General features: G+C 43.3%; 1 protein-coding gene across 10 annotated transcripts; it reads left to right on the top strand.

Annotated features, from left to right (window-relative positions):
• Positions 1 to 29,268: 29,268 nt before the first annotated feature.
• Positions 29,269 to 239,066, top strand: NEK1 (NIMA related kinase 1). Of its 10 annotated transcripts, none has more exons than XM_077477186.1 (35): positions 29,269 to 29,535; positions 43,576 to 43,672; positions 53,243 to 53,340; positions 59,174 to 59,257; positions 59,344 to 59,411; positions 59,498 to 59,584; positions 61,390 to 61,444; positions 63,904 to 64,104; positions 66,605 to 66,674; positions 73,896 to 74,056; positions 78,399 to 78,458; positions 78,743 to 78,808; positions 79,710 to 79,757; positions 82,367 to 82,441; positions 82,560 to 82,738; positions 83,138 to 83,257; positions 87,085 to 87,187; positions 97,077 to 97,160; positions 98,173 to 98,256; positions 105,287 to 105,364; positions 106,284 to 106,379; positions 137,687 to 137,866; positions 141,008 to 141,073; positions 149,399 to 149,630; positions 151,661 to 151,801; positions 157,076 to 157,267; positions 169,770 to 169,973; positions 177,843 to 177,954; positions 182,408 to 182,499; positions 183,099 to 183,307; positions 202,105 to 202,262; positions 202,992 to 203,224; positions 206,279 to 206,412; positions 213,572 to 213,704; positions 238,853 to 239,066. In XM_077477186.1, the coding sequence occupies exons 1-35, from the start codon at positions 29,419 to 29,421 to the stop codon at positions 238,882 to 238,884; spliced, it is 4,149 nt and encodes a 1,382-aa protein (XP_077333312.1). In that variant the 5' UTR covers positions 29,269 to 29,418; the 3' UTR covers positions 238,885 to 239,066. The 10 variants fall into 10 exon arrangements, with proteins under 10 accessions (XP_077333312.1, XP_077333310.1, XP_077333311.1 ...); XM_077477184.1 differs by having other exon boundaries at positions 79,710 to 79,781; XM_077477185.1 differs by lacking the exon at positions 238,853 to 239,066 and adding an exon at positions 231,334 to 235,704 and having other exon boundaries at positions 79,710 to 79,781.
• The last annotated feature ends 4,084 nt before the right edge of the window (positions 239,067 to 243,150 follow it).

Below are 243,150 nucleotides of genomic sequence, written 5' to 3'. Positions count from 1 at the left end.
CTTCACCAGTACTCTGATTACTACTTTGTTCATAGCTTCCAACTGTCCCTGATTTCGAGGGACTGTCCTTGATTTGTCCCTCTTTACCCCTCATTTTGGTTTGATCTATATAGTTGTATTTCAGGGGCATTGCCAGGTCTGCAAAAGATCTGGGGCTAGAGCCCATAGCACTTGTCACCGTCACCTGTCACCAGATGTAGCTTTTTAACATGCCACCGTCACCTGCCACTAAATGTGGATTGTCACTTGCGATGTAGCCTGCCACCAGATGTGGATTGTCACTCACCACGTTACCTGCCACCATTTGCAGATTGTCACTTGCCACCATTTGCAGATTGTCACTTGCCATGTCACCTGCCACCATTTGCAGATTGTCACTTGCCACATCACCTGCCACCTGATGTGGATTGTCACTTGCCATCATTTGCAGATTGTCACTTGCCACATCACTTGTCACGTCACCTGCCACCATTTGCAGATTGTCACTTGTCACGTCACCTGCCACCATTTGCAGATTGTCACTTGCCACGTCACCTGCCACCATTTGCAGATTGTCACTTGCCATGTCACTTGTCAGGTCACCTGCTACCATTTGCAGATTGTCACTTGCCATATCACCTGCCACTAGATACAAACTGATGTGGATTGTTACTTACCATGCCAGTCAGTGCCACCAAACGTGCATTGTCGATGCATTGGTGGCAGGCTGACAGCACTGATCCATTTAGTGAGGGCAGGAGAGTGGAGATGTGGGGCGGGCAGTGAGAGAGGATGTAATCTCTCTGCTCCCCACCGCACATCGCTCCCACATTGAAATGGCAGCCTGCCCGCCGCAGCTGCAACCCGCTGGTTAGGCAGGGACCCAGCAGCAAGAGACTCGGGGCTATGGGCTCCAGATTCGGGGCTACAGCCTCAATAGCCACCCCCTGGGGACGCCTATGGTTGTATATAAAATGCGCTTTTTATCTTTCAAAAAGTGTTACCCAGTGCTAAACCTTTCATCCAAATTCTAAATTGCTGCATTTGTAAATTTTAAAAGTCAATATAAAGGAATAGGAGTGGTTAAAAAAAACACTCGTGGAGTTGATTAACCTTTTTTTTTTTGTTTTTTTTCATAATTCTTCTTCAAGGGGGTGTGGCAGGGGGCGTGTCCTATGCCTACATACATTTGGTAGTAGGTGTCCCTCATTCTCTTCTCAAAATGTTGGGAGGTATGCTTTGTTCAGTATTAAGAATCGATAAAGGCGATATCTGACTGAACACATGCCGGGGATACTTTTTTTTTTTAGAAAAGTATAGAATAAACATTCCTATGGAGTTTTCACACAGGTGTCACAAAGTTTGACAACAAATCACAACATTTTCCATATCTAGGCACTGTTCACAATTCGCTGCAATTCCAAATCACATGGCAATCAGTGCAAAACGCACAACACTTATTTAGGTGCCTTTCATTCAGTGCACTTTTGCAGCAAAACACAGCTTTAAGAAGAATGCGTGAAGCTTGGCACCCTAAAAGGAGCCGGAGCTTCTTTTTTGGGTGACCAAGGTGCATGGGGAAGCCCACTAAAGTGAATGGACTGCCCTATGCGCGATATGCGGAATCGCATACAAAGCCCCCAAACAGAACTGAGAACACTACACAAAGCGAGAATGAGGCCTAATGTAGCACTGAGAAGGACTGCAGACTGTTGCATAAAAAATGCAGCCTGTATGCATTTTTATGCAGAACAAGCACACCACGTGTCCCCGCAGGGTGACGCAGCATGCTGCAGTGAATATACTTAAAGTGAATGTAACCCTAAAAAAAAAAAAAATGGGCCAACCAGCAAAAACTAATTTCAGGGAATGTACGGTGCGGAGTGTATGGCTGTAGATAGTATGTGCATGTAAGGAGTGTGGAGTTTACAGCAGTGAATAGTATGTGCAGGATGGTGTCAGTAGGGCAGTGGACAATGTCAGTAGTTCTTTAGTTTTATTATTATTGTTTTACAAACGTCTGTGGGGGATGAGGGAGGGCGGAGGAGGAGAACAGGGAGCCAGAGAAGAATGGGGGGGTGAAGAACACGGAGGGGAGCCGTAGAAGAACAGGGGAGAAGAACAGGCTGGTAGAAGGACACGGAGGGGGGCTGGAGGAGGAGGATACAGGGAACAGTCGGGGATGATCGGTACGGCGGGAGGGATAGCTGTGATCACCAATCTCCCTGTATAGCTTTTTAGCCGACAGCCGCGGGAGGGAGAGAAGGAGAAGCGGCTGTCAGCTATACAGGGAGATCGTTGTGCTCACAGCTGTCCCTCCTGCTGCACCGATCATCTCCGACTGCGAACCAGGGGACCGTCCAGGATCAGCCCCACAGCCAGGATATCGGGCAGCACTTGCGGGTGTTCGGGAGCTGCCCCCGAAATGCAGGAGGCTCCTGCACCTCGCAGGAGACTTGGGATGTCTGTGCTTGTGCTGTGTAATTTGTCCCTTTCTATCATCTAAAACACCTGGCTGATCCTTCCTGGTGCTGTCCTCGCTTCTGTAAACTGAACACGTTTATCATGGCTGCTGATTCATGATTACCATGGTCAGTTTATGTGCCTCCGTCATCCCGCTGTCTCTCCTCTCTCCCCCTCCCTCCCTGCCTGTCAGCTAGTCTCAGTGCTGATCTGCTCCCCACCCCTTCTGCTGCTAAAATAACTTTGTTAGCTTCCTAGAATCCCCTATGTTTCATTAAAGAAGAAGTAAATCCATCTATTTAACAGTTTAAAAAACAGTTACATTTCTGGCACATGTCGGGAATGTAACTGTCACATTGTTTGTGTCATATGGCTGGTGTCATAACTGATCACTTATGCAGCATCATGGTAGTTTAAGATCAAACAGAGGCCAAAATGGCAGCTTCCTTTGCTGAAACGATAGGAGGGTTTTCTTCCACTTTAAGGTATGTTCTATATAAAATAATATGCCACTTTATACCTTATTTCAGAGCACCACTGGGCACTCACGTGACAGCCTGCCACTCTCCTCCTCTCCTCCCGGCTGACATCAGCATAGGATTCTCAGCCCCCCCCCGCTGTAGTTGTCAGATCAGGGAAGGAAAGCAGCCAGTGGTCACATGAGTGCCCAGCGGCACTCTGAAATAAGGTATAAAGCGGCATATTTTTTGTATAGCACATAACTTAATGGAATATAGGGGATTCTAAGAAGATAACAAAGTGGCTTTACAACCTCGAAGTGTCATTTTTAAAAATGTTTAAAAAAAAGAAAGGGGAAACAGTATAATGCATTGTAACAATGCCTCACACCAAACACCATTGTTCCTACACAACAAATAGCAGAACGCAACCTTGCAGGCTGATGTGAAAGAGCTCTTCTTTTTTTTGGAGGCAGCAGTGCAGCTATAGCAGCACCAATTATTTCCCATACTTGCTGTGATAGTAATGGAAATATAACATTTTATAGCTGTCACTGGATTTTTTTTTTGGTTCTGGTCGCTCTCTCCCCTACTCAGAAGTTTTACTCATTCCCTGTTTACTGTATCTAAAACAAAGAAAAAATGTATTGGCTTAAAAAAGAAGTATGGGATTTTTTTTTCTTTTAGAATCATACTTACCTATGCGGCATCTGTCCCCTGACTGCTCTAAGGCTGGGAACTGAGCAATCAAACACCGCCGATTGCTCGGTTATCAGAGCTCCCTAAACAGAGAGCTGGTGACTGTTAGTTACTGGTTTTCCAGAAGGACCGCTCAACAGAAGCCAGTCGTTAGACCGGTTTCTGTTGAACAGATTGGTATACCTCATAGAGTGGAATTCGTCTGGTTCCTGCCGAACCTGACAATTCGTCTGGTTCCTGCCGAACCTGCCGAACCTGACTATAAAGAGGCCAGTAGCCAATAGCTTTCGTCTCGTAATTTATTCTGAGCATACGTGGCTCTTTGTGCGTCGGAATTGTCTACACACATTCGGAATTTAAACTATTGGATTTTGTTGTCAGAAAATTTTAGATCCTGATCTCAAACTTTGTTTGTCGGAAATTCCAACGTAAAAAGTCCGATGGAGCCCACACAAGATCGGAATTTCCGACAACACTGTCTGATCACGCATTTTCCGTTGGAAAGTCCTACCATGTGTACAGGGCATAAGATGTGAAAAAAACCCCAGCGGGGGTTCCTGTGATTTGCTATGAGAGTCAGCCCCGATGAAAGCAATGGAAGGCTGCAGATTCTTGCAGCTACTCATGGGCACTTACATGTAATTGTTCATGCAGCGATCGCAGCAGAATCAGATCTGTAATGCCGCGTACACACGAGCGGAATGTCAGACAGAAAAAGTCAGACGGGAGCTTTTCATTATATATTCCGATCATGTGTATGCCCCATTGGACATTTTACGTTGAAAATTCTGATGGACCTAGAAATAGAACATAAAAAACGCTTGTCTGTATGCTGTTCTGACGGACCAAAAACAATGCATGCTCTGAAGCAAGTACGAAAAGGAAGCTATTGGCTATTGAGTTTATTCCGATGGGAAAACCGGTCGTGTGTACAGGGCATTAGGCTGCCACATGGTCCTCTGTTCACACGTTTGCTAAGTTTTACCAGGTGGATGTTCAAGCCTTTGTTGATGATGCGTGGGCGGGGTCTAGCTGCGCCCATGAACGTGGGGTAACACCATGCCTGAAGTTGTGCTCACCAATGCCCAAAATCAAGCATAGGCTGCAATGATGTAAAGAATTACTGAGTAAGTGCTGAATAAGACGACTAGTCAACCCTCCTGATATTGCATCCTTCATCAGAGTATCTGAATGCATTTCATGCCTGCCACGTTTTAGCGTATGTTTTCTGACGGTGTTGGCTGGTGAGGATCAAGTCCTCCAGTCGGCTAATGTCATCTACTTTGTGGAGCCATTATGCGACAGTCAGTGGGATTGGGGATTTCCAGTTAAGTGGGATGCATGTCTTGGCCGCATCTAAGCCCCTGTACACACGGTCGGAGATTTCGACAACCAAATCCGTCGGATCTTGTTCGTCGGATTTAACCCGTCGGATCTTGTCCGAAACTGTTGCATACACACGGTCGGACTAAGTTGTCGAAAAATCCGATCATTCAGAATGTGATGACATAATTTAGTTACGATGGGACTACGTTCAGGCTAGTAGCCAATAGCTTTGATGTAGGAATTTGATCTGAGCATGCGTGGCACTTGGTCCAATCAAAATTCTCTACACATGATCGGAGTATGTCCGCTCGAACCAGTTGGTCGGAAAATATTTTGGTTCCGACGGAATTAGTCCGATGCATACCACACACAGTCGGATTATCCGACAACACGGTCCGATAGGACACATTCCGATGGATTCTCCGACCGTGTGTACAAGGGCTAAGAGATGTCGTATCACAGATTTTCTGTATTTTTGGGGTGGTATGTCTGTCAAAATATATGTAGGAGAGTGCCCTCTTCTGAGTTGCATCGCCAGCAGCGGTCTGAAGTAGTTGGGAAGAGTTTGTGTGGGAGGGCAGGGGTTTTGTACCAACATGTAAGGATTTTGTAGTTAGTTTCCTGTAGTCTGGCGCACAAAGAGGATTTGTGGGTGAAATTAATTATTTGTTGTTTCTGATTGTCAGTGAATTGGCTAGTCAGGTCTCTTTCTCACCTAGTTAGGTATAGGGGTTGGAAGTCTCTCGGCGGTTCTATCAGCATAGCGTAGGTCAAGGATACTGTGTGTGTAATTGCCCCGATCTTCGTGCAGAGCTTCTCCAGGGTCATAGGAGGACTTTGTGAGTCATTAGGGGGAGGTGGAATGCCATTGAGAAAATGGCTAAGTTGAAAGGCTCTTAGGAAATCTAGCTTTTATGGGCCTCTAGGGTCTGTTAGTTCTTTGTGTGTCTTCCATCTACTCATTATGCTAAAATGTAATGCCTGATAGAGGCCTGCCATTCAGAGGTCTTGGAATTTCTTGTATGTCAGTCCCGGGTTCAAATCACGGGTGGCTATTTACGGGTCGTAATGGGTAGTTACGGGTTGAAAGATCTGGGTTCGTCAGAAGTTGCGAGCATATCTTTGCAGTATTACCTAATAGGGGGTGACGCTTAAGTCTAGGAGTCAGGGCATCGTAACACCAGGGACTACTGTGTAGGGGTATACCACATTGATCTTGCTCCAACTGTGTCCATAGCTTGGTGTCGACACCAATCAAGGAGTCTGCTAAGATGGGTGGCACGGTAGTATTTGCGGATCTCTGTAAACATCCCTGTGACAGCAATAAGCATGTGAAAGGTTCTCTTTATAGAGGGATCTGGGGTTTATAAGACCCCAAATAACTCCACTGCAATTGAAAGCATTCAAAACGTCAAGATCTGTGTTTTAAAAAAAATTTAACTTTAAAAAAAAATTGGGTAAATCGGAAGTGATGTCATGCCATCACTTCCGGGCTACCATAGCGGTGACCCGATCAAAGCCAATCTTGGCTTTCTCTGGTCTCCGACAAGCCGGCGAGCATGCCGGCTAGTAATTTGGATCTCTGGGTGGGACAAGAGAGCCCAAGCGAGCCGCGGAAGGCTGCTTGTAATAACAACTGAGCTGGTTGGCCACTCTGGTTGTTATTAGAGAGCCAATTGTCAGCTCTAAAAAAACGGTACCGGGGTGATGGCTGAAGCTGCAGGCATCACCCCGGTACAACCACTTGAAGTCAAATGATGTACCAGGTACGTGATTTGGCGGCAATTTGCAAGGATTTCCTCTCACTTCCTGTTTGACTATGGGAGAGGAAATGTAGGGAAATCTCTGCAAGGGAACACCTATGGCGAACAAAAATAGACAAGGGTTATAATCCTCCCTTGTTTTATCCAAAGTTAAAAAAAAAAAGTTTTGCCTATAGTTCTAATTTATTTGGCTGCTTTTACTTTACGATAACCAATTTATATTGGGAGGCTGTTACTAAGTATACTAAAGTCCCCATTTTTTTACCAATAGAAGGCCTAAAATGTTTTTGCTATTTTTGGGTATCCTGTACTCTGAACCTTCTATCCTCCTAATCAAGTAAATACATCTTTAAAATGAGGGGGACTGAAGCCTGATTGTTCCAACATTCTGTGTTGGTGTGTGGTTGGGTCCAGTACATACCTCACTCCTTTTTGCGATAGGAATGAGAGACACCTATTAGCATAAAAAAGGGACATAGGACACATGCCCCTGTCATACCCCCTTAACCACCTCAGCCCCGGAAGGATTTACCCCCTTCCTGACCAGAGTGTTTTTTGCGATTCGGCACTGCGTTGATTTAATTGACAGTTGCGCGCCTCCCAAACAAAATTGGCGCTCTTTTTTTCACACAAATAGAGCTTTCTTTTGGTGGTATTTGATCACCTCTGCGGTTTTTATTTTTTGCACTATAAACAGAAAAAGAGTGACAATTTTGAAAACAACGCATTATTTTTGACTTTTTGCTATAATAAATATCCCCCAAAAATAATTAAGAAAACATTTTTTTCCCTCAGTTTAGGCCGATACGTTTTCTAATAAGCCTTTATTGATTGGTTTGCACAAAAGTTATAACGTCTACAAAATAGGGGATAGTTTTATGGCATTTTTATTATTTTTTTTTTTTTTTTTTACTAGTAATGGCAGCGATCAGCGATTTTTATCATCACTATGACATTTTGGCAAACACATCGGACAATTTTGACACATTTTTGGGACCATTGGCATTAATACAGAGATCGATGCTATAAATCAGATTTGTGGAGGCTGTGATTTTTTTTTTTTTTTTCATTTTTCGCATGTGATTCCCTCTTTAAAGGTAGGCAACAAACTTTACAATTTTTGTTTTACTCTGTGGATGAGTGTCATGGTTATGCCGTAATCTTCCTCTGTCTGCTTACCTCTCCTCATGTGTTCAGACTAAGAGGCCAGCCACTTCCACCTGGTGGTTTTTATAACCTCTCCTCTAAGCATGGCTCCACCCCAGGCCCTATCAGGGAACCCTAAATTAACCTGTGCATCGCAAGCCAGTGGTGCTGATCAACCATTGTGTATTCACTGTGTGTTTGGCTTCCTGTTTCCTGCTTGCTGTGTGCTCTATGTTTGTCTTTGCTACCGACCTTGGCGTGTTCTCGACTATTCCTGTCTGCTCGTGACCCTGACCTTTTGGCATGTCCCGACTATCCCTGTCTGCCTGTGACCCTGAACCTTTGGCATGTACTCTGTTGTTCCTGTCTGCTAGTTGCCCTGACCTCTGCTTTATCCCTTTACTATTCTTGTTGTTCCAGCCTGCTGTTTCCTTCTCCTGTAGTCTACTGTGAGCGTGAGCTGTGAGACCCTAGGGGCCGCGATCTGGAGCCAGACTGCAGAGCAGTCCATCCTCACCACTAGAGGCTCTGGTGAACACCTGCTGGCTCTTAGACTCCGCGCCCTGTGGAATCTATGCTCTAGCACCAACTGGGAGCTGTGTTAATGATCCAGTAGACCTGCTTCCTCATCCTCAAGGGTACAATCCGCAGCAGTCAGTCCTAGGGTCCACTATCTTAGCTGTGCACTTCCGATTCCTACCGAGTGCATCTGTCACCTGGTGTCAGGTGATCTGACAATGAGAACATGTAACAGATATAAAGTAGGTGTCATCCCAATATGGCTGCAAAAGTGGAAATACCTTTTAGGTGAGCGTCAAAGAAGTAGCATTGATGCCCCATTCAAGTGTTCACCATTCAGATGCCCATGTAAACAGAAGAGGCTGGCCAACAGACCTGGACATGGTAGGTGGAGCTGGTAGCTGGTAGACAATGATGATGGACTTTCAGGAGCTGTCATACTGGCAATTGACACTCTACCATCTTTGAAGAGCCAGGCTTCCACCTTCAGTGAGTTGTCCTGTCCCTGCCTGTCTACATTTCAGGTCAAACCCATGGCTAGCTCATGTCCTCTTACATAAGATAGAGCCTATCCATGGAGTTGAGAAACAATACAGACCAGGGGATGTGTATTTGTCCCATTCCTACACGAAGGACATCACCGATATTGGCAAAGTGACCACTGAGTCCTACAACAGCGGAAGGACTCTGTAGCTGCAAGTCACTCTACAAAAAGGATCTGCATCCACTTAAGAATATGATGACCCAAAGAGAATGTGGGGGAGATATGGATGGCTCATGGGTGAGGGTGGGTGGACTGAGAACTGTTCATAGAGTCTCCCCCTACAGGAAAGAATATTGAAGAGGAAGCATTTCATGAGACATGGACAGTTTGTTTGGTTGGTGGATTGAGAACAGTTCATACAAACTCCCCCTACAGGACAGAAAATGAAATATTCATAACTCTATATTAGGGGTGCACCGAATGGGTTGTTTGGTGCTGAAACCGATAACGAAAATGAAAAATACTCTAGGCCGAAAACCGAAACCGATACCAAAACAGCACCAATGACAAAACATATTTAAAAAAAATAAAAATTTTATACAGGAGATGGTCAGAGACTGGGGACGTGGTACAGGAGATGGTCAGAGACTGGGACATGGTACAGGAGATGGTCAGAGACTGTAGACATGGTACTAGAGATGGTCAGAGACTGCAGGCATGGTACTAGAGATGGTCAGAGACTACAGGCATGGTACAGGAGATGGTCAGAGACTGCAGACATAGTACAGGAGATGGTCAGAGACTGCAGACATGGTACAGGAGATGGTCAGAGACTGCAGACATGGTACAGGAGATGGTCAGAGACTGCAGACATGGTACAGGAGATGGTCAGAGACTGCAGACATGGTACAGGAGATGATCAGAGACTGGGGACACGGTACAGGAGACTGTCAGAGACTGCACACATGTTACAAGAGATTAATGCAGCCTCACCAGTGCCTGTCAGATGCAGCCAGAGTGTCCCCCATTGCAGCCAGCCAGAGTGTGCCCCCATTTTGCAGCCAGCCAGAGTGTGCCCCTATTTTGCAGCCAGCCAGAGTTTGCCTCTATTTTGCAGCCAGGCAGAGTGTGCCTCCATTTTGCAGCCAGGCAGAGTGTGCCTCCATTTTGCAGCCAGACAGAGTGTGCCCCATTGCAGCCAGGCAGAGTGTGCCCCATTTTGCAGCCAAGCAGGCCATAGCCTGTTGTAGACCTTTGTAATGCCGTCTGCAATTCCTGATTAATCAAAGATGTGGATTCCATGGTCTTCCATGTAGGAGCTGGACAGTCTACTACTGAGGTCTCCTGCTATAGTCTGTTACCTACTAGGCTGAGGAGGGGGGAGATTACTGTTTGCATTGTTAATTGTGTTAATTGGAACACAATTTAGAAATCATGTGAAAGGTTTAGCACTGGAAAACACTTTTTGATAGATAAAAAGTAAATTTGATATACATCTATATAGATCAGACCAAAATAAGGGACAGCCCCCCGAAATCAGGTCTCTGCTAGAAAACCCTTGTGGGATGTGTTTATACTTGTAATAATGTTGTAGGGGCCGAATAGTCTAGTCACCTAGGCTGGTTTAAATGACTAGTTATTTAGGTTCAGGTTACAGTTGTATTCTTAGGGTAATATGATCAGGAGGGGGAGGGGTGTCCTCCTGGTGTATATATTTTGTGTGAGTTTGTCAAATAAATGTTTCATGTTCATACAAGCTATTGTCGGTTAGTCTTGTACGATCAGCTATAATATCTGATATCGATGTTTAGAATGGAGGCAGCTGTATACTGACGAAAGCACTCAAGCGGAGTGTGGGAAGCAGTTCCGTTGCATTGGTGGCAAGTGGTGGGATGCTTCCTGCAGTCTGGGACATCCACCGGGATCCAAGGTCCGGATAGCAGAAGAGGAGAGATACAGACACCAGCCGCCATGGAAGAGGAATTTGGAAGGAGGTTGCGAGAGATGCGGATACAGCACAGTGGAACCATTGTCAGAGCAGGTTCTGCTGGGATGCTATGATTCTGTCTGCTAGGGGAACTCTGGAAGGAAGTGCTAGCCCATGAGTAGCGACACCAGGGAAAAAGTCTCCCCTCCATCCAGGAAAGGTACTGGTCGCATTATGAATTGCGAATGCTGTTTTTGGGGAAACAACCGCACAAGGAATGGAAACCAGGCAGAGATGCGGTTGGATGAAATTTGCGGTCAAAATGAACACTTATGCATGAAGGGGTGTAAATGTAAAAATGTTGCTCCAATGGAAGATTTTGTTTTTGACCCATTTAGAAGTATTGCAAAAATGTCACTATGTAACCAATGGGTTGGTATTTGAGGCTCTGTATCTTTAAATTTCCACAGTAAAATCATACTATATTGTAAAATATCATAGAGAGGGGTACATATGACACATCTGAAATGTAAATGTATTGGTCCAATTGGAGATTTTGTTTTTAACCCATTTAGAAGTAGTGCAAAAAAGTCAGTTTGCAGCCAGTGGGTTTATATTTGGCTGTCTATATCGTTAAAGTAAAATCATACTATATTGTAAGATATCATAGAGGGGGATGTGTATGATACATCTGCATTGTAAATGTATTAGTTCAATGGGAGATTTTGTTTTTGACCTATTTAGAAGTAGTGCAACAATTTCAGTTTATACCCAATGGGTTGATATTTGGGGCTCTGTATCTTCACATTTCCATAGTAAAATCATATCATATTGTAAGATATCATAGAGGGGGTATATGTGCATACCTCCCAACTTTTTGAGATGGGAATGAGGGACACCTATCAGCAAAAGCATGCAGGCATAGGACACACCCCTTGCCATGCCCCCTTAAAGGAGAATTGTACAAAAAAAAATCAAGATTGGCTAAGCCCACGAGTGCTTTTTTTTTACCACTACTATTCTTTTATATTGGCCTTTGGAATTTACAAATGCAGCAATTTAGAAATCATGTGAAAGGTTAAACAGTGGAAAACACTTTTTGATAGATAAAAAGTAAATTTGATATACATTTATATAGATCAGACCAAAATAAGGGGTAATCGAGAAGGAATGAGGGAAAGAGGGACATTGCACCAAATCAGGGACAGCCCCCCGAAATCAGGGACAGTTGGGAGCTATGCATATGTAACAACTCAGTGTAATCATTAGTTTATATATTACATTATGTTATATATTGCACCATCTAGTTTTCCTCTGTTGAATATCCAACCAAAAAAGACCACTGATTTTGGAATGGTCTGATGGCATGACTCCGGTTGTACGGTAGTGGTGGACTGTGGCTAGACTGTCCAGATGTTTGTGTCGGTATATTTTTTATTTATGTAGCAGTGACCCCCGAAGGAGCGGCTGGTTTAATTGGGCTTACCGTTACCTTCTTGACCTTGTGTATGTCTAGGGGCTTCCCAAGGTAGATGGCCCAAAGAATTGCAGAAACTGACACTGCATCCACTTTTGGGATATTTATTTGCCAACAAGTAGACAGAACAGTCTCTCAATGAAGGATAGAGGGTTGGATAGGAAGTTCGGGTACTCTTGGAACTGCAAAAGATAGGAAGTCTCTCAATATAGAAATCCAGAGAATTACCGTTCACAACTGGATTCTCACAGCTACCGGATAGACCTCCTCTCACTAGGCCTAGCAGCCGATGGAGTGTTTAAGTAAAGCAAAGTATCTGCCACAGACTTGCATGTAGAACACTTGTGAATAAAGTCTCTGCCACAGACTTGGATGTAACTGAAGTATGTAGGTAAATTTAGAGAGCTATCATACGGTACCAGTATCTTGCAGCCGGTCTGTCGATACCGTATGAGTGTAGATTCACTTGGTGTCTTTCAACTGAGCCTCCAGGCTCTTTCTGAGAAGCCAGCCTTATGCGTGGCCTTCTCCTGCAGAGTCCTCCCCTGGTTGCTTCGCCAGTTTCTGGGCCTCTCCACAGATGAGACGGCACAGGACCACCTTTGAATCCTCCTCCCAGTTATTTTGCCTCAGGCTGGCCAGCCCCGAGACTCAGAATTGGATGGATCTGCACCCCAGGCCATGAGAGCAATGGGGCTGGTCCGGAGGACCAGGACCAAGCAGACAGAAAGATCTTGTGGACTGGAACCCAGAAGCACGTGATGCCAGAACCTTAAGTACCCTCTCCCAGAATGCACAGCAGGATGACACTCCCACTGTGCTGGTTCAGAGAAAGAATGGCACCCAATACACCTAGCTAAACTACGTTCGCACACTTGTCAGTGGTGACAGCGACACCTGTGGCCAAGCAGAACCCAGTGCAATCCAGCTAGACTGGTACTGATATAATTGATCCTAAAACCCAATTGTGGCTTTAGAAATTTTAAATGGAAAAAAAACACATAACGCGTGCTCTTCAGGAGCCGGCGCTATATTTATGTGAAATTGTTTATGTTAAATTCATATGTAGCACTGACTTCCGAAGGAGCGGCTGATTTATTTGGGCTTACCGTTACTTTCTTGACCTCGTGTGTAGGGATGAGCTTCGTGTTCAAGTCGAAAATACGTTCGACTCGAACATCGGCTGTTCGCCCGTTCGGCGAATTCCGAACGTTATGGGCCGTTCGCGCCAAATTCGTGTGGCGCTCACGGCCCACAATGCACTGCGTCATCGCAGTGCATTGCTGGCTCATGATTGGCCAAGCATGCACTGTGACCCCGCATGCTTGGCCAATCACAGCGCCAGCAGCGAGGAGAGCCATGATTGGCCATAGGCAAGATGCCTGTGGCCAATCATAGCTCAGGCTGTGTAGTACACGCCCCACACTATATAAGGCCGCCAGCGTGGCGGCCTTGTGTAGTGTGTTGGCGTCTGAAGCAGTTAGTGGGTGTTCTGTGTACCTTCAACACAGTATGCACCGATCGTTATCGGCCGATTTTCGCTCTTGCTCTTCTGTAGTGGTTGTTGTCTGCGTGCCCTGACCGCAGTATACACCACTATATTCACCTCACCTATATAGCTAGTGATCTATCTTTTATAATAGAGCTTGCAGTCAGCAGTGTTAGGAGCTTGTGCGTGCTGTCTGCGTGCTCTGTACCCAGTACACACCGCTATATCCACCTACATAGCTCTTCTCTATTTGAGCCCTCTTGCCATCTGCAGGAGTTATTGGAAGTTGTGTGTGCCTCCAGCACAGCACAGTATACATCTGTATATACCCCTTTATCTCTGGTGTTCTATAATAAAGGCATCTGCAGGAGTTAGTGGGTGTTTTGTGCCTCCAGCACAATATACACCTGTATCTACCCTTTATTGCTGTTCTCTAATAGAGCCATCTGCAGGGCTTAGTGGGTGTTGTGTGACTCCATTACAGTATACCCCTTTATCTCTGGTGTTCTATAATAAAGGCATCTGCAGGAGTTAGTGGGTGTTGTGTGCCTCCAGCACAATATACACTACCCAACTGCTGTTTTACCCAACTCCCTTCAGGCCATTACCATGTCTGGAAGGCCAGCAAGGAGAGGCAGACAGGCGCGAGCCGATAAAAGAGGGCAAGTAGGCTCTGTGTCTAGAGACAACAGTGCTGGTCGTAGACGCGGTGCATTGTCATCAGCACGTGGCCATGGGACACGCTTGTCCTTCTTTTCGGCAGCTGGACATGTTGAACCGCAACATGCCAACGACTTGGTAGAGTGGATGACCAAGCCCTCTTCATCCTCCTCATCCTCTCTCACCCAGTCTCAGGGTACTAGCAAAGCAGCTGCCAACGCATCGACTTCCCTCGTCTCAATGTCATCATCAGTGACTCCTTCCCTAGACCCACCACGTCCTCCTGAGGAGTCTCCTGAACTCTTTGAGCACAGTGTTGGGTACATGCTCCAGGAGGATGCCCAGTGTTTTGTAGCCTCTGATGATGACACTCAGCTAGAGGAAGGCAGTAGCGTGAATGCAGAGAGAGGGGATGCTCAAGAAGGACAACAATCTGGCAGTCATGTTCCACAAGCTGCAGCATATTGCCAGGTTTGCTACAGCGATGAAGAGGGAGGGGATGATGAGGGCACTGACTCCACGTGGGTGCCTGGAAGGAGAGAGGAGGAGGAGGAGGAGGAGGCACATGTCCAACGAGGCAGGATGCCCTCCGGGGGCCAGCTTAGGGGCAGCACACCGACTGAATCACACCGCAGAGCTCCGCCTGTGCAGGGCGCTGCCTCTGCGCGTTATTCTAAAAGTTCTTTGGTGTGGGCCTTTTTTGAGATGAGTGCATCAGATCGCACCGCTGCTATTTGCAACATATGTCTCAAGCGTATCTTGCGTGGCCAAAACATCAGCCGCTTGGGCACCACATGCTTGACCAGACATATGTTGACCTGCCATGCAGCTCGTTGGCAAGCGTACCTCAAAGACCCACACCAAAGAACAAAGCGGACCTTTCCTTGCTCCTCATCAGCTGGCATCTCCAACCCCACTAGACCTTCAGTCCTCTCTGAAACCTGCTCTGAGAGGAATGAAGGTGTAGAATTAGGTGTGTCACAGCCAAGTGCTTCCGGGCATTCTGCTAGCAGTACACCCACGTCCGATTATAGCAGGCAAATGTCCCTGCCCCAGCTGCTGGACCGGCGAAAGAAGTTCACTCCCAGCCATCCACATGCCCAGCAGTTGAATGCTAGCTTGGCTAAATTGCTAGCACTTCAACTGCTGCCTTTTCAGTTGGTAGACTCGGCACCCTTCCATGAGTTTGTACAATGTGCGGTTCCTCAGTGGCAGGTCCCCAAACGCTACTTTTTCTCACGGAAGGCGATTCCGGCTCTCTACCGGCATGTGGAAGGCAATGTCCTTGCCTCGCTGGACAGGGCGGTCAGTGGTAAGGTGCATATTACCGCTGACTCATGGTCCAGCAGGCATGGACAGGGACGTTACCTGTCTTTCACGGCCCATTGGGTCACTCTTCTGGCAGCTGGGAAGGATGCAGGACAAGGTGCAGTAGTGTTGGAGGTCGTTCCGCCACCACGCCTCCAAAATGCTACTATTGGTTGTGACACACCTCTCTCCTCCACCCCCTCCTCTTCTTCTTCCTCCGTGGCCTCTTCCAGTGCTCTGTCCTTAGAACCAGCGGTGCTCCGTAGGCGTTCCAGGGGCTACGCAAGTACGCAGGCAAAACAATGCCATGCCGTGCTTGCGCTGGTTTGTTTGGGGGACAGGAGCCACACTGGGGCGGATGTTTTGTCAGCTCTGCAGGGGCAGGCCGAGAGGTGGTTGACGCCATGCCAGCTTAAGCCAGGAATGGTGGTTTGCGACAATGGCACCAACCTCCTCTCCGCCCTCTGACAGGGACAACTGACCCATGTGCCCTGTGTAGCTCACGTCCTTAACCTGGTGGTGCAGCAGTTCTTGGGAAGGTACCCGGGCTTACAGGATGTCCTGAAGCAGGCCAGGAAAGTCTGTGTGCATTTCCGCCGATCATTTAATGCCTGTGCTCGGCTGGCTGAGCTCCAAAAGGAGTTGAACCTGCCCATATATGTGACATGCCCACCAGGTGGAACTCAACGTTGGCCATGCTGCAGCGGCTGCACACGCAGCAGAGGGACATCAATGAGAACCTGTGTGACTACGGCACCAGGACAGGGTCAGGGGAGCTCGGTTTTTTCTCACCACGCCAGTGGGGCATGAGCAGGGATGCATGCACTGTCCTGTCACCATTTGAGGAGGCCAGAAGGATGGTGAGCAGTGACAGTGCATGCATCAGTGACACTGTACCTCTTGTCCACCTCTTGGAGCATACACTGCATGGAATAATGGACAGGGCACTTGAGACAGAACAGAGGCAGGAAGAGGAGGACTTCCTTGCCTCTCAAGGCCCCCTTTATCCAGACAGTGTTCCTGCTGTGCCACCCATCACACAGGAAGAGGATGAGGAGGAGGAAGAGGAGGAGGAGGATGATTGTGTCAGCATGGAGGTGGAGGCTGGCACTCAACATCAGCAGCAGCAGCAACAGTCTTGTAGGGATGATTTACAGTCCCAAGAATCCTGTGGACTTGTACGTGGCTGGGAGGAGGTAGCTGCGGATCATGTTGTCCTTAGTGACCCAGAGGACTCCGGACCGAATGCCTCAGCTAACCTACGCTACATGGCCTCCCTGATCCTGCAAAGCCTGCAGAAGGATCTTAGTATTCTTCGGATCAAGGAGAGGGACCATTACTGGCTGGCCACTCTCCTTGATCCACGGTACAAGGGTAAGGTTGCCGACCTTATCTTGCCATCGCAGAGGGAGCAGAGGATGAGACATCTCCGGGAGGCCTTGCAGAAAGGTCTGTGCAACACGTTCCCAGAGACTGGGAGGTTACAAACTCCTGGTCCTGGACAACGTGTTGCTGAGGCATCGGTCAGAAGGAGCGGTGGAGAAGGTGGCCGTCTGACTGATGCTTTCAGACAATTTTTTAGTCCGCAGCCCCAAGGTATGATCGGTTCCAGCAACCATCGCCAGCGTCTGATTTACATGGTGCAGGAATACCTAGGGGCAAGGTCAGACTTGGACACCTTTCCCACCGAAAATCCTCTGGCTTACTGGGTCTTGAGGATGGATCCCTGGCCAGAGCTTGCACAGTATGCAATTGAGCTACTGGCCTGTCCTACATCCAGCATTCTTTCGGAACGCACCTTCAGTGCTGCTGGTGGCTTTGTTACCGATCACAGGGTGCGCCTGTCCACCGCATCAGTTGATCGACTGACCTTCATCAAGATGAATCAGTCTTGGATCACTCACAGCTACCAAGCACCTGAAGCTGATGTAACCGAATAATTTTTTTTGAAATATCACATCCCTTCAAGACTGCCTATGCTGATGCTGAGTGACTGTCCTGTTATGTTGATTGTCTATCCTCTTCCTCCTCCGCTGATATGTTGGAAGAACATTTCTGGTTCTGGGTGATGCCATCAGCCCAATTTTTCTGCCCCTGTTTAACAGGGGCGTTTAATTACAATTTTTGATGCAATGCTTTGCAGCAGGGCAAATTCCTGCAATAAAAATAGAGTATATGGGAGAGGTTGCAGTGTGGTGGCACCAGCACCAGTGCCTAAGGCCCAATTTTTCTGCCCCTGTTTAACAGGGGCATTTAATTAGAATTTTTGATGCAATGCTTTGCAGCAGGGCTAATTCCTGCAATAAAAATAGAGTATATGGGAGAGGTTGCAGTGTCGTGACACCAGCACCAGTGCCTAAGGCCCAATTTTTCTGCCCCTGTTTAACAGGGGCGTTTAATTACAATTTTTGATGCAATGCTTTGCAGCAGGGCTAATTCCTGCAATAAAACTAGAGTATATGGGAGAGGTTGCAGAGTGGTGGCACCAGCACCAGTGCCTAAGGCCCAATTTTTCTGCCCCTGTTTAACAGGGGCGTTTAATTACAATTTTTGATGCAATGCTTTGCAGCAGGGCTAATTCCTGCAATAAAACTAGAGTATATGGGAGAGGTTGCAGTGTCGTGGCACCAGCGCCTAAGGCCCAATTTTTCTGCCCCTGTTTAACAGGGACATGTAATTACAATTCTTGATATAATATTTCACAGGAGGGCCCGTTCCTGTGCCCACCCAGAGTAACTGTGAGGACTTATAGAGTTGTGGCACCAGCACCACAACCACCAAAGGTCAATTTTTCTACCACTGTTCAACAATGGCATGTAATTACAATTCTTGATATAATCGTTCACAGCAGGGCGCTCCAGCGCCCACCAAGGGTCACTTTGAGGGCTTACAATGTTGTGGCAAAACCAACACCTTGTTCCGCCATTTCTGCAGAGCATATAGGGCAGGCCCCTACTTTCAAACATCCAACTTACAAACATCTCCTACTTGCAAACGGAAGGAGACAACAGCAAGTGAGATGAAAAAAGATGTACGACAAAACAAATTATACAGGGGTGATAACCCTTCCCTATGTTTTCCAAAAAGCTTAAAAATAGTTTTTTTGACTGGAGCTACACTTTAAAAATGTACCAGTTGAAAATTACAAACAGATTCAACTTAACACAACAAACTGTGAGGGGTTAGCTCGGCAGCGGGTGTGTGTGACCCCCTGGATGGGTTCACAACACAAAATCAGGCACAGCAGACAGCGTTGTAGGTGCAAAAAAACAAAAGAAGCGGTTTATTTATGCTACATGCAGTGATACATATAACAGCCAAACAAAAATAAAACATGAAAATAAATCCTGGTCAGCTCGACCTCTAACTACACACTTAGATTCCCTGTCTAACAACTGAGTGTAGCCTTGTGCTGCACCAGTCCCTGTCTCTGTTGTAGAGGTTTGCCACACAGGCGTTAACTCACCGCACAGAACAGGTGTCACACTCCCCAGTCTATACAACACAAAACTGGTTCCAGGATGGAGCATCTCCCTAAGCATGCTGGGGTTTTTTGTAGAGGTCTTAATGAGCCCATTTACTTCAGCTGGGCTCATTAACTCTTCCCCTCTAGTTGTACAAGTCTGCATAAAGCCTGAATCTAGGGCACACATATTTCCCATCCTGGATACAACCAGGTGACTTTACCTGCCTGCTGCCACATACCCCCCCCTCTTGTTTCAACCTTGGGGTTGTAACACAAGCAGTCAGACACGCATGTGTCCGAGACAAAGCATCCACATTCCCCATTTTAACACCAGGGCGATGCTTAACTGTAAAGTTAAATTCCTGTAGGGCCAGGAACCACCTATTTACCCTTCTATTGGTCTCCTTGTTTTGAGCCATCCACTTTAAAGGAGCGTGATCAGTCACCAGGTCAAAGTGCCTACCTAGTAGATAGTACCAAAGGGAATCTAGAGCCCACTTCACTGCTAAACATTCCTTCTCAATCGTGGAGTCATTTACCTCATGGGACTTCAACTTCCTGCTGAGGTAAATGACTGGGTGCTCTTCCCCGTTCCAGACCTGGGATAACACTGCTCCTAACCCAACGTCTGATGCATCAGTTTGTACCACGAAGTCCTTAGAGAAGTCTGGTGAGTACAACACTGGCTGGCTACATAAGGCTGTTTTTAAGGACTGAAATGCTTCTTCAGCCTCTGGGGACCATTTAACCATGACCGACTCTTTCCCTTTTGTCAGGTTGGTGAGGGGCACAGTCTGAGAAGCAAAATGGGGAATGAACCGTCGATAATAGCCAGCGATTCCCAGAAAGGCTTGTACCTGTTTCTTGCTGTTGGGACGCGGCCAACTCTGTATGGCCTCGACTTTATTGACTTGGGGTTTTATCACCCCCCTCCCAATAGTGTACCCAAGATATTTGGCCTCCTCCTGTCCAATGGTACACTTCTTTGGATTGGCCGTAAACCCAGCTTCCCGGATAGAGTCTAGGACTGCTTGTACTTTTGGCAAATGTGAGACCCAGTCTGTGCTATGGATAATCACATCATCCAGGTAAGCTGCAGCATATTTCTGATGGGGCCTCAGAATCTTATCCATTTTCTGCTGGAATGTTGCCGGTGCATTCTGTAACCCAAACGGCATTCTCTTATATTGGAATGCCCCATCTGGGGTTACAAACGCAGTTTTCTCCTTGGCTGACTCGGCCAGGGGAATTTGCCAATACCCTTTGGTGAGATCAAGAGTTGTCATATATCGGGCTGTTCCCAACCGGTCAATCAACTCATCTATACGCGGCATGGGGTAGGTGTCAAATTTTTTAACTTTATTCAATTGTCGAAAATCGTTACAAAACCGCCAGCTCCCATCAGGTTTGGGCACTAGTACGATAGGACTGGACCAGTCACTCTGGGACTCCTCTATCACACCCAATTCCAGCATCCTTTGAACCTCCCCACGTATTGCCTCCCGTCGGGCCTCTGGTATTCTATAAGGTTTTAGTTTTACCCTTTCTCCTGGCAGGGTGATAATGTCATGCTCTACGCCAGATGTTTGTCCCGGCAGCTCAGAGAAAAGCTCTTTGTTGCGAAGTACAAACTCTTTAACCTCCTGTTGTTGGGCTTTCGATAAGGTGTCTGCTATTCCAACCTCAGGAACTAAGCAATCAGGCTGTGCTTGTGACAAAGTCTCTGCGACTAAGGATTCTCTATCCCTCCAGGCTTTCAGCAGATTGACGTGATAGATCTGCTCCGGCTTTCGCCTTCCTGGCTGTCTAACCCTGTAGTTCACCTCACTAATTTTTTCAATTACTTCGTATGGACCTTGCCATTTGGCCAGAAATTTGCTTTCAACCGTAGGGACTAGCACCAAGACCCTATCCCCCGGGGAAAAAGTATGGGTCTTGGCCCCACGGTTGTACACTCTCTGCTGTGCTAACTGCGCTTGGGTCAAATGTTCCTTTACGATTGGCATTACCTGTGCAATTCTATCTTGCATCAGGGCGACATGCTCAATCACGCTTCTGTGAGGAGACCTCTCATTTTCCCAAGTTTCCTTGGCGATATCCAGCAGCCCTCTTGGGTGTCTCCCATAGAGCAACTCGAAGGGTGAGAAACCCGTAGAGGATTGGGGTACCTCCCTAATGGCAAACATCAGATAGGGTATTAGACAGTCCCAATTCTTTCCATCTCTATCCACCACCTTCTTTAACATTTGTTTTAGGGTTTTGTTGAATCTTTCAACCAACCCATCTGTTTGGGGGTGATACACAGATGTACGCAATTGTGTCACTTTGTACAACTTGCATAGTTCTTTCATAACCCTGGACATAAAGGGTGTACCTTGGTCCGTAAGCAGTTCCTTACAAATACCCACGCGGCTAAAAACAAGAGATAGCTCTTTGGCTATGGTTTTGGCCGAGGTATTTCGAAGAGGAATTGCTTCCGGATAACAGGTGGCATAGTCCAATATAACCAAAATGTACTGATGCCCCCTAGCAGACTTCATTATCGGACCTACCAAATCCATTGCGATCCTCTCAAAGGGGACCTCAATGATAGGAAGAGGTACCAGCGGGTTACGGAAATGTGGCATAGGTGCCGACTTCTGACACACAGGGCAGGAGGAACAATCATTTTCTGTTTCCTTCATGACCCCAGGCCAATAGAATCTCTGCAGTACCCTCTCTCTGGTTTTCTCGGCCCCCAGATGACCTCCCAGAATGTGCCCATGGGCCAATTCTAACACCAACTTCCTGTAAGGTTTGGGCACTACAAGTTGCTCAATGGTTTCTTCTGCCCTTTGAGCCACTCGATACAGCAGGTCCCTTTCCATAGTGAAGTAAGGATAAGTGCAAGTCTTATCTGGGTTCACTAACTCGCCATCTATTTTCACCACATTTTCCCGTGCCTTTATTAGGGTGGGGTCTTTTAACTGTTCTGTGGCAAAATTTTCCCTGTGAACCTCAAGATCCGAAAACTCCCCAGACGGCATGTTTTCATCTGAGGATGTTGGCTCCTCCCCAGTTTCTCGAGTTTCCCCCGCCAATACCGACAAGGGAAATTCAGGAGTGTCCTCACCACTCCCAGAGGAATTCTGGTCATCTTCCTGGTTTATAGGGGCACCAGTGGGGGGCTCAGGACAATCCCAGAGTTCCCAGAATTTTGGAAAATCCCTTCCCACAATAGCATCATGTGGTAAGTGAGACACTAACCCCACCTGATGAGAGAGGTTACCTTTGGGGGTCTCAAAAAACACTGAAGTTACAGGATACTCTCGGGTGTCCCCATGCACACAAATAACAGCCACCTTGTTCTTCCCAGAGACCTCTGTAGTAACTAATTCAGCTTTTATCAATGTTACCAGGCTACCTGAATCCAGCAACACATCAACATTTCTACCATTAATACACATTTTACATAAATGTTTCTCAGGTCCCCCTATGGCAGTGCATGCAACTGTCGCAAACAGCGACTGACGTCTCTCCCTTATAAAGTCACATTGCATAGGCTCATCCACAACTGGGCAATTGGCTGCAATATGTTCCTCTTGCCGGCAGCGGTAGCAAATAATCTTTTTCGCTGCCTCTTGCAGCCTGGGCTTCCCGGGCTGCTCCCGCCAGACCTTAGGTAGAACTCCCACTCTCTCACTCTCTCCACCCTTACCCCTTGGAGTCATCTTACCCGCCACTGGGAATGATCTGGTCTTAGGATGGAAAGTCCGTGGGTCCCTGGAAGAGGTGGTCAAGTTCTCTGTAGCCAAGTACCTCTCAACCAGATCCACAAGTTTATCTGCATTTTCTGGGTCTCCATGGCTTACCCATTTTTGGATGGCAGTAGGAAGAGCTCTCAGGAAACGATCCATAACAACACGTTCCACAATGTTTGGTGCGGTCAAAATCTCTGGCTGCAGCCACTTCCTGCTCAGGTGAATGAGATCATACATTTGAGATCTGGGGGGTTTTCCAACCTGAAAAGTCCAATTATGCACACGCTGAGCCCGGACGGCCAGGGTGACACCCAGCCGTGCCAATATTTCTGTTTTTAGTACCACATAGTATTTTGCTTGGTCAGGCTCTAGGTCATAATAAGCTTTCTGCGATTCCCCAGTTAACAGAGGGGCCACCAGTCCAGCCCATTGCTCCTTAGGCCACTTTTCCCTTTCAGCAGTCCTTTCAAATGTGGTCAAAAACACCTCCGGATCATCCTCTCCAGTCATTTTTGTCAGTAAACGGCTCACACCAAAGGATGCGGTATTATTGTAACCACTTGCTTCATTGGTCTGCGGACGTTGCTGTATCAATGTCTCTATTTGCTGTTGAAAACTCTGCTCCTGCTTCTGCAACAGGTCTTTGAAGCGGGCTTCAGATTGCTGCTGGGCTTGTTGCTGAGCTTCCAGACTCTGCTGCAAAGTTGCATTTGTCTGCTGCTGGGCTTGTTGCTGAGCTTCCAAACTCTGCAGGTGAGCTTTCTGCTGAGCTTCCAGACTCTGCTGGTGAGCCTTCTGCTGAGCTTCCAGACTCTGCTGCAAAGTTGCATTTGTCTGCTGCTGGGCTGCAAGGCTCTGTTGTTGAACTGCAAGGCTCCTTTGTAAACCCGCATTTGTTTGCTGCTGATTTGCATTTGCTAGAGCCAGCTGTCTCAGTATCTCCTCCATGCTGGCCTTAAAAAAAAAACTGCCAAAATTCTCCACCAACTGTGAGGGGTTAGCTCGGCAGCGGGTGTGTGTGACCCCCTGGATGGGTTCACAACACAAAATTAGGCACAGCAGACAGCGTTGTAGGTGAAAAAAAACAAAAGAAGCGGTTTATTTATGCTACATGCAGTGATACATATAACAGCCAAACAAAAATAAAACATGAAAATAAATCCTGGTCAGCTCGACCTCTAACTACACACTTAGATTCCCTGTCTAACAACTGAGTGCAGCCTTGTGCTGCACCAGTCCCTGTCTCTGTTGTAGAGGTTTGCCACACAGGCGTTAACTCACCGCACAGAACAGGTGTCACACTCCCCAGTCTATACAACACAAAACTGGTTCCAGGATGGAGCATCTCCCTAAGCATGCTGGGGTTTTTTGTAGAGGTCTTAATGAGCCCATTTACTTCAGCTGGGCTCATTAACTCTTCCCCTCTAGTTGTACAAGTCTGCATAAAGCCTGAATCTAGGGCACACATATTTCCCATCCTGGATACAACCAGGTGACTTTACCTGCCTGCTGCCACAAAACCTACACAGTCCCTGTCTTGTTTGCACCACCTGTATACTGCTGTTCTGAGTATATAGGGCCTGGGGCCAACACGCATTTCCTTTTTTTAATATGGGTACTGGGTTCCCCTTAATATGCGTACAAGACCCAAAGGGGCTGGTAATGGGCAGGGAGGGCTACCCATGCCATTTTTCTCAATGATTTTCAACCATATTGCAGGAACCAGATATAACATTAAAACCGCAAGCAGTTTTAAATGATGTTATTTCCGTTTAATGTCATTTTGTGCAGCGACTGTTCTAAACACGGGAAACACGTGGCACTTCATAGGCATACTACAGACACCCCCCCAGGCACCATATTTAAAGGGATATTTCACTTTTTTTTTCACTTTAATCGTCATTAAAATCAGTGCTCCTGCCAAAACGGCCATTTTTAAAAACATTTTAGGCATTGACCCATGTCCCCGGGGCAGGAGCCAGGTCCCCAAACCCTTTTTTGGACAGTATCTGGTATATTAGCCGTTAAAATTAGCACTTTTAATTTCGAACGTTTGAGTCCCATAGACTTCAATGGGGTTCTAAAGTTCGTACGAATTTGGGGTCCGTTCGAAAGTTCTGGTGCGAACCGAACCGGGGGGTGTTCGGCTCATCCCTACTCGTGTGTGTCTAGGGGTTTCCCAAGGTAGATGGCCCAAGAACTGCAGAGACCGACGCCAGATCCACTTAGAGGGATTTTTATTTGCAGAAATAGTTAACGAACACAGTCTCTCAACATAGGGTTAGAGGGTTTAGGTAGGAAAGTGCAGGTACTCTTAATGCTAAGTCAAATAGGAAAAGTCTCTCAAACTAGGAAAATCAGAGAATAGCCATTCACAACTAGATCCTCACCCTTATTGGATAGTCCCTCTCTCACCAGGCCTAGCAGCCAACAGGGTGTTTCAATCAGATACAGTCTCTGCCACAGACTTGGTGTAAAACACTTGAACAGAACTGAAAGATGTAGACAACTCAGAAAACCCTCGTGTGGTACCAGTGTCTTGCAGCCGGTCCGGCGATACCACATGAGACTAGATTCACTTGGGGTCTTTCATCTGGTCCAGGCTCTTGCTGAGAAGCCACCCTTTGTGTGGCCTTCTCCCGAAGAGTTCTCCCCTGGAAACCTTCACAGTTGCTGGGCCTCTTCCCAAACCGAGACGGCACCGGACCACCTCCGAAACCTTCTTTCAGTTTCTCTGTCTCGGGTTAGCCAGCCCCGAGACCTGTAGTCGGGTGGATCCGCACCCCAAGCCATGAGAGTCCTGGGGGCTGCTCAGGAGGACCAGGACCAAACAGCCAGAAAGCACTTCTGGACCGGAAGCCCGAAGCACGTGACGCCAGCACCTTAAGTACCCTCTCCCAGAATGCACAGCAAGAGTGGCACTCCCACTGGGCTGGTTCCGAGAGAGAGTAAACCCTTAATGCACCCAACTAGACTGTGTTCCTGACCCTGCCAGAGATGACAGCGTCACCTATGGTCAGGTAGAACATCATGCAGTCCAGCCAGACTGGTACTGAGGTCAAAATTTAGAGCAATTAAACCCAAAACCAAACTGCGGTTCCAGTGGCTTGATAGAAGTTCTCCTGCAAAGAAAAATATATAAAACAATAAACCATTATATTAGGAAGGCAAGTCCCCATCATAAGTTGATGAGTCCTTCTCTTCAAACTTAAAGTGGGGTACTCCCTAAAAAAAAAGAATTAAAAATCAGCAGCTAAAAATACTGCAGCTGCTGACTTTTAATAATCGGACACTTACCTGTCTCAGGGTCCAGCGATGCGGGGGAACGAAGCCCCCCTCGTTCCCCGCTCCGCTTGCGGCGCCGTCATGCGTACTGTGGGCACCCGGCTGTGGCTTCACAGCCAGGCACCCACTGCGCATGCGTGAGCGGCGCAGGGCAACGTGATATGCTGTATAGTCACCTGGGACACGTGACAGGTCCCAGGTGAATGTGCGGCGCGATGGGAAGTGATGTCACCAGCCCGGGCAAGGAAGAAGGCAGACTACGAAGGACCCCCTAGCAACAGGTATTTACAGGTGAGTAAAAAAATATTTTTTTTCCAATTATTTATTTATTTATTTATTTTTAACAATTTTTAAGCAACATTTTTATTTTTTGGTGGCAACACCACTTTAACTGTTACCAAAACCCTAAAAGCTTCAAAATATTCAGAGCGTTCCCTTGCAAACTTGCACCACCTTGTGGCGAGAGTCATAAGTGCTAGTCCATTATTTATTTTTCAACCGCTGTGCTGTGCAGAGTTTGACACGTAGTTTCTTCAAAACCTACTATCTAGCTGTCTACCCACAGTCCTTGCTCTCAAGCAAAAAGTAGGGGGAGCAAAAGTTTTTTTTTTCCAAAGAACAAAACAGTTCTGGTTACTGTCCTCACCAGTAGAACCTGGGATCTAGTAAGGTCACGGACTTCCCTTGGGCATCTATCGTTGTAACAAAATAAATGACATTGTCCCTCCCCAGTCTACAGATCACCACCTTGTCTGCAGATATGTGCCTTCCATAACTCCACTGCTGGAGGCACCCTGTAAACCGCTCATACATGTCCAAGGAGAAAATCTTCTTCCGGAACGGGTTTGGAACCTTTAGCTAGTTCCAGACGTCCTCTGCATACCACTCCTCACGGTGTTGTTCAATAATATCCATTAGGTCCCTGGGCACATAAGGGAGTTCAAACCCATATTCAGATGCCACCCGTTTATTAAGTAGTCTCTGAGATCCCGCAAGCTTTGGCATTCCCATCTCCAAGGGGTACACAGGAGTCAGGGGCCTTGCGTACCAGAGTATCTGAGCTTGTTTTAGGAGTAGGCAAAGTTACGGGTTTGGGCAAGGTGAAGTCTATTGTTGTCGGGGTTTCCGCACGTGACGTTCCACTCCCCGAATTCAGGGCCAGCCATCCAGAGATGCTGCAAGTTGTGGCAAAATCGTCTGAATTAGCCCAGAGAATTTCCTATGACATAGTCTCAAAGAGGTCATCATCTCCAGTGTCAGAGAGAGAGAGTCTAACTCCGAATCTATCAGCTCCTCCACTGGGAGATAATTCCTCACAGTCCCACCCAACACAATGGCCCCAGATCTCTCACCATCATTGTTGGCCGACCTCTCCGAAGTGACATCCTTTCTCCTGTCAGATTTAGTTGAACTCCATGAAGTGTCCTCGACAGCGGCTGCTAGAAGACTTGGATCGCCCCACCTTGTCCAAGGCAGGCATGGTTGTGGCAGTCACAATAGATGATGCTGTATCCATAACCTCCGGAGTAGTTGGCAGCAGTAGTAGTAGTCACGGTAGTGGTGGTCACATCTCCATCCGGAGCACTAATAGTGACAGGCATCACGGCTGTGGTAGGACTCGCTGAAGGAGTGTATGCAGCAAACTCCTCAGTGACCATGGCCGTGGCCCAGTCCATGCGGTACGCCCTTGGCAGCACAACAGGCTGCTCCACTCGGAATAAGTATTCTGCGCATCCCGTGCAGCGGGCGAATGGTTGGGGACTTGTGGCCAGTCCTGCGCACCTCCCGCACAGCATCCCGAGGGCCTCAATGTCTCAAGAGATGTGTATAACAGGAAAAGCCCTTGAGGTGCCAGGAGAATCCCTGTATCGGTTATCAAAGTTCCTGGGAGCCTCACACCCACAGAGATACCCGCAGCTGGCATCCTGGGTCTCATGGCAGGTGATGCTCCTGGAACTGAAAACATTTTTCTCAGCTTTGCTTTCAGCACAATGCACAAGCTTCCTCCTCCTCTCTCTCCCGAGACACTCTCACGCGGTGCCTCATGCAGGACAAAGAGAAAGGCAATGCTCACAGCAAGAGTGGCACTCCCACTGGGCTGGTTCTGAGAAAGAGTAAACCCTTAATGCACCCAACTAGACTGCGTTCTTGACCCTGCCAGAGATGATAGCGCCACCTATGGTCAGCTAGAACATCATGCAGTCCAGCCAGACTGATACTGAGGTCAAAATTTACAGCAATTAAACCCAAAACCAGGAAAAGTTAAATGACAAAACATATAGCACGTTCTCTTCAGGAGCTGGCGCTACACATATTTAATTCCATATATATATATATATATATATATATATATATATATATTTCAGTGGTGGCTGGTGGTAATTTTTTTGGGGGGGGGCGGCAAACAGTATGCCACCGACACCCCCCCCGGTCAGGCGGTAGAACATTCCCCGTCGCTTCACCAGCAGCCTCCCGTTCCCCTGCTCTCCCACTTCTGATTGACCGGATTGAGGATCAGTGTTTCAACAGAGAATATTCATTCGCAATGCCATGAGCCCACCCTGTTTTGAAGCCTATTAGAGCCTATAGCTCTAATCGGGTGCTTCAAAAAACACCCCCTCCGCTGTAATTCATGTGCCCGTCATCCTGAAAGGGGCCAGACACATGAATAGGGGGTGGGCGTGACGGCCGTAGATAGATTCAGGCCTGAATCTATCCATTATTCATATAGGGGGTGGTATGGATTCAAGGGATGGCGCCGGTTGCCCCTAATGGACGGTCCCCACAAACATTTCAAGTGAATCTCTGAACATCTCCTGACTGTGGTGCAATGTGGGACAGCTGGCAACTATTCAAGGAAGAGGGCATGTAGGGTCTGTGGAGAATGAGAGGAATCCAGGGAGATAATTACACCATGAACGGTGACAGGAAGAGAAGGGTAAATCAGGGTTATTCCATGGATTGTAGGGGGGGTCACATGGCTGCCATCACTACCATACATTGCTAAGTTAAACCATCCAGGAACAAATATGGCCGCCCGGGTGTCAATGCTTCTGCCCCGTAAGTGGCTCCGCTGTCACTGACGTCTTGTGTGCGCCGCGAGCTGGCGGCTTGCTGCCCAGCAACCAATAACATCACACAGCGGACCGGCGGTATACTATATTCCGCCCGAAGAGCTCCAGCCGGTCCTCACCTCCGCTAGACAGTCATGCCGTAACCCCGCCCCACCATGAACAAGTACATCAGAGTCAGTAAGATCGGAGAGGGCTCGTTCGGGAAAGCCATCCTAGTGAAAGCCAAGGAAGATGGGAGGCAATATGTCATCAAGGAGATCAGCATCTCCAAGGTGGGTCCGCCTGGCTCCCTGCCCTTATTATTTCGCATGGGAAACTTTACTATGGGAGACAGCAGCTCGCTGAGTGTTACATACAGGGGGGGTCTGTGTACTACATACAGAGGGACAGCATAGCCATGTGTCCTACATACAGGGGGTGGTAATGCCCTACATACAGGGGGGTCTGTGTACTACATACAGAGGGACAGCATAGCCATGTGTCCTACACACAGGGGGGGTAATGTCCTACATACAGTGGGGTCTGTGTACTACATACAAGGGGATAATGTCCTACATACAGGGGGGGTCTGTGTACTACATACAGGGGGATAATGTCCTACATACGGGGGGGGGGGGGGGGGGGTCTGTGTACTACATACAGGGGGATAATGTTCTACATACAGTGGGGTCTGTGTACTACATAGAAGGGGATAATGTCCTAGATATAGGGGGGGGGTCTGTGTACTACATACAGGGGGATAATGTCCTACATACAGGGGGGTCTGTGTACTACATACAGAGCGATGGCATAGCCATGTGCCCTACATACAGGGGGGTAATGTCCTACATACAGGGGTAAGGATGAGCAGCGGGTCAATGTCTCACTGCCTGTGATTAGCGCAGAGCTGCGCTGACTTTCTGGCGGGCTCTGCACATGGAGCATGCGAACACGCCTGAGCTCATCCTTACACAGGTGGGGTAATGTCCTATATACAGAAGGGGTAATATCCTACAAGAATATCAGCAACTCTAAGATGGGTCCGCCTGGCTCCCTGCCCTTATTATTTCCTGCATGGTAAACTTTACTACCGGTGACAGCTCACTGAGTGTTACATACAGGAGGGTCTGTGTACTACATACAGGGGACAGTATAGCCATATGCCCTTCATACAGGGGGTGGTAATGTCCTACATACAGGGAGACAGCATAGTCATGTGTCCTACATACAGGGGGGTAATGTGCTACATGCAGGGGGACAGCAAAGCCATGTGTCTCACAGAGGGTGGCAGTGCCCTACATGCAGGGGGGGTGGCAGTGCCCTACATGCAGGGGGGGGGGGTGGTAGTGTCTTAAATGCAGGGGGGGGTGGTAGTGTCTTAAATGCAGGGGGGGGGGTGGTAGTGTCTTAAATGCAGGGGGGGGGTGGTAGTGTCTTAAATGCAGGGGGGGGGTGGTAGTGTCTTAAATGCAGGGGGGGGGTGGTAGTGTCTTAAATGCAGGGGGGGGGTGGTAGTGTCTTAAATGCAGGGGGGGGGGTGGTAGTGTCTTAAATGCAGGGGGGGGGGTGGTAGTGTCTTAAATGCAGGGGGGGGTGGTAGTGTCTTAAATGCAGGGGGGGGTGGTAGTGTCTTAAATGCAGGGGGGGTGGTAGTGTCTTAAATGCAGGGGGGGGGGTGGTAGTGTCTTAAATGCAAGGGGGGGGTGGTAGTGTCTTAAATGCAAGGGGGGGGGGTGGTAGTGTCTTAAATGCAAGGGGGGGGTGGTAGTGTCTTAAATGCAAGGGGGGGGTGGTAGTGTCTTAAATGCAAGGGGGGGGTGGTAGTGTCTTAAATGCAAGGGGGGGGGGTGGTAGTGTCTTAAATGCAAGGGGGGGGGGTGGTAGTGTCTTAAATGCAAGGGGGGGGTGGTAGTGTCTTAAATGCAAGGGGGGGGGTGGTAGTGTCTTAAATGCAAGGGGGGGGGTGGTAGTGTCTTAAATGCAAGGGGGGGGGGTGGTAGTGTCTTAAATGCAAGGGGGGGGGGGGTGGTAGTGTCTTAAATGCAAGGGGGGGGGTGGTAGTGTCTTAAATGCAAGGGGGGGGTGGTAGTGTCTTAAATGCAAGAGGGGGGTGGTAGTGTCTTAAATGCAAGAGGGGGGTGGTAGTGTCTTAAATGCAAGGGGGGGGGGTGGTAGTGTCTTAAATGCAAGAGGGGGGTGGTAGTGTCTTAAATGCAAGAGGGTGGTGGTAGTGTCTTAAATGCAAGGGGGGGGGGGTGGTAGTGTCTTAAATGCAAGGGGGGGGGGGTGGTAGTGTCTTAAATGCAAGGGGGGGGTGGTAGTGTCTTAAATGCAAGGGGGGGGGGGGGTGGTAGTGTCTTAAATGCAAGGGGGGGGGTGGTAGTGTCTTAACTGCAAGGGGGGGGGGTGGTAGTGTCTTAAATGCAAGGGGGGGGGTGGTAGTGTCTTAAATGCAAGGGGGGGGGGTGGTAGTGTCTTAAATGCAAGGGGGGGGGGGTGGTAGTGTCTTAAATGCAAGGGGGGGGGGGTGGTAGTGTCTTAAATGCAAGGGGGGGGGGGTGGTAGTGTCTTAAATGCAAGGGGGGGGGGGTGGTAGTGTCTTAAATGCAAGGGGGGGGGGGTGGTAGTGTCTTAAATGCAAGGGGGGGGTGGTAGTGTCTTAAATGCAAGGGGGGGGTGGTAGTGTCTTAAATGCAAGGGGGGGGGGGTGGTAGTGTCTTAAATGCAAGGGGGGGGGGTGGTAGTGTCTTAAATGCAGGGGGGGGGTGGTAGTGTCTTAAATGCAGGGGGGGGGGTGGTAGTGTCTTAAATGCAGGGGGGGGGGTGGTAGTGTCTTAAATGCAGGGGGGGGTGGTAGTGTCTTAAATGCAGGGGGGGGTGGTAGTGTCTTAAATGCAGGGGGGGTGGTAGTGTCTTAAATGCAGGGGGGGGGGTGGTAGTGTCTTAAATGCAAGGGGGGGGTGGTAGTGTCTTAAATGCAAGGGGGGGGGTGGTAGTGTCTTAAATGCAAGGGGGGGGTGGTAGTGTCTTAAATGCAAGGGGGGGGTGGTAGTGTCTTAAATGCAAGGGGGGGGTGGTAGTGTCTTAAATGCAAGGGGGGGGGGGTGGTAGTGTCTTAAATGCAAGGGGGGGGGGTGGTAGTGTCTTAAATGCAAGGGGGGGGTGGTAGTGTCTTAAATGCAAGGGGGGGGGTGGTAGTGTCTTAAATGCAAGGGGGGGGGTGGTAGTGTCTTAAATGCAAGGGGGGGGGGTGGTAGTGTCTTAAATGCAAGGGGGGGGGGTGGTAGTGTCTTAAATGCAAGGGGGGGGGTGGTAGTGTCTTAAATGCAAGGGGGGGGTGGTAGTGTCTTAAATGCAAGAGGGGGGTGGTAGTGTCTTAAATGCAAGAGGGGGGTGGTAGTGTCTTAAATGCAAGGGGGGGGGGTGGTAGTGTCTTAAATGCAAGAGGGGGGTGGTAGTGTCTTAAATGCAAGAGGGTGGTGGTAGTGTCTTAAATGCAAGGGGGGGGGGGGTGGTAGTGTCTTAAATGCAAGGGGGGGGGGGTGGTAGTGTCTTAAATGCAAGGGGGGGGTGGTAGTGTCTTAAATGCAAGGGGGGGGGGTGGTAGTGTCTTAAATGCAAGGGGGGGGGTGGTAGTGTCTTAACTGCAAGGGGGGGGGGTGGTAGTGTCTTAAATGCAAGGGGGGGGGTGGTAGTGTCTTAAATGCAAGGGGGGGGGTGGTAGTGTCTTAAATGCAAGGGGGGGGGGGTGGTAGTGTCTTAAATGCAAGGGGGGGGGGGGTGGTAGTGTCTTAAATGCAAGGGGGGGGGGGTGGTAGTGTCTTAAATGCAAGGGGGGGGGGGTGGTAGTGTCTTAAATGCAAGGGGGGGGGGGTGGTAGTGTCTTAAATGCAAGGGGGGGGGGTGGTAGTGTCTTAAATGCAAGGGGGGGGGTGGTAGTGTCTTAAATGCAAAGGGGGGGGTGGTAGTGTCTTAAATGCAAAGGGGGGGGTGGTAGTGTCTTAAATGCAAAGGGGGGGGGTGGTAGTGTCTTAAATGCAAAGGGGGGGGGGTGGTAGTGTCTTAAATGCAAAGGGGGGGGGGTGGTAGTGTCTTAAATGCAAAGGGGGGGGGGTGGTAGTGTCTTAAATGCAAAGGGGGGGGGGTGGTAGTGTCTTAAATGCAAAGGGGGGGGTGGTAGTGTCTTAAATGCAAAGGGGGGGGGTGGTAGTGTCTTAAATGCAAAGGGGGGGGGTGGTAGTGTCTTAAATGCAAAGGGGGGGGGTGGTAGTGTCTTAAATGCAAAGGGGGGGGGGTGGTAGTGTCTTAAATGCAAAGGGGGGGGGTGGTAGTGTCTTAAATGCAAAGGGGGGGGGTGGTAGTGTCTTAAATGCAAGGGGGGGGGGTGGTAGTGTCTTAAATGCAAGGGGGGGGGGTGGTAGTGTCTTAAATGCAAGGGGGGGGGTGGTAGTGTCTTAAATGCAAGGGGGGGGGGGTGGTAGTGTCTTAAATGCAAGGGGGGGGTGGTAGTGTCTTAAATGCAAGGGGGGGGTGGTAGTGTCTTAAATGCAGGGGGGGGTGGTAGTGTCTTAAATGCAGGGGGGGGGTGGTAGTGTCTTAAATGCAGAGGGGGGGAGGGGGGGTAGTGTCTTAAATGCAGAGGGGGGGGGGTATTGTCCTGCATACAGGGGGGGGGGTGGGGTAATGTCCTACATACAAAAATGATCACGCTCCCAATAAAAAGATGGCATGAAGAATACAGTAGTGCCTGCTGCCCCCCCGCTTCACATTACCCCTCACAGTAGTGTCCTCTGCCCCCCTCCTCCCATAGTAGTGTCCCGTACCCCCCAATGCACTGGCCTCTGCCCCTGAACATCAATTTCCCCATTATTCCTCCCCGTGTTCCAAAAGCAGTTTCTTCTGTTCCTCCCCTTCACATAACCTCACAAGACCTCATCTGTAACTCTAAACAGGTAACCTGTGAACATTTTTAAAACTTTGCCTATGGAGATTTTTGAGTACCTAAGTTTGGCGCCATTCCACGAGCATGCGCAGTTTTCAAGCATGACATGTTTTTATTTAGCGTAAAATTATCTTTCACATAATACAAAAAAATTGGGCAAACTTTAGTGTGTTTGTATTCCCCCCCAAAAAGTGTTTGAAAATTGCTGCGCAAATACCATGCCACATAAAAAGTTGGAACAACTGCCATTTTATTTCCTAGCTTCTCTGCAAAAAAAACATATATAATGTTTGGGGCTCTGAATAATTTTTTACCCAATTTTTTTCATGTAGGAGCAAAGTGGCAGAATTGGGCCGAATGGCAAGTGGTTAAGTCAGATCTGTCAGTATGATCATGTGATCTTCTACTGCTGTGCTTGACAAAATCTGTGGACAAGAAAAAGCTTTGTTTCAAGAATCCGCTGACAGTGTTACATTTTTCTGATGTTAAAAATATCTACATACTTGTGCTGGAGGAGGAAAAATGGGATTTTTTTACTTGCCATAAAATCCGTTTCCCTGAGTCTTTGACAGACACAGTCTTCTTTATTCAGAACGGTAGGGTTATATCATCTCCACATGAGTAGGACTAGGCAGAACAAAAAAAAAACCCCTGGCTATGCCCATGGGTTGTCCCCTGTCAGTATGTAACCCCCTCCCTGCTCTAGGTATTCATTTTACTAGCAAGCAGTAATAGAAGTATTAAAAAAACTCCCATAGAGGGGTAGGTGCTGTGTCTGTCAATGAACTCGGAGGAACAGATTTTACGGTAAGTAAAAAAAAATCCTATTTCTTTTCTTGGATCAGGGGACACAGAGCCATAGTAGTTACTATGTGGGTTATAGGGCCACTGATAGGCGATGGACACTGGCACCCCCTAAGGCAAGAAGTGTACTCCCTATATAACCCCTCCCACTACTGGGAGTCCTCAGTTTTTTCACCAGTGTCTAAGGTGTTGGTCACAAGTAAAGATGTGCTGTGCTGAGCTCCACTGGACGCAATCCTTGCTGGGGCTAGCCACGTTGACCGGATCCGTTCTGATGTCCTTTCATGGGCTAAATGGATGGCACACGGGCCTCATGTCCGAAGAAAGGAGGTTTTGCTTGCGAACGCTTCTCTTTAGAGTGGGACCCTGGTATCCAGTACTTTTTGGTAGTAAGGCCATAAAGGTTTTTACTGGCTGGGTGCTGTCGCAGGTCCAGGATTGTGGGTAACCTGAGGTTCCCCTGTTCCTGAAGGCTTCCTAAAAGGTCTCGGAGCCCACCGTGAAGGGTGCAGATTGGGTTTTTATCTCAGATAAACCCTGCTGTGAGGAATAGGTAAGGGAGATTTTCTCAGGAATTTATCCTATGTATAATGTTGTCATGCCTATTTGTCACCACTGGGGGCTGTATTGAGCACTCAACGACCTGACGCTGGAAACAGCACAGAAGCCTTCATATCTCCTCTCCTCCAGCCACAACAGATCCTCCGGTAAGAAGGGGGGTCTGGTTCTCTTGCTGCGCCCCCAAAATATTTTTTTCCCCTTCGGGAGATAGGATGCCAAACTAGTTTCCTTTTTAAAAAAAAAATAAAAATTAACAGACCGCGGCCGCTCAGCAGAGGATTTACCCCACCACCATGCTCGCACGGGAAAGCACTTTCCTTTGAAGGGGGGGCGTAATTTACATGGGGGGGCGTGGCTAATGGCGTCAGACGCCGGCCACACATGCAGGAAGTTGATTTTAGTGCAGTGCGTGAGAAGCTGCTGCTGTCTGTGGAGGGACAGACCAGGAGGATGGCTTGTTCAGGTTAGTGACACAGGCTTTTTCCCTTTGACACATTATACTTTACCAGGCTAGGATTAATAGCAGCTAATGGTGCTGAACTATAGCCTAGCAGTCTACAGTCTTCTGCTGGTAGTGCCTCTGCTTTATGCTTCAGGCTATGAGTGGTAATGGGACCAGGAACTTCTCTAATGTCCTGTACACACGGTCGGACATTCCGACGACAAAATCCATTGGATTTTTTCCCGATGGATTTTGGCCCAAACTTGTCTTGTATACACACGGTCGCACAAAGTTGTCGGAAAATCTGATTGTTCAGAACACGGTGACGTAGAACACGCACGACGGGACTATAAAGAGGGCAGTAGCCAATAGCTTTGGTCTTGTAATTTATTCCGAGTATGCGTGGCACTTTGTCTGTCGGAATTGTCTACACACGATCGGAATTTAAATGATCAGGTTTTGTTGTCGGAAAATTTTAGATACTGCTCTCAAACTTTGTGTCGGAAATTCAGAAGGAAAAAGTCAGCTGGAGCCCACACACGATCGGATTTTCTGACAACAAGATCCGATCACACATTTTCCATCAAAGTCTGACCATGTGTACAGGGCATAAAGGGGTCACTGGTTTTCACTATAAACTGAATCCATTTCCAAAAGATTGTCATCCTCCTCTGAGAGGGATGCGGCTAGTCAGATTGAGCTGTCAGGGGAAACTGTTGTTGCATAAAACACATCAGTCCCTGTATATATCATACACAAGGTTTTTTTTCTCTTCTACCATTTGTAATTGGAAAGAAGATTAATGCCATGATGTCTCTCCATAGTGGGGCTAAACATAGCAGATTCTCATCTAGTGTTCAGGACCCTCTTATTGAGGTGCAGGAGGCTGGGGATCAGGTAGATCTTCCTAAATATTTGGAAGATACTTATTTATCCTCTTCTGAGGATCCTAATATGGAAGGAGTAGCATCACAAGACGTGTTGCTTTTGTATGCCCTTACTCTACCTTTCTTGCTGCCTGCAGCACAGGCTCTTGAGGAACCTACCTCTAATTGGGTTCATTAGAACCTCTCCCATCTGGGGACGTTTTTTCCTATTCATGCATGGCTAAAAAAGATTATGTATTCTGAATGGGAACATCCGGATAAACAATATTATCCTCCCAAGAAATTCTCCACACTTTATCCTATAGAAGAGGATTTCTATGAAGAAAATGGGGGGGCTTTCAGTAATTGATGCTGCAATCGCCTCAGTGAGCAAGAGTCTTGTATGTCCAGTGGATAGTGAACTGATGTTAAAGGATCCAACAGATTAAAAAGTTGAAACTTCTTTCTAAAAACAATATATCTTTAGCAAGTTCAGTAGCGCAGCCGGTTCTTGTTGCAATTGTTGTATCTCAGTCTCTGGCCTTCTCATGAAGGGGCAGCCCCACTCGTTCGGGTTGGGGGAAAGGCTCCTGCAATTCTCAAGATCTGGCAGGAACAATGTCAAGACAGATGGATTTCTGCAGTTTTTTTCTCTAGGTTACGACTAGAGTTCCTCGTTTTTATCTAAGGGAAAATGTTTCCAAGGATCCAGAGAAAGAAGTCTCTTTCTGGCCTCTGGATCATCTATTATCCCAGTCGGTGATATCAGAGGTTCCCTTAGTGGAACAGGGCACAGGGTTTGGCTCAAACCTTTTACAGTTCCAGAACCAAACAGAGAGGAAAGACCCATTCTAGATGATCCCGAAAATCTGAATCGGCACTTAAACATCCGATCCTTTCACAATCTGATCGTTGTGTCCATCCTGCAAGGAGGGGAGTCTTTTGGCTTTAATCAATATCAAAAATGCATATCTCCATGTGTCAAATCTTCCTGCTCACCAGAAATTTCTGCGCTTTCAAATATAAAATCATCATTTCAGTTGTGGCCCTGCCATTCGGCTTAGCCACAGCACCACGGGTGTTCTGAAAGATTCTGGAACCTCCTTTAGCCAGATTATGGGCTCAAGGCATAACGGTCCTAGCCTATTTAGAAGATCTACTTTTAATAGACCATTCAGTCTCGGGTCTAAACCAGAGTATGATCACAGCTGTAACTACCTGAAATCTCTGGGTTGGATACTCAACCTAGGAAGATCCTCCTTTAAAGTGGAAGTAAACTCCCCTATGGTTTTCAGCCAAGGAAGCTGCCATCTTTGCCTCTGTTTAATCTTCAACTGCTATGGTGCTGCACATGTGATTCGTTATGACACCAGCCATTGGATGGTTTGATAGTTTGGCTCAGAGTACAGCCAATGTGCAGTTAGCATTCCTGGCATTCCTCTTTTTTTTTTTTTTTACCTGTTTAAATCGATGGGTTTACTTCCACTTTAAAACCATCAAGGAGATTACAGTACTTGGGGCTCGTTATAGATACCGTACAGAAGAAGGTATTCTTACCCCAGACAATAATCGGTTCCATTGTAGGACTAATTCAACTTATCAAAACAAAGAAAAATCCTTCCTTCAATTCGGCTGTGCATGAGATTGTTAGGGGAAATGGTGGCCTCCTTCGACGCCGTCCCTTACGCACAGTTTTCACTCAAAAACTGCTTCAAAACACCATCCTGTCGGTCTGGAATAAAAAGATTCAGGCCTTGTTTGTTTCTAATATGCTTGGATCCCAACATAAATCAGAGCCTAAATTGGTGTTTGTTTTCCCTTTTGCTGGATAATCTTTTCTACCTGTATCCTGCAAGGTGTTAACAGATGCCAGCCTTCTAGGAAGATTCAGGCAGTACGTCTGGCCCTAGAATCTGTGACGGTCAGACTACGGGACTGTCCTGTTAGGATTCAGTCCGACAAGGCCACGGTGGTGGCTTAAATCAATCACCAGAGAGGTCGTACAGCCCAAAAAGAGGTGAATAACGTTCTAGCTTGGGCAGAACACAACATTCCTTGCCTATCGGCAATATTCATTCCAGTAATAGAGAATTGGCAGGCGGGCTACTTGAGTCGCCAACAATTGTTTCCTAAAGAATGATCTCTTCACCCCGACATCCTCCTAGCGATATGTCAGAAATGGCGTATTCTGGACATGGACCTATTCACGTCCAGATTCAACAACAAAGTCGACAACTTTTTGTGTCGAGAACAAGGGATCAGCTAGCAGGTGGAACAGACACATTAGTCTACCCATTGGATCAGTTTTCACTGATCTATGCATTTGCTCCAGTACTGCTACTTCCGCGCCTTCTCCGCAGGATTAAGCAGGAACATAAAGATGATAGTAGGAGTCATTCGGACTCTGCCATTATAGCCATACCTTCTCACAAGGTCTGGTATTTCATTCTACCTTTATGGACAAAAAAATTTAACAAGTTTGACTGTTGAATCCCACTTTATAAAAGATCGTGGGTGATCTCCTTCGGTAGTGTCTACTTTGATTAATGCCAGGAATCCAGCTTCCAGAATCATTTTACTATAGAGTCTGGAAGGCATATGTTTTTTGGTGTGGATCCAGGGGTTGGCACTCCAGGAAGTATGTCATAGGCAGGATCCCTGATTTCCTGCATATGGGATCTGAAATGAAGCTGGCCTTGACTTCTATCAAAAGCCAGATCCCGGCCTTGTCAGTGTTTTTTCAGTGGCCTCTTGCTTCCCACTCTTGGTGCGTAGCTTATTCAGGGGGTAACACAGATTAATCCCCCCTATCGACGCACCTCTAAATCCTTGGGGTTTAAAATTGGTCTTATCGGCTTTGCTAAATCAGCCGTTTGAGCCTTTACGAGAAATTCCCTTGGTTCTTTTTGACAAGAAAGATTATCTTTCTGGTTGCCATTTCTTCTGCTAGAAGAGTATCGGAACTAGCGGCTCTGTTTTGTAAAGAGCCATATTTGCTCATGCATAAGGATAAGGTGGTTTTATGTCCTCGTCTTCAATTCCTACCGAAAGTGGTAAGTGTGTTTTTGTTTTGTTTTTTGTTTTTTTTATTTAATCCAAGATATTACTCTTCCTCCTTTTTTCCAAAGCCAAAATCTAGGGAAGAAGGCACTACATTCCCTTGATGTAGTAAGAGTGATCAGAGTCTATTTTAAGGCGGCTGCTTAGGTTTGCAAAACAGATGTTTTGTTTGTACTGCCAGAAGGTCCAAAGATGTGGACAGGCAGCGTCTAAATCCACTATTTTCCTAATGGATTCGTCAAGTGATTGTTCAAGCTTCAGCTTAAAGAAGAAAATTCTTCCTTTCTTCTTATGTTAGAGCATACTCATCCAGGGCGATTAGTGCCTCTTGGGTAGTGCATCATCAGGCCTCTATGGCTCAGATCTGTAAGGCTACGACTTGGTCTTTGGTTCGTACGTTTATCAGATTTTATCCAATCTTTTCTTCTGTTTTTTTTTTTTGTCTCTCCTCCCCAAGGCTAACACAAAAGCCATCCAGGTAACAGGAGTGTCACACAGGACAAGCCGGCACCCAACCTTGAACTGTACCCCATCAAGAGGGATTAGACCCTCTTGACAGCAGCCTGCAAAAAGCTTGCGGGCAAAAAAGGCACCTGCAGATGCCAACCCATCCAATTCGTAGAACTTTTGAAAAATGCGCCACGAACGCCTGAAGACAGAAGGCCCAAGACTCATTAGGTGCCAGAGAAGTATGCGCTGTAACAGGGAAAGCAGGAACCCGATTCCTGACAGAATAGCCTTTCTTGGCCTGTCCATGAGTATAAAGAGCCTGACCTCCAAAAAACTCAGTGGGTGGCAAATGCAACCAAATCCCCCAAAGCACATCCCAGGCAGATAAGGCAAATTCCTTGGGATGTGTTGCCAGGGATACAAGAAAGGAAACACAATGTCCTTGTTCAAGCGGAAACCCAGGGACAGAACTATAGAAAAGGGCGAAGCACCGCCTAAACCTGGGTAAGTTGAACGAGAAGATAACGCCACCCTTTTCGACACCCTGTGAGCAGAGGTGAAAGCCACCAAGAGGCCACCTTTCCGAGACACACAAAGTTCAGATCCCACAGCAGTAGAAAAAAAACTGCACTGATAGAAACAGACGTCTAACCCCTTGAATCAAGGTACGCACCAGGGAGTGCGAGACCAGGGGATGCTGAAGACTACCACCCAGGCTGACACCTGGCCATCAATGGTACTCAAGGCGCATTCCTACTAAATGGGGTCAAAATTGAAACAACCTAGAAAGAACAAGGATGAATGCCTGGTGATTCACACCAGGATATATGCGCTCTCCACACCCGGAGGTTAAAACCTCCTAAAAGATGGACTGCCTAGCCATCAACAGTGTCGGGAAACTGCCGCACCTGGCTCAACACAGCCAGGCTGTTAAAATCAGTGACTCTAAGGCAGGATGGAAGAACAGCCCTGGGACCATAGATCCTTCCTGAAAGGCAGTTGACAAGGAACGCCGGCGACCAGGCGCACCCGGTTGGCGAACCCAGACCGTTTGGACCCATCTGGGCATAATAGAATGACCGGAACCCTCACAGTTGTGATCCTGCGTAAAAGCCACAATAGAAGCTGCAGAGGAGGAAAGGCATAGGGAAACGTCACTGGCCCCTTCGGCCACCAGAGTTGCCAGAGTAACCTGTGACCTTACCAGAAACCTTGGTACCGTCCAGTTGAACCAGGACACCAAGAGAACTACCTCATGAGTGTCCCAGCGGGACCAAGCCTGAAGAAACACGGCTCGGTGAAGGGTCCAACCCTCACCAACAGAGGTATCCACCTGTCTGCATTCCACTCCTGGATTGCATACACCGGAAAAGGCTGGATGAAACTTTCTGCCCACTGGGGAATACTGGCAACAGCCAGGGCTGCCACAGCCTATTTGACCCGCCCAGGCGAGGGCCATAAGCCATCGTGGTTGCCTTGTCTGATTAGAACTGTACCAGGATCCCCCAAAGTTGATCCGTCCATGATCCAGACTTGGCTTGATCGCTCGAAGTTCCAGGATATTACCTGGTAGTCCGAATTCCACCAGCGTACAATGACCCTGAGCAGAGCTCAGTCCCAGGACATCCTACCCGGACCGACTGGCATTGGTGATCACCCTGTTTAATACAAGGGGAGAAAGGATTTATGCCGGAGAGCGAGCCACCAGATCAGGGAATCCTGGTTTCCTAACTCAGCTGAATCTGATTGTCCCAAGACCTCGGGCATTTGTCTCATGAGACTCTCAGACCCAATACCCACACGCAGGTCTGCAGAGGGCCTACCTGCTGGGCAGAAAAATGAAAAACGCAGCATGCAGCTTCTGGAGTTTGTCCAAGAGGAGAAAACACGCTAGCCAGAGCTGAAGCTCAAGCTTAGATAATCCGATGTTCTGGAAGGGCCCAAGCAGACTTCAGATAGTATAGATGCCTACTGAAATCAGCCAAGGTCTGTATAGAAACTACATTGCGCCTTGGGGTAGCCGAGTAGTGGCAGAAGAAGATCGTCCAGGCAGCCAGGACCGCAAACCCCCACAGATGCAACCACACCCGATCTGGGGGCAACACCTCGCAAATACCCAAGGAGTGGTGGCCAGACTATGTGCTGATCATGCACCGCACCCACAGCAAAATGGAGGAGGTGCTGGAGTCCGGCACATAACAGAATGCGTCAACAAGCATTCGTGATATCAATAGAAACCAGAATGTCCCCATGATGAAGGGGTGCCTCACAGCAAGCGCCTTGTTTTTCTAAAAAAAAAAAAGAGAGAAAAAAAGTCAAGGACAGTATTGTCAAGATAAGTGGGAAAAGGGAGCGCTTTTGCCGCGCAAGATGGCTTATGAGGTATCGGCTTACCACCACTGCATCCCCCATCTTGAAAGGTTCCTGCACAGATGTAATAAGTGCGATAACCAGCGCTTTTTCATGCCCTACTGCAGTCATCTTCACTCCCTGACAAGATAGGGAGCGTGACCACCACCCTACAAGGTGGGCCATGTCCTCCGAGCCAGATAGGAGAAAGAGAGGGGAGGGGAGGGCAGGGGTGCCATATACTAGGCTATATGCCTAAGCGCTACCCCAAAAAACACAGGGGGAGGGGGCCACCAAATGGAACCCCCGTGGTCCATATGTGATGTTGACCGAGGCCCTTCACAGGGGGTACAGACCAAGCCCCCTTTACAGGGGCACAAAACAGAGCCCCTCACAGGGGGCACAGACCTGGGGACCCTCACAGGGAGTAAATACTGGGTGCCCTTCACAGGGGCCACAGACTGGGGCCCCCAATAAGTACAAAAAACGTGGCCCAGTAGGCCGCAAAAGCTGCAGGCTAAATTTTGGCCGCCCGCCGCAAGTGCTCGCCCCACGGTGGGATCAGGCTGCCCGACAGGACAGCCGGTCGGCAGACCGCAAAGCCACGTCCTAAATTTTTGGCTGCGAGTGCGGCCTAAATTTTTGGCTGCCGGCCACGAGTGCTGTAGGCGTAAGCCGTGGTTGCAGGAAAGAAATTTTGCACCATGTATGGCTGGCTTAAGCTTGGGGAGGGCTGTTGCTTTATGTGTTAGGGCACTGTAAGGAAGGATATTTTTGTCTTTTCTGTTACAAACTATGTGTCCTGGCTGCATATATCTACTTTCTGTATTGATCAATATACCAATTTTCTTTCTTTCAGATGTCCAACAAAGAGAGGGAGGAATCGAGGAGAGAAGTTGCTGTACTGGCAAACATGAAGCATCCTAACATTGTCCAGTACAGAGAATCTTTTGAAGGTTGGGATTTGCATTATAAACATTTAATAAAAATTTCTACCATGACCGTTAAGAAGATTTTGTGTCTTTGCAGATCTTTAAAATTATGATATTTCCCCCCCCCCCCAAAGAGTAGTCCAGATATAAAACCTATTTTTGGCAACGCATTTAAAGCAAATTAAAAGCTAACATTAACGCATGCTTTGTGTACAGAGCCTCTGAGTGAGTGAGTGTGTATGTATATGTTTATGTGTGTGTGTGTATATATATCTCTATCTATCTATCTATCTATCTCCATTTTCTAATTTATTTGTGGTAGTGTGAAAAGAATGATCTTCAAGCCTTTCAAAAGCTTTTCAATCCTGGTGACCAACATGCAGTTCAATACCTGTGACCTCAGCGCCACTTACAATTAAACCAGCATGCATAGCGAGACAGATCGAGGCTGATATAGCTCTGCTGTGCCTACCCCTGCAGCAGCAGATCACTTCAGTAGTAATATATATAATATAGTGCTTGTGTATAACTGTAGAAATAGGTTACTATTATCTGTTGCTGCAGAGATGTATGAAGGGAGTAGGATTTAAGCGGTATTAAACCCAAAACCAAAAATATTATATAATGCAGCTTACCAATCATTAGATGTGGAGGCTGCATTTGTTTTCTTTTCTTTGTTTTTTTTCCCTCTGTTCCCGCCTAGTAATCTGGTCAGTGAGTCCCCCCCCCCATCATGGATGAAGGATCGCAGGGGGCACCTTTGGTTAGCAGCATTGTCAGTCTGGGAGGGGTGAGAGTGTTACGTGGACCAGCAGATTTAGATACACTAACAAACTGAAGCAAAACACCTGCTCACGCTTTATTAACAGTTACAGCAAACTGTTTCTTTCCTTTGGGCATAAAGGTTTTACACAGCCAGTGTTAAGTGGATCGTCTAATCTCTGCAACTGATGCATTCTGCTGGAGCTGTTGCAGCCATCTTACTTTATTCCAGGTGTTTTGCATTAGGTTATATGTTGGATACAACTTGTTTGATTTGCAGAAGGCTAGCCCATCTAATCCACATTCAATCCTCTCTACACCCACTGTATGAACAAGTAGTCTAGTGGAAGGATCCCCTGTCTCTCTTTTATCCCATTGGTGGAACACATGGAGCGTGCTATATGCTGCCTTTTGGGAAGCCAAATAAAGCCAAGGTTTGGGGAGGGCCAGTCCCCCAGTATCTTTGGGTCTCTGAAATTGCTCCAATTTTATCTTTTGGGTTTTTTTGACTGCCAAAGAAGGGACCTAAAGATGCTATTTACAGTATAATATAAAATATTTTCAAGGGAATGACCACTGGGGAATTATAGATGACATATAACAGTTGAGGCATTAGAATCATCTTAACAAGATTGGTATGACCAACCAAAGGAGTTTTTAAGGTTTGACCAAACCTTAACCCTATCCCGGAACCTGGAGATTAGGGGCATTAAGTTGAGGCTTATATTGTCTAATGGGCGCGGAGTCACCTGTATACCCAAGTATTTAAATGCGGGGATGATGGGTATATTAGCCGGGGGAGAGTCTGGCGCCACATCTAGAGGTATCAGGGAGGACTTGGACCAGTTTATAATCAAATATTTTCTGGACTCGGTGATTAGTGTAATTGCTCTCCGAGAATATGAAGTATCGCCCAATATTAGCATGGTGTCACCTGCATATAACGTTAGTTTCTCTTGTAGGCTCCCATACTGAAACCCACATATGTTCATATTGGATCTAATAAGAGCCACCATGGGCTTAGTGGCAAGGGCGAATAGAAGTGGAGACGGGGGGCACACCTGCCTTGTTTCCCTGTATAGATCAAAGCTAGGGGAGATCCTACCCGCCTCTCTAATGACTGCCTCTGGTGTTTTGTAAAGTAATGGGAACCAAAGCATGGATGTAGCATAAGGGGTTGCAGGGGTCACAATCGCAACCCCGCTCCTAGCTCCAGGGGTCCTCTGCAGCCTCCCTGTCATATTATCATATGCTCCACAAAGTCCAGTTTCAATCTACCCTAAGGCCCCACAGCCAAGCTCCAATACTGGGCTTCCACTTTGCCTTCCACAGTCCACACCCCTCTGTTCTCATTGCCTGGGGAGAAGCTGTGAGCCTTTTCCTGAATGGAGAGGAGCATGGGGTGAGAACAGCCCAGGATGGGGAAGTGTCTGCGCTGTGTGCTGGCAACGTGGAATGGTAACTGAGCTCAGCAAGTTAAGAGAAGGGTGCTGTCCTGTAGCCATGATGGGACGGATGTTACAGGTGAAGTAAGACACCGCTCAGTGTCTCCTAGTCACCAGCTGGGATTCTTTGTTCCCCCCCCCCCCTACCTGGAGATGTCTGCTTACCCCACTACCCTGACAACTGGGAAAAAGAAGCACACCTCTGGGAGGTGACCTTCCCCCCAACATCTGCCAACACTGACAAACCTTCAGAAATTGCTAAAACAAATCCCTTAACACCTCCTGGGGGGGGGGGGGTCCAGATTGTATGTTACATGGCTTTGCCCCCCCCAGATCTAAGTTGTGCACCCCACCCCCAAAGCCCCCTGACCACCCCTTCCGATCTGGATGCTATGCCCGACTGCTGAGCTCCTTTCCCATTACGGTGCTCTATACTGCTCCTCCTCCGCAGGGCTGAAATCGCTTTCCTTTACAACACAGCCAGTCAGCCACCATCTTCACAGGGTGTATCTGCCTACTACAACTACACTGCCATTCCAACCAGAGAATTTCACAGGTCAGAATGGCAACATAAAAGCCAGATACACCTTGTGAAAGCTGACAGACTGTGTGTAAAGGAATGTGATTCCAGCCCTGTGTAGTGCGGGGGGAGCTGTATACAGTGCTGAGATGGGAAAGGAGCTCTGCCAAGTGACATGCTAGGGGTCCCTGTCCTCTGATTCTTCAGCTGTGATCCCTGTCCTCTAATGTAAGGAGGAACTTGAAACTCTTAAGCCACTTTGAGCATCGTGGCATGCGGTGGGCATATCTGCAAGCACGGTGGAAGTGGTGGGGGGTGGGGGTACGGCCCATGTCAACTTTTGCATCGGGGCTCGCTAGCTTTAAGCTATGCCTCTGACCCAAAGCCAAATGTATGCATTAATGCGCACAAGTATATCCATCCAATGCTTTATGGTCATTGAGTGACCAACGCCCTATCTCCAAAATGATCCCCCACGGATTACAGATTAACTGACTGGTCCTTGCTGGTCCTTGCCTCATTAAACACTTTAAGCAGCCGGGGTAATATCTCAGCCCCATATGTTTTGTACACTTGTATTTGCAGTCTATCCTCCCCTGGTGCCCTTGAGTTGGGGAACAGAATGGTCGCTCTCTGCAGTTCCTCCAGTGTCAGAGGTGCATCTAACATATTCAAGGAGGTAGAGGAGAGGGACGGTAAAGGAACATCACTAACATAATGTGATGACTGATCCGCAGAATAGGTTTGTTTAGACTGATCTAAGGCTGAAATAAAAAGTTCTGCCATAGTAATTCAGAACTTTAACTTAAATGATACCGTCATGCAAATGTCTATAAATGCACACTTGGCTTGATGTTGTATGAATGCTACACAAGTACTCAAACAAGCTTTTTATGGGTGTATCACAAGGTAACCCATTTCTCTTAAAATAAAATGTAGCCGGTCAGGGAATTAAAAGCAACATTCCGGGAGAGCATTGGTTTGTCGAATGGAACGGTAGAACACCTTTTATGTTTTTGCATCCTAAAAAATATGATCAAATAAAACAAAAATAAGCTATTTTGCAGCTCTCTTGAAATGTCAGCGTTTCTGTTTAACCTCCGTATATTTACTAAGTTGATCACAACGGCTTTAGAGTAAAGGGTACGCTAAAGAAATTGTTGGCTAACCTTCACTCCCTAGCTACCTGATTCTATATCCTCAATGCCCAATTGCATCTGTTTACTTAACGCTTGGAGACAGTGGAAGACTGCTCAACTGGCATTGTTGGTGGCATTGTTGACATCATCCAGCAGCAGTCCTCTTTAATGCTGGCCCCGTGAGCTCTCATAGACCCGTTGGGGGCTGTCTAATGTGAAAAATCGAAGTGGTCATTTTAATGTAATAGAATAAGAGAATTCCTTGCATTTTTAAGTTAAGCTGTTTGTGCACTTAAATGTTCATGCAAAGCAAATAATTCTACTGTAGACGTGCAACAATCTGATGAGTTACGAAAAGGATTATGATCACAATCACCCTAATATGTCTTTTTGAATATTTTACCTATTCCTTCTTGCTGATGGTACGTGTATTGGCTCCTGTCATATGTCACTACCTGAGAAGAGGTTGCTGTTGTACAGAGACTAAAGGGTGGAGATTTACTGGATATAGGGAGCCTTTGAAGGTCTGATTGCATCTGCACAAACCATATATATATATATAATATTATATTATATTTTCTTTCCCTTACTGTCCCAGAGACCCAACAGGAATTTAATGGATTCTCCCAGAGAGGGAGGATGGCCCCTCTTAGAGACACTAGCTTCATGGATAATTGTCTATTAGAAGATTTCTTGTGTTCTGGGGACGGACACACATTGAAGAAGAAATCCTGTTTGAGATTATAAAAAAGTGTGTGTGTGGTGTGTTCTCTCCTTCTTCTTCTTTTTTTTTTTTTTTATCTTGTTTTGTCATTCTAATTCTCATTTACTGTCCTTTTGCTGTGTCTGTTTCGTATCATTTGTTGGCGAACAATTGCATTTGCAGCTTTTTAGACTTTATCTGTTTGCTGCCTTTTATCATTTGTCGTGGTCGGGCAGAACATTTAGCAGAGAATCAGTCATTGTTTGACTTGTGCAAGAATATGAATACCCAGTCAAAAATGTAACTCTTAAAGTGTAAACCCAACATGTATAACAACTAACTTTTTTTTTCTTATGTGGAGTGATTTAAAAACCTGGTTGAGTGATAAAATGTGAAGCTATAAATTAAAGTTGACAATAGAGCAGAAGCCATCAATAACCCAGCTAGCAAAATGTAACAGGCACTAGAAGGAAATGATGGTCTAGACAAGTCACTTAAGGAGTACCATACAAGTTAACCAGAATAATAACTGTATTGCTTTCTGAACATGTTGTATTTACATAATGAAAAGCCGAGACCTTTGTTTTATGCATTGTAAACCTTTAATAAAAACTATTGAAACATAAAACCTGGTTGATCCTGCCATTCACAGGTGCTGCCTCCTTGCCTGTGTCCCCTCTGCAGCATCGGATCCTATGGTGTGGCCATTGACACCTGTACTGTGCATGCTCCTTCTTTTTTTTTTTTTTTTTTCTGTGAAGACTTCTAAAGCCTAGTAGACATGGGCTAAATGTCAGGTGGGATCAACTGGTTCAATAGAAACTGGCTGACTTTCAGCCTGCGTGTACAGCGAACGGGCCGCTCGGCCAGTTTCTGTCAAAGGGTCAAGACCGAAAAGGGTCTGCTGACCGGCTCCAGATCAGCACTTGGCCAATGGCTGACCGGAGTGCAGTGCTGTGTTTCGGCCTAGGCCAACAAGGGCGGCACTTTGCGGCAGAGCAGCAAAAAAAACTGCCCCCCCCCCCCCCCCCGCATGCATAAAAGCACCCTCCCCCTTCCTCTCTTACACAAGGCTGCACAGCTGAATGTCTGAGCTCAGTGCCACAACAAGTTCTGGCACTGAGCTCCGTTATCTGGCCAGATAGGGGAGCGCTAACGAAGGCACCTGTGACATCTGTCCGGGGTCCCGCAATCTGCGATCTGCTTTCTGTAGCAGCCGACGCCATTCTCCCCACTGACAACTGCACACATTCCCCTGTTCTTCCTCCTTGGCTCCAATGTTCTAGTGTACACAGCCACAGAGGGGGGACACAACTTCAGTGAGAGAGCTGCGCTGCTGGTCTGAGGTCTGTGTACTGTATAGTTTACAGTGGAGGGGAACACAGTAATCGGGGAGGCGACAGATAACAGATGCACACATGGAGGGAGGGGGGTTAAGGGGGCTATGTGCTGGAGGGTGCTTTGGGAGGGGAGAGGATATGTCCCCTCTCAAAGCACCCCCGCACATATCCCCTTACCCGCTCCCACCAAATAAAGATGCGCCGTCCCTCTGTTCCCCTCCCTGAGGCGATGACAGGACGGATCTTAAAAAGGAAGGGGTGCAGCCTTGACAGAAAGGGGTAGGTCCTATTTAAAATGAGGAGGGGTGTGCACGTGTTTAGTCAATCCTAGGGCGGCACATAGAGAGGCCCAACATGCAGGGAGCGCCATCACATGTTCTAAGAGCATAAATTACACATCTAAATTGTTGACTACCTATTACACTTTTGAAGGCCCTGGAGCACCAGGACAATGACACGTGGCACTGATGGCAGCTGCCACTAATACGTGGCACTGATGGCACGTGACACTCACAGATGGCACTAATATGTGGCACTGATGACAGATGGCACTGATGACAGATGGCACTAATACATGGCACTGATGACAGATGGCACTAATACGTGACACTGACAGGTGGCACTGATGGCACTAATATGTGGCACTGATGACCCGTGACACTGATATGGGACAGATGGCACTGATGACAGGTGGCAGTGGGGGCAGATGGGCACTGTATTTTTATTTATTTTTTACACTGACCGCTGCATCTCTGCAGCGGTTCATCTCTCCCTCCTCACACGCTGTCTGTGTGAGGAGGGAGAGCTGGCGATGAGAGATGATCTCATATGTTTTACATATGAGATCATCTCTCATTGGGCACGCCGATCACGCTGTGATTGGCCGTTTACAGCTATCTGTCACTGGCTGTGTCCGGGGGATACAGCCAGTCATCTCTAACATCTGGCACCACCCTGCCTTGCTGTTGGGCAGCCAATTCTGATGCAACTCCTGCACATGCATACTGAAGTTGTATCCTTCTGGCATTAAACTCCATTCTCTGCGTCTTACAGATTATGAGAATAAATTGTGGGTGTACATTACACTATGCATATGCCACATGTAGTGTATGGGAAAAAAAAATTCTCTTCCGTTCATTGACAGACACAGCGCTTCCTTATTCAGAACCATAGGATTATACCGCCCCCCCTACAGGAGTGGGACACTAGGCAGAAAAAAGACTTGGCTAAGCCTATGGGCAGTCCTAGGTGGTATACTACCCTCTCTGCTATAGGCCTTCAGTTTTTTTTTTATCTGCCTAGTAAGGACCTAGTTCCCTGCTGTGATCTCTGGTCCTGGCAATTTTTATTTTTATATTAAGGACAATCAAATGCTTGACTGGGCTATGGGCTGGATTTCTAGATCCAGTGGTTAGGGGCTGCAGTTTGTCTGCGATGCCTCCTTGGACACAGCTCCCTTGATCTCTAAGCTGTCTGTTTCAGCAGTTGTGTTTAGGCGTATATTGTGGCTTAAGTGTTGTTCTGCAGGCCAGACTTCTAAAACAAAAAAGCTCTGACTGATTTACCCTTTCAAGGCGATCATCTGTTTGGGACTACCCTGGATGACATCATTAAGGGTGTCATGGGTTGAAGAGTACCTTTCTCCCACAGCCTATAAAAAGGGGAAGGAGACTCGTTGCAGACCTGGCCCTTCCTTCATGGCACACTTTTTTTTTTCGTCCCTCAGGGTCCAATAACAAGGTTTCAAAGTCCTTCAAGCCCTCCTCGGGAGGTTCCAAGTGGACCCTGGTCTGGCAAATCGAAAGCGTTTTTTTCTAGACCCGTTAACAAGGCCTCTTCAGTATGAAGGTATGCCCTCACCCGTGTCTGGGATGGGGGGATGTCTTTGCTGGCTTCCAGGCCCGTGGACCTCCTTTTATAAGCGACAAGTGGGTCCACAAAGTGATTTCTGTCCAGTTACAAGATTAAAGTTCCGGTCTTGCCCTGAAAAAGATTTTTTCCCTTCCAATGTGCGTCTGTCTCCAGGCTGCTTGCAAGACCTGTTGCTTCAGGGAGTGATTGTCCTGGTTCCAGCGTTGAGCGTTTTCGGGGGTTATATTTAAATCTGTTCACAGTCCCAAAGAAACAGGTCACAATTCTGGACCTCAAGGCCCTGAACTGCTTTGTGTGGGTCCAGAAGTTCAGAAGGGAGTCCCTTCGCACTGTGGTGGCATCCCTTCATCAGGGACCCTTGCTTCTAGCGACATCAAGGATGCTTACTTGCACATTCCAATATGTGTCAAATACCAGCTATTCTTTTGTTTTACTGTGGGAGAGGAGCACTATCGGCTCATGGCGTTAACCTTTTGGTCTCACCTCTGCTCCTGCGGGTCTTCACAGAAGTGTTGGCCCCGGTTGTGGCGCTGCTACATCAGCAGGGGATTGCAGTTCTGGGCTACCTGGATGAGCTCTTTCTGTGAGTGGAGTCTTCTGCTACCCTACTGGGCGACCTGGATTTCACTATTTAGACTCTTGTCAGAATTCAGTTGGCTTCTAAACTACCAGAAGTCTGCTCTGATTCCAGCCAGAAAATTTGATTATCTGGGCTTGACTCTGGATTCCAATGTGGCTAGAGTGTTTCTTCCCCCTGGACAAATGACACAAATTGCATGCTGCGATTCATCTACTGCTGTCCAGCAGGTGGGACTTGCCTGATGGTCTCTATCTTCAAGGCGGTCCTGTTTGTGCAATTTCATAAGAGACCCCTGCAAAAGGAGATCCTGGTGAAATGGGACAAATGTATGGGTCTCTGGACAATCCGATTTGGCTAAGCCAGAACACCAGGGGGTCCTTTTTGTATGGTGGCTTCGCTTTCCAGCTCTTCAGCAGGGCGAATCCTTTCTCCTCTTGTATTGGACAGTGATCACCGATGCCAACCTGTCTGGGTTGGGAGGTGTCCTGGGCCTGAGCTCCACTCAGGGACGCTGGAGGGATCCAGACTAGCAATCAACACCTTGGAACTTCTTGGAGGGGTGGGAGATGAGCACAAGAAAATATTTTGTTTTCCCTGGAGTTGGGTTTAGGAGGTATATAAACAAATTTATGAAGTTCCTATTCTTAGGTCCATATTTTGCTGAGCCTGTGTACTTTGATTTAGTGTTTCATAAAAATGAGAAGTGTATTAAGTTTACATTACAACTTTTCTGTTTTGATAGTTGTTTTTAATGGTCAACCTCCAACCCTTCATCCTTTTTTTTTATTTTGAAATCTGAAACCTTAAATTATTCTCTGAATGGCCGAAATGCTGACCTCTGCATCTTCCAGCAATGAAACACAAAAGGCAATGGTCACTACCAAATATATTCTCTGTTGCTTTTTTGTTGTACTTGAGGTTATTCAAGGAGAATCGATCTGCATTCAGCTCTGTGCAGAAATGTTTTTTGTGCCTTAGGACTTTCTATAGCATATTTAGTCTCTTAATGGAACGCTAGTGGAAACATTCATGACATTTATGAGGCCAAATGATACACATCTGACCTGGAGTCATACTTCATTAATGTGTTTTTGTGTTTTTTATTTTTTACTGTAGTGCACTAATGGAGATTTCCAGCTTGATTGATGATGATGCAATCCTATTACTTGGTATAATATTTCCGGTCTTCTCAGTGAAAGACTAATTATGTTAAAACTTCTTCCTTTGTTTCAGAGAGTGGATGCCTGTATATAGTGATGGACTATTGTGAAGGAGGGGATTTGTTTCAACGAATCAATACTCAGAAAGGAATTCTGTTCTCAGAAGATCAGGTATACCAGTTAATGCTTCAAACTAATGGCTTGAAAATATTTAAAAATATTGACAAACCAAAACTCTATTCAGATCCTCTAAGAAACATGTGGTGTGTGTGTTTTTTTTTTTTTTTTTTTTTCCTGCAATCATGAATTGTTCCATCTATGAATGTAACATTTAATTAATTTTTACCTGATTTTAGTTTCTACAGGTAGTGTTTTTAGTGTGTGTGTGTGTGTGTGTGTTTTTGTTGGGCTCCTTTTATTTAAACAAAAACTCCAGAGTAGCTTCCTATAGTTTCTATGGGATTCTCTCCCAAGGCAGGAGCTGGTCCAATAGAACACTATGGGATAGGTTTGAACGGGTGCAGCCAACGCACGGAAGATCCACTAGTGGGATGTACACAAACAGCAGAGCCCGTGGGAAATAATGCATGGAACCTTTTTTCTTTTTTCTTTTTTTTTTTTTTTTTAAATCTGGGGAAGGTGGGCTAGTTTAAGTTCAGCAGTAGGGAGGAGTCGGAATAATTGAATAATTAATTAAATAAAATTAAATAAAATTTTCACATTAAAGTGGAAGTAAACCCATGGATTTAAACAGTTAAAAAAAAAAAGGCATGCCGGGAATGCTAACTGCACATTGGCTGTGCTCTCAGCCAAACTATCAAACCATCCAATGGCTGGTGTCATAACGAATCACATGTGCAGCACCATAACAGTTGAAGATTAAACAGAGACAAAGATGGCAGCTTCCTTGGCTGAAAACGATAGGGGAGTTTACTTCCCCTTTAACAAGCAAATGAAATATTCAAGAAGCAATAAACATCCTATAGCTCATATTAACAAAGATGCGCTGTGGGAAGGTATAGATTTGAGAACAAGTGTGGGAGATCCTTAGCTGGCATACTGCACCTGCGCCCCTCCCAGACCTTTTATACAAAGTATAAAGAAGTCATCAGGAGAACTTGCATCAGACCCACAATCCCTTCAACATACTTTTAGGGAATACTTTTTGGCCCTCTATAACTTGGCTCCACCACCATCTTTGGAGGATAAAGGAGCTGGAAATCACTATATTGAAGAATATGTACGGAAAAAATGCTATCCCGACATTAGATAATGATACCAAGAAATTATTAATGAATCATGCTCAAAAGGCTAAAATACAAGTATGCCTGGTTAGATCTATCTACCAGCAATACTCATCGAGAGTTATTAGATACTATGCCCTCTCTTGCATGTCATCTATTGAATACATAATACTAAAACAGCTATACAGTTATAACTGTCCCCGTATGTAGGACCTATGACACCCTTATTTGGTAACCCCTACTTCCCGGCGGCATTAAACCAGACAAGCTTCCTCATATGGAACAAAGAGTCTCATCATAGATTGAGCCAGATTCTATGCCAGGGAACAGTTCCGTCTTTATTAAACTTATTCCCTACGCAGTGACCCTCATCTATGCAAATGTTGGAATATTGGCAATTACTGTCATTTTGGTCTTCTATCCCTTCAAGTAAATCCTTGCGTAGAGATTTAACACGACTTAACTCTTTTGATACAAGACTCTAAACCAAAACATGTTTTATCAACATTATATGAGATGTTTATTATTAAAAACCATCCTGAGCCCCCCGGAATACATAAATAAATGACCGAATGAGATCAATGTTCAAATTTGAAGCTGAAGAATGGGAGAAGGCATTTAACCTAACACCACCAACTAAAGCACAAGAGACGAGCTATAAGCTCTTTTCAAGATGGTACTGGAGTCCACTATCACTCCAGCGTATATATCCAGATAAATCAGATATACCGTATTTTTCGCACCATAAGATGCACCCCCCCCCCCCCCCAAAAAAATAGCATATACTGATCAGGCTCTGCTCCCCCCCCGTCGCCGTCACCACATCACAATATCGGCGCTCTGCTTCTATGTGAAGGAGTGAGGACAGGATGCGAGGCGGATCCTCTCAGGGGCATACCAAGTAGGAGCGGGGGGAGGCGGTCTGCCCTGGGTGCCAAAACACGGGGGTTGTTAGTGGCATTGCGATGGTGGTGCGCTCCGCACATTTGACACCCGCCAGATGTGACACCATCCTGTGGCAGGAAGAGCCCTGGCTGTTTTTTTTTTTTTTTTTTTTCAGCTGGAACCCCCCCCCCCCGGCGCTGTGGTCTGGTCCAGTCCTTTTTCCTGCTCCTTCCACCAGCAGCTGCTGCTTGAAACTATGTCCTCAGTCCTCCTTCATAGCTGCTGCCAGGGTGTATCTGAGGCTGAGATCCAGCCAGCCAGCCACCAAGCAAGCCAGCCATAGGGGGTTGTGGAATGTAATGGCAGCAGTGTCCTCCACTGCCTGAGGTGAGCTGGTGATAAAGGGGTGAGAGATGTGGGCTGGCATGGTATCCACTGCCCAGTCCCCTGAGCTGTTGTGATAGAATAGGCTGAAGGGGTATTTGTGTCTGCCCTGTCACCCTGAGCTGATCTGGGGAGGGGGGAGGTTGCTGTGTTCACCACCACCACCCAGGTATAGTGTAATTGAGCTGATTTGATATGGGGATGGTATTACTGTGTCTCCACCACCCACCTATAGTAGTAGCATAATAATATTTTAGGACACCATTTTGGTTCTGAATATTTTTTTTCTTGTTTTCCTCCTCCAAAACCTAGGTGCGTCTTATGGTGCAAAAAAAATGGTATGTTGGCGGTGCCATGCAGATAAGGGCTCACTGCTTCACATCTGGTGGGAATGCCCCCAAATCTTTAGCTTCTAGGAAAAGATTATGCAATTTTATACCACAGTTACTGGGGAGTGAATTCCAAATACACCTCAAATTGCCCTTCTCTCTATCCTACCAGGATCATACAAAAACATTAAAAGGAGTCTTCTTGGACATTGGTTGATGGCAGCGAGACTGGTTATACCGCCGCATTGGCAGTCAACACAGTCTCCATCTGTCAACGAATGGGCCTTAGAAATGGATAGTATTGAAAGATTGGAGACGCTTTTAGCACATAAACTAGATACACACGAGGGGTGTCTCCGGATGTGGGCCCCCTGGAGGCGGTATAGGTAAAAAAGAAATTAGAAAAACCTCTAGGGCAGGGGTCTCAAACTGGTGGCCCTCCAGCTGTTGCGAAACTACAAGTCCCATCATGCCTCTGCATGCGGGAGTCATGCTTGTACCTGTCAACCTTGCAATGCCTCATAGGACTTGTAGTTTCGCAACAGCTGGAGGGCCGCCAGTTTGAGTCCCCTGCTCTGGGGGGGAAGGAAAAAATTATGGACTATGGACGTGCTAGGCAACGTTTCAATATAAAATGTTTTTTTTTTCCTTTCGATGCGTGTGTGAAAAGGTATCCATAATTTGTGGGATGAAACAACTATGCTATATATATATATATATATATATATATAATGTATGTGTGTGTATATATATAATATAATATATAGTATTTGTTTATGTTTGTATAATAATTTTACAATATAATTAGATTGAGGGAAAAAAAAATAAGCAATAAACTGAAATTCCTAGCTCATATGCCAGCCTGGAACAAACTGAATTATCCTGCCTAACAGTTCACATTAAAATTGGTTTGCACAGATTTGCAAATACATGCATAAGCTGCAGCAGCCACATCATGGCACCCCAGTGTACTGCAGTACTAACTCTATGATTTTGAGAGTCTCCTGAATTTGAATAGATGGATAGATTAAGAGCATGGATGCCTAGAGGGAGCCCACCTCTCCTTAAAGGTACAGGGCACACTAGACACCCAGCAATAGCACAATGGCAGCGAAGGTATTCAGTGTCCCCCCCCCCCACCAATTACCAACAGTGCAAACGGGTAAACCATCACAACCTATAACTGACCTAATGAAATTATCAACTTTGCCATTTTCATTATGTAGCTCCTATTTAGACCAAGTGATGTCATCACTTGGTCTCTGTGCTCCTCTTGCATCATTGCAGACAAGTCATGGCTGGTTGGAGGGGCTGTCAGGGTGCTGTACATAGTTGCATGAAAACATCATAACATCCTACTTTAGTACTTCTCTCAAGAACCCCTCATATTTAATGCAGCCTGTGGATTGGTTCTTGGGAGGAGCTATGCAAATTCTAAATACCTTGAAGAGTGTTAGGCGGGCTGCTTTTACATGCAGATTATCCTATGCAATGCCCACATGTGATGCTCATCCTACATGGTTGAAAGAACTGAAATCCATTGAATGAAAGGGAAAACCAGGAAAAAGTTGGCTGGGAAGTGTACAGTGTGCACTGAAGTCAGAGCTAGCAATGTTATTACAAGGAGAAAAGTCTGTAGAGCTGTCCTAGAATAAAGGTAAGGCTGGAGTTCAGTTTTAATTTAGTTTACATACCCCCTGCCACACTGCACAGCAAGGCAGTGACGCCACTCTTTCCCACTTTACAGTTTTGATTCCCTCTTTTCACCTTTTGGAACAGGGGGGGCAGACAAGTGATACAAGACATGTTAAAGCTGAAGTAGCAGATAGACTCTGGTTCAGTGCAGTAGTGTTCTCCACAGAAACCTTGCAAGACCCACAAAGCTGAAAATTAACATTCTCTGTCAATTTTTATCTTAGAAGTCCTGCTGTGTGCAACCTTTTTAGAAATCAAAGTTTTGACTCTCCCTTTCTTTCTTTTTTTTTTTTTTTTTTAAGAATGAGTTGCTTTTTATAATTTTCTATACAACTGCAGACTCTTGAGTCTTTAGTACAGTTGTAGTTGAAGAGCTGCTATTTCATGGAGAGTAATAAAAGCAAATCAGAACAGCCCCACTTCGGTCATGACCCTCTTCAATTGGTGGCTGGAAATGATTGCAGGTCTGGAAATTTTGCTTCTAGATCATGGTTTTCCAACCTTTTTTCATCTTCCTGGGCCACATTGGAAGAAGAGGAATTGTCTTGGGCCACATTTGCTCAGGCATGGCAACCTATTCATTTGAATGGGCTGCTGTGTCTGCGTTTCAGACAGGAAAAAGGTTCCTACACCATTTTTGAACTGCAGGGGCCGGGAAATCTCATGGCACTTGAAAAACTGAAAACGCACACCATTTTTAGATGCGTGGGGGTGCCATTTAAGAATGACTAGCAGCTCCACGCGTCTGTAATGAGCAGTGTGTTTTGGTTGCAGGTGCTGGAACAGCTGTGATTTCCACAACCACCCACAGTAATGTGAACCTAGCCTAAATTCAGTAACCGTTTGTAAAATCTCTGCCCGTAACAAACAGGGACAGATGTAAGAATCATGGTTTTTACAAACTGTCCTTGAATTTAGTGGTGCCTGGCAACCCTGGTATCACTGTGTGGGGAGGTTGTGGGGGGGGGAGCAACAGAGATGGGGGGGGGAGTCGTGGGTATTGACTTGCCTGGCTCTATGTTTAATCCCTGCTTTTAGCTGTTACTAGAGCTTTTACAAAGATGGCACCTCCGCTATCCCTTTTACTTGTGCTCCTTCTTGCCTTCTCTGTGCTGCTGTGGCTTCTAGGCAAATGGATATAACCGGCCAAATAGAACCCCTGCATCCCTCTATACATGCTCACCACCGTGGCTTCTCTTCTGGCAAAGGTTTCTTCCAGACATGCCTCAGGTCACATGCTAAACTCTCCTGGGCCGGATGTTGGATACCCCTTTTCTAGATGGTTAACAATGGTGTCTTTGTCTGTCTATATCCTTCATTTTAGTTATTCAAGCTCAAACTCTAGCCATGTGTAGAGAGATCTGATTTTCCCCTTCAATATGCTAATCAAGAATTTGTATCCACCTTTAAATTCCAATATAGAACTTTTGTGGTTTGCAATGTAATGATATGGTTTCTTTCTCATAGATCCTGGACTGGTTTGTTCAGTTATGTTTGGCTCTGAAACATGTCCATGATAGGAAAATTCTTCATAGAGATATTAAGTCACAGGTAACACTGAAAACTGATTGAGCTTCTCAGGATTGTGATACTTGTGTGTTTCTAAGATGTATGTTACCTGTGTCTGTCTATTTTAGAATATATTTTTGACAAAAAGTGGGACCATACAATTGGGAGATTTTGGAATAGCCAGAGTATTAAGCAGGTATGTACAGAAGCTTTTTGGTACCTTGGTAAGAACTGTTTGCATGGCACCTTTTTATTATAGATGTTGCTTTTTTGTTTCTACAGCACCGTAGAGCTGGCTCGGACTTGTATAGGGACTCCTTACTACCTATCCCCTGAGATTTGCGAGAACCGACCCTACAACAACAAAAGGTGTGTAATGTACTGTTCTATTTTTATATTTAACAAGTTTGGTATTGAAAGAAATTGTAGTGTTATAATCATGCAACACTCCGTTCTATAATGCTATGTGTCCCTGTGCTGTAAAAAAGGAAAAAAAAAGCCCATTATGCCGTATATCGGAGCGGCTCAAGTGACTCCTTGGCTCTCTCCAGCAAGGAGAGAGATCCAAGGAGTCACGTGAGCACTGGGAGTTTTTTTTATTTTTATAACGCACAGGGACAACTAGCGTTGTATAACAGATGGGATGGCATGATCATAGTATAGATTAGATTGCAACAGGAGGTGTGGATCGTGGAGTGGACAGAGCTGACAGGCAGAGGGGGGAGGAGGACACAGACACAGGAGAGCAGACCTGTGGATGACGGAGACACGTAAACTGACCACGGTGTCAGGGCTCAGCAGCCATGAAATACCGTGCTCAGTTTACAGAGGGGGGGGGCAGAACTAGGCACGATCAGCCAGGTTTTTTAAGGTGATACGGAGGGGGCAAAATTACACAGCACAAGCTTGCACAGTGTGGCCCCGAACATTCTCTTCTGGGGTCCCCCGGTGGCACTCGCGGCTCCTCCTTGCATCAGTTAACTCCCTGGGATATGCGCCCTCCCTTGGGGTTACCTTGCGGGCGAACTCCCGAGTCCAGCATTTGCGTGAATAGACAGCAAATGCTGGACTAGGTTCTGCCCCCGGCGCCCGCGTTATTGGATTTGATTGACAGCAGTGGAAGGCAATGGCTGTACTGCTTTCAATCTATCCAATCAAAAGCTGAGAACCCCGGGCAGAGAAGGTAAGCCTGTCTCAGCCGAGGGAACGAACAGGCTCAAGTGAGTAAAATGGAGGGGCTGGTGGCCGATCAGTGTCAGAAGTTTTTTCACCTTCATGCAGTAAGGTTAAAAGACATGAGGCTTTACAACCCCTTTAACCAACAATTTAACTGTGATACATTTACCCTGTATACACTGTTTGTAAAAGAAAAATATCAGACGCCAACTAGGTAAGTAATACTAAGAGTCTCCTTCACAGACATTTACCTACATACACCACATTCCAGCTGTAAAAATCTGCATATCCTTGCAGCTGGAACGACATGTGATGTGAATTGTGGCAGTCACTCAGCCTGTATAAAATGCCAGACCATCACTGTTCACTTGGAGACACACACCACAGGGTTATCTATGATTAGGGCCAGATGTCCGATCCTGGACTTATCTGACTGTGTCCAGGCTTGGATATCCTTACTTGACCACAGGTAACTGCTTGGTGTGTGACTACAAGCACCACAGTGGCCATTGCTGTCATCCTGTCACTCCTTTTATAAGACCTCTTTCACACTGGGGCAGTTTTCAGGCGCTTTAGCGCTGGAAACAGTCTCTGCTAAGCGCCTGAAAATCACCTCCCATTCTGCTGTGTGACTTATACACTACCGGGCGGTGCACTTGTGGGTCATTATGAAAAGTCCTGCAAGCAGCATCTTTGGGGCGGATTGGGATCGCTCCCTGCCCATTGTAATGAATAGTTAGCACATTCAAAGCAACTTAAAATTGTTTTTAACTGTATCCTGCTCTATTTAAAATTGGGTGGGGGAAAGTTTGGACTGTAAATTAAAATTTTACTTTTGCAAAAACAAAAATGTGCCCTTAATAAGCATTTGTGTTTAGAGATTAAAGTACCATAATTTACATTTTATCACCTGATCTTGCTGGAATGGTGTTTCCATTTGTTATGATGTCCGTTTGTCTTTGTGTTTACACTTTATTCATTGTGGTTTTCTCATGCAGTGACATTTGGGCTTTGGGCTGTGTCCTTTATGAAATGTGCACTCTCAAACATGCGGTGAGTGGATTCAAATGAATCAAATGTGTCTTCTATATCCTTGAGCAGAACCAGACACTGCTGTAACTCTCTGATTTTCATGTAAAGGTCCAATATTTATTTTATTTTTTATAATGTTATAGAGATTACACGGTCACTTAAAAGCTCCTAATAAAGTGCAGGTTTATATCTTTCATGAGTACCAGTCTTTGGATAGACACATCAGATTTGCTATTTCAACAAACCTAATGTGACTGTATACTGTGCATACGGCATACCTGTATGCACAGTATACAAATATAACACACACACACTATACTACCAAAAGTATTGGCACGCCTGCCTTTGCACGCACATATACTTTAATGGCATCCCAGTCATGGTCTGTAGGGTTCAATATTGAGTTGGCCCACCCATTGCAGCTATAACAGCTTCAACTCTTCTGGGAAGGCTGGCCATAAGGTTTAGAAGTGTGTCTATGGGAATGTTTGACCATTCTTCCAGAAGCGCATTTGTGAGGTCAGGCACTGATATGGACGAGAAGGCCTGGCTCGCAGTCTCTGCTCTAATTCATCCCAAAGGTGTTCTTTCGGGTTGAGGCCAGCACTCTGTGCAGGCCAGTCAAGTTCCTAGGCCCCAAACTTGCTCATCCATGTGTTTTATGGACCTTGCTTTGTGCACTGGTCCACTGGAGGGGGGATTATGGTGTAGGGTTGTTTTCCAGGGGTTGGGCTTGGCTCCTTAGTCCCAGTGAAGGGAACTCTTGAGGTGTCAGCATACCAAGACATTTTTGACAATTTCATGTTCCCAACTTTGTGGTAACAGTTTGGGGAAAGCCCTTTTCTGTTCCAACATGACTGTGCACCAGTTTACAAAGTAAGGTCCATAAAGACATGGTTGAGCATGTTTGGGGTTGAGGAACTTGACTAGCCTGCACAGAGTCCTGACCTCAACCGGATAGAACACCTTTTGGATGAATTGGAACAGAGACTGAGCAAGGCCTTCTCTTCCATATCAGTGCCTGACTTCACACATGAGTTTCTGGAAGAACAGTCAAACATTCCCATAGACATACTCCTAAACCTTGTGGACAGCCTTCTCAGAAGATTAGAAGCTGGTATAGCTGAAAATTGAGGGACAACTCCATATTAAACCCTGTGGACTAAGACTGGGATGCCATTAACGTTTTTGTGTATGTATGTATAATATCCAGTGTGAGTTTGACTCAATAAAAAAGTTGAGGGCAGGGTGGGCTTCCTCTCATTCGTATACAATGGAGCTTATACGTTTTCTTACTCGGTTAGAACAGTGTTCAAATCTAGTTCTCCAACTGATGAGCTGAGAGCTGCTAACATGGTACAGACAGGGTTAAATATAGCATACTGCTCCTCGCCTCCCCATGAACAAAAAGGGCAAGGTAGAATGTTTCGGTGCTGGAGTTTCCAGAAAATGTTTTTTTTAACCACTTGCCGACTGCGCTATAGTAGCCAAAAGATGGCTATAGCAAAGTCGTCCATGGACATCCTTCTAGAACCCCACCCCCTGTGTACTCCAGAACTTTAAAATTATCCCTTGTAGTGGGGCTACGCCTGCACTGCAAGGCTTTACTGCTCATTTTATATAGGGGAAAAGAGAAGCACTTTTAATTACTCCACTCCCCTGGCAAATGGCGCTCCCCCCATGCTCAAGAGGACTGTAATTCATCATCATCATTGCATAAATGGATGATGACTTAAGGACTTTAGACAGTCAATGCATGGGGGAGAAGAAGCTGGGGCGAACATTCTAGCAACGTGGAGGATCAAGTAAGACCTTATCGTTTTCTCTGTTCTCTAGACCTAAATGAGCAATTACCTATTGCAGTTTAGGCATGGCCCTACTGCAAGAGATCATTTTAAAGTTTCCCAAAGGTGGGGTTTAAAAACGTTCCTCCACCAGCCCCCCGAGTACAGTCAACCTGGCATTCTACTTGTCTCCTGGATCCCGCAATCTTTCTCCTGACATGGTCTCAATTGGCTTCTCTTGGGGGAGTCATACTGGAAGCTTCAATTAGTATGGCTACAAATGGGAGTAATTGGTGCAAGGGCACTCATGAGCAGAATAAAGAGCAGCTGGCCAGGATCATATCGGGGTCAGATTGTTGGATCAAGTATTGGGTTTTATTTGTGGTTCAATATATAGATCTGCATAATTTTTCTCTTTTTATTCAAGGGGAAAATAAATCGTTTGTAACATTGCAATTCATACGTAAGGCAAATCTTCATTTTGCGGGTCTAGAAAAAACCTTCTTATACGTTTTTTTTTTTTGCAGCATTTTGACCTATTAAATGTGAACAATGGAGTAACTATGCCCAGTTAAAGACCTATGCTGTACATTCTTTTAAATTGTTTCCAGTTAGTTTAAAGTATTATAATATTAAAAAGCTACTCCTCTGGATACAGATCAATTGTACATTTTCTAAATAAGTTTTCCATTTCAGTTTGAAGCCGGCAATATGAAGAACCTGGTGCTGAAGATCATTCGGGGCTCATATCCACCAGTGTCAATGCATTACTCCTATGACCTCCGCAATCTGCTTTCTTTACTTTTTAAAAGAAATCCCAGGGATCGTCCATCTGTCAACTCCATATTGGAGAAGCCTTTTATATTTAAGCGTATTGAAAAGTTTCTGCCTCCACAGGTAAATCTGAGTTATGTGACTACAACTATAGTCCTTTTTAAAGCTGAACTTGAGGCAGGCATAAAATACACAAATTCACAAAAGCCTGTGTTTATTAATAGTTTTTTAATGCAATCAGTATAATTACCTTATTTTTTACCACTCCTGCACAGCATGGCTCAAGAGCCATACACATGGGCCAAATATCGGGTGGTTCAATAGAAACCGACTTACAGTTGGCACGTGAGTTGGCATCTGGTCTCAGAAGCCGGCTGAACGTCTGGCTTCTATAGAAGGGGCATGACTGAATTTTTTGCTGATCGGCATGCGATTAGTGTTCTCGGCCAATGGCTGAGCTTGCTGACTGGTGTGTTTTGGCAGGGGGCTGTCCCCCTGTTAAAACACAATAGCTCAGCGGGGGAGATTGCTGTACTAACATCTGAGTTGAACAAAAAAGGCTGATAATGTGTACCAGGCTTTAGACTAAGAAGGGAAAAAAGCAGCAAATCAGGCAGTCTGTTGTACTGCAGTACCCATGTGCAAACAAGTAACATACTGACAGAAGGAGAGAACACAATGACACAGAAACAAACTCCTCAGCCTACTACTACTTCTTCTTTCACTGTCCAGTCATGGGCTGGGAGGAACAACCTGCATACATAACCTTGCTATAGCAAGAAAAAAATAAATAAAAATCATATCTCCCATTTTGCCCATCAGAGCTTGCCATAGATGGGTTGTTTTTATTTATTCATTTACTTAAAAAAAAAAAAACTTTCCCTCATCCACACAAGTAAGGTGGCTGGAGGAGTCCTCCACTCTGTGCTGTGTATTATAACACCAGGGATTCCTCTGCTGTCAGTATACACTGATCAGTGCTATATTGTCAGTCAAAGGAACATTTTCCAACCTTTCCATCTTGAGAGAAGCCAATCATTAGGTCAACTTCTCTTGAGCAGGAATGGCCACAGATGGATTCTTATTGGACTGGTCCCTCTAAACTGGCCATTTTTCGATCCAACTATGGCCAGCTTTAGGCCTTTACTGCAGTAAGTTGTATATATGTTGTGGTGTGGTGCCATTAACTCCTAAAAGCATGCCAAGGCTCTTATCTAGTAGAGAAAAACGTATTTGTGCTATAGTGCAGTGCACAGATGTCGATACTCTGTGTAGGGTGGCATGTCGTATTGCTAAAAATTGTGCAGAATAGATTTTTAGTACTTTGAGGTGCGTTGACGGCCCATTTAAAATGAATAGGCTGCCCTAGCATTCCTCAGCGGGTTAACACAATGCACAGTGTTAATGTGCCCTAAGAGAAACTACTATGTTTCTGCAGTTTGAATACAATGGCCCCATCAGACATTCGAAAATGTTGCGCATTGCATATCCTAACATTTCCACAGTCGGTGCTCTAAAGTAGTTGTAAACCCTTACATCTACCCAGTGACTTGCCTCAGGTGATACACAGATTAAACAAATGATCCTGCATAGGTTTTACTTGTCTATCTACAGTCTCCTCTTCTCTACAGCCATTCTAACAGCATTTTTTTTTATGCTAGTGTGAGAGTTCAGAAAAAAATGGGCAGAGAGCTTAAGAGTATGGGTTTGGGCTTTTTTTAGATTAATACTTACCTAGGTGGATGCAGCATGGGTCTAATGCCGCATCTATCCCCCAGCACCTCTACACTGAGAACCGAGCGATTGAACAGCGCTGCTCACTCAGTTCTGACAGGTCCCCGAGCAGAGAACTGCTGACTGTCAGTCACAGCTCTCTGCTCTGCCCCCTCCTTACTTATTGGAGCGCTGAGCTGTGGAATGAGTGTGACGGTGGCCAGCTCAGTCTCTCAGCGGCTCGCTGGGACCAACTTCTGTGACATCAGCAGAGAGTGGACTTCAGCCCAACTTGTCACAGGAGTGCAAAACGAATTACACTCCTGTGATGCACAGGAGAAGTCCAGCCAAACAAGCTTTGGCTATACTTCTTTTAATTTATAGTCTGCATAGCTCAGTGAGGAGAGGTCTAAGCTGATTGGATTGAAGAGATACATCCCCCTTCACCCAGCACACAGGAACAGAGCTGAGACGATCAATCGGCTGATGCTCTCTCCCCGTCTCCTTTTTTTTTTTTCTCTTGGTGGCCGGAAAACTTGTCAGAAGTGATTCATTCTGATAGTAGAGGAAAGAAGCAGCAGATAGAAATGACATTTAGTGCTCTTAAAGGAGACTAGTACACACTATAGTGGGCTATGTTTTGTTTATATATTTAATTTCTGAGGTTTTACAACCACTTTAACACAAATATATAAATATTTCTGTCAATCTTTTTTCATTTTCGTGCTTATATCATTGGGTAATATCAGATATTACCTTTTTTATTTTGCTTTGGAAGATGCAAAAAAGCCTGACGCTATGATGGTATTCATAAAGATTTACAGTAAATGTGTTTTATTATGTATGCATTATCAGTTGTGTTATCGTTTTAATAATTGACCATGTGATGATTGATATTTTAATTTATCAGCTTTTTGTTGAAGAATTTGGCATGGGAGCAGTTCTGAACCAACCTAAACCTGCAGGTCATGACAAAGCTGGTAAGTCATTAATATTACTTGCTTTCAATTTACTATACTGTAATGTGAAGTGTACAATAAAGGAGACTTGTCAGCACAAATATTGTATTAATACAAGTTAGCCCTTGTACACACGGTCAGACATTCTGACAACAAAATTCGGTCGGACAAAGTTGTCGGAAATTCCGATCAATAGTAACGTGATGACGTTTTTTTTTTAGTTACGATGGGACTACGTTCAGGCTAGTATCCAATAGCTTTGGTCTAGGAATTTGATCTGAGCATGCGTGGCACTTTGTCCAATCGGAATTCTCTACAAACGATCGGACAAAGTCTGATCAGATCATGTTGTCGGAAATTTTTTATATCCAGCTCTCAAACTTTGTTGGTCGGACATTCCGACGGAAAAAGTCTGATGAAGCCCACACACGGTCGGATTATCTGACAACATGCTCCGATTGGACCTTTTCCGTCGGAAATGTCTGGCCGTGTGTACAGGGGCTTAGAAATTAGGATAAAGTACATCCTCAAAAAAATGGATAGTAAAAGTAGAACTAATTTCCCAGTCCCAAAGCCACAACAGAAAGTGAGAGGTATCCCCCCCCCCCCCCCCACAAGTAAGTGAGTCCTGGACTGTCATTGGGGTCACCAGAACTAGCGTCCCTATTGGAAGATTTTCTCTGTTCTGGTGACAACCCAAAGTTTGTGATTTTTCTTTTGCTTTCATGTTCAGTGATGACGGTAAACAGCAACTGTAGAACTATATGTGGCAGGGCAGAAGAGAGGAAGCTACTGGTTAATGAACTTCCTTTTTTAGTCCCGTCTTGCGCCATCACGTTCAAAACAAATGGACTTTTGAACAGACTTAGTCCGTTCGTGTGTGGCCAAGTCCGTTCGTCCGGAAGTCAATCGGAAATCTGCTGAAAAGTCTGTCAGGAAGACCGTTGGACCCAGTCTGCCGGAAAGTCCGGTCGTGTACACGGCATTACACTCACTAGCTCTGGAAAATGTTGGACCCCTGCATTGAGATTTGCAAGCCAAAAAAGTAGGATATTGAAAGATAAATGCATTCAGGGTGCTAAAAATATTTGTTATATTATGGAAGCTACATATTTGGCTAGAAAGCAAAACTTTTAGCTTGAGTTGCAGCAATATCAACAAGCAATCCCCCATTGCTTTCCATTCAGGTACTACATCCCATAAGAAGACTATACTTGCTTACTGCCTCCTGTCGGAAAGTATATGTCATATTTGGGTACTTGGGGCAGTTCATATGCATGTTCTGGCACCTTCTGCATGGTTCAGTTCCAGGTACGGAACCTTTCTAAGCAGTAGAAGGGTGAGGAGGAGGTGTGCTATGGATTGGGTTTAAATCTGCATGCTGAATGCTCCAGGGTCTGGCAGTTCCAGGACACTCAGCTGCTTAAAATGTTATGTGTTTTTCTACCTGGCAGACATGGCACATTTATGGCCTGTGTCATCTGGTTTTTATTTTTTTTTACGTCAGACTGGTTTTACGCTCCTAAATTCGCTTATGGTAAGCAGGTCAAATGTAGTCCAGTAGGAGGCAGCTGCAGTTCAGATATACATGTTGGTGTATCCTGAATGATCGCAGAAGCATTTCCAACTGAAGTCAATCAGGTGCTGTTGACATAAGCTTAAAACCTGTTGTCCTAATTGACGTGGTCCATGAAAAACATCTAAATCCTGCTATGAAATGCTAATGTATAAAGGGTTGAAATATATACAACATCAAGAAAAGTTGAAAGACGTACTATCATGTAAAGTAATGACATATACAGTGCCTTGCGAAAGTATTCGGCCCCCTTGAACTTTTCAACCTTTTGCCACATTTCAGGCTTCAAACATAAAGATATAACATTTTAATTTTAATTTTTTGTGAAGAATCACCAACAAGTGGGACACAATTGTGAAGTGGAACGAAATCTATTGGTTAATTGAAACTTTTTTTAGCAAATAAAAAACTGAAAAGTGGTGCGTGCAAAATTATTCGGCCCCTTTACTTTCAGTGCAGCAAACTCACTCCAGAAGTTCAGCGAGGATCTCTGAATGATCCAATGTTGTCCTAAATGACTGATGGTGATAAATAGAATCCACCTGTGTGTAATCAAGTCTCTGTATAAATGCACCTGCTCTGTGATAGTCTCAGGGTTCTGTTGAAAGCGCAGAGAGCATCATGAAGACCAAGGAACACACCAGGCAGGTCTGTAATACTGTTGTGGACTAGTTTAAAACCAGATTTGGATACAAAAAGATTTCCCAAGCTTTAAACATCCCAAGCAGCACTGTGCAAGCGATCATTTTGAAATGGAAGGAGTATCGGACCACTGCAAATCTACCAAGACCTGGCCGTCCCTCTAAACTTTCAGCTCAGACAAGAAGACTGATCAGAGATGCAGCCAAGAGGCCCATGATCACTCTGGATGATCTGCAGAGAACTACAGCTGAGGTGGGAGAGTCTGTCCATAGGACAACAATCAGTCGTACACTGCACAAATCTGGCCTTTATGGAAGAGTGGCAAGAAGAAAGCCATTTCTCAAAGATATCCATAAAAAGTCTCGTCTAAAGTTTGCCACAAGCCACCTGGGAGACACGCCAAACATGTGGAAGCAGGTGCTCTGGTCAGATGAAACCAAAATCGAACTTTTTGCCCACAATGCAAAACGATATGTTTGGCGTAAAAGCAACACAGCTCATCACCCTCAACACACCATCCCCACTGTCAAACATGGTGGTGGCAGCATCATGGTTTGGGCCTGCTTTTCTTCAGCAGGGACAGGGAAGATGGTTAAAATTGAGGGGAAGATGGATGCAGCCAAATACAGGACCATTCTGGATGAAAACCTGTTGCAGTCTGCAAAAGACTTGAAACTGGGACGGAGATTTATCTTCCAACAAGACAATGATCCCAAACATACAGCAAAATCTACAAAGGAATGGTTCACAAATAAACGTATCCAGGTGTTAGAATGGCCAATTCAAAGTCCAGACCTGAATCCAGTCGAGAATCTGTGGAAAGAGCTGAAAACGGCTGTTCACAAACGCTCTCCATCCAACCTCACTGAGCTCGAGCTGTTTTGCAAGGAAGAATGGGCAAGAATTTCAGTCTCTCGATGTGCAAAACTGATAGAGACATACCCCAAGCGACTTGCAGCTGTAATCGCAGCAAAAGGTGGCTCTACAAAGTATTAACGCAAGGGGGCCGAATCATTTTGCACGCCCCACTTTTCATATTTTTTATTAGTTAAAAAAGTTTCAAAAATCCATAAGATTTCGTTCCACTTCACAATTGTGTCCCACTTGTTGGTGATTCTTCACAAAAAATAAAAATTTTATATCTTTATGTTTGAAGCCTGAAATGTGGCAAAAGGTTGAAAAGTTCAAGGGGGCCGAATACTTTCGCAAGGCATTGTATGCTTCCTTTGCAGACAGAGACGCAGTATTGTAACCGTGTATAGAATAAGAATAAAAAGAAACAACACAACTCTATAAAACCAGTCCTAATAATTGTGACCCAATCGTGACCATATAGACAATGCCACCCAAAGTACTCATTACTTTTTAACTTATGCTTGCTTATGACATCCCTTGCCTAAGTCTGTCTTTAACCAGCTGATGGGGTACAAGACCCGGCGAGTCCAGTCAAGGCGGCACACTTTTTTATAAAAAAATTAGGTACATTCCTGTGTTTGTATGTAAGCTCTTTTTTTTTTCCTCTCGGGTTAACCAGCTCAATCCACTGACTCCTAGTGGGTATCTGGGATAATATCCAGTAATGGGCTAAAAATTTACGAGCACCCAATAAACATACTACAGGATCATGTAGGAGACAAAATTGAAAGCTTGCTAGATTGGGGTAATAATACTAGACCAATAGCAAAATGATTTGGGACATGTAATAACTTTTTGTTTTATATAGTCTGCAATCTCAGTGTTTTATATAATTAATCTGGGCAAAAAAAATTTAAACATTTTTGCTTTATCTGATCAGAAAATTCCTGAATGCACTTCACCCAAATAATATCAATATATTTATCCTAATCGTACAGTACAGGACACAAGGCTTGTAATCATAGATCATATGTTATATACATATACCTTCAGGTGATTGGACACTGGCAAAAGACTAGTTAGGGCTGCCCCAGTACACATTCATATAACCCTGCCCACTCTAGTTTTTTGCTAGTGTCCTTCAACGATGGACCTGTTCTTTGCTGGATGAAGTAATTTCTTTCTCTTCTATCAAGATCTGACTTCTTATTGCCATGGGCTATCTATCAATTTCTGTATCGGGGACCCTCTGTGTGTACTTTGAGGACTGTACCTGTATTCCACTTTGTGGGGCCAGCCACTGTTTTTGCTTTGGTCACTGGATCCTGTGTTAGGTGCTCATCTCAGGAACACAGTCAGCACCTGGATTATAGTAGTGGCTCTTGTACACACAAAACCCCAGCCAGTTAGACTGCGATTGTGTCAGTACCCCACTGGGGATCCCCTCACTTATCAATTGTAGATCACAGGTTCAACGAATCTGGGACAAAAAAAATGTAGGCTGCAGACAGCTTAGGGCTGTTACCTTGTTCTGTAGCAGTGTCCCATTATGATGTTGCTCTCCTCTAGCTCCCTCCCAAGCATGTGCCATGCAGTCTGTTTGACAACAAACTGGAAGTGTTGGTCTCCCACATCAAAACTTATGACAGATATTCCTTTTGCAGGTTTTTCTGTCACTATGTCTGATTTCTTTGGAAAACTTTCAGTGCTTGTAAAACCTTTTGGTTTTTAGAGTCGAACACCACTTTATTTATTTAGCTTACTTATATAATGCCGTCAATTTGCGCAGCGATTTACATATACATTTGTACATTCACAACAGTTTACTCTCCTCAGCCAAAACAAGCCCCTATGGGCACTAAGAGACTGGCTAATTCAAAACATACTTTTACCGTTCACTTTGATTGTGCACTTTGTGAGGCTGTTCCGTGAATTCTGCCATTTCAGTTCTCAATAAACCTTTTTTAAGTTTCTATTGCAGATTTTCCTTCTTTCAAGGAATCTGTTGCTGGGCATTTTGAAGCCCTGCTAAAGCTTAATATGCTTTTTGCAGGTCCATTCTGGTAACCAGCAATTGCCACCATGTCTGTTTCCCCAGATTATTGCTTACGTGGAGAAAACAAACAAACTGAGACCAGAAACCTGTCTTTGTTGACCCTGCTTTCTTAGAACAGTTGCAACTGATGACCTGGAAAATAGCTTTGGAAAATTTATATTCTCTAGTGGTCTCCAAACTGGGGCCTGTGGGTCGAATGCGGCCCTTTGCTTGCCTTTATCCATCCCTCGGGGTATCATTCCTTCCACTGGCACCAACAACGGGGCATTTTTCCTTCCACTGACACCAATGATGGGCACTATTCCTCCCTCTGACACCATCAGTGGGGCATAATTCCTCCCACTAATGCTAATGATAGGACACTGTTCCTCCTTCTACTTACTACAAACACTAAGTTTTTACTCCCACTGACGTTTCTACTTGGCATTCCACTGGGCAGTTAAGTCCCCATAAAGTCTGGAGGACAGTAAACTAGCCCTTTGGAGACCCCTGCTCTAGAACACAAGTCTTTAGATTCTAGAACGTATATTATCTCTGTGCACATGGGCAAGGTGACTAAAAGCTTACTTTGCAGAACCTGCTTGGAGGAAGCATCTTCTTTGTATGCCTTTTTGATGGTGAATACCTGTTCAGGGAACTTCTTGATAAATTCCTTCAGGAAGTCTCCTAATCTTATAGCTCTACTTATCAAAAGGATCTTTTTGCTCACCCCAGGGATCAACCTCAAGCACTTCCTTTATGTTGCAAGTGCTGAGCTTCTAAGTCCACCAAGCCTACCCAGGAATCCTGTTCACCATGAAGGGGCTACCTCACTCCTCAGATTAGGAGCACATCTGTTGGCATTGGCACCAGTTTAAATCTGAGATGTCCTGGACCACTTGGTCCAATCTGTCATTTCACATGGGTACAAAATAGTTTTTATCATTGCCCCTTCCTTTCTTTCCAACTGGCTAGCTTCAGAAAAAAAGATTGATTTCTAGTTTTCCATCTAAACCTATTTATAGTCTCACAACCAATTGAGGGTATCCACCCAATGCTAGACTTAAAATCTCTATAAACAGATTTCTATGCACTAAAATTTTGTATGGAATCGGTGAGATCTGTTAATGCTTCTCTCATGCAAAAGTTATTTCTGGCATACGTTTTGATGTGGGACACCAACACTTCCAGATTTTAGCCCTGCCATTCTGCCTATCCTCTATACCTGGAGTGTAATGAAAGTCCTTGCCATGCTTCCAGCTCTGCTGTGAACCTAGGGCATTTATGTCACGGGTTAGGCTGATCTCCTACTCGAGGACAATTCAATTTCTTCAAACCTTAGGCTAGATGATCAAATTTCCAAATTCTCCTCTCTAGCCCTCACACTATCTGGAATACCTGGGTCTAATCTTGGACACAGCCCAAGCCAGAGTCTTCCTTTCCACTAACCACATGTGGATCCACATCAGCATGAGGATTGTAGGCCAAAAGTTTTCCGGTTCCAGCCAAACCAGCCTATTTTTGGCCCTGTGAACCGGGCTTAACTGACCGATTTTATTTATTTTTTTTTTATTTTTTTTTAACATGGCGTTTATTTGTTTGTGTGTACCTTTTGTCTTATTTTGACACTTGTAATCTCATTCTGATTTGCAAATAGACAGTAATGTATTGTTACAGCAGAATTGAAGGCTTATCTAGAACAGACTTTAAACAGGCAAGGTATTATCGAAGAAGAGACATGCAATGCCTCTTCTGAAATACAATACACCTACCTGTCAGCTCACCGTATTCTTCAGCATGCAAACTGAGCTGCTCATGTGCAGCTCGGCTTACATCACTGTAATGGGTCCATGTGTACCAGGATGCGTGACTCCTGTACATGCGCAGGACTGAAGTCATCCCAAGCCAGCCAATGGAGATCCACAAGGACCGGAACCAGGGGAGAAGATGTTTGTGAGGGACCTGGACTGTTAGAGTAGAGGTACGTTTAATTTATTAAAGTAGGGTTGAAGATAACTGAACTTTTTTTTTTTTTTTTTATTAAACCAGTGTTTTTTTCTGCCTCCCTGTGTTTGTTGGAGTCTGAGCCACTTGAATGTCTGATATGTACCTATTTTATGTTCTGTGGAATTAGCCAAAAGACAAGCTCCAGCACAAGCCATCCAATCTTCCTCCCCGCCTGCACAGAAAATCACCAAACCAGCTGCTAAATACGGAGTGCCTTTAACGATAAAGAAGTCATCAGAGTCTGCAAAGAAGTATTATGACAGAAAGCCACAAATCAGGCGTAGACAGGTGAGAACGATAGCCCTTCAAAACCTTGTAAATCATGTGCATATATACTAATAAATGACTTGGGCAAAATAGCTGAGCGAACTGTTAACATGAAGGGAAATTTCTTAACACTGGAGCAGCCAGAATCTGAAGCATTTGTGCATGGCAACCAATCGGCTTCTAGCTTTAATTGTGAAAGTTTATTTGAACAAGCTGGAGTCAGAGGCTGATTGGTTAGGTTCTGTGTTTCCCTGTTTTAGTTCATTTTAGTTTAATGATTAGTTGGGAATGTTGAGGATGATATCTGGAAGTTTCCTGCCAAATCATGTTTGAAATACTTTATTTTTTATTTTTTTTCTGTCTCAGAGTATGTTGGAGAAATTTCACCACATGTCCTGCCCCTGTGGAAGCAAGAGATGGGATAGGCATTTTTCACTGGGACAGAAAGGCATAGACAGTAAAAATAACCTAACAAAAGTTTTAATATATTCCAGCTGTTAATACAGAAAATGTTTTTTTGTTAGTCTATGTTCCCACTGGATAGAAAACCTACCTTTCCCTGTACTTGACAGTAAGGGATGGGAAATCTAGTTACATAAGGACACAGACTGCAAATAAAAATCTGACAGTTTCTTTTCCATCTCCACTTTGTCCATTAAAAATTCTCCTGGCTGGTGTAAGCCTTTTAAGGGAACGCTGTCATGAGAGATTAAATAATTGAACTCACCTTTCGAGAATGTTTGTTAGTTCTTTGGCTTTCATCCTGATACTTTTGACTTTGGTGCAGTCTGAGCTGCTGACCTGGAAGAAGTATAGAGATAAGTATTTCTGACACTCATTTACAGCATGCTTTTTCTGGGACTCTGACTGAAAAATCCAGAAGTCAGACAAGCAAGCATCTAGTATCTCAGGAAGCCTACAGTGGCAGCCCCCATACCTCTCTCATGACCGAGTCACTTTAATCTAACATAGGATCCATTGAACAGAATGCTTACAGTATTTAGTAATGCATTCATTGAAATGACATTCCCTGACATGCAGTTATCATTGCCAACTTCATGATATTGATACAGTCAGTGATTATTTTTCATATTCAGTGCCTTGCGAAAGTATTCGGCCCCCTTGAACTTTTCAACCTTTTCCCACATTTCAGGCTTCAAACATAAAGATATTAAATTTTTATTTTTTGTGAAGAATCACCAACAAGTGGGACACAATTGTGAAGTGGAACGAAATCTATTGTACTTTTGAAACCTTTTTAACTAACAAAAAAATGAAAATTGGGGCGTGCACAATTATTCGGCCCCCTTGCGTTAATACTTTGTAGGGCCACCTTTTGCTGCGATTACAGCTGCAAGTCGCTTGGGATATGTCTCTATCAGTTTTGCACATCGAGAGACTGAAATTCTTGCCCATTCTTCCTTGCAAAACAGCTCGAGCTCAGTGAGGTTGGATGGAGAGCGTTTTGTGAACAGCCGTTTTCAGCTCTTTCCACAGATTCTCGATTGGATTCAGGTCTGGACTTTGACTTGGCCATTCTAACACCTGGATGCGTTTATTTGTGAACCATTCCTTTGTAGATTTTGCTGTATGTTTGGGATCATTGTCTTGTTGGAAGATAAATCTCTGTCCCAGTTTCAGGTCTTTTGCAGACTGCAACAGGTTTTCATCAAGAATGGTCCTGTATTTGGCTGAATCCATCTTCCCCCTCAATTTTAACCACCTTCCCTGTGCCTGCTGAAGAAAAGCAGGCCCAAACCATGATGCTGCCACCACCATGTTTGACAGTGGGGATGGTGTGTTGAGAGTGATGAGCTGTGTTGCTTTTACGCCAAACATATCGTTTTGCATTGTGGGCAAAAAGTTCGATTTTGGTTTCATCTGACCAGAGCACCTTCTTCCACATGTTTGGTGTGTCTCCCAGGTGGCTTGTGGCAAACTTTAGACGAGACTTTTTATGGATATCTTTGAGAAATGGCTTTCTTCTTGCCACTCTTCCATAAAGGCCAGATTTGTGCAATGTAAGACTGATTGTTGTCCTATGGACAGACTCTCCCACCTCAGCTGTAGTTCTCTGCAGTTCATCCAGAGTGATCATGGGCCTCTTGGCTGCATCTCTGATCAGTCTTCTCCTTGTCTGAGCTGAAAGTTTAGAGGGACGGCCAGGTCTTGGTAGATTTGCAGTGGTCTGATACTCCTTCCATTTCAAAATGATCGCTTGCACAGTGCTCCTTGGGATGTTTAAAGCTTGGGAAATCTTTTTGTATCCAAATCCGGCTTTAAACTTCTCCACAACAGTATTACGGACCTGCCTAGTGTGTTCCTTGGTCTTCATGATGCTCTCTGCGCTTTCAACAGAACCCTGAGACTATCACAGAGCAGGTGCATTTATACAGAGACTTGATTACACACAGGTGGATTCTATTTATCACCATCAGTCATTTAGGACAACATTGGATCATTCAGAGATCCTCGCTGAACTTATGGAGTGAGTTTGCTGCACTGAAAGTAAAGGGGCCGAATAATTTTGCACGCACCACTTTTCAGTTTTTTATTTGCTAATTTGCTAATTTTATATCTTTATGTTTGAAGCCTGAAATGTGGCAAAAGGTTGAAAAGTTCAAGAGGGCCGAATACTTTCGCAAGGCAGTGTGTGTGTGTGTGTGTGTGTGTGTATATATATATATATATATATATATATATATATATATATATATATTAGTATAATAAGCACTCCATTTTCCTATTCGCACGTTACTACTACCCAGTTACATATTACAAAGTAGCAGCATCAAGTCATTGGTAGATTTGAAAAATTAAATGCTAAGGAATCGAAAGTATTGTAAGCAACCATAGTTTTTTTTTTTTTTTTTTTTTTTTGTTTTTTGTTTTTTTACTTATGAGCACAATATAACAGTAGAAATGTTCCCACATCACCCCAAGTTCTACTGTTACGTGACAAGAGAGGAACATGGAGAAATTAGGAATGCTGGTTCCGATTTGCCATATTAAAATGTGTTTCTGTTTTGTGCGAATACATTTGTTTACAGCCTTTGGGCATCATGGCTGGGAAAAAAAGTGCTTATGGTGCCTAGAGCACACAGTCTTCCTTGAATTATTGTGCTTCAACTGGTAAAAGGTCTCCTGGAAACTGATTGCTTTGGTCAGGATTAGGTGTTTTTGTCAGGAAATGTTCCCTCCGCTGGTAATATCAATCATTTGGCATGCAGTACTGCGATCCACCAGCAGGTGTCTCCTGCTGGAATTATGTAATCTTTGGTCCGCAGTACTGGTGTCCACCAGCGGAGGGATCCTGGCAGTATGGAGCAGGTATTGCCCTCTGCAGTCAGGCGTCGCATGATTGACAGCAGCCATTGTAAATACCCGGCAAGTTCATATACACTTCGCCTTGGTATTGTCCTTGAGCCCTGACCTGCAGCCTGTTTTATACCTGATCTCTGATACCTGATTCCCTGCATCCTTGATTCCCTGCATCCTTGATTCCCTGCATCCTTGATTCCCTGCATCCTTGATTCCCTGCATCCTTGATTCCCTGCATCCTTGATTCCCTGCATCCCTGATTCCCTGCATCCCTGATTCCCTGCATCCTGCCTCCTGTACCTGTTCCCTTTCTCCTTGTCCCCCCATCTGCTGACCTCCTATTTATGACCCCGGCCTGGCTTGACTACGATTCTGGTACTCCCTTTTGTTACTTATACTGGTTTATTTACTTATCTTCACTGTTTGGTTGTCTGGTTTGTTCACTTAGTTTGTATCGGTGGTGTGTTCACATTTATATGCGTTTGCTTAATAAATTTACTTTCACTTATTTGTGTCTGGTTCACTGTCGCAGTCACATCTGGTTCATGACAGTTTTTCTTTTAGATACGTGAAGCCTTTTATGTTTATACCAAGAATTCCATGGGGCATAAGTAAAAACGGCATCGTTCATGCACACTAGATTTAAAAATCGCCAGTGCTCTTGGCAGAAAAAAATGCTATTATTGAGCGTTTTTGTTTTTTGTACGTGTCTAGGTGCGTCTAGCGTTTTTTTTTTTTTTTGTTTTTTTTTTTTAATTATATTTCTGCCAGAAAACGCCTCTCAAAAACACAACTTTTTTTTTTAATTTTTTTTTCTGCCTCTAAACACTGAGTTTAATATATCCCTCCAAATGTCCTAATGTGAGTGGACACATAGGATAACTTTAGCTGCTTCTACAGGCAAAAAAACTAAACTCCTCTAGAAGCAGCGTTTATTTTTAAGCCAGTGTGCATGGACACTAAAAGTGTTGGCATAACAGTTATTTCCATGAATTTAACGAGAAGGGTACTCTTCTAATTTGCAGTTTCACTTTTTGTCCAGGCCCCAGCAGTTCCCATGAAGAAAGTGAACCCTGTAGAAGAAAGGAGGAAAATGTTAGAGGTATCAATCAAGCTGCTCCTCCTGCTTTCTTTGTTGTGACTGACTTCTAGTTCTACAGAGCTTGAGGGCTTAGCAGTGCTGCTTGTGGTGCTGGCTTTTCCAGTGCTGGCAGATAAATGAATGACCCTAACCAAACACCTCCAAACCTTTCCTCCTCGTTTCTTCTTTCTCTTGTCCTCCTAACCACATTTTCCTTGCCAGTTATGACTCCACTAACACCTCTTTACCTTGAAGCTTCTATTAAAGGAACTTGTGAGCAATATGAGAGCTTGTATGTATTGCAGGATGTGGCCAAGAAAAAAAGAGTGGACATTAGACAGATGGAGAAGGAGAGGCTGCAGCGAGAACAGGTAGGTTGTTTTCTCCGTTTATATGGCTAATGTCAAACAAAGACTTTTACCTTTTTGTAAATAATCAGAAGCATACATTTTTCTTTGCACATATTAAAATGTAAGTGTATAAGAGCAATAACTGACAATGTTATTCCAGAAACTGATTAGACAATGTATATGTAGTGTCTGAATGGAGGAGAGTGACTTATGTTTAGTTGCTTTGCCACAGGAGAATTATTTATATTTTCTACCTAGTTCATGATCTGGTGTCATTGCTGTAGAATTATTCATGATTATTTTAAGGTTTTATTGTGATGTTATAACAGATTCAGTGGTGCATATTTTGCAAATTCTCTTATTGAAGCTCAGGTCCTTCAAGAGGACTTCATTCTGTATGTAATTGGCCATTTACTGGAAACATCTATATTAATCGTTTAGGTTAATTTGTCAAGAAAAAATGAGGACTGCCATTGCTGATCCTCTGATTTCCTCAGTATGCAGGTGATGAAAGTCAGAGTCATAAGCCCTTGTTGCATACTTGTTCCAGGTCAAGGTCTTAAAGAATGACAACCAGGAAACTAGCCGGGTCCATTAGGCAAGGTCTGCAATGGCAGACCCCATAGTTTGAAAAGTCCTTTTATGTAATAAAAAAAATAAGAGGTTATTAAACTGAAATAAATGTTCAGCATAGACAGTTTTTCTTCACAGGAGGAATGGAAATCTCATAGCTGCAAACAGAATTCCTTTTTTTTTTTTTTTTTTTTTTTTTTTTTATATATATCCCCTACAGCTTAGAAATTAAAAGTTGTAAGTTGAAACCAGTTTTTTTTGTTATGGAGGTTTTGTTTTCTTCTCTTCTTGTATACAAGTCCCATGCATCTTTCCAAGTGTTACTATCTCTTTTCTAATCCCATGGTAGATAAATTTACTCAAAGCAGAACAGATGAGACGACTGGAGAAGGAAAGGGTAAACTGGATGATCTTACTGATAGTAGTATATTATGTTTCTTTGTGTTTCCTTTCTGACATATCTATCTCTCTCATGCGTGTTCATTGTCCAGTGTTTTTTTCATGTAACTGAACATGTGTAGTCTGATCAAGTTTCTCCTTGCAGTTGTCAGAGCATTCATAGCTGATTGTAATCACATTATTGGATGTACACTTACCAGTTCACATTTTCAGCTGCTGTAGTCTTGAGTATGACAACGTTTTATAGTTGACCCAATGTCCCGCATCAAAAAAATTGCAAGGTGTTTTTGGGCAGAAAGTACATGCAAAGTAAAGTGTTTTGTAAAAAAAAACAAAAAAAAAAAACACACCATTTAGCTAAGCTAAGGGCACACTAGGAGGTAAGCGTTCATAATATAATTGCACATGGCAAGAGCCTACCCTCACCCTGCAGAATTTAATTCTGATTTATTAAAATAGTCGATACTGCAGATTTTCTGCCATCTCATATTTGTCCACAAGGTGACAGTATTGTAATAGTAGGTTTCAACTGAACTGGCAAAAAGTATTTTATATATCAGTAATCTGCTTTGTTCATAAAGCAGTAACATATAATCAAGCGCTTCACAGTGCAATATAGATTTATTTGTAATAGTTCCTTTTCCTTATAATCCAATGTCACATAAACACATTAGGTCCAGTTTTAGGAGGAAGTCCACTAACCTAAAATGTTTAGGGTTCAAATTGGAGCACCTGAAATAAACTCATGCAAACATGGGAAGAACATCCACATTTCACACAGATTGCATCTGATGTAAAATTTAAACCCAGAATGCAGAGCTAAAAGCAAGAATGCTAACCAGTGTATTCCCTTTCTTTCCCAATGGTAGTAAACCCGCATTTTTTTTTTTTTTTTTTTTTTTTTTTTTTAAAACCTGCAAAGCAAAAGGCATAATGAGCTAGTATGCACCGCATACTAGCTCATTATGAAATACTTACCTTAGAACGAGGCCCCGACATCTCGCCCGATCCACGCCGAGGAAGCCGACATGCTCCCTCGGCGTCTCTTCCGGGTATCGCGGCTCCGGCGCTGTGAGTGGCCGGAGCCGCGATATCGTCACTCCCGCGCATGCGCGCGGGAGATTTAAATCCGGCCGGACGAGCGCTGCCGGATTTTCGCAGAGAGAACCCCCTTGTGCGCATGCGCCGCTGCAGTCAGCGGCGCATACCGAGGGGAATATCTCCTAAACCGTACAGGTTTAGGAGATATTTTTTTTACCTACAGGTAAGCCTTATTATAGGCTTTCCTGTAGGTAAAAGTTAAAAAAGTGGGTTTACTTCCACTTTAAGATATTGAAAGCATATCTAAACTACAGAACAAAAAAATGATATATTGTAGCTTACCAGTCCTTCCCTGTGATGGCTTTTGTTGGATTTCTTTTTCTGTCATGCTTTTACCTGTTGATCCAATCAGTAGTACACTTCATGTACTACTTTAACAATCCTCACTCACTGTAGTGTTGTCGTCACAAGACAGGACTACAAACGCCTTCCCATGATCTGGTTTCCCTCCCATAACCTAGAGGGGAGAGATTCTGTAGACATCTGAGAATAATGTAACTGGTAACTTCCTGTGCTGCATTCTTATTGGTTGATGAGATTTCTGGCAGGATCAGGGAGTATTTATTGCACTTATCAAACAGATATTACAAAATTGTTTCAATGTACTTAACAGACTAAAGGGACCCAATAGGAGACATTGTTAGGATTCACCTAACCTTTTTAAAGTGTCAGATTTGAAAAAAAAACAAAAAAAACCACTATATGTAATGCGTTTTCTATTCACATAGCATACCTAAAAAAGTTAAAACATTTTTTTGCCTTATGCATGTATGTTTGTTTGGAGCAAGCATCTTGCCTGATTGCAAGTTGGTCTTAACTACTTCCCTACTAGGCTAATTCTGACATTTCTCTCCTATATGTAAAAATCATTATTTTGCTAGAAAGTTACTAAGAACCCTTAAAGCAGAACTCTGGGGTCTTCAAAAAATCAGCCATTAGTAAACCCCCCCACAAAACACTAAACAGTTATCACATTTGTCAGTAACCACCAGTGCAACATGTCGGTGACCACCGGTGCAGCATGTCGGGGCCGTTATCAGAAATCATCTGGATGACACAGCGGGGATGTGGGGCTGTGGCAGGTATTGTATGTGAAATACCGATCGCTGTAATGTCCCACCTCCCACCAGCATTGGAACAGTGTGCTGTCAATCACAATGCTGGTGAGTGGGACGTTAAGGTGATCGGTATTTCACATACAATACCTGTCACAGCCCGAGGTCCCCGCTGTGTCATCCGGATGATTTCTGGATGAAAAAAAAGAAAATTCCGAGCTTCTCTTTTTTTAAATTTGTATTCTCCTCCCTAACACTTTTCATGACTTTTATTGTTTGGAAATGTCCTGCTGTTCTTCCAGGCCCTGAAGCTACAATGTTTATTACTTCTGTCTATAAAACCTTTAACCAGATTGTATCCTTATCTCATTTCAATATTTTTCAAATGCTTGCTTAGTCTTTCCTATTTATGTCTATTTTCTTGCTAAGTTATTTACATTCATGCATTTAGTTGGAGCGAATAAATCGCGCAAGAGAGCAAGGCTGGAAGAATGTAATTGGTTCAGGAGGAAGTGGAGATATTAAGGTGATATCACAAGCCAATTATATTATTTTGTAGTTCAGACCTAAATGGTGTCCGTCCTTTATAGATCAGCATAATAGTTTCATGGTTAGGTTCTCAAAAAAATGTCATTCTTTTACAGGCAACATATTTTGGTGGAGGTGGAGGGGGAGCTCCACCACAAGCTGCAGGTCGCTCTTCCTATGAGTATTATCATTCCATACTAGAACAAATGCAAAAGCAGAAAGAAAGCGTTAAAGTAGCAGAGGAAAGAGAGGCCAAATACCGAGCAGAAGTACAAAACTCTGATGCAGCTCAAAGGTTTTGTTATTTAGCAGTTTTTTTTAATAATTTTTTTTATTATTTTTTTGTTGAGTTTTCATAATGAAAATGTAATTTAGCTGTTTAGTTCCTCCCAGAAAACCCAACATTACCTGTCTGTGCAAGACTGATGTCTGACTATCCCCAATAATTAATAAAATTCAAATAACATGCAGCGCTTATCTACTATAAATCAGATACTAAACTATATTGATTTATAGTAGATAAGCGCTGCACATTATTTTAATGTTTTTCAATGTTGTGAAGTGCATCAGACGGGTGCTAGCAGCTTGGAGTGAGGAGGAATTTCGACATCCGCTGTATGGACACTATATATAATTTAAAAAAACATTTTTATATCTCCAGTGATTATATTCTATCAATCTCTTTCATCTGCAGAGCTGCTGCATCGGAAGCTCCTAATGGCCCTTCATCTCCTTATCCGTTACCTGATGGGGATGCAGTGAGGAAGGAATTGAAGAGGCTAGAGCAGGTTTCCCGACAAGCACGTGCAGACCGGTCAGTGGTATTAAAAGAGCCATCGGGTGTTTTTTGTTTTACCAATAAAAGTAGAGTGTACACAGCTATGTGTTAAGAGTGCGTTGTTTTGCTCATATATCATGCCCCAGGGCCATTTCAGATTAAAATTAATATTGTCTAATACCTTGTACACACGGTCGGAGAATCTGTCGGAATGAGTCTTATCGGACCGTGTCGTCAGATAATCCGACTGTGTGTGGTATGCATCGGACTGATTCCGTCCGAATCTCCGTCCGACCCAATTTTCCAACATGTTGGAAATATTTCCCGACCAACTGGGCCAGACGGACCTAATCCGATCATGTGTATAGCATTTTCATCAGACCAAGTGCCACGCATGCTCAGATCAAATTCCTACATCAAAGCTATTGGCTACTAGCCTGAATGTAGTCCCATCGTAACCAAATTACGTCATCACGTTCTGAAAGATCGGATTTTTCAACAACTTGGCCCAACCGTGTGTATGCAACAGTTTCGGACACAATCCGTCGGACTAAATCCGACGGGCAAAATCCGACGGATTTGGTTGGCAAAATCTCCGACCGTGTGTACGTGGGCTAAGGCAGGTCATAGATTATTGCAGGAAAAAAAAAATCACTTGATTGCCCCATTAAAACTGTTAGTGTTGAGAGAATCCCTCCTGTAGAGCTACTGTATTCCCCCAGCGGTGGGGGGGGGGGGGGTTGTGAGGAAAGCCGTCCCTGCTGGTAGAACACAATGATTATTGATAGTGGCTATAGCTTCTGGCAAAAATCACACTCTAGAAATCTGACATGCTGATTGTACCCGATTCAATCGATGTATTTACTTGGATACAATCAGCCTGTCCCCATGGATTGATCACATCTCAACTGGTTCCTGAAGAACTGGTTGAGATTCTACCCATCTATGGCTGTTTTAAGGCATATGGGAAAAGAGGGGAAAAAAAGTTAAGGAATTTTTAACCACTCTTTCTTTGTTTGCCACTGGAACTCATCCAGGAAGATGCTTTTACGATGCAACAGGAGCATCCTCATTTTACTCAGTGTAAGCTATGATGTCAGTCATGTTTCCTTTTGTCGCTATGGTCCACCTGTCCCACTGTAATCTCAAAAGCATTGTCAACTTTGCAGACATTGTAGTCACTTGGACCTACAGCATTGATGATGCAAGGAAGGTAAGGCTGCCAGCCCTGTCACTGCTTTTAATCTGTCTCTGTGCTGTCCATATTCAGAGAGTGACATATAGCTCTATCCACAAACACCCTGGTAGTAACACGTGGCCTCATTGTGGTAATGGGATATGCTGGTTTAGCAGGAGCTTGTATGTTCTATATAAACAATGTGCCAGCCCTGCTGTATCCATTTAACCCTCAATATCTCATAGCCAGGCCAGCTTAGGCTGGTGGCCATACACAGTGCAAATTTATTTTCTGCAAAAGTGGGTTGCATGATTCCGCCAACAATACAGACTGTGCTGACAGGGATATCCCTACCTCCGAGCAATTGACTTCTCCCGGCGGAGGCATCCGGGAAGCCATCCCCGCCAGGAGAGGACAGTGATTATTGCTAGCAGCTATAGCAGCCACTAGTGATCATCACAAGAGAATCAGTTGAACCCATTCAGCCTGCCTATTAACGGTTTGAACCATGTATAGCCAGCCTTAGAACATAAATTTACTTGTTTAACGAAAAATGACTTTGACCCCCCCCCACAAAAAAATATATATCTCCTAGGTAACGCTTTAAAAGCTTCTACAGGTTACCAGTTTAGAATTATACAGGAGACCTGGAGCTAGAATTACTGGTATTGTGTTGTCTTCCTTTAATGATTGTGGTGATACCTCACATGTGTGGTGCGATTGCATTAGGGCATGACACTCGCATTTGCACGCAAGCAGGAGAGGTATGGAGGTGCTTTACATTTTTGTTTTTATTTTGGTTAAAACATTTTATTTTTTACACTTACCCTTTTTTGAATTTTTTTATCACTTTTTGACAAAATCCTTGTCAATTCCATTTACTATGGATTTTAATTATGAAATATTGCACATGAATAGTTCATTTTTTACCACTTGTAGCCTGCATGTAGTCCACTCATTTTACTTCTCCACAACTTCTACTTTAGGGATGAGCTCTGGTGTGTTCGCACAGCCCACGTGCAGAGCCCGCCAGGAAATCGGCAGTGCGCTAATCACAGGCATTGAGACATTGTCCCGATGCGCGGCTGCAGAGATCGGAAAATGCCTCACTGCTTGTGATTAGCGCTGTGCAGTGCTGACTTCCTGGCAGGCTGTGCGAACACGCCCCAGCTCATCCCTATTCTACTTGGTCATTTTATTGCTATGCTGTAAATACTCTGTAATTTTATTTTATGCTATCCAGAACACATGCTAAATTGAACAATCTAAATAGCACTTAACAGGTAAAAAATTAATAACATTGATAAATAAATTTATACATTTTAACAACATCACACAGAAGACTCCAAGAGTGGATACATTTTCCATACAGCCTGTTTATTTAAGGAAATAACAACATATATTTTTGTCAGATAAATTAATATTTTCATATGCAGGTAGAGTTCTGGGCTCCTCGCTGAATATCCTTTTCTGTTTTAATTTAAAAAGGCTGTTAATCAAGCCCAATATCTTAATCTGAATTTCACACGCACAAGTGAATTAGTTTGGTCAATTCGTTTTCCCCTTCCCTCTATACGACCTATATATGAAGCTTCAGTGAGCGTGTGACTGAAAGGGAACAGCTTCTGCCATGCTGTTTTGAAAAACACCCATGGTATACTAAATACATTACAGAAAAAAGATCATTTATAAAATAGCCGATTTAGCACAATTTGATTTGGACTTCTCTTCTGTTCATCTACTTTCCATTTCGTTGATAAAAGTACGGTAAACTCTTCTATTTTGGAAAGCATTCTTAATTTACAGCATTTTTTCACACCTGCCTAATACTTTTGTATACAAATTCTGCTTTTAGTGGCTCATTCATAACAGGTAGAGTGTTATTGAAGCTAAAAGGTCAAATGTTGGGCAGACGTATTCCTTTTTTTTAATTTATTTTTTATTTTTTTACTCCCATGGTATTCAAACAAAGTCCTTTTTTTATATATTCATGATCAATTATAAAATCTGTGATTTCTAATGTGGTCCTTTATTTTATGTTTCAAGCTCTCTTACAAAAAATTTTTATGCTACAAGTGGGAAACCAAATTTAACAACACTACAATCTAATAAGTAGCACTACACATGCAATGTAAAAGGTATACAGATAAACCATATTTCCAGAGCTGAACTGTTCAATGAACCCAGATTGAGCTCAGAGGCGAGTATAAAGATGTCAAAAAGGGGAAAAACTAAAGTATTGATAAACACAAGTCCATTAGCACAGTAGAAAGTAGTCCAAAAACATAGCAGCTTGTTGGTAACCATAGAAAAAAAAACTAATTTGGGAAATCCGATAATGGGGTCGGGCCAGCGGGCACCAGCCCATGTATGTGATAAGCCCACACGTGAGGATCATATGACAGATCCATCTGTAAGAAACATCTTCAAAAATCCTCTCAAATATTAAAGCACATAAAGTGCATTGAACAGTACTAGAAATTATTTCCTTTTTTTTTTTTTGTCCTTTTTTATATTTCTTCTGTTGAGTTTGCATATGATGGAAATTTTCTATCCAGTGCTTGTTAAGTAAATTCTACAGTTACTTTACAAGTGTTGTGTTTTTTTATTTTTTTTGTAAGAATAATTGCTTCTGTTTAAAATTAATGTTATGGATGTTATCTGACTATATTGTTGTGTGCTTCAGACATCGAGGACATATGGCCGCTGAAAGAGCAAGACAGGTTGAGGAATTCTGGGAGAGGAAGCAGGAAGCCATGCAAAACAAAGCACGGGCTGAGGGACATATGGTATGGAATTTGGTTTGTGCATTATGGTGACATGTTCTAATTAATAATTAGGAATGGGGTGTCTTAAAGATGTTTTCTAGCGAATGGCTTCCCATTTTAATCATATTATTTGACCACTGATTTTTAGTTATAGTATAAGTAAATACTGCAGCAAAATTGTTTAAAGAACAAATTAACTTGTATTGAAGTTGTCCCCTACTCCTTCCCCTCTCCTGTCTTATTGTATACCATATCAAGTTACCTTCAGACCTAGTCCTGGAGATCTTCAATGGCTCTACCTTGAATTACACAGCCTTTGCATGGAAAAGGACCTGGCTGAGTCCAGCTCAGGAAGCTGCATGCCCCACTAATTCCTATGGCTGGGCCATACTCAAGGTGTCCCCAGCCGTCCAGAAGAGTATGACTGACTCCAGCCATAGGCATGAATTGGACTTTCAGAAGGCAGCTGGTAAGATTTTCATGCAAAACCTGATTAACAGTAAATGCCTCCAAAGTGGGCATTTAGGATGCCACTTCACTGAATTAAAATGTCTCCAGTGTTGGATAGAAAGAGGTGTAGGTTAAATTTATTGATACCCCAAACTTTTGTTTCTTTTCTATGAGGATACTGTAGAACCCCTATTGGGAATTTTTTCCCTGTTGTCCGGGGCTTCTTTTGTGAGATATTTGCTCCCTTTCTGTGCTGGGGATAATCTTTTAGCAAACAGGAAGTGAGAGAAACTCTGCAACAGGAAAATGGACAATGATAAAAAGCTGGCATGTTCTGGCCTTTCCCTAATTAGTTTTAAAAAGAGAATCTTTTCACTTCTGTCTGTGTTCTGTGACTTCGGTAGAGAACTTTGCCCTTACTTTGGTTTTGGGGGACTCCAGACAGGTTGTGAGGGAAAATCTGCAACAGAGAAACAGACCACAATGAAAAGCTGACAGAAGTTCTTCATTCCCCTAATCAATAATAATAATAAAAAGAAATACTTCTGTTTTGCTGTACGGGAGACAACCTATTTACCAGACAGAAAATTAAGGTTTATCTCCCACTGAGCCTCTGATTGCAGTAAAATCTGTCTGGAGTTTTAATCCTTCCCAGCTCAATTCAAAACTTAAAGGAAAAACGTTTTGGGTATGGATACCCAAAAACTACCACAGTATTATCAGATTTCAGATTTTGGGCCAGTTCACACCAGTGCACGTGTTCCCATGTAGTGCGCTTTGACAGCCCATAGATATGAATGGCCCGCAAAAGGCACGGGACCGTATTTATTTATTTTTTTGCACCAAACCGCGTGGTACTGTGGTAGCATGCGATTTAGTTGCTGCAAACACACTGACTGCTATCTGTGTTTGGGGTGCCTTTAACATTGGCACCCGCATGCAGTTCATAAGGGCAGCGCATTCACCTGGGGTGCAGGAAACATACATGGAGTGCCCCTTTCCTGCGCCATGTTTTGGTGTGAACCTGACTTTTTTTCTTTGTACAGTAGTCTGTACATTTGCTGTTTGTTAATGGGCAGTATGGTTGTACTACAGTATTCACACAGCACATTGCCTTCTTAAAACGGTGCATTTATAGGGTGTTTTTTTTAACTGCAAATTAAGGGTGGACAACATTATTAGTTTTGTACCAGTTTATGCAGTATATACTCGGGCAACATTTCTCTTTGGCAAAACTGAGACGCTTCCATTATTTCATTTCAGGGTTTACATGAAACAACTTTGGATTAAATACAAAATATCAGCTCAAGGGGTTGACACAGCAGTTACTGCCTTTTCTTTAACGTTTCTCCTAAAATTGTTTAGCTTAAGCTCTTTTATGGCTTTAGTATATAAGGAGATGAGGGTAATTAGTGTAGTGCCTTATTTGCCTTAAAATATTTTTTCAGTGCATGTGCTTATATAAAAGCGAGTTTACCTGCATCTGTGTTCCTAACTAGTTCAAAAGCTGTGTTATTTAAAGAATAGCATAACTTTTGATTTCCTGCACAAGCAATCAGGCTGCCCAAGATAAGCCTTCATAAATGCTTCCTTTCAGTAAAATATCTGGCTCCACATAGTAAAATTTTATTACACTCTGCATGAGTGAGACTAGTCAGCATTTAGCTAGGACCTTCCTGATCTACTTAAGGTGACCCAGTGGAAGATAATAACATCTGTACCCTCTAGTGTTTCCTTTTGAGAATTGAAAAAAAAATGCAGACAGGTATAGGTCACAGCATATATTGGAATGCGTTGTTTAAAATGTTACCTTTTTTTTTAGTCTAGTCCTCCAGCAATAAAAGCAGAAAAGTATTGTCTAATACTTTTTGCTTTAGAGCTGGCTGCCCATATTAGAGTGCCCAAATTTCATCTGGAAGGGCTTAGGTTATGCTCAGAAATACATGTGCGGAACACCACACACAGCTCCATAAACCTAAGTTTTAGTCTGAGCATTTTGCTTTTGATCTTAGTTTCATCCATTTGTACCAGTAGTCTAGATTTTATTTAACCTATCCGAAATAAACTAAAAAAATCAACAGAAAAGTAAGGGAGTAGGAAGAGTTAATTAAGACTGATTGGATAAATCTGTGCTGATAAAGGCATTAAATATGACATTTTTATTTTTGGTTTGTTTTAACTGACATCATATGCAGATTGAATGTTATCCGTTTTATATAAGTGAGAGAGAACTACAACAAATGGAATTTGTTTCTCTCTATCCCACATCTGTTGCGATGGGGAGCATCGATGAGATCAGGCATGTTTGGACACAGGTCTGAACCCACCTTAGCTATCCCACCAGGAAGCTGTCAAAGGCAAAAGTGGCGATGGATGCATCGTTCACCATGCAGCCGCACGTAAATATGCCTCTTGATTATGTGAGGCTTTATGCCTCTGCCACCTATTACTGGCTTTCAGCTTTGATGGCTTCCTAGAGGGATAGCTCAGGTGGGATTGGACTTGTGTCTGAATATGCCTGAGCTCATTCCTACAGGGGAGAAGGAAAGAGTGTACTACACATGTCCAATACATTTTAAATGACTTTTTTTTATTTTTATTTTTTTGGGCATATGTTTCTGGTTAAGTAAACAGGGTAGTGTGAGGTATTCAAGAGGCTGGCAAGCTGCACAGTTGAGTGTATGTCATTGTTGGTGGCATATGCGCATTCTGGTACTAAGTAGCTTTATCTTCTACTCATGCGTTTTTGTACAGCCAGAGCTGAAAGGTATCTGGCTACTTGGGAGTTGAGCAGCCTGCTACTGATTTTCATTTTTTTTATTATTATGCTGCCTGTCAACAAGCTGATTATATAGAACAGTACAAAATAATATAAGAACAACCAGTTATTAGCATGTACATCAAGGTTATGAGGTAAATAAGTGTTGGGCTACAAATATTACATTTTAACTAACTAGTATTGGTGTTGCACTCATATATTTGCACAGACTATTAGCTGAGCACTTACCTCCATAACCTTTTATGAATTGTGCAAACACAATTTTGTGCATGCAGCAACCTGTTAATTATTATTTTGTTTAATTGGTCACTAATTGTTTTAGTCACATTTTGTGAGTCATTAGTCTTGAGTTTGTAGCGCAGGAGTTAATTACAAGCGCACTTAATAGCAGTACATGTTTAACATTAAACATAACGTTTTTAAACTGTGCTCTGGCTCCTTTAGGTTTATGATATATACTGGTTTCTAGAGGTAGAATAGATCACCCTTTCCTATACTTTGCCTAGCTGCCAAACAACTAAATGAGATATCACACAGACAAACAATTGAGTACTGTCCATGATCTTCGGTCTTCTCTCCTCCTTGCCTGGTCTTCTGGGTAATGGGACGCGCTGTGTTCTGGGAACTGTGTGTTTCCTAACACAGCACATCCCATTCACACATCGCTGCGTGACTCGCGCATGCACAGTAGGAAACGGGCAGTTAAGCTGCAAGGCTCCACTGCCTGTTTCCCTTAGTGAGGATGGCGGCGCTGGAACCCAAGAGCCGAGGGATGGGTCAGCCTCGGGCGGCCGACATCGCGGGCGCCCTGGAAAGGTAAGTGTCATTTTTAAAAGTCAGGAGCTACTTTTTTATTTTTATTTTAGCTGCTGACTTTAAAAATAAATAAATAAATAATTCCCTGCTGGGACACCCCTTTAAGACAAACTCTGAAGGGAAAAAACTGCAAAAAAATGAAAAAACAAACTTGTGTATTAGTACCGCTTGGACCTTGAAGGAGTCACACCCTGAAAGCTTGTCCTGAAAATTTGGATGTTAGTGCAAATAAAAATAAGTATCACGGACAGTACTCAATTGTTCTTGTTGCAAGTACACTAAAATGGCTACAGTCACCTCAAGCACCCAGACAGGGAATGCCTGGTTTCAGTGAGCTGGCCAGCTCCCCGAATCACATTGTGAAAAAAAGCTGTAAAATAAACATGTTGTAGCAAAGCAGGAAGCAGAACCTGTGTATATAATGAGTATACAGTATATGGTTGCCACCATGAGTGAATATATAACTACATGGCGACATTTGCTGCCAGTGAAGGTGCTTGTCTCTATAGCAGGGGAGAGGGAAAGGAGATTTTGTAAAGACAGATGGAGGACCCAAAGTTGAATGAAGAGAATTATAAAGTAGGTTATGGCCATCTAGAGGTAGTGCTGGTTATAGTAAAATTAAAAAAAGAGACGGTGAAGAACTTCCCTGGAAGGATGGGGGGGATAAATCCTGTGGGGTCCAGTCAGCTAAGTATAGCAGTGGCGGCCCATTAAAGTGATCATCTGTAAAGTAAAGAACTGTCCAGAGTAAGGTGATCCTCGTAGGTTATCCATGTGTCCCAGATCTTCATAAATTTGGAGTGAATATCGGCGAGTATGGAGAAAAGTATCTTATGGGCCATAGTACCCACAAGTTGCTGCTTGATCTCTGCAAAATTAAGAAACACTTTGTGCCAGGCACTGGCCAGTGTTTGTCAGACTGCCGGGAAGACAGATCCCACCAGTTTCTTCTGGACTTTAGTCAGGGACGGGATCAACTTGTGTAGTAAGGCTTCCCAGGGGTTGCGAGGGGAGATGTTCAGGAACGGTCTGATCATTATATAAACTGAAAATTTCCCTTTTGACTACAGAGGATCACTACTTTACCAGATGAATGATTTTTTTTTTCCTAATGCAACATACATTTTCCATCATTTTATGATTTGTAAATAAAAAGATCCTTTTTTGAAATTATATAAATAATAACAATGATAATAGATACTACCTCCCCCAACTTCTCTCTAAAGCAGTCCTCAAAATACACGATGTATAACTAATGGTTTTGGCTCCACAGCCAACAGTATAATTACCTAAATTGATACTGTACAATATGTACTCCAGATGTTTTCACAAAGTTTACCATGCATCTTGTACAAGGATCTGTCCTTCACATGCATGTGACTTCATTGATACAGGGGTCAAGAATTTGAATAAAAAAAATTAAATATCATAGATCTTAAACCTTTACACTACACTGTTCAGTTTGGCTCTACACAAAGCACATAAAAAAAAAAAGCTTTGTGATGTAATGGTTTATGTTGATCTATGTATTATGTACCTAAAGGACAAGCTCACAAATATTACAAAAAACAACAACTTGTGCTTAGCCCCCTAAATATATTAAACTGGACTACCCCTCCCCGGTTTATTTACCACCTCCTACAGCCATGGCCTCTTCTGCAGTCTACAGCCCAGTAAACACCCACAGTAAAATTCCAATGCTGGGCTAACTGCCTGTGGCTCCTGTAGTGCAGGTATGTCACTCCTAAAGTGACACTAAGCTTAATTTAAAAATAAAAAAATTATATTCAAGTATGTATTTTGGACTTAAAAAAGTACCTTCTATTGCTCTCGGCTTCCTCCTCTGCCTTTTTCTTTTCTTTTTTTTTCCTGCTGTGATTAATCCTCCTATTAAAAGGGGGCTATGTTTGTTCTCCAGGATCCAGGAAAAAAAAAAAGCATAATATTATTCTTGATATCACTAGAAATAAAAAGCCTTGGAAAATTTGCAATAACTTCATCAGTATCACCAGCAAAGCAGCTTCATTATTATCCCATTAAAGAAGAAGAGAATGTGAGCTGTATTTTGAGATTTCATAATTTGCCACGTCCCGAATATTAATTCTCCATTAGGCTGGGTTCACACTGCTGCGGGGGGAGATCCGGATGTGATTCGCACCGCAAATCACATCCGATCTCCGTAGCGATGCGAGTCCAGCCATACAGATAGTATGGCTGAGTTCGCATCGCTCCCGCAGCAAACTCGCACGGGACCCTTTTTTTGGTCCGCAACAGAATCGGATCGCATGGGGGTTCACACCATGCGATCCGATTCCTGTGCGAGTCGGCAGATCGCACTGCGATATGCGGACGGATCTGGGGGTGTCATTAACATATCATTGACACTCCCAGCCGTCCGCATAGGGCAGTGTGAACTGCCGGCGGGAGTAATGCGATGCGGGAAAACGCCGCGGATTTGCGGCGTTCCCGCATCGCAGCGGTGTGAACCCGGCCTTACGAGTGCTAGTTTACAAGACCGACTGCTTCTGGCTCATCCTTGCTTCCGAGCATGCGTGTTTTGCACTTTGGATTTTTGTCCGACTGATTTGTGTACACAAGCTCGGAAAATCCAACAACAGACATTCTGTCCACTGAAAATTTTAAAACCTGCCATCCAACAACAATTGTCATCGCACATTTCCCATCGAAAAATCTGATCGTGTGTACAGGGCTTTCGATTAAAACGGCCCATTTGGAGGGATTCCTATTTCTACCTTTTTTAGATTTTTCTTTTCTTTTTTTCTTTTTTTTTTTACTTTCAGTCCGCTGGCTGACTGAAAAAAATCAAACAAACCCTCTATAGCCAGCTTTAGACTTTAAACTTAGGTTTGCTTATTGAAGAGTAGAGCTTCATCAGTGTGACGTCCGCTAACCATTATCCTGGAAGATGGCTGGTGACCAATCTCTAGTGCTTAACTGCAGTGGAGAAAACTAACCAGGCCTTGCTTTTGGGCATGGTTCCCTCAGATTACAAGGCTGTCTGAGCAACATTTTTCAGATCTTTAACGTTAAAAACGTTTAAGCAGCATATTTCAACAGTGTGTATTACTTCAGTTCAAAGACAGGATTCCGCTGCCCATTCACTGAATGTGGTGCATTGTGGGATTATAGCTTGGTGTGTTCTGTATATGGTGGAGAGATGGCTTGCTTTTTTTTTTTTTTTTGTTTCTTTTTTTTTTTAATAAGCAGAGGCTTCGGTTACCCTTTGCAATGCCGCAAGACAGGCGATGAGCACAATATCCAGTAGCTGTATGGAGGGGAAGATTAGCAGAACGAATTTGTTTGGTGTTGTATCCCAGAAAAAAAATTATAGTAAACACCAGATTAATATGGCTTTATTTTAGTTAGGGATTACATTAAGATTGGCTTGATATTATTATTATTATTATTATTATTATTATTATTATTATTATTATTATTATTATTTTTAATTCTGTTGATTTTATTCTACCCCTGGCACTCCATCCGGTTAATGTTAAGATGAACTGCTGGGTGAACGTTTGCATTCTGAATAGTAGTGAAGCAAGGTTTCAGCTTTAAGTTGATAACATCTATGCTGATAGCTACTTTTGTTATCAACTATTTCATTAAAACCAATAAATATAACAATGTGTAAGATTTAAATTATGGTCCATTTCTGGGAAAAGTCTTGAAAATGTTGCTGAGGTTATATAAAAAGATCCCAGTCCTTTGCTCAGCACGGTCATCTGAGCTGTTCATTGGCCTTGTATGATGGACGATGTGCGGAGGAATGCTCTGGGCCTCAGTTGCTAACAGACAATGACTATTAATACACCATTCTGTACTGGCTTCACTTCTCCTCTTCGGGATTAAATTATAAATAATTACCACATCAGAGTAGCCAAGGGAATCTAATGTTCATGGTCCTGAATGTTTTTGCGGCATTTTTCCTACATTTTCTATCCTTTTGTGGTTGTTTTTAAGATTTATTCATTCAGTGTTCCTCATTAGTTATTCCGAACAGTCTGTAAAGCTGCCAATGCTGTGTTAGTCAGCCTGTCATATCTTCTTACCACCTAAAGTGTGCTATGTTTTTTAATATTTTTGTTGTGTTTTAATATTTTTGTTGTGTTTTGTATCCCATTTCTCCATATGTATATGGTGATCCAGTGTTGCATAGTTTGTGGTTTTTATTTGTAGCTATTTTTTCCCTAAAGCCAGAGCTCAGCTTATAAATAGCATTCAGCCTCCCAATGTCCTAAAGCTTATAGGAACCATATGATGCTATTACTTTTCAGGCTACTAAATGCTCATAACCTCCTGAACTGTATGAGACAATCTCAAAAGGAGCTGTCTGAGTCATGTGGCTTATGAGCCACAAGAGGAAGATGACGGCTATAGAGGCTAGGAGCAGGGAGGTGAAAAATTGTAGATTTCCCACATTACCTAATCAGTACCAACTCGTAGCATTAACTATTTATACATCTCACATGAATATGTAAGTGGCGTTTTTTAAAATCTGTGGCATTATTCCCCTTTGTCGCATGTGGCTTTTACTATTTAGAGCCATATGATATATATTCAAGTCTTGTTTACCATGGCTCCTTTCTTTCCTTCATGTTCCTCTGTGTTTAGTTGAATAAACCACAGTACAAACGGTTAGACTGATTCTATAGCAAGGTGTCACACAGTCAGGGTTCATGGGTGATTATAAATCATTTAAAAAGGTATTCTAGTCTGAAAGGGACGTGTTCTTGGTGGGTGGCAGTTACATACCTTCCAACTTTTTGAGATGGGAACGAGGGACACCTATTAGCAAAAGTATGTAGGCATAGGACACACCCCCTGTCACGCCCCCTAAAAGGAGAATTCTACAAAACAAATGATTAGTTAAACCTACAAGTGTGTGTTTGTTTTAATTATTTTTTACCACTACTATTCCCGTATACTGGCTTTTGAAATTTTTCAAATGCAATTTAGAAATTGGGTGAAAGGAAACGCTCTTTGTAAGATAAAAAGTGCATTTTATATACAACTATATAGATCAGACCAAATGAGGGACAAGTAAGGAAAGAGGTACAGAGGGACTTTGTTCCAAATCATACTCCATCTTCCCAAAGCTCTACGAAGTTTGGATGTGAAGCAACAACCAGCTGGAGACTGGTTCAGAAAGTCACAAAAGCACTTTTGATGTGATCATGCAATAAATAATCTGCTTGGATGCCACTTTGTTGATCCATGGTGTGCTGGCAAATATCTTTGTTCCAAATCAGGGACAGTCCCTCAAAATCAGGGACATTTGGGAGCTATGCAGTAACAGATATGTACAGGTTTCCCCTGAATTAGTACAGAATAAAGTCCCACCTAGCTTTCATTTATTTTCAGACTCTCCGGTCTGTCTATTTACAAAGCAGTGAATGTGACTTTCACCAAATCTATGTGGGGGAGAATCAATTGATGTCATTTAAAACACATGGACCTGGAAGATTCACCTGCGGAGATTGTTTGCTGAATGTCATACTAAATATGCCCTCAAGTGTCCTGTTATACTCTCTATAGGCATTCAATGATCTGCTCCTATGATAATGCCAGCTTATCTTTACAGCAAATTGAGCAGAGTAGTAATGAAATAAGCTGCAGACTGAATGTCCCTATACATGAGCCCTAAGGCGGGCTGTATGACAATGTAACCGCTGCTGACATATTCCGATGTTGGGTATAGATCACTACAACCAGTCTTGGGGCAAAAAATAAACATAAGTGGGTTGCTTTGGAAGAGTACTTCTTATTTTATTTTTTTTAAAAACCCTTTTTAATGTAGTCCCCACCATTCTTACACTTCATACATTACATGGTAAACAGGATGCACTGTACAGTCTGGCAGCTATCTATGGAGGCAGGCCATATTCTTCAGGAGGAGGGAAGGCCCGACACAGAGAAGAACAGGTAGGCTTCCCGCATGCCTGAGCCTCTTCTAAACATTCTTGCACTGTTTTTCATGACTAATCGTATCCTTTATTTGCATGTTCCCTGTGTATTCTACCTAACCCATAGAGGAAAGCCATAACTCATTGTCGCCTGGGGTTCTACCTCGCCTCCTAACCAAAAACACAGATACACCTAAGTACACTCTACACACATGGGCTGTGTTTTTCCTTCCTGTCTGAATCACGCACCTGTGTCTGACATATTTAATTTTTGCTTTTGAATGAGACTTGCATCTAAACCCAGTATTATGCACCTCAAATTGTTGGTGGTAATAACCTGCAACAGTGTGCTGTCCTGCTTGAATGCTACTATGTGATTTGTAATGCTACTAAGTGTTTGCCATTTGAATTGCTTTCTGTACTATACCATTGCAGCTAGTTGAGTCAAAAATCCCCACCTATCCATTGAGATGTATTTAATTGTCTTTCATCAGTTCCAAAACATTAGCAGTTGCATTGGAATAGTATTTAATGCAGTATGACAGGTGTTCAGCTCAAGGCCCCTTAATACAAGATATATAGGATACGCACAGTCGTTCTAACAAAAGAAGTGATAAACAACCACTGGCATCCAATCAAATTTTAAATTTCATTGGTTTACACCAGTCAGAACAATGAAAGGGGCTTGCTGATTGGTTGCTAAGGCTAACTTTTTTGCATATTTATCGTAAGTTAAAGCTTCTCTAGGATTTATTTCTCTACTTGTACTACAGAAAGGTCTGCAATATGGTAATATGTTATCCTTTAATGGACTTGGTTATGAAAACAAATTGAAGGCATTTAAAATTTATTCTAAATGTTTGACTGGGGAACTGTAAAATAGGCATATTTTTGCCATTTAGCATATTGTTACCTTTAGGCTTTAGGTTTAAGGTTCTTTAGCTCTTCAGAGGCTAATTTTTTTTATTTATTTTTTCCCCATATATATTTTATGACTTGTTTTTTACAAGTTTTTATTTTAATCCTATTAGGAATATTTAGCAAGACTCAGGCAAATCAGGCTCCAGAATTTTAATGAACGGCAGCAGATCAAAGCTAAGCTGCGTGGAGAAAAGGTAAGCACAGTAAAGTGCCTGTATGCTGAGTTTTTTTTCTGTATTGTAAATGTTGGATTCTGTGTCACTGTGTAAGATAGTGACAGGAAATGAGCAGTTGGATTAGAGTGGGCCAGAATTTGGGCCGAGGGTCGAATCGGACCAAATCACTGGAAGGCTTAATATTTTTTTTTTTTTTTTTTGCAAATCTTTTTATTAAAGTTTATGCAGTAAACAACAGCAAGCAAACTAACAAACAAAAAAGAACACATACATTGGTCACGACTACAGTTACAGGCGTGATGTATACAGATTTGTAATACAAGACAGTTTGGTACATACAGAATATGACGGAGAGTCTAAGGCACCTCATTGGCCACCGATAGCTGACTCCATGTGCAACAGGACAACTTGGAGTTACAACACGCTACTCAGACATATGACATTTCCACTGGTGCAGTTTCCTGTTTACTAGCAAAAGGTAACTTGTTAAGTAGGCTGCGGGTCAGAGGCTGTGGAGGCGTCAGCCAGCCAGCTGGACCAGACCTTGTCATATTTTTGCGGGCAACCCCTATTAGCATAGCAGTCTTTGTAAAGAGGCAGGCTGCCGTTGACCAATTTTTTCCACAGGGAGAGAGGAGGGGGAGTTGGCTTACGCCAGCTGAGGGCTATGGCCTTTCGGGCGTAGAAAAGGAGAAGCCCAACCAGGGTGCGTCGCGCCACAGTGGGAATAATATGATCTATCAGGCCCAGTATGCAAATTTCTATGGAGGGCTGGAGCGATATGGAGGTGACCTGTGTAATGACCCTCAGTATCTCCTTCCAATAGTCGACAATGGCCGGGCAGGTCCAAAAAATATGAGTGAAGTCCCCCGGTATTGTCCCACAACGCCAACACCCCGGGGGGGGGAGGCGGGGTTCATTTTGTGCAATCTATATGGGGTGAAATATGCTCGGTGGACCATCTTAAACTGTATTAGCCGGTCTCTCAGGGAGACCAGGGATCTGAAAGGGAAGTCCCACATGTCATCCCAATCATCATTATCAAAGGTGGGAATGTCGCGCACCCATTTGTCTCTGAGTTTTCCCAAGGTAGGGAGGGAGGTCGTTATCAAATGGGAGTAAAGTTTCGAGGTGGGCTTATTTTCACATCTGGACGTGAGGAGGTCCTCCAGTGCGGACTGGACAACCTGGGGGGGAGACCCGGAGAACTGGCATCTGAAGGCATGGGAGAGTTGTAGATATCTAAAAAATAGCTCCGTGGGACGTTGAAGTCAGAAATCAACTTGGGGAATGGGGCCAGCGATTGGTGGGAAATTATTTGGTCCGCTGTTTTAACGTTAAACTTAGTCCAAGCTGGGGTTCAGGTAGGTTGTAAAACTGCTCCAGGGTGGGGTTTAGCCACAAGGGGGCAGCTGGAGAAAGGGCATTGGCAGGGTATTTCTCAAGTTTAAGTCCTGCCCCCCATGCACGCAACGTGGTGCGCATGGAGGGGGTCAACGGGTATGGGGCTTTTGGGCCACGATACAGTAAAAATTTCAGCGCTTCCAGTGACTTCACCACCGCCGCCTCAACCAAGGTGGCAGGGTTCGTCCTATCAGGAGTGAGCCACCAAGCCACAGTAACCAGCTGAGTGGCTAAAAAATATTTGTACAGGTCAGGGCATGCCAGTCCTCCCTGGGAGGACGGACGTGTAAGCGTTGACCATCCATACCTGGGGGACTGGCCCCCCCAGATAAAGGAGGTAAAAAGGCTATGCAGTCGGGAGAAAAATGATTTAGGGATCCATTGTGGGGATTGGCGAAGTAGGTAGAGAAATTTGGGCAGGATTTTCATTTTTATCAGGTTTATCCGCCCTAGCAATGATAGGGGTAGAGATTCCCATGCCTTCAGTCGCAGCCGCGTCTCCTGAACCACTGGGGATAGATTCAGAGGTAAGAAGTCCGAAGCCTGCCTCGAGACCACCACCCCAAGGTACTTGAAGCTCTTCACCCACTGTAGAGGTATATCGGGGGGGGGGGGGCGGTGTCGCGGGCTGCTGGGTCTATAGGGAACAGAAGTGACTTTGACCAGTTAACCTTAAGGCCCGTGATCGTGGAGAATCAGTTCAGAATTTGTAATGCCCCTCTGAGAGAGGAGTCCGCGTCGTTAAGGAAGAGAAGGAGGTCGTCCGCATACAGGACGACCCTCTCCTCCAGCCAGCCAACACGCAGGCCCCTAATGTGCAGGGAGGTACATAAGGCCTCCGCCAGGGGTTCCATTGCGATGGCGAACAGGGCCGGAGAAAGAGGGCAGCCCTGTCTCGTGCCCCTGGACAGAGGGAAGGACCGGGAGAGACCCCCCCCAGCTTAATGGCTGACGTGGGGTGCTGGTAGAGCGTCTGTAACCATGCAATAAATACCAAGGGGAACCCCATTCTGCGGAGGACTTCCCACAGAAAAGGCCACTCCACAGTGTCGAAGGCCTTCTCTATGTCCAGGGAGGCCACCACCCGGGAACCCTCATTGAGGTGTTGTGCATGGATGTTGGTAAACAGGCGTCTTAAGTTGATGTCAGTGGCTCTATTGGGCATAAAACCGGTCTGGTCCGTCTCTATCACAGATGGCAGAAGGGGCTGTAGTCTCGTAGTGAGCAATTTGGTATTTATGGATTAGTATTATGTGTGCATGGCACATGGAGGTGGGGAGGGTGCCCTCCGTCAGACAGTGAGTATAGAGCTGGGCCAGCTGGGGGGGCAAGAAGGGCCCCGTGGGTTTTGTAGAACTCCATAGGGAGACCATCTGGACCCGGGGATTTTCCTGCAGGAAAGGAGCAAATTGCCCTCTGTACCTCCTCCGGGGTAATGGGCTTCACCAAGGAAGGCTTAATATTAATTGGCTTCGCTGTCCATAATGGTGGGTGAAAAGACTTAAAAGTGAAAGTTGGCACATGGACCAATTCTTTTAAAAACTTTTAAATTAATGCAAAATCTGGTAATTTAAAAAAATATATATTCAAACACCGCTATCTTTTATCTGCTTTGCTGAAAAAAAGCTTGTCTAAAGTGCCTTGTAGTTCAAGAACGGGTTTACACTTACACAACGGAATCTGAGTCATAGCAGTGACCCACCCTCTTCCCTGGCTACTTGTTAAGACAGTGTCAAATTAAAAATAAAATTCAAATGAATATGCTTGCCTTAAAGACTGCCTATACACAACTTGAAGTTTGGCCAATTAAGCAGGAACCAGTACCACCCAGCTGGACAATCTTAGATTGAAATGATTTGAGTGGAATGTTGGCCAAACAGTTACTGCATCCATTTAGATGCAGGCATTGTTCAGGTATACAAAACCTGGCAGGGGAGATTCCTTCATGTATTCTTTTTAGTGTGAATGGCAAAATCCATGTGTGTAAGGCTAGCTTCAGTTAGGGGTAAAATAGGATTAATTGAAGATAAATAGTCAATCGAGACCCTTATGAAAACTTGAACGTTAACCTAAAAATCAAATATTGCATTCTTGGAAACCTCTATATGCACAATGCCGATCAGTCATTGTATAGTATGTATAAGATCTTTTAGAACTAGTGTATTTTCCCAGCTAATCGGAGCTTTCTTAACCACTTCCCGACCATCACACGACTATGTACGTCGGCAGAATGGCACGGGCAGGCAAATTTGTGTACAGGTACGTCCATTTGAAATTAGCACTGACGTAGCAATTTGGCTGTATGCTATGCACACAGCCACATCTAGTGTGCTCATATAAGCACCCATTTCCATCTTAATGATATAATACTTTATCTTACCTTCCAAACCACTCATCCGAATGAACAGACATGACCATCCTTCTTACGTACTCAGTTCCATGCTTATAAAGTGACTCGGTGCCGAATCGCAAAATGTAGTCTGGTCTTAAGCCAGCAAAATGGTCCGGTCTGAAAGTGGTTAAAAGGGCCTCTGATTTCAGTACAATGCCCAACTAGGCCCTATGTAACATGGTGCCATGTGTTCCTGAGGAGGAAATATCTTCTGCAGATGTTATAACATGACACATTAACAGTTTGTGTGGAGGTACGCTTCTGCAGCAGGGTTACTGAATTAAAAATCATAGAGGTCCAATCAGTAAAGTATTATTCTAACAGAGGCCTGAATCGCATGTCCATGCAATGACTCATATTATTCACATCACGGTTCTTTCTCCTCTTAGGCTAGGTTCACATCTCTGTGGCTTAAGAAGGTGTGCAAAATTGAATGTGTTAACGACCCAAAGAGTAATGTGCTGCACTTTAGCAGATGTGTGGGGGTGCCGTTAATTCTTAAAGGCACCCCCACAGCATTGTCATCCTATACCACATTTTCTCCGGCACTACGCCATATAGTGTTGGAGCAGCTCAATATAAAATAAGGGGGGGGGGGGGGTTCAGGGATTTTTCACTGGCTTTTTTCTCAGGTAAAATGAATGGGCTGCTCTACCTGCGACATGCATGTGCAAATGTGCATGCATAGGTCTGAACTGAGCTTCATATGGCAGTCCCTCTCTTTACATCACAGATCCCTCCCCTTCACATCAAAATCCCCACTTCATATTACTGTCCTTCGCCCCCCTATAATTGCCCTTTGCCCTCTTACTGTCTTGAGCCCCCATATTTGTCCTTGGCCCACCCAATATTGTCCTTCGTTCCACCCATAATTGTATTGGCTCCTCCCTTACCGTCTTAAGCCCCCTATTACAGTCCTTTGTTCCCCTCAGCTCCACCCCTACTGTCCTCAGTCCTCTATTACTGTCTTAAGCAGCCTTTCTTCACATTACACAGACTGGGTGAGGACCAGGAGGCACAGCGGGTCTGGACAGAGAGTGGGACCTGCAAGCTGGTTATTGGTTGCTTGGACGGCCCTAGCAACCAATTACCTACCTGTGAACTCGGGAAGCAAACCTCTGCCTCTTGCTGCAGGGGATGATCACAGTGATGGCTTCAGGGCACAACAGGTTTCTAAATGGCAGGACAGTGGCGGTCCAGACAGGACAATGCGTCGGTCTGGATGCGGACCGCGGTCCACCATTTAGTGATGCCTGTCCTATAGTATGGAGCAGAACAAAATTTTGGATATTTATCTCTCTGAATGATTAGGTGGAACATACTTTTAATTTCTAAAATTCAATTTTGTTTGATCTTTTAACAAACGGCAAAAAATAGTTTCCTGATATACATTCTAAAACTTAGGAACCGTGTCCGCATTTATGTAGCTAGTACGTACTTTTGTGGTCAAACTTGAAGAACCCCTACTATGTTTGTGTTCCCGTTCACACTGCATACCTAACAATAACAAAAAAAAGTTTATTATATTTGTAGTTGTATCTTTGGAGCAGATTTATACGATATATATATTTTCCTTTTTAAGCTTGCAGGTTTAAAGTGATTGTAAGGGTTCATTTTATTTTTTTAAATGGGGGTTACCTTTCAGGCGTGCTTCCGAGCCCAGCATTCGGTGTCCATAACCGCCGAGTGCATGACTTGGTCTGCCCCTTGGCGTCCTTGTCATTGGATTTGATTGACAGCAGTGGAAGCCAATGGCTGCGCTGCTATCAATCTATGCAGTCAAGAGCTGAGAACCCCAGGCAGAGAGACGGCGTGTTCCCGGCATGTCAAGTTCAAGGGCTCAGGTAAATAAACCGGGGGGGCTGGGGGGGCAGTCACTACCAGGTGTTTAAACATGAAGGTTTGCAACCCCTTTAACTCTTATGCCCTGTACACCTGGTCTGATTTTCCAAGGGAAAAGGTCCGATAGGATCATGTTGTCAGAAAATACAATTGTGTGTGGGCTCTATCGGACTTTTTCCATCGGAAATTCAGACGGAAAAAATTTGAGAGCAGGATCTCAAATTTTCTGAAGACAAAATCCAATCTGACTTTTTCCGAACGTTTGTAGAGAATTACGATCAGACAAAGTGCCACACATGCTCAGATCTAATTACGAGACCAAAGCTATTGGCTACTAGCCTCAACGTAGTCCCGTCATCATGAACGAACGTCATCGCGTTCCGAACGATGAGATTTTCCGACAACTTTGTCTGACCATGTGTATGCAACACCAGTTTTGGAAAAAATCTGTTTGAAAAAATCAGACAGGTTTTGTGGTCGGAATGTCCGACGGTGTGTACAAGGGCTTACACTTTGTGTCTCCCTGGCAGCAGTGTTTATCCTGTCACCTCTCCTGCTTTTATATTTACCCTCCTGAATCTGTGATCCCTCTGCATAGTCTGTGTTATTCTGGTTGTTCATTTCTGAAGTTTAAACAGTATAGGTGCTTTATTTTTATTGTTTTACATGGCTACACCTGCAAAAGGGGCCAGCCTGAAGATATCTATAAGGATTTAATTTTCTGATTAAAGTTCCACTTTAAGGCTGCATTCACACCTGAATGTAGCGATTTCAAGCAGAAAATCGCGCGAATTTACAGCGATTTATGCAGTGTTTGTTTTTTACCGCAATTTGCCGCGATTTTGTGCAGGAAAAAAGGTCACCAATCTTAAAAGAAGAAAAACACCCAAATCTGCTCAATTTGAGTGACAAAAAAGGATCCGGAACTTGTTTGAGCTTCAGGCGTTCGGCTTCAGGAGACATGGAGTGGAGATCTGAACCCTCTCCATTGAGAATAATAGATTTTTTCCCCTCTAGCGTTTTGTTGTTTCAGGCTTCAAGCTACAAAACGCTCAGGTGTGAATGGGGTATAAGTTATGCAATGTGAATGGAAATATGTAACAATCTCAATTTGCCTACAAAAGTGGAGATGCACTTTAAAACTATAACTAGGGCACAATAAATGTTACACGTAGTCCGAAATCTAAAAGTACACACAAATATTGGTTATTAGCAGAGTTTATATAAAGGGAAGCAACTGTTGATATGATAAGAAAGCTTTTTCATAATGCACACTTGTTTTGTGAATTTTGTTGTGTGTTTTTTTTTCTTCCTTCATATTTTAACATAATCTCTGGATGTAGAATGTGTGTTTGTTGACCGGCTAACATTTTAGAAATGTTCTTAAACATGTTTATTTTGATCTAACAGGGAGATGAAGGCCAACCTAGTAGCAAAGGCAGCAGCGAGGAAGCTGAGCTCAGAAGGAAAAAAATTGAAGCTTTAAAGGTATTGTATATCAGAATTGTTTGTTTTTAGTAGGAGGTTTAGTTTTGAAAATTGATCTCAGTTATACAATCCATTGATCTACTAGTTATCACAGAACGCTAATCCCATAAGTAATGCAGAACAACTGGCTTCTATTTGTATTCGTGTGTTTATTATTTAGTACCTTTGTACTTTTCGACTTGGGTTTAACTAAAATATTTGATTTAACAGAGGGTTTAGCAAATTCTGATATCATAGGCGATCATGTTCACCCTGTGCCAGTGCTAAAAGTACATTTGTAAAACTGGTTCGAATAAGAAAGATACCCACCAGTGTTCTTGGCTGGCTCTCCCCTGCATTGCCGCAGCCGCTAGCAGACAAAGAAAACATGGGGGTAGAAACAGGTAACAATTGCCCAGATTTTATCATCACCTTAAGTAGAAAAACAGTATAAAATAGATTGTTTAGACTAAGCTTTGTTTCTTTCCCTTCCTTCATAAAAAAAAAAAAAAGATGGGGGGAAAAAATATTTTACATTCAGTGAAGGTATGTGTTTTTTTTTTTTTTTTACTACTTCAAGTTATTGTGACCTTAGGTTACCTTTTTCCCCAGACCATTTTTGAGACTATGATTCACTATTTCTGATATGAGATTTTGTGCAAGTCACATGCCCTTTTGAAATAAATAATCTCCTATTTATCCAATACATCTGCTTTTAAGGTCTGAGGTTAGATATCCATGACCTAGACAATTGCATGTTGGGTTTTTGCAAATCCAGGCTGTGAGTGGATTTGCAGCACTGTTACCTTAACTCCAAGTTTAGAATCCGTCCATCCTATAAACTCTGTATGATACCGTCTCTTTCATTCAATTTAGGTTGTACAGATGTTGTTAATAAAAATGCATCCCAATTCCAATAAAATCATTACTTTTTGTGCAGGCCCAAGCCAATGCTAGAGCAGCTGCATTAAAAGAAGATCTAGAGCGAAAGAGAAGGGAAGCTGATGAAAGGGAGAAACGAGCCTGGGATGAGCATGTAAGAAAGTTTAAGAGCTTTATTTTAAATTTATTTTGAAATATATTTCCATTCAAATAGATTTCTGTGGAAAAAAAACCTTCATGTACAGTGCTTGTGAATGCTTATTGAAAGCAATATTTTAGGTGGATGTCAATGGATTTGATCTAATTCACTAACTTTAGAGCTAGCCACAAATGGTAACTGGTCATGCCCTTGCACTTCCACATTAAAGGGCAGGAAGCTGAAGTTAAATACCAAGTGACTCTCAAATCCACCCAATTCTTGCACCTTCACTTCACACCTCCCATCACCCCGATTTCTGCACCTTCACACCTCAGATCAGCCCTAAATCCTCCACCTTCACGCCTCAGGTCACCCCAGTTTCTGAACCCTCAGATCTAAAAAAGCCCCAATTGCTGCACCTTCACAACTCAAATCAGCCCCAATTCCTGCACCTGTTAGTAGATCCCAATAGCCAACAAGGTTCAGCACTGCAGGGGACTGGGATAAGTGGGGTAGTGTATAGGGGCCAGCCGGGCAGAGGTCTGAGGTCAGTGGGGCAGAGGATGGGGGCAGTGTACACTGGTCAATGGGGCAGAAGTTTAGGGTCAACGGGACAGAGGACGCAGTCTGCAGGACAGTGTTCATGGGTCAGAGGGCAGGAAACTAGGGTTAGTGCTGACAGGACACACATCAGAGCTCCTCCTCCCCACCCTGAATATAACCAAGCTCAGATTCTTTTATAGACACAGCCTCTATTTTTACGCAGTGTGTAGTTGGCTACTGCAGCTTTTCTGCTGTTCCGATTACAGGAGCAACATGGCAGGCAGCTTTATACTGTGAAGATGGAGGTTGTATCTGTAAAAGAATCCAATTTCAGCTACTTAAAATGCATCTGGAAAGTATTCACAGCCCTTCACTTTTTCCACAGTTTGTTTATATTCTAGCCTTATTCCAAAATGCATTAAATTCATTATTTTCCTCCAAAATTTTACAGACAATACCCCATAATGACAATGTGAAAGAAGTTTGTTTGCAATCTTTCAAATTTATTAAAGCGTTTGTTAAATTAATATCCTGGTCCCTTAAAGTAGATGACATAGCACAGCGCTTGTGCTATGTAATCTGCCCCCTCTAAACTGTAAAAAAAGAAAACCCCAAATCTACCACTTGCTGTATGGACTCTCTATATCATGCTGAACACAGCATCTATGTTGGCTAAAAAAATGGCAAGCCGAATGAGGTGGGCAGAACTGGAGGCAGGAAAGAGGCAGCCAGGCTCCTTTCTGTGTAGTCAGTCGCAAAGGATCGGACGACTAGTTTTGTTGATACTGTATGTCGGGTGTCTCCTAAAATGCAGGAAAGAGGCAGCTGGTGCTTATGTGTCCGGGTCGTCGCATGCCATCATAAATGTGGCCGTGTGACGGGGGTTACCAACCCCTGGTCTGAACTGATAAAATGGTTCAGTTTGAATTGTTCTTTTTGTTCTTTTTATATTTGAATGTTTAGGTTTTATCCACTGGCTTAAATAACTCTACTTTTTGTTGAGAGAGAGAAAAAAAAAAAAACATTCCCCTATGGGTGATCAATGTACATTGCAAGGATTTTCACAAAATTTGTTGCAGATTAGCGACTTTTTCTTACATCGCTACATAGTTTGATTTGAAGAAGGACCCAAGTCCATTCAGTTCAACCCACAGAGGAAAAAAAAAGGGAAGGAATAGCTTTTTGTTAAAGCGTGTTTTATGCAGGACTCTGAATAGGAAAAACTAATTCATTAGGGTTGCTTTTACAATTGTGACTGCACCCTGCCTGTCAACAGATGTGAAAACCCCAATGGGGCTTTCTGCGATTAGCTGTGAGTAGGCAGCCCTACTAGAAAGCAATGGGAGACTTATGGCTTTTGCAGCAAATTTGCCCACTTGCATGTGATCGCTGCTTGAGAGATTAAATGTGAGTGTGCCTAATTGGCTACTGAGAGCTGGTAGCTTCCCATTTGCCTTCATCATGGAAACCACTGCTGGGGTTTTCCCATCTAATCTGAGGCAGTGTGTATTCGCAGATGCGAATGCACCTTTACAAGTAATTGATGCTCTTTCAGGTTTCTGGTGGCAAAATTTGCAGTGTCCGCATCCCTTTAGAATTGATCAACCTTTGGGAAGTATTTCATCAACAAGGACAATCTTGTTGCAGAGCATGCCTGAAATTTGGTATATATCTTGGTGCAGAATTCTTCCCATAAGAGGGAAATGACATTTCTGTACGCCATATACAGAATGCCTCCAGGTTGCCACATTTCACTGAATTTGTGCAAATGTAGAGCAGGTTGAAATGGAAATATGCTGTACACAGAAGGTTTTTCACCTTCATGCATAGGTTGCATGAAGGTAAAAAAAAATCTTCAGCTTTTACAACTACTTAAAATTACAGTAAGGCTTTTGTAGCAATTGCATATGTGAGGTGCATTTTTTTTTTGTTTGTTTTTTGTTTTCTATATTGTTTTTCCCTGAAAGTGAAGTTGCCCTTTAAGGCTGGCCATACATGTTAATTTGGTCTTCTAACTTGGTTGCCATTTGCAGTTTTGTTCAGATTTGACCAGCGCATACATTTGGCATTTCCACCAAATTTGCAGGTCATGCAGGAGTAAAATATACGGTAACTATTAACATGACCACATAAAAGCAAATTCAGTGTTTGTATACCTGCATACACCTTCGTTTTTATTTAATATCCTGATGTTAAAAATCAAGTATGTACTCTATATTGAGAATTACAAGCTATCCCAACAGACACTACCATTACTACAATTCTTGCCTTTTTTTTGGCTTCAAAGTGACACTTCCTAATGAAGTTAAAAGATGAGTATGTGATAATAGTTATGTATGTGGGCAGCACAGAGGTGTAGTGGGTAGCACTCTCACCTAGCAGTAAAAAGGGTTGCTGCTTCTAATCCCAACCAGGACACTACCTGCCTGGAGTTTGCATGTTCTCCCTGTGCCTGCGTGAGTTTCCTTCAGTTTCCTCCCACACTCCAAAGACGTGCTGGTAGGTTAATTGGCTTCTGTCTAAATTGGCCCTAGTATATGAATGGGAGTTGGGGACCTTAGATTGTAAGCTTCTTGAGGGTAGGGACTGATGTGAATGTACAATGTACATGTAAAGCGCTGTGTAAATTGACGGTGCTATACAAGTACCTTAAATAATAATGTATGTCAGTCCTAATTGGTATAAGAGAGCAACGTGCAATTAGTGTAGATATACAAAAACCCTGTCTCATATATGCAAAAAGAAAAAGCAGCGCTCCAAAGTTATGAAGCTATGACACCCGTGAACAATATAATAAACAGAAGGATATAATGAATATATAAAGTAAAATTCAAACAATATCCGATAATAAAAAGACAATGGTAAATGTCCAATAATGAGTTGTTACAATGAACAGTTAAACCCTCCACCACGTGTCTTGCCTTCACCTTACATAAAAAAAAATGCGAACTCACCAGACAGAAATGCTACCTAACATATAGAAGAGCTGAATGCACTCTTTACTGATATGACTCTTCTCAAAAGGAATACATCAGCATCCAATTAGTCAGCCAGGTATCAACTCTCTCCATTAAAAATCTCATGACATCAGAGGAATTTACCACTTCTATCGAATAAAACAAGCCACCAAGATCAAAGGTATCTATTGGTAATATCGTATGTAAATATAAAATGTTTTAAAAACAATGCAGTAAAATACACACACATCCTGCTGGTATCACAAACTTAAATCTGGTGCCACCAGTCTATAGCAGTGAGTGGCGATAGGACCTCAGGCATATACGGAATGAAGCGCTACAGCTGTTTCCTGTTATGAGCATCATCAGGAGCATATAATGAAAAAGCTAGTGGCTTGCTTTATGCAGCCCTACACAGGATGTCACACATTCCAGTTCTGGAGACAGCCAGAGTATACAACATCACTTCCAGTGCCGGCGCCATGTTTACAAGGTCTACAACTTAATTTCTGGATCGACACCATATTACAAAAAGCCTGAATGGTGTAGTCATGTCTGGTTCAGGCCCCATTTGAAAGAAGATCCTGAAAATCAGCTAATGGCAGATGCCTCAATTATATGAATAAAAATTTTGGTATTGAAAAAACAACTAATTTCAACTAGGCAAGTCACCGGAACTTGCCCTAAATGATAGCTATGAAAATAAAAAAATAATCATATTAAACAAGGGTGAATTTTGAAATGGACACTGTCCAGTGTAATTCTATACATGTGTAATAATATATAAAAATATTTATATATAAAAAAATTCTATCTGAATAACTGCTCTTCCAATAAATGGAGAGAGAGAGAGAGAAAAAACTGTTAGGTAACTACATCTGTAATAGCAGAATTGAATAAAAAAAAAAAAAGCTAATGTCACAATAATATTCTGAAGAGTAGAAGATGATGTTCGAGAAGAGTCAGATCGGTAAAGAGTACATTCGGCTGTTCTATATGTTGGACAGCATCATTTCTGTCTGGTGAGTTTGCATTTTTTTTTTTTTTTTATGTAAGGTGAAGGCGAGACACGGTGGTGGAGGATTTCTCAGCTGTTCATTGCAATAACTCATTATTGGACATTTGCCCTATTGTCTCTTATCAGACATTGTTTGAATTCTTATATATATATATATATATATATATATATATATATATATATATATATATATAAAATATATATATAAATTTTATTTTAAGAGAAAAAGGGCAATCGCCAAGATACACCGACAACCAAACACAGTATAGTAGAAATACAGAGCAGAACTGATAGTTAAAATTCCATTACAATAGCTTAAATCGGGAAAATATGGCCTTGGCCTAAAGTCCAGTCTGAAAAGGAGAAAAAATAAATAAATAGTGGGACTTTATATGAAGCATATCGCTACATTAGAGGAGCCAATCAATTTACACATTGTTCCATTTATTTATACAAGTCATACATACATAAAGTAGTACGTTGTAGATTAATAACATTTTTTACTAATAAGTCTCAGTCAATAGATCATGATAATACATAATTGATTCAACAGAACACAAGGTAATCTCATAATAGAATATTGATTATGAATTAGTAATTATAAATTAGTAAAAACTGAGTTCTTCATAGTATAGCATAATTACGGTAGTTCAGTATAATATGCATAATGCTCAACCTAAGTATGTAGACCTAAATTGTAATAGTAACAGCATATAGACATCAATGGTGGATTGGTTCATTAAAATAATGTAAAATAAAATAGACAAAAATACTGTGACAACGCATCATAGGAAAGCTATGGTCATGGTTATATACCACTCATCAGGAGCAGGTGCAGAAAATAGGGGTATCTATAATGAAATAAAAAGGACCAAATAAATATATAATAAAAAGAATATAAACATAAAAAAGGGGGGAACAAGGGGGACCCTATGTGTGTGGATGGGGTGCAAATTTGGTGAGAGAGGGGTCGACGGAAGGAAGAAACAAAAGAAGTTTCTTGAGAGAGAGAAGACTTTGCAGTTTGTTTGCGGCTTTTTCCACTGAGGAAGATGGGTGTTTTTGCCATCAGACGCATGATCTTGTCAAGGGTTAGTCTGAAGAGGTGCAGTTTTTCTAGTCCTAAAATGTACACATCCCCAACAGAGAGTCAAGCAGGTGACCTTGCCTTTCTCTGCTGCAGTTAGGCAGCATAAACTAGTCCCCCTTCCTTGCCCCCAGCCTGACTGGATAATGGAGTATTGGCATATCAATCAGTTAAACCATGTACGTACTCTGCCCTCTCCACTTGTCAGCATGTTCTATGTCAGCACAAAAGCATGCAGCACACCTAACTAGCTCACTATCTCCCAATTTTTTATAAGCTGTAATACAACCACCTTTCAGGACCACCTCAATGTCATAAAAGTGGAGGGGAGACCCATTGCTGCAGTGAAATCAAGAACATAAGCTCTATGCACAATTTATAGGAGCATATTTAAAAAAAATAATCTTTGTTTTTATGCATCCAATTCTGTTTTGCAGTTTGTTCCAAAACACGTAGACATGATCTCCGGTTTTAAACACCACTGCACCTTTAGACTTGTAAAGTGAAGCACTAAGCTGTTACAAAACAAATATTTTACCCAAACCTGACAGCCTACTTTTTTTTAGTCAAACTAAATGTGAGAAAGTGTAACTTTCCCTTGTTTGGAGGTGTGCAAAAGGTCAACACAAATACACAGCTTATAAGGTGTTTTTTATTAAGTGCAGTTTTGCCCCTTAATTAATGTGTATAAGGGGAATAATAAAAGTCAACAAGACTACGTTTATGTCAATGAGGCCATTGTGGTGAACAGAAAGAATGCGACCTGCTATAGCTGACAGGTTTATGTCTGTCTGCTTCTGGAGTATTATATGAGGCCATAGTGTCAATGTCCCCTTTTTTTTACTGCTCGCTATAATGAAAACGCTACCAAACAAACCTCTAGGGAAGTGAAAAGGTGGCGATACTGCTGCAGCAAGACACATTAAAACTGTTCCCCTAAAGCAAACACAAAGACAACTAAAATGAACAATGCATTTGAAAAGACAAATGCATTATTACAATGAACACAGATAATAATTACATGAATAATCCGAATAGAATTCATACAATTCCAACTAACACCGTAAAAAAAAAAAAAAAAAATACTGAATTTAGTAAATTCTAGATAAACTTTATATTGCTCTATGGTGCATAACGCTTTAAGCGCAAGTCTAAAGTGCATTTGAAACAGGACATGCAGTTAAGTGTTGGGAAACAGTGTCCTATAGAGGAACAAAGAGCAGACTTTGGGACAACATTTCATTTTGCAAAACAAAAGACATTGAGAGGAGGCAAAGGTTGGTTCGTTAATTTCTGGACAATGCTTTAAATATCAGAAAGTTGGTTTTATTTGGCTGTATGGTTCAGAATTTTAAAAACTCTCTCAGCTCTGATTGTCCTCTATTCTGTTTAAAAAGGAGACATTTGGGGTTTGCAAGAACACAAAACATTATACTTACCTCTATGCTGCAGCTGTCCCACATCGGACCTAAGCCGGAGAACTGAGTGATCACATGACCATTGATTGCTCAGCTGTCAATCAGGAAGGCGTTCCAGAGTCTGCTGTTGACGGATTCTGGGTCACAAAAGAGCAAAAAAAATGTACTTCTGTGACCCCCAAGGGAAGTATGGACAAAAAAAAAAAAGCTTTGGCCACACTTCTCTTTTAGGTAAAAAGAATATGCAGCACTCCTAAGTTATGAAGTTGTAACACCCATGAACAATATAATAAACAAAAGGAAACAATGATCGGATAGATGCTGGCATTGTCAGGGGGAATGCGGAATGCTACTGTATGTCTCCTGGTCATGCATCCCCCTTACCTGAAAACAGACATAGCCTCCAACGATTGGATTGTGGCTTCGGAAAGGTGGAGGAGTTGAACCGGATGGAGAATTTGTTGTTCATATATAGGTTTCTTTTGCACTGCTTCTGTTCTATGGAAGGCCAGATTGGACTTTATATTGAAACCCTAAAACTAGCATTGGGACTTTATATGAGGTGGTATAAAATATATACATACACCTCCATCACCTAAGACGTGTTCAAAGTCTGCGAGATCCTTAGACGAGCCTTTATCTACGTGAAGGACAGCAAAGGACATTTGTTAACGTTTGTGGGTGCTTGGACATCTTTCAGCTGAGATCTCCAACCTGTGTCATTGCACAGATTAACAGATCTCCTTAGAGCCCGCCTTGGTTTTCCTGTGATAGAACAGTTTCAGGGATTTTTACGCCAATCTGGTAAACTCTTCCAAGCCCAAAGAGGAAGTTTGCCCAATTCTGGATCTCAAATCTCTGAATGTCTTTATTCCAAAAAGTCTGCATGAAATGTAAAAATCTGTCATTGCCTCTTTCACCAAGGAGTTTTTCTGGCTTCTGTTTACATTTAAGATGCTTACATGTCCCCATCTTTTAAGAGCATAAGTAATTCCTTCGCTTTACCATGGGGCCCTTGCACTACCAGTTTGCAGCTCTGGACTTCAGTTTCCCATCTGCATTTTTGGTATTCACCAAGGTGCTGGCCCTGTACTAGCTGCATTCTCGTGGCATCCCCACTGCTGCAGAAGTCAGCATGGCTTCTTTTGGACAAAGTAAAATTGCCTGTCAAAATGTTAGCCATTTCAAGAATCCTGAATCTGGCAGCAAGCAGAGACGTGATCAGAAACAGGCTAGGGTCAAGCAGGCAAAGCAGCTAGTGAGGCTCATGGGTAAACCAATCTAATTACCCAGGCACCGGCTAGTGAGATTTAATTCCGACACTAGCAGAACACAAGCCAATGGGTGCCAAGCAGGGAGGACTGAATTGCAGGTGTTGCCTTGCAACAGAATGCCTGGAGGAGCCCAAGGTTCAGCCATGTTGCCCTAATAACACTGGGTGGTGCAGCCTGTAATGTTAACAGACGCACTAGGAAGTTAACTGAGCGGCATGGGATCCTGGACAAGTTAAGTTTTTACAGCTTGGTCTGATGGTAGCCTCTTTCGAAGATTTTCACTGCCACGACTAGCCTGGTGGCCCAGGAATCCAGCTCTGGAGTCGTAAGTCTTTCCTCCTGATCAACATTCTGAAACTGTGGGTGATTTGGATCTCTACAGTGTTGAACAAATGTCAAGGACACAGTGGTGGCATACAGCAGTTATAAGAGGTGAACCAGAATTTTCCCAGAATTTCACATTCCTGTCTTATCAGCTGTACATTCCAGGCATAGACAATTGGCAGGCAGACTTCCTCAGCTGTGGCAGTACCTGGGCCCCATAGAATGGGTTGCTACACCTAGGGGTGTTCCATGACCTGTGTCACAGGGGGACACCAGATGTGGACCTCCATATTTAATAGGATAGTTAGTCTCCAGTTTCAGGGACCTTTAGAAGAAGCTGTGGCTCTGTAGGGATTAGTGCACCAAGATCAATTGTATGCCTTAAAGGAAGTCCAACCAGAGCTCCTTTTGGCTGGGCTTCTCCTAAAGGTCACAGGAGTGCAATTTGTTTTGCACTCCTGTGACCTGTTCTCAGCAGAAAGCTGTCTGAAGTCCGCTCTCTGCTGATGTCACCAAAATCAGAACTGATGCCTGTCTCAGCCTCTCAGCGAGCCTTTGAGAGACTGAAACGGCCGATCCCCACCCCTCCACAGCTCAGCACTCCAGTGAGCATTGAGGAGCAGAGAGGAGAGCTTCCTGATTGATGGTCTCGGATCTGTGAGAACCGAACCATCGGCAGTGTTCGATGGCTCGGTTCTAAGTGTATAGGTGCCGTGGGACAGATGCAGCATTGAGCCCATGATGCATCCACCTAGGTAAGTATAAAAGGCGGGGGGGGGGGGGATATAGGTCTTTAATTCCCCTCAAATGTCTCCATCAGCTTCACAAGATCAAACTGGAGGGCATTCTGTTCATCCTCATTTCTCCAGACTGGTCCAGATGGATGTAGTACAATGACTTGGTAACATGAGCCTTGCCAGATCATCTTCTGTCCCATCTAATGATTTGCCATCCTGCTTCATGATGGCTGGCTTTAATGGCATAGCTATTGAAATCAAGGTTCTGAGAGACAGGCATGTATAAACCTATGCAGAGTGTCATTAGACATGAACATGCTTCACTGTGTGTGAGTTTTGGGGCTTCCATCCCAAGAGTTTCTCTGTGAAACAAATTCTCTCCTTCCTACAACGGGGTTTAGACCAGGGTCTGGCACTTTGCTCAGGTATCTGTCCTTTATTTTCTTTTTCACTCTTAACTCTTTCTATCTGTTCCCCCTGTAAATCTGATGCTTTTTTTCTCTTCAAAAGCAATTCAAATTGGTTGAACCCATTAGAAACATCACTCTCTCTAAGGTAGTGCTTCTTGTAACCATCACCACAGTGAGTGTCTGAACCGGAGACATTATCCTCAAGGAACCCTTTTTGTTTTCCCATAGGGAAAAGGTGGTGCTGCAGGCTAGAACGTCTTGCCTGAGGAAGCTTTTACGTTTTCACCTCAACCAGGACATTGTTTCTACTCTGTCTGGCTCAAGTTTACATGAAGGAAACTTTCCACAATTGTCTGGATGTTGTTTGGGTTGTGAGTTTATCTTTCAGCCACTGCTACTTCACAGGCTGAAGCATTTCTTTTGTAAGTACGAATGGATCCTGCTTACCAGCTATAGGTGGCTAAGACAGACCATCATTCAACATTTTTAGTCTCAAGGTTCCGGCTTCACACTTTCCTGTGCATACTCGACTTAATATGTAATCAGGCATGTGTCTTTTAGATTTGTAAGGCTGCCACATGGTCTTCTGTTGACGACATGTTCTATAAGGTCTACCCAGCTGATGTTGTGGCATACCATCTTTGGATGTAAGGGCCTTCAGGCAGCTCTTTGAGCTGCAGGCATTCCTGTTTTCTTGGGCCTCTTAGTGATTGTTGTCATGCCCAACCCTCAGTTGAACTGTGTTTGGATGTCTTGGAGCTTTAAAATTTCAGTGTCCCTGAATGGATAAGAAAAAATATTAAATTTTGTATACACTGTGCCATTTTTTGGAATCTATTGAGGGATATAGATTTCACACCACCGTGTTAGTGATCATGCTCTCTGTTCTGCTTTCTACAGAAATGGGACATGCTTGTCGTGGAAGTGGTTTTGGGGAACAGACCTACAGTTTTTTGTTTTGTTTTTTTATTAGCCAGGGTATTACTCTCCTGTGGACAGCAGTATAAAACAAAGGTTTATCACTTCCCATGGGCACGAAATACAAAATTTCTCTCATTCTGTAAAACACTGATGTCTGTACTATACACACACATTAAAGTGGAAGTAAACCCTGCTATCAGTTTCATCCACGGAAGCTGCCATCTTGTCCTCTGTTTAATCTGCCCTGATGCTGCACACGTTATCAGCTATGACACCAGCCATTGGATAGTTTGGTTGAGAGCACAACCAGTGTGACAGCATGCTGGAAATTTTACTGTTTTTTGAAACTGTTAAATCGACGGGTTTACTTCTGCTTTAATTACTAATACAGTTGGAACTGCAGGAGGAAAGGCCCCTTCTGTGCATTAATAAAGAGAAAAAGGGTTTTCTATTTGGATTGCAAGCCCCCTTTTAAGCGGATGCTTGGCAATTGATGGTGCAGTACACAGTGCCATCTTAAATTTTATTTCGGGGCTGCAAATATTTCTAAACTTCTGTCTACCTTTCTGGTGCAGAGCACAAAGATGAGGAAAGGGACATCTCTCGTGATGTGTAGTTCTTGAATTTAAATTGTTTCCCTGATCTACCTTTTTGCGCATGCAGAATGATGGGCTAGTCATGCTGATAAAAATGTATGACCTAGCTATCTAGCTCTAATTCTATTCAAATAATAGCCTTTGCCACCAAGACCTTTTTACTTTTTATATGTGATAAAAATAACTTGGAGAGGAAGGCATACATAAAATTTTATGCCTGCTCGCTGCTGCCATGAGGACCACATATCAAACTTGGTTTGAAAAAAGATATTGACTAGATTGTTATTTTTGCAGTACAAGTTATATGGAGAATTTTGATCATTGGTTAACATTTCTGCTACTAATATGGTAGCCTTTTGCATCTTACAATCTTGGTATTGCTTATTTGGTAATGTCAGCACTATATTGATGCAAATATTCTATATGGTTTTAATCCCAGACAAATTGCAGATGGCTGTTTTGGTTTGTGTGCGTATTTTTATTTTAGTGAAATATGGGTCTGGAATGTCACCTATTACAAGTATGTAGAGTGGGATGAGCCTGCTAAGGGTGTCGGGGCAATGAATACATTTGTAAATGTCACCAGTCAAGACAATTTGAAAAAAACATTTTCTCACCTGCAGCCAGCAGTTTTCTGTTCTTGGTGAAAGGTTAATTGTAGGCATCGCACAGTGTTGGGATCAGCTCCTGTGTGGTCCCCCAGGTGCAGGCCCTATTTATTTGACGTGTGGAGATGAGGAAAAAATACTTTTCTTATGCTTGCACGTACAACCAAAATTTACACATGAAGTCAAACTGCATTTTCACATCCACTCTAATATGGCATATTAAAAAAAAAAAAAAAAAAAGTCTGACTTGAGCGCCTACATGGTGAAGCACTGTTTGGAAAGGTGATGGACACATGGATATTTCCTAGTATAAGAACAAATGCTTTCATAGCCAAGTGTAACCATTCAATTCATTGAATACCAGTGCTGTAATTGAACTTTCCTGCAGAATTTTCCTTATTTTATTGTATTATAGAGCATAGTGAAAACACAGATGTGTGAGCAGATAATGCCAGCTAGCTGTGTCTCATTTAAACATTTTCCATACCTGCTCATAAAGCTTTATCCTGCCTGAGCCCAATTTTATTTGGTAAATCAGCACTTTTATGCAGCAAATCAGAACTAGAATTGATCCCCAAGGTGTCTGAACGAAGAAATTACTTTTACATCCAAAATCTTTCCTTGGGGGGAATCACAATACATCTATAGTGCTTAAATATCCATTTATAATGCGGTTTTATGCTTCATAGGTGGGTATTTAGAGTGGCTTTAGAACATAATCACGCCATAAGTTTATATCCCACATTCTTGTCTAATGCTTGCAATTCATAAGTCAGGACAACTTTTTAAAAGCCTGGATTAGTTTCTGGTCCACTGGGATGACTTGACCCATGGAAAACATCTAATCTCTCAGTCTCTTTAATATAAACTGATTGTTTCTAGAAAGTGTTTGCTAATGTTAATGTACTAGCCATGAATTGCATTTGGAGCTCATACTCAATACTTAAAGACAATATTTTTTTCACATGTAAACTGACACTCTTCATCTGTTACCTCCCTTTTCACTATGTGTTAATAACTGTCTGGCAGTAAACAGTCAAATAAAATACTTTGGGACACCACCAGTAGGAGCAAAACTCATATGTTGGAATTATTTTGGCAACGTCCTTTTCTTCCTTTTTGATCTTGGAAATAAGCATGTTGCCTAAGTCAACCATATATACCAAAAAGCTATATGTTATCTCAAGGTAAAACCATTTTTCAGATGTTGGAACATTAACGAATGTCAAATCTGCATAATTCTGTGTCAGGGCAAATTGAAGATAGTAATAATCTTGAGTGAACAATAAAATTATTGGGTCTAAATCGCACTCTACTCTCAGCACTTGGAGTATACCAAAAACAAACCATCCCAAATGTCCAAACTTCATTTAAAATGCTTGTATCTGCTCTATATACTCCACCTTGGTCAAAACAATGGTAAAAGTGAACTCTCGCCAAATAATTAGAACTTCCACAGTATTAGCCACCAGATGTCACTCTCCCTCTTCACCCTCCTCATCAGAAAATCTATACCGTTAATCCTCCCAGAGAGAAAAGTGCGGTTAGAAAACAGTGAAAACAACCATAGTGTAATATTCTCAAACACTGCAAAGATAAAAAAAAAGTGTAGAATTGTGCTTGCATATAATCAAAAAGTGTGCAACCAATCAACTTGAACACCACTAGTACATGTATAACATCAATGTCAAAATCCACTGCTTTGTTCCCCTCTCACAAGAATGGATTCTCACCAAACGCAGTGACGTGTATATGGTTTAGGGTCTAGGCAAGCATTCAATAATTTTTTTTTTTTTTTCCTCCTTGGACCCATCTTCCAGTTACTCGGTTGGTATTGAAATACCTCCAGGAAAGTTTATAAACAAAGCAGTCTCATAGTGTAATAACCAGTAAACCACTTTATTTAAATAAAATTGCACTTATATGAGCAGGAAAGTAAAAGTTTAAAATGTAGACAAAACGAACATGGCAGACCAACTACTCCTAGTTTTGGCATCTGATGTCACTTGATATATTTCATGGTCAAGATTTTCTCCTCTTGAACTTCCTTCGTCATGAAGGAACCTCCACTGAGCTTCACTGTTGCCTGCAGTCATTCATTATTGTACCGCTTCCCAGTTCTTCAGCAAACAAATTGCCTCCTGCTACAGCCATATATTTCAAATTTTGGCTCATCTGTCCAAAGCACCTGCTGCTATTTTTCTGCACCCAGTTCATATGTTTTCGTGCATAGTCGCTTAGCCTTGTTTCCACATTTTCTTCCACTAACCACTTCCTGACCCACCGCCACAGTTTTACTAGGGCAGGTTGGCTCGGCTGAGCAAATCCACGCTACCTTACGTCGCTTTTCCTTTGGCCACTAGGGGCACGCAGCGTGTGCCCAGCGGGTGCAATAACCACCAGGCACCCGTTATCGCTCGTGACCGAGCAAGGACCAGGATCTGTGTGTGTAAACACCCCAATCCAGATTCTTTCAGGGGAGTAGAGACAGATCGTGTGTTCATACTAAGTATGAACACCGATCTCTCTCCCTCTCTCTCTCTCCTTCTAAACAGTCCCATCCACCCTACAGTTGGAACACAGTGAGGGAACACAGTTGACCCCTTGATCACCCCCTAGTGTTAACCCCTTCCCTACCAGTGACATTTATACAGTCATCAGAGCATTTTTATAGCACTGATCGCTGTATAATTGTCAATGGTCCCAAAAATGTGTCAAAAGTGTACAATTTGTCCGCCACAAAATCACAGCTCAATGCCATTACTAAATAGTATAAATGCCATAAAGCTATCCCCTCTTTTGTAGATGCTACAACTTTTGTGCAAACCAATTGATATACGCTTATTGCTATTTTTTTTTTCTTTTTCTTTTTATTTTAGTTTTTTACCAAAAATATGTAGAATACATATCTGCCTAAACTGGGAAAAAAATAGTAAAAAAAAGTGGGATATTTATTATAGCAAAATGTAAATGAGATTGTGTTTTTTTTTTTTTTTTTTTCCAAAATTGTCATTATTCTTTTGTTTATAGCGCAAAAAATAAAAACCGCAGAGGTGATAAAATACCACCAAAAGAAAGCTCTATTTGTGTGTGTGTGTGGAGGGGGGGGGGAACGTCAGTTTTGTTTGGGTACAGCGTCACACGACCTTGCAATTGTCAGTTAAAGCGACGTGTCAGTTTCTGCCGCTTTGCAAAGAATGGCCTGGTCATTGAGCAGCCAAATCTCCCAGGGCTGAAGTGGTTGAAGATCCTTACGGTCTAGACTTCTCTGGACATTAGATGGGTGTGTACCTGGGTCCCACTGGTTTCCGCCTGTTCTGTGCTGATGACACTGCTAGACAACTTCCTATGTCGATGGGAAATGAGCATGATGTCTTTCCTCTTCTGCTTCCTTAAATATACCATTTGAAAGTGTATTTATTTTATCAGATGGAGAAGTGCAGATAAATAGAGTAGCTTTTGATCTATTCAAATCTTTTTAAGTTCCTGTACTCTCTGCCTCTGGACTGTATTAACCGCTTCGCGCCCGCCCTATAGCCGAAATACGGCTGCAGAGCGGACGCTAACTGCCGGGAGGCCGTTCCTGAACGGCCTCCTGTTTACTTCCGCAATGCGCGTTCCCGCAAGCGCGCATCGGGGGGAAGTCCTGTGCTGGCCGTGCCATCTGTCATCAGTGCCACGTGTCATTGTCCTGGTGCTCCAGGGCCTTCAAAAGTGTAATAGGTAGTCAACAAGTTAGATGTGTAATTTATGCTCCTAGAACATGTGACGGCGCTCCCTGCATGTTGGGCCTCTCTATGTGGCCAGGCTGTGAAAGTCCCACACATATGGTATTGTAATACTCAGGAGGAGTAGCACAATTTTTTTGTGGGGGGGGTCATTTGTGGTATACACATGCCACGTTGGAGAAATAACCTATTGCAATGACAATTTTTTGGCAAAAAAAATCTTAATTTTGCAAAGAATTGTGGGCAAAAAATGACAACGTCAAAAAACTCACCATGCCCCTTACTAAATACCTTGGAATGTCTACTTTCCAAAAAGGGGTCATTTGGGGGGTATTTGTACTTTCCTCGCTTGTTTGGGTCGCAAGAAGTGAGATAGTCCACCAGTACATCAGATATGATCAGTTTTGTACGATTCGCACCACAGCTTGTAGACTCTCTAACTTTCACAAAGACCAAATAATATCCACTAATTTTTGGTTATTTTTACCAAAAATATGTAGCAGTATAAATGGTGGCCAAAATTTATGATGTTAAATTAATAATTTGCATAATTTTGTCACAGAAACAAAGAAATATGCGTTTTTTTTTTTCAAAATTTTGGGTCTTTTTTCATTTATAGCGCAAAAAATAAAAACACCAGAGGTGATCAAATACCACCAAAAGAAAGCTCTATTTGTGGGAAAAAAAGGACAAAAAAAATAATTTGGGTACAGTGTTGCATGACTGAGTAATTGTCATTCAAAGTGTGAGAGCACCGAAAGCTGAAAATTTGGTCTGGGCAGGATGGGTGTTTAAGTGCCCAGTAGGCAAGTGGTTAAATAGTACCTCTAAATGTGCCTCTGTTAGTCTTTGTGTCCTTGCACACATAGGCGTTTACAGGCATTTAGAGGCAGAAAAAAAAAACTATAACCTGCGCGACTAACATTTTTCCACAAACGCCCAATGCGCCTAAATGCATGTAAACGAATTTAAGTGCTATGAGCTTTTAACGTGCGTTCATTCATTCATTCATTCCAGTGGCCAGAATAAATGATTATTTTGGCCTATAGAATGAGGGAATGCCCAGACACTTGACAGACGCATCAAAAATTGCGATGTGTGTTCAACTTGCTGCAACAAAAGTAGGCATGGTTTAAATGAATTAATATTAGTCATGTCTTAAAGGAGGTGTGATTAAATAGTCTGTTTACATCCGCCTGTCCATAGGGCTGTACGGACCTTCCCATCAGGTCCACCTGAAAAACTGACAGGCAGACCCGATGGAACCCGCCATGTTAAAGGGGCCTTAGTGATATCGTTGGCAAGGAGTGACTATGGGAAACTGGGTTTAAAACTGCACAGCCCAATTTCTCAGTCAGGACAGTGCTACATGAAAACGGGAGATACCATATTTGTCAGCTAACAGCATTTTGTTTTCTTACATCAGGGGACACAGAGCCATAGTACTTACTATGTGGGTTATAGGGCCACTGATAGGTGTTGGACACTGGCACGCTCTAAGGCAAGAAGTGTACTCCCTATATAACTCCTCCCACTACTGGTAGTCCTCAGTTTTTTTTCGTCAGTGTCTGGCGAAGGTGTTGGTCACGAGTAAAGATGTGCTGTGCTTTGCTCCACTGGAAGCAATCCTTGCTTGGGCTAGCCATGCTGACCGGATCTGTTCAGAGTGTCCTTTAATGGGCTAAATGATTGGTACCCGAGCCTCGTGTCCGAAGAAACAAGGTTTTGCTTGTGAATGCTTCTCTTTTTAGAGAGTTGGACCCTGGGATCCAGTACTTTTTAGTAGTAAGGCCATAGCAGGTCCAGGATAGTGGGTAGATTCTAGGTTCCCCTGTTAGTGAACGTTTCCGAGACCCCTGTGAAGGGTGAAGATTGGGTTTATCTCAGATAACCCTGCAGCGAGGAAAGGTAAGTGGAGATTTTCTTAGGAATTTCTCCTTTTGAGTTATAATGTTGTCACACCTATGTGTCACCACTGGAGGCTCTATTGAGCACTCACCGCCTGATGCTGGAAACAGCGATGTGTCAGAAGCCTTAATTTCTTGTCTCCTCTGGCCACAAGCAGATCCTCCGGTTAAAAAAGGGGGTGGAAAAAAAGATAACCCCCCCCCCTCCACCGCCATATGAACTGTTTGCAAGGTGCCTGTAATCTGCCGCTTGCGTGGGAAGCCACTTTTTTTGGAAGAAAGGGTGGGGCTAACGTCGTCAGACGCCGGCCACATGTGGAGGAAGTTTTTAAAGCACTGTGTGTGTAGCTGCTGCTGGCTGTGGAGGGACACATGAGCAGGAGGTTGGCTTGCTTCAGGTTTGGTGACACAGGCATTCCCTTTGACACATTATTACTTTACCAGGCTAGGTATTAATAGCAACTTATAGCGCTGGACTATAACCTAGCAGTGTAAATTATTTTGCTGGTAGTGCCTCTGCTTTGTGCTTCAGGCTGTGAGTGGTAAAGGGACCAGGAACTCTAAGGGTTCTAAAGGGTCAATGGTTTCACAACAAACTAAATCTATTTCCAAAAGAACGTCATCCTCCTCTGAGAGTGATACGGTTAATCAGATTCAGCCGGCGGTGGAGTCTGTTGTTGCAGCTGCACTAGCCACCTCAGTCCCTGTATATATTACACAAGAGGTTTTTTCTTCTACCATTTGTGATTTGGAAAAGAAGACTGATGCTATAATATATATCCATAGTGGGGCTAAACGTAGCAGATCCCCATCTAGTGCTCAGGACCCTCTTATTGAAGTGCTGGTGATCAGGTAGATCTTCCCAAAGATTTGGAAGATACTTATGTATCCATTTCCGAGGATCCTAATATAGAAGTATTAGCATCACAAGACAAGTTGCTTGTGCACTCTCTTATTAAATTGGTTCGTTCAACCTTTTTGCTGCATGCAGGGCAGGCTCTTGAGGAACCCAACTCTAATTTGGGATCGTTAAAACCTCCCCCATCTGGGGATGCTTTTCCTATTCATGCATGGCTAAAAAAGCTGATGTATTCTGAATGGGACCATCTGGATAAACAATATTTTCCTCCTAAGAAATTCTCCACACTTTATCCTATGGAAGAGGATTTCTATAAGAAATGAGGGGTTCCAGCAATTGATGCTGCAATCGCCTCAGTGAACAAGAATCTCACATGTCTGGTGGATAATGCTCTAATGTTAAAGGATCCAACAGATAAAAGTTGGAGCTTCTTTCTAAAAGCAATGTCTTTAGCAAGCTCAGTAGCGCAGCCGGTTCTTGTGGCAATTGGTGTATCTCAGTCCATTAAGGAACAGTTTGTGGAGATACTTAAAATTCTGGCTGATCAACAGGCCCAGCAGTGGGCTGGTGTATCAGATGCACTATGTTTCACAGTAGATGCTATGAAAGATTCTATCATTCAAGCCTCACAGCTTATGCTTGGACTAGTGCATTCTCGCAGAGTTCTATGGCTGAAAAATTGGTCAGCCGAAGCACTATGTAAAAAGCTCTTAGCCAGTTTCCCCATGGTGACCGGCTATTTGGAGACTATCTATCTGGATAAATACATCCAAAGGATCTCCTAATGGGAAAAGCTCTCTTTTACCAGTAAAGAAGTTCAAACATTTCTCCTTTTAAGCGTGCTGCCTCACCTGTGCCGGGGGCATCAGCCTCTAGGCAGTCTCGGCTGCCTCAACCGTCAGGTTCAAGGGGAAGACCCCAAGGGCAGCACCAGGGTCAGAAGAGATCTTGGGGCAGAAAGCCCACAAAGCAGAATGCTAAGGCCTCCTTTATGAAGGGGCACCCCCGCTCGCTCGGGTCGGGGGGGGGGGAGACTCGTGATTCTCAAAGATCTGGCAGGAACAATGTCAAGACAGATGGGTGGCTTCTTCAGTTTCTCTAGGTTACAAACTAGAGTTCCGAGAGTTTCCGTCTCATCGTTTTCTAAGGTTAACTGTTCCCAAGGACCCAGAGAAAAAGAAGACTCTTTCTAGCTCTGGATCATTTATTATCCCAGTTGGTGATATCAGAGGTTCCTTTAGAGGAACAGGGCACAAGTTTTTATTCAAACCTTTTCACCATTCCAAAACCAAACAGAGAGGTAAGACCCATTCTAGATCTCAAAGATCTGAATCGGCACTTAAACAGCCGATCCTTTCGCATGGAGACAATCCAATCGGTTGTTTCTATCCAGCAAGGAGAGGCGTTTTTGGCTTTAATCGATATCAAAGATGCATATCTCCACGTGCCAATATTTCCCGCTAACCAGAAATTTCTGCGCTTCAAAATAAAAAATCATCATTTTCAGTTGGTGGCCCTGCCATTCGGTCTAACCACAGCACCACTGGTGTTCTCAAAGATTCTGGCACCTCCTTTAGCCAGATTAAGGGCTCAAGGCATAGCAGTCCTAGCCTATTTAGAAGATCTACTTTTAATAGATCATTCAGTCTCAAGTCTAAACCAGAGTCTGGTCACAGCTCTAAACTACCTGGAATCTCTAGATTGGATACTCAACCTAGAAAAATCCTCCCTAAAACCATCAAGGAGATTACAGTACTTGGGGCTGGTCATAGATATCATACAGAAGAAGGTATTCTTACCCAAGACAAGAATAAGTTCCATTATAGGACTAATTCAACTTATCAAAGCAAAGAAAAATCCTTCCATTCGGCTGTGCATGAGATTGTTTTGGAAAATGGTGGCCTCCCTCGAGGCCGTCCATTATGTACAGTTTCACTCAAGACTGCTTCAAAGCACCATCCTGTCGGTCTGGAACAAAAAGATTCAGGCCCTGGATTTTCCAATACACTTGGCTCCCGACATACATCGGAGCCTAAATTGGTGGTTGATATCCAATTTTTGTGAAAAACGTGTAGCGCTTATTTGTTTTTACCACATTACAATGTGACCAATGTAATCAATACATGTGTTAGACTGTGCACAAAACACATAAAAAAGAAATATATAAACACTCAATTACTGTATATGTAAAGCTAGAATGTCCAAGTAAATAAATATGAAAAAAATGTGTCCACAAAAGTGGAAAAACAGCATGAAAACAGATGAAGAGTTCTCCAGATTTTCCAAGGTTACTGTGTGTGACACGATGAAGTGAAAAACAGTCCTACACCTTCTCCAAAGGATAATCACACAATCACCGCGTGAACCCTCCACCACATAAAATGGGGGCTTACCAGATTTAATGGATCCTACTCAAAATTATATTTGGAGGATCATATGTGCTTGTAGGTATACATAGGCTATTTTTGGAGTGTTGTCTTTTTCTGGAAGGCTTTCAAGTGTAGCTATTTTCTCTGCGGTATGTCTCCATCCACATAGATCATCATAGGTAGTGGGATAGATATAAAGGAAGAGAGCAGGGACCAAAATAGTGTAACTCCGTTTTTCGTTTCAAACAATTTAATTAAAAATTATCAAACTCACGTGTACAAAGAACATAAGCGCTTTTTCAGTAAAATCTCAGGCTGCAGTGAAGTCCCGACGCGTTTCGTCTTAAGCAGACATCATCTGGGGTACAACTTCAAGGCAGCCCTCCAGTTTATATAGCTAGACCCCCAATCAGGACAAGATTTCCTCCATCAGTGTCACCACCCATCACTTCCGGTATCCAACATGGCCGCCGGCGTGCGTTCCACGCCTCTTTTTAGTAATGTGAAGGTTCTAGTCAAATAGCTGTTAGATCCCATACTCTTATATATATTAGACGAATGACTTCCGTATATTTAAACGAACGTCCTAATGCCAATAACGTCCAAATAGAACGCAGGCATAAACATTAAAAAGTTCAGCCGATCTTTTAACCTTAGCGGAAGTAAAAGTAAAATAAACGTGACCCCCCGCGTATCTCACGAACGGGAGTGGTCAGCCTGGAACGCACCAACTTTATCCACATCCCGGCGCCATAACGTCACTTCCGTGTCCCCGTACTCAAAAAATAGACGTATAAAAGAACGCCATCTCTAGGGTAATGTACAGATCGGTACAAGAACGAATCTTTTTTATATATTAGATAAGGAAAATATAGAATATATACTCTCAGCTGAGGGATATATCTAGTAGAAAAAGCATTGGTAAAAAATAAGTAAAGAAGTAAAAAATATAGACAACATTAAACATTCGGACGCTGCATCAAAATAGGAACGCAGTGCCTATAATCGCATATTAGCTTGTGTAGCCACATTTCACAGGAAAAATAAATAGAGAAGGCAAATTTCGAAAGGATATTATTTCCAGAAATTTTACCCAAAAAAAGTAGTTAAAATCTACCTAAGGGTGTTAACTGAAAATTGAATGGAAAAATGTGACCAGATCCACTCAAATAGGCGATTATTACATCGTAACACTCTTACATGGACGATGGCTTACGCATAAAAAGGGAATTTTTATTCTAATTTTTAAAAATTAAAAGTATAAAAATATAAAAACTTATAAAAATCAAATGTAGTCATGAGTTTTAAGGTATATATATATATATATATACTCAGATGTAGCGCTCTATTAATATAATGGCCCAATCAAAAGGAGACCGGAAGTAATATGTGTCGACACATTAGGTGGACCAAACCCGAGTCGCCTTTAACCATCTACAAGTACACAAAAAGTACATTTTCCCCACATATTTCTACCATATATACCCAAAAAAGGAGGGGATAAGTGGAATAAAGTAAAAATATAGGTAAGAGAGATGGACAGACCTCATCTATCATCGATAAATGCATCTATATTACACACCAAGTCCGAACCAAACGGGGAGTGGGACCCAACACCCTACATCAACCATTATCGATGAATGCATTGATGTCCCACTCCACGTTTAGACCAAACGGGGAATAAGACTTGATAGTGTATATCCAATACGTCTCTAACTTGGATACACCCCTGGTCATGGCACCCCCCCTCCAGGGTGGCGTATACCTATCAATGATCAAAAACTCTGTTCCTGTAGGGTCACTATTGTGACACTGCTTATAGTGTCTAGGGACAGTGTGTTTTGAATCTTTACTCTTGATAAGGGATATATGTTCGCCTACCCTGATTGCAAATGTCCTAATCGTCCTCCCTACATATTGCTTGCCACATGGGCAGGTGATTAGATATACCACATACTTGGTGTCACAAGTGCAAAAAGGCTTGATACTATGTGTCTTATTAGTAATTGTAGAGGTAAATTCAGTGGCCTTACGTCTCCCTAAGGTATTGTATCTACATACACTGCACTTTTTACAGGGGTAGAAACCCGTCATATTGTGGAAAAAGGATGGACGATTGGGTGGATCTAAGATATTGGGGGCTATACTCTTCTGTAGGGAAGGAACCCCCCTGAAAAGTATCTTAGCTTGTTCGGGTAGCTTGGGGCCCAACACGGAATCGTTTTTTAGTATACTCCAATGTTTGTTTATAATAGACTTGATCTGTCTATGCTGTGATGAAAACGTTGTTATCATAGACCATCTGTAAGTATCATCAGGTGCATTTTGTGTTTTCTCAACAATGAGGTCCTCTCTATTGGTTTCCGCAACCTTGCATATTTCCCTATCCAAAATAGCTCTATCGTACCCCTTATCTTCAAATTTCTGCCTAAGATTTTTGGCTTGTATTTTGAATGTCTCTAGATCTGTACAATTCCTCCGGAGACGTAGAAACTGGCTCCGTGGAACAGAATTAAGCCACGCTCTGTGGTGGCAGCTATCTAGGGGAATGAAGCTGTTCCGATCAGTTTCTTTGAAATGTGTTTTGAACACGAATTTATTATTTAATATTTCAATTTCTAGATCCAAGAAGTTAATCTTAGAGGTGCTCATTTCTAGCGATAATGAGATACCCCTATCATTGTGGTTCAAAGTACCAAAAAATTCTCTTAGCGATTCGGGTGTGCCATTCCATAGGAGGAGGATGTCGTCTATATATCTTGCCCATAAAGCCAACGAGGGGTTATGATGGGCATAGACGACATCCTCCTCCCACTTTGCCATAAATAAATTGGCAAGACTGGGGGCAAATTTGGCCCCCATTGCTACACCTCTCTGCTGTGAATAGTAATTCCCATTAAACCAAAAATAATTATGCTCGGTTGCAAACTCAAGCAGTTCAATGAGATAGTCGCGTTGGAAAGGCGCTAGAGAATCTTCTTGATCCAAAAAATAGCGGACAGCTTCTATACCCCTTCTATGTGGAATGCAAGTATATAGAGAAGCCACATCTGCTGTGGCAATAATGCATTCATCCTGGGGAGTTATATTTGCCAGTCTCCTAATTGTCGCTCCTGTATCCTTAAGATACGAAGGAGTTTTTTTCACTAAAGGTTGCAGGTAGAAATCTATATATCGACCTATACGTGAGGTGATAGAATTGATACCACTCACTATAGGCCTGCCGGGAGGGTTAATCGCATCTTTATGAATCTTTGGTAGATAATATATAGTGGGAATTCTTGGAGCAATAGGGATCAAAAATGATTTTTCTTTCTTATTCAGAATTTTCGAGTCGTATCCTTTCTCGACAAGGCTCTTAAGTTGTCTTTTGTAAAGATTTGTGGGATTGTTAGGGAGTAATTTATATGTCCCCGGTTCTTCTAGTATCCTGCACATTTCGGCTTTATACTGTTCCTTGTCCAGGATAACAATCCCACCCCCTTTGTCAGCAGGACGCACGACGACCTCCTTTTGTTCACACAAAGAGTTAAAACCGGCCTGTGAGAGGGTGGACCTATTCACATGCCTAATAGGAAGTTTCTCTAGGTCACCAAGTACAAGATCCTTAAAAATCTTTACCGCCGGAGCTGTAGGTACAGGGGGTGCAAATAAAGACGGGTTAGATAACCCTGAATGTACAGTGCCAAACGTGGCTGCTGTATATCCTGTTCTAAACGGATTAGTTGTCAAATATCTTTGAACATTAATTTTCCTAATAAATTTGTGTACATCTATGAAGGTGTTAAATTTATTAAGACTTTTGGGGGGTGCATATTTTAATCCCTTATCCAATACAGATAACTCTGCTTGGGAAAAGGTTTTTTTACTTAGATTAAAAACACCCTTTCCTATCAAACTCGCCTTCTTTTTCCTCCGCTGTAGTCGTTTCCCCCCTCTGCACCCTCTCTTGGATCCTGGCCTCTTTTTTTGGTATATGGATCCTCGCAAAAATCCTGATTTCTAAAATTACTATTGGGTGGATTGTATGTAGATGGTGTATAGGCATTGTTTCTAATTTCATTGTCTCTCTGATCCCTTAGTGGAGAAAACCTGTTGTATGTAGAAACTGGAGCTACATTATGATTTTGAGACCCCACATAGTGCGAATTCGGGGGTGCACGTCTAGGTGACGGAGAGTAATATGATGTCTCATTATAATCTCTAAGCTGGTAATCATCGCGGTTGAAAGGACGTCCTCGATTGGACCCTCTTCCACCTCTTTTACCCCGATGATTACCCCTCCCCCTCTGTGGCTTATTAGGAGTATGGGGGTAAAAATGTTGTACTGTGTACTGAGAGGGTGGTAGGCCCTCATCAGGGTATCTCTGTACAACATCACCATGGGGCATAGGGGGTCTGACTTCCACAGGCCTCATAGTGGAACCGACATCTTGAGGTCCACTTGGGGGTTGTGTGTCCATCGTAGATGTGGTTTGTAATGATTTTTGCCAACTGAACACATTTCCTGTCTTATAGTCGTTAATGTCTCTAGAATATTTTTTCTGTTTTTTGTACTTCTGTTCCCTGTCTTCCTTCTCTAAATGATTTAATAAGTTAGCTGAAAGAGAATTATATTCTGGGGTATTTTTAAAACCTCCAAGTTTATCTCTAAGTTCCTTAATTTCTTTATCTAAAAGTCCCAACCTATTGTTCTTTCTGGTAGTCAAGAAGCCTAGAAGGTTAATTCCAGCTTCATTAAAATACTTGAACCAAGACTTTTCTACCAGTATCCCGGAAAGTGGTGACAACAGATGCCAGCCTTCTAGGCTGGGGAGCAGTCCTAGAAGAAAATTCTGTCCAGGGGAGATGGTCCAAGTTAGAGAGGACCTTGCCCATCAACAGTTTGGAGATTCGTGCAATATGTCTGGCCCTAGAATCTTGGACAGCCAGACTACGAGATTGTCCTGTCAGGATTCAGTCCGACAATGCCAATAGGTGAATAATGTTCTAGCTTGGGCAGAACACAACATTCCTTGCCTATCGGCAATATTCATTCCAGGAATAGAGAATTGGCAGGGGGTCTACTTGAGTCACCATCAATTATTTCCGGGGTAATGGCCTCTAAACCCCATCTTCCTAGCGAAATTTCAGAGATGGGGTATTCCAGACGTGGACCTGTTCGCGTCCAGATTCAACAACAGTCAACAACTTTGTGTCGAGAACGAGGGATCCGCTAACATGCGGAACAGATGCATTAGTCTTCCCATGGAATCAATTTTCACTGATCTATGCTTTTCCTCCAGTTCTGCTGCTTCTGCGTCTTCTCCGCAGGATCAAGCAGGAACGAAAGGAGGTAATTCTGGTGACCCCAGCGTGGCCCAGAAGATCTTGGTTTGCCGAGATCATAAAGATGGCTGTAGGAGTCCCTTGGACTCTGCCATTATGGCCAGGCCTTCTCGCACAAGGTCCGGTATTCCACCCTACATTACAGGCACTAAATTTAACGGTTTGGCTATTGAGACCCACATTCTAAAGGATTGTGGATTGTCTCCTTTGGTAGTATGTACCTTGATTAATGCCAGGAAGCTGTAGCATAGAGTCTGGAAGGCATGGCATATTTTTCTTGGTGTGGATACAGGGGTTGGCACCCCAGGAAATATGTCATAGGTAGGATCCTTGATTTCCTGCAAATGGGATTAGAAATAAGGCTGGCCTTGAGTACTATCAAGGGCCAGATCTCGGCCTTGTCAGTATTTTTTTAATGACCTCTTGCTTCCCACTCTCTGGTGCGTAGCTTTCTTCAGGGGATAGAACGGATTAATCCCCCTATTAAGGCACCTCAAAATCCTTGGGATTTAAATTTGGTCTTATCGGCTTTGCAGAGTCAGCCTTTTGAGCCTTTACGAGAAATTCCCTTGGTTCTTTTGACAAGAAAGATGATCTTTCTGGTTGCCATTTCTTCTGCTAGAAGAGTATCGGAACTAGCGGCTCTGTCTTGTCAAGAGCCAGATTTGATCATGCATAAAGATAAGGTGGTTTTATGTCCTCATCCTGAATTCCTACCAAAAGTGGTAACAGGTTTTCATTTAAACCATAAAAATCAAAAAAGGTTGCGCTCCCAGCCTCAGCAATATTCCAGTAACTGTCCACTGATGACAGGTGATATGGTGAAGGATAGATGTATGCTTGCTCAAAAAAAGGAAGATGGAGCAATCTTAGGATATTTTATTCAAAAGTACACACGCCACAGCGTATAAACAAAAAGACACTTATATAAAAAAAAAAAAACCTGCTTAAAAAGTTGTCTAGCCAGCTACAGAATACACGCCCGTGCTTGCAAACAGACCGACGTAGCGAGCAGTGACGCCAGCACGTCGCTCCTATGATGCGTTTCGTCACAGGTTTGATGTCATGGGGCATTTAACCAAGATCTTGTTCTTCCTAATTTCTTCCCAGAGCCTCTAGGGAAGAAAAGGCACTACATTCCCTTGATGTAGTAAACGATCAGAGTCCATTTAAAGGCGACCACTTGGGTTCACAAAACGGATGTTTTATTTGTGCTGCCAGAAGGTCCAAAAAGGGGACAGGCAGCATCAAAATCTACTCTTTCCAAATGGATACATCAAGTCACTATTCAGGCTTGCGGCTTAAAGAATAAAATTCCTCCTTTTCATCTTAAAACACACTCAACCAGGGCGATTAGTGCATCTTGGGTGGTGCATCATCAGGCCTCTATGGCTCAGATCTGTAAGGCTGCAAGTTGGTCTTCAGCTCATACGTTTACCAGATTTTATCAAAACCGATGTTAAAGGTCATGAGGATATTGCCTTTGGGTGCAGTCTTCTGCAGGCTGCAGTATGAGTCCTCTGGGCTCCTTTTTTGTTGTCTCCCTCCCTTCAGTTGACATTGCTATGGGACATCCCACATAGTAAGTACTATGGCTCTGTGTCCCCTGATGTAAGAAAAGAAAACAGGATTTTTAAAATGGCTTACTTGTAAAATCCTTTTCTTTAACCACTTCAATACAGGGCATTTATACACCCTTCCTTCCCAGACCAATTTTTAGCTTTCGGCGCTCTCACATTTTGAATGCCAATTACTCAGTCATGCAACACTGTACCCAAACAAATTTTTTTATCATTTTTTTCATACAAATAGAGCTTTCTTTTGGTGGCATTTAATCACCACTGGGTTTTTTATTTTTTGCAATATAAGTGAAAAAAAAACAACACCTTTTCTTTTTAGTTTGTATGATAAAATTTTGCAAATAAGTAATTTTTTGTTCATAAATTTTGGGCCAAAATTTATACTGCTACATCTCTTTGGTAAAAAAGAATCCAAGTTAGTGGATATTATTTAGTCTCTTTGAAAGTTATGCAATCATGGTGCAAATCATTGAAAATTGATCACATCTGATCACACCTGATGCACTGACTGCCTATCTCATTTCTTGAGGCTATGAAATGTCAGGAAAGTACAAATACCCCCCATATGACCCCTTTTTGAAAAGTAGACAGTCCAAGGTATTTAGTAAGAGGCATGGTGAGTTTTTTTAAGTTGTAAATGTTTCCCACAATTCTTGGGGAAAAAGAAGAATGTGGTTTTTTTTTTTTTTTCTTCTTCTTCTTGTTATGATAATTTTGTAAAAAAACAAACCAGTTATTTATCATACACCTCATATACATACTTCCAATTACACCCCAAAATACATTCTGCAACTCCTCCTGAGTATGGCGATACCACATGTGTGTGACTTTTTTACACAGCCTGGCCACATACAAAGGCCCAACATGCAGGGAGCACCGTCAGGCATTCTAGGAGCATAAATGACACCTCTAATTTCCTAATGACCTATTACATTTGTGAAGGCCCTGGAGCACCAGGACAATGGAATTACACCCCAAAGTATATTCTATGAAGCATTAGGAGTCTTTTGAACGGTTATTATTTTTTTTTTTTTTACACAAGTCTTCAATAAACGTGGAAAGAAAATTAAAATTTTTATTTATTTTTTTACACGAAGTTGTCAATTTTATAAGATATTTCTAACACATAGCATGTATATAGCAAAAATTACACCCCAAAACACATTCTGCTACTCCTCCTGAGTATGGCAATAACACATGTGTGAGACTTTTACACAGCCTGGCCATATACAGAGGCCCAACATTGAAGTAGTACCTTCAGGCATTATAGCAGCCTAAATTACACTTCTCATTTCATTCCTACCTATCACACTTTTGAAGGTCCTGGAGCACCAATGGAATTACCCCCAAAATGACCCCATTTTGGAAAACAAACACCCGACATGTATTCTATGAGGCATGGGCTGGTGTCAAGTACTCTGTTACTCCTATGGGCTGGTGACAGGTACTCTGTTACTCCGATGGGCTGTTGACAGGTACTCGGTTACTCCGATGGGCTGGTGACAAGTACTCGGTTACTCCGATGGGCTGGTGACAAGTACTCGGTTACTCCGATGGGCTGGTGACGAGTACTCTGTTACTCCGATGGGCTGGTGACAAGTACTCGGTTACTCCGATGGGCTGGTGACAGGTACTCGGGTACTCAGATGGGTTGGGACAGGTACTAGGGTACTCAGATGGGCTGGGACAGGTATCAGATGAACTGTGACAGGTACTCGGGTGCTCAGATGGGCTGTGACAGGTACTGAGGTACTTGGGTACTCAGATGGGCTCGGACAGCTACTCGGGTACTCAGCTGGACTGTGACAGGTACTCGGGTACTCAGATGGACTGTGACAGGTACTCGGGTACTCAGATGGACTGTGACAGGTACTCGGGTACTCAGATGGGCTGGGACAGGTATCAGATGAACTGTGACAGGTACTCGGGTGCTCAGATGGGCTCGGACAGCTACTCGGGTACTCAGATGGGCTCGGACAGCTACTCGGGTACTCAGATGGGCTCGGACAGGAGAGGAGAACCCGGTAACATCCCATTACCACGGTTTGTTTACATTCTGTGACCGGCTGTGATTGGGTACTCAGATGGGCTCGGACAGCTACTCGGGTACTCAGATGGGCTCGGACAGCTACTTGGGTACTCGGATGGGCTCGGACAGCTACTCGGGTACTCGGATGGGCTCGGACAGCTACTCGGGTACTCGGATGGGCTCGGACAGCTACTCGGGTACTCAGATGGGCTCGGACAGCTACTCGGGTACTCAGATGGGCTCGGACAGCTACTCGGGTACTCAGATGGGCTCGGACAGCTACTCGGGTACTCAGATGGGCTCGGACAGCTACTCGGGTACTCAGATGGGCTCGGACAGCTACTTGGGTACTCAGATGGGCTCGGACAGCTACTCGGGTACTCAGATTGGCTGGGACAGGTCCTCTTTATTAGGGGCTAATCGGTGTGTTTGTTGTGTACACTAAGCGGTAATGAGATGTTAACGCAATCTCCTTCTCACACACCATCGCTGTGTGAGGAGGAGAACCCGGTAACATCCCATTACCACGGTTTGTTTACATTCTGTGACCGGCTGTGATTGGGCAAAGCCAGTCACGTGGTAAAGAGACAATTTCATTGGCCCTTTACTGCGATCGGGGTTGGGCTGTGTCAGGGTGACAAGCCGCATCCCTGATCGCCGCTCGGCACGTGCCCTAGGGGCGTGTACGAGCGCCGTGGGTGTACACAGTACATGTGACCAGCTGTGATTGGACACGACCAGTCACGTGGATCGGGGATGGCAATCACACGGATCGGGAATGGGCTGTGTCCAAGGGACACACCTCATCCACGATCGCGACGCCGCGGGCAGGAGCGGCGAAATACCGAGGACATCATATGACGTCCACCCAGGATGGGAGATCCCATCTGTGGACGTCATTTGACTTTGGCCCGATTATTGAAGTGGTTAATGTACATCATTGGACACAGAGGTCCCTCCCTTCTTGGTATACACTTGTATTGCTTGGCTACAAAACTCGGGACTCCCAGTAGTGGGAGGGGTTATATAGGGAATACAGTTCTTGCCTTAGGGCGTGCCAGTGTCCATCACTTATCAGTGGCCCTATAACCCACATAGTATGTACTATGGCTCTGTGTCCCCTGATGACATCAAATAAAAGGATTTTACAGGTGAGCTGTTTTAAAAATCCTGTTTTTTTTTTTTTTACTTGTACCTAAACATCTAAAAGATAGAAAAGTAAAGGACTGCTGTTGGTGGACATGTATCACTCTCCTGACAGTGAGAAATTTGGCCAGTGCCGTTTTAGTTAGGGGAAGGATGACTGTGTGGCCTTGGACAGAGGCCAACTTTCAGTATTCTGCCCAGTATAATAACAAAGCGGGACATTGATAGGATTTTTGGGACTGTCCTGGGAAATTCGGCACTGTTGGCAACTATACTTTTTTGGCAGTACAATCCAATGTTTTAAGACTTCCTGTATCCCTCAGTGGACTCCAAGAAAAGGATTTTACGGTGTGTACAAATTGTCCTATGCTTAACCTAGCTGCCTTTGATAATATATTTAACATCTGCTATGCTAGATGTTATAACATATTATATTTTGGATTGGTGATCATGATTTAATTTCTTTGTTTTCTTGATTTGCAGTTGGCAGCTCGTGGGTTCAAGAATCCTAATGTGCCTTTGAATGCAGGTGGAGCAGCTCCCGGCTCTCCCATCCATGCAGCCCATGGAGATGTTGGAGGTTCCCCAGTCAGAGGCCAGTCTCATATAAAACCTAGTGCACCAGCAATCTCTATGACCTCTGCACTGAAGAATGTGGGAGCTGTAAGTTTTTAGCAGTTTAATTTGTATACAGGTCCTTTTACACAAAGGAAACAGCCTTATTTAAAATGAATTCTTATTCTTAAACCATAGTTTTTAAAGGGACCCAATTGATCTGTTAGCATTTTCAAAATGAAAGCATACTTTTAAATGAAGACTGTGAATACCTTTCCTGCGGTACTTTTCCTTACTACTGCTCTGAAATATACATGCCACCTCCATCTTACTAATCTCTTATGCACTGATGTGAAGATCAACAGGAGGAACCAAGTTTTGGTTTCCCTGAAGACTTACAATAAATATTGATCAGGTTTTGTAGCAAGGACAGCAGAAAAGGTGTATATTCCCAGTCGTCTTTTACATGCATGCCTTAATTTAAGTGCTAGTTATTTAAGCTGAACTCCAGGATAAGCAAATGTCATCTAAATACAAGACCCATTTGTATGCTTACTTGAATCCTTTTGTGAATTGTGATGTTCTTCTAAATATGTGCATTGATCCAGGTGAAACTTTGCCTCTGTGCAGGAGCTTCCTTTAAGACCAGAGGCTGCTGTTCTCTTTCCCGGGGCAGAGTGATTCATCTTTTACTCGCCTCCCTACTGTAGTATCGGCATGCAACCTGTAGTGGGTGGGCTTCCTAGGTTTCTCCTACAGATCTGCTCTCTGCATAGGCAGTGCACACTACAGTGATCATGTCATAGCTACTTTTTTTTAACAACTTGCGCCCACCATATAGCAATATGATGTTGGCAAAGTGGTTGCGATATTCTGACCGGACATCATATGACATCGCCAGGATATCAAGCCGCTGCGCGCCTCCGGGGCGCTCATCGCGGCGATCGTTGCGGCAGTGTCAGTCTAACACACCACTACTCTGACAGAGACTCTTTACCATGTGATCAGCCATGTCCAATCACGGCTGATCATGATGTAAACAGGAAGAGCCGTTGATCAGCTTTTCCTCACTCTCATCAGTCAGACATAAGTAGAGGGGAGCCAATCAGCTGATCCTCTGACAAGGGGAGTCTGTGCTGATTATCAGTGCAGCCCCTTCAAGGATGCCAACACTAGACCACCAGGGATGCCAAGCAGTGCCCACAATGGGCATCACTGATTGGCAGGCATTATTGCTTGGCACTAATTGGTATCCATCTGTACCATCCATTAGTATACATCAGTGCCCATCTGTGCCGCCTATCAGTGCCACCTATGTGTACCCATCAGTGCCACCTATTATTGCCCATCATCGGTGCAGCCCCATCAGTGAAGGAAAAAACATACTTATTTACGGAGTTTTGTAACCGAAAAAAAATATATTTTTTATTTTTATTTGTTCATTAGAAATTAAAAATCCCAGAGGTGATCAAATACCACCAAAAGAAAGCTCTATTTGTTGGAACAAAATGATAAAAACTTAGTTTGGGTACAGCATATCATGACCACGCAATTGTCATTCAAATTGCGACAGCACTGAAAGCTGAAAATTGGTCTGGGCTGGAAGGTGTATACAGTAAGTGCCCAGTATTAAAATGGTTAAGGTAGTAATTAAATTTGCCAAGGCATGTGGTGCATATAAGGTGGACTTATATTCTTTTGTGGTTATTGAGGAATATAGTTCTTATTTTATGCCTGGCGTTTAGCTTTAAAGTTGTAGGAAACTTTTATTTTATTTTTTACTTGTCTATAATAAGGCACTGTTCAGGAGATATTCACACTGCATGCAGCTGGTGATGTCACCGGCACGTGCGCTTGGAAGGTCCGGCATACAATCCCTGACCTTCAGAGCTCGTGCCATAAAACAAGGGCTCCCGCACGCCATCGTAGCACCAGCCACTCATGTTGCTTGAGCCCACAAATCTGAATGAAGACCGGGTGAAGATGGAAACCCTGTCAGCAGTGACTACTTGCCGCTGGAGGGCTACGTTTTAATGCAAGTCTCTCATTATGTGCTAGTGTGCAATGCATACTAGCACATTATGCATTTTTTTTACAGGGGAAAGAGTTTGTGTTTTTTTTTTGGGGGGGGGGGTTTCAGTAGTTTAAGTGCAGTAACCCTAGGAAAGAAATGAAGTCAGAGCGCCACAAGATAAATTATAATACAGTAAAACCTTGGTTTTAGAGTTTTTTTGAGTGTTTTGCAAGACGGGCAAAATTTTTAAATTAATTAAATTAAAATTACATTTCTTACTTGATATACAAGTAGCGTCATATCACAACTAAGTATAAAAGTGACGAGTCGCCTCTAATAATAATAATAATAATAATAATAATAATAAAGGTACAACATTTAGAAATTCACATGGTTGATGATTAAAATGGGCACATCTGCCTGTCTACCTAGACCATCCTCCTCACCGCCATTGACTTTGTCCCTTCCAAGTCCTCCACGAGCGATTCAAGCATTGCTTTCAGATCACTCTACTGCAGTGTAGTCTTCCTGGTCATGATTGCAGACCGCTTTACCCCGGATGCCTGCATACTTAGATGTGCCTCCTTACAATCATCAACTATGTGAGTTGCTAAATGTTGTACCTTGATTAAATGTAACTATATTGCTACATTTAGAGGCGCCTCTCTTCTCTTTTATACTCTGTAGCTCCTGCTGGATTTTGCTTCTAATCCCTTTATGGAGGCTGACATTTGTGGATGGACATTTTATGGTTACACAACCTATCACATTTCTATAATCTTTTTATATAGACTATAAACTGAAGGATTCAAATAAATGAATGGTTGTGGAATGAATCATTTGAATTTCCTTTATTTCTTATGGGGAAATTTGATATACAAGTTCTTTGGGATTACAAGCATGCTTCCGGAACTAATGCTTGCAACCCAAAGTTTTTTACTTCTTTTTTTTATTTATTTTTATTTCTTGGCTATTGCATTTACAAATTAGTACTAAAGAATAGAAAAACTTTTTATTGAATAAGGTCAGTGGTTATATTGCAGAAAGCTAACATTCTCTTTCAGACGAGTTCTCCACTAAAAATTGTCATGGCTACCTGTGCCAATACAGAGGTAGAGCTGAGATGAATAAAGAGTTGTCATAAACCAAACTTATACTGAATGCAGGAAAACACTAGACATGTTTAGATGTGTTTTATGCTGAAATGTATTTGTCCTCTTTATTCGATTAAAAAGATTAAAGAAGACACAGAAATCAGGGATACCACCGAAGACTCCAAAAAACCAGAAACCTCAATCCAGGTTAGTGTTCCTCCCTTTGTTACTATCATTTAAATATGCCTGAAACTAATTTGAGTGTTTATTAAAGCAATCCTGGAGTTACTGAGCTCTTTCTAAACAGGACCTTGGCACTGTGCCCTGTGTATATAGCTCAAACAAGTGCATACAGTCTAAACTTGTTTGTACCCTTAACCAACGGCATTTCTCCATTCAGCCGCCCCGTGAGACGATCGCGGATATGCCCGCGGTGATCGAGTCCGCGGGACCCGCGCCCGGACTCACGGGGGTCCCGACCGGCACGCGGCATTGAAGATTGGACGTACCTGTACGCCAATATGCCTGCCCGTGCCATTCTGCCATTGTACATCGGCGTGCGCTGGTCGGGAACCGGTTAAACACCAAAACAGAAGAACCCACAATTTTGTTTGAACTTGAAACTGACAAAAGTAATGGGCACCCATTATTCATCTCCTATTTAATGAAAATCAAACTTTGTTTCTGACTAAGTACCCTTCAAACGGAAGACTTCTGCTCTACACAAAAAGAGTGAGCAAAGTTACCTGTCCGACAGGTGAAGAAGTCTCATTGAGACCTACAGAAATCGCTTGTTTGCAGTGACTGTACCTCATTTTGAGCAGTAAATCTTTAGGCTTTCAGCATATTGGCTTCTACAAATTCGGCACAGTGCCTAAAAATAGAGAGCAATTAAGCATGTGCAGAGGAGGGTGAGACATTATATTACTGAATTTTAAAACAGGCACTTATTTTTAATGGTTTACAGCAGTGGTCATGAACCCTGTCCTCAGGGCCCACTAACAGGCCAGGTTTTATGTATTACCTTGGGGAGATGCAGACAAGAATACTGCAATCACTGAGCAGCAAATGATATCGCCTTTGATGTATTTCAGTTTTCTTACAAACTTGGCCTGTTAGTGGGCCCTGAGGACAGGGTTGATGATCACTGGTTTACAGAACTTTATTTTCTGACTATAGTTCTACTTTAATATTTGCTACTGTAGTTTGGGGAACATCAAGCTCCTTGGAGAAGGCCTTGTATCCCTTACTTGTGGCATGCTGGTCTATAATTGTATTTTAACCACTTGCTGACCGAGCCATAGCCCAAAGACGGCTACAGCGTGGTCGTGTTTTTCTGGGTGGACGTCCTCCCAGAATGTTGCTCTTGCGCGCTCCTGCTAACATCCGTGACCGCTGGTAGTGCCTGTTTACCATATAATCGCTCTGTCAAATGACTGAGCAATCACTTGTATGTCATGACTCCGATTCCTCCATCCCCTCGCACTGTACCGATCGGTGAGGTGGAGAGATGGCAGCAGCGCTGTGGGCTGAGTGTGTAGTGCCCACAGCGCTGCTCAGTGCCAATACAACACTGTGCAATACTCTACCAATAGTCTGCCAATAAATTTGAACAGAAAAAAAAAACAGCGGTGATTAAATACCACCAAAAGAAAGCTCTATTTGTGTGGGGAAAAAAAGGACAAAAATTTCATATAGGTATAGTGTTGCATGACCAGAACAGGAATAGAGGGTAAGCCTTCCAATAGGGGACACTAGTTCTGGTATTCTCTAGTTATATGTATATGTATGTATGCGTGTATATGTGTGTGTGTGTGTATGTATTGTCACGGTATGCAAGGTGAGATACACGATAATAGGTACATTTCACCTCGCATTCGTGCTATTGTAAGGGACTAAACCAAAATCCGGCCTGGTTTATCCAGCCTCTGTGGCAGACTGGGTTCCGGTCCGGATGTTCGGGTCCACTGGAGTCCACAGTCAGCTGGACTTTAAATATCCAGGAAGAGAGCACAGCGGCTGGTTTTGGAGACTCGGGAAGGAACCTGAGTGAGAGGAGCTCTGGCTGTTGGACTAAAAAAAGGTTTGCTTTTCCGTATGTTTTGTGGGTGATGGGGACCAGCCCCGCACTGTATAGAGAGGAGACTATTTGTTTAGTTAGCGCCAGACAGCAAGGACTTAATTTACTGTTTTTGTTTTTACTTTGCAAACCTCCTGCAAATAAATCTGGCATGCTCCAGATTTTTAAGAAAGTGCCTGTTTTGCTGACTGTCATTCAGAAAGGGTGATTCCCCCCACAGTATATATGTGTATATGTGTGTGTGTATATACAGTGCCTTGCGAAAGTATTCAGCCCCCTTGAACTTTTCAACCTTTTGCCACATTTCAGGCTTCAAACATAAAGATATAAATTTTAAATTTTTTGTGAAGAATCACCAACAAGTGGGATGCAATTGTGAAGTGGAACGAAATCTATTGGATAATTTACAATTTTTTAGCAAATAAAAAACTGAAAAGTGGTGCGTGCAAAATTATTTGGCCCCTTTACTTTCAGTGCAGCAAACTCACTCCAGAAGTTCAGCGAGGATCTCTGAATGATCTAATGTTGTCCTAAATGACTGATGGCGATAAATAGAATCCACCTGTGTGTAATCAAGTCTCTGTATAAATGCACCTGCTCTGTGATAGTCTCAGGGTTCTGTTGAAAGCGCAGAGAGCATCATGAAGACCAAGGAACACACCAGGCAGGTCTGTAATACTGTTTGGGAGAAGTTTAAAGCCGGATTTGGATACAAAAAGATTTCCCAAGCTTTAAACATCCCAAGGAGCACTGTGCAAGCGATCATTTTGAAATGGAAGGAGTATCAGACCACTGCAAATCTACCAAGACCTGGCAGTCCCTCTAAACTTTCAGCTCCGACACGAAGACTGATCAGAGATGCAGCCAAGAGGCCCATGATCACTCTGGATGAACTGCAGAGAACTACAGCTGAGGTGGGAGAGTCTGTCCATAGGACAACAATCAGTCGTACACTGCACAAATCTGGCCTTTATGGAAGAGTGGCAAGAAGAAACCCATTTCTCAAAGATATCCATAAAAAGTCTCGTCTAAAGTTTGCCACAAGCCACCTGGGAGACACACCAAACATGTGGAAGAAGGTGCTCTGGTCAGATGAAACCAAAGTCAAACTTTTTGCCCACAATGCGAAACTATATGTTTAGCGTAAAAGCAACACAGCTCATCACCCTCAACACACCATCCCCACTGTCAAACATGGTGGTGGCAGCATCATGGTTTGGGCCTGATTTTCTTCAGCAGGGACAGGGAAGATGGTTAAAATTGAGGGGAAGATGGATGCAGCCAAATACAGGACCATTCTGGATGAAAACCTGTTGGAGTCTGCAAAAGACCTGAAACTGGGACGGAGATTTATCTTCCAACAAGACAATGATCCCAAACATACAGCAAAATCTACAAAGGAATGGTTCACAAATAAACGTATCCAGGTGTTAGAATGGCCAAGTCAAAGTCCAGACCTGAATCCAATCGATAATCTGTGGAAAGAGCTGAAACGCTCTCCATCCAACCTCACTGAGCTCGATCTGTTTTGCAAGGAAGAATGGGCAAGAATTTCAGTCTCTCGATGTGCAAAACTGATAGAGACATACCCCAAGCGACTTGCAGCTGTAATCGCAGCAAAAGGTGGCTCTACAAAGTATTAACGCAAGGGGGCCGAATAATTGTGCACGCCCCACTTTTCATTTTTTTATTAGTTAAAAAAAGTTTCAAAAATCCAATAGATTTCGTTCCACTTCACAATTGTGTCCCACTTGTTGGTGATTCTTCACAAAAAATAAAAATTTTATATCTTTGTTTGAAGCCTGAAATGTGGCAAAAGGTTGAAAAGTTCAAGGGGGCTTTATACTTTCGCAAGGCAGTGTGTGTGTGTGTGTGTGTGTGTGTGTGTATATACTTTTTTTTTTTTTTTTTTTTTTATTTCATATTCTCAGTGGAGTTTGTCTGGGCTCTAACTAAGCCATGCAAGGACATTCGGAAATGTGAAGAATTGCGCTAAACCGTAACACAAAGTAATAAAATCCTGTGAATAATTGCCCAATAATTGTATCATCAATACAGGAATAAAGCAAAATAAAATAGAGTGATTAAACACCAAATTTTGCATGTAAATATCGTGCAGTAAAAGCATGCGTGAAAAAGTCCTCAGTTAATAATCACTACCAATAATAAGTCCTTGTGTTAATTCAAACACCAACACCCATGCAGAGATATAAATTCAACAATGCAAAAAATTGATATTAATTAGATTGCAAATTATACAAAGTCCATCCGTGAATAAAATCTTCATAAATATGTGCCGTGTCCAATCCACCACCAAGAGTAATAAAGTTTGTTTCTTACCAAAGATCTATGACCCCCTGTTACAAAGTGTCACAGAAAGCTTGTGATGCCAATAAATCTTCTCCTGAGTCACCATACAATCCCTTTAATGCACAGCCTTCATGCTGTAGGTAAAATCACCCAGCACTCTCCGGTCCACCTTTCCTGAGCCCAGAAGCTCATTGGTATGTAACCATGGCATTAAAAATAAGAGAGCTCAAATAGTATAAAACCCTCAATTTATTGAATATAAAACAAAGCAATTGCACCTACAAATAGTTCTAACTGCCTAGCTCTGCCTAACTGTGATTGGAGGCTCAAGGCGAGGCTTGGTCAGATGGCGACCGGTTAAAGGGAGGTGACTCAGCGTGCCGCCCATGCCCGTGGATGACGTAATTTATGATGAAACGCGTAGGGTGGATCGACTCGCTGAAGTCGCCTCGTGGTTGTGTACGGACAATCGGGAAGGATGGGTTTGTTCAAGTGTGTATTGCCAATGCACCGGACTTAAGGCTCTTGAATTTCTACTGTTTGTAAGTGCAATTGCTTTGTCTTATATTCAATAAATCGCGGGTTTTATACTATTGGAGCTCTCTCTTATTTTTCAAGCCCTGGTTACATACCAATGAGCTTCTGGGCTCAGGAAAGGTGGACCTGAGAGTGCTGGGTGGTTTTACCTACAGCTTGAAGGCTGTGCATTAAAGGGATCGTATGGCGACTCTGGAGAAGATTTATTGGCATCACTTTCTGTTACACTCTGTAACGGGGGGATCATAGATCTTTGGTAAGAAACAAACTTTATCACTCTTGGTGGTGGATTGGACGCGGCACATATTTATGAAGATTTTATTCACGGTTGGACTTTGTATAATTTGCAATGTAATCAATATCAATTTTTTGCAATGTTGAATTTATATCTCTGCACGGGTGTTGGTGTTTGAATGAACACAAGGACTTGTTATTATTGGTATTATTAACTCGTGAGGACTTTTTCACGCATGCTTTTACTGCACATATTTACATGCACAATTTTGTGTTTAATCACTCTTTATTTTTATTCCTGTATTGATGATACAATTATTGGGGAATTATTCACAGGCTTTTATTTTGTGTTACGGGTTTAGTGCAATTCTTCACATTTCCGTTTTCCCTTACTGTAGATTGTTTTATACAGCAGAGTTGCAGCTTCCCATAGATCTTCATAGGAGATTTTTTTGTATTTAATACCTTTACACCTCGGTGTAATTTTTTCCGTAGCGCAGTTTCTTTTTTCTATAATTTTTGACTATGCAAGGACATTCACCTTTTTCTTCATCAACCATTGTGTGGTAATTTTTGCTGCATGCTTTGGGTCATTGTCATGTTGGAAGGTAAACCTTCTTCCCATTGACAACTTTCTGGCAGAGGGTAGCAGATTTTTCTCAAGAATTTAATGGTATTTTGCCCCATCAATTTTTCTTCTATCCTGACAAGTGCTCCAGTCCCTGCTGCAGAGAATTACCAAAATAACGATATGTCTGGTGGAAATTCAATACAGCTTACAATCCAAAGAGGGGCTGAATACAAATGCATGCCACACTTTTCAGATATGTGTTTGTAAAAAAAAAAAAACAGAAAAAATCCCAATAAAACACATTTACATTTTTGGTTGTAACATGATAAAATTTGGAAAATTTCAAGGGGTATGATGAATACTTTTTCAAGGCACTGTGTGTGTGTGTGTGTGTGTGTGTGTGTGTGTGTGTGTGTGTGTGTATATTATATAATCTAATATTACATATTGTATTATATAAAAGAGTTTCTTACAACTCTACTTCCTCCTCTCCTCTTCCTTTCTCTGTTGGGGTCCCCCAAGGTTCTGTTCTTGGACCACTCCTATTTTCAATCTATACCTCCTCCCTGGGTCAACTGATAGCCTCCCACGGCTTCCAATACCACCTCTATGCTGACGACACCCAGATCTATTTCTCTACCCCTCAGCTCACTCCCTCTGTCTCCTCACGTATCACTAATTTACTATTGGACATATCAGTCTGGATGTCACACCACTTCCTCAAAATCAATCTATCCAAAACCGAACTTATAATTTTTCCTCCCCCATATGCCCCTTCCCCTGATCTCACTGTCAAAATTGATGGCACAACCATAAGCCCATCCCCACATGCCAAGGTTCTAGGTGTAGTCCTGGACTCTGAACTCTCCTTCAAGCAACACATCCAATCGCTGTCCAAATCCTGCCGCCTCAACCTCCGCAACATCTCCAAAATACGCCCCTTTCTAACCAATGAGACAACAAAGCTCTTAATTCACTCGCTGGTCATCTCCCGCCTCGCTACTGCAACTCCCTTCTCATTGGCTTACCTCTACATAGTCTATCACCTCTTCAATCCATTATGAATGCCGCTGCCAGACTCATCCACCTTACCAATCGCTCGGTGTCTGATACTCTTCTCTGTCAATCCCTCCACTGGCTTCTGCTCAGCCAAAGAATTAAATTCAAAATACTAACAATTACATACAAAGCCATCCACAACTCTGCCCCCAGCTGCATCACTAGCTTAGTCTCTAAATACCAACCTACTCGTCCTCTTCGTTCCTCTCAAGACCTCCTGCTCTCTAGCTCCCTCATCACCTCCTCCCATACTCGCCTCCAGGACTTTTCCAAAGCCTCCCCAATCCTATGGAATGCCCTACCCCAATCTGTCCACCTATCTCCTACTTTATTAGCTTTTAGACGATCCCTGAAAACACTTCTCTTCAGAGAAGCCTACCCCACCCACACCTAACTGTATTTTCATTTTCTCCATCAGCTCATCCCCCCACAGTTATTACCTTTTTGTTTCAACTTGACCCTCCCTTCTAGATTGTAAGCTCTAACGAGCAGGGCCCTCTGATCCCTCCTGTATTGATTTGTATTGTAAGTGTACTGTCTGCCCTCCATATTGTAAAGCGCTGCGCAAACTGTTGGCGCTATATAAATCCTGAATAATAATAATAATAATAATAATAATATATAATATATATATATATATATATATATATATATATAATGTGTATGTATGTATATATATATATTATACATACACACACACACACTTTTTTTGATTAACTGTTAAGAATATGCAATAAACTAGGATTAAATATAATACATGCTCCACAAAATATTTATTTTTCCATGGTATTGAAAGAATATGTGAGAGCCCAATTACCTTCACATTTCACAAATCGACAGAGGGTACCTAAACCTGTGCTAAAAAGAACTTTTAAAAAGTAGAGGCTGTCAGAAATATTACTGTCACAAGAGAGGCACTGCCTGACGAGCTATTATCTTGGCTTAGTGCATAATGAATATGTGAATTATTTGAGTACCAGGGATAGGCATTATATAATCGGTTGTATTAGTCAAAGGAGTAAACAGTAGTGTCTTTGTTTCAAACTAAACCAGTAAACCTCTGTTCTTAATATGAATGTTATTTGGAGGGCTGGAAAGCCATCAATCGCCTCTGTAATGTTTTTAAATATCCATACACCCCCTATATTGCACAAAACGATTATACAAAACATACTGTAGAATTGGGATCCATATACATACATTAACACTGGTTAAGCGCCAGATATCAATTATCCTCACATACAATAGAGGTTTAAAATAATGTTGGTTTATCAATAAATAGATTAAATAGTAAAAGTTTTTAATCTATTTACAGTTTTGTGTATCTTTTTCTCTTCAGTGTTTCTGGAAATCCTTTTTTAATAACTTGGTTTCAATATTTCTGAAACTATTGAGGATTATATTTTGTTTGCTTTTTTTTTTTTTTTTTTTTTTTTTTTGCATGTTAACCTTAAATTAACAATAACCAGGGGGAAAATAATAGAATATCAAGAATAATATTTAAATCTTTAGGGCATTTTCTTTCCGTAGAAATAGTTTTTATGGTCTTTATTACGTTTTCAAGTGCTTTATTCTCCATGTTTCATACACGTTTATGCAAGCTTAAAAGATTGTTCTTGCGGCACGAGTTAATAAGTAAAGATGGCTAAAAGTGACAGTTAACAACTGTATTTACACAATTTTAAGAAATATATAAATGTTGGAGCATGGACCTAGTAATGACTCATTCTTTCCATTTTAGAATGAAAAACGTCAAATACTTAAGAGATTAAATCAGAACCTTAAAGCTCAGGAAGAAGAGGAATGTGTACACAAGAATGTTGAGGAGAAGACCCAGAAAGTGAATACGGAGGACCCGAACCAGAATGGGGACTCAGTATCCGCTGACCGGAAGAAATGGCAGCCTGAACCCCCTCCAGTGATTCCCTTTTCACAACTTACTCTTGTGGAGGATACCTTATATGTGGGTCAAAGTAAGCTGCCAGCAGCAAGTTCGAAATATTGTAATCCCATCACCTCTGCACTAGTCTTACTTGGTTTTATGATAAACTGTACAATTAAACTGCCCCTGATGTATCCTTAATAGGAAATACAAGTATAATTGGCTTAAGGTCAGGTAAGTAAGCAAAAGCTGGATTGATAGGGATATTTCCCCCTGGAAACCCACAACACCTCCTATCAAGCTGCTCAAATATAAGGATGTTTGCCGAGGATTTAACTCACTGATGTCCGTTCAAAACAAGTTTGATTTTTACAGGAATCGTGCATCCTCGTTGGATTGTATTGCCTGAATAGTCTTCCCTGCTAAAGGGATCATGTCAGGATAGACATATGACATCTACCATTACTTCTTAGTGCTCAAGATCCAGAGTCATGTTACTTCTTGGTCAATGAATTCAAACCCCCGAAAGCACTTTTTTTGTATTTTGATTGGTGGCTCTCTAATGGCTAGTACATACGTAAAAAAAAAAAAAAAAAACGGATGATGAAAATTGCTTTTGAAGTGCTCGTAGATAATCCGATTGTTCATACGTAGCTTTTGAGAGCCGATCACGACAGTTCATATACCAATAGCCGAAGGGCCATGTACAAGAATGTTTCTCATATGATACCAGATCGTACGATTTTTTTTATTTTTTTTTGTTTAATCAGTACAGTATTCATCCAAAAAAAATCTGAATACATTACAATTCAACACATTACATTTCCAAAGTTGTATTCTGTCGTACAGGAATTTTTATAATGTTAATAACCTCTTAATTTTCAATATTAGAATGGCAGGCAATAAAAAACGGACAATCATTCGTCTGATATTCTCATTTTGTATGAAGCCTAAGCAGTGAAACGTGGAGAAGTGTGACAGCCATGCAACTTTAACCACTTCAGCCCCGGAAGATTTGGCTGCTGAATGAATGGGCCATTTTTTGCATTTTGGCACTGCGTCGCTTTCACTGACAATTGCGCGGACGTGCGTTGCTGCACCCAAACAAAATTAATGTATTTTTTCCCCCACAAACAGAGCTTTCTTTTGCCAGTATTTTCCTCTGCGTTTTATTTTTTTGCGTTATAAACAAAAATTGACAATTTAAAAAAAATATAAATACACTATTTTGTACTTTTTTGCTATAATAAATATCCCCATTTTTATTTATTTTTTTTTAAAGAAAAAGCTAATTTTTTTTTTTCAGTTTAGGCCGATATGTATTCTTCTACATATTTTTTGGTAAAATAAATCGCAATAAACGTATATTGATTGGTTTGCGCAAACGTTATAGCGTCTACTAAATAGGGGATAGATTTATAGCATTTTTATTATAATTTTTTTTGCTAGTAATGGCGGCGATCTGTGTTTTTTTTTTTTCGGGACTTCGACATTATGGGGGACACATTGGACACTTTTGACAAATTTTTGGGACCATTGGCATTTATACAGTGATCAGTGCTATAAAAATGCACTGATTACTGTAAAAATGGCACTGACAGGGAAGAGGTTAACACTTTAATACTAGGGGACGATCAAGGGGTTAACTGTGTGTCCCTATGTGTGTTTCTAACTGTAGGGGCAGGAAACTGACCTAGAGGAAGTGACGGATCGTGGTTCCTAGCTAATAGGAACTCGCGATCTGTCACGACTAACAGAACAGAGATTTGTGTGTCTACACACACACACACACACACGTCCCTGTTCGGCCTCTCGTCGTCACGTCCGGCCACAAGCATCGGCACCCCTGCTGTGCAGCGGGCGCATCTGCACCCCTGCTATGAAGATCCCACAAGCCGACGTATAGCTACGATGGCTTGCTGGATCATGCTGACCCACCACAGTAAAATGATGGTGGCTGATCGGCAATCGGTTAATAATGAATCGCCAATAGCAGCTTTCAAAGCTTTCTCTGACAGTTTCCCTTTAAAATAAGGTTTTAAAATTTTTGATCAAAGTGATGGCCCTTTTGAATTTTTTTTTAAAGATTTGCTCTTATTCATTTTTTGTTCTTTTTGTTAGATCTTACAGTTGGTGCTGTAATAAAACTGGATGAAGGCGATCACCAGAGGCGTGAATGGGGGAGTCCAGCAGAATCGGTTGTGAAATTACTAGGTGAAGCACAACTCCAACTCCAGACTGAAATGCTACAAGTAGCTCATGGTGAGAGAAAGAGACTGGCTTAAGCACACATGAGACCATACAAGCCACCTAGACATTTGAAAATGTGACATACAGTTGTGCCCATAAGTTTATATACCCTAGCAAAATTTACCATTATGATTTTAAAAAGATTAAACACAGTTGATTGATAATAAATGGCTTCAGCCAAACACTAACCATGAGTGAAAGAAATTTTTTTGTGTTATCAATCATATTCTCTGAAAAATGGCCAAGAAATCATAAATTCTGCCAGGGTATGTAAACTTATGAGCACAATTGTATGTATACTAGCAGAGGCTGTAAAGGAAGTGGTTAGGAAGGGTGAATACTGTTCTTAGTTCTTTAAAGTTTTTTTGTGTATTTAGCAAGGGTGACATTAAAGTGAGCTATGCCTTTACCAAAAAAAACAAAAGGGTTGTCTGTAGATAAAAACAAGCCGTGCAGTTGACTAATGCTCCTGTTTTAGGTGTAGGCCATTTATGTATCTCATGAAGCCCTGCTGAAAAACTTTTAGGACGTTTGCAAAGGACCGCTGCCTAGAGCGGCCTAGTGTTAACTGCTCACCTTTACCATCACAAGGGTGAGCCCTTTCTCTGATTCAAACCCTCTTGTATGCGCTTTCTCTCCCCTAATGCAGTAGCTTTAGTAGACAGGCAAAGCTTTTATCGAGAGAAAAATAGTTATGCTTTGTCAGGGGTCTCCAAACTTTCTAAACCAGGGGCTAGTTTACTGCCCTTGAGACTTTAGGGGGCTGGACTGTGACCATTGGGAGCAAAAAAAGGTCCAGATTTTCAGGGGGAAAAACCACTGCCCCATCTTTAGTGTCATTGGGAGGAATTGTGCTCTACCATTGGTGTCATTAGACCCAATTGTTGGTGTCATTTGGAGGCATTCTGCCCCTTCCTTGAAGTCAGTGGGGGCAAAATTATACCCCATAGTTGGTTTCAGTGGTTTAAATTTTTCCCTAAGGGGCCGGGTAAAAGCAAGCAAAATCTGTGCCCCGAGCCGCAGTTTAGGGACCACTGCTTTATATCTTTGGTTTCCTTTCTAGTCAGTTTGTCATTCTTCTCAGCTGCACAAAAGCTCACTGAAAGCATGACGAATTCTCTCACAGCATACCAACTTAGCCCCATTCACACTTTATTTTTCAGCTTGTTTTCCTACACTTGACATTACTTAACATTCAGAATCCAATTCTTCCTAATTGTCCCAGTTCACACTTGTACACTCAGTTGGTGCGCCTGTAAAGCCATGACACGTGCATTTGTGCGTGTTTTTACGCCTGAAAAATTATCTTCTAGAACTGCTCTCCTTTCCTTTCCCAGTCCAGGAAACAAACAAATGAGGCTTGATACATATGCAAAAACAACTCCCTAAAGCTTGTAAAATGCCGCTCTGAATGCACTCTGCTCGAGTGTGAATTCAAAGCTTAGAGCTGGTATTATAACAATGAGATGTAATCAAACATTGTTCAAAATACAAAACTAAGATCACTGGAATTAATAACGGAAAATATTATCTGCTTTCTATACTTGCATTGCAACTTATTGTTTGCTTCCAAACCACATGATCTTAACTTGACAAAATAAAGAGTTAATTTTACTTTGTAAGATACATTGGGGGAAATAATTATTTGATGCTCTGCAGATTTTGTAAGTTTGCCCACTTACAAAGAAATGAAGGGTCTATATTTGTTGTCCTAGGTGTATTTTAAATGATAGAGACAGAATATCAACCAAAAATACAGAAAAAAAAACCACGATACAAATGTTATAAATTGAGTTCCAGTTCAGTGAGTAAAACTGCTGATTGACAGGCAGCAGCTCACTGCTCTGGGAGCTGAGAGAACCGAGCCATCAGCGATGTTAAATCGCTCGGTTCTCAGTGCAGAGATGGTAGGGGACAGATGCAGCATCGGACCAATGCTGCATCCACCTAGATAAATATTAAACTGCAATAATGCCCAACCCCATACTTCTCTTTTAAGGTTTATCTGCTGTCACTTGGCAGCTCGAAGTTCCAGTTTCCTCCATAAATTTTCTATAGGATTAAGGTCTGGAGACTGACTAGCCCACTCCTTCACCTTAATGTGCTTGATCTTGATCCTTTGTTGCTTTGGGGGTTTGTTTTGGGTCATTGTCCTGCTGGAAGACCCATCAACGACCCATCTTCAATGTTCTGGCTGAGGGAAGAATGTTCTCAGCCAAGAGTTTTACAATACATGGTCCCTTCAATGCGGCAAAGTCGGCCTGTATTTTTATCGGAGAAACAGCCCCAAAGCATGATGTTTCCACCTCTGTGCTTGACTATAGAGATGGTGTCTAGTCCCCATTTTTCTTCCTCCAAACACAGGGAGTCAAGTTAATGCCAAAAAGCTCAATTTTTGTCTCATCTGAACACAGCACTTTCTCCCAATCCTTCTCTAAATCATTTAGATGTCCATTGGCAAACTTCAGATGGGCCTATACATGTGCCTTCTTGGGGAGGGGGACTTTATGGCAGCGTCTTGTGTTACTAATGGTTTGTTTGGTGACTGTGGTCCCAACTGCATTGAGATCGTTCACAAGCTTCATCCGTGTAGTTCTGGGCTGATCCCTCACTTTTCTCATGATCATCCTTACCCCATAAGGCATAATCTTGCATTGAGCTCCAGTCCGAGGGCGATTGGTGGTTATATTGTATTTCTTCTATTTGGGAATAATCTCCACAACAGTTGTCTCCTCTTCACTAATCTTCTTGCTGATGATCCTGTAGCCCATTTCAGCCTTGTGTAGGTCTACAATCTTGTCCCTGACATCCTTTGACGGCTCTTTGGTCTTGCCCATGATGGTGAGATTTGAATGAAAGAAAGAGATTCTGTGGACAGGTGTCTCTTATACACATAATGAGTTGTCTTTAGGAGCACCTTCTTAAATAGACAGGACTAATCTGTGTACCACATGAGCACAAACTGTAGCCAGTCTGTGGGAGCAGTGGTGACTGGTGCTCCAAATTTTTGGGGGGGTGCAAACAAACCGAAAAATATTGAAAAAAAATTATTTGGAGCCTCACTGTGCCCATCAAGTGCAGCCACTATGCCCATCAAATGCAGCCACTGCAGCCACCCCCCCCCCCCCACCAAGCGGCATTTAACCTGCCCACTCGTTGTCTGACTGACACTTACCACATCTTGGTTGAGGATCATGCAGTGGTTGATGGAGGGGAGCTATGCAATGGACAGCGGGTCAGGCGGCTGCTCCTGTGTCTTCCATGCTTCCTCCCTGTGTCTCTTCTTTCCTCCTGCTAAGCGTCCAATAAGGATCGCCTGTCCTTTCAGCCATTCAGGTGACAGATAACAGACTTGCGTTTCCTGATTGGCGGAGAGGCGATTCAGTTTTAGAAAAGCAAATGTTCATTTGCTTTTCTAACACACTTGGGTGGGCCACCATGTTTTAAAGCCTAAGCATATGGCTCTAATCAGGTGCTTCTAAAAAAAAAAACACCTTGCCGCTATAATTCACGCACCTGGCATCCTGAAAGGAGCCAGATACATGAATAGGGGGTGGTCGCGGCAGCCATGGATAGATTCATGCTATGCGTGAATCTATCCATTACTCATATAGGGCGGTGGCGTGACAGAGTGGTGGCACCCGTGCACCCTTAATGGAGGGGCCGCCACTGTGTGGGAGCCAGAATTGTTTGTTGGTAGGGGATCAAATACCTATTTTACTCCCTGAACTGCAGCTCAATTTATAACATTTGTGTCATGTTTTTTTTTTTTTTTATTTCTTTGTAAGTGGACAAACTTACAAAATCTACAGTGGACAAAAATTATTATTTGATCCCCTGCAGATTTGTTTGCCGTGCATTTCTTAAAGCTTCCCTTACATGAAAATAAAATTAAAATAAATGCTTACTGTACATGCAGTGATATGGAGCAACAGGTTCCTTGTGTGTAACAGCAACAGTCACCTGTGCCCCTGTGCCTTGTGCCTTGTCCATTTTGTTCCATAACATTCCTGTTCTGATACGATAGAGATGGTTCCTATTCATAGCAAAATCAAGCTGATCATCAGAGCTGCACAATTAATCGTTAAAAAAAATTGTGATCTCAATTCAACCCCCCTCACAATCTCTATGCAGAATTTCCAGATTCATTCATGCAACAAGTGTAGAGAGTTCTCTGCTCACTCGGCTGTCAAAAGAAAAAAAAACTGGCAGCCTGCTAAGTTTTTCACAACTTTTCTTTCTTAGATCAAAGGAATGAACTTCACCTGTAAATAAGGAAAGTTTAGCCACTTAAAGAGGGATTCCACCTACAAAAAAAATATTAAAAGCCAGCAGCTATAAATACTACAGCTGCTGACTTTTAATAAATGGACACTCACCTGTCCCGGGTTCCAGCGATGCTGGCAGCCGAGGCCGATCGATCGCTCGGCTCTCGGCTGTTGCCACCACCATTCTAGGTGAGGGAATCAGGAAGTGAAGCGAATCGGCTTCACTTCCCGGTTCCCTACTGCACATGCGCGAGTCGCGCAGCGCAATAGGAATTGTCCGCGCTGTCTCTGGGACCCAGCAGACAGCGCGGCAGGACAGGAAGAGGCATAGACTCCCACGGGAGTCTATGCCCGGAAGTGGGTGTAAATACCTGTCTTTGACAGGTATCTCCACCCCCCTCCCCCCTGAAAGGTGCCAATTGTGACACCGGAGGGGGGGAGGGTTCCGATCAGCGGAAGTTCCACTTTAGGGTGGAACCCCGCTTTAAAGTCTAAACCTTTTTCTGACACTTGTTTCTTACAAAGTTAAAATCACTATTTTTTGCTAGAAAATTTCTTGGAACCCCAAAATATTTTTTTTAGCAGAGTCCCTAGGGCATAAAATGGAGATTGTTTCAATATTTTATGTCGCACTGTATTTGCGCAGCGGTCTTTCAAACACAATTTTTTGGGAAAAAATACAGTACAATGAATAAAAAAATAAAAAACGAAACAGTAATTTTAGCCAGAATTGTTCGGCTCTATCATCTGGTATAAAATTGTGTGACCAGAAACTGTGGTGTTATTCGTGAACAATCAGATTTTTGTATATAGTATAGTGTTTGATGGCTTGCAAGCTACCAATGCTTATAAAAAAGGTAGTATTCAGAATGGCCTTTGATCATAAGGTGCAGATGTGGATCATTGTTGTGGACCACTTTTTTGTTTATTACAATATATCTACTGAGTAGACTTTTATTTTTGTTAAAAAAAAAAAAAAAAAAAACTGCTGATGCTCTGTAAACACTTTGACTTGTAGATACTCTTCATATCGAAAAAGTTGAGAATGAAACCCTGTCACGGGATCAGGAAACATGTAAACCACAATCTGTGAATATGGACTCTTTAATCTCGCCTAATGAACAAAGAGTACCTTTGGTTGAAAGTCCAACTTCCTTAGACTTGGCTTCCGTAGACACCACTTCTGTCAAGACTGAGGACCATCTTTGTGGTAAGGGAAAGACTGATGATTTAGGATTTTACTAGACTGTTAAAAATAGTACAAAGCTCAATGATGTATATTAAAATGTATTTTTAAGCAAAAACATTTTTTTCATCCTTTTAAGTTTGGGTAGGAAGTGGGAACACTTGGTTATAGCTCCAAAATAAGAGTTGAGCGGAAATGAACTGATTGACATCTGTTCCAGGGACAACTTCTTCTTTTTTTTTTTTTTTTTTTTTTATTCAAAAAAGGAATAAACCGGTGACAATAAACAATGCGCTCAACATGGAGCACATAGAACAATAAGGTACATTTACTGTGCATTGATATTTTGCATAAGTATAATCATACAGCACTCTACTTCAAACCAATCCTGATATACATGTTTAATAACAAACACAAAATTATTGATTATCGTTACTTCAAGCATTGGTTACAGTAAGATCAGAAGAACAGCACGCATCCCACACCTTGTTATATTTAGCTGGGCAACCTCTGTGTTCAAAAATAAGATTCTTATAAGGCAATACCTGATTCACTAACCAAAGCCATGTACGTATAGATGGCGGAGTGGGCTGAATCTATTTAAGTGCCACAGTTTTACGAGCCATAAATGTTTCCATTAACATGGTCCTTGTATGTCTCAGCCACAACTCTTCGCCTAGGACTACTAACAAACACACCAATGGGGTACATGGAACAGGGATTGAACTGCAGTCAATATCTCCATCACCTGTTGCCAGTAGCTCACTATGACTGGGCAAAGCCACATAACATGTGCGAAGTCCACACGTGGGCAGGTGCACTTAGTGCATGCAATCAAACTAGGGTCAGATATGACAGATGGAACATAAAAAGATGGATCAGTTTATTAACAGCCGGGGACACAGATAAATGGGAGGAGCAAACCTCCTCACAATCCTTGTCAGATAAATCAGGGAAGGGATAACTGTTTAAAAGGGTAATTTCCCTCATTTTGGGAGATTTCCTGTAACTTATTGTTGTATCTCTAGGTCAGGAATTGAAAGAAACTTTCCCTGGTGGTGCATTGTGTTTTAACCATTTCCTACTTTTTCCAAAGCTAAACAGAAGTTTCTAATCATACATTATTGGACATGGAATCTTCTTCCTAGACAACTAGGTTATTCACCTAGCTTCAGGTGACTGAACACTGGCAAACAAAGCTGGCAAAGGCAAAGAGCTGGTGGGGCCTTTTTCCTACCTTCCATTTGGCTGCTTGAACTACAAGGCACTTTGCCCCTGTCTGGGGAACCCAGGCTGCTGCTGCAGACCCTGATGCTGTGCTTTCCTCTCAGCTGCAGCTCGCAGTAGGAGTTGCAGCCACTGCCCAAATGTGCTTGCCACCACAGGAGTTTGTCACTTGGCTACGCCACTTTCAGCCGCAGTCTGTTATGAGACTTTCAGCTGCTACCCTAATTTAAACTTTCCATCATTTATTCTGTTGCTCCTTGGGGGTGCCTCTTTACCTGCGGTGCGTCGGTCCCTCCAGGATGCACTATGCAGGCACATGCCACTTTGCCTTTCAGGTGCGCAGATGCTGGCACATCTACTCCTCGTCTCCTCCCTCCTGGCTGCACCGCAATTCTTCTGCGGACCGTGACTGATCACAGGAGGCGTACCATCTGCATGCTCTACTGTACTCAGGGAGTCTGCAGTATGTCCTCTTGATTGGTATAGTCCTGACCACTGCCCCCAGTCTGAGTTGCTACCCTCCTGAGAGGCTAACTCTTTCTTTTGTCTTTCCAAAGAGAAATTCTCAGTCATCATGCCTGTTTGTGGTGTTCCTTGTTAGAATCCTCACATCGCAGGGGTGCAAGCAGGCTCACTCTGCCTTTTCTCCACAGGCCATCTCTGTTTCTCCTCTTGCGTTGCCTGAAGAGGAGTATCAGGGCTCCTCATCTGACTCAGGGGACTCCGCACAAGAGGATGCCCAATCTGCTGATACCTCTCCCAAGATACAGGATTTTATTTCTGTACTTATTGATGCAGCATGTTCATTTTGCCCTGCACCAGCCGGAGTTGACCCAGACAAAGGTCACGACAGCCAAAACATTTCTTGTACATTTGCCTGTTGTTTGGTGACTGGCCTCATGCAGAAAAAAAATCTTCAGTACTCCTAAGCACTTTTCTCATCAATATTTTGCGGAGGGGTCCCTGTCATGGTCCCAGCCATTTCCTGCCTTTTTACAAAACCTTACAATCCCTGCTGAGGATGTCTAGGTGTTCAAGGACCCTGTGGTTAAGCAGTGAGAAGCCCTCCTTAAGACAATGTTTTCTCTGACTGATTCTGCTGTGTTGTCTTTCTACAAAGAGAGATTCCTGGCACTTTCAGCTTTCAATTTTCTTTATTGTGACAAATCCACAAAGTTTAAAAGTGTTTTAAAATGTTTCAGCCAACGACTGTTTCACATGAAGAACAAGCTCACCCTTTTACACTTGGAATACACTCACTCTGGGGATTAATCCTTTTAACTAATTCAAAATCAATCCTAATTGGTTCCCCACAGCTGTACAGTGTAACCTGCCGTCACCATGTCTGTCTGTCCTACTCTAGCTGTTTGCTCTGTGAGCATGGCCCATTTTTGCGAATCCACTTGTCCATCAGTTAGAACTCTTGCCTATTGTCCTATACAATTGTGGGAATGAGTGAGCATATGCTCTCGACCTTGTTTCTGGGATGAGACCCCTTTCAATGCATATGCAAATTATCTTTTGGCTTACGTGTTGAACTACGAAGCTTCCCTGCAAGAAGCGGCTCATGTGTAAGTTCTTTAAAGAACAGTGCCTATTTGGTGACTCTTGCTCTATAAAAAGAAGGCAAAAGTTCCTCCTACAAGAACCCTCAGTTCCTGAGATGAAAAAGAGTTCCTTTTAATTCCCTTGGGGCATTCAGGTGCAACCCCAGCCTTACAGATCCGCCATATAACTTTGATGCCAAAGCCTTCCATGCAATTATGGGAGCCCTCCATTTGTCAGAGGGTATAAGACAGACTTGCAATCCTCCATCTCCATTCTATTTCATGCTGTCAAACTTGACATTCTCCCCACAGAAGCAGGCCAATCTCCACACTGCTCTCTAGCAGCTCCTCTGTCAAGGGGTCATTGCTCCAGTTCTGGACTACTATACTTTAAATCTAGTCTGTTTCATACATTGTAACCAATAAGGATACCCATAAACATGAGAAGACTGAAAATAGTTAGAAAGGGTTACAATTACGTGTGTTTTGCTCATTGTCACATACAGTATGTAGATTTAAAGCAGTTGTAAAAAATTTTTACTAAAATATAACACACGTTCTACTTACAAAACAATTGCATAGAGCAGCCCTGAACCTCCTGCTCTTGAGTCCCACGCTGGCTTTCTATGATGCTCCTCTTCTCTGTGTGCCACTATAGGAAGATGCTTCCTATGATGGCACACATGTGGGCTCACTCCCTATTCAGGCTGCGTGCCCATTGACACAGCCTGGCTGGGCCCTGCCCCCGCTCCCTGCTCCCTGGATTTGACTGACAGCAGCAGGTGCCAATGGCTCTCAGCCATGCCTGTAAAAGAGCAGAGTGTAGTTGCAGGTGGGTACTGGATTGATACAGGACTAAGTATTTTCGGAGGGAAGGGGGAGATTATCTGCTGAAAAGTTTTTTGCCTTAATGCATAGAATGCATTAAAATGGTTGGAAAGGCTCAATTTTTTTTTTTTCATCCTATGCATGAAGGTAAAAAAAAAAAAAAATCGGTGTGCAGCAGCGCCCCTAGCACCTCTAAAACTTACTTGAGCCCCATCTCCATCCAGCGATGTGCACAAGAGCCTACACTCTCCCTGCTCTCTCCCTCCTCATTGGTTGAGACAGCAGCGGTAGCCATTGGCTCCTGCTATGGTCAATCACAGCCAGTGAGAGGAGAGAGCAGGGGCAGGGCTAAGCAACGCTCTGTGTGTGACTGGACACACGAAGCAGTGACTTGGGAGCAAGCCTAGTCAGGTGCTCCCATAGCAAACTGCTTGCTATGGAGGCAGGAGAAAGGGGCCTGGAGCGCCAACAGGGGACCAAGAAGAGGATTGTTGGGGCTGCTCTGTGCAAAACTATTGCACAGAGCAGGTAAGTATAACATGTTTTTTTTTTTTTATCACTTTAATGTGCAAAAATGAATGACTTAGGAGCCAAAAAAAAAAAAGTTAAAAGAAACTATAAATGCTATTTTTTTTCTTCAAATGTCCCCGAATAAGAATCCTGCCGCAGGGCTTCTATAATCCATTTATTCATCTTCAGTCATCTAGGAGACATGAGTATTACTGAGTACATGGTAATCGTGACAAATTTTCTATAATTTGCAGCAAATGCTTGTGGAGGGATTTATAATGGATGTGATGTCTACTTATCAGTCACAATAAGTGTTGGAAAATCATTTCAGATAGAAGTCTGGAAAATCATCCTCTCACAACAACACATTTCATTGCCCATTTCTGTCATTTTTTTTCTGTTTTATTGCTTCTTTGATTTAAATAGTTAACATGAGAGTTCAACCTTCAGCTGCATCTTTTTTATAAAACGCGTACAGTGGGGCATATAACATTATTTAACAGAGGGGATTGTATGAATATAGCAGTCATTTTAGCAGCAGGAAGGGAAGGGGTAGGGAGCAGAGCGTTACTGACACAAGCGGACAGGCAGAAAGGGGAGGGGGGAGGGAGAGGACAGAGGAGAGCTGCAGATGACGGGTGAACGTAAACTGACCACGGTGTCAAGGCTCAGCAGCCATGATAAACCGCAGTCAGTTTACAGGGGGGGGGTTAGAACCAGGCAGGATCAGCCAGGTGTTTTAGATTATGCAAGGAGCCAAATTGCACAGCACAAGCATTGAGCTGTTATTCATGGTTTATGGGAACAGTATCCATTTTATTAGGGTCACAAACACGAACTACTGAGTAGTCTGTAATAGGCCAAGGACTTGGCTGTGCTAACTTAATTTGTGTAGATCACAAGACCAAATTTCAAATCCTTTGGCAAGTAAACACTACACCTATACAGTATGTGTTTGAACTGTTGGTTAAGCTGTTGACATTAGATTCAGCATTAACAATGTAATGGATACCTAAACCCATGAATAAATGTTTAATAATATTACATCTAATCAGTCCTCCGCTGTAGAGGCCATTCTTACTTTCATTTTCATTTTTCATGCTAAAATCAGTTTTAGCAAGTACAGGAAATGCCCTACTGTATGATCTTGCCAGAAATGCAGTGTCCTTGTACCTTCCTGTGAACAGAAAATGGTTTTAAAGTCAAAATGTTTTTTACCTTGATGCGTTCATTGCATTAAAGGGGTTATAAAGACCAAATGTTTTTGATCTTGATACATTCAATGCATTAAGATGATAAACCTTCTGTGTGCAGCAGCCCCCCAAGACTTTGCTGAGCCCCATCTCGATTCAGCGATGGTGCACGAGAGTCTTGGCTGTCCGGAGACTCTCCCTCATTGGCTGAGACAGCAGCTGGCTCCATTGGCTCCCACTGCTGTCAATCGGTCAGTGAGCCAGTAAGAAGAGAGAGGGGGCGGGGCAGATCCACGGCTCCTTGTCTGAGTGGAAACATAGAACCTTGACTCGGGTGCCCCCATAGCAAGCTGCTTGCTGTGGGGAAAATTCAGCAGAAGGGAGGGGCCAGGAGCTCCGGTGAGGGACCCAAAAACAAGAGGATCCGGGCTGCTCCATGCAAAACCACTGCACAGAGCAGGTAAGTATAACATGTTTGTTAATTTTAAACAAAAAAAAATCACTTTAATATCACTTTAAACATTATACAAAATAACTGCTTAAAGCATGTAAAAAAAAGGAAAAAAAAACCCTGCAAAGGCATAATGAGCTAGTATTCACCACATACTAGCTCATTATGAAATACTTACCTTAGAAGGAGGTCCCCATATCACAGCTGGTCCACGCTGAGGAAGCTGACATCTGCTGAGATTCGTGGCTCCGGCGCTGTGAGTGGCCGGAGCCGCTATGACGTCGCTCTCACGCATGTGCGCAGGAGTCTTTTTCCTGGCAAGGTCTGGCAGAGTCTACCGGACCTTAAGCCGGGCATTCACATCGCATGCACCATTGACGTCAGCCGCTGCATGCAAAGTAAATATTTCCTAAACCGTACAGGTTTAGGAGATATCCATTTTACCTACAGGTAAGCCTTATTATTGGCTTACCTGTAGGTAAAAATTAAAAATAAGGGTACACAACCACTTTAGCAAGTGTAGAGACAATATATCATCTATGCAGTGCACATTGTTTTCAATCATTTGTCTGACGTAGACTTGTGAGAAGCAGCAGTATGCGCAGACATTGTTTGACCTTTAAATGTCTGGGCCCTCCCCAACACCTGATACCACTCACGATCCAGTGCTGTATTTGTAGCCCTGCTCTCCCCTCTTCCTGCCATTGGCTCATGCTGCCCCCACTCACTCCGCTCAGGATTTGACTATGTCAATGAATGCACACAGCTCAGCTTGGAAGTGCTCCTGCATGAGTGCCCCCATAGCAGCCTGCTGTGGTGGGGGCACTCGCAGAAGAGTAGAGTAGAGCACTCACAGTATAGAGTTTTCTTTTCTTACATTAGGGGACACAGAGCCATAGTAATAACTATGTGGGTTATATCGGTATATCAGGTGCTGGACACTGGCACGCCCCTTAAGGTGTGAACTTCCCCCATATAACCCCTCCCATTACTGGGAGTCCTCAGTTTTTTCGCCAGTGTCTAAGGTGTTGGGCACGTGTAAGGATGTGTGTACTAAGCTCCATGGGCAGTAATCCTTTGCTGAGAGCCAGCCATTCTGATCGGATCCACTCTGATGTCTCTGTAATGAACTAAATGAATGGTACCCGGGCCTCGTCATCCAAAGACACAAGGTTTTGCTTGCGAATGCTTTTAAAGCTGGGCCCTGGGATTCAGTACTTTTTGGTAGTAAAGCCAATAAAAGTTTACTGGCAGGGTCTTCTCGCAGGTCCAGGATTGCGGGATTTCCTGAGTGTACCCCTGTTCCTGAAGGTTTCCTTTCAAGGTCTCGGAGCCTACCGTGAAGGGCGAAGATTGTTTTTTTTTTATCTCTGATAAACCCTGCTGCGAGATAAGGTAGGGGAGATTTTCTCAGGAATCTCTCCTTCCATTTATTGTGTTGTCATGTCTATGTGTCACCACTGGAGGCTGTATTGAGCACTCGCCATTCTGACCCTGGAAATAACAGAAGCGTTCACTCTCCTCTCCGCTCCGTTCAAGCCAGCTCGGACCCTCGGGTATGAAGGGGGGTTTTGCTCACTTCCTGGGCCCCCAGTTTGGCTGTTTATGATCCTTTGAATGCCAGCCAGCTGCCTTTTTTTTTCCTTAAAATTTTTTGGGTAGATCGTGACCACTCGTCAGGCGGAGGATTTACCCCCCCCCCCCCCCCCCCGCCCGCCATGATGCCGCCACGATGCCGCCACTCACACACTTCCCTGTTGAAAGAGGAAGGGGTGAGGGGCGTTTTCATGTGAGGAGCGTAGCTAAATGGCGTCAGACACCGGCAACATGTGGAGGAAGTAATTTAGAGCTCTGCAAGAGAAGCTGCTGCCTGGTGGTGGAGGGACAGAGCAGAGTGGTTGCTGGTCAGGTTTGGTGACACAGGCATTTTCCTTTTGACAACATTGTACTGTATAGCTAGGATTAATAGCAGTTATTGTACTGTACTATAGCCTAGCAAGTGAAACATTCCTTTGCTGGTACTGCCTCTGCTTTGTACTGTAAGCTTTGAATGACAAAGGGACCAGAAACTCCTCTTAGGGTTCTAAGGGGTTAATGGTATAGAACAAGATAAAAACCCTTCCAAAAGAATGCGTCTTCCACCCCTGAGAGGTAAAAAGAAAAATAGGCCAGTCAGATGAAGCTGTCAAGGGTAGAGCACTTCTGTCCCTGTATTTCATACAAGCAGGTTTTTCTCCTACCATTAAAAGATTATTGCTATGATGTCTCTCCATAGTAGGACTAAACATAGCAGATTCCCATCTAGTCCTCTGGGCCCTTTTGTTGAGGTGCAGGAGGTTGGGAATCGGGTAGATCTTCCCTAATAATGGAAGATACTTATTTTCCTCCTTCAGAGAATCCTAATAGGGAGGGAGTAGCCACACAAGTCAGGTGTTAGTCTACTCCCTTACTTAACCCTTTTGTTGCCCGCCACAGGCTCTTGATGTATCTACCTCTAATAGGGTTCATTTGAACCTCCCCCACCTGTGAGTCCATTTAACATGGTGTCCTATTGAACAAGTTCTGTAGTGCAAATCTGCAAGATGCAAAAAGCACTAAAAATGCATAACTATGTATTCTGAATAAGAACATTTTTTATGAAAGAAGTGGGGGAGGGGGGTGGGGGTGTTCCAGCTATTAATGCTGCAAACACCTCAGTGAGCAGAGTCTCACATTTCCAGTGCATAATGCTCTGTTAAAGGATCCAGCAAGTTAAGGTTGGATTTTCCTTTTAAAGACAAGATGTCTTTCTGGCTGCTTCAAGACACCATCTTGTCGGCCTGGAATAAAGAGAATTCAGGCCTTGTTTGTTTGTTTCCAATATGCTTGGCTCCCAACATAGGTCAGAGCCTAAATTGGTGGTTGTTATCCAGCAGGAGGGAAAATATTTATCCTGCAAGGTGTTAGCAACAGATGGCAGCCTTCTAGGCTGCCATCTGTTGCTAACACCTTGGAAGAAGATTATGTCCAGGGGAGATGGTCCAGGTTAAAGGACCTTGCCTATCAACTTTGTTGGAAGTTTCAGGCAGTACATCTGGCCATAGAATCTTGGCGGTCAGATTACAGGACTGTCCTGACGGGATCCAGTCTGACACCCAAGGCGGTGGCTTACATCGATCACCAGGGGAGGCACGAGAAGTCGTGCAGCCCAAAAAAGAGGTGAATAATGTTCTAGATTTGGCAGAACACAACACTCCTTGCCTATCGGCAACTTTAATATTTCAGGCGTACTACTTGAGACGCCAACAATTATTTCCGGGAGAATGATCTCTTCACCCCGACATCTTCCTAGCAATATGTCAGATGGGGTACTCCGGACATGGACCTATTCGCATCCAGATTCATTAATAAGGTCGACAACTTTATGTCAAACAAGGGGTCCGCTAGCAGGAGGAACAGACGCATTAGTCTTCCCAGGGAAACCGTTTTCACTGATCTATGAATTTCCTCCAGCTCTACTTCCACGCCTTCTGCGCAGGATTATGCAGGAACAGAAAGAGGTGATTCTGTTTGCCCCAGCCGAGTCCCAGAAGATCTTAATTTATCGAGATCATAAAGAGGTCAGTAGAAGTCCTTTGGACTCTGCCATTATAGCCAGGCCTTCTTGCACAAGGTCCGGTATTTCATCCTACTTTACAGACAAGGAGTTTAACAGGTTTGACTGTTGAATCCCACTCTATAAAAGATCGTGGGTGATCTCCTTCAGTAGTGTCAACTTTGACTAATTCCAGGAAGCCGGCTTCCAGAATCGCTTACTATAGAATCTGGAAGGCATAGGTTTCTTGGTATGGATCCAGGGGTTGGCTCCCCAGGAAGTAGGTCAATAGGCAGGATTCCTGCATATGGGATCTGAAATGAAGCTGGCCTTGACTTTTATCAAGAGCCAGATCCAGGCCGTGTAGATGTCTTTTCCTATGGCCTCTTGCTTCCCACTCTTGGTGCGTAGCTTATTCAGTGAGTAACACGGTTTATTCCCCCTATCAGGGCGCCTCTAAATCCTTAGGATTTAAGATTAGTCTTCTCGGCTTTGTTAAATCAGCCGTTTGAACCTTATGAGAAATTCTCTTGGTTCTTTGACAAGAAAGAAAATCTTTTTTTTTTTTGCTTGCCATTTCTTCTGCTAGAAGAGTATCGGAACGAACAGCTCTGTCTTGTAAGAGCCATATTTCATCATGCATAAGGATGAGGTGGTTTTATGTCCTCATCCTGAATTCTTACCAAAAGTGGTAACAGGGTTTCATTTAAACCAAGATATTATTCTTCCTTCTTTCTCCCCAGAAGCCTTAATCTGGGGAAGAGAAAACACTACAGTCTCTTGATGTAGTAAGAGTGATCAGAATCTATTTAAAGGCAACCGCTCAGGTTCGCAGTACACAGGTTTTGTTTGTACTGCCAGAGGGTCCAAGATATGGACAGGCAGCGTCAGGATCCACTATTTTCCAAATTGATTTGTCAAGTGATTGTTCAAGCTTCAGCTTAAAGAAGAAAATTCTTCATTCTCATATTAAGAGCACACTCATCCAGGGCGATTTAGTGCTTCTTGGGTGGTGCATCATCAGGCCTCTATGGCTCGGATCTGTAAGACTGCAACTTGGTCTTCGGTTCAGAGGTTTATCCGATTTTATCAAATCGATATTAAAGGTCATGAGGATATTGCCCTTGGGCGCAGCATATACTGCAGGCTGCAGTATGAGTCCTCTGGCCTGCTGTTTTTTGTTCTTCCCCCTTCAGTTGCCATTGCTATGAGACATCCCACATGTTATTACTATGGCTCTGTGTCCCCTGATGTAAGAAAAGAAAATAGGATTTTTAAAACAGCTTGCCTGTAAAATCCTTTTCTTTGATGTACATCAGGGGACACAGAGGTCCCTCCCTTCTTCTTATACACTTCGATTGCTTGGCTACAAAACTGAGGACTCCCAGTAATGGGAGGGGTTATATGGGGGAAGTTCACACCTTAAGGGGCGTGCCATTGTCCAGCACCCTGTGTCCCCAGATGTACATCAAAGAAAAGGATTTTACAGGTAAGCTGTTTTAAAAATCCTTTTTTGTCAGGAGACCCCAGAAGAGAAGGTTCAGGGCCGCTCTGTGCATTGCACAGAGTAGATAAATATATAATACGTTTATTTTCATAAAAATAAAAAAAAACTGAAGCTTTACCATCACTAAATTGCCAAGGTAAAGACAATATTACCAATCTTCTGTTAAAGTGGTAGTAAACCACTGGGTGATTTTATTTATTTATTCTCTCATCTGGAAGGCACTGTCAATGTATGCATCGCACGCCTTTTTGTTTTACTTAGATCAACAAAGATTTATTTATTTATTTATTTATTTTTTGGAGAGGAGCCTTGGTGGCATCCTTGGCTCCCTCCAAAAGTACAGAGGGAAGAGTGAGGGTAGGCACCCAAGGACATGAGGGGGTTGATTTACTAAAACTGAAGAGTGCAAAATCTGGTGCAGCTTTGCATAATAGCCAATCGGCTTCTAATTTCAGCTTGTTCAATTAGGGTCCTTTCACACGGGCTTGCTCATTGGGGATCGATCTGCTGATCCCCGCTGAGCAGACAGATGAAAGGTCCGTCTCTGTTCACCTTGCTGCTCGGAGAGCCACACTCCTCTATAGGGAGATCGGATGAAAACGGACTGCCTGTCTGTTTTTCATCTGATCCAATCCTCCAGACGGATGGAAAATTTGGTCACCATCAGTCTGGCTTTCAGACTGGATCGGATAGCTGCGGGTGTCAGCAGACATGTCACTATTGTTGCGGCGCGCTGGTTGGGACAGTGCCATTGCCGGCAATAGACTGCGATTTGGCATGCGATTTGATATGTCAAATCACGCCCATGTGAAAGGGGGGGTTTAGGGCCCTTTCATGCATTGTGTGTGCATTTCTGGTGTGGTATTTGGTTTGCCTGCACCTGTAAAAAAAAAAAAAAAAAAGGGGGACGTGTGACTCAAAATCTGTTTTTTACTACGATTTTGCAGCGATTTCATTCCAATGGGAAGCAGCGTTTTTGGTGCGGTTTTCAGCACCGCATCAAAGATACAGCATGAAGGACATTTCAAAACCCATCGCACCCACAGCGCAGTGTGAAAGTCCCATAGGATTTAAATGGGAAACATTTTTCTTGCAGAGTAAAAGTGCAGGAAAAAACATATCAGTGTGAAAGGGGCCTTGGTAAATCAACCCCAAAGTGTTCTATTTGCATACCAGGTCAAAATAAAAGAAAGAATGGAAACTAATACAGCCTCATCATATAAGGACTTTAGATGCATTTTAAATTGGGTAGGTTATAAAAAAAACTTTTTTTTTTTTTTTTGTGTTTTTTTTCTACAGTTGTAGGCCTTAGGCAGTAGTCATAGCACCATCTTAAACAGTAACATAGGCAAGGAATAAAAGCTAAAGAACCTGCATTCTCAGCAAATGCTTAAAACAGCTGCTGAAAAATAAAATCCAAGGGTTTGATGTCATTTAATGCTGAAATTTTCGAAAAACTGTAAGTCCTATTTAAGTTTATTGTTTTGAATGACTGTAGGTTCAACCCCCTATCAATAAAAATATAATATAAAAATAATATATTTTATATGTGCCTGATATATTCCTACTTTGATTTCTTCTATGTTGTAGATTAATAAGTAGGTGTTGGATAATGTTGCCTTACATAATCAAGCCTTTCTGGTGCTTTAGCAGCTAATACAGCTAATGTCATATTTTATAACTATGCAGGTGAACTTCAAACCAAAAAAGAAGAGCTACCAGGCCAAAATGACTTGCAGGATGTTGAAGCAAGCAAAGGCTCTCCTGTAGATGAGGGCTCTTTAATTTTGCTAACGGACGTGAACTCACCTGAGCCAGTAGAGCATCTTTCTCCAAAGAAGGGACAAGATGACCTGGTTTTTGATCCTACCCAGGCTGTGCACCAACCATGTGGTATGTAACTAATTGTATAGATTCTTACTTTGAGACTTCAACTATGAGAAAACAGTATGGCAACCTCTGGCTCAACTATCCAATATCAGTATACATACAAAAAGGAAACAAAAAAAGGGTACTCGAAGAGTAACCATGGTTCGAGTAACCCAGACCGTCTCCCATGGCAAATTCCTCGTCGTTCTAGTGCTTATACTATCCGTTTACAGGCATTCTATGCAGATGGGATATACAATGCTCCATCTGTGTTTTCCTTTATTGGACTCCCGATCTCTGAATATGGTCTTTACCTTTGTAAGACGTTTATATGCCCCTGTTTGCGCAGCATTCTAACTTTGCTGTGAATAGAATTGGCTGCATTGCTGGGTATCTTTTCGCAACCTTTTGAAAATAGTCCACATATTGGATATTATTATTGAAAACTTTCCAGATATTTGTACATGAGGCTCAGTCGATCAACAAGACAGTGAGACTCGCTCTTTTTGTCACCTTTCTGAACCTTGATCGTGTCCTAAAGAAGCCTGAAATGCGTAGATGCACAAGGGCTCACTGTACAAACTATAATTTTACATGATTTTTTACACTCGGGAATACTGTGATTATATTATGTACTTTTTTCAATAAATATTTTTTTTTCTACTTCTCCATTGTTTCTATGCCTTTAAAGTCCGACCCATGGTTACTCTTCGAGTACCCTTTTTTTTTTTTCCTCTCTAATTTACAGATGTGGCAATGTGAGTGCTCTCCTTTTTTTCATATACATACAAAAAGCTTACATAGAAGCTTTTTGTTGTAGTTGGTAAGCAAAATAAAGCCAATATTGAATACTGTTCCTTTTGAGCGGTTGCTCACCAGGTAATAAAATAATTCCAGGCTAAAGATAAAGTCACTTAAGGAAATCCTCAATGTATGTTTTAGCTGGACTAAAACAATTGTGGTGCTTTAATAACATGGTCTCTGTCTATACTTTCAGCCACCAGGAAAAAAACACTTCTGGTACGCTATCTTGACAAACCATATGGTGCTATAAGTGACCATCTGTGTAATTTTACTCATGGTACAGTACTGTTCTAAGCGGTACACTGTTTACAATATGCCCAAATTTAATCTAGAAGCTGCCTTTCTCTATGAAAGCAAAATATGTGTAAAATCTTTCAATGTAGATGAGATACCTGCTTAATGGACACTGTAAGGATTCACAGATTATTGCAAGGTGCTTTACACAAATTTGTAGGAGTTACTGATTAAATTTGACTTTTAGGAATTTCAGCATTAACAAGGTACCTTTTTGGTGGGATGCTGGACTAGTAAGCAAATGATTTTGGTTTGAGAGCTTTTGTAAGACGCGCTAAATATTTAAATAAATTTTGACTTGATATAAAAGTAGCATCATGTCACAATTGAGTATAAAAGAGAGGAGAGGTGCCTCTAAGTGTAGTAGCAATATGGTTACATTTAATGACGGTACAACATTTAGAAACTCACATGGTTGATGATTAAAATTGGCACATCTAAGTATGCAGGCACCCGGGTTAACACTGTCCACATAGACCGTCCTTTGCACCCCCATCAATGTCGCCCCTTCAATGCTACGCTCAATCAGCGCCTCAAGCCTCGCTTTCAAATTGCTCTACTGCAGGGTAGTCTTCCCAGTCAGGATTGCAGACTGACAGTGGTGAGAGCCAGCGGTGTGGAGGACGGTCTGTGGACAGCCTTACCCCGGATGCTTGCATATTTAGATGTGCCTCTTTTAATCCTCTACCATGTGAGTGGCAAAATGTTGTACCTTCATTAAATGTAACTATATTGCTACACTTAGAGGTGCCTTTTATAATCTGTAAAAAAAAAAAAAAAAACTAGTGGGTTCTGAGAGGAGTTTTTCAGCTGTAAAAACATTCTAACATCAAAAACCTCTGAAATGCTCAAATGTGGCTCACCAGTGTTTTTTACATTTTTGATTCATTTATTTATTTGGAACCAAATGATGAGTTGAGGGTGGTCCAAATGGATGCTGGGGAGGCTTCAGATGTTATAAGGCCATGGTGAATGTCTCTCGAAGCGTCTCTCAAAATACCAGGATCGAATGTATCGCATTTGGGGTTCCAACCAAATGAGGAAGGGGGTCCAAAAAATGGTAAAAGAAAGCTCCAAATGGTGCAGGTCAGAGAGTAACCATTGGGTTTTATTTAAAAAGTCATAAAAATGAACAGAAATTATGACGTGATCACAGAAAAAATATTCAAAATAAAAGCAATGTTGGGTGCCAGATGCAAGCCGATGCGTTTCGACAAAATATGTCTTCAACAGGGGCATATGCCCCATACGTTTTGCAATGGCATAAAGAAAACAATTGTTCTCCATGTGCCATGTTCACATCAACAACATTAGTATCACATGCAGATTTTTTTCTGCATGTGTATGCAGTTTTCTGTGTGCAAAATAAAGTGGATGTGATGGAACACAATGTGTGATGTCTATCTGTGCAAAAAAAAAAAAAGGAAGAGAACTGATGTCAATGTGAATAAAGACTCCTTGAACCCTGCATGAAATCTGATGTAAATGCCTTTCTCTGCAAGTGAAAACTGCGTGTTGTTTTTTTTTTATGCAGGTATGGTGTGAACAAGACCTAAATGTTTATTTTTTTAGCTGATGGGGAAAAAAGTTAGTTTCGCAGTTGGTTCCCCCCCCCCCCCCCAAGGGGAACTTCCCTTTCTTAAACTATATTACCTATTTTAAATCCTTATGACATGGATAGTTACTTCCTTGTTTCTGGTATGATGTCATACATCCCAGGAGTCTCCAGGAGAGGAGGAGTGATTTTCTCAGCTAAGCACCCCCTCCTGTCATCATGCCTGAGCTAAGTACAGATGGATTCCAGTCAGAGCCACATGAATCATCTGCCCTTACTCAAGATGGCCACGGCCAGAAATACTAGGGGGGCGATTTTTCAAGTGAATTCCCAACCAAATAAATCATGGAGACATGGGTGAGTTAACGTTGAATATTTAAAATTACTTTTTTGGTTTGTTAGTGTAGTTCCACTTTAAAGTTTCATGTTTGCAGCATATGTCTGTTGCAGGCTTTTTTTTTTTTTCTTAAATTTAGGTTCTACCTACCACAATGTTAATTCCAAAAATCACTCCAATAAATACTGCTTTTTAGCTTGGATTTGGGTTTTTCATGCACCTTCAGGCATTTTAAAACAAATTGCCATTCAATTAGAAAAAGAAAAGTGTATTTTTTGCCCATAGCACTGTTTCTTTGTGACTAATCTGTTCTGTCATCCTTCTTGGTTAGTATTGATTTGTCACGCAGTCAGTAAAGCATCAGACTGAGCGAATCATTGTTACCTGTGCTTTTCATTTTCACACGTCAGATCTGCAGTGATAAGGCTCCAGGAATGTGCAATTTAACACATGCTGTGTTTCCAGAACACTTCTAATAAAATGTTAAAGTGGAATGGTGATAAGTGATTACCATAACCAGTAATAATCTATATGGATTTACACTCCCTTTCCTTTTCATCTTTATCAACCCATGTCAGACCATTTCCTTTTAAGACAATGAAGTGTCTTGTCTGGTTAATATTACTTCTTTTGTTTGTTTATCCATTTGTACTTAAAGGGATAGGCGCAATGCATTTTTAGGTGATGCTGTCTGTTTTATCCAGATGCCTTGTCAAACCTGCTCTGTGATGCGTTATCTTGGGATCAGGGGTAGTTATGTACTTTTGCTCAGGACATTAGAAAATCTGGAAGGCTAACCATATACATGTGATGGTTAGAAGATCCAGCTGCCTAAAGATCAATTTTCTCCTAAAGATATTTAGGGTATATAGGTATACATAATTGTTTCGGTTGAATGTATGTTTGTAAGTTAACAGACAACTGTGAAGCTAACACATATAGAGGGAAGTTTCAGTAGTTTGCAAACCCATGTTTCCCTTTGGTTGGCCAGGCATTGCATTTAAAGTTTGAAATGTGCTGGCTCTCAGCCCTAAATTTTGAAGGATATTTTATTAGATGACTCCATGAAAAAAACATTATTTGAATTATATAGAGAGTTGTTCCCTGTCTCACCTCCTTCGGTGGCCAAATGTAGGGAGCAGTGGGTAGAGGAGGTCTCGGATTTGGGTGGAGAAGAGTGGGACGATATGGGATATATTACACTTCAACTAAGCTATCTAACATCTACCTGAGTACATCGGCAGATGTTGGTGTTGCTCACATTCTCCAGCCAATTTTAGCAACGTATTTTGGCACTGACGAGTATCCGGGGAGTTCTGGTCTGCTGTTGGGTGATGTATAAATGAGATTACTTCTATGCCCTTGATGGTGGCAACTTGCTTGGCTCGGTGGATGACTTGGCACCTACTAGGGCCCAGCGTACCTTGCTTAGCTAGTTGTTTTATGTGTGCAAGGCACTCATCCGCTATTGGAAGAAACCCATGACACCCTCACTATCGTACTGGAAGGGGCTAGTAAATAGTGATTCCGTTCTATAAGGCAACATACCTGAGCAGAGGATGTACAAAGAAATTTGGCAAAGTTTGGAAGATTTGGTTATGTAGCACTGACCCCCGAAGGAGCTGCTGATTTTATTGGGCTTACCATTACCTTCTTGACCTCGCCTCCATCTAGGGGTTCCTGTGGTAGATGGCCCAAAGAAATGTAGAAACTGACAAAAGATCTTCTTTTGGGTTATTTATTTAGAAGATAACACAGTCTCTTAATGAAAGGTAGAGGGTTGGGAAGAAAGTTCAGGCACTTTTGGACTACAAAAATAGAAAGTCTCTTATAGAAGAAATCCAGAGAATTACCATTTCACAGCTGGATTCTCACAACCACCGGATAGACCTCCTCTCACTAGGCCTAGCAGCAGGTAGGGTGTTAAGTAAAGCAAAGTCTCTGCCACAGACTTGTATGTAGAACACTTGAGAAAAGTCTCTGCCACAGACTTTGGTGTAACTGAGGGACATAGACAAATTTAGAGAACTATCATACGGTACCAGTATCTCTCAGCTGGTCCGGCGATACCGTATGAATGCAGATCCACAAAGTGTCCTTCAACTGAGCCTCCAGGCTCCTTCAGAGAAGCCAGCCTTGCGTGTGAACTTCTCCTGAAGATTCCTCCCCTGGATGCTCCTCCAGTTACTGGGCCTCTCCTTAGATGAGACTGCACCAGACCATCTTTGAATCATTATGGCCCCATATCCATTCAGGCCTGTCCCAGCAGTTGCTTCGCCTCGGGCTATCCAGCCCAGAGGCTTGGAATTGCATGGATTCGCACCCCAGGCCAGGAGGGCCATGAGGGCTGTTCAGGAGGACCAGGACTAAACAGACAGAAATCTCTTCTGGACTGGAACCAAGAAGCACGTGATCACAGTACCTTAAATACCATCTCCCAGAATGCACAGCAGGAGAACATTCCCACTAGGCTGGTTCCAAGAGAAAGAATAGCATTCAATGCACCCAGCTCAAATGCGTTCTCACATTTGCTGACGGTGACCGCGACACCTGCGACAAAGGAGAACTCGGTGCAATCCAGCTAGACTGGTACTGAAACCATAATTTAGCAAAATTAGCCCCAAAACCCAACTGTGGTTTTAGGAATATTCATTTTCAAAAAACATATAGCGCATGCTTGTCAGGAGCCGGCACTACAGTTATATAGTGATTTTTCGGTAGCCCAATGACTATATGGATTCTACTGAGATGGAGGAGGTTATCTGCAGGGTAATAGGTATGGGAGTATATAGCTCTGTAATTCTTGAACTAACATTGGAAGTATTCTTGGGACCGACTGCTGCTTCCATAGCTGTGTATAGGATTAATTTCTGGCCTTATTAGCAGGTGCAATGTGAAGTTGTTATATTAATGTCTATTTTATGATATTGGTGTTATTACCACTTTTGTTTTAGGGGATTTGCACTCCGGGGGGGGGGGGGGTGGATTGTCCACAGGGTGGTGAACCCGGATGGGGGGGGGGGGTGTTTCTCTCTTTTTTTATGTTTTCCCACCCTGCATGGTGAGGTTGTTTACTTTTCTCTCTCTTTTGTGTTTTTTTGTACTATGCATAATGTTAATAAAAAGAAATTGGCAAAAAAAAAATTCTGATTTACTGAAATATTTCACCAGGAACAATGAGCAAAGATATCTGCTCATTTTCTAGCATATTTTTAAAGATTAATTCCAGAATAATTCGTCAGGAGGTCTTTACCCCTTTTAGACATGTCTAAATCAGCCATGGGTGTTATCGATAGCCCAGGGGACACGGAGCACAGGGCTGGGCTGCAGCGATGGTTGCAGTGTGGATGAGAGGGGATAACAGGAAGAGTGTCAGGAGTCTCGGGGGAGAAAGCTCTCAGTGTGTCCTACTCCATGCGCCGCAAGCCACTCCCCCACCTATGGAGCATTTTAAGGGTAAAAGTTTGTCGCCATTCCACAAGCATGCGCAATTTTGAAGCTTGACATGTTGGGTATCAATTATCATTATCTTTCACAATATAAAAAAAATGGGCTAACTTTTACTGTTTTATTTTTTAATTCAAAAAGTGTATTTTTGCTTGTAAGACCCGCTTTTGTTTCTAGCAAAAAAAAAATGATTTTAACTTGTAAACAAGTACAAAAAAAAGGCTTGGTCCTTAAGTGGTTAAATACATTAGATATTTAGTTCATACTTAAAATGGATTATTCCCGGATTTGACCATAACCAGTCAGATTAGGGGGGAAGATATGAGCTGACTTTCACCCAAAGGAGTTCCAGAGTTGCCTACAGTCTTTCAGTGGAGTTACAACCCCAATTCCAAAAAGATTGAAACGCTGTGTAAAATGTACATAAAAACAGAACTCAATGACTTTGCAAATATCATAAACCCCTGATTTATTTACAATAGAAAACATATCAAATGATTAAACTGAGAAAATTTACCATTTTACTAAAAAAAATAAGGTAATTTTGATGGCAGCAACACGTCTCCAAGTTGGGACAGGATCATGTTTAGCTTGGTGTAGCATCCCCTCTACTTTTAATAACACTATGGGAACTGAGGAGACCAGTTGCTGGGGTTTTGTGAGAGGAATGTTGCCCCATTCTTGCCTGATCTAGAACTCTACATGCTCAACAGTCCTGGGCCGTCTGTGTCATGCTTTTTGTTTCAAGATGCACCGAATATTTGCAGTTGTTGAAAGGTCTGGACTTCAGGCAGGTGAGTTAATCGCCTGGATTCTACAACAAAGTCATGCTGTATCATAGGCACAGTATGCAGTTTAGCACTGTTCTGCTGAAATATGCAAGCCCTTCCCTGAAAAAGATGTCTGGATGGGTACATATGCTGCTCTCAAACCTGGATATCTCCTTTAGCATTGGTGCCTTTCCATACGTATGGTATACATCCATACCATCAGAGATGCAATCTTTTAAACTGAGCGCTAATAACAAGCCCATGGTTGCCAAAAAAAGAATGTACAGCGAACAGTTTTTTTTTTCCTTTTAGGAAAAATGTATTCAATAAATACATAAAAGCTGACCATTGTACACACCACTGCCAGTGTTCAGTGGTTTATCTCATCCCTGTAACTGGTACATTTTACAAGAGAGCTTGCTCTTTTGAAAATCTGACCTACTGGCTGGATCGCCAGATGAATGTAGAAGAGCCTAACAAAGAAACCGAATGTAGCCATCGCCTCGAAGAATTGGTAAGCTGCAATATAATCATTTTTTTGGGGGGTTTTAATACAGCTTTAGATCTTTGCCCAGCAGTGACCGTAAATGAGGAAGCTTAATAGTAAATGCGCTCATAGGTATCTTTAATTTCTAAGTGCGTGCATAGCAATTCCTTTATACAAAGGTATTTTTCTTTTACAACAGAGGAGCCTGAGGATTTGGAGGCTGAAATGCTGGAAGATACCAAAGGAAATGCAAGTGATGAGCGTCCTGTCAAGGCTGTGAGTGTTTGGAATGAAGAAGCCAAAGAAGAAAGGTATAGTAATTGCACAGCCCCATCAATCAGCTCTACAGATTATCACATAGTCCATTTACAGCTTAATCCATGACAGTTACATAGCTTTCTTATATGAATGGCAATTATGTGATACTGAAAAATCTGTAAAGCTTGCTGAGTTGTGCAACATACCTGGCAGACTGCTGCGAGTGGAATGAGCCTAGATCAGATTTCCACTTAACCCCTTAATGATCTCCTGATGTAAAACTATAGTTCTTTGAGAATTTGTACACATGGGTGCCAGATCTCGGCATATAGTACTTTTCACTGTGGCCACCTCTATCACTTGTCAGCCCTGGTTGCTGTAAAGTTTTATCAGCTGTATAAAAAAAATCTCCCTCTTTTATCTCCATAATGGGAAAATAAATGAAAAGTGCCGTATTTCCAGATGTTAATGATGTTGCCCCCTTCCATATGTAATTTCTTGCTGGTTAAACCTAACTTTTAAAGTATACCACTTATTATGAAAAATGTGAAGGCTACAATTGTTGACCTCTTTCTGACAGTGTAAGTTGCCTGGCTGGCTGTGCCCTGATTTTAGTATTTCTGTGTAAGTGAATCATAACAAGAATGCAGCAAGCAAAACTAATACTCAAACAGTTGAAGCCATTGGATCATCAGACCAGCCAGGCAACTGCCATTAATAATTGCCATGGCAAGTGTCCTTGAATCACATCCTATCGCCTAAAACTCCAGCTCGGCTATTAAACAAGCACCGGTATTTCAAATACTGTATGCAAAATGATTTAATGTGTTTGTAAAAGCAATTGGAATATATACAGACTCCAGTACACCTTTTTTAATCTAGGAAAAAGTGTTTTTTTAGATGTATGTATGTCCAGGGCCGCTGATAAAGGGGTACCACCGGTCCTACTGGCACGGGCAACGGGGGCTCCAGCAGCTTTTTTTTAAATTGTAGAGTGCTGGCGCTTTCAAAGCTTGTAAGCCGCTCCTAGAATAACTAACTGATAGCATCTCCCAGGGCCCCATCCTTCCATCAGTGGGGCCCATGAGGCAGTAGCAGAGCAGGAACTCTGTTCTTTTAGGTAGGTGCAGAGGCAGCCAGTGCTGCATTTGCCGATGATTTGCCAGGGATAGACATGCTGGGGGGCAGAACTTTAAACAGAGTGATATGGATGGGATGCCTGTCTGCCTCGCTCCCTCAGTAAGTGTTGAGGGCAGAAGGTGAGCTGCAGCCGGCAGTGATGGCCATCAGCAAGGTACGTGGAATGGGTAAAGTCTGTGCAGGGATCATCATCCAGGCGGCAGGGGCACAGAGCAGAGCCAAGGGGGAAGCAGAAGGGCGACAGTAACATGAGCTGGGGGGAGCCGGGAGGTTTGTTTTTGCCACTACAAAGCTGACAAGTGTAGTGACAGAGGCTTCACTACTCCTGTCAGCTTAACACTGGATGTAAGAAGGCAAATCAGGAGAGCAGGAGAGACCTGGGAGGAGGTGCAGGAAGTGCTCTCTCTCCTCCCCAGCTTCACGCCGTCAATGTAGCGCTCCTGCATCGCCACCGTCACATCGGAACTTTACAGTTTGCTTACCCACCCCCTTCTCCCAGCAAAAGAATGGTAAGTAAACACTAAGTTCCGAGCTGGCATCCAGTGGTGAGGGGGTTTGAAATTTGCTTCCCCCTAGGCTCCTCCTCAGCTCTGACATGTCAAGATGAGGAGGAGCCTAGGAAGGACAAGACATTGCTGTTGCTGTATCTGAGGTCTGTGTGTCTGAGGGAGGGGAGACTGCACTGGGAACAGTCAGGACACAATGGGGGGTGGAAGAGTATTAATGATGTGTGCTGAGGATATGAGTATTTGTAATAGAAGGTTAGGGACAAGATTATTATTTTTCGGTATGGGGGGGGGGGGGGGGGGGGTTGTGCTACCATGCTATGCACAAATGTGAGAGCGAGGATAATCTTTGCTCCACAAATAGCATCACACCCGCAACATATGTTGTCCCCTCTGCTGCCTTTGCATCATGCATGGGAGTAGTGAGGGGCAATAAAAACGCATGAAAGAGACGCGTGTTGGGGGGGCCCAGTCAGGTATGCTGTACGGGGCCCTATGATTTCTAAAAAGCAGCCCTGCATATGTCAAATGATTGGATCGAAGGCAAGTTTAACCACTTCTGCCCCAGAAGGTTTTACTCCCTTCATGACCAAGCCGCTGACAGTTACGTGGTCGTTTGACACTGTCTTCTAATAAAATGTATGTCCCTTTATTTGTTTAAAAAAAAAAAAAAAAAAAGCTTTCTTTTGGTGGTATTTGATCATCTCTACGGTTATTATTTTTGGCGCTATAAACAAAAAGAGTGACAATTTTGAAAAAATATATATTTGTTACTTTATGCTATAAAATCTATCCAATAAAAAAATTTAAGAAATCAAATTTCTTCATCAATTTAGGCCAATATGTATTCTGGTACGTATTATTGATAAAAAAAATCCCAATAAGCGTATATTGATTGGTTTGCGCAAAAGTAATTGCGTTTACAAACTACGGAATATTTTTATGGCATTTATATTTATTTATTTTGCTAGTAATGGCAGCGATCAGCGATTTTATATGTCAAGACACCCTTTAAAATTATGGTCTCATGGCACCCCATTCTAAAATTTAAAAAAACTAAACTAATATTCTTACATTCTCAGCACGCACGTAGGACACCCAACAATAGAGGTGAATTATGCTTACAAAGCAAATACACCTTTGCATGCTGGTACTGACTAGTATTTGGTGTTTCTCCTGTTAGCTAACTTGACCCCAGCGCTGAAAAAGAAGCGCAGAGGAGGGGCAAATGAGGATGTCCGAAGGCACCTGACCTCCACCTTGTCAATCTATCATGTCATTGGTTCTTAGATGCTGGCATCTGGCCCACACAGTGCCCAGGGTTCTAGTGCTTCACAATAAAAACCTGTTGCGTTTCTTAACAAAAAGGCAGACCTGATCCACCCACTTGTTGACAGTTATTGGACAATTTGGGGCAAATTTTAGGCATTTTGTCAAGGCACCCCTGAACACAGTAGGCACCCTGGTTGAAAATGACTGCTCTAATGACATTGCACTTTTATGTATGTCCCACTGAAAGATTTTTCAGTATCTGGATTGTGCCAGCACACCTGCTACCATCTAATGAATTTGGCCAGCCTATTACATATGCAATGGTCTGTGTATGTCTCCCACTTTCATACAGTTTTTCTTAGACTAGCAACTGCTCCAGGCCAATGTTTTTGATCTTTGAGTGACTATTCTTTATTTTTGTGGCGTACCACTATATTAGTAGGCCAGGTTTAAATGCATATACCCAGTGGTGAAGTTTGACATTCTTTCACCTGGGGCAAAAACTAAGTTCGGCACAACGCTTCAACCCCTCTCTCCCCCCAAATCTTGCTGGCTGCTGTGGGGAATCTATTCAGGATGACAAACAGGGGAAGGGAAGACCAGGTTATGTTGTAACTATTTTGTAGCGGTCTTACAGATCATGCTGAAGATTATGCCCACCTGCTTACTGCACGGCTAGCCAATGGGAGAGGAGGGGAGCCCTGCGGGGGGACCAGAGTAGTATGGGACCAGACAGCTTAAGAAGCTGGGGTATAGACAGGAGTGATGGCTGTGCAGGCATGCTGGTACCGATCCCTGAATTTTCCTCCTGCAGAAGCTGAATGGAGAGAAGAGGAGGACTTTCAGCTGCTGAAGGAGGATTGTGCCCCTTAATGCTGCGCCCGGGGCACATAACACCCCCCCCCAGTTTCAGTTCTGCATATACCCAGTTTTTCAGCTTGCTAGTACAACAAATATGACCCATTTACAAAGCTAAGTATATTAGTAGGCCAGGTTTAAATGCAGTTACCTAGTTTTACAGCTTGCTAGTATGAAAAAATATGACCCTTTTACAAGCCCAAGCTCTGAACCAGACTCATTTATAGTACTGTACTCCTATAGATCACATTGCTGCCCAATTCTGTGGCCAGACCATACAAATGTAGTTATAGACTAAAGGGGAGATTTACTAAAACTGGAGCACTCAGAGTCTGGTGCAGCTGTGCATTGTTGCCAATCCGCTTTTAATGTCAGCTTGTTCAATTAAGCTTGGAAAATAAAACCTGGAAGCTGATTGGTTTCTATGCAGAGCTGCACCACATTTTGCACGATCCAGTTTTAGTAAATTTCCCCTTATGTGTCTCCACTTTAGACTGTGAAGACGTCAGAAAGGATGTATCACCCACTGTACTGATGGCTAAATACAGGGGATGGAAAAAAATATGGAAACTCTACATACCATACTTGTTTTCATAATTTTGTCGAAACCACTGTAGTCTTTGCTGTAGTATAGATATTATACATATGATCTTATTGTGTTTTATATATCGCTATCATGATATTATAAGATAGAAGTATTTGTCTGTTTACCCATCTATCTATATTTCAGTGAGGAAGAAAAATATCCTGTGCATGACCATGAATCTCCTAGAAAAGATGATCAGCAAGATACAGCCTGCTCTGAAAGTGAACATGGAACGGGTCAGTCTGTCTTTTTTTTTTTTTTTAAAGTATATAGAATTTTACACTCGTTCTGTTCTAAGCAAAATCATTTAAATTAAATATAGTTCTAGTGTAGATGTACACGTGGGCACCTACTTAAGCAATGCTTTCAGCTTATCACTGATTGTGCTTTAGGCTACCCTTGATCCAGTTTCTGTGAAGGGCAGAGCATGCATCATTGTAGACCCCCTACTCTGAAATGCACAAAATTCAGCAGTCCGCCAAGGGCTATCGAAGTTGGCACATGACTGCAGGTGTGGAGCACCGTTATCTTCATGGCCATGTAAGCACAGTTTTAACGCTCCATCTCTGTGCATGTCTTTTTTAGTTATTACAATGCACTTCACTTTAAAGCAATATTCTTCTAGGTCACTTAGGTTAGTAATAAATGGCCCATTTACATGCAGATTTGGCTCAGTGGTACCCCTGGGAGACAACTGCTTCCAGCATCAAAAATGTTTTACTTTAATCTCTGTGCAACCTGCACAGCAAGACACTCAAAATAGGTATTCACTGCCAAAGAAAAAAAAAAAAGTACTGTATATTTTTAGTAATCACTATGTTTTGTGTTCCTGCAGATAATGATATTGGAAACTCCACTACACCCAAAGCATTATTCAGTAGAGTTCCTCTCCCTCGTAATGTTACCCCTAATGTTTCTGCCCAGTCTTCATTTGATGACTCCTTGCCACCTCGTTCCCGATCTGCATCTCCAGTTAAAACCAAAGGCAAGACAGCACTATTAATTGGACTCTCAACTGGTTTGTTTGATGCCAATAATCCAAAGGTAAGAAGTCAATACTTCTGCAAATGTCCCACTTGCTGTTTCTCAGCAGTTAAAGTGCTTGTAAACCTTTATTTTTTTTATTTATTAAAAACTATACTTAACTGCACTGTGCAATGGTTTTGCACAGACCAGCCCCCGATCCTCCTCCTTCTGGGCTCCCCTGCCAACACTTATGACTCCTCCACTGTGTGTGCCACCATAGGAAGCTGCTTCCTATGCTGGCACATGTTCAGGCTCGATCCTGAGCCATGCTGTCTGTGTTTATAGACACAGTGCAGCTTAGGCCTGCCCCCAGCTCCCTCATAACGGGATTTGATTGACAGCAGCAGGAGCCAGTTGCTCCCACTGCTATCATATTGCTCTTTGAGAAGAGAGCTGCTTCTCTAGGGCACAGTGCTGGATCGAGGTCAGACTAAGGTAAGTAAAGGGGGCTGAGGGCCTCCTGTGGCACAGAAGGTTATTTACCTTAGCGTCTTTTCACATGGGCTATCCAATCAGGTCTGCCTGTCAGTTTTTTAGGTGGACCTGATCGGACACTGCATTGGTCCTCTATGGAGCAGTGGCAGTCAGTAGACACATGTCCGTGGACACCCGCCGCCATTCGATTAGATCCTGTCCACCAAAAACAGACAGTTAGTGGTCCTAGTTTCTATCCATCTGGCGGTTCGGATTGAAATGGACAGGTGGCCCATTTCCATCCGATTGCCCCATAGAGGAGAGTGCGTCTGTGTCCGTGTTCACTCTGAATAGTGGAGTGGACACGAATCTGTCATCAGCCTGCCCACTGAGCAAGCTAATGCCGTTAACCAGAGACACCCTTGTGAAGGGACCTAAGTGCAGAGAATTGGCCTTATGCATACTAGTTTATTGTTAAACACGGTTTCTCCTGACAGGAGGAAATCGGTGTTAAAAACTCAACCAAGTTTAATTTTTTCACACCAGTTTAGCAGCGTTTAGGGGAATTTAGAATTGTTTAGCAGTGTCAAGCCTTTTTTTTTTTTTTTCCTGCCAAAACTCTGTTGCTCATGAACGTACTGACAGTGGGTTTTTTTTCTGCTAAAAGCCTATGTGTGTATGAGCACATATGCCAACATGTAGGGGAGTTTAGAGGCAGGATAAAAACATGCCCGACGATTCTAGAAGCAGCTGCAAAAAGGTCCAGTGTGGATGAGGCCTTAAAGTGTTTATTACCCCAGCATTTAAAATTCCTGATATGTGCCTGCTGTACCATGTACTTGTATGAAAAAGTATCCTGTTCTCTTTGTATTGCTTCCTTTGATTGAAATGCCTGGTATTTCTGACATTCCCTCTGCTTTCCTGTTAAAAACTGACCACACTAGGCAGGCGAGCACAGTTTTCTAGTTCTGCTGGGATCTCGGTCTGCTCTCCTCCAATGATCAGACTTGTCCCGACACGCCCCTGCAGCACAGCCATTCACTGGGAAGATCATTGTGCTGTTGCTTTTCATCCCCCCAGCTCTTATGAAGCTGAGTACAGAGGGAATGTGATCACTTATAAAAAAGGGGAAAAATACACTATACAGGGGCGTGGCCTGGACATGGAGAGCTAGAGACGTGCACTGCTTGAGCTCCCGACCATCTCTCACCTGATCTGATGATTTTACCTGTCTAGCCGCATTATGTACACCTCGAGAAAACGTGCCACGCAGAGAAAGAACAGACACACCAGACCCCCGACTCAGACTCCACAACCAGGGGACATTGAAAGGCTTTTCCAGCTCTCACAGCAACACTCCCCGGGACCCAACATGGCGTCTGCACGTGGCAGCAAGGAGAATGACCACGCCGCTTGTCCCACACCAGGCTTAAGTATGGAGACCTCTATAGCGGATCCTTACCTCGGCACCCCCCAGGGCCTTTACCGGGATATCCCCGATACTCCACGAGCAGTCACACCAACGCTCCAGGTGGATGCAGAGCTCCGCTCGTTGCTGCAAGCTCTTCCCACGAAGGCGGATATCGCAACCCTTATAGGCACGGTGGAGGCTGCCCACCGCAAAGAAATGGCACTCGTCCGCGAAGAGGTAAAGGACCTTACCGGTAGAGTTACGTGCGGTGAGGCTTCCCTGACAGCTCTGGAGAGGCGCATGACGGCGTTGGAGGACTCCCGAGATGTCCAGGCAGAGGCGCTGATGTTACAACAATTGCGGCTAGAAGAAATGGAAGACCGTAGCCGCAGGAACAATCTGCGGCTACGGGGACTGCCGGAGGCGACGGGCCCGGAGGACCTCACTGATACGGTCGTGGCGATCTTCCGCAGCATAGCGGGGGTAGACCTGCCGGCCCGACTGGAGTTCGATAGGATCCACAGGGCTCTGGGCCCAAGATCCGCCGACCCTACCAGGCCACGCGATGTAGTTTGCCGACTACATCATTACACACACAAAGAAGAAGTGTTGCGAAAGTCCTGGGAAGCCCCTGCCCTGGAATTCGACGGTGCAGAGGTGAAGATTCTCCCAGATCTCTCTCGTGCCACTCTACAGAGGCGTGCGCTGCTGAAACCCCTGCTGGAGCTGGCCCGCCGTAGAGGAGCCACTTATCGTTGGGGCTACCCCCTGTCCGTTACGTTTCGCAGAGACCAGCGGTTCTTCACCCTCCGCACCCCGGAATCACTGCCTGATCTCTTCACCTTCCTAGATGCGGAGCCCATTACATTACCAAACTGGTTGGCACCTCTGCCCCGTGCTCAGGGTTCGGATGGGGGACGTGGACGTCGCGGAGATCCGCCGCCCAGGCAGCAAGGCAATCGCCATAGACCCAGGGCGCCCTCGCAAGAGGACTCTAGGGAGCTGTGAAGGTAACTTACAGTTTCGTACTCCCCTCACCCCCCCGTTACTATGCCGCACCTTGACTGGGTCTATGATGCTGTTACCGCCATTCACCGTTGCCTTGAACTGTCTGGCTCCCCTTGCTCACCCCACGACCGCACAGATCTAGATAGCTTCCCCCCACCTAACGACCGGCTCGTACGGATCGGCTCCCTGGTCCATTTGGGACGCTACCTTGCGGCACTGGTCCATCATTTATTTATTTTTATTTTTTTTAACCGGATGGCCTTACAGTTATATGCGGTCTGGCCATAATGCCCCCCCGCACCGTCCTTCTGCGCCGGCGGATGCTTAGGCTCCCCCTAGACCCCACTGAAGATGTACCATGGCATGATGGTGTCCCTGGTCCTTTAAGTCACTTCTGATGCCTCGACCGACCCGGAGCTGGCGGCTCCCCCACTGCGATGTAACCTCACCTGGGTCTTCCAGGCCGCTCCTGCTTGCGAGACCGAGAGTGCACACTAGCCCTGCTGGATGGCTGAGCTTGGTGCAATGACATTCCATGGACACTGGTACAGAAGGCTGCAAACAGTGTGCCTGTCTTCTGCTACCTCTTTTGCCTAGGCTACGCACCGCTTCCACCAAGTGAGACTGGCCCCAGTTACGGACTATGGCTGTGGAGACCCAGGCATGATGGTATTGGTGCCTATCACCGGGAGATCCGATAGGAATGCCTAGACTTATTACTACCTGGCTAGGTCAGCACTTCCCAGAACCGCACAACCAACAGACTCTGAGTGACAGGGGGTTTTCTGGGGCTCATGGAATCCGGTCCAGGGGGCCTGGGGGTTTCCTCCCCCTCTCCCCCCTTTTTTTTTTGGGGGGGGGGGGGCTCCGGGGGCTTTATCTGAGCATCTACCCTCGGGTACTCTGTGCACCACCGTGGTCCCTCTGGTCTGGACGGGGGACCCCTGAGCTGCCTGCGTGGTGACGGACCGCTGATGATGAAGGTGGGGAGGGGGATTGGGGATTTGTCCTGCAGTTAGTGCTCTGTATGCAAAAGCTGGATACCTTCCCTGACTCCTGCACTGCATGGGTCAGACAGTGAATAACCTGAGTTTACTGCACTTTGTTTGTTTTATGCTTACTCTGTTCTTTCGAAGTGATTTACTTTTTATGTGTTTTTTTTTTTTTTTTTTGTAATTTGAGGTGTGCACATTGCACCGGAATTATGTGGAGATGGGGGACGGGGGCGGAAAGCTAGTTACTCCGACCCTTGTCCGCTTCACCCCCCCCAATAGGATAGCATGTCTTGCTAGGGGGTACGTTAAACCCCCGAGGCACTATATGCACATAGTTGCTTTACGAGGAGACACAGGGCAGTAGGCCCAGTCCCTTATAACTGCTCTCTTCTCCTTTTTTTTCTTTTTTCTTTTTCTCTTTTCCTTCTCCTTTTTCTTCCTCTTTTTCTCCTCTTTTTCTCCGATCACTCTCTCTCTCTCTTCTCCTCCGCTCTCTGTTCAACACCCCCCCTCTCACCCCTCCCCTGTCTATACCCTACCTTCCTACCTCCCGGCCCCCCCCCCAATACCGCCCTCCCCCCTCCTCCTCCCAACCCTTTTCTTCCCCACCAGTGTACCCCACCCCCCATCCCCCCCCCCTTATCTGACCGACCATGGCGTTGCACCATATCAACATACTATCGCTTAATGCGAAGGGCCTTAATACACCGGAGAAACGCCGTATTCTGCTGGCGGACCTAAAAAGGTTTCACACGGACGTTGCTTTTATACAGGAGACACATTTTAAACCCAATGCACTACCATATCTACGCAATAGACATTACCCGCTGACGTATCACTCTGTCAACCCATTAGCTAAGTCGAAGGGGGTCTCCATACTTCTCTCTAGCAAGCTCCCGTGGCAATGTCAGGACTCCTTGATAGATCCCTATGGCCGTTATGTTTTCTTGAAGGGACTTATTGGCACGGCACAAGTGACCCTGGCGACCATATATGCCCCTAACGAACTTCAAGCCACTTTTCTGGAGAGAACTATGGAGAAACTCCAGGAATTTAAAGCAGGACAACTATTGCTAGGAGGAGACTTTAATGCCACGTTAATGCCCTCTGTAGACACTTCAACTGGCAAGACCTCCGTGCCAGTGAGCCAACTTAAGCGAATTGCAAAGACACTACATAACTCACAACTTATCGATGTCTGGAGGCTACAACACTCCGGAGAACGAGATTACACTTTTTACTCGCCCATGCACAAGGTTTACACCCGCATTGACTACTTCATGATCCCCCCACTCCCAGCTACATGCAGTGGAGAGTTCCTCCATAGGGCAAAGAATGTGGTCAGACCACGCGCCGATATTCCTGACTTATAAGTTATCTGACGCTCCCTCCCTGACGCATAGATCCTGGCGCCTCAATGAGAGCTTATTACAAACCCCGGAGGTACTTGCAGATGTGGTCGCGACATTGCATTACTATTTCCGGGAAAACGACCTCCCGGGCTGTGATCCAGGAGTTCTCTGGGAGGCCCACAAGACAGTGGTACGGGGAGTTCTCATTAAGCATGGCGCACGGATTAAGCGTGAACGCACTAAACAGCTCGACCAACTCTTAGAGAAACTGCGCGTATTTGAGGCCAGACACAAACACGCGCCCTCACAGACTTCTGACGCCGATCTACGAGTAACTAGGAAACAAATTACGGACATTCTCCATTATAGAGCTAAGGCGGCCATACAGTCCTGCCGCAAGATGACCTATGAGGCGGGAGATAAATGTGGGAAATTACTGGCAAGGCTGGTTAGAGAACGTAAACTACTGACATACATCCCCCACATTGTTACGACGGGTGGTCGGAAGGTTAGCATGCCCACGCACATCACCCGAGAATTCAGAAACTTTTACTCGGATTTATACAACCTCCAAACGACCTCCCCGCCACAGGCAGCCATAGCGGCCTACATTACGTCGTCCCACTTACCGTCACTCACACTAGAAGCCAGAGAGGCTCTAGAATCCCCGATAACCTTGACGGAGGTTCACAGAGCCATAGGGTCTATGAAGCCGGGGAAAGCCCCAGGACCTGACGGCTATACCCTACAGTACTATAAAAAACTGTCCGACATCCTCGGACAACCCATGCTTAAGTTGTTTAATGCACAAGGAACTAGTGGTGGATTTCCTAGGGACTCCCTAAGCGCCCATATCTCGCTAATACATAAGGAAGGGAAGGACCCGGCGTCTTGTGGAAGCTACAGGCTGATATCTCTTCTGAATATAGACCTCAAAATCTATACTAAGATTTTGGCTACCAGATTGGCAGAACACCTCCAACAACTAATACATCTAGACCAAGTAGGTTTCATCCCCTCTAGAGAAGCCCGAGATAGTACCACGAAAGTGCTGAACCTTATCCATGTGGTGAGAGCCGCGGGTGCCCCATGTGTCTTGTTAAATACCGACGCCGAAAAGGCCTTCGACCGTGTGAACTGGTCGTTTATGTTCGCGGTACTTCGACATGCAGGATTGGGGGAACGGATGATCAATAGGATAGCTGGAGTATACTCCAACCCAACAGCGCAAGTGAAAGCCAACGGGATCCTATCGAATCCCTTCCCGATAACTAACGGGACGCGACAGGGATGCCCACTATCTCCTCTCCTGTTTGCATTGTCCCTAGAACCCTTCTTGGCCACTATCAGACGGAACCCCGATATACAAGGGGTGACTGTCGGGAGTTCGCAGCATAAGATCTCGGCCTATGCCGACGACATGCTCTTCACACTAACCAACCCAGGGATTTCACTACCAAATCTACTTAGTGAGTTTGAGAGATATGGGAAGTTATCTAACCTGAAGATAAACTTCTCCAAATCGGAAGCTATGGGAATACTGCTGCCACCACGCTTACTCCCCGCCCTACAGGCTAACTTCCATTTTAAATGGACGACTACCACCCTGACTTACCTAGGGACTAACATCCCCCCAGACCTATCGGACTTGTATGAACGCAATTTCCCCCCCCTGTTAACGAAGGTGAGGTTGCTTTTGGACTCCTGGCACAAAGGGATTCACTCCTGGTTTGGTAGATGTAACTTGCTGAAGATGTGCATTCTACCCACATTTTTATACCTCTTCCAGGCCTTGCCGATTAAAATACCACCTGTATATTTTAAGCAGGTGCAGGCACTATTCACCCGCTTTGTTTGGGCACAAAAGCAACCTCGAATACCACGATCCCAACTCTTCTTACCGAAGCTTTACGGGGGATTGGCGCTACCAGACATCAAAAAGTACTATCATGCAATCCACCTGAGTAGGGTGGTTGACTGGTGTCGCCATTTTGACACCAAGTTGTGGGCACAAATTGAACAACATCAGTGCTCTGTTCCTTTGAGGACCGCTTTATGGTGCAGAGATGCACTGCCGCGAGCAACGAAGACCCACCCACTAATAGGTAACACTCTCTCCCAGGGCATGAAGGCAGCACTGCAGCACTCTCTGACGACCAAAACGTCACCATTGACCCCGATCCTAGGTAACCCCAGGTTCTCGCCGGGGCTTGCAACCACGCAATTCCAGACTTTATGGGAGTCCAACCTTATCACTGCCTCTCAGTTCGTAACTCGTGGTGACTGGCCTTCCATTCCGGACCTTATGGACCCTATCGGTCCCTATCGACTGGACTTCTGGAATGCTGCACGCTTGCACCACTTTCTTAGGTCTATCCCGAATCCCCCTGACTATACCGGACCGGTGACCGCGTTTGAAGAATACTGTTCTGAATCGGAGCCAATTTCGCGTGTCCTTTCCAAAATGTATTCACTGCTAAATACACCGACTCAGCCACCACGTATCGCAGGAATTGCGAAATGGGAAGTAGATCTAGGTCGCACTTTCACACAACCCCAACTTAATAATATAATATGGTTCTCTCTCAAGTCCTCGCTATGCACAAAAATACAGGAGACGAACTATAAAATCCTCATGAGGTGGTATTTGACCCCTAGTCGCCTACACCTTATCTTCCCTGACACGTCTGAACTCTGCTGGCGTTGCCGGGAAGATAGGGGTACAATTCTACACATCTTCTGGTCCTGCCCCAAGCTGCTGGAGTTCTGGACAGCAGTCCGAACCATTTCTCAAAAATTCACAGAGTGGCAAATCCCAAATGACCCGGCATTCTTCCTGCTACATGTTTCGACCTTACCCCCTGGGAAATACAAACGATCGATACTACGCCACCTAACAGATGCGGCCAAGTCCTGTATCCCTCTACTCTGGAAGCAACAAACCGCCCGACTGCGGCAATGTGGCTGCGAAAGGTGGAGGATATCAACAAAATGGAAGACCTGATACTAACAGCTCAAGACAGGCAAGAGACCTATCGTAAGACTTGGTCTCTTTGGAATGCGTTTGTGTACTCAGATGAGGGCAAAGCCCTCTTCGGAAACTGAATTACCGCATGTCAGCACATAGAGGGCCGGACAAGGAATACCGACCCCCCCCCCTACCCCATTCTCCCCCCCCCCCCCGCCCCATACTCCCCCCCCCCCCCCCCTCTCTTCTGTTCTAATTCTACCTTATATACACTTTCATTCTTTGTTTTAGCCGCAACTCCAAGCCTGCTGGCAGTGACTTTATTTTGGGCTGCTAGATTAGGACCACGGAATACTGGATAGACGTGGGGGGGCACTGACTTCTCTACCAGTTGTGCCTAAGGTGATACTATATACATGGCTGGTCAACTCTACACGACAAGCTGGAAAGTTATTCACTGCAATATTTCTGAATGTCAGGCATGTTTGGGAGGCTGCGACCTTCATTATTTTCGTTATTACTGTTTGTTTTCGGGGCTTTACCCCATGTGAGTGAAATCAATAAAACTATATTTGAAAAAAAAAAAAAAAAAATACACTATACACAAATGTTTGCCTTTCATTTAAATTTTAAACTGAATGGGTTGTTTTACAAGGTGATCATTTACAATCACTTTATTGGAAAAAAACAAAAACAAACATTGAGCCTTTAGAACTGCTTTAAAAAACAGACTTGCACTTTCATACGTAGATTTGAGTTTGGCAGCTTTATCTTCTGACAGTTTTTAAATCTGAAGGATATGAATGTTAAAACTGCTAAGCTCATCTAGGTCACATGAGGGATAAGTGGTCACAGAATGAGATGTATTGTTATTGTTGGACTAAACTATCAAACTGACCTTTGGATAGCTGAACAGATTTTGGACTGTAGCAGATTTCTCTCAGTATGCTGCATGATTATCAAAAGATTGGGTCGATCACAGACTGCCTTGATTTTTTTGGAGCTGTAGAATGGTGTAATGGGTAACTTAATCGGATAGGAAATGTAAGAGTGGAAACTCATAAAAAGGACAAAATTTTCATAAACTTTTTCCCGCGATCAGTGATTTCACAGGTCCGAGATTCTTTACCCTATTCGTCAGTGTCTCCCTGTATTTGTATCTCATGTTGTAAAGCGCTGTGCAAACTGTTGGCGCTATATAAAACCTGAATAATAATAATTTATAATTATGCACACCCTAATCCAGTGATGGCGAACCCTGGCACCACAGATGTTTTTGAACTACATTTCCCATGATGCTCAGATACATTGCAAAGTGCATGAGCATCATGGGAAATGTAGTTCCAAAACATCTGGGGTGCCAGGTTTCGCCATCACTGCCCTAATCTTTCAGCTATAAAGTGTTCACACTCCTGATCTACATTCACTGCAATCTGCAGCTGCGGTACCCTGAAAAGAAAAGTGTCAAGAAAGCTTTATTCTCTTATTGGAAAGGATCAAGGATTTTTTTTTTTTTATATATGTACAACTCAAAGTAAAATGAGTGGCCTTTCAGATCCTAGCCATGTTGTAATGTTTCCGGAGTTACATACAGTAACGATAATTTAGGGGTGTACAAGTGCTCCAAGATCTGTTGAAAACAGAAACCAAATATACTGGGAGCTTACATAGCGCTCTATACTAAAATAAGTCTTTCAATAGTCCATTGTCATTGCTTTTGGTCCATTTGTGCATGCATATACTAATCAATTATCTTTAAAGTAAGAAATTTGAAAATACATACATTGATCACATAATTGTTTTCTGTACATATTGTTAAAATCTGATTAAAGTCAGGATCGTGGTCCTTTGAAAATATTTGTGTAATCGGATGTCCGTGTGGACATTAAAGTATAATTAAAGGCAAAACCCTTTTTCTAGTTTTGATAGTGTGGAGATGGATTAGAACACCTGTCAGTTTGTACTGTTGTCTGTGCCCCTTTTAGGGAGATCCACCCTCCCCATTTGTCCTGTTTACCATTATTTAACGTAAAAGAATATCCTATATTTTGGGTTCTTCCCATAAAAGCAATAGAGGGGAAGCATTCCAATGGGGAAACTCGTTCTGGTGACCTGGGAGTCCCCAAGGAATTGCCTTAATTTGCAGGAACATCCTCTTACTTCCTGTTTGGCTATGGGACACAGATGGTGGAAAAAGGCACTTGAATTGCAGCACAACATCTGCAAATTCTCAATGCATGATTTTTGGACCATTCAATTAAATGAGCTGACTTAACCAAAGAATAATACTGTATGCTTTTAAAACTGCCTCCCCTCGAGTATCCTGTGCACACAGCACTTGCCCAGGGCGAAATCGTTGCAGAGGTTGCTGAGCTGTGGTGTTGAAGGTCTAGCTTTGCCCACCCTCCTAGCTATTTTACAACATAGTTCAACTGAGATAGGCAGGACATGCAGTGCAGAAGGAGCCTGCACATCCCCCCCCATCCCTCCTCTTAAAGCAGAACGACACTCACTTAGGCTTTAGTAATATGGCATCTTGGAGCTCCTCGCCAGCTTCTGACATCTTTGTATGGCCAGCTTCCAGGTATTGGCCAGGCCAATATGACGTCACTCCTGTGCATTCTCAGAAGTGCAGTCGACTTTGAAGTTGCCGAACTTCTCACTGAGGAGGACAAGCAGGTAGGTAACTTTAATGCAAAAAAGGCAAAGCATGTTTCTTCTGCAATAAAAATCTTGCCTGTTTGACAATTTTCATTTTATTTAAATTTTTTTTGTATTTTATTAAAGATTATCAGAAAACATTGAATGTAAAGAGAAAATTTTTACATCATAACCTTGATAATTTTATTATAGGAAAGTATATCTCTAGTCGCATGTGGCATCATATAATTAAGTTAAGCATTAAATTAAGACGGATCACTGCAGCAAATGAATAGTTCTCTATCTAAACAAAAAAAAAATATATATATATATATATATATACACGTACATGCATTTATGGAGAATCGCTAGTATATTTTTTCCAATAGTGGAACATTATGGTTAATCTACCGCTGATTTGTGGCCTAATATCAGCATAATAATATGGTATGTCAACAAACTATAGTAGGGTTTACCTGGATTAAAAAGGGAATATGAAAAAAAGGAGGTGAAGGGGTTTACAACAGGGAGGGGAAAGAAAGCAAGTAGGAAGAGGGGGGTGGGGGGATAGGAGGTCCCCGAAGGTAGGTTACTCCCAGAGGGTAATGATATACAATTTTCATTTCTTACCTAATGTTCCACTTTTAGCAGCCAGACCAAACTGCATCTGCTGGCTCCTAATCTCTGCTGGTTAGCTTAGAGTCTGGAGCTGAAGCCTGCTATTCAGAGAGAGTGGTAACTGTCAGCTTGTGGTTTGAATGATTACTTCTGGAGAAAAGGGCTTTCTTTCGCAAAAACGCAATCTGACAACACAAGCCGGGTGCTATGCTATGTCGTCTAAGAAAACTATAGCAGCTGCTGTATGCTATTGTCAAGATTATGTTTTTGTGAAAGCCCTTCTCTCCAGATGCAATCATTTAAAACACAAGCTGACCGTTTCCACTCTCTTCCCTGAATAGCAGGCTGTAGTGTAAACTAAATAGATGAGGAGACAATGCACTACAGAATAGAGAAGGGGTGGGTCGCAGTGCTGGCTCTAACCCCCCTCCACTCCAGCCAGCAGTGACAGAAAAATTATTATTTTATTTAAATTCTACTGCCTAATGGGAACAATTGCTTTGTGCAATGGGGATTTACCAAACTTTCTTCTTTATGGCTGTTGTACTATATACTGGCGAAAAAGATAAACCAACCACAGCACTGTTCTTTTAAGATGCCAAGACAGACCCAGCACATACGTATTCTATATTTTTCTATACTAGTGTTACTTTTTTGTATGAAATATCTTCTCTGCATTACATCTGTTTGCTTATGTTCTTCCTATCTGAATAATTGAGCTCTGTGGAAAAGTGAACCATGCACCAGTCATGATGGCATTTATGACCTCCAGAAGTAATCAGAGATAAACATATGTATGATTTAAATGTTATTTTTTCCATAAAATGAGAAGAAATCCAGATCTAGCTGACAAGTATGAGAGAACGAAAAAGCCAGATTTATGCTGTGCTTCTCATGAAATCTAAAGGAGCTCTTTCAGACCGATTTTAATGAGTGTGTTGACATATGGTTTTATATAAAACTATCAGGGTTTATATCCAATAAGTGCTAATCTCTGGTACTTTTGCATTGTTGGGATTCCCTCGTCTGCTCTTCCTGTTCACAAGCAAACGCTTTACCTGTCTTGTGATATAAAATAAAGAAACTTAAAGTGTATGTCTGTTCAAAAAAAAAAAAAAAAAAACACGAGGCACATATCTGCATTGGAAGTACAAGTAGCTCCTAGAGTCTTGTTTAAACTGTCAGCACAGTACAGCTGCTGTATTAAAATCCAAATTAGTGTTGTCAGTCCTGCCTGGGTTCTTCTCTGGTGGACTACAGGACTTTGCCTATCTCAGCCCTCTGTTTCATTCTCAAACACACTTTTATTTCCCAGCAAAACAATGCTGCCTTTTTGATTCCCAATACACTATGTATAGGAAAAATGCTCTTGTGCAACTTGGGTGGTGTGCTTTTCTTTGTAGGAATTAAACCAGGGAGCCTTGCTGATCTGTCCTTCCAGAATTGCACAGTACAAGCTTCACAACATTGCCATGCTGGGACATGTCCTAAGTAGAAGGAGATATTTGATCATGCCCATCCTTCCAACAAAGGGCACAATGGCTAAGGCTGGGTACACATGGGCCAAAAATTGGCAAAAAACGGTTGGTTTGACAGGAACCAGCTGACTGTAGGAACATGTGTACAGCTCCCCGTCCAACAGGAGACCACTGTTCGCTGTTTCTGGGTAACAGGAGAGCACTTCTGTGATCCACATGAGAAGCATCAAGAGTACGAAGAGCTTCGGCCATAGTAATTTTTTTTTAATTTTGTTTAAATAACAAGCATGTCATACTTGCCTCCACTGTGCAGCTCGTTTTGCACAGAGTGGCCCCGACCCTCAAATTCTGGGGTCCCCCTGCGGCACTGGTAGCTCCTCCCTGCATCATATAACCCCCTAGGAGAAGCGCTCTGCCGGGGGGTTACGTTGCGGGGCACTCCCGAGACCTATCATTTGTGTCCATAGATGGACGCAAAGGATTTGATTGACTGCAGCGGGAGTCAATGGCTGCGCTGCTATCAACCTATCCAATCAAGAACCAAGACAATGGGCAGAAGGGAAGAGTGCGTCTCCATCTAAGGAAACACAGGGCTTGGGTCAGTAAACCTGGGGGGGGGGGGGATCTGGGGGGGGGGGCGGTCAGTGACAGAAGTTTTTTCACCTTAATGCATAAGGTTTCTTTGTCTCCCCTTTCCATTCTTCCATTGCCATTCAAGTTCTTGCATTTTCTCCCAATATGTTTTATCCCTGAGATCTTTCACCATTTTCATTGCCCATCTCTGAATTCATTCATTCATCTAATCAGTATCTTATTATAAGTGAGGTCTCCAGAACTGGACATAGTATTCTAAATGAGGTCTAATGAAAGATCTATATTGTGGAATCGGCACCTACTTCTTCCTGCTGGTGATCACTTTAGTGATATACCCTAGACTTCTATGCACTTTCCCTACTGCCAGGTCATACTGTTTACTCATACTTTTGTAATCATTTATATTCGCACTCCTGGTTCTTTTTCCTATGTAGTTCTGGCCAACACTGCATACTCAATAGTGTACTCTATCATATGATTCTTTTTCCCCAAGTGCATTATTTAGAATCTGAACAGTTTTTCTAACCAGATTATTTGCTTGAAGCCTGGTAAATGTGCAGCGTTAATGGGCAATCACCAGTGTGTGCTTGTGGGCTAATCTGACAAACCATAAATGAATTGAAAACCGTCCCTACAAGTCTCTGATTACCTTTTTAACCATTTTCACTGCCACATATTCTTAGCAGCAAGCCAACTGTCAGATGGAAGCAATGTACAGCTGCCGATCGCTTTTGCACCCCCCCCCCCATTGTTTCCTGGGCTTCTTGCCCCCATATGCAGGCCTGGGAACCCCATGGCAGATGCCGTCTGATAGAAGGGAGGGAGGCTACCAAACATCAATTACAGGCGTGAACTGAACGTTTGGCCCTCCGTGTGAAATTTTTTTAAAAAAATAAATAAAATAGTTGTACCCAAGAACTTAAAGCCCCCCAAAAAGTTTTTTAACCTGCACATATGAATGTAAAGTAGGTTAGGAGCTTCTATATACAAAAATGTTGATTGCACTAAGTTTTACATATTGCTGCACACTCTGAAGTAAGAGAAATAATTCTACAGCCAAAAATTATTAGTTATCTTTAAAGTCATGACCTCTACACCTTTTAAAGGGTCATCTAGGGCAAATTTAGGTTATCAAAATTTTTGTCGCCATTTTGGGTGCGTGCAATTTTAAGGCTTGATGTGTTGAGTATCTCTTTACTCGGTGCGACCTCATCTTTTTATATTTTTCATATAAAATTAGTAATACCTTACAATTGTTTTCCCTGTGGGCACTTTCACACTGAGGCACTGGGGCATCGGCGGTAAAGCGGCGTTATTTTTAGCGGCACTTTACCGTCTTTTTAGCTGCTCTTTTCGGCCGCTAGTGGGGCGCTTTTAACCCCTGCTAGCAGCCGAAAAAAGGGTTAGTAGCTTCAGCGGCGCTGTCTATTGATTTCAATGGGCGGGAACGCTTTAGGAGCGGTGTATACACCGCTCTTAAAGCGCCTCAAAGATGCTACTTGCAGGCGCTTTTTTTTTTTAACACTATAGTGCCTGCAAAGTGCCTCAGTGTGAAAGTAGCTTAAATGTAACTTAAGTGTTTCCTCTACTATAATTTTGTGCTTCATAAAGTTTTGCTCTAATAAAAAAAAAAAAAGGGGGCGGGGTCTCTACTTTCAGAAAAAATATAATGTTTTATAGGTTCTAAGTAATCTGGCCTAAAATGATTTTTATAAACGCGTGTAAAAAAAGGAAAAACAGCTCTGGCAGCAAACTTGCTAAAGACAAGTACACAATACATAATTACTGAAATATATAAAAAAAAAAAAAAAAAAAAAAAAAGTTTAAAATGGAAAGGTGGTAAAGAATGTCTTGATGAATACAATACATTTCATGTGCAGCATTCCTGTTCAAGCACATCTCTGCCACATTCTGATATATCAGTTAAGGGTGGACTTGGCATTTAACCTACTTTACTAAATAAAAGAAATCCATAAAAGGAATATTATCCTTCAGCTTAAACCAGGTCATAGGAGAGTAGATGGAATGAAAAATGTTATTTCAGGGTTTTACATTCTTAGGTTTTGTTGGAAAGGCAGTTTTTGCCCAAGAGATGTGAAGTTCGTTTCAGACTGCATTTTATCAAAGTCGATGTCTGGAAGTGCTTTTATACTCGGGCAGGATTAAGTGTGAGAAAACAAGTGTGAGATTTCACAGCTTTATAAATGCCTAAATAGCAAGACTTTCTTTTAACCTAACCATGAAAATCATCCTAGACAATTGTCTTCTAATTACTTCCATATTCTCCTAATGTCTGTCTTTAACATTACGGAAAGCCGCTTTATATGATGAAATTTCGTCTTTTCTCCTGGAAGAGTGTTTCCTCTTGCTGTGCTTTATAAACAATCGTGCTGTAAAGCATCAATCTACACTACAGAGACTTTTTGCTTTTCAAGATGAAAGTAGGGTAATCTCTTACACTTGTGTGTAGGTTTGTTCAGCTTTATTGAAGAAAGATCCATTACACTAGCCTGTTACAGGTTCGACATTTTATCAACCTGTTATTCATATGTAATGCTTGCGATACAATGCCTGACGAGTGCATGCCATGTGGCTGACCCAAGCATATCGCTGGTAACAGACAAGCCAGTAGAGATTCAGCAAAGAACTAATCAATTTGTCAGAAATGATAAATATTACTTAAAAAGCAATTTCCAGTATGGCATTGCAACTGACAACAGCTGATGACAAAAACTGAAAATGTTTTAACCTGTGTAGAACCCTTCTACAGCTGCATTGGAGAGTCAATGGCAGCAGTTCACTGGTGTGCCCAGTTCATTAGATGAAGATCGCCTTGTTGACGTGGCATCTCTCAGTCCTAACTAATTTGTCTTTTTTTTTTTTTTTAATTTATCCCCCCCCCCCAAAACATCAGCATTACTTTGAGGTAAGGATGAGCTCAGGCGTGTTTGCATACTCAACGTGTAGAGCCTGCCAGAAAGACATTGCCCTGATGCGCGGCTGCAGAGATTGCACAATGTCTCACTGCCTGTGATTAGCACAGTGTGGCGCTACGCCGACTTCCTCGTGGGCAATGCACGGCTGCAGAGATCGGGCAATGTCTCACTGCCTGTGATTAGCGCAGTGCGGCGCTATGCCGACTTCCTCGTGGGCTCTGCACGTGGAGCATGTGAACATGCCTGAGCTCATCCCTACTTTGCAGCATTGATTACATTTATTAGAATGAACTCATCTGCATGACTGTTATAAAGCCTGGGCACATCAAAACTTTTTTTTTTTCTATGTTTTCTATTTTTTATTTTTCACACAGCTTTAACAATATGTTGTCAAATACAACAATGAAATGAGGAAGAATAATTATTCCTAATGTGGCAGACTAAGTCCAAATATGCACATAAAAAGAAAACTTATAGGGGGGGATTTACTAAAACTAGCGCACACAGAATCTGGTTCAATTGTGCATAAGTAACCAATTGGCTTCTAACTTCAGCTTGTTCGCTTAAGCTTTGACAATAAAATCCGAAAGCTGATTGGTTACCATGCACAACTGCACCAGATTCTGTGTGCACCAGTTTTAGTAAATATCCCCTATAGCAGTGATGGCCAACTTCGGCGCTCCAGATGTTTTGGAAATACATTTGTCATGATGCTCAACTACACTGCAGGGTGCATGAGTATCATGGGAAATGTAGTTCCAAAACATCTGGGGTGCCAAGGGTCGCCATCACTGTCCTATAGTATATCTGCAAACTTTAAATGAAATTGTGTAAAATATGTGATCACAAATTTAGAACAACTATGTCTCATTAACCTTTTATTTTCAGAATTTCTTCTTACATATTAAGATTTATCTATAGGTATATCTCTGTGTGGAGAGGAAAGTGTTATATTGGGAGTCACACTGTAGTGTGGGATTACTATCTAGTTGGGTAGTAAGTGGACTGCTGCTTGGGTATAAGGTACAGTGTCCCTTTTTAAATGTGCTATGTGTCAAACCTGTACTGTCTGTAAAATGTGATTCCATATATAAGGGTAATGAAACACTTAATTTGAAACTTCAAATCTTAAACCTCCTTAAACTAAGAACTAGAAAAAAGTTTAAATAATTAGTTCATAAATAGCATTCATGGTGCTGTCTTCACAGTGCAAAACCAAATCTTCAAAAATGCTATCCGTGCTCCCCTCCTCATGTGCCCTCACTCACCAACTCTCAATATGTATTGCGCCTGTCAGTATAAGGCAATCCTCAGAATCCTGTAATGGATCCCCAGTAGTTCTCCGTGCATCCAGCAGAAACAATCTGGGTTGCATTGGCATGTAAGAAGAATAATGAAGAGAAATCCATTGCGTAATCCTGTTTATTTAAAATATTACAAATTGAACACTGACAAGTGAACTCTTGTTTCAAAGCATAAAATGCCAGTTTGGAAGGACTGGACGTGACGTCACCGAAAGTTCCCCCTTGGGGGTCAGAGGGAAGTGTATTGGTAGATAAGTGGGAGAAATAAAGAGGGGGAAAAAAGAATCACAGGAAGAGGAGGTAATAGAAGTGATGGGGTTGGTGAAAGAAGGTTTAGCAGATCTGCTTTGCCCCTCTCAGATGGGGGAAGGGAATTAAGGGTGCCAGGCTCCCAGGCCAGTCAGCCTATTCGTAGTTCTTTAGGGCTTTGCTCATATTTTAACTACTCAGAAGGTCAGAGGTATATTTGGCAGAAAGCTTAGATTGGATCCAATAAAACCATGATTTTTCTCTTAAAGTGGGTAATAACCCTCACAATACCTAGTGAAGTACACAGCATCAGATGATACACAGAGATAAAACAAATCCTCCCTAATAAGTTGTACCTGTTTATCTGTATCAGTTTCTTCTCTACAGCCTTCTAAAACACACATTTTACACAGCATCTTTTAGCTCTGAAAAGCAGGGGGTGGAGATCTGTACCCTCTACACTGCAGAACTTGGTGAGGAGAGCTCTGAGCCCTGATTGGAGAGGGCACACACTACCCCTCACTCTTGGAATCAGGAAAAGCTGTCAGATGTGACTCGGGCAGAAAACACAGGAACAAGACCACAGAGAGTAATCACACTCCTTGCTTTGGATTGAGACAAGTACATGGTATAGAAGGAGGTGCTTTGCTCATATTGTATGTCTGAGGTTTACAACCGCTTTAGGTTTTTTCGGTCTTGCATACTCATCTTTCACCCTAATGTGCCAACGGGCAAGTGTGGTATTGGTTATTTTTTATTTTGTCCATGAGCTTGGAATGCAGGCTTTTGCAGCTTTTTATGGTCCTTAATGCAAAGTACAGGCTGAAATATGCTAATTTAATTTGCAGATGCTGAGGACTTGCTCATTGCCCGATCTTTCTAAACTGTTCAAGACTTTGGTGGATGTACCGAGTGTGGCTGATCTGCAGGGGGTTGAGCAATTGGAGATAGAAGAAATTGAGGATGAACCAGCACAGGATGCAGACCATTCAGATTCCGAAGACACGTAAGGAAAATTTGTTTCTGTAATTTATCCCAGAATGGATGAAAACTGTGTCCTTGGAACATGAACATGTAACACAGTACCTTGTTAACTTCTCGTATGTTTTAATTTCTGAGCTCTAGTATGTAGTTATGGAGAGACTGACAATTACAAAAACATACTTTAGGTAGAATGGAGATAATGTGACATTTCTGACAATATTTTGAATTGCCATTTGTGCCTTCCTGTCCCAGCAACAATGCCTCCTGTTTTCTTGTCCTGGTGTCTTCCTAATGGGTTACAGGAAAAAAACTAAAAAACTTTTAACTCTTCGCCAATCTATCCAAAACGAATACCTAATATTGTAGTATACACTATCACATCTGCATTCTTTTAATTATATGATATACAGTACCACAGCAAGCGGGTACATAACCTGTGAGCTGCTCCATAATAGCCATTTGGCCAAGACTTTTTATCTAGTTTCATACACTCAGTTAAAAAAAACGTGATAACTTTTTGAACCAATCACCCACACCCCACATAGACTACAGCATGGAAACAGGGAAAGTGGTGGCTTTTCTGGAATTTATGCTGCAGCAGAGTTAGTCAGAAAATACTGTAAATTGGGAACATCCTGCACTTCTACAGAATAAAGTCCAAAATGGACTTTAAAAATTAGGTACAACACCCATTATGGCATGACTTTTAAATTAATGGGTCCAGCTACTTATGTTTTGATTTGCTTTATAGTATGTTTGGGGACACAGAAAGAGACTTACAGGAGCTGCAGGCATCAATGGAGCAGTTATTAAAAGAAGATTCCCAAGAAGGGGACTGTGGCGCTGAAGAGGCTGGAGATGGACTGCTACCCAGTAAGATGGAGGATGAGGAGGAGGAAAATGAGGCAGCACAGGAGGCTGAAGCAGAAGATGAGGAGAATCAGCCGAGCAGTGGAAGCATAATCAATGAAGAGTGGCAATCAGGTAAATTCTACAGGTCTCATTTATATACGTGTTTGGGATAGTGCAAAATTGGTACTGGGTTATACGGTTTTGTTTGCTATAAATGTATATGGCCTGATTTGTAAGTATAACCATTCAAAAGAGAAACACTTTTTCAAAAGAAAGAAAAGGAGTAGGTCAGATGTATTTTGAAGCCAAATTTGGGAAAAAATCCACTGAATGTTTGTGTCTCCATTCCATCATACCCCCCTCCAAATACAAAATCGGCTTCCTCACAAAACAGGCATTTGTGTGTTTACCCACACACACATCCCTGTTCTGCCTCTCATGCCCAGCAGTAATCACAAAGGTCAGCCACGAGCATCGGCACCCCCGCAGTGCAGCGCGCACGCCTGCTATCCTGTGTAAAAGGAGCCGACGTATGTCTACAACGGTATGTGGGAACGTGCCAACCTTCCGCAGTATGACGGCGGCTGGTCAGCAAGCAGTTAAGCAGAAAAATACACAAATGATATATTTTGTAAAAAGTTGGTTTATTTCGTAGAAAAATTCAAATGTTACAAAGAGTTTAAAATATGAGCTCTGTGTAATGACCTAAAATCAAGGTTAACAAAATTGATGGTGACTTGGTACAGCATGGGAACAGTTACAAGTTGCAAGTTACATTACATCATGGGATGCACAGAAATACCCAAATGCATTTCGACTCCTACATTCGTGGTTTTCTTCAGGGGGTTTATATTACTGTTCTAGAAAATACATCAAGAGTTATTTACTATTTTCATTTAACATTGTTCGCAACATATAATAGAGGCAAAGAAATGCCTCCCTCATATGCATTAGTCTGTAAAAAAATCATGTGTTATTCCTATTCAAGATTATATATTTACACCTCAAAAAATGAACCTTGCATAACCAGAGATTTAAAGGCGATTGCATTCAAGGGATCCTTGACAGTCACATGCCACCTCAATGTCCTCTCCAGGGGGGCCCCCCCTTCCCTTGCAAGGAGCCACGTATTTGGGCCCTAGGCGGGGAGGGGGTGGGGGGGAATGAGCACCTGCAATTTATAATGTGGTAAGTCAAAGTGGATAATCAGAAATCATTCCTATACAAGTGTTCGGTGTAGCTTCAAAATGGCTAGTGGGCCTGCTTTAATCTCATTGATCCCAATAAGTATCTGTTTCAGTAATATCCAATTAGGTGATCATTGTATATTAATGTTGAAGCAATTTCTGATGGCTTATTGAGCTCATGGGTTGAATAATCAACCCTTGGAGTCAGGGAGTCGTATTATTACAATCAATTAGTGCAGTGAACAATGAACAATGAGAAAATAAAAAAATAATTATGAAAAGAAACAAAAAAAAAAAATAACATGCTGAAAGGATAAGCAAGCGATGCAAAACAAAACGGAGAATGACAGCATCAGTGTTGTGTGAGTCAGGCTAGTGAAATGAAAGAAAGTTTGTTATTACCTTAGAGTGTTGGAGATGTACAAAACGCCAAACCCAGCAAAGATATATGCACTCATGGGCTGAGGTCAAAGTTACGTATTAAAAGATCAGTCTGTATGAAAAACAACTGTACAAAAGTGTGAGCAATAATCAGTGGGATATCCAACTAGCCAGTGTATATGAAGCCGCACTTACTCTTTTGTGTTCCACCCTTAGTATGGGCATTAATGGTCCTCCCAGGGATCAGCTCAAGATCCACTGGAGGGGAATGACTTTTTATATACCCTCCAATCAATATTGATTGGATCATTGCAGGTGTAATCGCCTCCCCCTTCCATCACAGCCCCGCCAAAGTGGACCTCACCGCCTATGGTGGCATCAACGTGGCTCCCTCGGCGTCACGCTGTAATTGCGTGACGCGTGTGTGTGCACGTGATTTTACCTATACATCTGGAGGTCACGGGATGCCACCGGCACGATATGTTTAATTCCAACAGCTGAGTGGCACTACTCCATTTTTTGCCTCAAGAAAGAAACTACCAAATAATGTTTAGCATGTAAAAGCATGATTTACTTCTTTACAATGCACCCTGAAAAAAAAACTTCAGATGAAACAACAATTTGTTTTTCTTTATGCAGAAGGTGTTTGTGAGAGCAGTAAGGGCCGGTTCACACTGCAGGCGCGGCGAGGCGTCTCCGACTTGCCTCGCCGCGACCTCAGCGGCGACTTGCAGAGGACTTCTGTATAGAAGTCAATGCAAGTCGCCCCCGAAGTCGCCCAGAAGTAGTACAGGAACCTTTTTTCTGAGTCGGAGCGACTCGAGTCGCTCCTCTCAGAACGGTTCCATTGTACAGAACGGGGGCGACTTGCGGGAGCGAGGCGAGTCGTGTCGCCTCGCATCGCCCGCTGTGTGAACCGGCCCTTACACTTATAAGTATTATCAAGGAATAACTCATAGTAAGAGCCTTATTTGCATTTTCATTTTGGGAGTTTTCTCCCAGAGTAGGTGTATTATTCAGATGTATTCTAAATATCAAACTGAGATGTCTTGTAAAGTGTTAATGGATATATCTTTATTACCTTTTTTAGATGTTTTTTTTTTAAGGGAAGTTATCATGGCTGACTGCAAGCTTTTCTGACAAGTTCAGGGTGAGTCTGTCTCAATAGACAGGCTACAGCAGGGTATATACGGACCGAAAATTGTCTGGTTGAGCAGGAACTGGCCAACTATCGATCCATGTGTACTGCTGACTGCTCAACAGAGACCATTCTAACAACTGACTTCTGTCGAACGGTCTTGCTGGAAAACCAGCATTCGATCAATGCTTGCAGACAATTTGGGGGTAAGGATAGTGCCCCCCTCTCAGAAGACAATAGTGCAGTGGGGGGGTCCCGGAATCACACATAGTCTTTATTGATGCAGGGATCTGAGTCTTTTTCTTTTTTAATTCAACCTGCTGGTTGAAAGAAGAAGAAAAAAAACTATACATGTATACTCTGCTTAAGGACAGGTTCAGCTTTTCTTCATTAACATACAACTGAGTTTTTCTTTGCTTCAACTTTAACTATTCAAGATTCCTGGTTAAAGCTGTAACGCTTTCTTCTTTATCTTTGCAGATAACAGCAGTGTGGATTTTGAAAGTGAATGTGATGATGGTGACAGCGTCTTTGGTCATCTGGAGGAAATGAGATTTAAACTAGAGCAAGAATTAGGCTTTGATAAGTTTATTGAAGTTTACGATAAAATAAAGGTAAAGTTATGTACCAGATGAATTTATTGTCTGTTTTCTTAAGCACGTACTGATATATAGCGATATTTACCAGTAAAATTGCATGGTTGGTTTACGTTTTCAATGTAAGCAATGATACAAAAATGGAACTTAAATGAATGAGTGTGTACCTTGAAAGTTTTATGAGTGCTGCTATTCTGCATGTTAACTTGGTGACTAAAATTAAAATGCTTATTATCTTATTTCTAGCTTTCCTAATTCTCAATCCCTGTATGCATGGACATCAGAATGGGGAATTTGATGGGTGTAACGAAAACTTGTCCAGCATACCTTGTATAAATCTGACAATAGTTTACATTATTAGTTGTCATTAACACCATCATTATTAGTCTGCTATGGCAGTGTTCCCCAACCATTTTGGCACCGGGGACTGGCGCTGTTGAAGAAAATTGTGCCAAGGCCTGGGGGTGTATGTGGCTTTTCGCGGACAATTTATCAGGGCAATGGCTGGCGTTGGCTCTTCAATCATCCCAGCACCATCATTTATATTATGTCAGGATGATTGAAGTGCATTATTTCTATTACATTGTAATATATAATGAAATGGTTCAGCTCACCATAATGCAGAATGTGTCACTTTCCACGTTGCCTGTCACCAGATGCAGATTGTCACTTTCCACGTCGCCTGCCTTCAGATGCAGCTTGTCACCAGATGCAATTTGTCCCTTGCCATATCACCTACCACCAGATGCAGCTTGTCCCTTGCCAAGCCGCCTGCCTTCATATGCAACTTGTCCCTTGCCACGTCACCTGCCACCAGATGCATTTTGTCCCTTGCCACGTCACCTGCCACAAGATTTGGATTGTTACTTGCCACATCACCTGCCATCAAATGCAGCTTGTCATTTGCCATGTTACCTGCCACCAGATGTGCTTTGTCACTTGCCAGTGGTGGCAGTGGTGTCACTGCAGTAGTGGCAGCACAGGTGTGTGCATTAGTTCAGAGGCAAGCCTGGAGTAGTGGGTAGTAAGGGAGAACAGCGGTAATGGGGGGGGGGGGGGGGTAGTGAGAGATTATCTCATCTCTGCTCCTCTGCCCCACCTCCAGCAGTGTATCTGTGTTCTGCCACGCTGTGTCTGCAGAGCAGCAGTGATGTGGGTGGGCAGTGAGAGATGATCTCCTCTCTGCTCCCCCAGCCTCACCTCCAGCATTATAGCAGCCCCGCTGTGAGCGTGGAAGAGCGGCGAGGCAGGCGAGCGGTCAGAGATGATCTCCTCTCTCTGCTCGCTTGCCTCAGTATAGAGGCCCCGCTGTGAGCACGGGACAGCGCTGATGTGGGGGCCGAGCGGTGAGAGATGATCTCCTCTCTCTGCTCGCTTGCCTCAGTATAGAGGGGGCCTGCAACAACAGTGATGCGGTGAGAGATGTCATCTCTCTGCTCGCTCTACTCGTCACAGTACAGAGTTCACGGCCCGTCTGCAAACAGGCTACGGCCCGACAGTGGGCCCCGGCCCGGGGGTTGATGACCCCTGTGCTAGGGCACATAAACCACTTCACAAATGATTATTGCGGTCTACATTTGGGAAGAGAGAAATACATTTACTATTGACTGTGACCACTAACTTGCCATGGTTCAATTTAGTATCCATAAGTGTCATAGTGTCCAGTATTCTAGGCATTGTTGACAATATAGAACAGTTCATAACATATATCCAATATTACAGACCTTGAAAAAGTATTCATACCCCTTGAAATATTCCACATTTTGTCATGTTACAACCAAAAATGTAAATGTGTTTTATTTGATAGACCAATACACAGTGGCACATTCTGCATTTATTGGCATATAACACGCAATTTCTCTTATATTCACCGACTGACATAGCTCCTCTCTGTAACTAAATGGGTTGTATAGCCTGCCATTAGGAGAAACTAGGCAAAATTGTTACACAATACACAGAACTTTAATCCCACCCTGGGGGGCGGGCCCCATGCTATCAACCCTTCCCACTGCTCCTAGCAGCTTCAGTTTTTATTTTGCCTAGCAAGGAGAATGACCTAGCAAACCCTGTGGGCCTCTCGGTCCATGTTTTTGCTGCAGGTTTACTGCTTTTTGCGTAAGATGAGAGATCCTGAGATCTTTATCAACTGCTGGCTGGGTGACAGGCTGGTTAATGAAATCCTTGTAGTCTCCCCACTCCGGCCATGAAGCGTGAGCAGGCCACAGCTACGGCTCGGCAGGCCACGACATACCTCATGCTCCAGAGGTGGTCGGTGAGCTTCAATGCTCCGGGGTATACATATGACCGGGCTACTGATGTCTGGATCACAGTATACCGGGCCAGTAACCTTCCCTGTAACTGCGCAGGAATTGGCTACCACGGAATGTCTCCCAGCTCTTCAGGACTGGTAAGTATGGGTCTCCCTGCTTCGGTGGGGGGAGCAGCTGGGCATTCCCTGGGGGGTCGATTCGGGGGCCACCTCACCTCATCTTCTCTCCCTATCACCCCTCCTGCCCCCCTCTGAGGGGGGGTGTCTGCATGCGCTGTGGGCGGTGTGTGTGGGTTGCTTTTTCTCACCTGTGGGGCTCTGTGCGGTTGCTGTTCAGTCCTGGTCTAGGTCTGGGGGTCAAAAAAAGGCAGTTTTTGTGGAGGATGTCTGCGTGTCAGCAGGCAGTTCGTTTTTATTTTTTGCTCTTTTCACCTCATGGTGCCGTTCCGGCGGCCATCTTGAATTTGGGAAAGCTATAGATTCCCCTCGGGAGCTTCAGCAGCCATTTTGAGAATATCAGGGAGATTCCACTGCTGACCCTTTCACAGAAGGTGGTCTTTCTAGTGGCCATCACATCGCCAGGAGGGTTTCGGAACTGGCGGCCTTGTCTTGCAAGTCGCTTTATTTGGTCATCCACAGGGATGAGGTGGTGTTGTGTCCGCAACCGTCCTTTCTACCGAAGGTGGTCTCTGCCTTTCATATCAATGAGGACATTGTATTACCATCGTTGTATCCTAAGCCGAAGCACCCCAAAAAGGTGGACCTTCACACTCTAGATGTGGTTATTTGATGTGGGTGATAGCAAACATGTGGAAGAAGGTGCTGTGGTCAGATGAGACCAAAATGTAACTTTTTGGCCTAAAAGCAAAACTCTATGTGACAAAAAAGTAACACTGCACGTCACCATGAAAACGCCATCCCCACTGTGAAACATGGTGGTGCCAACATCATATTGTGGGGAAGATTTTCTTTAGCAGGTACAGGGAAGCTGGTCAAAGTTGATGGGAAGTTGTATGGAGACAAATATAGGGCAAAAACCTGTTAGTCTGCAAAAGACTTGGGACTGGGGCAGAGGTTCACCTTTCAGCAGTACAACAACCCTAAACATACAGCCAGAGGTACAATGCAATGGTTTAGATCAGGGATATGCAATTATTGGACCTCCAGCTGTTGCAAAACTACAAGTCCCATGATACCTCTGCCTCTGAGTGTCATGGGACTTGTAGCTAGAAGTCCGCTTATTGCATATCCTTGGTTTAGATCAAAGCATGTTCATGTTTTAGAATGGCTCCGTCAAAGTCCAGACCTGAATCCAATTGAGAATCTGGCAAGACTTAAACTGCTGTTCACGGACGCTCTCTGTCCAATCTGACAGAGCTTGAGCTATTTTGAAAAGAAGAATGCGCAAAAATGTCACTCTCTAAATGTGCAAAGCTGGTAGAGACATGCCCAAAAAGACTTGCAGCTTTACTTGCAGAGAAAGGTGGTTCTACAAAGTATTTAGTCGAGTGGCTGAATACAAATGCATGCAACACTTTTCAGATATTTATTTGTAAAAAAATTTGAGTACTATTTATCGTTTTCCTTCCACTTCAATTATGTACCACTTTGGTTTATCACATAAAATAAATTTACATTTTGATTGTAGCCTGACAAAATGTGGAAAATGTTAAGGGGTATGAATACTTTTTTAAGGCACTGTAGATGATATGGTATAGTGTTCACTATTGCATGCCTTGTAAATTTATATAATATAGCATATAGAAAATCTTAACTATTACAGGTCTTGTAGATGTTAAAGAATAGCTCACAGAATCGTTGATTATTACAGGTCTTCTAAATGATATAGTCTAATTCTTATAACTGGTTCACCATTGTAGCTTATATTGTATAGCTCAACAAACTTGTGCATTCTTACTAGCCTTGTGGATGATATAATATAGCTCGTGCAACTTGTTCATTATTGGAGTACTTGTAGCTGATATAGCATAGCTCATAAAATGTGTTCATTATTACACAATATAGTATAGCTCAGTGTTTCTCAACTCCAGTCCTCAAGGCGCCCCAACAGGTCATGTTTTTAGGATTTCTCTCAGATGAAACCGCTGTGGTAAATACTAAGGCATTGAAACTGATTAAATCGCCTGTGCAAAATAATGGAAACCCTGAAAACATGACCTGTTGGGGTGCCTTGAGGACTGGAGTTGAGAAACACTGATATAGAACTTGACCACAAATTAAGCTCTTGTAGATGATGTAGTATAATTCATAGGACTTGTCCACTATGATGTGCCTTGTAGATGATATAGTACAGTTCTTAGAACTTGTTTACTATTGCAGGTCTAGTAGACAGTATATATTACAGCTGATGGAACCTGTTCACTTTTACAGACCTAGTAAACCATATAGTTTAGCTTACAGAATTTGTCCACTATTACAAGCCTATTAGCCCTTGTACACATGGTCGGAGAATCCGTCTGAATGTGTCCTATCGGACCATGTTGTCGGCTAATCCGACTGTGTGTGGTATGCATCATACTAATTCTGTCGGAATATCCGTCGGACCCGATTTTCCAACTTGTTGGAAATATTTCCTGACTAACTGGTTCGATCAGACATACGCTGATCATGTGTAGAGAATTTTGATCGGACCAAGTGCCACGCATGCTCAGATCAAATTCCTACATCAAAGCTATTGGCTACTAGCCTGAACGTAGTCCCATCGTAACGAAATTACGTCATCACGTTCTGAATGATCGGATTTTTCGACAACTTAGTCCGACCGTGTGTATGCAACAGTTTCGGACAAGATCCGACGGACAAAATCCGACAGATTTGGTTGTCGAAATCTCCGACCGTGTGTACAGGGGCTTAGAAGGAATTCTATCAACTGGTGGAAGTAGAGGAAATCAACCTTATTTAATAAGAGTTACAGTGCCTTGCGAAAGTATTCGGCCCCCTTGAACTTTTCAACCTTTTGCCACATTTCAGGCTTCAAACATAAAGCTATAAAATTTTTATTTTTTGTGAAGAATCACCAACAAGTGGGACACAATTGTGAAGTGGAACGAAATCTATTGGATATTTTAAACTTTTTTAGCAAATAAAAAAACTGAAAAGTGGTGCGTGCAAAATGATTCGGCCCCTTTACTTTCAGTGCAGCAAACTCACTCCAGAAGTTCAGCGAGGATCTCTGAATGATCCAATGTTGTCCTAAATGACTGATGGTGATAAATAGAATCCACCTGTGTGTAATCAAGTCTCTGTATAAATGCACCTGCTCTGTGATAGTCTCAGGGTTCTGTTGCAAGCGCAGAGAGCATCATGAAGACCAAGGAACACACCAGGCAGGTCCGTAATACTGTTGTGGAGAAGTTTAAAGCCAGATTTGGATACAAAAAGATTTCCCAAGCTTTAAACATCCCAAGGAGCACTGTGCAAGCGATCATTTTGAAATGGAAGGAGTATCAGACCACTGCAAATCTACCAAGACCTGGCCGTCCCTCTAAACTTTCAGCTCAGACAAGGAGAAGACTGATCAGAGAGGCAGCCAAGAGGCCCATGATCACTCTGGATGAACTGCAGAGAACTACAGCTGAGGTGGGAGAGTCTGTCCATAGGACAACAATCAGTCGTACACTGCAAAAATCTGGCCTTTATGGAAGAGTGGCAAGAAGAAAGCCATTTCTCAAAGATATCCATAAAAAGTCTTGTCTAAAGTTTGCCACAAGCCACCTGGGAGACACACCAAACATGTGGAAGAAGGTGCTCTGGTCAGATGAAACCAAAATCGAACTTTTTGCCCACAATGCAAAACGATATGTTTGGCGTAAAAGCAACACAGCTCATCACCCTCAACACACCATCCCCACTGTCAAACATGGTGGTGGCAGCATCATGGTTTGGGCCTGCTTTTCTTCAGCAGGGACAGGGAAGATGGTTAAAATTGAGGGGAAGATGGATGCAGCCAAATACAGGACCATTCTGGATGAAAACCTGTTGCAGTCTGCAAAAGACCTGAAACTGGGACGGAGATTTATCTTCCAACAAGACAATGATTCCAAACATACAGCAAAATCTACAAAGGAATGGTTCACAAATAAACATATCCAGGTGTTAGAATGGCCAAGTCAAAGTCCAGACCTGAATCCAATCGAGAATCTGTGGAAAGAGCTGAAAACTGCTGTTCACAAACGCTCTCCATCCAACCTCACTGAGCTCGAGCTGTTTTGCAAGGAAGAATGGGCAAGAATTTCAGTCTCTCGATGTTCAAAACTGATAGAGACATACCCCAAGCTACTTGCAGCTGTAATCGCAGCAAAAGGTGGCTCTACAAAGTATTAACGCAAGGGGGCCGAATAATTTTGCACGCCCCACTTTTCATTTTTTTATTAGTTAAAAAAGTTTCAAAAATGCAATAGATTTCGTTCCACTTCACAATTGTGTCCCACTTGTTGGTGATTCTTCACAAAAAATAAAAATGTTATATATTTATGTTTGAAGCCTGATGTGGCAAAAGGTTGAAAAGTTCAAGGGGGCCGAATACTTTCGCAAGGCACTTTATTAGGCAAAATATTAGGATTAAGATCTGTTTTGGTAGATGAATAGGATTTAGATGTCCAGGCATAAATTGTTGTCAATTTGTATTGCACCTTTATGTAAATGAGACTGGATACGTGGTGTGGCCCACAGTCCAGCATGAGATAGGCACACCACCTATGTATTAGATTTGCATTTTGAATGAAACATTTTTGACAATATTTATCAAACTTTTTTATTTTTTTATTTTATTTCAGTTTTTATTAAGCAAAATGTTCATAGTGTACAATACAAATAGACCCAAAACAGGCTCATAAAAAAAAATAACATTTGACAATATTCAAGCATTTTTCCAACTTTAATTTTTAGGCAATACACGAGGATGAGGATGAAAACATTGATACATGTTCAACGGTTTTGGAGAATATTCTGGGCAGTGAACACCAGTATTTATATCCCAGAATCCTCCGTTTAGTTATGGCTGATGGCGCCTATCAAGAAGGTTAGTGTCTTTTTTTTTCTTTTAGCAAAAAAACAAAAAACATTAAAACTTTGTGTACCACATAGTAAGGTTGTGTGGAATACAATTTCCTACAAAAAGGTATACATTGGACAGCCAATGGTTTGCAGCGGTTTCTGTGAATGCTACTTGAACTGTGTGCCATTTGGCCGGAAAAAACACAGCCAAAGAATCAGCATTTTTATTAAAACACTGATAACATTGAGACTATTTTTCTTGAGTACCCTAGATGGAATAAAAAAAAAAAAAAAAAAGACTAACTCCAAGAGTAATAATTCACCTCTCTGAACTTTTTTTTTAAATATCTGTGTAATTACTGTATTGGAAATAGGATTGTTTAGTACAGCTTACCTGTAAAATCCTTTTCCTGTTGCATCATGGCAGCATACACTCTGGGTTGTGACTCCGCCCCCACAACCTGATAGGACCACATAGCTATAAGATGAAGATACGCCCCCCGCCCCGGTATTCTCTTATTTTTCCTCACCTGTTGGGACCGCACGGATCATCACCCTCTTACCGCTTCGCCCCAGCCAGGTTCTAGCCTCTCCTGGGTGGAAGTCCTTACCGGTACAGCCTCTAAAGGAAGCTAAATGGAAGGAACCCCACTCTGGTGATCTCAGGGGTATGAATACTTTTTCTCTGCAAACAGAGCATTGCCTCTATAGCCGTTGGAAGTAAGCCTTAAATAGGCTGAAGGCATATAATAAAAAGATTGGTCTTTAAGCCTTAAACAGGCTTAGTACCTGCGGTGGTCTCCGGTTTCCTCTTCCTCCCTGGTGTCACTCTGTCTGCAACCTGACAGCATACTCTCTGCCTTCAGTATCTCTTGTCACCTTAGGTTGTCTGGTGCCTTTACCCCAGTGTTGCCTTTCTGCCATATTTTACTTCCTTTTCCTTAGCTCTCTTCCTGGTCACTCTGCCGCTTTGCACATGCTCACTGTGCACTTTGGGCAGCCTGTGTATGTCTATCTATGTCTTTTCCCTTTTCCAAGATGGCGCCGGCGGCCGCATGGCACTACTGAGCATGTGCGGGTGGGACATGACCCCGGCTCCAATTTTAAAAGGGGAAGATGCCTTTTTTAACGCAGATGTCTTTTTTTGCCTGTTTTTTGTGCTCAGCTGAATTTCATGACTGCTGCATTTCTGTTTTTTTCTACCCCAGTGTTGCCTCTCTGTTTGGTAAGTATCTTCCCTGTATTTTTCTTCTCTCTATTCCCCTCTTGGTTCTGTTATGGCTTTATCTTCCTTACCTTTTTGTGTTACCTGTGTCTTCAGGCTTCCTCTGTTTCCCTATCCATGGAGACCACTGCTCCAGCAGATCACCACCAGCATAATAGGTAAGAGGGGAGGAGTTTGGTAAGTAGAGAAGATCGAAAAAGAGAGCAGGACGCACTAGCGCTACCTAAATGGTTAGCCCCATCAGGTCCGCAAGATCATCTCGCAGAGATTCCTCGCATAGAAGAAGCCGCTCTGGCCATAGGCGGAGCCATTCGGGTGGAGGAAGTCGCTCAGGGAAAGGGAGTCGCAGAAGGAGTCGCTCCAGGTCTTGTTCAAGGCGCAGCCATTCCCGCCGAAGAAGATCCCCTGACCGGAGGCGCCATTCACCAGCACGTCACTCCCATCCTTATGAAAATACCTGCTGGGTATGCGGGGCCATAGCCCTTCCAGATATGTTGGCATGCCGCCGGTGCTTTGAAGAAGCCACCAGAGAGAAAGGGCAAGAACACAGAGAGCTCAGAGTCTTCTGCCCCACGTGTCGCTCCCGACACGGAGTTATCTCCACGGGGTGCTTCGCCGGCTCCCCCAAGTACTTCCAGAGAGCATGATTCTCCTTCAGATGACGAAGAACTAGAGGCTTCAGCGGGCTTTGACTTCTCCCTAATAGAGCCTTTTGTGAGGTCAGTGAAGGGGGCCATTAGCTGGGAGGAACCACAGGAGGCCCAACCCAAAAGGAGAAAATATTTCCCGAACCTGATGAGAGAACCCGAAGCCTTCCCCTTCATTGATGAGTTGGAGGAACTTATCAGAGACGAGTGGCAGAGACCCGAGAAGAAAGCAAGTCTTAACAATCGGCTTGCCAAACTATATCCTCTAAAGGAGGCTAAAATTAAATCTCTCCTGTCCCCGCCAGTGGTGGATGCATCCCTCATGCGTGTGGCCAGACACGTTACGCTACCTATCGAGGACGCTGTGTCATTCAAGGATGTCCTGGATAGGAAGATCGATACTGATCTCAAAAGAGCTTACTTAGCAGCAGGAGGCGTATGCAGGCCAGCAATGGTTCTTGCAGCTGTGGGTAAGGCTATTGCCAGTTGATCAGCAAGCACAGAAAAGCTTGTATCCAAGGCGCTGATCAGGACCAGATAGTAAGGGCCCTGCAAGAACTAAGCCTTGCAGGGGATTTTGTGGCAGAGGCATCTGTGGATGCTATTAAGTCCGCATCCAGGGCTATATTGTCCTCGGTAATGGCCAGACGGGCTCTCTGGCTCAAACCCTGGGCAGCAGATCCTGCTTCCAAGTCCAATTGATGCTGCATCCCGTATGATGGTGAGAACCTTTTCGGCGCAAAATTGGACTCTGCTATTTCTAAGGTCACTGCCGGAAAATCAGGGCTTATCCCCTCGGATAGAAAGCCAAAGCTTCAGAGGCCTCCTCCCTTTAAGCGTAACCTCCCGGACAGGTACAGGGATGCCAAGTCCTACAGGCCTGGTAGGGAGTACAGAAAGAACTGGAAGGCCCCTCAAACGTCCTTCCTGACGTCCCAGAAGCCCAGGACCCCAGCATCTACTGACCAGAAGTCCTGTTGAAGGTGCGTCCGCCCAGCCAGCAGTGCTGGGGGCCAGACTCTCAAAGTTCACGCTGGTCTGGGGGAAAACAATAAGCGTTAACCACCGTTCGCGTCGGGCACAGATGGTCATTCAGGTGACTTCCCCCGGGGGACCATTTTTGCCCAACAAACCTCCCGTCATCCCGGCAAAAGAGGTTAGCCTTGACCCGATACGTTCAGGATCTGCTCCAAAAGGAAGCAATTACCGAGGTGCCCCTATCCCAAAGAGGTCGGGGGTTCTATTCCCCTCTATTTCTAGTAAAAAAGAAATCAGGGGACCTACGTCCGGTCCTGGATCTAAACGTAAACCGCTCTATCCAGGTAGAAGCATTCAAAATGGAGAGCCTACAGTCTATCCTCCAGGCCATAAATCTGGGGGACTGGATGCTCTCCATAGATCTACAGGGCGCCTACCTCCATATCCCTATCCATTCAGAACTCCAAAAGTTCCTCAGTTTTTCACTAAACCACAGACACTTTCAGTTCTGAAGTATTCCGTTTGGAATTTCTGCGGCTCCCAGGACCTTTACAAAGGTCCTTCTTCCCGTTATCGCGCATCTGAGGGAGAGGGGGCTGCGAGTCCACCATTATCTGGACGATATTCTCCTCCTCTCAGACAGCCGGGAGTCGCTGTTACAGCATCGAAAGATCCTCGTCTCCACTCTGCAGAATCTGGGATGGCACATAAACTGGGGGAAGAGCCAGACTCGGCCCACCCAGAGAATGATCTTCTTAGGAGCCCAGTTGAATACAGTGCAGCTGCCTCTGGAGAAGTCTTCCCTGTTGGTCCGGAAGGTGAAGAAGGCCATTCTAGCAAGATCCCTGTCGGCCAGAGTATGCCTCAGCCTTCTAGGCTTCTATCAGCGACAATTCCTATGGTCCGTTGGGCTCAGTGGCACACCAGACCTCTGCAGAACTCCTTCCTACATCAGTGGGATGGTTCATCCATGACCCAGACGATCCGGATCTCGGAGACAGTCAGGCGCTCATTGCGTTGTGGTCCCCACAACTTAAACAATTGCAAACACATAGTCATCCCTCCTCAGGAGGTAGTGACCACGGATTCCAGTCTAGAAGGTTTGGGAGCCCACTACCAGTCCCATGCAGCGCAGGGCAGTTGGCCTTTCGAAGTACGGGACTCGGTATCGAATGTGCTGGAGATGAGGGCGGCTCTACAGGCTTTCCTGGCCTTCAGCTCCCTTTTAAGGGGGAAGCAGGTCCTCTTAAGGATGGACAACAAGGTTGCTGTTGCCTACATAAACAGACAGGGGGGGACCAGGAGTCCCTCCATGATGCGGGAAGTTCTTCCTGTGATTGAATGGGCACAGTTGAACCTGTCAGACCTGAGGGCGACTTACATCCAGGGGTTCGAGAACATCTTAGCTGACACGCTCAGCAGGGAGTTCGCCTTCAACAAAGAGTGGTCCCTGAGCCCTCAGGCCTTCTCCCTCATCTGCCAGACCTGGGGTCAACCAGACATAGACCTTGCTGCGACTCCGGCAAACTCCAAATGCCGAAGGTTCCTGTCGAGGTTTCCCTTTCACTTAGCGGAGGGGACAGACTGCCTCCAGCATCCCTGGAACTTCCATCTCGGGTATATCTGCCCTCTGACTCCCCTGATGCGAGATTTCTCTTAAGGCTCAAGAGATCAACGGCATTGGTGATAGTGGTGATTCCTTTTTGGCCCAGGAGGCCATGGTTCACCACCCTCCTACAACTGAGCACGGCAGACCCTCTTGCTCTTCCCTGTCAGCCGACTTGCTCTCCCAGGGCCAGCTACTACATCCAGATTCGGGGAAGCTGTACTTGATGGCTTGGGGGCTGAGAGGGCTAGGTATCTATGTCAGGGCTGCTCCCAGAAGGTAGCTGATACCCTGCTCCAGGCCAGAAAACCTACCACCAACTGCACCTACCGCAGGGTCTGGGAGAAGTTTGTTGTCTTCTCTCAGGACCTTGGCCGGGATCTGTCCTCCCTTTCGGCTCCTCTGATCCTAGAGTTCCTGCAATCAGGCTTAGACAAAGGTCTTAGCTCTGGTACTCTGAAAGTTCAGGTGTCAGCTCTATCCGCCCTGACAGGGGTTAAATGGGCTCACGATCCCCTTGTTATGCAATTTCAGAAGGCCTGTCTTAAACTAAGACCACCTAGGAAGCCTTCCTTTCCAACATGGGACCCATCAGTCATCTTAGAGGTACTATCCAAAGAACCCTGTTTTCCGCTGGAAAACATCTCCCTCTGGCACCTGACACTAAAAGTCACCTTTCCTGGTCGCAATCACATCAGCGAAGAGAGTTTCAGAGATGCAAGCATTACTGATTAAGGAGCCGTATCTGATCATTCATCCGGACAGGGTAGTTCTAAGGCCCTTGGATCACTTTATCCCAAAGGTGGCATCCTCTTTTCACTTCAACCAGGAAATCAACTTGCCAGCTCTTAACACAGACCAGGGTGACCCTCATCCTCTGGATGTAAGGTGCAAAATCATAAAATATCTTTCCCTGTCCAAATCCTTTAAAAGATCGGAGAACCTCTTCATCATTCCCTATGGCCTTGGGAGAGGTCAAGCAGCTTCGGCCCGAACCATTGCCTCCTGGTTGGTGAAGGCCTACTTGCTGAGTGAGTCGCAAATTTCTGAAGACCTTAGGGCTCATTCCACCAGAGCAGTGGCCACCTCCTGGGCAGCGTATTGTAGGGTCTCAGTGGAAACCATCTGCAGAGCGGCCACTTGGTCCTCCAGGAACACCTTTATCTCTCACTACAAGGTGGACTCAGCTCAGCTATCAACAGTAGAATTGGGAAAGTCCATTATTCAAGCCAACTCTTCTATTCCTTGCTAATAAACGTTTACCTTTGCATCTCCCACCCAGTCTGCGAGTTAATCCCCAGAGTGTATGCTGCCATGATGCGACAGGAAAATGGAAAATTGTATACTTACCTTTCCGTAATTTTCCTTTCCTGTCGCATCTTCATGGCAGCATACAATATCCCACCCACAAAGGTGATTCATATATACAGAGAATACCGGGACGGGGGGCGTATCTTCATCTTATAGCTATGTGGTCCTATCAGGTTGTGGGGGCGGAGTCACAACCCAGAGTGTATGCTGCCATGAAGATGCGACAGGAAAGGAAAATTACGGAAAGGTAAGTATACAATTTTCCATTTTCTTGGGAATACATCACGGGACACAGAGCCTTCGTTACTTAGTGAGTTAGTCACCTGTGGTGATTGGATACTGGTTAACCCTAATTAAGGAGAGTTCCTCCTCTATATAACCCCTCCCTTATGGGGAGCACCTCAGTTTTGTAGCAAAGCATTAAGACTCCACGTAAAACCATAGAGGGGGGGAGCTCTGTGTCCCATGATTTATTCCCAAGAAAAGGATTTTACAGGTAAGCTGTATTTAAAAAAAAAAATCCTATTTTCTTGTTCATACATCATGGGACACAGAGCCTTCATTAGTTAGTGGGACATCCCAAAGCAATGCCCAAATGAGGGGGGGGGGGGGGGGGGGGGGGGGGCGACGCAGATCAGAAAACATAGACTGCAGACGGACTAGAGGAACTAAACTGCAGCCTGCAGTACACTATGCCCGAAGGCGGCATCCTTTTGCCCTCTTACGTCCACTGTGATAAAATCTAGTGAATGTATGGGCTGAAGACCAATTCGCAGCCTTGCTGATCTGAAGGTCTAGTGATGCACCAGCCAAGAGGCACTAACAGCCCTAGTATAGTGTGTTTTAACTTGAAAAGGAGGAGTCTTTCCCCTTTAAACCATAAGCCTGAAAAATTACTTGTCAAATCCATCTAGAAATAGTGGACTTTGACGCTGCCTGGCCCTTCTTGGGGCCCTCTGGCAGAATAAATGTTTCTTTTCTTACATCAGGGGACACAGAAACCATAGTAATAACTATATGGGTTATATCGGCGTATCAGGTGCTGGACACTGGCATGCCCCTTAAGGCGTGAACTTCTCCCATATAACCCCTCCCACTACTGGGAGTCCTCAGTTTTTTCGCCAGTGTCTAAGGTGTTGGGCACGAGTAAGGAGGAGTTGTACTAAGCTCCACGGGCAGTAATCCTTTGATGAGAGCCAGCCATGCTGACCTGATCCGTTCTGATGTCTTTGTAATGGGCTAAATGAATGGTACCCAGGCCTCGTAATCCGAAGAAACCAGGTTTTGCTTGCAAATGCTTCTCTTTGAGAGCTGGGCCTGGGATCCAGTACTTTTTGGTAGTGAGGCCAATAAAAGTTTACTGGCAGGGTCCTGTCACAGGTCCAGGATTGTGGGTCAACCTGAGTGTTCCCCCGGTTCCTGAAGGTTTCCTTTAAGGTCTCGGAGACTACTGTGAAGGGTGAAGATTGGGTTTTTTATCTCTGATAAAACCCTGCTGTGAGGATAAGGTAGGGGAAATTTTTTCAGGAATCTCTCCTTCTATGTATTGTGTTGTCATGTCTGTGTCACCACTGGGGGCTGTATTGAGCACTCACCATTCTGACGCTAGAAACAGAAGCTTTCTCCTCTCCATCAAGCCGGCTCAAACCCTCTGGTAAGAAAAAGGGGGGGTCTGATCTCTTCCTGGGCTCCCAGATTGGCATTTTTTTCTTATTTTGTATGCCAGACCAGCTGCCTTTTTCTTTTATTAAAAAAAAATAAAAAATTTTTGTGCAGACCACGGCCGCTCACTAGAACCCCCCCCCCCCCACCATGCTGCAGCACGCTCGTGTGGGAAAATCCGTTCCTTTTTGAAAAAAGAAGAGGGGGGCGTGGCTAACGGCGTCAGACATAGTGCATGTTTTGTGCACTGTGATAGAAGCTGCTGCCTGGCGGTGGAGGGACAGAGCAGAGGGGTTGGCTGGTCAGGTTTGGTGACACAGGCATTTCCCTTTTGACAACATTGTACTGTATAGCTAGGATTAATAGCAGTTATTGTTTACTGTACTATAGACCAGCAAGTTTTACATTATTTTGCTGATAGTGCCTTTGCTTTGTGCTGTAAGCTATGAGTGGCAAAGGGACCAGGAACTCCTCTAAGGGTTCTAAGGGGTTAATGGTATTCAACAAGCTAAAAACCCTTCCAAAAGAATGTCACCCTCCCCTGAGAGGTATACGGCTAATCAGATAAGCCGTCAAGGGTAGAACACTTCTCTCCCTATATATATCATACAAACGGGTTTTTTCTTCTACCATTTAAAAGAAATTATGGTTATGAGGTCTCTCCATAGTAGGACTAAACATAGCAGATTCCCATCCAGTCCACAGGGCCCTTTTGTTGAGGTGCAGGAGGCTGGGGATCAGGTAGATCTTCCTAAATATTGGAAAATACTTATCTTTCCTCTTCGGAGGATCCTAAGAGGGAGGGGGTAACTGCACAAGTCAGGTGTTTGTCTACTCCCTTACTTAACACTTTTTTTTGTGCCTGCAGCACAGGCTTTTGAGATATCTACCTTTAATATGGTTCATTTGAGCCTCCCCCACCTGGGGATGTTTTTTCCTATTCATGCATAGCTTATGTATTCTGAATGGGAACATTTCTATGACGAAATGGGGGTGTTCCAGCTATTAATGCTACAATCACCTCAGTGAGCAGAGTCTCACATGTCCAGTGGATAATGCACTGATGTTAAAGGATCCAGCAATTTAAGGTTGGATTTTCCTTTTAAAGACAGGGTGTCTTTTGCAGCAGTTGCTGCAATTGGAGTATCTCAGTTCATTAACCCTTAACCTCCCTGGCGGTATGATTATTTCATATTTTAGGTGCTGAAAGCGGTACCATTATTTTGCATGGAAATTTGCCATTTTATGTTGTAGGCCTGTAATTATTAGAAATATTTCACTTAAATCCATCCAAACAAGAGTCTAATAGACAATAGACATCCCGGTATGATAACATAGATTTTATATATATATATATATATATATATATATATATATAATACATAACTATAATTATAACAAATAATAATACAATTTATTCAATAATGTAATCAAATCAAAACCACTAAGCCACTGAAATGTTGCAGAATTGTCGCTGTCATTACTTTTAGTGTTTGAATTTCCCCACAAATCACTATCGCTCAATTCTGCGAGTGATTCTAATTTATTATCGCTGTTTTCTAGCTGGTCCATAACCACTTTTGATGTAACGGACATTTTTTGGTTGCTATGGACAATCTCCAGTTTCCTGGCATAAAGAACAGTATTTATAATATAAAACTGCATGCAGGATACTGGACAAACCACTAGGGACAAAGGGGATGTGTAATTATTTGATACAGTACTGTAATCTGTAAGATTACAGTATTCTGTGTTTTTTACTTTGTGAATTTGGCGCCGAACTCCGTCCCCGTGCATCGCAGCGCTCACAGGAAATAGAGCTCTGTGCTGTCACAGATCGAGCGAGACATGGTGGCTCGCTGATCACAGCGGGGAGACCTCGCTGAATCCAGGGGACAAGGTAAGTAACCCCCTCCATGGATCCAGCGATGCGATCCCGAGTCTGGCTCGGGAATACCGCTTATGGTAATTAAATTTCACCCCGAGCCATACTCGGGAATACCGCCAGGGAGGCTACACGTCTGCTCCACTATTTTGGTGGAGCACATTTTGAGTCACGCTAATGCATTGAAAAAGGTGGACTCCAAAGGGTTATGGAACAGGTTGTGAGATACCTGAAATTCTGCCTCATCAGCAGGCCCGGCAATGGGCTGGTGTATTTGATGCACTGTTTCTCACAGATGCTATGACTCGATCGTTTAAGCCTTATGGCTTATACTTGGACTAGTGAATACTCGCAGAGGTCCATGGCTGAAATATCGATCAGCCGAAGCACTATGTGAAAACCCTTAGCCAGTTTGTGTCCCTTCCTAGAGTACGGCTATTTAGAGTGGAAAAGTACATCCAAAAGGGTAAAGCTCTCTTTACCAGTAAAAAGAGGTTAAACATGTCTCCTTTATTTGTGCGGCCTCTCCTATGGTCTCATTCGTCAGTTTCAGGAGAAAGTTCCCAAGGGAAGCACCAGGATCTTGGGGGGGCATAGAGCCCATAAAGCAGAATGCTAAAGCCTTCTTATGAAGGAGCACCCCCACTCGGGTGAGGAAAAGTCCTGCGATTCTCAAAATCTGGCAGGAACAATGTCAAGAGCAGAGGGATTTCTGCAATTTTTTCTCTAGGTTACGACTAGAGTTCCAAGAGCCCGGATGGCTGTCGGCTTTTGATCAGAGGGTCCGGGATTCTGGTCCCTGTTTGGGTGCTGCCTGTGGGGTCATTGGGCTGCTGATGCAGCAGTCTTTATGGAAGAGTTTCAATCTCCTCAGAGAATGTTCCTAAGGATCCAGAGAAAAAGGAGGAGTCTCTCACTCTGGCCTCTGGATCAGCTGTTATCCCAGTTGGTGATATCAGAGATTCCCTTAGTGGAACAGGAGGTTTTGGCTCAAAACTTTTAGGGTGCCAGAGCCAAACGGAGAGGTAAGACCCATTCTAGATCTTGGAGATCTGAATCGGCACTTAAGCATCTGATTCTTTCATAATTCGATCGGCTGTGTCCATCTTGGAAGGAGGGGAGTTGCATATCTCCATGTGCCAAAGTTTCCCACTTACCAGAAATTTCTGCTGTTTGAAATATAAAATTATTTTTTCAGTTGTGGCCCTGCCATTCGGCTTAGCCACAGCACCACGAGTGTTCTGAAAGATTCTGGCACCTCCTTTAGCCAGGTTAAGGGCTCAAGGCATAGCGGTCCTAGCCTGTTAGAAGATCTACTTTTAATAGATCATTCAGTCTGATCTCAGCAGTAAATATCTGAAATCTCGAGGTTGGATTCTCAACCTAGGAAGATTCTCCTTAAAACCATAAAGGAGATTACGGTACTCGGGGGGCTGGTTATAGTTACCATACAGAAGAAGGTATTCTTACCCCAGACGAGAATCCGTTCCTTTGTAGGATTAATGCAACATATCAAAACAAAGGAAAATACCTTAATTCGGCTGTGCAGGAGATTTTTAGGGGGCCTCCTCCAAGGCCGTCCCTTACGCGCACTCAAGGACTGCTTCAAGACACCATCCTGTTGGTCTGGAATAAAGAAGATTCAGGCCTTGTTTGTTTCCAATATGCTTGGCTCCCAACGTAGGTCAGAGCCTAAATTGGTGTTTTTTTATCCAGCAAAAGGGAAAATCTTTATTCTGGAAGGTGTTAACAGATGTTAGCCTTCTAGGCTGGGGAGCAGCCCTGGAAGAAGATTCTGTCCAGGGGAGATAGTCCAGGTTAGAGGACCTTGCCTATCAACTTTTTTTGGAAATTTCAGGCAGTGCATCTGGCCCTAGAATCTTGGCGGTCAGACTACAGGACTGTCCTGACAGGATTCAGTCTGGCTAGGCCACGGGCGTGGCTTACATCGATCACCAGGCACGAGAGGTCATGCAGCCCAAGAAGAGGTGAATAATGTTATAGCTTTGGCAGAACACAACATTCCTTGCCTATCGACCAATCAAATTTTTCAGGCACACTACTTGAGACGACAACAATTCGTTCCGAATGATCGCTTCACCCCGACATCTTAGCAATATGTCAGATGGGGTATTCTGGACATGGACCTATTCGCGTCCAGATTCATTAACGAGGTCGACAACTTTGTCGAACAAGGGGTCCGCTAGCAGGCGGAACAGACGCTTTAGTCTTCCCATGGGATCAGTTTTCACTGATCTATGCATTTACTCCATTTCTGCTACTTCCACGCCTTCTCCGCAGGATTAAGCAGGAACAAAAGGAGGCGATTCTGGCGGCCCCAGTGGGTCCCAGAAGACCTTCATTTACCGAGATCATAAAGATGGCAGTAGGAGTCCTTTGGACTCTGCCATTATAGCCAGACATTCTTGCACAAGGTCCGTTATTTCATCCTACCTTACGGGAAAAAGGATTAACAGGTTTGACTGTTGAATCCCACTCTATAAAAGATTGTGGGTGATCTCCTTTGGTAGTGTCTACTTTGTCTAATGCCAGCAATCCAGCTTCCAGAATCACTTACTATAGAGTCTGGAAGGCATAGGTTTCTTGGTGTGGATCCGGGTGTTGGCACCCCAGGAAGTATGTCAATAGGCAGGATTCCTGATGTCTTGCATATAGGATCTGAAATGAAGCTGGTCTTGGCTTCTATCAGAGCCAGGTCCCAATCTTGTAAGCGTTTTTCCTATGGCCTCTTGCTTCCCACTCTTGGTGCGTACCTTATTCAGGGGGTAACACGTTTATTCCCCCTATCAAAGCACCTCAAAATCCTTGGGATATAAGATCGGTCTTATCGGCTTTGCTGAATCAGCTGTTTGAACTTCATGAGAAATTCCCTTGGTTCTTTTGACGAGAAAGATAATCTTTTTTGGTTAACATTTCTCCTGCTAGAAGAGTATCGGAACTAGCGGCTCTGTCTTGTAAGAACCATATTTCTTCATGTATAGGGATGAGGTGGTTTTATGTCCTCATCCTGAATTCTTACTAAAAGTGGCGACAGGTTTTCATTTAAACCAAGATATTATTCTTCCTTCTTTCTCCCCAGAGCCTTAATCTGGGGAAGAGAAAGCACTACATTCTCTTGCTGTAGTAAGAGCGATCAGAGTCTATTTAAAGGCGACCGCTCAGGTTCGCAAACAGGTTTGTTTGGACTGCAAGAGGGTCCAAGATGCACAGGCAGCGTCAAAATTCACTAATTCCAAATGTATTTGTCAGTGATTGTTCAAGCTTCAGCTTAAAGAAGAAAATTCTCCCTTCTAATATTAAGAGCACACTCATCCAGGGTGATTAGTGCCTCTTGGGTGATGCATCATCAGGCCTCCATGGCTCAGATCTGTAAGGCCACGACTTGGTCTTCGGTTCCTTCGTTTATCCGATTGTTATCAAATCGATATTAAAGGTCATTAGTATATTGCCTTTGGGCACAGCGACTTGACAAACCATCTTCACTGAGCGTGTATCCAGGATGGCATGTAAGTATACACCAGGTTTGCCTCTTACTCCCTCTAGTGGCGGAAACCAGGTAAGACATACAACTACTCTTAGAAGAAATCCATAATATAGGATTATTTTCACTTACCTGTCCTCGCCGCAGCTGAAAACAGACAGATTCCAGCCTTCACCCATCACGGCGGGCAGTGTTGTGCAAACCTTCGGGTATTATGGGTTCCTATTACAGGATCCTCTTACCTGGACCTGTAAATGACTCTGCCGGAAACTTTCGTGCCACTGTTGTATAGTACACCAAGTCTGGTTCTCCCACAGCCCAGTCCGCCAAAGAGAGACATTACAGGCTAAACCTTGTTTCTTCCGACCTCGAGGCCCGGGTACCATACCACCTTGGGCATCAAATATCGGCCTGAGATATGGATCCGGTTTGTATAGCACCTAGACCCCTGCAGGGATCATCAAGCAGAGCACTCTTCTTTGCACATATTTTACATGACCAACCACCTTAGACACTGACGAAAAAACTGAGGTGCTCCCCATAAGGGTTGTATAGAGGAGGAACTCTGCTTAATTGGGGACAACCAGTGTCCAATCACCACAGATGACTTTCTAACCCACTAAGTAATAAAGGTTCTGTAAAATTAAAAGTTGCGATGCGCTAATTTCAAACCATAAAATAATCGTAGTAGACCACAAATATGCAATTAAAAATACAAAGTGCAACTGTGCATAAGTTAATCAAATAATGCTTCTGTGCATACATAAAAGTGATAGCTAGTGCCTAAACCGTAAAGTGACTTTATGTGCAACCAAACGCAAATTTGTCATAAAAATACATACGTATGTACAGTGTGTGAACTTATTTGCAAAATGTATATAATAAAACAAAAACAAGTTAAGAGTGTACGTTTAAGTGATAACTGGTGCAAGGACCATAAAGTGACTAAATGTGCAAAAAACGCAAATTTATCATATGAAATTTAAAAAACATATAAAGAGTGGATATACTTAAAAAAATATGTAAAATACAGGTAACAGACAAATATAAACTGTTCAATACAAGTGACCAGCGTGATTGGAGATAAAATGTCCCATACACAGGCAGATCATGCAATTCGGTAAATGCACTAAGTGAAATGTGCAACGTGCTGGGCAATCAATCCATCCGTGATGATCCGTGCAATAAAGTGCAAATAATATGCAATTACCTCACTGCTGTGAGTAAACAGCAATATAAATGATGATCACCAGGATGATTGCTGGAAAACGGCAGAGTAACACAATCTTTGGGAGACTTCTCTAACTTCCTCGTAAATGGCAAGTAAACTCAAAGGAATAGATTAAAGGAGACCGCCATAGTGTAGTATTTCAAACATCTAAGTTTTATTAAACAAGTTTAAAAACTACTCACAAACGAAGCTGGTATAAACACATCAGACAAACAGCATTAGAGCAAAACCGGATATGGACGTCACTTCCGGGTTCCTACGCGTTACGTCTTGGAGACTTCAACTGGGATAGTTACACAGGGTACAGGAAGTGACTTATAGGTGTACTGGGCGGGACTGCGCCGCCCATTTCATTGATATGCTAATGCATCGCTGTGTAGCCATAGTAATGCTAGTGGGGGGCGGGCCGAGTGAATTTGGATGTTCTGGATGGCCTCTCATCTGAATAAAGCATTAGACAGCGCAGCGGGGAAAGTAAATACAGGGGCGCAAACGGAAGAGCGGGGGGAGGTTTGATCAGACATTATGCTAAGTGTTGGCGAACTAATTGAGTTATAATTGCGGACTGTGCTATATCATGGACCGTGTTATATGCTATTAAACTGCTGTGAAATGATAGAGCACGTCCGGCGGCCATTTTGTTGGAGCTCAAATTTAGATATGTAAGTGGCCATGTTTTTGGTGGTTTAATGGCATATGGAGCATTAAATTAAATAGTCATAAAACTAAAATTAAAACTAAGGTACGAAACCACACCAGACGCGGAAACCTCAATAGATATCAGTCTATCTTATTGGGCCAGCAGAGAAAGGTAGAGAATGGCTAAGGGAAACATATCTTATATCGGTAGATATAAAAGGCTATACATACACAGCTGTATTTGGGAAACAGGAAAGGTAATTAAAATCAATTTAAAATTATTGTTCAATTTTAAAATAATGTTCAAATTTAAAATAAAGTCCAAGGGGAGGTTACTGAGCAGGTTATAAACACACATAATGTGGAGGCACGGAGGTGACGTCTACATTAGACATGTGATACAAACATAGCAAGCTAAAAAATATATAAAATACATAAAATCGCATAAAATTGTTTAGCCTAAAATTATAGGAACATAAGTTTAAGAACGCATAGTATTAAGATAACGGTATGTAGATAAATCATTTTAAAAGATGTAAGAAAATTAAAATATTGAGAAAAGATAAAAGGACCATAACACGAAATCGCACATAAAAAGTTATATCAAAAAGGGGGGTTAAAAATCGCTAATAAAACAGTTCAAATCGAACTCTATATTTAATCCCCTGGGGGCAAAGGTATCAAGGGTATATATCCATTTGGACTCTATCTGACTTAGAGTCCTCACCTTGTGCCCTCCCCTCCAGTGTCTAACATAGGGGACAATACCCCAAAATTTCAAATGCTTGGGGTCTCTATTATGGTAAGTAGCGAAATGCTTAGAGACATTATGCTTATCGTACCCCTTTTGTATATTTTGTATGTGCTCTTTCAATCGAATTTTTAAAGGCCTTTTTGTGCGGCCTACATACTGCAGACCGCAACTACACTCTAAAACATAAACAGCACCTACTGTATTACAGGAAATAAAATCTTTAATCTTGTGGGTATTACCGGTACTTGAGGCTAAAAATTCAAAGACTTTAGTAGGTTTACTCGCTCTAGTACACGCTAGGCATCTTTTACAAGGGAAGAAACCTTTCCCAGTGAAGAACGTGAAATTATTCACAGGAGGATCAGGTATGTTTTTGACTAGCATGTCTCTGAGGTTGGGGGCGCGTCTATAAATAAACTTCGGTTTAGGAGGTAGAACTTTGTGCAAATCTTTATCGTTCAAGAGAATGTGCCAGTGTTTTTTGATTATACTTTCTATTTTTTTGTATTGGTTATTATAGTCCAGAATTATTGCTCCTTCTACACCTCTTTTGGCTTTGTGTTGCGTTTTCGTATCTTTAAGGAGATGTTCGCGGTCCATCTTCTCCACTTCTAATATTTTTTCTTGAATTACGCACTTGTCGTAACCCTTCTCCTGGAATCTTTGTCCCATGGATTCCGCTTGTTCAAGGAACACTTCTTTTTTGCTACAATTTCTCCGTAGGCGCATAAATTGCCCCTTGGGGATATTGAAAAGCCAATTTTGGTGATGGCAACTTGTCAGCGGGAGATAGCTATTTTTGTCTACACTTTTAAAGTGTGTCTTAGTTTCTATTCTCCCGCCACTTTGTGCAATTAGTAAGTCTAAAAAAACTATCTCCTTATCTGAATTCCAGGTAAGTTTTATGTTTAGATTATTCTCATCTAATTTTTGTTGGAACAGATTAAGACTGGCACTACTCCCTTTCCAAAGTATTAAAATATCGTCAATATAACGTCTATAAAGCACTAGTTCTTTAGGTGGGTTTGAAAATACTACGTTCTCTTCCCATCTAGCCATGAATAAACCGGCCACACTCGGGGCAAATTTAGCCCCCATCGCGACGCCTGTAGTTTGGTGATAGAACGTTTTATTAAACCAAAAATAATTATTTTTTAAACAAAAGTCAAGACATTTAACTAAAAACTTTCGTTGAAAGCAAATGAGGTCAGAGTGATTTCTCAGACCCCACTTCAATAAAGGTTCTGTGTCCCGTGATGTATGAACAAGAAATATACAGTATCTCACAAAAGTGAGTACACCCCTGACATTTTTGGAATTACGCTTTGCTACTATGTAAAGTAGTGAGTGTATAGTCTGTAGAACAGTGTAAATTTGCTGGCCCCTCAAATAACTCAACACAGCCATTAAAGCGGAGTTCCGCCTGGGTAAAAAATTTTTTTAAGTCAGCATCTACAAATACTGCAGCTGCTGAATTTTAACCACTTCAGCCCCAAAAGGATTTTCTCCCTTATTGACCAGGCCATTTGTTTGGGATACGGCACTGCGTCGCTTTGACTGACAATTGCACACTGTACCCAAACAAAATTGACATCCCTTTTTCCCCCACAAATAGAGCTTTCTTTTGGTGGTATTTGATCACCTCTGTGGTTGTTATTTTTTGCGCTATAAAGAAAAAAAGTGACCATTAAAAAAAAAAACTTATTTTTTTTTTTACTTACTGCTTTAATGCATAGCCAAAAAATGATAAAACAAATGTATTCATCAGTTTAGGCTTATATAAATTCTTCTACATATTTTTGGTATAAAAAAAATTGTAATAGGCATATATTGATTGGTTTGCACAGAAGTTATTGCATACAAACTATGGGATAGATTTAGGGATTTTTAATTATTTTTTTATTGTTTTTACTAGTAATGGGGGCAATATGCGATTTTTAGTGGGACTGTGACATTGCGGCGGACAAATCTGACCCCAAATGACACTTTTTAGGGACCAGTGACATTATTGCATATACATGCTATAAAAATGCACTAGTCAATGTAAAAATGACACTGGCAGGGAAGGGGTTAACACTAGGGGGCGAGCAAGGGCTTAAGTGTGTTCCCTCAGCGTGTTCTAACTGTAGTTTAACATTTGCCTGACAAATATGCTAACATCTTTTTTTTTTTTTTTTTTTTTTTTTTTTTTCTCTCTCTCTCTTTTTTTTATAGACAACGATGAATAACTTCAACTCAGGATTTTCACATTATGCAATTTTGCTGCTTGAATAAAATGAAACTCTTTCTATTACATTCAGCCATTCTTTAACAATTGTGATCCTCTGATCCTTTAAAGAAAGATTGTAATTTTCTATCTGCATGTCATTTCAGAATCTTGTTTTCGCTGATAAAATTATATTCATACTTCTACCTTTCTAGGAGGGCTTCACTATTACACTCATTATAAAAACTTATTAGGTATTTATTACCTTACATCTTTGAAAATGTAGCCATTTGACTGAAGATTGCAGGCAGTGGTATAAATTACTATAAGTGGTTTAAAGTGTAACTGCGTGTTCGGTACAATTACACATTTTCCCCTACTTTCCCCTCTGGCCTTATACTCAACTTCTCTCTTATCCAGTCAGATATTCCTAACAGAGTTGCGGAACTACTTGTCAAACTCTTAACCAGGCCACACATGTGATATGCATTCTCCATTCAGTCCTATGAAGAGTTTGTACTTTCTATAGAATTCAATGGATAGTGTACTGCACCTGTGCATGGTGACTCAAAAGATTTTGATAGGAGGCTTTGTGGGTTATATCTTGATGGGTCAATAACAGGTGAATATAAGACTGGGGGAGCCTGGGGCAAGGCAACATGCAATAAGCCCGGGTTCACATATGCAAATTGGATGCGTTTTCAACCGCACTTATCCGATTAGCATGACAAATGAACCAAACAGGCTTTCTAATAAGCCAGTTCACATATGCAGGCCGGCACCGTGCATTTTTAAAAAAGAGTCCAGTACGATTTTTAGTTGGGCTCAGGTGCAATTTTAAGTGTCCTATACTTTAAAAATTTGCACCTGAACCAATGAGCAAAACCGCAAAGGACTCTATTGAAAAATCGCACTAAAACTGGTCCTGCACAAATGTGAACCCAGTTTAAACATTGTGCAGTTATATTTTAAAGGATAATTACACCAAATAATAATTTTAATGAGTGGTTATTAAATTGTTACCTGGAGAGAGATCAAAATAAAATGCAGATTTTAGTAAAATTTGCCATTAAATAAGGTAATTTCTTTAGAAATGTTACATTTTTTTTTTGTGTTGCCATTTGTTGAAATGTTCTGGGCTGTTGTGTTAAAATGTGTAGGATCCCTCTAGTCAGGAGTAATAAGCTTTGATTTAGACGTTGTCTATATGCTTATTTCCACAGCTTTACTAGAGTTTGTTACATCCGGTTTCTTAATGTATTAATCTTTCTTAAGTTTGTAAACTTCTTTCTTACCTATTTTGATATTAACATTCGTTTAAAGTGATTAATATTTAAACAATAAACTTATTTTCATTTGGAAATTGGGGACTACTGCTTAGAATCAACTTCAGAGAAAGAAGGCAAATTATGATTTTTGCATTGTTCATACATTTTTGCTATGTTATATATGAAAAAAATACTGGTTTTTCTGTAAAGTATACATCTGTTATGTTTTCTTATGTGTTATATACAATGCCTTAATTTTGTTTAATCAAGCTAAACATGCAAAGGAGATGTGTTGGCCTTTCCATGTCATCGGGGGGGGGGGGGGGGAGATTTAGACATACATGTGCTGCAGTGCATTTGCCATTTGGCCACCCAGTGTGCTATGTTCATATAGACATTCTCTATGATGGCACAGAGATGCCTTTCAGAACTTCACAACAGGACTGCAAAATAATGAACATCTATACATACTATTTATTATTTGCTTTCCTTATCGATTAACTTTTTGGTGAATTAACAGTGTGGAAATTTTCAAATACTGAAATGCTATGTCTATATGAACATTCCTTAGACAACTGTCTAACTGTGGATAAGTGTAGGAAAATTTTATAGAAATTAACCAAATTTGGACTTTGAACACAACTGACACATCAAACTCCTTTAGGTACATTCACACCTGATGCAGTGGGACTTTGTTGGGCGGCTAATCCAGCACAGTCCCACCGCACCAACCTAGCAAAACGCCTTGTCTCCTTATCTGCCTGGTTCACACTACTGCAGACTGTGTGCAGTGAAAAAGTACTGCCACTGCTTCGCACCACGTGGCAGCCATTTGAACTTTATTAAATGTCTCTGTGACATTTTGGTAAAGTTTGTTCTGAGAAATGCTCCAAGATTGGTGCATCAACAATTTTGTACTATCCAGCTGGACTGCACAGCAGGTGCTGCGGCTAGTGTGAATGTACCCCTTAGAGATTTAACACCATTAAATTTTGAAGCTTTTTTTTTTTGTTGCCCTACTTTAGAGTATCACATTTGTCTTGATGAAACAGTTGGGGACTTGTAACGTGCTCTAGAAAAGAAGTTGCTGTATTTACATTTTGAAGTGTGTTTTACTGCACATTTTGTTGTGCAGTAGACTCCTCTAACAAAAGCCTTAAAAGTGATTATCCAGACTAACTAAGCTTAAACCTGCTCTCCACAAGAGGCTTGTGCTTCCCCATTCTGGGGGTGCTCTGGTCCAGTCTTGTGATGTCCCCAGCCACGGCTTCAGGGGAGAGTAAGAGAGCAGAGACAATGGCTGCAATACCTAGGTGGTGATAACACCCATAGCCTTACTATAGGGCATATGTTGTTGGCTCTCCCCTGAAGGTGCCGCTGGGAGCCAATCACGTGACTGGAGCGCCCTGAGAAAAGATAAATATCTGTAAGTATCTTCTAAAGGGTAGTTAGAATAGGATTTTGAAGGGGATGGAAGCAGGTTTAAGCTTAGTTAGCAGTAGCCTGGAATTCCACTTTAACTTTTTGGCATCTTCAAGTATAGACAAAACACAGCTTCTGCTGCTTTTTTTCATGGTCTTGTACTTCAGTGATGAATGGATTTGTAGCTGTTGATATGGAGGCACTCCAAGCATCTGCACTGTGGCACACGTATGAAGGGACTTTAGGGGGCGCTCCACTCAAAACTTTGTTTGAGAGATGCTAGTTTGATGAATGAGCCACTGGCTTCTTGTGTGTACTGGAGACATTTCTAGTGAGATATCTGTACCCGAGTTCCCAGATCCACCCCCTCGTTACCATTGTTATGAAGGATGTTGCTCTCTTTGCTGGATTTTCCCCTGTGCTATGGATTTTTCAATTGGAGCTTCTGAGAGGCAAAGCCTCTCAGAAGTCGGTGAGTGATTTACTCTCGCCAATGTCTATACAAGGTAAACAAGGTATTTGATATGGGTGGAATGATACCTTAAAATATAACTAAAGGTGTTTTTTTTTTTTTTTTTTTTTATATATAGATTTGGATACAGTAGTTAGGGGTCAGAACTTTTCTCAGGCTTTCATTGCTGTCTGGGTCCCTGTTAGGGGAGATGCACTCTCTATTACTGCTCTGATCAGCAATGTAACCAATATGAAGATGGAGGGGGTGATAAATCTATAATTTTAAGTTGGCCCCAGAAAAGGACTAGAGGGGAAATCTTTCAATGGAGACACTTGTTCCCATGACAACTATCTTGGGGATCATTGACATGTGCAGCCGGGAGCAGTAAAATCAAGTGGCTGAGCCGCCGTTTTACTGCCCCCAGCCACTACCTGTACACTAAACTTAAAGCTGTATACGTGATTTGCTTTGTGGCCACTACAAAAACTTAAATAGCATGTCGCTCTCAGCGGCAGTTGTCCGACACCAAAGGTGATTAATCCAGTTCAATGGAGCCGCTCTGCAACTGTGGTGGTATGTCATTTAAAGGATTAAATGAGGAGGTGAGGAGGCAACATGTTACCTCCCTAAGAACCCTTTCACACTGTGCCACCTAGGGCGTCAGCGGTAAAGCGGTGCTCTTTTTAGCGCTGCTTTACCGTCGGTTTAACGGCTCTATTCAGCCACTAGCGGGCGGTTTTAACTCCCTGCTAGTGGCCTTAAACGGGATAAATCTGCTTTACCCGCGGCATAGCTGCACTGCCCCATTGATTTCAATGTGGAGGAGCAGTGAGTTCACCGCTCCAAAGAAGCTGCTGGCAGGACGTTTTCTGACGCCCTGCCAGCGCACCGCTCCAGTGTGAAAGACCTTGGGCTTTTATACTGGAGTGAATGGAGCCACTTTTTACAGGCGCTATGCAGGCACTATTTTTAGCTCTGTAGCACCTGAAAAACGCCTCCAGTGTGAAAGGGGTCTAAGACCTGTCACACATCTCTGAACAGCGATCCACGGTTGTGAACGAGCTCTTAGAGGGGATTTCCCTCACATGGAAAGATATCCCCTTATTTCCTGTTGAGTCTTTGGATGTGCTTTAACTTTAGATTGTATCAAGAAACAAAAGGTTTATAAAGACTGTAACTAGAGCTGACATCTGTTATTTCTGATATTAAAAATAAAGATTTATTGTAACTTTGTAGCTTGTTTTGTATTAATTGGACTGATACTCTCTTAAATAATACTTTTCAGTAAGCCAATTCTATATTAAAAATATTTTTATTTTTATACGTCTCCTGTAATAGTCACATTTTCTGAGATGCTGAATTTTGGGTTTTCACTATCTGTAAGCCACAATCATCAACCTTAACCACTTTCCACCCGGCCAATGCATATATACGGCCGGGTGGGAGCCGTCTACTTCTGATAGGACGTTCAAGAACGTCCTTCAGAAGTAGCGGGATCGCGCGTCACCCGGACACGGCACATCTCAGATCGGCAGGAGGGCTCTGTGATTGGCCCTCCTGATCACATGATGGCCGTGTCCAATCACGGCCATCATGTGATGTAAACAAACAGCCGGTTGCTAGGCAATCGGCTCTCCTCTCCTCACACGGAAGTCATCTCTGAGGAGAGGAGAGCAGAACGCTGCAGCCGGCTGATGATCAGTGAGTATGAGCTGTTTTTTACAGCTTTTTACTCACTGATCATCAGTCTAGTGTCAACACACAACACAGTGTAAACACAGTCCCCACATATGTCCCCAAAACACACATATTCCCCAAATAATAAAAACACATGTCCCTAATAATAAAAACATGTCCCCCACATGACTCCCACTAAAATCACATGTCCCAATGATTATCTGCACACATATGTACGTGATCACCTGCACACATATGTACATGATCATTTGCGTACATATGTCCGTGATCACACAAACCAATTATTATACACTTAACAGAATTTTTTTTACCAAAAACATGTAGCAGAATACATTTTGGCTTAAATTTATGACAAAATTTGATTTTATTGGATTTCTTTTAAAATAGAAAAAAGAAAATATTGTTTTTTTTCCAAACGTCCGCTTTTTTTGCGCTTATATCGCAAAAAATTTAAAACGGAGTCGTGAATAAATAACACCAAAATAAAGCTCTATTTGTGCGAACAAAATGATAACAATTTCATTTGGGTACAGTGTAGCATGACTGCGCAATTGTCACTGAAAGCGCTAGAGCGATGAAAGCTGAAAATTGGGCTGGGAAGGAAGGGGGCGAAAGTGCCCTGTATTGTAGTGGTTAAAGAAAGAAATGCTTGAAATGTATCACTCTGTGTGATGGGTACCTTTGGCAGGTGCCAAGTCCTGCTGGAAAATTTAATTGACATCGCAAAGGTCCCAGAGTCTGAAGGAAGAGTGGAGAGGCACAGAATCCAAGTTGCATGAGGCCCAGTGTGAAGTTTTCACAGTCAGGGATGATTTGGGAAGCCATGTCATCTACTGGTGTTGGTTCACTGTGTTTTATCCAGTCCAAAGTCAGCACAGCCCTCTACCAGGAAATTCTAGAGCACAATGTTTCCCTCTGCTGACCAACTTTATGGAGATGCTGATTTCATTTTCCAGCAGGACTTGGCACCTGCCAACACTGCCAAAGTACCAATATCTAGTTTAATGAGCATGGTATCACTGTGCTTGATTGGCTAGGAAACTTGCCTGAACTAAACCCCATAGAGAATCTGTGGGGTATTGTCAATAGGAAGATGAGACACCAGACCCAACAATGCGGATGAGCTGAAGGCCACTATCAAAGCAACCTGAGCTTCCATAACACCTCAGCAGTGCCACAGGCTGATCGCCTCCATGTCTGCCAAGCTGCATTGATGCACTAATTCATGCAGAAGGAGCTCCAACAAAGTATTGAGTGCATACTAATACTGTATTTTCAAAGAAAAAACTGCGCTGCTAAACCTACAAATAACTAGAGCTACAACTCAAAAGTGAAATACACACCAAAACACATAAGAAAAATAAAAAAAGCTGCACTTATAATGATTAATTAATAAAAAATTATACACAATCTAATAAGCAGGTAATAATCTGATATACACATAAGTTGATAATCGGAACATAACCTGCAAAAAACTATAAATGTGGATATAGTCCAGTGAAAAGACCCACACATGTGACTTATTGGATGAGCAAAAATGACCAATTCAACGAATGAATGGGTGACATGAAAATAATCAGTAAAAAAAAATAACGTGAAATTTAAAAATAAGAATGAAAAATAAACATTTAATAAGTATAAAAGTATTTTCCATGAAACTCCCAAACAGGGAATGAAGGTTAAAGAACACCCTGTGATGGATCTTCTATATTCAAAGGACACTGTGAATCCACCACCACATAGATTGAAGGCTTACCAGCTATACAAGCTGTAGGAGCTTGTGGCCAATACCCAGCCAGGGCCTTTGAGTCCTAACACCTCCAATGGCTTAACAAGCTGAGCGTTCCTGCAGGCTCCTCTGCTGCCACTTCCAGTACTGTCTCCTCTCTACTTCCTCCCGAACGTCCTGTCGACTTATTGATGATATTCTAATTTTATGGCCATACACTGTGTATAACAGTGTGTGGCTGGATCACCAGATGAAAAAAAATAAAGCTAAAAAATAATATGAATGCAGACATTGAAGAGAATAGTCTAATTAAATTTTCAGGAAGTTACATAGTTGGTGTGGTTGGACACAAGTCCAACCTGTGTGTGCTTATTTTCTTTATATTACATTGTATATCCCCATATTTTGAGGCCCGTAAGGTGCCTATATAATAGTTTTTTTAAATTAACGATGCTCCCCGCTGAAACCACTGCTTGTGGAAGTGAATTCCACATCCTTACTGCTCTAACAATAAAGAACTCTTTAGGCAGTTTAACTGCTGGCTGGCCGCCCGCCTGCCCACCGTCAAATAACGGTGGGGAGGTGCAGCTCTCATTCTGGGACACCATCATATGAAGGCATCCCAGAATGGACGCTCTCGCGTACCCGGTTCTTTAACCATGTGATCGGCTGTGTCCAATCACAGCCAGCCACATGTAAACAATGATGTGCCGGTAATCGGCGTTCCTAGCCTCACACTGACAGAGTGTGTGGTGAGGAGACCCGATCAGCAACATCTCCACGCAGGGGGGCATCTAGGAATGTAATCAGGGCACTGGTGCAAAATCTGAATACAAAAATCAGCAGAAAACCTGATAGTGTGTATGGGGCTTTAGTCTGATTCACACAATTCAATTTCCCTGACGTATTTTCATGTTAATTACTATGTTGTTTCTTTAAACCATTTTACTTTGTAGATCATGTCTATGCATCAACCCATGAAGAGTGAGACTGAGTTCCGAAATGCGTTGGGTCACCATAGATGCTATGACACAATTACCATGGATTATTTGATGACTGTATGTAACTATGTAATGGATTGGTACATTTGAGCCAACTGTTTCGCATTATGACACCTTTTCCCAGTTCTGTTGCTGGCATACGCAATAAACTTATACTATGTTTTTATTACTGGCTGTGTGGCATTTCATCTAAAGTTCCAATGGGTAAAACTTTGTATTTGTACATACTGTGGGGATGGAGGTTACATAGTTACTAAGGTTGAATAAAGACACCAGTCCATCCAGTTCAACCTGAGTGAGTGTCTACAATTGTCCCAATCCCTGTACATTTCACACTCACATTGGTTCCCACCCTCAAGGAGCCATGATCCAAGGTCCCCATTCATATACCAGGGCCAATTTTGGACAGAAGCCAATTAACCTACCTGCATGTCTTTGGAGGTGTCTCGCAGGGTACTACCAACCATATTCTGTTGCTTATCTGTGCCCATAAGTGCCGCAGGGATCATTAGGAGAGCCGGCTGGATGACCGCGTGAGTATCTCCCACTGTGATAGATCTTGTATGTGAAATGCCGGTCGCCGTAAAGTCCAGCATCCTGGACTGGCTTTGTATAGACGGCACACTGGTCCAATGTTGGTCCAGGAGGTCAGACTTTACAACGACTGGCATTTCACATACAAGATCTGTCACAGTGGGAGATCCCCAGTCTGTCATCTGGCTGGCCGGTGTCTCCTAACGATCCCTGTGCAGCAGTGATGGGTGGCCAGCGGCAGGGGGTGCTGTGGGGAAGGTGACTGGCATGTTGGCAGGGAGGAGGACACCACCTCCATGGGCGGTACAGACTGGGGGTCTGTGAGACCCCTACGCTCACTACAGCAAGTGGGGATGGAAGTGCATCCCTGCTTGCAGTAGATAGGACTAGAAATGGGAAGTGCTAAGACAGATGGTTGTGGGTACAGGAGGAATAGCAGCCACCAGTTTTACAAACAGGAAATCACTGGGGATTAACAGCTTTTCTAAAAAATCATCAGGCTATTACAGAGGAACTACAGAGCTCAGAAGAAAATGGATGGTATAGTTGGTAAAGGTATAAGATCAGCAACAAGGACATGGAAAAAAGTTTTTTCCTGGAGTTATCCTTTAAAGCCCACCTATGATCACTTTCTGTAGAGGGTGACAACACTGCAGTGATTTCACTGCAGAATAAACAGTATTGTCATTCTGCCACGTAAAATACATATCATTGGATCTACCAGCAGGATCAACTGTTAATGTTTAATAAGAACTAAATATTCTTACAGGCTCTTATAGCAATGCAGCATGACTGGATAATGGGAAAGTGTGCAAGCGCTTGTATAATGAGATTAGAAGTGTCTGGCAGTAGAAGTTGGGTTAGAAGATGCCCATTTTACCTACTGGCATTATCTATATGAGATGTATTTTTTTTCTTAGCTATGGACAAAATGCATTATTTTAGAGCCAATGCTTTTTTCTCAGTCCATATTGTGCACTAGAACTGGTACCATTTTTATTGGCTCAGCAGTATTCTAAAATGCAAAACATACATATACACATGGTGTGCCATTATCTAGCACCACAATATTTAATTGTACACACATGTTTTAAAGGTGATTATACAGAATTAGGAAACCAACAACTTGTTTAACTCTTTCTTTTTTGGATTACAAGTTTGTTCTGGAAATTATATGCAATTAACCACCTGCATTTTGGAATAATTGCTAGCCGGATAAATATCTCCGAAATTCTATGAGATTGTGTATTGTAAACCAGATTCTCTTAAATTACTTTTGTAAGATTTTGCTGATTTAAGTTTGCATGTTTCCCAGAATAATTAAACTCAACCAGTCATAAACTTTACTTTCCCAACATCCTAAATCTCCAGGCTGTTTTATGGTCCTCGTATTAAGTAATGAGGTGCTGATGGAAAATATTGTTGACATGAAATATTTGCTTCCATTAATTTGGAATAAACAATTAGATCAGAAGTAAAGGAAACTATTATCAGTATGTTGGATATCTGTTCTTGAGAGCAGGCTGTGTTCTGCTTAACATCAACAAACATGTACTTAAGATTGTACTTATTTGTGGAAAAGTCCAAAGCTCATAAAAAATATTAACATTTCCTCATTAAAACTACTAGCGGGGTTCAAAGTTGAATGAACTTATGGAAACACTTTGTAGGAATATTGCTAGGTGTCTGAGACTTGTCCATCTGTACAGTCCCAATTTTTATAACAAAAAGGGACAATTTTTGGAGCCTGGAACCAGAAGTTTAATTTCTCTGGACTCCCACCCCTCCTTCACACCCTTAAACTTTCCAGACCTGTTTCTACCAGTTAACTGAAAGCCCCTGGTCCCCAACCTGTGGCCCAAAGGCCATATGCAACCCTTTGGTTTTTACAGTGCACCCCAAAACCCAAGCAGTCAGTAGTGGAAGTGTTGATTTGTATATAGATGCAAAAGCAGTGATCTCTTGCAGTGTCATGTAACATATCCCTAGTCTCTGACGGTCTCCAACAGCATGACTCAACCCTCCAACCCCTCATGTAACCACAGTATCATAGTGGTGACATCAGGGGCCATGTATAAGGCCTCCTATACCTCGCAAGTTAACAACCACTGACCTAAAGTATACACCTTGGGGATCTCAAGTTATTGTTAAAATGTATTTTGCATGCTTTATTCCCTCTTATCCCAGGCGCACGCTGTTTGGCATTGCAGTACACATATTGAGTTATTAATGTGATTTGTCATTTATGCAGCTTTCAAATTTTAAAAGCTTGCTTTACATCCTTTTTGGTGTTATTGCTGTTATAGCCCTTTACCAATTGTCCTCCGTTAAACTGATCAGTGATTTTCTTTGCCTTCTTTTAGAAGATTCTTGACCCATGTGACTTTATGCACAGCATTAAAGTGGAACTGTAGTCAGAAAATTAAAGGTGTTGTAAAGTCAGACATTTTTTTTTTTTATCGTAATGCATTTTATGCATTAAGATAAAAAGCCTTCTGTGTCCAGTAGCTACTTCAGCACCCTCTAATACTTACCTGAGCCCAATCTCTGTCCATCAATGTCCATGAGTATCTCGACCCTGCAAGACTCTTCCCTCCTGATTGGCTGAGACACAGCCATTGGCTCCCGCTGCTGTCAATCAAAGTCAGTCAGCCAATTAGAAGAGAGAGGGACGGGCTGAGTTGCAGCTCCATGTCTGAATGGACACACGGAGCTGTGGCACGACTCTGGTTCCCCCATAGCAATCTGCTTGCTTTGGGGGCACTCGATAGGAGGAAGGCCAGGAGCACAGAAGAGGCACCTGAGAAGAATCTGGGTGGTTCTGTGCTAATAAACTCCAACCTGCTCTGTTGGTTATTTGTAATGAAGAAAAAAAAAAAAACAAGACTTTACAATTTCTTTACTGTAAGTCCTGGACACTTTTTGCAGTTATAGGTATGTAAAACATTAAAAATTGGTGCTTATACTGTTTAACCACTTGCCTACTGGGCAATTTTATCCCCTTCCTGCCCAGGCAAATTTTCAACTTTTAGTGCTGTCGCACTTTGGCAATTGTGCGGCCATGCAGCACTGTATTCCTATGATAGTGATATAATTTTTTCACACAAATAGAATTTTTTCTTTTGGTAGTATTTAATCACCGCTGTTTTGTTTTTTTTCCCCTAAATTAACGAAAAAAGACCAAAAATAAAACCTTTTTCTTAGTTTTTGTTCTAAAATTTTGCAAACCGATAATTTTTCTCCTTCACTGATGGGCGGTATTGAGGCAGCACTGAAGGGCGCTGAATAGGCTATGATGGGCAGTGATGAGGCGGCACTGATGGGTGCTGAATAGGCAATGATGGGCAGCACTGTTGGGGCTATCAGGACACTGATGTTCAGTGCCATGATTATCAGTGCAGGTGTCCCCTTTCGCACTAGCCGATTACCGACTCTCTCCTCTCCTCACCCTGTGACAGCGTGAGGAAAGGAATGCCGATAATCGGCAAGTGTGATTACATTGTGATCTGCTGTGTTTGGACACAACTGATTATGTAGTAAAGAGCTGCTGTTATTGGCTCTTTACCCCGATCTGTGATCAGCTGTGTTTCAAAGGAGCATGCTGTGTAATGGAGACCAAAAAAATGAATCGGCTGGTTGAGATAGATGAAAGATATACAGAAATAGAAGAGCTTCTGCATGATCTACTAGGTATTTAGCCAGATGGTTGCCTCACAGAG

This window comes from Lithobates pipiens, unplaced genomic scaffold (genome assembly GCF_037356315.1).
Source record: "Lithobates pipiens isolate NorthernLeopardFrog02 unplaced genomic scaffold, aLitPip1_a1.2 Scaffold_13, whole genome shotgun sequence".
NCBI lineage: Eukaryota > Metazoa > Chordata > Amphibia > Anura > Ranidae > Lithobates > Lithobates pipiens.
Note: the sequence above shows the minus strand (reverse complement) of the source record. Positions and strands in the feature narration are given on the sequence as shown.

What these genes read in the sequence shown, in the direction of transcription:
- NEK1 (XM_077477184.1), top strand. Translation starts at nt 29,419, where the DNA reads ATGAACAAGTACATCAGAGTCAGTAAGATCGGAGAGGGCTCGTTCGGG. An exon ending in TTGATGCCAATAATCCAAAG is followed by an intron (nt 183,308 to 202,104) that starts GTAAGAAGTCAA and finishes TTTAATTTGCAG; the next exon opens with ATGCTGAGGACTTGCTCATT. An exon ending in AAGTTTACGATAAAATAAAG is followed by an intron (nt 206,413 to 213,571) that starts GTAAAGTTATGT and finishes TTTAATTTTTAG; the next exon opens with GCAATACACGAGGATGAGGA.